The following is a 285,689-nucleotide window of genomic DNA, read 5'->3' on the forward strand; positions in this document are numbered from 1 at the left end:
TGTATGTGCATCTCTCAGCATAGTGGAGTCTCATTGTGGTTAAGGCCAAAGAAACACAAGTCACAATTTAAATGACTTTTCAGTGGAAAAAATACATCCCTTCTGTTTTGCTGCAGTAGGTAAAAGCACAGAAAAGGAGGACAGGAACTATCTATGCAGGCTGGGAGACCTGGAGAACAGAGAGACAAGGTGATACCCAGGAAATAAAGCCAAACAAAGGAATGAAACTGGGCCCAGGATGTGAAGCAACACAGGACTCTGAACTCACTTCTGTGCAGGACTTTAATGTCAAGTGCTGCACTACCTGTTTTTGTTCCCTCTGAGACTCTGAAGTTGGGTAAACCTGTCATACCCACTCCTGTGATCAAAGGCTAGAGACATCAGATAAAGTGTACATGTTTGGATATTCTCACGAGCTTTCTCTCTTTTTTTTTTTTTTTAATAAAAGACTGTAGCAGAAAAATCAGTATTAAAAAAAAAAAAAGTAAAATACGGAGACTAGAGGAAATGGCTCCCTTGGCAGAAACAGGTGTGTGAGGAAGGCAAAGAAAGGTGAGCTGAGTCTCATTTCTGTGAACTACTTTGATATTTTGCATCACTGTAATGCTTTTAACAGAGAAGAATGAGCTTGATCTGACATGGTTTCTACAAAGGAATTTATTCCCCTCACACACATCACCTCCACAACACAGCATGCAGACTGAGGCATTTTGCAGATGAAAATAGTGGAGGGCAAATGCAAGAAATACTGAAACCACAAAAGAAAAATGGAGGAGAAAAGGAAGCTACTTCAGTTGCTTCATCAAAATAAGATTAAATAAAGCAAAGTAGGAAAAGTTAAAAAAGGATAAAGTGTTACAAGTGTGTCACTGAGTGAAAATAAACAGTTAAAATTGCTTTTTATACCTAGTTCTGTTCAGGACACGGAACAAAGCAATCTCTGATAACAGTCTGATTTAGAATGGATCATATTAAGGGAAAGACAGAGTAGGAAAGTATCAAGGTATATTTGGCATCTCTTTTGTATGTTCTGCTTAGCTCAGCTGCCAGAAAGAGCATGAGAATGAATCCAGCACAATGGTTTTCTCAGCAGTGACAGCCTAAGCCCGCATTTTTAGGGAGGCTTGAGGAGTTACAGACCATGGTGATGTGGGAGCACAACCTCTCCACCAGCAGAATGAGAACAATCCTCAAGGCCGGCTGTAAATCCACCTTTCTAAGGTCAGACATGCAAAGAGGATCATTCCTGCACTCCTGGCTTCTGATTTATCCTGTCTCAGATCAGACTGGTGACCAGGAGTCAGCCAATTCCCCTGGGGACAGAGCATCTGCTGCAGAGCAAGGGAGCCTTGGAATCTCTGAAAGCTGCCCAGTTCACACTCAGCATTTCAGTGCCCTGCTTTCTTTGGGGAGGAACTCCTCATTGTTAAAGGAACAGTGACAGCAGCCTTGAGGGATGTCTTCACCACCAACACTTGCTCCAATAGTTTTACTTCAATAATTCAGAGAAAACTTTGACTGGTGCCTAAAATTGGGAAGTCTTGCAAATGAAGGATGGGATGACAGGCACACAATATCAGTGGGGGCAGGCAAGTGCAGGAAAATGAAAGAGACACAGGAAATAGGAAAATGGGTGATTGGGGTCTCTGTGAATGCTGCAGAAGAGCAGATGAAGTGGCCTTGGGATGGGGAGAATGTGGCTCCCAGCTCGTGCTGCCTGATCCCAGCATGGCAGAGCTTTTAATGGCCCAGCCTCTTGTTTGCTATTTACACTTCTGGGTGAGAGGTTGTGGACACAGCTAGGACAGCCCCTGTAGCCACATGTGTGCAGAGCCCCCCACCAGATTTAGATTTGCCCTTCACACAAGTTATTGTGAGTGGATTATTGTTGAAAGTCAATAATAACATAAAAATCAAGTCAATAAGAACATAAAAATATTATTATTGAAAGTCAATAACATTAAAAAAGCACGGAGCAAGTCAGCCAGGATGACTGAAATTTGCACACTCAACTTTCCAGACCAGGAACCTGACCTCATCCCTGCTGACAAATCTCCCCACAATCCTCCCACATCCATCTGTCTGCCCCGTGCTCTTTCTGCACATTTAGTCCCTCCCAAATCAACATCCTACCCTCATCACCCTCTCTTCCCTTGCATCCCAGCAAACAAAACCTCTCCTTTAAGCTCATCAGACCTCTCAGTGCCTCTCAAGTCTTTCAACATTAGCCCATGGCCTCAGCTCTGAGCCAGGACAAATATATCTCTCTTACCTTTCCAGGTTCCTTATAGAAATCCTTCTTTTCCTGGGCCATTTTTGATTGTAAAAGCAGTAACTCAGAATCAAGCTGAATCCTAATAGATAGAACCATTGTAGACGTATTTAGGAGGTTGTTAAAAAAATAAGAAAAAAAATCATGCATTCTAATTTTCAGTCTCTCATGTGAATATAAAATGTGTCTATATGCTTTTGAGCTCTATTCCATTCCATCTTTATTCATTAATTCCCTCTGATATATCTGATGAGGATAAAACTGGCAAAGAGGGCAAGGACACACAGAACTAGTAGGATTTCTGCTACAAGGTCTTAAATTACAAGTCAAGGCAGGTTTGTGGGGAGAGGCAATATTTTCCACAGAAAAAGTACACAGGGAGAAAAGAGATGCTTTCAGGTAGGTAAAGGATAAAAGTCTGAGCACAGATTTATACTTTTCTCTTGGGTGAACATTCTGCATTTTTGTGTTTTACAGGATGCACTCAGAACAAAGGATAATTGTTTCCTTTTTAAATTTCCTATACAAAACAGGAGTTGTGCAAGAATCATGAGCCTACCTAAAGAAGTGTTTGAAGAAAGAAATCTGATACAGGATAAACCAAAGAACCAAAGGGAAAAAAGAGGAATAAGAAATTCCAGCACCCTTATAGCAAACAAATACAGAACCAGAAATCCATCTTGACCAGGGTTGGGGAGCATGTGGCAAAAAATGTGAAGGAAAAAATGCATTGGTGAGATATTTTCTTTAACTCAACTCAACTGAACAGCAGTAAAAATGCAGCATAAAGAAAAAAAAAAAAAAACCAAGAAAAATGAAAAATAAACAAAAAAAGAAACAGAAAGACAATGCTTTTGCTCCACTCAGGCTGTGAAATTCCTGCCCTGCAGCTCTCTGGTCAACATCAGATCATGACTCCCTGGACTCTCAAACAACTTGGTCAACTTCCCCAGCAAAAAAATATTTCTGCTGAAGTTAATGCTCAGCAGAGTAAAGATAAGACATTTATAACTGCCTGCAAGATCAAGGGCCACGGCTGGATGCTGGCTGCAGCTCATTTTTTACAGTAATTAAATTGTTAATTAATGGCAACATTCATTTCGTGGGGACATTAATGGAATAGTTCTGCCACCAAGAAAAATAGTAGAGTTCTGAGCAATAGTTTTACACAAGTTTCCAGGAACTCATAATTTCTTCTCTGTTGGGATTCTTAGCTCAAATTATACAGGGAAGGGGGTCCAAAAGCAGGCTTTGGTTCACCAGGAAGGGTTTCAGCTTTTCCCCATTTACTCTTGTCTTAAAACCCTTCAAAAGGCAGATCAGGAGAGAAGAAACTATAATAATAATAATAATAATAATAATAATAATAATAATAATAATAATAATAATAATAATAATAATTATTATTATTATTATTATTATTATTATTATTATATTAAATAATTACATATAAATATATATAGTTACCTGTAAATATATATAATTATATATTATTTATATATAATATACAATATAATTTTAATAATATATATAATACATAACAATAATAATAAATATAAAATTATTATTATAGTGCTAAATTGAGGATCTGCACATTGAGTTCCCATGGATATAACATGGATAAGTCCACAGAATATTTGGATTATTTCGCTTGTTCACACCTTTTACAATTGCCTTGCAATTCAAGTGACATTCAAAAGAAGAAACCTCTATGCCACAGATTCTCTTTTCTGAGAATGCCAAAATGTCTGTCGCTTTAAATTCAATTTTTTTCCAGTTGGTGGTGTTTTTTTTTTTTTTGTTTTTTTTAGTTTTGCTATGAGAATTAAATATAGCCTATAAAAATAAGAGAGAATGTCAAAACAAATGAAATTTCCAAAACAGCAGATAATGAATCCCTTTACTGCCACTGGTGGGTGTTTTTTAAAGTTTTCATAATATCTGCCTGAGAATCTACTATTTTCTAGCCCCTCTGAGATTTCACAGTTGGAATTTCAACAGCCTGCAAAGAAAGAATACTGAAGGAGCAGTGGCTAAGGCTGTATTTTCTGTGTTTAATTGCATTTAGTCACAGAAAGAGTTAAAAAAATAACCAACACAGCTTGGTAATGAAAAGAACTTCAAAATGTTAACCTGTGCAATCTACTATTTGAGGGACCCTCACTGCAGGATTAACTCAGGTTAAAATTCTGGAGGAGTACCAACTCTTTCATAATGTCTGAACGGTCTTCTTTTCTAAATTTCTTCCTCTTTCACATCATAGTTTGCAGCCACTAAATATCTGTTGATTTTAATTTCTCCTTTTCAGCTGGTCCTCCAGAGGTGTGGGAGGGACTGGGATTCAAATCAGCCTCTCACTGACTCTTTTTAATGTTCCTTAGAAAAATGTCCTGATAAATTGACCAAAAGAGCAGCAACCAGTTCCATGAATCTGGTGAGAACAGTCTATACAGACATTGTGGTTTTGAAAGTGACTTTATAACCAAGTAATTAGCTAATAAGGTCAGACATCAAAAAAGCTCATTTTTCTTTTTAAAAGATAGGGGCTGCATTTCTCTATAAATACCCCTTACTTTGACCATTTATGAAATTGGATTTTGACCTTTGAACTGATGGACCCAAAGAATTTTGTGTATAATGTACCATTGAATTCAGACTTATCAAATGTTTTAATTCCAAAAATTTTATGCTTGGGTTTTCAAATTCAACCTTTTTCTTGGAATATTTTCTTGGAAAATGGACATCAAGGTTTTTATTTTCTTTTCCTTTCTTTCTTCCATATTAAAAATAATGCAATTAACTGAGCAATATACTGTGCGATGTTTAACACTTTAAAATAAAACAAGTGAAGCTTTCCAAAAGTAAACAAGCACAAAACTTAGACTGGAAGAAAATAATTTTCTGCAAAAACTGCAGCAATGTACCAAACAACAAAATTCTGTAAAATAAAGAAACTATGACTAATCAAGATATCATGAAAATTAGGACCTGATCAAATGTAATGTGATTTTGTTCCAGTGTAGGAACCTGATTATACCAGACCCAGCAAAAAAATCTAAATAATTTTAAATCTGGTAATCTGTCTTTATGTTATCATTCAGAAAGTATATCAAATATACACAACGAAAAGTAGGACAGAACATAAAAAAACAGTAAAACCTTATCTCACAGCTTGCTGGGAAATGCAGGTACCTTTATTTCAAGCAGTTTGCCTGGAGAGAGTGAATTCCAAGTATGTGTTTGTTTGTCTCACAGTCTGTAAGAAGCATTAATACAGATGTGACATTCTGAGAGGTTCTGATACAGAAAAAAAAATCACATTCTGTGTCTATGAGTACATTTATATATACCACACACACAGAAGTCCAAACTGCACATGTGCACCCAAGGCAAAAGAAGTCACTTTTCTGCCTGTGCCACTGTGGAAACACATATGAAAAGGCAAAATTCAATATCTGGAATAATTTCTAAGGTAATTTCATTTTTGGCACTCTCTGCTGAGCTGGGAGTAGGTTTCAAAGCCTTTACCTTTTTATCACACTCACATAAGCACAGAATGGTTTGGGTTGGAAGGGACTTGGAAGTTTATTTCACTCCACATTTCTCTGTCCATGGCAGGGGGGTTGGAACAAAATTTTCTTGAAGGTCCCTTCCAACCCAAACATTCTGTGATTCCACCATTCTATGTTTGTTGCAATGAATCCTTGCTTATCCACACGTGAACAAAATGAAGACAGATACAATAAAGCATGGCATGACCAGTAGCTGTGATAAGACCATCCGAGACTTTGTGTTCCAATGAAACAGATTCCAGTTGTTTGTGTCTTAACTTCTAGAAAGTTATGCTTTTTCTGGTGCAGCTGTTTCCCCCCAGTTTCATTAAAAATGGAAGGGCTGCTTGCAAGCACTGGCAGAACAAAGAAAGCAGGAAGAGGCTTCCCCAAAGAAGGGGCACTGTGATTTATTTTTGAACAGCTCTAGCAGCATGGCAGAAGCTGACAATGACATGAAATCTGGCAGGGAGAAATCAAAAATCTCCCAAATCTCTGTTGGAGCAACTCTTGAAGAAGAAGATGGATCTCTAGCACAGTTACTGATTCAGAATTCTTCTTCTGTCCTCTTTTTTTTTTTTTTAGCTGAAAACTGATTTTTTTGATGAAGGACAGCCTCAAGTTGTGCCAGGGAAGGGTTAGACTATCAGGAGAAATGCTGTCACTGAAAAGGTGACCAGGCACAGGCTGCCCAGGGAAATGCTGCAGTCACCATCCCTGGAGGGGTTTAAAAAATGTGTGGATGTGGCATTTAGGGCTATGTTTTAATGATGGGCTTAGCAGCGCTGGACTAATGGTTGGAGCCCATGATCTTAGAGGGCTTTTCCATCCTTAATGGTTCTGTTGTATGATTTTTTTTGTCTGCATTAATTGTTAAAACTCCAGTTTTCCCTCAATGAGCTCACCAGGGCTGAAGAAGACAGGCAGCAGCAGGCAGGCTCTGCTGTTCCAGAAAATAAGCTCTTAAAAACCTCTTGCTGCTGCAGCAGAGAGTTGCTTAGGAACATCAGCAGTGAGCTGCAGGGGTGAGGGCCAAGCACAGCTCACCATGTTTTGAAAATATTTCTATTCTCAGTAATCTCAGCACAATTTTCTATGCATGCCATAGTGCAGCATTCTCTCTTTCCAAAGGGTTTTTTTGCCTCTCATGCAGGAATTCAGTTCCATCAGCACAGCTGATGTGTCTGAGCAGCACTGGATTCATGTGCAGCAGTAACAAGGGCTAAACATTAAGTGCAAAACACGTGGAAGCCTCTTAGGTATAAAAAGCAATTATTTAGATAGATAAGATAATGCACTAAGGGATTGATTTATAATCTTCAGTTCTCTACTCTTGATGCTGTGAGCTGGTAAAGGATAGCTGTGATTCTAACATCCCAGAAATCACATAATATGCACTTATTCCAGTAGTTTAGTCTTACCACATTTTCCCTGAGTCATCTGCATTTATCAGTGAGAAGAAGCCTGCTGTGTGCTCACACAACAACTGATCTTTTTCATGTTATTTATCTAAGAAACTCACTAGACATATAGTGAACTGATAACAATTACTCCTTTCCTCCCCAATAAAATCTTCTACACAATGAGCTCTGGCAGCCCAGGATAAGGAGTGGGATCACCTGGCTTGAAATTCAGTATTTTTCTCCCAGAAGAGCCACTGCTGTGTGAAAGGCAAGAGTGTTGAGGCACTGGGAACTAAGCTCCTCTGTGCAGGGGTGTTGTACTACAGCATCTCTTCAGCTTCAGAGATAAGAGACACATCAGGGTGCATCCATCCCTACAAAATAAAACATTAGGGAGTGCAGGATGGGAGCAAAAAGTACAAACAACCTTCTGGCTGCAAAGCAGACACACACTGCGGGCAAGGAGAGGTGAGGCAGGGAACTGGCTCTAAAAGAAAGTAAACAACAAACAAACACAGCTGTGGGGGGAAAAATAAAAAAAGAGAAATAAAGAAAAGGCCTGGTTGCTATTCTTGATGAATTTAAAGCTGATCTAACTCAGTAGGATTCATAAAAAGCCAGTTCTGGTCTCCCTGGCCACCCTGCCAGGCCATTCCTCCTCCTGTGGCAGCACTAACAGTCCTGCAGCCTCATGGTCAGCTGGATAAAGAACTGCAACTCCCTCTCTTCTCCCAAGAAAAGAAAACCCTTTCATCTCTACCAGCTCCCTGAAGGGTTTGTTTTGTGACCACAGTGCAAAGAGAAGGGTGGTAGCAGAATATGCCTTGGGCATCCTGTAAGTTGAACCATACCTGAGGGGAAAAAAGAGAAATGCAACTCAAAATTTATTTCATGTGGATATCTAAATTGGAGCTGAAGATTTAGCCTCCTGTCACAGCCAAGGAGAGAAAGAAGAACTTCCAGCTCGTGATAAACTGAGATTCTGTGATTCTGTGAAGCTCCAGCTCCAGCCTGGAGAAGAGGAGGCTCAGAAGGAACCTTTTCACTTTCTGCAGCTCCCAGACAGGAGGGTCGAGCAGCCAGGTGGGGCTCTGGCTCTGCTTCCAGGGAACAAGGGACAGGAAAAGAGGAAATGGCCTCCAGTTGTGCCAGGGGAGGTTTGGATTAGGTATTAGAAAAAAATCTATTCACTGAAAGGCCGTCAAGCACTGGCACCGGCTGCCCAGGACAGTGGTGGAGTCACCATCCTTGGAAGGGTCTAAAAACTGTGTGTGACACTTGGGGACATGGGTTAGTGGTGGCCTTGGCAGTGCTGGCAGAATGGTTGGACTTGATCTTGGAGGTCTTTTCCAACCTAAATGATTCTGTGATTCTTCTGACTTGCTTTAAACCTCTCATCCAGGATGTCTGAAGATGTCTCTTTCTCTTCGCTGCCCAAAGGGGACAGGTGACAAACATTTGGAACCCCACCCAGAAGCAATGTCACATCTGATTAAATAGCATTATCCCAGCCTGATACAGAGGGAAGCTGCAGCACAGAGCTGGGATCAGAAGGAAATGCTGCAGTTTTCCAGTCATTCCTCCAGTGCTTGTGCAGGGTCTTCAGTAAAGGTGCCTCTCATTTAGACTCTGATTAACCCTCACAGTATCACCCATCAGCACACACCCATCTTCTTCCATTAATAACTTATTAATTAATATTATTATTAATAATACTTTTTAGCAGTAAGATTTATTTTATAGAATACTTTGATATGTTTAAATGCATATAAAATTCAATTATCTCATTGGTGTTTTTTGGGGGGTGTTTTTTTCAGGGCTGGTTAAGTCAAGACTACCTGTCATCTCTCCTGGAAAATTCTGCATTCTGAAGCAAAGATTGCTGCTATTTATAGTCTCTTCTAGACATTCCAAGTGTATGCCTTCAAATTTCTTTCTGACAATTAAAAAACCCCACAAGTGACAATGAAGTAATACAACTGATTAAAAAGCACCTTTTCCTTACAATTTTTTTTTTAATTATTTGATACTGGATATTTTCCATGTCTAGGTAAATCATTCTGCTTGCTCACCTTGCCCAACAGGGTGCCCAGAGGAGCTGTGGCTGCTCCATCCCTAAAATGTTCAAGGCCAGGCTGGATGGGACTTGGAATAACCTGGGATAGTGGAAGGTGTCCCTGCCATGGCAGGGGAGTTGGAGCAAGATTGTCTTTAAGGCATCCCAACTTAGTCATAAATCCAATTCAATCTTTCTCCTTCAGTTTTTCTGGAAGTCATAATCACCTGCTGAGACTATATGGAAAGAAATTATATTGAACTTTGCAGAGCCAGCTCTGCATGCATGCATATAAATTACTCTCCTTTCCTTGGCAAGGTGAAATATTTAGAGGTGTAAAATAAATGTGTAAAAGTTTTTAATTTTCCTGTGAGTTACATCCTCAATTAGCTGAAGTGGTGAAAAAGAAAACAGTTTTTTGATTTCAGCACCTTGATGGACTGATGCAGAGCTGGCCAGAAACAGATGATTTAGAGACCCTCTGAAGGAGAAAAGGAAGTTTTAGAACTTTTACACCTTCATAGATAAACACATTATGGAGATACTTTTAAAACACCTTCTGTTTGAAGCCGTTCTGCATTTATTGGCTTCAGAGGTCTTACAGCAGTTACCTGTGAGCAGCCATCCCCAGCTCATAATTGCTGCCAGGTCTTTTATTATCAAGCTGTCACCATTCAAGAGAGGTTTGGACAGCACTCTCAGGCCCATGGTGGAATTTTTGGGGATGCCCTGTGCAGGGCCAGGAGCTGGACTTGATGATCCTTGTGGTTCCCTTTCAACTCATGGTATTCATAATTCTATGTAAAGATAAATTATTTTTAAAAAGTAAAAATAAATTATTTTTAAAAAATCACTTTGCACCCAGTCACAGGGCAAACCAGCCTCCTGCTGAGCTCTGCACCTGCAGAACCCTCTGGCAGCAGTGGTGCATCCCCACAGCAGCCCAGAGGGAGGGAGGGGAGCAGTGTTCTCCTCCCTTGCACTGACAGTGCTCATGGCTTTATGATGTGAAAAGCTTTACCAAGCACACCTTTGCCTGCATGTGATTTTCATGCTGCTCCTGCTGGGTCAGGGCAGTTCAGAGCTTGCACATGCACAAAAGCAAACAATGAAATCCCAACAGACTTGAGAGGAGTTCAGCCCTAAGTCACAATTTACTTCATAAGACCCTTACTCTTTTTACTTTGACAGAAGTGTAGGCACATATCAAATTCTCCCAGCCCCTATAATGTAGAAATTAAATCTTCTGCTCCCCCATTAAAACCCCTCCAGGTGAGCCAAGGCCTGGATCAGCTGTGCCATCTTCCCTTGTCAGATTGTTTTTTTCTGTGACAGTCAAATCTCTGCAGGCAGCAATGTGCAGGCAAGCACCCCCCTGTCACCCCAAAATGCCTTTCTCTCTCTCTCTTAATTCACCAAGAGAACACTTCTGATAGTACAACTGTGAAAGATTAATTCCATGATTACCAAGTAATTTATTCCCATAAGTTTGAGACTAAATATTAAATTTCCCATACCAATTTCTTAATAGCAGCATTAGTACCTTCAAGACGCTGCACAATTTCCCCACTGAATGCAGAGCCTTCATTTAACAAGTGTTTTCCTAAATGAAAAACACAATGAAATGAGAATGTATGGTTTCTAAGTGTCAAATATTGCTCTATTGTTCTGCAAGAATTACTCTGAAAGAGAAGGATTTTTTTTAATTGTTATTATTTGCTAAAGCTGTTTTCCCTTGTTGTAAAGTAGGTCAGCATCTTTCACACTCCTCCTCCTCCTGGTGCACAGAAGAGGCAGATGCACAAGCAGTGTTTGAAGACCACAGGACCTGGTAAAATTTTCAGTGACAAAATGCTTTCAACTTCAATTCTGCCAAGTTAATATTTTAAATAGTCATTCAGAGAAGTTTACAGCAGTTATTAAACTGAGTTAAGAGCTGTGGATCAAAATAATTTTCCCTTAAGCAGGGTGTAGCTAATCTTTAGCATTTTTCCAGGCAGTCATGCCTTCATTACTTCTTTTTCTAACCAAAAATACTAATCCGGATTCGTCAAAGCCTGAAGTGAGATTTACATTATTCGAAAAGCTACTCTTTGTGTTGTAAATTTTAATTTAGCTTGAGCTGGAGTAATAACTGCAGGGATTTGAATTCATCCAAACTATTATTGCACCTGTTAGAGTGGCGTGAAATTTTTTTTATATCCTGATTTTGTAACAGAGCCTAAATCCTCATAGGAGGGGGAAAAAGAAAATTTGTAATCCATGAATAAGTGAATTTGTAGTGAAGATGAGGCACTCAGCCATTTGAGAGCTCTGGTTTTAATTTGATCTACTAAGTTGTTGGAAAACCAGCAGCTGCCCCATGACCATGGGGTCTTTATCCACAGCTGGTGCCTCACTTGCCCATCTTCATCCCTGGGGGTCACCAGCTACTGGAATGGCATTTTCTGTGAAATATCAGCAGGAGAAACATTGGAAAACAAGTCCATATATTCAGGAAACAGCAGAGTGGGTGTTCTGGAAGGGCAGAATTTGCCCCAGCTTCACCAATTTGTAGCAATTCCAGGCAATTCTTTGTAACAACAGCAATCTGAAATCACAATTTTTTTTTGCCATCTTCAGATCAATAGAGCTGTGAGTTATTTCCCCCAGAAACATCAGAAAATTTAAGACATATTGTGCATAAATGGAGATACATGACAAAATCTAACTCAAGTGCTGCCTTCTGTCAGTGGAAGCCTCTGCACCTGGTGCTGACCTTCCAGGCCCTTGTGCATAACCCCTCTGCAGGATTCTTGAGGCCTCTTCCAGGCACTGAAAGGCACTAAAATGTCTTTCTCACTTGGTTTCTCAAAGCATCTGTTTCCTAGGTTATACATCTCACTCACAAAAAAAAAAAAAAAAAATTGGAGATAAAGCATTTAGATATTTTCAGTTTTCTTCTACACCTGTTTCTAAACAAAAAAATAAATGCCAGCTATAAACTTACATTAGTAAAGTAAAGCTTTCTCCAATATAGGTGTTTTGTTAAGGAAAAAGATTCCTCTGGAAAGTCTTGCCATCTTCCCCTACATGCTCCTCCAAAATCCAGCCAGCTTTTTATCCCAGCCTCTTCACTGCTGAAGTTTTTCTCATAATCAAACCTTTAAGCCTTTTAAAAGTGGCTTAAAAATTAAGGTGATATGCAAAAAGTCAGCTTCCCCTTTTCCATCCCTCCTGGACTCTCTCACTCATTGCCACAGGCACAAACTTCTGGTTTCAGGACAGCACCAGCTCAGCAGAGCACTGCTTGCACACCATGTTCCCAAAAACCAATGGACTTATCTAGGCTGGAAAAGACCTTTAAGATCATCAAGTCCAGCAGTTCCCCCAGCACTGCCAAGGCCACCATTAAACCATGTCCCTGAGTGCCACATCCACCTGGTTTTTAAATCCCGGCAAGGATTTTGACTCCATCCTGCTGGAGCCCACCCTAGGTCAGGGGTGGCTCCATGTGGTGGAAAAGTCTCTCCTCCAACCCGTGCTTCCAAAGAAAGGCTCAGCAGTCTCTGTTGTTCAGTCTCAGGGCAGTTTATTGCAAGTTATCTAAAAGATTTTCTTCTGGGGCTGCTGTGGTTTGCTCAGAGCTCAGGCAGAGGCACACACACACCCTGACATCCTCTCTGACCCCGACTGCTTCTTCTCTCCCCACCCAGGGCTGGTGCTCTCTTTTATATGGTACATTACATGTTACATGGTTACAGTTTTTCCCCAATGCCTATTACCTATATTAAATGGTGCTTTTCTATCTTTTATATGGTACATTACGTGTTACATGTTTATAGTTTTTCCCCAATGCCTATTACCTATATTAAATGGTGCTTTTCTACTCTAAATCAATCTGTGAGTGCCAACATCACCAAGAACATGGAGGTAAGGAAGAAGAAAGAGGGAGAACATCTTAAAACTTGTGACTCCCATGAACAAAACCAAAACCCCCCTGTACAGCACTCAAAAATTCTCCCCTCTACTTTGTGACTACTTCTACTATAACATCTAAACTTTTGTGACTTCTCGTTCTTCCTGCAAGGTTGGTAAATCATTCCATGGCTCAAACCCAAAATCACAGCTGTTTCCAGCTGCCTGCCAGGGTCTCAAATGCTTCTGACCTGGGTCTGGAACCTCCAAAAATGTCTGAGGGACATTTTGAGTTCCGACACCATCCCTTCCCTGTTCACTGGCATCACTGCCATGGGCACAACTTGAAATCACTCCTCAACCCCCCTGGCTCCTTTGGGCACAGGATGGAGACAGCCTGACAGTGGCCAGGAGGGCAGAGAGTGCTGAGATCATGGACAGTCACTGCTGAAGTGTTTCCAGACCATCCTACATCTCATGCATCAGCTCATGTCACCCCAAACCATCTGTCTGATCTGTGAATGCCCTTTTCTGACCTCCTGGTTAAAAGCTCTTCAAGGGACATAGTAAATGTGCAGCATTTGAAACCAAATTGCCCTGAAACTCATCCCAAAGGCAACGGGGCAGTTCAGCTCAGCCCCCCATCCCATCCAGTCCTTATTCTGACAGCTGAGGCCTGCAGAAGTGAATATTTTGTGCTGTACATATTACAATCACAAGCTGTGCCAAATCCTCACTATTTATAAGAGACCAGTTTTGTTAGACAGGAATAACTTTCCATTACAGTTGAACAGATCTGACAACGATGGAAAGTTTTGAATGTTCTGAAATTGGATAATTTGGAGGGATAACCAGAGGCAATGTGGAATCCATCCCTGGAGGTTGCTGTCTGCCCCTACATCTCAAAGAGGGGCATTTTAGAGACAGATAAAACTTGTTTGAAATGTGTCTCCTGGTACTTAGCTTATTTGGTGCCTTTTACTCTGGATAACTTTATTACTCATAGTGCAATTTCCTTGCCTGCACTTGAAGCAATCCTTCTCCTGCATGATGATTAATCTTGCTTTCTGAAACAAATTTATTCTGTTTTTAGCCATTACTTCATCTCTTTCAGGAAGGCCTTCACACCGAGATGCTGATTGCTGAATTGTTCCAGTTTTGCATCCCTGTAATCCATCCAGGTACCCTGACAGCAGGCTGTATTTCTTACAGCAGTCATCATGATAAATGGCATTCAATAGGTCACATTTATCTTCCAAGAAAGCCCAACAGCTCTATAACCAGGTTCTTGTCTGATATGGCAGAGGGGAAAAAAATTAGCATTCAAGACAGTTCCAAGAGCTTCTAACCTCTCAAGACCTGAAAAGAATGAATTTGTGCTCTGAGCATATTTTAAATTTCCTTCTGCCTTCAGATCTCAGGCCACCTGATCACTTCAGAGGCCGAGGGGACAAGGAGCATCTGTCTCTCACCACCTGCCACTGAGCCACCAGGCAAGGAACAGTCACTTCATGTGCCACCAGACCTGTCAGTGAAGGAGGATTTTCCCAAGGCTGCACCACAACATCAACACTGCTGACAGCCAGGTTTGTGTGGCAGGTAGAGACTGCAGCTCTCTGTTTTTTTTTTTTGAGCAGGTTTCCAGAAATAAGATGTAGTAGAAAGGCTCAAAGAGGAAAAACCCTAGACATCTTCACCTACGTGCTTGCCAAAACGTCTTGGGAGTCCCACAGAGGAACCAGATGGCCCCATATGTGAGAGAAAAACCAAAAAGACAAGGAGGAAATGCATTAATAACCATGGCAGCCATCTCATCTAGAAACACATGGCCTTCACATGGCCCTTCCCCACCAAACACTTGCTGTCACCCTTCTCTTTGGATTTTATGTCATTTACATTACCCCAGAAAACAGGAAAAGACAGTTTCTGGCCACTGCAGCCATGGGGATAACTATGTTTTCTTGGGCAGATCTTTAAACAAACAAAAAAATTAAAAATAGTTAATTAAAATAAGACGCATTTTCCCTATTAATCCTTGGCTCCAAATGTCCCCACATGAGAAAACATGCACAATACAAGGAGAAGGAAATTTCACAAAACACAGTGCATACAATACCTATAGCACTTAAAATAAATAATTTCTTGCCTTGGAGACTATGCTGGCATCCCAAACTTGCAAAACTCAAAAGTTTAAAAAATATTACTAATAAATCTTACATGCTTTATTTTCTCTTCCAGAAAACTGCACATTGCAGTTGAGCTGCATTTTGGGGCTTTCCCATGGATGTGTTTAAATGCAGCCATCTGTGTTTTACAGTTATCACAGGGGGGTCTAAGTAGAAATATCCTCACTTCAAAACTGAAGATGGGGTAGTGATTGTATGAGGGAATATCAGGTGGCACTGCTGAGCATTTCTGTGAGAAACAGGCAGAAAACAAAAGAAAACATAAGAAACAACCAGCAGGATAGCCTGCCCTCTTTCCAATTATCTAAAAAATCTAATAAAAAGTGCTGCAACTTTCCTCTGGAGACAATCAGCTTGAGAGGAGAGGGCCCCTTTCTCTCCATCATATTTACAGCTGCTGCCACCTGCCAGGCTGTTCCTGGAGACCTTCCCCACTCCAAACCAGCATCGATTTATGGCTCAGCAAGGGACCATCAGCAGAGCTGGGGCCATCCTTCACCTCCAGCACCCTGAGAAATTGCCTGGAAATTGAACTGTGCCAAGGACAGCCAGGTGTTAAATGATCTGTGTGCCAGGCACCTGCACAGCCCCTGACCCCATGAGCATCTTCCCATCTCTCTTCCTGATGTTTGCAAGGCATGGGGGAAATCAGTGCACCCCACCTCGTGGCCAGGAGCAATGCTCTTCTGTGCTCTGAATGTGCAAAGTGTCTCCAGTTCACCCCCAAAATAGATGGGTCCATGTCTTCATTGCCCTGTAATCAAAATATCATTATCTGGATGAGCACTGTTATCCCTGAAATAGCAGAAGACCTATTTTACTTGGCTTTATGGGGGGAAAAAAGTAATCTGTTCATTTAATGACAGCCAATTGAATAATTGACAATTAAACTTTGCTAGGAAGAAGAGGAGGTCCTCTTTTTGTGAATATCTTTTCAAGTCTTAAACAGGACTCAGGCCTCAGTGAACTTGGTACTTGCACTTTTGTACCTGATGGAATTCAGGCAGCTCTGGGCCAAGGAAACAAATGGATTTATTCTCACAGAATTGCTGAGGCTGGAAAAGACCTCTAAGATCATCGAGTCCAACCATTAGCCCAGCACTATAATACCAAAGTACTCAATTCTCCTGGTGAGTTTTGCCCCTCAACTAGAAATCATTCTTGAGGGAGAATTATAGGTTGGTTCCTTTTCAAGCAATAAAACATTTCTAGGTAGAATATTAACCTATTCTTCACTTTTTTCTTTTTTTCAAATATATTATGGTCCCACAGTTGTGGTGACACACAGCTTTGTACAAATACATCAGTGGAATTACAGATTCTAATGGAAAAATAATAGTAATGTTCCTTTTTCTTTATGAACTGTATTATATCATTTTTCAGCCTCAAAATCGTAACTTCTGATATGACATAGTAACTTATTTTTTCCACCAGATATTTCAAGCCAGGGCTTCACTTCAAACAGCTCTGCAGAGTTGCACAGGAATTTCAGTCCTTTAACACTTAGAAGATGTCTGGTGATTCCTACACAAAAGGTTCTCCACAGGGCTCTCTCCTCCCCTAGAGAAATTCCTTTTCCATTGCTGCCGTGCTGCCTCTGCATGTCCAATAAAACCTCATCTGCAGGTCTTGCTTTCAAATTTCTGTCAAAGATGAGGGTGTTAAATTAGTTACAGACACACAAAGTGTAAAAGCAAAGGATAAGTCATGAATTGGGATGGTTTTACTGCTGCCTCAGGACATTTAAGCTAAGAAATACTCTGATTTCCAGCCCCAGACGGATTCATTGCTGCCCTGCATCTAAAATAAATTCAGCTACTGCAATGATCATCAAATGGGAAGAGAAAAATCCCTGCCCAGCCTGAAGGTGAGAGTAGCTGGGAAATGCAGCACCAGCCTGCAAGAGCCCAGGGAGCTGGGCTGGAGTTAGCAGAGGCAATTTTGTGTAGGAGGATCTGCTCCTTCCTTCCTCACACTACAACTCTCAGTCTGAACAAATGTACGTTCACTGTGAATGGAAATTTCCATCTCATACATCACCTGCGTCCTGACAAGTTTATTAAAAACTAAGAAGGGAATTGTAGATTTTTTCCCACTTCTATTTACTTATACCAAACGGAAAACCCCTGTGGGTCTGTTTGCACTCATTTCTATTAACCTATCCATCACAACCTGAATCTAATCTGCTTATCCTTTTCCCCACCTGCAAAATGATGGCACAGCAAACCAGATTCACAGAGGAAGACATGGAGCAGCCTGCCTTTAGAGCATCTTTCCAGCTCCCAGGAAGCAAGAGGAGTCATGAAGCACCATCTGCATTTGGAAGAATTGACAAGCCTTTAAAATTTTGTCACAAGCCTAACAATGGGTGCTTGGGTGAGTGCCTGCCTCTCTGAGCACCTCAGCTGAGCCTGGTACCCTTCTTGGGATCCAGACATTGCCAGTTCATAATAAATGATAGGAACAACCTTTTCTTCCCAAGGAGAACGGGCCAAATTTTGAGTTCACGTGATCTGGGCAGAGCTTCTCAGACTTCAGCAGATCTGCTTGTTCATATCAACATCCATGTCATATTCTCTTCCTGAAAAATAAACACAGGCACTCTCTGATGGCTAAATTTTCTGGTGCAGTAATTGCTGGGGAGAAAAAATGTGTGTGGCTCCCTTCAATCCTGTCTTGTAAACTCGCTTTTTTTGTGAATTCTCCTTTCACAAAGAAGAGCCACATGGGGAACTGCCACCTGCACATGTTATCAACAAGACACTCTACATTTTACATAACCTATTTCCCACCTTGAATCACTCAGAGATTCACAGTGCTTGTTTCTAACCCCTATTTGGGAGCCAGTTTTAATTTCCCTGACCAATAATAAATTTGCCCGTACAAACCACAGAATGCAATTTTTTCCCCTATGTCATCATTTAGCACCTTAATTAAGCACCAGCTTAGACAGATTTTAGCTTTTCTGTGTTTATGCCCAATGTACATGTAAAGAGCAATTGTATTGCCCCTTCCCAGCCTCTGGTTTGCTAAAAGTAAAGCTGAACTCTTCCGGACTCCAGTCCTGTAATGGTCCCACATTCCCTTGTACATCCCTAAGAGCACTTCTCTGCCCCACTGAGCATTTTCAAACAGTGTTTAACCAGAATTTTCTCATCACTCTTTGTTTCTAATCAGCAGCCTTCTAGCCAGCAAGGTAATAGTCTGTTATCAATCCAGGAAAGAATTCTGTAATGCAAACTAAAATCTGATTTTTACTGCTCATGGGTATCAAGATTACCCCTCTCCTTCCCTATAGTATCCCCCTGTGACACTTCACCACCTTGTATCTTTAGCAAAGCTCAGTAGCTTTTTTATTTTCATTTTATGTTACCAATTCCCATCTGCTCCTGGAGATCTCCTTAAAAATCTCACATTAATCAAGGTTTTTTCTGCTTTACTCATAATTTCTCTCATGGCACCATACCCATGGCACCTTGACTCCAGGTACTTTACTCTGAGGACTTCCCTGGCTGATTTTTTTCTTTGCAAAAATCTAGTTCTGAACCTCAGTTCATCCTGCATAACAGAGGCAGCCCCATTTCTCCCTAGAAGGCTCAACTTATTCAAGTCTCTTGTGACTGGGGAGCTGTGGGAGTACCTCTGGCTACATGGCAGTAGGGAAAATGTTTTCTTTTAATTTGCATTATTGGTGTAGTATGTGAGTCACAGACGTGTGACTGCTGTGGAGAAAGTGGGAGGAAGAAAACACTCGAGATGAAGAGAGATTCTTGATTATATGATGATGTCAGAATTTAAATTGAAGCTGATTTCCTGAAAATCTGGTGTTCAAAAGAGACAGTAGTACTATCAGAATTTTACACTCCTTCAGGTTTTTTTAAGCTGGCACGTGAAAACTCAAGGAGAATTTTTGAGAGTTTTTCTCTCCACAGTTCACCATACTCCTATATTTCATCTGGAAAAGGTTGTAAATTGTATCATTTTTGAGGGGAGAAAGGTGTGAAGAAGTTTTCCAGGATTTCAAGGTTTCCAGCTAGAAGGAATACAAGAGGTTCTTCCCCAGGTAGGTCCTTCTAAGAAGGTTACAGCCCTCCTCTTCCTAACTAAGCACCTCAGATTTGCTGAATGCTGAGAAGTCAAGCTGGTGTTCTGCTGGTAACTGTTCAGTAATTATGCTTAACCTGTGCCAAAAGTGATCCTTTTTCACTCAGTGTAATGACTGTGAGGATGCTGGTTTCTCCAAGCAAGCATCTGTAGAATTAGGAGAAATTAAATTAGACCTCATGTCTAACTTGGCAAATGAGGAATATTTTGTGTAAAGACATCTGCTATTGAAGTCACTCCACTGCCTGGATGTTACATATACTTTTTTTTTGTTGTTTCTGGCACATCTACAAAATGTTATACGAATTTTTGAAGATTCTGTAAATGACAGATCTGTTGAAGTGAGTCCAGAGGAGGCCACAAAGGTGCTTTGAAGGCTAGAGCAGCTCTGCTGTGAGGAAAGGCTGAGAGCTGGGGCTGTTCATCTTGGAGAAGGCTCCACAGAGACCTGGGAGCCCCTTCCAGAGCCTAAAGGGGCTGCAAGAGAGATGGAGAGGCACTCTGGACAAGGGCAGGGAGTGACAGGACAAGAGGGAATGGCTTTGCACTGCCAGAGGGCTGGGTTAGGTGGGATATTAGAAAAGATTTTTTGGTTCTGAGGGTGGTGAAGCCCTGGCACAGGGAAGCTGTGGCTGCTCCATCCATGAAAGTGTCCAAGACAAGGTTGGATGGGGCTTGGAGCAGCCTAGGATAGTGGAAGGTGTTGAAACTAGATAAGCTTTAAGGTTCCTTCCAACTCAAATTATTCTAGGTTTCTATCTATCATTTATAGCTATCAAAATTCCATCATTTTTAGATCAGTCTGGAGTACTTTGTATCACTGCATCTAAATTAGAGGGCTATCAAAAAGAAGTAAAAATGTAACTAAATCCTCTTTACAGCTCGCTCATAAAGGGAAGTGTGTGCAGAGGGACCTTGGTGTGAATGACAATTAGCTTCGCTGGACTGAATTATTTTTTCAGCTGAAACAAAAAGACTCATGAGGAGGCATAAATTGCAGCCTTGAGGCTGAACCTCTTTAATATTCAATGAACAAGGGAAATGAGTCTGACTTGCTGCTGGAGGGGCAGACAGGAGGGAAAAGGAATGAAAGCATAGGTGTCCTTGGTCTTGAGGTTTCCTCAGACAGACTCCTTCTGCAGCTCTTTCCATCCTCTAATCCTGCCTCTGGTGCCTGCAGCATCCCCCAGTGCTTTGCCTGGGGCAGCAGGAGTGAGAGGGAAGAGGAGAAGGGAGCAATGCAGAGATGAGCATGTCCCAGCTGTGGAGGGATTGCCAGAATGCTGAACAGAACAGTAACTGCACAAGTAACTAACCTGCCCTGCCCACATCTGCTGGTGTCCCCAGGTTATAAATCTGACATAAATGTGGATTTAGAGCTCTTTCTCAGGGAGCTGCAGAAGTGGCAGCCCCTTGGATCAGATGCTGACCAGAGGAGAGCTCCAGCACACAGTGCCCTTTGAGCAGGCAGCAAAGCCAAGGAAATGAGCAGTTCAGATAAATGAGAGAAGCAGGTCAAGCCCATTTAAATGCTTAGGATCTGTCAGAATCTGTGGTATTGATGATTCCGAGGTTGTAAAAGTCTCTGTCTGTCAGCCCCGCTGCCAAAGCAGAAGCCATAATTGGTCTGTGCTGGTTTCCAGGTTGTTTATTCTGTTTATCTCTCACATGTTCTGCTGCCCTGCCCAGCTCTGTCCTGCAGGGCAGCGTGTGGGGCTCTGCCCTCAGTGGGATGTTACAAACATTAAATACCAGAAACTCCCTGGGCTGGATTTACAATAACGTGCCAATATCTGTCACCTACGTTGGACAGTGTGTCCCCAGCCTGAACCAACAGAAAATGCCAACACCACAGTGAAACATGGAGGGCATGAAGAAGGAGATAAAGGACAAGGCACACCCAATTTCCTCCATCTGGTCCCCTTTGGACCCCTCATCTAGAATCCTAAAATTTTACTTTTGCACCCGTGCCACACTTAATTATTACTTATATCAAACAATCAGAGCTTGTAATTCATCCTGTAAGATTGAAAACTCTTTTCCATGGACAGGGATCACAGCCAGTGTCTCTGGGGGCTCTGTCCAGGGGGGTTCCTGACCCCTGCCAGGGTCCCAGACCTGCCAGGGCAGCCAGAGGGAAGCTCTGGATTCCCACAAGGATCCACTCCCATTTCCCTGTGCAGAAGGGTCCCCACTCTCATCATCTTTTCCATTTTATCAGAGAGCAGGGCTCTGCCACTCTCTCCTGAGCACCAAGGAAGCCTGGCAGAAACGAGAAGAGCCCACTCCTCCTTCTGCTTCAGGCACTGCAGCTTTTGCCTCCTGTCACTGGACATATCTCACCCTGACCCAAATGCCACATTTCCTGCAGGGCTGCGTGTCCCAGCCAGGCTCCCTGGTGCCAGCAGCCTCACTCCTCTCATTCCTGGCATCCCAGGAAACCCACACACACACTGATGGGGCAGCTTTTAATCCTCTGCCTAAGAAAATAACATATTAAGAGGAATCAGGAAGAAATACATCACACCTGGTCTTCTCAAAGGTGCACTGGGCAAACACTGGGCTTGCCACATATTTCCCTGCCCATATGGAGAAGGAAGGGCTGGGAAGCTCACAGCTGATTTGTAGCCCACCAGGACAGGGATGGGAGGCAGATGCCACCTGAAAGCAAGCAGGGAGACAGGAAAAGCTATGAGACAGGTTCTCTTTAAATGGATTAGCTGCTCCCAGAATATTATAACATTCTTGTCTTCTCTCAGTGGGCTTTCCTGACACTCATGTGTTTTATGAACCTACTCTCACTAGATAAATATTAAGGAGCAGAAGGAGCATAAAAGAGATGAGTAACAGAGGCAAATATATGTGTAGAGGAATGGAATGCTGATGAAACACCAAGAATCAGGGAATAAAAACCAGTGACCTTAGAGAATATTCATATTTCACATGAAATACCAATGCAGTAATCATTTCAAGGTACAGGAACAGACATTTAAGTGACATAAAGCTCTGACGGAACTTTTAAGTAACCATCGAGCCTCTATTTGACAGGCAGCAGTTTAGGAGCAGTGTTATAAAGTTTCTGCAAGGTACAAGTGAAACCATGGAGAAGATATTTTAAAGTCATAGAGAGTGAGAAAAGACTCATGTAGATGTTCTGACAGTTTTGTCACCTGCCAGCATGGCACTCCTGATTTCATATCCCCAAGTCAGAGTTCAATTACTTTCAGTTCAAATTAGCCCAGTCATTTGGGCTGGCTTTCAAAGCCCAGCTCAGCAGGTGGACTTGTCTTCCTTGAAGAGCAGCACCATGTTGAGCAGATCAAAAGTTTTATTTACATTACCCAGCCAGTTCCCAACAATGGAAAGATCTGGTCTGTACCTGCCCCTGCATCTAAATAAACCTGTAGCATTCACCCTGGAGAGCTCTCAGCTTCCTCTCCAGAAGGGGAACATCAGAACCATGCAGAGATGAGGAGGGAGGCACAGCCCAGGTATTTGGCACACACCTGAACAACCTCCCTTGCTGAGGTGGGTCCTCAAAACACCCATCACTGGCTTAGCTCATTAAAGCAGCCTTTGAAGCAGGTGGAAAAGCTGACCCCTGAATCACTGGTGATTTGTTGTCCAGGTTCCTCACCCAAGGGACAATTTGAAGATAAATGAATGGTTTAACACTGTCCCTTGCATTTCACCCAGGTTTCTTACTTCCCAGGTTTCACCTGCCTAGAAACACCCACAAGTTTGCTGCTTTTACTAGCCAAGCTTTCCCACTGCTGCATTTCACTTTGCAAATGCAGATGAGAAACAAAAGGGCTTCACAGCTTGTGTATCTCAGAGCACAGCCCATGAGTGTGTTATTCTGCTGTCTTCAGCCATCTCCTCTAATCACACTAAAATATTTTAATAAGTACAGCTCGGTGTTGGCTATTTCCCCCCCCACTTGTTTGAAAACCAAAAAAAATGTATGTCCAACCCTTCCACAAGGTGCTGCTCTATGAGTGAGACTTCCCAGGGACACCAAGGGTGCCACCAACCTTTCCTCCCCACATGCACAGGCACTCTGTTATTGCAAGGTGTGTAGCAGGACCAGGATTAGCAGAGGCTGGCTTTCTCCAAGCTTCCATGTCCAGAGGTATCCCAGAAAGTGCTGCTGTGATCCTCGTAAGGGGATGGTGGCCATGAGCAGCATCAGCAACTCAAACCCTGCCTGAAACCCTCTGCTCCCCCCACATCCCAGTGTGGGATTCCCAGTTGGTCCCACCCACCAGGTTAAGCCACCCCAGCTGCTCAGCAGCACTTGCAGGCTGTTACTGCCAAATATTTGGAAAGTCAGAGCAGCTCTGAGGAAGTTGGGAAGTTTGCTTGGCAAGGTGGGATGTGACAAAAGGATGTGGGCTTGAGAGGTGTGTGTGCAGGGGTAGAGTCAGGATGATTGATGATTGGGATTGGAGTTTGAGAGAGGGTGATGCTGGAGGAGACAAGAATGGGAATCTTGGTCTCTATTGATTTAGGCTCTTGAGAATAGCTGTACTCTTCCAGAAGGTTTATTTGCTTTATTTCCAAATATGCATGAGATGAAGCTTTTCATTGTGCTTAGGGTTCAGCAATGCAAAAGGCCAGTCTTGGATATTACTGCAGTGGGGGTGTGAAGGAAAAACAAATTTATGGGACTAGGGGGATGGGACATAAAATGGGCTCATTTTCAAAATCAATATGTTGGGCCCATGCACTCATCTTGTAAGTAATAAGAATTCTGGTGGTCAATCTTTATCCTCAAGGATGCTTTGCATGGTCTGCGCTCCCTTCCTCAGAGACACAGGGAACACTAAGGCAGATAAAACTTGGAGTTCCTGTTGAATTTTAACTCCTGGCTGCAAACTGCACCTGCTAAAGCAAACATACTCCATTTGATCAAAAGCAATATATGTGCTTTTAAGACATTCTGTTTCTCATTGAGAAATAATGTTCCCATCTAGCTGCAAGTGACATGTAAAACCAAGCCTAGTATTTTAACATTTAGATATAAAGCTTAAATGAAAATAAGGGTATTTGAGACTTGTCACAAGAATTAACTAGCTCAGAGCCATCCCAATGTTTCTACCAACTCCTTATCTGCATATGGGTTTTATATTTAGATACAAACAGAACTGCAGCCTGGCCTTAGACAGGTGTCACTATGGCCATGTGGAACTGAGACAAAGGTGAATTAACGAGTGAGTCTAAGGGAAGACTTAAAATTTAACATGTTGGGATGTTAAAAATTTAACATGTTGGGATAGATAAAATCTAGTTCTTTGTATAAAAATATTTTTTCATAAAACCTTTGGGATTGAAAAAGAGAAAAACAACAATTTGGCCAAAGATATTTTGATGTTCACATTTTTATACCCAAAAAAAAAAAATTTCCACAGGTGTGTTCCACAAATGGGCAAATCAAGTATTTAACCAACTGTTTTGAAACACTTTTGATAATGCTCAACAGCTGTTTCTCTCCTCTGATGGTTCTCAAACACCAAATTCCAATTTTTAAAAACCTTTAAACCAGAGTAAATGCTTGTTTCAGCTGCCAGCCTCTGGATTTGCTATTGATTGTATTTAAAGCAGGTTTCAGGAACAGCTTTGGGTAAGAGAGCAGTTGGTGACAAGGAAACTGAAAAGCCCTTTGTGCTGTGCTAACACCTCCATACTGTGCTACTCGTGGTTTGCACAGTGAGCAAGGGGAGGAAGAGACCCTTGTTCATGTACCTGATATTTGCTACACCACCAACAAAAATAAACAAGCTGTGTGCAGAGCTCTTCCTTTTATTCCAAGGAAGATCATCAAGATGTAAAAATGTTAGATATTTACTCTTAGTTAGGTGCTACTCACTGGACTACACCATGATGTAAGGGCAAAGTGATGTCCAGTGGAGAGAAAAGGAGGGAAAATGCTCCTTTTTGCACCGTGTGTGTCCAGTTCCCAAATGTCAAGGTAATCCCAGCAGTGACAAGAAAAAGAACTTTTTACATTTAGTAACATTTATTTCTGCATTCGGTATCAAGTACATAAGTGCAAATATTCAGAGTCCATAATTAAGTCCATTAGGAACTACAGAGAATGTAATACAAATCGTAATAAATTGAACATGCTGGAACTTTCCAGTTACCATACATGTAAATCAGCCTGTCAATCCTTTACGACAAAAGTACTGGGTTTTGTTTTCTTTTTTCTTTTTTTTTTTTTTGAGTTATACAAAACTGATTACCATAAGTACTGCTTACTGTTTATTTTATTTGTGCTGGAAAACACTAAAACATCAGTCTACAATTCTATATAGTTAATAAAGATGAATCCAACCAGCAACCCAGTGACGTAGAAGCAATTTTAACTATTGCATCAAGTGCGCTAAGCAGGAAAGCCCCTAGCCACATGTAACATTAAAAGTTATAGAAGCAATGCCAATAGAAGAAGGAAAACCACTAAAAAAAATTTAAATAAAGAGGTCAATATTATTTAGGCTCTCACCATCATGCACTTTATAAGCAACACAAAAAACCACATCTAGTACACTTTTCTCTTTACTATACTTTAGTGCTTGACACAAGTGATTGCAAATATTCTAAGTGCAGAAGCAGCAGGGGAAAAGCACTGCTTCTGAGTTTTATGTTTCTAAGATTATGGTGTTGAGAAAAAAAAAAGAATGATAAATTTGCAGTAAAGTGTAAGAACAGAGCTGTTTTCACTCCAGATTTCCCCATTATGCACTACTGTAGTCAATGAATTTTTGATGTCTGCTTTACTCTGCCTTTCTCTTAGCACCTGGGATTTTAGCTTGAATCCTAAAAAATAAAGAAGAAAAAGAAAAAAGGATTATATGGTTGAGGGAGTTATTCCATTCCAGTGGTTCCCCACTTGGACTCTTATGCAGGGATGATCTCTAGTCCATGCTCAGTGTGTTGTCTCAACAGGTGAATTAAAGTGCCATGAGAAACAGAAGTGATGCCCATCCAGGTGTGCTTACAGGCCTGACTTCTGGTGGTTCATATAATCTAGGGATATGTTCAGTGATATTCTCCCCCCAACATTACTTCTCTATTTTCTATAGAAAGCCAGGAATATAGTCGAAAAATATAATTTTGAAAATAAAATTTCAAAACTTCACCCAGATCTTCTGGGGATTTGAAACACTGAAGATCATGTTGCTTCCAGGTATTTGCTTTCTGTGACAGGGTGGTGTCCTAATTCCCACTTTGGTCATTAATGCTATCAATTCATGTGAAGAACAAGCTTAGAGTGGTCAGTGAGGAAGAGAATTCTCATTCCTTCCTGTTTGTCCTGTCCAGGTGCCATTGTGGACACCAGTCCATGAGTGGGCTGCTCTGTCCACAATTCCCCAAACAGCAGGGGAAGGGACAGAAGGACGGAGTGCCTTAGCCTGCACTCAGCTGGGAGGGTTCCTCCAGGGATTTGCCCTCCCTCAACCCCTCACATTCCAGGATCTGGGAGGACACCACTGATAGGTCACAGTGTCCCCAGGACCACCCAGGTCCCAGCCACCCCCAAGGGCACCACAACCTCCCACAGTTGGCTGCTGAACTCACTTTGCCACCACCGTGTTTATGTGGGTCCGCACCAGCCCCAAGTATTGATCGATCTGTGCCTGCAGAGAGAAGAGGAGACCAAGTCAAGGAGGCAATAACCAGGCAGAGCCAGCCAGCCACCTCAAATGCACAGTGCAGACAGACCTACCTGGTACTTGTCATATACAACGGGGAGAGTAAACATAGACACCACAGCTGAGGAGAAAAAGAGCACAGTGTTATGTTCCTGCAGATCAGATTCCCCCAGAGCAGAGACCTACTTCGGTGGCAAACACGTTATCGTGCCACTTGTGCAGCTGATCCACCAGGGAGCTTTGTATTAAACATGCACTTTGCTCAAGCCTCCCAAATATGGAATTCCCCATTGCTCTGGGACTGGGAGTTGCATAAAACCATAAACTGCAAAGTAGCTCTAGAAGGAGGGACAGCGTAACAGAACAATTAATATTTAGGGAAGGGAAATAAATGGTGGTGGTTTAACTGAGGGGAAGGCATGCCAGGCATAGGGTGTTTAGTCTAAGTTGAAATCTGGAGGGAGTTCAAGTTAAAAATAGATTTTTAAAAGAAATGTTGGTTTTTACCCATTATCAGAAGAGTCAGGCCATTGAAGAGGGCTCCCACGTAAGTCAGCAGCCACATTAGTACTGCAAACTGAATTAAGAATGGATCATTACATCACCTCCAGTGCCAGCATAAGAAGAAAGCAGTTTGCTTAACTAGCTAATATAACGGCACATTAGCCTTTTTTGATGTGGAAGAGAGTGATTAAGGCACATTAGGAACTACTAGATAGTTTTTCTAGGTGTACAAACCTCATTCCCTGGTTCTGCTTCTCTCCCCTTAGCTCAGCTTTCATGTCTATTCAGGGCTTAAATTGCATCCATGTATAACTCTGCACTGAGAATGGCACAGGCAGATTTCTGCATCCAATTTTTATGATGGCAGGGGTCACCCCAGACAGGTTAAACAGAGCCCTGAAGTGGTAATCCCAGGGACTGATAACACTTGAGGCTGAAAGATGAGTACATTTTCCTAAAATTCTTCACTAATTCTGGAGCCTAACCTATGTCTGCTCTCATCATCTTCCCTTTGCTCTAAAGGACACCTGCTTGAGTATAAGACTAAAAATCAATAGTTATTTCAGCAGAGAGTGACAGAAGATCTTCTTACATAGCAGGAAATGCCACCAGATGAAATCCAGATTAACAGAGGGGACCATTATTTTATAACAAAGTAATAGAAAGCATAATGCTGGGATGCTTCTAGAACTGAGGTGGAGCTAAGCTGGTTCTGCAAATTTTTACATGCTGTATTACCTGTCAATATATTCAAATGCCAAATCTCTAAAGTGCTGGAAACAGTTTTTAAATCAAAAAGCAGAGCAACTTTCGTATTTGGAGCTACACAAAAGTAGGTTTCATGACAACCTTGTCAACACGGGAAGCAGCTCTTTGAAATGTAGATTGATCCTCTAGAGAGGGGTTAAAAATATTTAAAGCAATCCTACTTTTAAAGAATCCACGAGGTCCTGAACGAGAAAGAGTCTCCTCAGCTCTTTGACTGTGCTGTTGACGTATAGCTGGAGACAATCTGTGTATTTCTGGATCTGGTCCTGTGAAAGATTCATCTCCATCTCCAAGTAGGCTCTGCCAGAAACACAGGTCCCGTTACAAACCTGAGAAGCTTCCCCTGCTGTTCACGCTCAAACCCATCCACCTCATCATTCCCTCCTTCTCAGACCTCATTTCTTTGTGCTGGAGCAAAAATTTCCCCTCCCTGCAAGCCCAGGGCCACGAGCACACCCTCTTCACCCTGCATGACCCATCTCTGGGTGATGCTGAGCTGGGGCTGTTCACCTCCAGCCTTGCCCTCTTCCACACAGACCCTGGTCTTGATGGGATTTCTCTCTTTTTCTCACCCAAAGGGGGATACAAATCTGACCTGGGAGATTCCCCCACAAGTTTCTGTGCTGTTCTCTGAGCTGCACCCCCCCATCCTGAGTAGCTGCTCAGAGCTGGCCCAAGTGAAGCAGGAGGAGCAGCACACCAACAAGATTCTTTTTTAGTTGTGTGTTTGTAAACCACACCAGTTCCATGACCTGGTTGGCACAGCAGAGGAAAAAGGATCACCGTTCTTGTGGGGAAATCCACCCAGACCCTGTGGAGAGTGGGGAGTGCATTGGCACTGACACCATCGCTTAGATATTGCATTGCTGGAGAAAAGATATAGATAGTTGCCTTCTATGCCCAATAGATTGTACCCAGAAACAATGCTCTTTTCTCTTGCAGGTATGCTGTATTATCAATAGTTCTAAAGAAACTCCTTTTCTCTTTTTTACTTAAAATTTCCCATATCTTTTTGAGATAGAAATCCCATGTCCTAGAGGATGACGATTTTTGTGGCGCGCTGTTTTTCCTTCTCTTTCTGGTATCTAAGCCGACAGAACCTCACAATTTTTGAGAAACTGTGAAAATATTGTTTTAGGAGCAAGAAGGGAATTCCTTCTGGCACAAAAGCAGCGCTTGGGCATCACCACAAAGCCACTCACTTGAAGGGGTGGCCCTCGTCCGTCTTCTGCACGGCCTGTAGGACCGATTTGTAGATTCTGAAGCTGATGGTGGCCGAGAGGCCGGCCAGGGCCAGGTAGGCCACGACGCTGACGACGCTGAACTGGGTCAGGGAGAAGAGCAGCAACAGGAGGCTGCCGAAGACGATCCCCGTCTGCTTGATGTCACGCCAGTACAACAGGTCAATGGCTGGGGGGACAAGAACAAATCGTTAAAGGCGGGAGCTGCAAAGGCATCGGCCACCAACCACCCTGGGTGACCCTCGACGTCTCTGCTCACAGCAGCACCAACAGGAGCTCCTCAGCAGGAGCAGCAGGGGGACTTGAGTGATGGGCTGAGGAAATTGCAGCCGATGACCTACTTGAAATCCTTGTTTTGCTTGTGCCCGTGCCGGGGTTGGGTAAGATGGATGAGTATCTCCAACCGCAGCACGGTGGGTGGGTCCCTTGCAGCAGCAAGGCAAGTGCAAGCTGGGGTTTGTGTTGTTGCTAGGGATGTATGGAAGATTTCAACCTACCTTGCATTTACTCGGTCTGAAAATTCCAATTTTTTATTTGCTGTTTCTTTTTGGTTTTGTTTTTTTTTTTTTTTTTTTTTTCCACAAGTTCAAACGCCAAATACTTGATCAAAGCGTTTTCCAGTTTTGGTTGTTGATAAATGAATGAGAATGTCTGGGGCTAGCCACAATAAACCACTTTGCCATTCATTTAATTTTGTTATTTCATAAGTTTTGAGGAAGGAAAAGACGCCTGGTTTTACCACTGCTTAAGGGTTCCATGAGTAGAAAATAATTTTTCAGATAAGGCCTTCAAATAAAGAATAATCTCTCTTGCTACTCAATCCAACCTCAGAATCAGAAATAAAAAAGAAAAAAAAAAAAAATAAAGAAAAAAGCTTTTGGCTTGTTATATAAGTTCCCCTGTCCATAGAAGGTGCTGGTTAGAACAAAACAAGTGCATAAGACCATTCACAACTAGTGTATTTTTAAATTTTTAAAGCAGTTAACTTTTACAGTGTTTTGCACCCACTTTGCATATTTTATTTTTTCATATTTTATTTCAACCTCTCCAGCAAAAAATTTTAGCATTGGAGACAGTCATTAAAATAGCAGAATTTTATGAAAGGATTGCGGAATATCCAGTCCACAAAGGTGAATTTAATCTGTTTACACCAACAACCTGTTTCTGAGAGGACTCTTCATTCAGCCAGAGAACGTGCTCATGACAACCTAAACAAAACAGCTTTAATTTCACACACTGCACAGGTCCTCCAAAACAGCTTGAACACACCACCAGCCAAACAGATTTCAGAGATGCCACTTGTCAAATCACTGAACAAAGAGTAAATTCAGGAAAACTGCAATCTGTCAGGAAAAAAAAGTCACCGATACTAAAAGAAACAAAATTAATCCAACCTCTTAGTCCCAATCATCAAATCTCCAAAAACTGTGAGTCATCACGGCGTGTTTGCCTTCAATGAGTTCTATTACTCATTACTATTACACATATTAGCCTTGCTTTACAGTGATGGGCTTGAGTGCAAAAATTGCTGTTGTATTACTGAGCTCTCCTCTCTTCATGCACCATTCACATCCAATTATATTCTCCATCAATATACTCTATATATGAACTTTTTGCTATTTTTAAGCATTTAGCACCAGACCTATTGAACATGAGCACACATGACTGGATCCTGTGGGCTGCATGGAAGCCACAGGACAAGGGAGCCTGGTGCCTGTTTTGGGATCCTGGGTGGTAACCCCACAAAACAGGGACCAGTCTTTTACAGGTAAGTGCCCATGCCTGCTTCCTGCAGAAAACCTGGGGCAGGGAGTATGGAATACTCCAAAATGCAGTTTTGCATTGTCAGAGCACCTGGATGAGGAGGTTTAGCAGCAGACACAGCTGTATTGCAGGACACAGCTGGAGCTCCACAGATTGCTCACAGTGATGGTGTGATGGAGCATGCAACTCCATCCTGGCAAACCATCCTTACAAAATGGCATCCACAGCACAAGAGTGCAGGTTTGGCCATTTTTCATATTCTTTTTCAGTAAAGGTACTTCAAAATCCTGCAGCACAACAACTGGGTGCTCCGGTCACCAGTGAGCATTTGGACAGGAGGTGTTATATTTTCTGTGAGGGTGTGAGGCCCTGGCATAGGGTGCCCACAGAAGCTGTGGCTGCCCCTGGATCCCTGGAAGTGCTCCAGACCAGGCTGGATGGGGCATGGAGCAAGTGGAAGGTGTCCCTGCCCATGGCAGGAGGGGTGGGATGAGATGATTTTTAAGGTTCCTTCCAACACAACCCATTCTAAGATTCTGTGATTATTCACAACCTGATAATTTTTGTGCTCAAAAGTTACTCTGTCAGAGTACTGGAAATCTAAGCAAATCTGACTTGGAGATACTTAAGTTGTTTATCACACAAAACCTTAACATTAAATTAAATAGGCACAGGTGAGCTGGTGTATGTGGTACATTATCTGCTGATGGCAGAAAAAGGACACATGCCAGGGGAAGACATTCCCTGGGACACAGGCAGTAGAGAGGCAAACAAATGAGGACTGAGCCAAAAAATACAAACTGAACTCCAATAGAGTTCCCTGAATCAATCCTAATTAATTATAAGATCCAAAATGACCAACTAAGCCTTTTCCTTCCGATGATCTTCAAACTCATACTCCTGCAGACTGGCAGTGGGCTGCATTCTCATGTAGAGAGATGCCAAACTGCTTTTTCTTTCTCCTCAAAAGGGAAGATGCTGAGTTACTCAAGACAGACTTGACCAGGTATGTTTGTATCCTGAAAGTCATCTGCTCCTGCCGTGGAATGACTGGGATATTTACTCAGCTGTATCAGGTAAGGAAAGGAGCAGAGCGAGATGGACAGAGGCCAAGTGACACAGTTCTGGGAACAAGTGCATGTGTAAGGGAGGAGATGAAAAAAGCATCTGGCCTCTTTCTCCAGCCAAAGGAGAGCTGGGAGAGAGGGATGCTGTGTCTTTTAGACCTGAGGCAAATATTCCCATGTGCATGGAAAAAAAAAGTGCAACTGCTAGTTGGAAAATCTCAGCACAGAAAAGGGAAATACGAGTTCAGTGATTTTTACATGGCTCTCCCAGTCCATCCTTGGGAGCACAATCCCCTCACCCACAGCCTGCCAGGTCTGTCAGGATTCTCAAGGGCAGGAACAACATCTGCCTTCTCCTCATCTCCCTCAAAGGGATGGAGCTGCAGCACTGCTGACCTATCCAGCTGCCTGGGTGGTATTTGATGTTCCTGTAGCCATTCCTCCTCCTCTTCCTTATGGAGAAGGGACTGAGCCAAACCTCTTTGCAAAACGTGACACAGGAGGGAGGTGAACCTCAAAGATCCTTGGGAAGGGAAGGGAAAGAAGGAGAATCCAGAACTATAAAACAGTGGAAACTTGGGAAGACTTTGGACAGGCCTCAGGGATTTGAGCTGTGTCAGTTCCCCTGGAATTTGGATGCTGCTAAAAACACCTGAGCTACACCTGTCAGAGCCATGTTTTCTCCTGCAGTTGCAGCTTCAGTCACTTCAAAGGCATTTTAAATTATTGGAATGGAATGGAATGGAATGGAATGGAATGGAATGGAATAGAATAGAATAGAATAGAATAGAATAGAATAGAATAGAATAGAATAGAATAGAATAGAATAGAATAGAATAGAACTGTTTCAGTTGGGAGGCACCTACAAGCATCACCTACTCTAACAGCCTGACCAATTCAGCACTGACCAAAATCTAAAGCATGTTTTTGAGGGTATTTTCCAAATGCCTCTGAAACACTGACAGGTTTGGGGCACAGACCATCTCTCTAGAAGCCACTTCCAGACTTTGACCACCCTCTTGTAAAGAAATGCTTCCTTGCTGAGACAGTAGTTAAAAACATTTTTCTCCTACATTTCCTTACCTAAACAAATCTCCCTTAAGAGCAGGGACAGGAGCTCTGGGTGCAGAATGCCCCAGCTGGGATCCTTTGTCTGGCTTCCTAAGAGTGCCATTTTCTCCTGTAACCATTTACACCAGAGCCAAAATACCTGTCACATCAGTGTCTGGTGCTGTAAATAAAGACCAAGGGGCAAACAAATCAGAAATTTTCTCATTGACCATCAGGTAAACCCAGACTTCCTCAATACTTTCTTTTTTATTTCTAAACAGGAATTAAAACTAAAGATGAGGTTGTCCAATGTTGGAATCTGAAACAGAGGGAATTCTCAGAACTTTGGGTCTATAAGCCAAAGCTTAGAATTAAACACAGGATTTGATCTGAGACCTTGGGAAAGGCTTCCAAACTTAGGCATTAGAATCGAAAATGTGGATTTATAGCTTAATGCAGAGACACACTAAGACAAGCAGAGGAAAAATCAGAGTTTTAAAGTACAATACTGTAGGTTTGTGTGTCATAACATGATTGGCTAAGAAAGCTTACACTGTGCATGAGTCCATAGGATGAAATATTAAAGATTGGGTCAAAACCATAAATATCCTTGTTGATAGTGTTTTATTGGTTAATAAACCCTTCAAAGATCTTGTAACTAAGGGTCTTGTGACCTTCTGAGCCATGCAGTGAAGATGTGAACCGAGCTCACCCTTCCTGCCTATGTAGAAGAAAAATAAATCACATATCAAAAGCAATTCAGAGTCCTGTCTCTAACTCATTCAAAATTCCTTCACAAACCCCTGCAGTCCACCACACTTATATGTCTGCTTTGAGTTTTATCTCACCCAATATTCATGTAAAACCAATTAAGATACCAAACAATTCCTCCCAAACACTCTTTGACCCCATGAGTTTAGTGTCTTACAAGTCACTAAATATAACCAGCACCTGAGCCTCTGCTGAAAGGCATCTGCCTGTTCCTGCCTGTACCCCTTCCTTGGCATACTGAAGAAACAACCAGCCAGGCTCAGAGCAGCCTCCCCAGCACACGGGGACGCAGTGGAATGAGGATGACAGGGCCAGGCGTGGAGCTGGAATTGCAGCTTTCACACACACACTCCTCTGCAGAGCCACACGTGCCAGCCCCACTCTCGGCCAGGCTGAGACAGCTTCCAGCCCAGCTCTAAGGTGGGTACAGCATCCCCCAGATAAATTAAAGGACAGAAGACACCTTACAGCACCAATTAACCATGTAATAATTGAGTGCTTTGGTCAATCAGAAGGGAAAGAATAAAAAGTCCCAGTGTGGGGCAGGGTCCTGCAAGCACCGCGTGTTTTACTGGCAGTGGGTGTGTGTGTGCACAGTGCCCAGACCCCACCACAATGGCACAATTCTGAGCAATGCACGCTGAATATTCATGAGGCTGGAGGCTGGTGCCACGTGAGGCTGCTGATGTGTGATGTGCATGCAATTGGACAGGGGCTCAGTCTGTTTGGCTAAGCAAGATCCACTTCCGAGAGCCAAAACGCCAACTTCAAACCAGCGAGGATTTGCAAAAGGGGGTTTGGGCATTGAAATCAGCCTTGGCTTCACTTGAGGGCCGGGCTCCTTCTGTTTTGAAGATCGCTGCTGTCAAATCCTGCCCATGCCCATTAACATGCAGAAGCTGTTCTGCTGTAGCTTTCCATGATTGCCCTTTAGCCTCCTGCAAGGAGGGAAGCAACATCACTCACTTTGCACTCTTAACAGTACAACTCACCAGAAGTCTGAGTCATTTGTGAAGGTATAAAAGGACTCTGAGTTTTGCCAGAACTGCCTCAGACTCAAAACTATTTGCATTTATTAAGGAAGACTTATCAGCCATCTTTAAGACAGCAGCGCTGCAGGTCACTGCCACTGCCTTTGAAGAGTTTTTCTGGAGAGGGGTGTCTGATCAGCTGTTTTAACTCACAGCAGAACTTGCAAAATGTTCCTCAGGTGGTCTCCTAGTTGCAAGATTTTTCAAGGGTGCCAAAACACTGCTTTCAAGCCATACTTTCTGGCAGAATCTCATCTGACTAAACTAATGGGATCCTGCACCAAGGGCCAAGTCACAGACCAGCAAAGGTACAAGAAACCACTATTAATATCAACAGCTGGTAAATACCCATGTTTGTGGGGCAAGCTGCAATTAACCTCACAAATAGAAGAAACAGCAGCAGCAGGCAGTGCTTGTGCCTGCAAGGAATGGTTCCCTAGTGCCCAAAACCTCTCACAGCTCTTACATGGCTTGCAGCAGAAAATATTTTTTCTGCTCCTCTTGGTATCAAAAGAGCCAGAAGACAGATGTGGAGGATTGAAAGGGCACTGCAGAGGTAGAATGACTAAAAATGCTCCTGAATCCATTCTTGTTAGGATCTGGAAGCATGAGGTTTTTTTTTTTTTTTTTTTTTTTTTTTTTGGGGGGGGTGGTTTGTGGTCCCCAGAAGCCTCATGGTGTGGGGCAACTGCAGGCCCAGCCTCCTGAGCAGAGATCCCAGAGGGAGAACAGAGGATCCAAACCAACTTGTAGCCAAAATGTCCTCCTGCATGCTTATGTTTTCCAAAAATAGTTTTGTAGGAAAAATGGGAATATTTTCATTCCATGTCTCAAAGAAAGCATTTTAGAATGAAAATTAATGACCAACCAAGCAGAGACTGGACAATTCAAATCTTCCACAGCTTCTCCACTGAAAATCTCTGTTTTCTCCTTCTAACTTCACAAGTTTTTCCTCTACTGCAACAACTCTGTGAAAAATGATCATGCAAAAAGCAGCATTTCCATGGAAGTTTTTAAACAAGTGTGAGCAAACCCCTGGTACCCAGCCTTCAAATGAAGCCCATGGGCCTTAATGATTATATAAAATGTAGGCTCTGTAGTACACTACTAACACCTTTGGAAGTGATCAAGCTGCCCTTTCCACCATGGAGGTACCACCAGACCTGCTTAGGAGGTAAAATCAATGGGTTGTACTGCTTCACGCCCTATCTAGTTATAGTTTTTAAGAGAAGTGAGAAAAACCTCTTTGCACACAGCAGTTACTTGTGCACACTGAGTAATAGTTCAACTCCATAAATATAAATTACTTCATACAGCATTTATCAGACCTTCTGGCTGTGAAAAAACCAAGAAACACAATTAAGAAGAGCAACCTTGTTTATAGTGCTGTCACAAAAGTATTTGACAACAAACGAGACAATGCTGTAGGTTTTGAGTAGAAATAAATAGTGCTTGCACTCAAAGCAAGCCCAGTTTGCAGATTTAACCACAGGCTGAATATCCAGCCTTTCCCTCTCCCCTGCAATGAAGGATCCAATGTGGACATTGCTCCCCTCCCCACAACAGATTTGATTTTAATGTAATACAGATGGATAGACAGTTTAATGAGCAGCCTGCTGCCTTCAGGAGACTGCTGTGATGAACAACAGAGCCAAGAGAGGGTATCTGTGCTCTTTCATGAGGCTTATCTCCTGATCCTTCATCTCCAGCCTAGAGGAATCTCTCCATGCCTCTACCTCTTCTACACACTCTGACCATGGACTTCCTGTCCTCAGTTCAGCTTTAAAACTTTATCATCCACCCGTTTCAAGGTTTAACTTGAAAGTTCAGACCTTCCTAGTTCCCAGAGTCTGATGAGAATAGACCTGGAACAAGAATAAGATCAGGGAAAAGGAAAACCTTAATGCCTTCCATGTTATTTCCTACAACATCTGCAAGATCAAGATGTGAGCAAAAAAAGTATTGATGGATTGCCTTCTGTGAGGTACCAGAGTAGGCTTGGGTAGACAGGAGAGGACTGGGAGCAAAAGAGGATTGTCAGTAAGAAATCAACCCTACAACCACTCCACACACGAGTCTACTGTAGCATTTATTGTCATTAATTATTTATTATGTGAGTGTTGCTGCTATTAGTGCTTCTGCTGTTGTTATTTTCATTTTCATGTGAGAGATGCTTTAAAACCAGGATTAAGCACAGCAGCAAGACAAACACACAACTCCTGCTCATCAAACTGTATCACTGCCTGCCTTGGGCAGTTTCTGTGGAGGATGCTATGGCTCTCACCTTAATTGGGCAGAAACCAAGGAGACCAAGCAGAGCCTCTGAATGCAGGTTCTGAGTGCACAGAATGCTGTGGAAATGTGAAGATTTTCCTGAGATGCTCCTGGACCAAAGGAATAGACCTGTGCTTTCTCTTAGATTCTACCCAAACATTCAAAAATCTGCACATTTTCAAAATAAGTAGCTCAGACCTACGTTATTTATAATCAAATATGATGGGGAGAAAGCACCCCTTCTGATATCATAAAAGCCTCACCAGAACTCACTTCCCAGGGACCTGATGAAAACAAAAGCAGCCCTCCAATGCTTCCTTCAGCTATTGCCCCCTTATTACCCCCTTGATGGGGTTTAAATTAATCCTCAGGGAACACCTCAATACACTCTTACTGTGGGGGAAATGTCACCTTGTTCTGTCAATGAAAGAATATTGTCCATCAGTGTTTAAAAGAGATAGCTCTGAGCAATGTGGTCTGGTGGAAATTGTCCCTGACCATGGAAGGGAGGTTGGAGCTGGGTGGTCTTTAAGGTTCCTTCCATCCCAAACCATTCTGTGATTCTGTGCTGGCACAGCAGGTGTGCAGAACACACTTTCTCACTGATTTCTTTTACCATCAACAGGAACGTGCTGGAAGAATTGATACAATTACTGCATCAGTGATAAAAAAAAAAAAAAAAAAAGCAGCAAATCTGAAAGTGGTAAACAATCTTGACAAATTTCCTTCAAACTTCACAAGAAATCATCTGTGAAATTTGGAAATAAACTCCCACAAGTTGGTGTAGTTTTATGAAAATGTGAGCTAAAATGGTTACAGCAGGTGTTGAGTTGGTACCAGGGTTTTAGCCCTACCAAAACCCAACGTTAAGAACCAAATACTGGGGCAGATCTTTATCAAGTGGATCCCAGAGAGATCAGCCCACAGTATTTTAAGTAAAGCTCTGAAGGTACCAACTGGCTGAAGTTTTATTCTCATTATAAAGCTGTAATTAGGCAGACTTCACAACTGTCAATAAGATTACAGATTAACTGCATGCAATTGTATTATTGTCATCTAAATTCTTTATCAATCTTAAAGTGAGGAACATCACCATGAGCAGTTGCTGCAGCTCCCCATCACCCTTTGGAAACCAAGGGATGTATCAATCAAGTAAGGAAGCTGGCTCTCTGAAACAGCTGCCAAGGAACAATGATCAATAACTGCAGTCCCAGCAGAGTTATGTCAACTAGATGGATTTGATGAAGTCTGCAGTCCTTTCCCACATTAAGTTATAATTATAATGTGGGTGATATTTAGGATCATTTCTATGAACACTTCACAGGCCTGTGTCTCTGGATCTTTTAATAAGTCTTGCAGAAGGTTGAAGCTGCAGGAGCAAGCCTGACACTTATGACCAGCCAAGAGCTGGCATGTAGAAGGAAGAGTGGAAAAGGGAATATTCATGAGGACCAGTGTACTGACACCAAACAGCTCCTCCAAGCTGGGGTGCAAACCTGGGCACTGATCTCCTGATCTCTTCTCTGTGGTGTCCAGCAACAGGACCTGAGGGAATGGCTGGAGCTGTGTCAGGGGAGGTTTAGGTTGGATATCAGGAAAAGGTTCTCACCCCAGAGGGTGTTTGGGCACTGAAAAGCTCCCCAGGGCAGTGGTCACAGCACCAAATCTTACAGAGTTCAAGGAGTGTGTGGGCAATGCTCTCAGGCACGGGGTGGGATTGTTGGGGTGTCCCGTGCAGGACCAGAAGTTGGACTTTGACAAACCTTGTGAGTCCCTCCCAGCTCAGGATGTTCTATGGTTTTATGTCCTTCCTAATCCAGAGAACGTCTCCAGCAGGGTGTGACCTGCAATTCCCCAAAGCCACCTGTGTCCTGCTGAGCTGAGCCCTGGGGAAGGCACAGGGGCCTCCCTTCACCTGCAGCTGGAGGCTCCCGGGGGGAAGCTGAGCACTGTCACACTCTCGTGTCACACACACGGCTGGCACAGGCTGTGGGCTGCTCCTCCAAGGCCCACAGCCACCAGCCCACCCAGGCAGGGCCATTTCTCCTCACACTCATGCATTATGCATGGCTCCATCCCAGCCTGCTTCAAATGCATCACCTTCCAGCGCAGAGATGACTTGGGCGTGGAAGTCGCTGCAATTCCCCAAAGCCACCCATGTTAATATTTTGAATGAAGCAGATGCCCAGCAGGGCTGAATTACTGTCCTGCTCACCCAAGGGCTGGATCATGATCCACCTTTGCTCTAATCCTGCTCTACCTGCAGCATAGGCAGGTAAAAAGCAGTATTTCTAAATGTGTGCAGCAGCAGCAGCTGATTCACTGCAAGGGAAAGAGCAGTACCTCAACTGAGCGGGGCAAAGTCAAAGCCTCACCAAGAATCTTTGCAGCTTCTCACAATCTCCACCCAATTTTACACCCGGATCAATTCAATGATACAGCTAGTTGCAGGCTTGGTTGTTGAGTAATCAAAACTCGTGTTAACCTCATTGTTCTCCATAATTTCCATAAAAATATGCTCTGTATTTACTGAGGTTTCTCTCTGCATCTGTTACACTCACAGACACATTCCAGACTTTTCAGGGAGGAACCATAATTCCATTGACAATCAAGCTGGCAAAATTATACAACTTCAGATTTGCACAAAACTGATATTCCAGGTTGAGACAGAGGCAACATGAATAATAGATATTAAAGGAATCAATGAATAGTCTTTAGTCCTCATTCCCCTGAATTTTAAATTTCCTCTATTTTATCTGAGACTGATCAAAGAATTTTGATGACAGAAATAATATTCTATGGCTATTTCATGTTTTCTGCAGGATCATTTTGGAATCATAAAGCACCACCCAAGGAAAAGAAAAAAAATGCAAATGTGGAAGTGAGGCAAGTGATTTATTTTAACTGCGTTGATTTTTCAGACCTGGGATTTTTTTTTCAAATCAGCATGGGACATATTGGGCCATTCCATTTTCATCAAATCTACCCCACTTTCAAAAAGGAAAGCACTGAAGAAGAGAAACCCCACTATTATTATTAATTATTATCTAAACAAGAGCAGCATGCCCTTTGTTATTCCCCTTTTTTAATTTATGATTTTTTTTTTCTGATAAGAAGAAAAATACTCAATTTGGTTCTAAAAACAGGTGGTTCGGCAATCTGACTCAGCAAGTCAATGTTTTTATAAGAATCAGCAAAACACTGAGCATTTTTGAAGAAAAACCTATACCCAAACCCCACCCTATGAGGAAGTTCATCTGCAAAGCTCAGATGAAAAGACCCTAAAGTTTGGTTGTGACTCTCTCATTTGAGCTTAACGAATCCCACAAACACATGGAGAACCCTTGCCCTTCCTTTCGGTGTGGAAAAGCGGAGCTGCTGGAGCCTGGCATTTAACAGGTGCATGTTTACTTTCCAGCTACTCATCTTCCTTAAAAAACCCACAGTCCCTAAATACAATTAGATGCTGAATTGAGGTTGCAAAAATACCAAGCTCCCTAGAGACAGGCGTCTAAAAGGTCTCTCCACCCTCACCCCTCCCAAAGAAAAAACACTTTAGGAAGGTTTTTCATCTTCTGTTGCATCGAGCTTGATGAAACTATGCCTGCAAGCATCCTGGACCCTTTAATGAGATGATGCCATGGAGTAATCTCTCTCCCAGGCACCCTGCTGGGAGCACCATGCACTGACTGTTCGGCGTAAACATGCACCTTAAAATTACAAAAATACATCCGAACAAAGCCTGCCCGAAGCAGCCCCAGCCCGCCCGGCAGGATCGGCCGCTAGCTTTTCTCCCTCTAATCTGCCCCACCGAGCAGCGTCACAGAGACTATCTTTTATCAAAACAAAGGCTGGACGCCGGCTGGGAAGTGTAAAGCCGACTAAAAATGGCTGAAAAAGCTGGCCAAGGCACTCGGGAAGGTGGCCAGCCCCACCCAGCCCCGACCCGCTCCAAACACGCTGCGAACCAACCCAAAAGGGAGATGCTATTGTTCCCTTCGCCTACGCGGCAGCGACACAACATCACCGCAATGTTTCACCCCCCGAAAAGAGTGCTCGGGAGCGTAATTAAAGGATTAATTTGTTGTTGTTTGTTTTGTTTTTTTTTTTAATAATCCTAGAGCAAAGTAGGAAGCGGGGGGCCACCCCGCGGTGCCCCGGCTCTGCCGCCCCTCTTGCCGGAGCTGCGTTTTCTTTGTGTGGCACAGGGCTGAGCCCGGCTCTGGGTGTGTCCGTGGGCAGGAGGCACCCGGGAGCCCAAACGCCACCAGCCCCAGCGGGCACCGATGCACCGGCACCCGGCTGCCCTAAAGCCCGAAAGGTGGGAAATGATGGCAGCGATATCCCGAGGATGAGGAATGACGCCGCTCACGGCAAGGGCGGATGCTTCGGGAATGAGCTGCAAGGTGGGAAGAAGGGAGGACCTGTATCCTGGATGCTTTCAGGGCGAGACACCTGAGGATGGGAGAAACGCATTCCGAGAACAGAAATAGGGGATTTTAATCTTTCTTTCTTTCTTAAAATCCACCCCCAAAGGAAAAAAAAAAAAAAAAAAAAAAAAAAAAGCTTCGCGGGGAGGGAGAGGAAACAGCATGCAAAGGCCCACAGGTGAACAATGCAAAAATGGATGGATCCTGCCTTTGCCTCCTCTGCCATGCAGTCCTAGCATGCAACACCAGAACAGATAGAATACCCTGACATTTCCAGTTGCTCCAAAGACAGTCCATCTTGGTGGAATCGGCACTGGCTTGCATCTCGGAGAGCTGGGGGCTTGCCGGTGCTCGCGGTCGGAGGCGCTGCGTTAGCAGTCAGGCATTCCCGAGCATGGGTGCTCGGTGGGTACCGCTGCCGTCTCCCCGCCCGGCTCCGGACTGATGCTGTAAGCAGCACAGGCGGAGGGGGAGGGCATATTGTACGCGCTGCGGTCTCCACTGCAGCAAATCAGCAGTGTGATGTGCTTGCCCTAGGGAGCAGGCTCCTTTGAAAAGGGGATGCGGTCCCTTTTCAAATCAAAAGCCTCCTAAGCCATGGAAATGGTTAAAAGGCAACCTGACGGCAAAGAAATAAAAACAAATTGGGTGCGGGTAAAGCGTGGCGGGGGGGCTGAGCAGTGTTTCCTATGTGGCAGTACGGTTGTGACTGTTCATGTTCCAGAAATTTCTTGACAGTGATGGAATCTGGTATTTTCTTTGGTTTTTTCTTCCTTTTTTTTTTTTTTTTTTCTTTTTGTGAAGGCCAAATTTCACACAACCCCTCCAGATTTCCCTGCCTCCATCTCCTCTGCCCAGCTGGGTGGGGTCGGGGAGCAGGCAGGAAAATAAACAAGGTCAGGATCCAAGCCCCGCAGAGCAGCCCCTATTTTGCTATTTTTTTGGAAAACCCTGCGAGCATGGGGTGACCCGTGTGGCTCCCCATGCCAAGCCCTGCCACACCAGGATGCTGAGGACTCCCAGGTGCACCAGGTTTGGCTGTGCTGTCTCCTCTCGTTGCCCAAAATGCTGCATAAATCGGGATTTGAGGTGTAAGAGTGCAGGAATACAGGACAATTTGTGAAAAGCACACTAATAGCTGAATTTTAATATTCAGTTTAACAGTAGTGGGCACCACCACTCCTTCCCTAGCAGGACACAGCCTCTGCCTCAGTTTCCCCAGCAATAAACTTCTATGAATAGCCTTGCAGAGACATCATAACCATGCAATGGTCATCCATGACAAACACTGTGAAAGAAAATCCTTTGCCACCCAACCTGTTTACATTTTCAGATTTTGGATTGCCTAGGAATATTAAGAAACTCCCTTAAAAGTCACCCATTTCACAGAAGAGTGACCAGTATATCAGACTCTGTCCTGTCATTTTGGGCAGAATGACCCCAGTGGAGCACCTCTCAGTCCTAAGGCTGGATTTAGATCATCACAGTTCATGAAATAATTTCACTTTAGCTGCATTTTACTGAATTTTGCTTTTTTATGTGGAAACAGACACCAGCACAGACACAGTGGGTCAGATACTCATCAGTGTGGGGAATAGAGTTTGAACCCCTCTGCTCTTTTGGCTCCAAAAATAAAAGGTTTTTAATACCTGAGTTAATACATATCTCCTCCAACTGACAGTAATAGATCACTTATCCTTCCCTCAAGTAACTCATCTTATAGAAGAAATCCAAAATTTAAGGAAATTCACCACACCTAGGAAACTCTGCTGGAATTACAGAGGCCAACAGCTATTGTTCATGTTTAAAAACCATCCTTGAGATCCCCAAAAACACTTCCTTAGGCTTGAACCCAGCATCTTCGTTCCCCTAACAGGGAAATCCTTAAATAACTGGGGCAGAACTGGCTTCAGCTGTCATTGCATACAGTAAGATTCAACCATCTATAATGTTACAAATCTGTATTTTGTCTTCTTCTTGGCTTTGTTAAAAAAAAAAAAAAAAAAAAGAAGAAAGAGGTTGGCAAGGGATGATTTCTAAGCATGGAACAATTGGTTTAGACCATTAACAATAGTAGAAAATTTTCCTATTGATACATTTTGCCCTGCAAACTCTTTGCAACTCTACAATGAGGTTCCCAGCAGCAAGACATAATATGAAGTATTTACAAGCAGTGTGTATAAAACAGAGACATAATTCACATAAAACTTCTGCATCTTTGTCCCTGGAATAGCCACAGACACCCCAAACATAATGCATAGGTAAAATTTGTGGCTACTGGGGTGTATCACCAGCAACACAGCAGAGAAAAGGAAAAAGATCTGTTTGATCTCACTGTAACCCAAATTTCTCAGTCAAGTATGAAGGACAAATTCCCTTTGGGCAGAAGAGTGGTCCACGTACATTTAACATTCTGCTAATGATTTCTCCTTGCCTTCATTGTTTGTAGAAATTTTTCTCACCTCAGACTTGATGTCTCCATTCCCTCTTCCAGGCTACCAAAATGTACCACACCATCAAGTTTCCTGTTTAAATTCTTACTCCCCTTTGGAAAAGTGTCTCTTCAGACCTGGCCCATGTCATTGGACTCTCCCACACTACTTCCAGGACTATTTTAATCCACAGGCACCAGAGCCCATCGCTTCACCAGCAGTAACAAGAACACTGCATTTGTGTCAGAAACAAAACTGAACTGGAACATGAAGATGAAGACACATAAAAATGCACACAGGCTAAGAAAAGTTTCCAGTGTGCACTCACTTGTCCCAGGACCTGAGGCAGGTGGGGGCCAGAAGCAACTCTGTGTGTGACTACAGAAGTTGCACAAAAATCCCATCAGCACTGGGTGGATCCAGCACTGAAATAGCCATTGATAAAAAAAAATGCATTTCCACAATGAAATTTTGAGTTTTGCATTTAGTAAGTAGTGAGACAGAATTGGGACTAAGCACTTGGCCATCAGTCCTGAGGTTAAGAACTGCTTCTTTGCCACAGAACTAAACCAGGAGCAGGCTGCAAGGCACAAATAAACATTGCACTGCCTGGATCTTAAAAGGGTGAGACTTGCACAGAGATCTTGGCATCAGCTGCAGTAGAGTGTTGGAGGAGAGCTTTCCTGTGATCATGAATAGGAGCAGGATGAAAAGTAGTAAGTGGAATTTGCTTCGCTTCAGAGCACTGTCCATTGGGATGTTACTGAAATTGTTAAAGGTCTTTAGATGTGTTAGTGAGGTCACAAGCCAAGAGGGCTCATCAACACTTGGCTGTTACGTGGCTCTGCTGGAGATAATGATGTGTGTCTGCAGGATGTGTGGTGTAAGCACTCAGTAAAATAAAGTTACCCATAGGATCACTGCAGGAAGCCACTGGCCAGGTGAACATCTGTAGGGTATTGCTGTCTGCCTCATTTCTTTCCATCCCTCCAACTCCAACAGAGGTCACAGAATCACAGAATCATTGAATGATTTGGGCTGGAAGGAACCTTAAAGCTCATCTAGTTCCAAACCCTTTGCCCGTGGGCAGGGATGCCATACACTAGACAAGGTTTCTCAAAGCCCCATCCAACCTGGCCTTTAACAATTCCAGGCGTGGGGCACCCAGGTCTGGGTGGCCAAATGAGGTGCAAAGTGTAGCTCTGCAGAGGACAGGGACACCCTGCCATGGTGTGTGTGGCCACCAGGGTTGTGCTCCTTCCAGGGAGACAGGAAATCCTGCAGCAGGACTGGCCCTACCTTGTTTCCCTCCAAAGGTGCTTCCACGGTGACCCAACCCACCTGTGCACCACTGATGAGCTCTGATGAGGTCAGAGTTAGCAACATTTAAGGCTTTTTTAGGTAAATATACTTGAATGGACCATTAACAGTCCATAAGAGCTCAGAAGCACCCACTGTTCTACCACAGGAGCTAAACTCATGGGCTGTCCCATAACAACCCTGCTGGAGGGCAGGGGTGGAAGTCAGCTGGTTTCAAAGATGATTTAATGATTAAAAATCCACACTCAGAGCTGAAACCACTTTGGAGTGCAGTGACTTTGACGGCACTTTGGACTGACTGTGTTTTCCTGCATCATTCCACGTCAAGACTCCGTGGGACACATTGAGGGCAGTGCCAGATCTGCGACGTGGTGCTGAAAGATCCTGACACTTAGCACTTTAGGAGAACAATAGCATTAAGGGAGATCATTGGGTTATTTTTCTAAGCTAATTTGTTCTCAGCATTAGCAACAAAAATAGAGAGGATGCTATTTTAAAAGTTGCATTAATATGTCTCGAGGCTCTGAAGAGCAACGGGGAATTTTTGACTGAGCACTCTAAGTAAGGGCAGCCAGCAATTACATTTTTGTGAGGAGGCTGTCAATAGCAGAAGGATGGGCCAAATCCTGGCTCTGCTCTCATCCTTTTCACTGTCTTGTGCTCATTCTTGCACGTTGTCTGGTCTGCAGAGCTGCTCAGAGGCAGCTCAAATGGCAAGGCCATGAGCTGGGAGATGCTGATGGATATTTCAGGTCCATCACTTCTCACAGTACAGGAAGCACATAGACAGCTCTGTCCTTGCTGTCCTTTGCCCCAGGTCTTTGCCACTCTCTTAGAAGATGTAATGCAGTGATGAATTACCTTTTTTCTCAGGTCTTCAGACCACAAAAGGAATCAATAAGCTGGTAAAAAAAGACAATATGGTCTTAAACTGGCAGAATTAAAGTCTGAAGCTGAACAATCACAACAAAAGAAGCCCCTTGTCCTGTCATGTCACGTAATGTTCCAGCCTCTCTGCAATTTCTTTTTAAGTCTTAAAGTGTCTGGATTTATAGCATTTTTTTAATCACCAGTCAAAATATTTGGACTGTTCACAAGGACAAGAAGTGTGATTTTGAGGCATGCTAAGATTCTGCTTTGCTGCCTCTGTTTCACTTTCTGCTCATCAAAACTGCTCTTCATACCCATCTTTGCTCAAAGGCTGAGAATATAGATGTGTATTTTTAGATATAGATATATGTAGATATATCTAATCATAGAAGTGTAAATTGGAAGGGACCTTAAAGATGGTCCAGTTCCCAACCCTGCCATGGCAGGGACACCTTCCACTATCCCAGCAGGTTGTTCAGAGCCCCATCCAACCTGGCCTTGAACACTTCAGGGATGGAGCAGCCACAGCTTTCCTGGGCAGCCTGTGCCAGGGAAGAATTTATTCTTAATATCTTATCAAAACCTGCCTTCTGTCAGATAAAGCCATTCTCCTTTCTCCCATCACTCCATGCCCTTGTCCAAAATCTCTCTCTAGCTCTCTTGTCAGCCCTCTTTAGGCACTGGAAGGTGCTCTGAGGTCTCCCCTTCTCCAAGTTCAAGAGTTCCAACTGTATAAGAGGATTATGTAACTACATATAACTATAAAATAACCATATATAACTGTATAATAAATGTATATAACTGCATTACAAGATCCTATTATCGTAAGATTTTCAGCAGCAAGCCAGTGCCATGAGCCAAACGAGTTGGTGAAAAACCCAGGTGAGACCAGTTTCATGCTTGCTTCGTTCCCTGGGAACAAGGTGGCCTTTCTTTTGAGCCCTCTGGGGGGATCTCCTTAGATTTGATGTTGTTGTTAAACAATTTTGGGTTTTGAGCCACTGATGTGCCTCAGTGAACAGGCACAGACCTTCTTCAGCAGCCATCCCGGAGATGGCCAGGTCTCCTGTGGCCATTTGAGCTCCCTGATTACTGCAGGCAGCAGCACAACTAACACATAACAATGAGTTTTGATTTACTCCTGGTTCGTCAGAGGTGGATAATTTCTCTTGGTTCTTTAATGTTGTTTTTGAACTGCGAGGTTCATAGAAATAAAGGCTCTGTTCCTGCCATTGACCTAGAAAAGTCTTTTGATTCTTTCCAGTGGGACTACTTTTTTCAGTTGCTGGGATCCTTAAAATCATGAGTTTCTCTCCTCATGGGGAGGTAGTTGCTACATCTTCATTCTTCCTTTAAGATTTGATCAGTAAAGCTAAAGAGACCCTAAAACTCTCTCTGACCTCCTGCAGTCCCCCATTACAAAGGGAAGTGCTTGCAGCTTATTTCCATTTTCAAGCCTTCTGTTTCTAAGCCTGTGCTGTGAAATTTTTCTCTACTACAGCATTGCTGGTGCTGCAGCTGGCATTATTAATTCCATTTCATCAACTGATCTTCTTAATGTACTGAAAGACAAAAGAGAAGCCAGTCCTGAGACCAGAGCGTGGCTGAGTCTCAGGAGATCTCTGTTCAGTCCCCATGTCTGCCACAGGCTTCCTACGTGACCTTGGGAGTCATCTCTCTGAGGTCTCTGGGTCTGCTTGGTCTATTTAAATTTGGGGCATCCTCTGCTTTTGGAGTTTTGTTTCTGCAGCACCCAGCACAACATCTGTGCTCCAACGAAGGAGCCTCGCTCCTTTCTGCAGCACAGCTTGCAAGGCTGGTGTTACTGCCTGCCATTCTTGGACCAGGGGAGATGAGGCCAGGTTGTAAAGATGAATTTGGATTGCACTGCTCCTGGAAATGGTGAAACCCTGCCTGGTGTTGTGTAAGGGACACAGAGGACTCTTCTCTTCTCCAAGCATGCCCTGAAGGGATGATGATGATGATGATGCACGTTCAGCAAATTCTTGAAGCAAGGTCTGGTGTTCAGTGCCCGAGCTGGGGAAGTGATGCTGTGCCACAGGGCAGTGCCACAAGCCACCAGGGAGAGGTTCTGTCCTGCCCTTTGCTCCTCTGCACATCCAAATCCTGAGCCCAGGCAGCCTGGTGTGCCCCCAGGAAAGCTGTTCCCAAAAAATGCCAAAGCTTTGTTTCCAGCTTGCAGGGCCACCCTTTGCTCTGGCTCTGCTGGGATCACACCCAAGTTGTGAAGCTCCAGGTGCTGATTCAGAGGCTGGGGTGCTCTGCCCAAGCACAATTTTGCAAATGTGACTGCAAATTAAACCAACAGCCTGCAGGCAGAGGCTCAGGAGACTGAGGCTACATTCGCAGCAGTGCCACAAGCCCTTAATTGAGTTTGGGATGCTCATAAGCAGCCAGGGGTGCTCGAGAATGAGCTGTGACTTGCAGCATTTCTGCTGGCTCCTCTGCTCCAGTACCTGGCACTCAGGCCAGGGGAGAAGGTGCAGAATAACTTAATGTAGTCAAGCCCCTTTCCCCAGCTTCAGATGTGCCCAAAAAGTGATATTCCTTGGGGAAGGGTACTCCCCAGAAGGGCCTGAGCTTCTCACTATGCTGGAGAGCTGCTTCAAGCATCTCACCAAGGGCATCTTTCCATCCCCCAGCCCGCCCTGCAGGGAGGGCAGAGCGTTTGTGGTGGAGGTGTGTGGATACTGCAGCCATGCACCGGCTCGGGCAGCACACAATTGTCATGGCAACCCCAGCTTTCCCTGGAAAACAGAAGCAAATCACTGCCACACTGCTGGATTCAACAGCCTGCTCCACAGATGGGACACACCTGGGTACCAGGATGCTCTCTGCAAAGGGACAGCTCCAGTCATACCCAGCCTGGGAAGCTGGCTGTTAACATGGGGAAATCCTGGCTGAGGTTGCAGGGAAATTTGGGACAGGTTGGACAGGGGGAGGGGAAGAAGTAGCTGCTCCTGTCCTGAGCAAACACAGCCTACAGTGCTTGCAAAAGCAATGGAGGAGGCAGCGTGGCTGCTTATCACAGCAGTGCCACGGTGCTGCGTGGCACAAAGTGGGGGAAAAGAAGCCAAAAGGAGCAATGAAGGACATAAAGTAGTGATGTGAAAGGCAGAAGTGCCAGTGCAAGGCTGTGAGAAGGGGAGAACTGAGCAGAGTTCTGCTGAGAGTCTGTGTGGGCACTGGCTGGAGAAATGCTTTGGAGGACGAAGCAGTACTCTGAATTTAAATGTTATTATGGGCCTCTAGGGCAATTAGAAGAATTAGATCAGGAAATGATGTGCCAGAAGTGTTGGCTGAAAAGTGGTCAGAGTTGTGTTTGTTGGGAAACAAACAGGGAAAATGGTTTTGTGTGGCATTTTAGGGCATCTGTTGGAAGTGAAACAACACAGAAAAGTAGAAACGGTTTGAGTAGTGGGGGGCTGGCCCTGCCCCAGCACAGCCCCTCACATGGGGCAGAGGGAACAGATCACATGTACATTTCTTATAGAAAATACTATAAGCAAGGTCAAGCAAGCTTCCAGCATCCAGAATATGCCATGAAAATCCACACCCTGAAGCCAGCTCATTAGGAACTTAAGATCAGTCATCCCTAAAACTAGTTATCTTATGCAAACAGATGCAAAAGGAGGAAAGAGAGAAGAAAAAAAAAAAATGAAGAACCCTGTTGAACCCACTGAATTTGTGGAAATGGGTTTCTCTCCAAAGAACAGATCCTATCTCTGAGCACTTGGCTATCATATAACCTCGCTCCCTCTCTGCACAATGAAAAGATCCTGATTGGATGCTGACACCATGTATGTGAGAAAAGACAATTTAATTTCCCATTCTCAAGGCTAAAGGATTAAAGATAGATCCAGCAAGACTATTTCACATTATGAAACCAAACGAAAAAGCCTGAAGAATTCAGATTTCCCTGACGATATTGTTAAACACCACAAACCACATTTTCCTGATTGCTTCTGCAGGAGGACTGATAGCTCTCTATCCTGGGATGAGTGTGAACAAAACAGGAGGTATAAGGTGGATTTGAATATATACATGAAAAACAGAATTATTTTTCTCTATTTTACAATTAATAAGTAGCTTGAAAGTCCACTGGACAAAACTAAACAAGGGAAGGTGTTTTCCTTATTGGAAGCACATTTAACCACAGCATGTGGATATGGTGGAAGCATCAGGAATTTCAGGGTAGCTGCTGATTTGCAGAGATCCCAATATAGCTGTATCCCAGAGCACTGCACACGAGCAGTGTGAGGTGGAAGGAAGCATACTACATACTCTGCATTAATGGTGAATTCCCTTGCAACAGGTTTGGCTTTTGCAGAAATGGGGGCTTTCCAAAGAGAACACTTAAATAGGTCTGGGCAAGATTCACCAAAGGTCTGCTGGGATTTCAGAACTGCTTTCCTTAAGTGTTTCTCTCCTCACAAACGTTTAAGTATATGGGGCTCTGGTGAAACTCCCTGACTGAGCCAGGTACCACCAAATACCTCATTATATTATATCAGTTAGTTCATTCTTAATAAATCCATCCAAGGATCCAAAGCACAGTATTCCTTGTATCCCATGTGAGGTTCTTGAATTTAAAAGGACAGGTACTTAAAATTAATGTCTTGCAGATGAATCAGAGATAAACCACAATGGCATGACATTAATTTCAAACTATTATAAATTCAGGAAAGCCACAATCTTATTTTGTTTCGCAAACCAAAAAAAAAAAAAAAAAAAAAAACAAAAAAAAAAAAACCAACCCCCAAGCTCAATTGTCATATTTTGTTTTGGATGAACCTCCTCTTTCACAGTAGATGTGATCAGCTCCTGCTGAACTCTGGGCAGGACCCTGAGTCCAGCTGGTTCTCAGCACTTGTGGGGATGGGCTTTGGAAACCTCAGCCTCTGAGTACCCTCAGCCTGATGCTGAGAGGCACCAGACCTCAAGATTAGGATGATAAATACAGGGGTCAGAGGAGAAGGACTTTGTTTTGGAAGCAGCAGCAACTCTTACCTTTTCCAAAACACTTTTCTTTTTAGCTGTGTTCCTCCCCACCTCATTCTTTTCCCAGACTGCTTGACATTTAAACTGATCAAAGTTCCCTGTGAACCACAGCTTCTAAATTTCAGATAAATATAGCCACACTGCTCTGCATTTGTTTGTTTTTCTCAGGTTGCAAACCTGCAGTGGAGACCTACTTATTGTGGAGCAGGGGGAGCTGCTGGTTTGGCACCACGCGTTCAGCAGCCAGGAGGTGAGCAGAGCCCTCCTGCAGGATGTGGCTCTTCCCTGCTCCCAACAGAGGCTCCAGTCCTGCTCTGGTAACTCACAACAAACCCACCAGCAGCCCCCTTGCTGGCTGGAGGAGCCAGAGCAGCCCTGGATTGGGCAGAAGGCACGTGGAGACATGATGCAGGCAGACAGGCTGCATGGACGGGAGGATGGGGATGGCTCTGGTGGTGACATGTCCAGCCCACGCTGACACCCGGGGACAGCCCTGAGCCCTCTGAGACATTGGGGAGCTCTGTGGGTCCTGGGCTGTGGATGGAATCACATGCAAGGGCAGGAAGGTCCTGCCCCTGCCCACACACACAGGGCCACTCAGCCTGCTGCAATTTATTTTGGCCTCCCCATTAGCTGGGAAGTAAACGTGGCAATTACTTTGTACTTCCCAAGTGTCAGAACCCTTTGGCACATTTCCCTGAAGCTAAATAATTAATGAAGAGCTCTGATTAGTGTGAATTTTGTGGAATCATCAGACAGCATGGACTGACATTTACTTTTACTTCTTGATGCCTGAGACAGGGCTTTGTGATGAGGCTTCCATCCTCTCCTGCAGCTGAAAGGGCATAGCCTGGGGTTTGTTCTGTAAAAAAGGTTTCTGCCCTGCTTTGTGCTTAGGCTGCCACAGACACGAGCAGCCTTCAAAATATGAATACTTTGCAGGTGATGGAAGATAAAATACATTTCTTTTCCGTGCAGGAAAGACATCCTGCAAATGCAGCACTCAGCAACTCATTTCCCTCAGTGCCTCATTACAATCACCACATCTAAAAGAGTTTTTTCCCCTCTTACTGACAAATAGGAATCAACTAGAAGACACCAGGTGTGCATTTGCCAAGGGTGAGGCTCAGATCCTGCAAACTCAGCCACCACAGCAGGTTCTGCCCCCCAAAGTAGGGTCTGGCTCCCATGGCAGTGGGATTCCAGCTTGGCACTGGGTGGCAGAGCAAGCTGTGTCCCAGCAGGGTGAGAGCCCAGGATACTGCTGCATGTGAGGACTAGGAAGAGCTGGTGGCTGTCACTTTAGGGCCATTTTCTCCTACCATTTCTTTCTGAATGAACTCCCCACACAGAACACACCAGAGAGCTGTACTGAGCTGTGACACACAGCTCTGTGTGAGCTGCTGCCCTTTTCCCAGCTCTCCCTCATTTTACCAGCAAACTGCAAATAATCTGGTTTTCACTCTGAAGGAGAGAGGTTTGTACCAGGGCGGAGAGGGGCTGCCCAGAGAACACGTGGAACTATTACATTTGCTAATTGGGTATCTTTGGGGTCCTGAAGTGCAGAAGAAGGTACAATCTTCACCTCTCCAGGGAGGAGATGAAAGTAAAGCAAGAGTTTACATAAAAGCAGAACTCTTACTGATCCCAAATGCCACAGCCAGAGTGACACCAGCTCCAAAACACACTGTCCCTGCTCTGTCTCATGCATTTCACCTCTGAGCAGCATCTTCACATGCTCAGGGATTATTCTTTCAAACCTGTGCATCAGCACCAGTCAGACACCTCCAAAAGCTGACTCTCCCTAGAGAGATTTCCCCTTCACACCGAGTTTTGTAACAACAGGAGGTAAAGGACTCCTTGCAAGGAAAAGCAAATAGTTTGGAAATCATGTACTTCAAGTCTGTGCCTGGTTCTGCCTCATCCAACATGTGTTTCCATGGAAGCAGAGGAGGAAACAGGCAGCCTGTGGCTGCAAATCACAGCAATCTCACTGCCTGCTCACGAGCCTGAAAAGACAAATGGATCATTAAAAATAAAAAACACCTGAATTTTTTAACATCCCTTTTGCTAGTAGATAGCTGGTATTTAGTGCTGCAACATTCTCTTCAGAAAATGGGGTTCAAGAGCATCACAGCTGAACGAAGCCAAACTTGGGCTCATTCTCAGAGGAAACACCAAATAAAATGATTTTTGCTCTTTTGTTGGTCACACTGGTGTAGTGATTGTGTGAGTACAGAGAATGGCAGTGCAGCACACAAAGGCAGTTACATAAATGGAATAAAACACATTTTCAGCATGGTTTGGAGGAGTGAGAGAGACCAAACCAAGGATGGTTTAGGAAATACAGATCGTTTAGGAAAAGGAAAGGTTTAACTGTTGATAAAATCTGACTTTGATCTCAGGAGTGAGCCTCCTGAAGTCAACCTGTCAGACAGTCACTTGTCTTATCAACATGTCCTTTGAGCACAAAGCTGTTTCTGACTATAACCATGAAGTTTTCCTGGCTTTAAATGAGCATCTTGAGGCATCACCACATCCACAGAAAACACTCAGCTCCAAGCAGTTTTCCAGCCAGCTGCAAAGAGATCTTGCTGCTGGGCCAGGCACATTTCACTGGGAGTAATTACCCTTTAACCCCAGGTAAGAGCTGCCTCTTGGCCAAAATGTGCCACTGGGAGACTTTACTGTAGCTGCTCTTGTGGGATTAAACTGGATCTACCTGGTGGCCAAGGCACCAGGGCTGATCTGTGTGCAGCCATTACAGGATCAAATGCAAAATGTCCTTCCTGCACTGCCTCCCCCTCAGAAAAACATATATCTTTTTTACAGCAGCCTGCCTTGTCCCAAAAATGCTGCAGAATCTCTCACCAGTAGGTCTGGGTTTCTTTTCTTTCTTGACTATCAGGCAAGAAAAAATAGGCATATTTACAAAAACTGCCAATTAGAAAACAGAGTTGCAGAGTCCAGTGTGTTAAAAATCTTGAGTTTTTTAGTGTTTGGGATATTTCATGCCCCCAGCTCTGTGTGCAATGGATTTGGAATGGTTCTCTGTAGCTGCCTGAATGTTGAATTTCTGAATACTGTGGTCAATACTGTATTAAATAACAATACCTATGATCTAATGACAGCTCTGTGTGCATCTAGGACTTAAGTTTAGTAGATTGTTTTCAGGCAGAGAACAGCAAAATTTGAAAGAATGGGCCAAATCCATTTGAGTTTCTTAGAAACTACATCCAAACAGGGAAATATGAGATAAAAAGAAATCTACTGGGAAAAATGAAGAGATTGAGCTTTGTACCAGGACTGACCCTGTTTCCAGAGCCTGCAAAGGTCCCAGAGAACTCAATACCAGCAAATCCCAGCGAGCAGATGGGAGTACTACAGAAGGTATCCCTCCTTTAGAAGCCTGTGAACACATGGCTTAAAGGGAGGGTGCCCTGGATTGGTTTTCATCTCTGCATAGTGCTTAATATTCTTCATCTCACAGTAGAAATCACCTGGTAGTACTGACTGGTGCCATGCACTGTGATAATCTGGGATTTTTCCTTTTTTTCAAAATATGCATGTCAAATCATAATAATGGTTTGTGCATTATTATGCCTTGATCAAACTATAATAGTGATTTATGGGTTGTTTCTACCTATGCTATTGATAAGTGAGCCACTGAGTATCCACTGGGCCCAAAGGCCTGAAGGTGAAAGGCTCCTGTATCCTATTCCCAGCTCCAAGCCCACCAGGACACACCTGGGAGTGTTCAGGTCCAACTGAATGGGGATTAGAGCAGCCTGGTCTAGTGGAAGGTGTCCCTGGCCATGGCAGGGGGTTGGAATGGGGAGATCTTTAAGGTCCCTTCCAAACTTAATTATTCTGTGATTCTATGAAAAAGCTCTGAAGTTTTGAAAACATGTAAGGGAAGGAAGAATGCTGCAAATAAATTATTGGACCAAGTAGGAAGGAAGTGAAATGTGAGCAGAAAACTGGTGTGGATGAGCCTGCACTGGGAGGTATCAGAAAAGCATTTGCTTGTAGCCAGCCAGAGATATTGATCTGCAGTCACACAGCAGCACAGGCTGGACAGGAAGCATCATCAGAAAGTGGCTGAGGGAAAGGGAGAAACATGTCAATAAAATGCAGCCGTGGGTCAAAGGGAGCAGGAGGAAGGAGGAGGCCAGCAGGGCAGCCTGTGCTGGAGCCATGGGTGTTTACCTCGTGCTGTGTATCAGTGACCTTGAGGTGATGCCATTATCTAATGATGCCAAATTGTAGGAGGCACAGAACAAATTAATTACAAATGGGAGATTAGGCTTACGGTCTGATAAGCAGTGCACGGAGTTCAAGGGAGAGAAGTTTTAATGAGATTAAGTGACAAAGCTATCACTTAGAAGGAAGCATTAAACAGACTACAGGCAAGGAGAAAGAAGTGGGGGCGAAGGCAGAGAACTATTAAAACCATCTGTGTTATTAAAAGAGGAGTAAACAAGGCCTGTGCCTCTCAGGGAGGAATGGGGATGATAGTAAGGCGTGCTGGCACTGCTGGTGGGAGCTGCTCCTGTGAACGTATTGTATGAAGCATCTGAGTCAGACTCAGGGGAGAATTGATGGGAATCCCAGCACAAACTTGGGATTAACACCAGCAGCAAAGCACTGCCTAGCTTGGCATGAGTAACTACAAGGTCCAGGAGGTGTGGATGTGTGGGATGTGGCAAAGGGCTGAATGGAGAAGAGCTCTGCTTTTGGCCCAAGAGCAAGAAGAGCAGGACACTGCATGGCAGCAACCAAGGAAAGAAAATGGCCAGCAGTAAATATATCAGGCTCTTAAATAATAATAGCTGCTGCTAATGATGAATAATTAAAGCAGAGCACTTGGTCCTCAAGCCCTTGGGTAGTTCTCTTCCTCTAATGCCCAGCAGAAGCATCATTTATAGTATGTGGAAGGGGGAATCTTGTGATCCCAGGGCCTGGCTCTGCTTCATCTCCCACCAAACCACTGCATCCTTCTCTGTGAGCTGTATTTAAAGCTGAGTTCAAATAAAATGGGAATGGGAGCAGCTTTGAATCAGACTGGTCAGAGACCTGGGGTGTGGGGATTGGCAATAATGTCCTGTGTTTATGTTACCTGCAGGCAAGGGGCCAGAACAGCTCCTGAAAAGGAGGAGGGACACATGTCTCTGTTCAGCATCAGTGGGCAGATGTCTGTATGGCTGTAGAACAAATGTTAGGCACGTTTCCCATCCTTCCTCTCTGAGATGGGACAGATGCTCTTGGCATACACGGGGCTGACTGGCATTGCCAGGCGTGTAGTGACTCACTGGCACATGAGTTTGCCAATTCTCACCTTTCAGCTGCATCTCAGAGCGAAAAGGTTTGAGAAGAAAACAGAGCAGACCCCTCATTTTTCTCTCCTCTGCCTCACCTTTCCACCCAGCACTTCACCCAAGGGGTAACACCATTGTGAGGGGACTGAAAAAAGGAGCAGGCAGCAGGCAAAGCAGAGCTGACCCTGAGACAACACAAAAAATGTGGCAATTCCTGCATTTAATAATCCTCCTCACAGTGAAATTCACCCTGCAAGCTCTCCAAGGAAAGGACCTTACTGCTTCCTCTTATCTTGGCTAACAAAAGAGCCTGATCTTGACTGGGTCTCCAGGCACTACATCTAAAATAAGATCTAAAAACAATAATCAGCCCAGAGCTTTTCTTTTTCCTGAGAAATCAGGGAGCAATTTGTGCATGTTAAGAAAAATCCAGCACTGCAGCCTTTCAAAGTCATCTGCTATTCCCTTGACTTCCCTTGCAATGCAGATTATCCAAATGCAGATCTCTGGGTGTTCTCTGACACACAGTTCCAGTAAATATTTACATCCCCTCTCTTCCTATTTTGGGTCGAAATATGCTAAAAGGCTGCCTAGGGGATGCCTCAGCATTTTAAAGTTTCTTCACTTTGGTCAGCAAAAAAGAGATCCTGTGGGAGTGACAGCTGAAAGTGTGCTGCAATCTCACCTTTCTAGAAAGATTCAACCTCCTACAGTTAATCCTGATTTTTTAAAGGTTGTAGGTAGGGGGTTATATATACAGATAGATATGGGTCTATGCCTGACTCCAGTCCACAAATAGAGTCTGCAGCTCTGAAATTCAGCCTTGCCCACAGAATAAATCCCGAAAATCTCATCTGCCAGCATCTCCCAACCAGTGCAACAGCAACAGGAGCTGAAGCCAGGTGCTCTGAATATTTCCTTGCAGAATACCCAGGAGAGCACAGCTATATGCAACAGAGATATTTACAGTGTTTGAGGCAACATTTCTACTCTTAGCAGACACAGAGATGCCAGGAAATTATTCTACTCCCCAGGCAGGATTCAAACCACAGCACAGGCAGGTCTGTGAGGCCACAATTATCACACTGATCTTTTTAACCCCCCTCCAGGTAGCACCACTGCTCAGCCAGACACTCCTCTCAGCTGCTGCTGTGGGTTGTAGTGAAAGGCAATGTCCCTGCTCAGACTGTCCCCAAGAAGTGCCAGACCCCAGCCCTGCTAAGGAACAGGCTCCAGCTCCCTCCCTTCCTTCACATGTAGGGGAGTAATGCAGAGAATTTGATGAGCCATTGTGGCTCTCTTTCTGTGGGATTTGAAGTTGTGAAAAATGCATATTTTATGATTGGCTTTTCGCAAATATTACAATGAATATTATCTGTGTGATGTTAGAAAGTTATGCTGTATTAATTCTCTTAAGTAGTGTGCTAAATGTAGTTTTAGGTTACAACACAATATTAAAATAGAGACGATGTATGTCGGGGAAGTTTTGTTTTTAGGAATGAGATACTGGCTTTGATGAACACCTCAATCTTCCAAAGGAGAGGAATTTATGGCTTCTTATCAGAAGAAACTAATTTCTTCAGGCCTTGCTCAGACTCGAAGATGCTTTGGGGATTAAAGGAAACAGATGACATACAACAGAGTTTCTTGTTTAGAATAGAATGTATGCATAACCATGAAGGATGTATGAATATGCAACAAGTGTACTGGTTTAAGGGTGATTCCTTTGTTCCCAAGTCATGCTTTTCGTGACTCAGTGTCCGAGAGCATCTGGACATCCGTAATTCTTTGCTTTTTATTGTCTTGTAATTGTCCTAAATCTAAACTTTGTTACTCTAATTGTATTATTATTTTTATAACCATTTTATTATTATTAAACTTTTAAAATTTTAAAAACCAATTGATTGGTGTTTTTCACAAAGTGAAGAGGGGGAATAGCTGCAGACAGCTGCCCAGATTGCTCAGGGAAAGGGCTTCTCACCTGGAGAAGCAGCACTGAGGGAAGGCACTGATAAAACTGAACAAGGAGTACAGGAACAGAAGGAAGCAAGACTCCTTTAAAAGGGATAAGAGGTGGCAGGTTCCCCAGACAGGTGTGTCTGAAAAAGGTTAATCTGTCAGCCTGCGTGGCTCTACATGCTCCATGAGTTGCCCCATCAACCCCTGTGACCCTAAGCAGTGACCTGCTGGCCATTGCCAGCTCTTTGCAATGCCTCCCCTCAAAGAGAAGGTCACACATCCCAAACTGAGCTGATCTGGGCCCACAAACATCACTAAAATCACTCTGTGTGCACACCCAAAACATCCACTCCCTCCTTTACAAAAAGCTTGCACCTGACAGCCGCTGGCACTCCAGGGTGGGCTCACTCCCTGTGACACTGGGGACCTTTGGCTATCACATCCTTTAGCATTTTTCCTCCAGCACCCTCATTTATTTCCTTTTGCAATGTCGATTTGCCCAGCCAGCTTTATGAATAATTCAGCAACATTAAACACATGTCAGAGCTGTTTCAGCTCTTAGTAGGAACAGCTCTTTGGTCATTTTCTCCATTTAAACTTCATTCCAATATAATATCCCCTTCATTGCTGCTGGGGGAGCAAGATCTAGAAGTAAAAAGCACACTGCCATAGTTATATGGAAATATAACAATATATATGGAAATTCCCTCTTTGATAGGAATGGTGTGCTGTTAATCATTCTGCTGGATGCCTTGCTGCTTCTGCTCAGTGCTTTTGTTAATGATGGAAAAAACAGCTATTTTTTTTTACAGACATCTATTGGATATAAAGTTCAATAACCATGCAATAAGGGCGATCTCACAAACCAGAATTCAGAAAAAAACCCAAGGTCATTTCCCAGTTTTGTTGTGTGTTCCTGGCGTTACTGCAGTGAAAGCAATTCCTCACACCCAACAAATCAATTACTCACACAATAAATTAGCCAATATCAGTCCCTTTTCAGCAGCTTTTCCAGACAAAAGATGTGTGCACGTGTAGTGGAGTCAGCGTGTGACATCCAGCTGCAAGAATTGTGCACATGAAGGGGCAGGTGAGTGCTCATTTCAGAAGGCACATTTGCAACTATGGGTTTTATTAAATCCCACTCATTTTATCACTCCCTGGTTGGAGCAATAAGCCTTTCACTTTCAGCTAAGGGTGAAACATGGCCCTGTTTCTGCAGCAGCAAAGCTCCAGAGCAGGAATCCCAGACAAACAGGGAAGGCAGCGTGTTCTCCCTCTTTGGGAAGTAATTTTCAATTCTTTGGAACAACCCTTACACTTAACCTAAGCAAGCAAGCACAGCTGTTTGTGTTCCAGTGTTTCAATGCTACATTGGCTGACCAAGTAACCTTCATAAATCCTGGCTATTAATGTCTGCTGGCTTTTCTTCAGGCTCCCCTACCTTGTGGGTTGCTCAGATACAGACCTTGCTTTGTTGATGCTATCAGCATTTCATGAGGATGCATGCAAGGACCTCCTCGCACCCTCCTCTGTAAGGAACTGTCTCTGTTCCTAAAAGAGAGCAGAAAAACCTGTCTGTGCAATGCCTGCCTCTGCCAACAGCACAACTGAGTGAGCACAGATCCTGGGCTGCTTTTATGGGACTTGCTCAGAAAACTGTGTCTCTGGGATTGTCAGAGGCTGGATTTTGATCTTACACCACAGTGGATCCCAAGTAGCATCAAGCAAAGCAGACAGCTTGTACCAGCCAGGCCATGGTGGTACCAAACCCTGGAAATCTGAATTTGTTTTATCTCTTGTATTTTGCACTCTTGTTGCACCTTCCATTCAAAAGATAAAAAGCTATTTAAAAAATTACATTTTGCTCATTTGTATGAAATGTGTTGCCCTCATCCCAGATGGATGATGTAACAACATCAAAAGCTGTTTCCCTGGCAAATTATCCTTTAGGATCCAGTTTGAAAGACGGCAGTATTAACTGAGATTCCTACATTACCTGGCAGTCTGGATAGTCTAACGACAAATCCCTAAGGCAAACCAAATTTGCTGCCTTGGAAGCCTTATATCTCCCTTTCTAAGACATGGCTTTTTTGCAAAGGTAATGCTAATTATCTGTGTCCTTTTAGTGCCTCTCAAGTTACACCAGCCCAGAGTTCTCCTGAGGTCACCTCTCACTGTAGCTTGCACTCACATGAACTGAGCTGTGAATTATTTTGATATGAACTGGGAGAAATCTTGTACATCTTTTCCAGTGATGCTGGGGAGTTGCAGAAAAATATTGGAGGACTGATTCTATATAAAATCTCCTGGCACCAGCTGGGAAAGGGTTTCTCTGGGCAAGTGATATCAAGAGGCTTTCAGTGCATAGACTCAGTGAGTAAAGTAGAAGCTGCAAGGAAGATAAACCCCAAAAAGAGAGGTTCTGGTATCAAATCAACCCAACTGGCAGGGTTTTTCCCCCCAAAAAAGTTCACTGCTGAGTAAGGTAGATGCAAATCTGTCATGTTTTGTGTCTTCTGAGCTGTGAACATGCAGGAAACAATCTTGAGTGGAAAAACACCCATTTCGGAAGCACAAGTAGCTTTGTAGGCCAAATTTTCAGAAACAAGACTCTGCTGGACCCTCCCAGACCCAGAGCACTTGTGAAATTGGTCATCACCACCGAAAAGACAAAGCTTCACCTTCATTTCTACAGCTGATTTAAGCAACCCTGTAATCTCCATATATCCCCACCACAGGCAGGCTTGCATCTGGCAGGCCTGTGGTGGGGGCAGGAGATTACTGGAAATAAAACCAACTAATAAAACCTATCTTCTGTGTGAATTAAGGTTTTTTCCCACAGTTGTTTGTATTTCTCACACATAAATGAAGCACAGCAGAACCAGAACACCAGAATGACCTCTCACCGCAACAGTTCTCATGAAACCACTGAGCTGCTCTCAGAGCCAGAGGGGAAAGAGGGTATTTGTGATATCTCTCTGGAAAAAAAAACAGCAGACTAAATTGCCCAGGTTGTGTAAAGGTCAGGAGAGTTAGAAAAAAATACACTGCAAAACAAAGGAATGTGGTACCCAAGGTGAGATGAAGAGCTGAAGTGACAAGGACATGAGACACTTTCTCCAGGGGGGCATTCAAGCCCTTTGGATTGAATTTTGGATCATTGTATATCCCTTAATTTCTATATTGTTCTGAACTGATGTGAACTCAGCAGCTCCCCAAGGAAAACAAAAAAATAAATCCCCTTTCCAGTCAATATAGCTATTATGTCCCAATCAGCAGTGTACCTTGGAAGCTAAGGAAAAACACCAGGAAAATCAATACCCACCTCCAGGTTTTATTCCCAGTGGAAATCTATCACATGTCCACCCTTCACTACAGTCAAATACATTAATTTTAACTTCATGGTATCTACTAGACACAGACAGCAATACCCAAGGAATTCCTTATTGTGCTGAACACCTGAGGAATTAGAGCCTTCAGGAATTTGTATTCCACCTCTCATTGAGACCTGGAAGTATATTTTGTATCACTGAAGCTTAATCTTAAATTTAAATCTGACCCGAAATTATTCCAAACTCTTCAAATTAACTAATCAATGAAACTGGTAAAAAAACCCCATAATTCCCAGCTCACAGAGCATTGCAGAGGTTAAGAAAAAGCATTTCTAGATCAGAAAAAAAAACCATTCCAACAGTTCCCTGCAAAACACTAAATTTATGAGAAAACTGTATTAATAAGAAAAAAATATTCTGTGTTTAAAAAAAGAAATATATTTTGATTTTTCCTTCATCAAATCTATATTCCACTGTATAAACCTAAGCACCTTCTCAGCTAAAACCTTGAATTGGTATGAATGCCTCATCCCTGGAAGTGTTCAAGGCCAGCTGCTCTAGTGGAAGGTGTCCCTGTCATGGCAGGGGGTTGGAACAAGAGGATCTTTAAGATCCTTTCCAACCCAAACCATTCAGTGATTCTAATCAAAATCTTTTAATATAATAATAATTTACATATATAGAATATATAATAATAATATATAATTATAATATAGAATAATATTTATATATAATATATACAATTACATACAAATTTATTCAAATATGTAATAACTAATATAAGCATAGCAATATATTAGTATAGATTAATTATATTATATTATATTATATTATATTATATTATATTATATTATATATTATATTATATTATATTATATTATATTAATGTAGTTAATATATAATAATTTACAGAAAACCTTACAGGTTGTATAACTTTCACCCCTTCATTATTTATGACTTAGGGTTTGGGTTTTTTCCTGTTTCTGTATGCCTGGAGTAAACATTACTTCTGACTATATATTGTGTCAGCCACAGAAAGCTATCATTGCTATCTCATAGGTGCCAGATGTTTCTCTGTCCATGACATCTCTTAGATCTGCTGGAATAACCATCCCTACATCCAGGCATCTGCAAAATCTGGCCACCATCAGATTGTCAGTGTCACAGCCTTGTCTGAAAGCTGAGTCATAGATCCCTGGCACAAAAAGACAACAAAAGGGAATCTATATTAGCATTCAAAATGTGTTTAAATTATGAGTGATGCTGCACTTGAGGTGTGCCTGAATTAACAGAAAAATCACTCATGAGAAGAGCAGTTGTCTCCTTGCAGCCTTTCCCAGCAGCAGAACTGAGACAGTTTTGGGTGCTCAGCTAGTGTGGCATGGACACATATTATAGGAAGCTGTGGACTCACAGAGACAAGTCTCTGCACATAACACAGCTTTTCTCTCCATTCCTCTTGTTAGCAGGTTCTTATTTGCCTACAGATATCTCCCAATATCTCAGATATCTCTGTGCTTGGCCTGGACTTTGCTACTCAAGGCCTTGACACTTAAACATTTGACACAACCATCAGCTCCCTGCATGCAGTTAAACAAGTGGCTTTCTGGGGTTGGTTTGTTTGTTTTTCTACTGGTCACTCTGTAATCTTGACCTGGCAGGATGATTTTATAAAAATTTATCTTGTGTCATGTGGGAATCCAGATCTTCCCTCTGGCTGCCCTGGCAGGTCTGGGACCCTGGCAGGGGTCAGGAACCCCCCTGGACAGAGTCCCCAGAGACACTGTCTATGATCTCTGGCCATGGAAAAGAGTTTTCAATCTTACAGCATGAATTACAAGCTCTGATTGTTTGATATAAGTAATAATTAAGTGTGGCACAGGTGCAAAAGCAAAATTTTAGGATTCTAGATGAGGGGTCCAAAGGGGACAAGATGGAGGAAATTGGGTGTGCCTTGTCCTTTTTCTCCTCCTTCATGCCCTCCATGTCTCACTGTGGTGTTGGCATTTTTCTGTTGGTTCAGGCTGGGGACACACTGTCCAACGTAGGTGACAGATATTGGCACGTTATTGTAAATCCAGCCCAGGGAGTTTCTGGTATTTAATGTTTGTCACATCCCACTGAGGGCAGAGCCCCACACGCTGCCCTGCAGGACAGAGCTGGGCAGGGCAGCAGAACATGTGAGAGATAAACAGAATAAACAACCTTGGAACCAGCACAGACCAATTATGGCTTCTGCTTTGGCAGTGGGGCTGACAGACAGAGACTTTCTACAACCTCAGGATCATCAATACCTCAGATTCCAACAGTATCATATCTGTCAGAAAGGTACTCTTCTGTCTGAGTGCTGCAACTGATGACAGCTCTTCAGAGGCTGTCCCTTGCTCTGGAAGGGAAGATATATAAAAACAGAAGGATAAAGCCTATAATTTTTTATAGCTCAGTACTTAACAGTGGAGTAGACAGCAGTCCCAGGAGAAGACATGTGATCCTCCCACTTTAGAGCTATACCCAATTTTAAAAGCCCCTCTGAGCATCCAGTCACTGTGTTTAAGATGCTTTGACACACATGCATTAAAAGTTTGATCTTAGCCAATAGACAGGGAGTAATTTTTACCAACAGAGACAAAGATCAGGTAAGGAAAGAGATGCTAGAGGTGAAGCAGGCCAAATACTCAGGCTATGGATAACATAGGTTGCGGCACGAAGGGGTGAGATTTACTGAGACATTTCTGAAGGTCATAAAAAGGTCATGCCCTGGTATGTACATGGTGTTCACTGTGAGAGGGATTATTGCAGTAATCACCACTGATCCCAGCCACTGCCCAAGCAAACCGTTATCTAGGGAGAAAATCCCCTGTTCTGTGCTTTGTTCTGATCCTTTCCACAGTGCAGGCATCTCCTCTGAGTGACCCCTCCTCACCTAGCAGACCCTGCTATGCTCCCATCAAACCAGGACTCCAGGAAGAACTCCAAAGTCAGCACCTGATTATTTTTCAGCTCTCCGTGTCCCCTCTGCAGATGGGACAGGTGACACCGCAACCACTCCTGAGGTCAGAAAGGGCCAAACTCACTCCTTGTTTGCTGCAAAAGGAGTGAAGGACAAACTCTAGACAGCACAAACCTGCTGGTGTGCACGCTGCTCATTCCCACCACCATGGCCTGCACATCTCCAGCTTTCTCCAGCTCAGCTCTGGCTGAGTTATCACAGCTTGATGGGTGACAAGCTGTCAGGTGGCAGCTGAACTGCATGAAATGGCCAGAAGTGGGGAGGTGGGGCAGAAATGTGTGTCTGGGAAGTTCTCTCTCCTCCTCCACAGGCAGAGGAAGAGTCAGTGCTGGTATGGGGAAACTCTGCCAGTCGTAGTGGCTGGAGTTGATATCTGGGGCTCAATGGCAGGAAAGAACAGAGGGAACAAGACAGTTTAGGAAGCTCAAAAACATAACCACAGAGGGGAAAAAAAAAAAAAAGAAAGAAGTAACCAGAATTGCTTAGCCTGAAGTAAAGAAGGATGGAAGACTGTTAACAGTTTTTGAGAGACACCTGGAACTAGCAGAGGATCTGCCAACAGAGGCCTTTCCAAATGAGTCACAAGCATCTGTCAGGAGTGTTCTACCAGGAATCGTGGCTGTGGGCCAGGAGATGGCTCTTGGGATCTCGTGGAGCTCCTGCTCTGCCAGCCCTCTCTGTCTGAGCTGCACAGAGTGGCACCTGTCCTTCACCCTGCTCTGCAGGCAGCGGCGCCGAGGTGGCAGCACAGAACTGACCCAGCCTCGCCGGCTCCAACCCGCAGCTCCCCAAAGCTCTGCCTCGGCTCAGAGGATGGCCAGAGGAGGCCCTGAGCCACCTGACTAAACTGCTTTCTGCTTGGAGAGCAGCTGCCTCCACAGGCCCCTTCCCACCTGAATGGTTCCTTGTGGGAGGAACCACAGAGGTTCACCGAGCTACTCCAAGATTTCATGGCAAGACCAGGACTAGGTTCACACGTTTACTCCTCTGGACAGGTTTTTATCCCGCTCCTCCTACAGCATCACAAGGTGTGGACACTCCACCCTCAGGCAGGACATCCCTCTCCCCTACACCTTTTCCAAGCAGGGGTTTTCCAAAGGATGCAAAGCTACCAAGAGCCCCATAAAAACCAAAGTGAAGCACAGAAAACAGATGGGCCAGAGTGTGGAGGCACTTACAGCAGATGGCACTAAAATATTAAACTAACATTACCGTATGCTTCAGCCTTGGCCTGGCTTGCTGCTGATTGCAGAGCCAGCCTGGTGAGAGCATGCAGATGAGAAACAAGCCTCAGATTGCTAAAGCACCCAACCAAACATCCCCTTCCCATGGAAAAATGCCTCACTAGCAGCTCCTCCAACAGCAGGGATGTGCTAACTCAGTGCAGATGATGTTCAGCTGAACAAAAAAGCATTCCCAGCAATTCAGGTATTTCCCAGATCTCTGCTGGAAAACCATTTTCTTGAGAAACTCTGTAAAATCAGTTTGTCTGTGACACCAAGTGGGGGAAAAGCCCACACTGCTTAGTGTTTGTCCACTGGACACCATGGGACAGCACGAGAGGCACCAGGAAGGAGGGAAAACACCTTCTTCAACCCAGGGCATTTGCCACTGTGACTCCAAACCCAGAGGTGATCCTGACTGCAGCTTCTGACACTCCCTAAGAGACACCAGGATACCCCACAGTGATGGGTGGCCCTGGGCCTTGGTGTCCTTCATGGGTGCTTAGAGCCACAGCAGCCACCAAGGGTGTGCAGTAAGGACACACATTTGTAGGGGAATGTCTGGAGCAGTGCTGTGAAAGCCTTTCATAAGGCATCAACATCAAGATGCTTTGTGTCAGGTTGGCACAGGACTGTGCTGCAGAATAAAGCACTTGAAATGATTAATTTTATTTGACTGTGTGTCCAGCAGGATCCTGCCTGAAGCCTGGGTCCTACCCATTGTGTCATCCAACCTGTGAGTGACAGCCCACAGCCCCAGGTCTCGGCTTTCATTTTCTTAAGTGAAATTCTGCTATAAAGCAAGAACAAAATTAAAATAACCATTACTTTGAATGTCCACATGCCTTTCTTTTTTATATTCCGAGATCAGGCATCTGATCTGAGAGGTAACAAGCTGCTGCATATTTCATTAAATGGATCAAGAAGAAGGATCCTTCTAATACTATCACAGAAGGAGGGGCTGGGGAGAGACATGATCCTCCAGCATAAGGGAGATCTCATCCCAGGACCAGGTCCTGAGGCTGTGGGACACCAGCACAAGGTAAGCCAGGCAGAGAGTGGGCAAAAGGCACCACAGGAGAAGACAGGAAAAGATTCAGCCAAAATGCTCCTTCTTAGTTTGTTTGCCTTGACCCACGCTTCTTGCAAAACACCATGGGCCAAAGGATTAATGTTTCCAGGACAGCAGCTCTTTTCTGAAATTCCCTGTATGCCCAACCCATGTGCAAGTCCAGCACATAATAATTAAAAAAAATAATAAAAAGGAAGAAGAAATTGAGCTGGCAGCTTCCCTTCCTGCAGTGCCACAGCCAATATGCTCCAAGCCCTGTTGTGTAAGGCCTGTGCCCACCCCTGGGTGGAGATGCCAGGAGTGATGAGAGGGCTGGGTGGCTGCAGCTCTTCCTGCTCTGTGTGCTGTGCAGGAGGAGCTGGCAGCACTAACACAGGTAACAACTGCACAGCTCCATCCACAGCCAAGCCCGGGGTGCATCGAGCAAAGCCACCATTCTGACCATGTGGAAAAGCAGGAGAGGCTGCTCGGTGATCAGCTCCATCGAATCCTGCCAGCTGCAGTGAAATGGAGCTGGGAAGTCACTGCCCATTTTTGTTATTGCCACTGGATGGCAACAGACGTTCGGCAGAGATCAGTGTGCAAACCACACACGCCCTTGCTGTGCTCCACCTTGTTATTCAGGGCCATGGCCATGCTGTCAGCATGCCCAGCAGGCACACAGAGAGCTCCAGAACCCACGGGCTGGCAGCTGCACAACCAGCAAGGCTGTTCCTAGGGTCAGGTTGAAGGCTGGGCTTTTCCTTTGCACAGCCTATGCCTTTCCTGCACTCAAAATCAATTTTTGTCTCGCCAGCTCAGAGCGAGCTCTTCTGATGAGCAATGCAAAATACATTAATGCCATGGAGAGGGGTGAAAAATCACCTGGTGGGATTACAGTACCACATTGAAATAGTTAAGGCTTACATTGAAACTGATGGGTGACTGGATTTAAATTCCATATACCTGGCTATGAGCTGGCCAAGGGCCACAGATCTACAGTGGGGTTTCAAAAGCACAGCCAGTTTTGTTGAACAGCTTCACTTGATCTTATGCAACAAGTAAGTAATAGGAAATGATCAAGGGCTTTATGATTCTATATTTAATAAGTACATAGTTGCATCTTGTTAGTTTTTTTCTTAATGATAGATAACCATGACTAAGAATTCTCCAATTTGTAAATGATGACTGTTCCTGCTTTGGGTGACATCACTCTGCTGCTCCTCTGCTGTATGTCACCACCCCTTCTCCTGTTCTCATCACTTTGGCTGTGTGTGGCCCATGCCAAATGCCTGCCAGGTGTCTCTGAGTTGGCACATGGTACAAATGTGATGCTGTGATGTCCAGCTCTGCCAAGACCTTAGCTTGATGCCATGAAAGCTGTCCCTGTGTCCCAGTGCTCTGCCACATCATTTCCCTGCCAGCCAATGTGTCTTGGGAGCACCCATGGGGATGCTCTGGTTCTGCCAAGCCAGTTAACACATTCCTCAGTTCACCTCTGATAACTGATAAAGTGCTGGCTTTCATGTGGATTTATTGTGGATTCTCCAAGTGAGGGACCAGCTCTCCTTTCCCAGGAGAGCCCCATACACCACATTTAACAATTTAAATATTGCCCAAATATAGCAACACACCCGTGACTGGAAGGCATTCTAAACTGAATCCTACCATCATCTAAACTTTCTTATCTTGAACCCAACTTCCCATATCTAGAAATCAGCTTTTAAAAAAGGTGCACAAGTTTTACCAACAATACTATCAAGAGACTCTATGTTTTTGTTTTCCTTGCCTTAGGCACCAGGGTGTCTTGAGAGCAAAAAAGCACATACTGAATTAGTTCTCTTTGCATCACCAAGCAGTAATTAGCTGTCTTGTGAGGAAAAGTGCCTGCCTCTACTGTCCTAGGGAGATAAAGATAGGGAACATGGACACAGGGCCAAAGTCTGCTCATGCACACAGGGATTTTCTCTGACCACCCTATGAGAAAACTATGTTAGCATCACTTTAGGCAATGACAGAAATTAAGTCATGAAACTTAGGCCAAAAAAGTCTTATTATGATTGAGGGGTACTAAAAATTGTACAGATCCTGAAATCTCAAAATTGAGGGACAGAACACTAGCTGTGCACATGACAGTCCCCAACTCCTTTCCCAAATCCAAGATCAAATTCTTAGTGTTCTGTCCACACACACTGGGATTGCAGAGGCCCAACACTAGACTGAAAGAATAGTGTTTAAATTTAATCAGCCCTACAACTTGTAGGATTTGGGCAGAAGCTTGTCTAGTCCTGAAAAATAGGAATTTGGTAAGTGGGAAAAAAAATGGTTTGAGCTCAGACTATTTGTGAGGGAGATGAGATGCACAGCATGACATTGAGAGCTCTGAGAGTCTGCCAGGAAAACACATTTACAAGCAACAATCACGTTTCTTATTCAGACTATTAATGTCATTAGTGCATTACCTCTCAGAATCAGTATTAACATCTTTTGTTTGTGCTGCAGATATTGCAGCCCTCTGCACATCCTGCAAGTTCAGGCCGTCTCCTGACCAGCACACAGGAAAAGGGTTTTAAGTGTCACTCACACACGCCTGCCACATCATGTGGCCATCATGTGGGACACGCCTGCACAAATGTGGACAGAGGAAAAAGATGCTCTTTAAGCAGGGTTGGTTTCTTCCCCTCCTCCAATCTCTACCCAGCTGTTTGCAAAGAAGCAGCAGCTCTTTGAGTTCCAAAAACAACACATCTGACAAGAGCAGTCACTGCCCTCCAGCCCAGCCAGAGGGGTGGCAGAGCAGGGTAGACGTGGGACACTCCCAGTGTCCCTCCTTCCCACACCAGCCTACAAAGCCAGGACACACAAAGTGCTACTTAAAGCTGGCATCTTGCAAATAACATTTTTTTTTTCATGTAGTTTGTGACCCAAGCCCCTTACAGGCTATAGGGACCCTGGCAGTGCCAGCATGCAGTGACCATGTGCTGTCCCTTGGTGCTCAGAGTTCAGCCCAGACTAAAACATGGAGTTGTCTCTAAGGGTTTGGTGGGTCCTGTTAGACCACAGTGTCTGGACCTGGCTGGTTCTGTGCTGGCTTTGAAGGGATCCTTTGGGGAAGCAATTTAAGCTCACCTAGAAGTGTCCTGCCCTTCCCCCTTTCAGGAGGGGGACCTCAGAGGAGCACACAGGGTGTTCCCTAAGTCCTGCAGGGCTGGGATGAGCCACCCACTTCCCTGCACTGCAAGCATCCTCATTATTAAGGATGGAGGGTGTCAGCCACCATGAGAAAGATTTGTTTAAACTGCACCAGCTTCGGTATCACAGATGCACCGAATGGTTTGGGTTGGAAGTGACCTTAAATATTGTACAGTTCCAACCCCACATGCACAGACAGGGACACCTTCCAGCAGACCAGGTTGCTCAAAGCCCTATCCAGCCTGGCCTTGAACACTTCCAGTAACACTCAGACTCACCTAACTCCTCTCCTCCTCCAAGTCTCTTTTTTTTTTTTGATAAATGCATCCTCAAAATCTTTATCCTTACACTTCTGAGATGTGCAGGACAACATCCCTGATTGCACCCCTCCCCTGGGACAAAGCAAGTAAGTATTTAAAAGGTAGGATGATAATTTGTTCCTCTTTGTCCTCCTGATACCTGATGTACAAATCAGCCTTATGGTTCTGCGGTTGCACCATCCTGTAGCTGCGATTAAACTTAAAAATTCTTGCCGCTGGTATTTATTTGTTCCTTAAGAGGATGGGCAGGTCAGTGATGCAGTGTGGATTGTCACAGGCGTGCCCAGCTTCCACCTGAGCGTATCCTGCGCCAGCAGCTCCCCCTGCTCCACACTTCAAACCTCTCCCCTGCCAGGAGCAGGCGCTTCCCCCTCCCCTCCTCTCAGCAGCGCTGCGAAACCCAACGTAACATCTGCATTTACCTTTCTGCTTATTTAAAAACGGCAGTAGCAACGAAGCCAACGGACTTTTTTTGCCAAAGTCCTTGGAAGACACTTTACTTTGGTTAACAACAGTTTCTTCAATGGGTTTCTTCAGTTTTACTCTTTCCTTCAGCTCCTCGGTGCTGACGGCAGAGGTCGGGGGCTCAGCGCTTATTTTTGGCGCAACAAAGGAGCTTTTCAGGTAGGACGAGGACTCCGCCAGGTTCTCCCTGTTCATCCTGCTCTCTGCTATTTTACTGGCCTCGTAGTCTGAGGCGTCGGTGCGCGAGTTGTTCTCTTCCTTGATAATGTCCATGACCTTGGGCTTCATCAGGGGCGAGTCCTGCTCCCTCTTGGGGCTCTCCTCGGAGGCCGAGGAGGCATCGCAGGACTCGATGATGAGCTCGCTGTCGAGCTCCGCCTCCCGCTCCTCCCGCAGGATGCTGTACTGGATGGAGGGGGAGGCGGGCGACGGAGGGGGCCCGCCGATGTGGCCGAAGCTCATGTAGCTGGCGTGCAGCGCCTCCTCGGCAGCCAGCGGGTCCTCCGAGACCAGCTCGATCTCCGAGTCGCCGGACTCGGCGCTGCTGCCGTCGTGCTCGGCGGGCCGGGCCCGCGGCTCCGCCGGGGCGGCCGCGGGGCGCGGCGCCTCCGCGGGCTCCGCGGAGAAGCGCTTCGCCTCCGCGATGGCGCCGATCAGCTCCTCCTCCGACAGGCTGCCCTTGCCCTGCGACTCCGAGCCCGACGGGTCTGCCGCACCGGGGGGATAAGAGAAATGGGAAAAAGTTAATTGTCTTGGTTTCCAGCGGCTTAGATTTTTTTATCTAATTGTATAATTGTATACTCATATTATTGTAATATTTCTATTTATATATATATATATATATATATATATATATATATATATATATATATATATATACATACACACATATATATATATATATATACACACTTATATATATATATATATACACACTTATATATATATACATATATATATACATATATATACATATATATACATATATATACATATATATATACATATATATACACATATATATACACATATATATATAAACACACACATATATATATACACTTATATATATATATACTTTTTATATATATATATATATACACACTTGTATACTTATATATATATATACACATATATATACTTATATATAATATATATGAAATCATAATTATTTATATTATAATATATATTATAATATACATATTATATCATACTACACAATAATATAATACTATAATTAATACTGTCATTATACAATACTACCCAAATCATAAAATAAAATAAAATAATAAAAATTGGAAAAATTATCTTATTTTCTAGAGGCTTAGATTTTTTGTCTAATTATATACTTACATTACTTATATATATTACTTATACTTATATAGTATAAATCATTATATATACTTATATATACTTATATATATTATATAATACTATACAATAATATACTATAATTAATACAGTCATTATACAATATTACCCAACTCAAAATAAAATAAAATAAAATAAAATAAAATAAAATAAAATAAAATAAAATAAAATAAAATAAATGGAAAAAATTATCTTATTTTCTAGAGGCTTAGATGTTTTGCCTAATTATATACTTATATTACTTATATATATTACTTATATTTATATAGTATAAATCATTATATATACTTATATATACTTACATATATAATACTATACAATAATATAATACTATAATTAATACTGTCATTATACAGTACTACCCAACTCATAAAATAAAATAAAATAAAATAAAATAAATAAAATAAAATAAAATAAAATAAAATAAAATAATAAAAATGGAAAAAATTAATTATCTTATGTTCTAGAGGCTTAGATTTTTTTGTCTAATTATATACTTATATTACTGTAATATTTATCTTATATAGTATAAATCATTATATATACTTATATATACTTATATATATTATATAATATTATACAATAATATAATACTATAATTAATACTGTAATTATACAACACTACCCAACTCTAAAATAAAGTAAAATAAAATAAAATAAAATAAGAAACTGTAAAAAAATTAATTATCTTATTTTCTAGTGGCTTAGATTTTTTTGTCTAATTACATACTTATATTACTGTAATATTTATATTATATAGTATAAATCATTATATATACTTATATAAATTATACAGTATTATACAATAATATAATACTATTATTAATACTGTAATTATACAACACTACCCAACTCATAATTTTTTTTTTTATTTAATAATCTTGTTTTCTAGCAGCTTAGATTTTTTATCTAATTGTATACTTATATTACTGTAATATTTATATTATATAGTATATATTATTATATCTACTATATATATTATATAATACTATACAATAATATAATTCTATAATTAATACTGTAATTATACAATACTACCCAACTCATAAAAATTTTTTTAAAAAATGCAATAATCTTGTTTTCCAGTGGCTCAGATTTTTTATCTAATTGTACACTTATATTACTGTAATATTTATATTATATAGTATATATTATTATATATACTTATATATATATATTATATAATTATATAATACTAAACAATCATATAGTACTATAATTAATACTGTCATTATACAATATCATTTTTTATCTTAGTATACAATACTACCCAACTCATAATTTTTTTTTAAATTTAATAATCTTATTTTCTAGCAGCTTAGATTCTTTTATCTAATTCTGTACTATAATTATATAATATTATACAATAATAGAATAGTATAATTAATACTGTAATTATACAATATCATTTTTTTTATCCAATTATACAATACTACCCAACTCATAATTTTTTTTTAAAATTTAATAATCTTAATTTCTAGCATCTTAGATTTTTTATGTAATTATATACTATAATTATATAATACTATATAATAATATCATACTAATTAATATTATAATTACACAATATTCAATGTTTATCTAGCTGACCTCTACTCTATTATTTACCTGACCTCTACTCTAAAACCTCCATCTTACTTTACATATGTTACTATATTCTAAAACCTTAATAAGTTTTCTACTATATAGAAATATATATATTCTATATATATTAGAAGATACATATATTATATATATATATATAAATATATGTTATACTTCTACACCTATAATCTTAATTCTATCATTCAATTTTAAAAACTTTCTCCATAACCTCAAATCAAATCTCTTAAAAATCATTACCTATCGACATAAAAAAATAAAGTAAAATTCTCAATGACCAAAATTCCAACAGGAATCCACACAACAGCAGCACGTTTCCCTCTAGCAGGGCTGGGAGCACAGGCACAAAGTCTCCCTGTGTGGGTGACTGACAGTAACAACAGCTTGACCTTAGACAGCATCTCCCATGCAGGTGTTCATTATAAAAAAAGCATCACTTGCTGAAGAAAAAGCTGAGGTACAAGGCAATGCTGACCAGTGGCTCAACAATGTGATTTTTAACTGGAAAATCCTCAGACAAGAGGAGCATGGGCTCAGGAGACGCGTGACAGCATCAGACTGTCACCAACAATCTGTTCTGGGGACAAAACACACATGGGGCTGCTGGGTTCTGCTGATCCTAACAGCCCATGGGTGGTTACCTGTAGTTTTGCCAAACTTTAGCTTTCAGGTGTGGAAAATTTAGGATCAGAAACTTTTCTCTTTTTTTTTTTTTCTTTCCTTTTTTGGTTTGTTGACTAGTTAGTTTTTTTATTAATTTGGGTTTGTTTTTTTCTCAGAGTGTGGGTGGTGAATTCTCTGTTTGCTTTTAGCTCATTTGGGTCCAAGGATGAAACTTATTTTTTTACTGTAATTCTTAATATCACTATGGAGTATAGTAACAAAAATAATGACTATTTCGTCACCCAAAATTTGGAACAAAACAAAAATATTAACAACCTAGTCTGTGCTTTCAGACTGCAATTCCCCAGTCACATTGACACAGCCATCAAGTGCGCATGGAAATTTGTCCTCTGGGATCCTGAGTGTTCATTCCCAGATTTAAAGCCATTATTAATGTGATGGGGTCACTAAGTGGCACTGCAGGTTGTGAGGAGTCAAGAAAGCCACCAGGAAAATAAATCCCCAAGTTTCCTCCAGCAGATGCTGGTGAAGAGGTCCATGACAGCACGGTGCCTGCAGGTATCACAGGGCTGGGTCCCACAGTGGAGTGGAGGAACGTTTCCATCCCCGTGCTTGCAGGTGACACAAAAATGTCCTTCTGCACCCCAGATTGTGGCCGCAGACAGGATTAAGGTGCTGGTGTTGTTACACCACACTCCTGTCTGGATGCTGGGAATTTTCTGGTGCATTGGGAGCTCCTGCATCCTCCTCTGGCTGCAGGAAGCTGCGCTGCTCTCCTGCATCACCGCATGCCAGCCTGAACGCGGCACGGGTCCAAGCTGGCATGTGACTTGCAGCCCTGGTAGCGCAGCAACGCGCTGTGCCCGGGCTTCACCCTGCTCCTCCCTGTGCTGGCAGAGCACAGCTCCCAGCCCTGGCATTCACCTTGTGAATAAAGCAGTCCTTTGTGGCCAGCAGCGGGGTGTCACATTCGCTGCTGGCGCTGGGAGGTGGGTAAATACCCATGGCCTTTCAGCGCCAGCACAGCACAGACAGACCATGCCTTCCTTCCCAAGAAAGATGAGGGCCAGAGATGAAAAGCAAAACTTTTTCAAAAGTCTTGGTCCAAGCAGGGAGTGACTGGCAGCTTTGCCAGAATGCTTGAGGGGTAGCTAGGAGTCACGACTTTGCTGGGTCGCTGCCTGGGAATAGCAAGGGCAGGTTTTAAATTTCTTCATCACTTATGAATGTGGGAGCTGGGCACGGAACATTCCCAGCTGCAGGAAAAGGGGGGAAATCCAGAGGAAACACCCTTTGGGAGCCAGCCTCTAGAAGAAGATGCCTTCTTCTTTCCTTAACACGATGGACAAGCAGTTTTGATGGGATACAGATAGCCAGCATCCCCAAGGCAGTCTCGAACATCACCAGGACTGAATAAGTAACAGTGCCTGAAGGCCTTAATTAACTTGTAGCAAAAAGTGTAAATCGATGAACAGTGGCACGTCTCAGGAGCAGTGTGTGATTTCACTCAGTCAAATAAAAGAAGAAAAATGTGGCTCTAAAGTCTATTCATTAAAGTTTCTGGCTGATGCAGTCAGAATAAATTCACGGCTGTGGTGGACTCTATCTCCTCTCCCTATGTGGAAATGCACAAATGCTCCCTCACTTTTCTGTAAGAACCAAATATTTCTCCAAGGGCAGGTATTAGTGTAGGTGCCAGACTGCCATTTTAAGGAAATTCTAGTTGTTGGGGGTTTTTTTGGTGTTTTGTTTGTTTGTTTGTTTGTTTTTAATGCTTCTAAATAAAATTGAAGCAATGGAAGTTTCAGCTTAGGGATGTTCATTGTCAAATGTTTATTGTTAAAGGATTTTGATCCAGGACACTGAAATTTAATTTTCAGTCTAAAAATCTGGTTTTCTGTCACTGAACTCAGACAGAAGGAAAAAAAGTATAAACATGGGGTTTTGGTAACCCCCCAATTGCAATCTGGAGTCTTTTAAAGAGACTGGCCCTTTGTCCCTCCAGTCCCATTCGTAAATGAGGTGACAGCATTTCCCTCCTCAGCACATTATAACATCAGCACTTTGACATGAAAACAGCACTGATTTTTAACAACTTAATCTTATTTTCTGCAAGGGCAAAGAGATGCAAATCCAGCCATTAAAATTTTCATTATATCAGCCCAGTCAGTTGCATTGCCCTGACCCCACACAGCTCATTTCTCTTGGGGAATCAGGGCAGCCAGGGTGACCAAGAGACCCACAAACCACCAGGATCCAGCCCAAGCTATGGCCTAGATGAAGATGCCCACAGGGACACTGCTTCCCCTCGAGGAGAGAACCCTGAGGATCTCAGCAGCCCTGGATCCCTTTCCATACAGCAAGGGCAGCCCATCCTGAGCAGCACATTGTGATGGGGAGCACAGTTTGCCTCCTGTTGGAATCTGTGGTATTGATGATTCTCAGATTGTAAAAGTCTCTGTCTTTCTGCCCCGCTGCCAAAGCAGAAGCCATAATTGGTCTGTGCTGTTCCAAGGTTGTTTATTCTGTTTATCTCTCACATGTTCTGCTGCCCTGCCCAGCTCTGTCCTGCAGGGCAGCGTGTGGGGCTCTGCCCTCAGTGGGATGTGACAAACATTAAATACCAGAAACTCCCTGGGCTGGATTTACAATAACGTGCCAATATCTGTCACCTACGTTGGACAGTGTGTCCCCAGCCTGAACCAACAGAAAAATGCCAACACCACAGTGAAACATGGAGGGCATGAAGAAGGAGAAAAAGGACAAGGCACACCCAATTTCCTCCATCTTGTCCCCTTTGAACCCCTAATCTAGAATCCTAAAATTTTACTTTTGCACCCGTGCCACACTTAATTATTACTTATATCAAACCCTCAGAGCTGGTAATTCATCCTTTAAGATTGAAAATTCTTTTCCATGGCCAGAGATCACAGGCAGTGTCTCTGGGGGCTCTGTCCAGGGGTTTTCCTGACGCCTGCCAGGGTCCCGGGGCAGCCAGAGGGAAGCTCTGGATTCCCACAGCCTCCCCTTCCCTTTGGCTACACAAACTGGTGCCAGAGGAGAGCACAAACACCTCCAGCCATGGAGACTTGTCAGTGCCCTCCCGCACCCCGTTAAACTCACCCCAAAAATCCATGGTAATTCTCCAATGTGCAGGGTACAATTGCAACCACTTCTTGAACAGCAAAACCCTCAGTGCCCTGCACCAACACCAGCATTACCTGTGCCAGAGGAAGGTGGTGTGACAGATCCTGGGCTGTCATCCTCCGGCTCTGACACCGTCACCGTTGGCACCACCTCATGGCTCGGCTTCAGGCTGGCGTCCGGCTGAGTCGGGCTCGGCTCTCTGCTGGCAGCTTCCTTGGTGTTTTCTGTCTCAGTGAGCGTGATCTTGACAGGGGTTGTAGCCACAGAGGGACTGTGCTGACCCCCAGACTTTCTGTCTTCCAGCAGGTCTTGTTCCTTGGCTGCCTTTGTGCTCTCCGAAGGCGTCCGTGGAGGCTCAGCGGTGTGGCTGGACCCCGCGGGTGTTCCCCGGTACTTGTCACTAAGGCCTGGGCTCTCATCTTCTGAGTCAGAGTAGTGTGTTTCTTGGTACTTTATTTCTTCTGATCTACTCATGTCCATGTATTTGTAAGCTTCTACTTTCATGGGATCTGCTAAGGTTTTGTCGACTTCAGTAGACTCTGCAGGAGTCATCTCTATTCCTGAGTCTGAGCTAAACAAGCCACGGGACTCAAACCCAGTCACGTCTTGAACAGGATGGCCCAGAGCATTAAAGCCCTCCGTGCTGCCCGAGCAGGGAATAGGGGTGTTTTCCTGCTGATAGATGCCTGTGAAATAGGTGGAGTCCCTCGGGGTGGTGTAGTGGACATCGGAGATCAGGGAGGTGTAGAAGGAGTTGTCCCCTCCGTTGGCAGTGGAGCCGTAGTCGAAGAGATGTGACGAGCCTGTGACACCTGAAGCAAACACACAAAACCACAGAGGCACAGTAAGACACAAGAGCCTGCATGATTTCTGTATCAAACTTTCTGCAAAGCCACACTCACCCCCTGCTGACTTTAGATTTGGTTTGTGAACCAGATTTGACTTTGCTTGCAAGCTCTTGGGGACTGTCTCTTTCTGTACCTTTGGGCAATATAATGGCACATCTGGCACACGAGGCTTCCAGCTGCTGTTCCATCTTAAAATAGCTATAAAGATCCTTATAGTAACTAAGCATTCCTGGCCAATGTTTGCCCAGCCTGTAAATAAAAACTTCCTGTGATTGCAACCTCACAATCCAACCCAGGGGTTCAGCACCCAATATCCTTAAAAGAAATCTAATGTCCAATACTAAACCAATATTTCTTTTTAAATACATAGAACTGGAGGAATTCCATCCTAAGGAAACTTTCCATTATGAAAAAAAAATCTGCCGGACAGAAATTGAGACGGAAAATTGACAAGCAGATTTAGATTATATCTTCTCTTATGAGTGGCCACCCTAAATTTATGAAACGCCGAGGCAGAGACTTGACATCTTCATTTAATGATTTCCACATGTTCAGAAAGCTGTAGCCCATGTGCATCATCTAGAAATCATGCTGGCATGAAGGTGGTTAAACCCGTGCATCATTTTCATGCACTGCCTCTAATTCCCTCTGCCAGGCTCTCGGTTCCTGGGGATGCTGCTAATTAAATTAGAAACAGCGGCCACTCTCCCTCTGCAGCATCCACACAAAGCACAGCTCGAGGACAGGAACAGCAAAATCCTCCACGAGGGAGGCAGGAGAGAGGATTTCTATGAGGGCTGAGGGAATGGGGAGAGGAGGAACAAAGCCAGTGGCTGTAGGAGCTGGTGCCTATAGGAGGGAGCAGCCTGTTAACCCCTCGTGTGCTGAAGCATCACAGGGGCTTGGCTGGTTTTCTCCGACCTCTGCTCGTCACCTGCAAGGGATGTGAGGCTCCTGAGCTGCTCCACACGTGCCTGGGATACCACACACAGTGCAGACTTCATCACAATACTAAAGGGACATTGCTGTAGCTGCAAGCCAGAAGCTGGAAAATATCAATGCAAAAGATCCCGAGCTACTTGCATTTGAGTATTTCACACACAGAGACTGATGCCATCTCCAAACACCACCACAACTGCTTTTCCCCACAGCCCTCCATGCATCAGGCATGTGCAGCTCATTTAGCAAGCCCTGAAGCAATATTTTCCACCCTGTAATACTTCAGAGTTGTAGCTGAAGGCTTTATTTTACTGCACAACCTCACTGGATTTGACACACACACCCCCCAAGCCCTGCACAGAGTGATCATTTCCCTCATCTTATTTCTGCATTGTTCAGAGTTGTGATATCCTACAAGCAATTTCTTTTCCCTGGATCGCCTCTAGGCTGGGAACAACATGCTCCTCCCATTACAAGGGGAAACCTGCTAGCATAGGGAAAAAAGCAGCCCAAAAGTGCCACTCCTTGTTTTTCAGCCTACCTGTGCTACCTGCTCCTGTGTCCCCATCCTCCCTGGCTTTGGGTGCTTCTGCACACAGGATGCAGGCAGCAGCTCCATCCCCACAGCCAGGGATTTGTAGCAGCCTTTGTCACAGGAGAGCACAGAACAAGGGGTGCTGCAGCCAGCAGGTGGAAAATCACCCATTCCCAGTCATTCCCAGCCTTCAGCTGGGTGTTCTCACTGCTGTGTAGCACTGCATAGAACTTATCATAGACACATTTTAGCATCAAGGCAAGGTCTTGCCTCAGAATGGTGAGGGTCACTGTGAGGCTTATTTCCCCCTCTCTACCTATGCACCTTTATATTTGCCTACTCCAAATTTCATCTTCTATTTTCCTGCCAGCTCACTCAGGGCTGCAAGATGCTTTTGTAACTTGCTGCAGGCAGATCCCATCCTCACTGCTCCAAATAACTCAGTCCCAACAGCAAAACTACCTGAGAATGTAGCCTAAGTGGAAAACCACTGTAAAACCAAAGCAGAATAAGGGATAACAGGTTCTACCTGAGGTCATCCAGTGCCTTGCAACAACAGCTCATACCCAGAGCACATTCCTAAATGAACAGTAAGCAAAAAGGGAAAGGTTCTATTCCTTGCCAGTGCTCTTCTTGCTGAACATGCCTTTCTGAAAATTATCCATGAACAGGCTTGGATTTTCACAAATGTGCTGGTTAGCTGGAATTATCTGCTGCATTGTTTACGCCAACATATTCCAGACAGTGAATTGCTGACTACAGACTATTCATGCCTGTTGCTGCCAGTATCTGCTGTTTGTAATTTACTATTTGTGCTGGGTGAGTGGCTGTCTAAACCACAGGGTTTCAGGGCTGCTCTTTCACTAGATGCTTCCTCAGTGCCTCCTGGACCTGGTCCAAAGCCCACTGAATCCACTAGAAAAGTCCCACTGACCCCGAGTGGCTGTGGACCAGCTCAAGGTGGCTGTGGAACACTTACATGAGGACACACTGTCACAACACCATCAATCAAAAATGGATTTTTACCCATTCCTACCAACATCCCACTATTGCTAGGAGAGAGGGAGCACAAACAGAGTCGAAGGAGATTGAAACCACTGCCAAAGCAATATTCACAGATGCTGTTCACAGCTTTCATTTGTGCTTTGTCCACAGTGCATGGCAGCCAGAAGCACAAGCATTTGCAGCTCTTAGCAATGCTGATCAATAGAGCAGTGAGAGGGTTTCTAATGCATTCATGTCAGGTCCTTCATAGCAGGAGTTATAGCCAGAGCAGCTCACAGGAGGGATAAAGTGAGCTCACAGTGATAAAGAGAGGTTGAGAAAATACCATCCTATTCTTTAGGTTATTCCTCAACAGAAAGAAAAATAACCCTGAAGTAGTCATCAACACAAACATCACATTTTCAAGTAGTACAAACCCTGTACTGTAGTGGATGTTAACACAGGAGCTGATTTAGAATGGAATCACTGTCAATCATAAACCCTTTTGTTTTTTCCTGCAGCAGCTTTGCAAATAAAAATGAAACCAAAAAATGCATTTCCTACTGGGGTTGAAGAGGAGAGAGAGTTACAGGGTATGTGAGCAAAGGGAGGGTTCACATTAGCAGGACATATGGGGATCCCAACTCTCAAGGCAACAGCAGAGTCAAAAGCACTGAAGACAGCTGAAATTGCCTAATTAATAGGATTTAATGTAACTCCCTATTTCCTCTGGGATTGATTTAAAGTCGTTGCCAAAACTGCCTCTCATTTGGGAAGTGTGAATCTCTCAGCTATTAGACTGGCTATTAAAGACATGGAAACTGATAATAGCTGAGCAGATTTTTGCTGAAGAATAGTGGACTGAATAGAATAGAGCCTGGTGATTAAGCAATGCCCTCTCTGACTTTAAGTTTATTTGGTTCAATATCCGTGGGAAGGAAAAGCCTTGAATAGCACCGGTAACAGATGACAGTGTCAGGTCTGAATTTATCCTTGTTACAAAGGTTGGGTTTTTAGGGTTTCTTTTTAATCTGGATTTCACTCAAAACTGCCCAAAAACTTGCCTGCCAATTCAGGTGAAGGAAAGCTATTCAGCTCCTGAGAGCAGCAGTTGTGCACTCTCGTAACATGAGCCCCCGGGAAATAATTTCACTTCCTGCAACCAGCTAAGAAGTAATGGGTCTGATTCAATCACTCCAGCCCAGCTGAGATGCTCAGCAAGTTACATGTGTTTTCATCAACTGCAAAGGAAAAAAAAAATTGGAAAATGACTGTTTTGTTTGCTCAGAATAAGTGAATGCTCCAGAAATCCTCTCCTGTGGAACTGGATTTAGAGCTATTTAGCAATTGACACAGGAAATAATTTAGAAATCATCAGTTCCATGCAGAATAGCTCTTAATTCAAGAAAGGCAACTGAAGACCAATTTGGATCAAGGCAAGCTGCTCTGCTGCAGCACACTGGAACAAGGAACAAAAAGTTAGCTGAGGATCACAGTCAAAAAAAAAAAAAAAGAGCAAATTTAAATAAAAAGGGTTCCTTTTTTTCCCAACTAGAGTATTCTTGGCCTTATTAAAATTGATCACTTCAGAATATTGTGCTCAACTTTCAAGAAAATAACCTTATTTCATATTAACCTGTCAAGCTTCACATGCAGCTCTGGTGAGATTGTCAGACTGACATTTGAGGGAGCTGGTCTAGTGGAAGGTGTCCCTGACTACAGCAGAAAGGTTGGAACAAGATGAGCTTTAAGGTCCCTTTCAACTCAAACCATTCCATGATTCTGTGGTGTGAAATTTCAGTTCCCCAAAACAGCTGACAACCCCTCAATGCAAAGTTCTGTATTTATTGCATGTCACCAATTTGCTCAAAATTAATGATTTTTCAGAAGAAGAGAGGGGAGAACTAATCTTTAATTAGGTGATGCAGCTTTTACAGCCTGGAGCTGTGCAGAGAAGACAAAATTATTTTGGTTGCAAAGGGAGGAATCAAGGTTTCAGTGATCTTTTCAGACAAAAGCAGAATAGTGGGAACAAGCAGCTTCCAGCAAAGTCCTGTAAGTCTTTTAAACAGTTGGCTCTGACTTTTTGCTTTGGATATTGAGCTTCAGGAGTCACTACTGGCTGCTCCAGTGCTGCAGAGATGAAAGCTTCCAGAAGCAGGGTCTTCCCAGCTCTTTCCCTTGTCCACCCTGTCCCATTTCAACAATCCCTGACCTGTAGTAATTAATCAATTAGAGATATAATTTCATTTTGATCACTCAGCCATGATCATTAGGAAAATGTATCTTCCTGCTTTCTTCCAAATGCACAACAAAAGTAGGTATTAAATAGTCCTGCCTTTCTTTTCTGTACCAGATTTACAAATTTGTCATCAGCTACTACTAAAAAGCCTTTGCTTGACCTTGGCTTATTTTTATTCCTCACACTTGAAAATGAGGGGGAAAAGGGAAATAACTTTTCCTGTTTTTTGACCCTGATACATGATGTCTCATTGTGTCCTTTTAGTTCCCCAACTCAGTTACTTTCCTTTTTAAAACTCATAATGTCTTACTTCAGTCTCACCTGTATCCATACACATTGTTATGCAGATGTTCAGTCTTACATCACTTTTCCTCTCCTCTTTACCTTACCCAGACCAGCAGTCCCAAGTCTGTCCCTAAATTCAAAGTACACAATTTCCTTGGATCCAGACCAAGCTGTTCTTCCCTGTCTGCTTGATTTCAAATTCAACCCAAACCTCAGGAAACTCCAGATTTCCCAATGTCCTTGGCTGGCACCTTCCTGGCAGTGGCAAGGGCAGCTTGCATGAGTAGCAGAGGCATCTCTCAACCCCAACCTGTGGGTCTCAGATTCAGTCAAAGAGAGAAACAGGAGTTTCTAGCCAGGCAGAAGCCTGGGAAAGAGCTGGGAAAGAACGTAAATAATTCTTTATCTCTCTTGTTTTGCACATTGTTTATAGTGAAGTTCTATCACTGTGCATCAAGCACTGTACACGAATGGTGAGAGTTGTTTGCACTTCAGGTCCAATGGAGTTGGTCCTCACAAAGCTCTGTATAAAAGAGCAGGATATTTTGAATAAACCAGAGTTTTACTCTCAGCAGCCTTCTGAGTCAGAATCTCTTCATTCCCATCCTGCCTCAACAGTGACACCAGCCCAAATCATACCCTGCTTCAAAAGAGTCTGGCCACCCTCAGGGATTTCTGAGTGTACCACTTGGGAGTCATCTCTGCGTTCTGCAGGACCTTTCTGCGTGAATTTTCTAACCCCAAACACTTTGATATCCAAACAAAACTCAAAAATACTTTAGTAATCGTGCACCAACGCGAGTAGAGCTTGACACCCAAATGGCTGAAAGCTCTCACACCAAGCAGAGGCACCACTGAGCTGTGGATAGCACTGCTGGATCAGCTCCCAGTGTCCCCTGGATTTGCCTTTCTCAGTGGCTGGAGCTGTCAGCCCCGAGCTGTCCCACCTCCTGCTGCTCTGGGCTAGACAGAGGGAGCAGCGAGCTGCCTGCAGGAGAACTGCAGCATCCCTGGGAGCAGTGCCAGCTATTCCCAGCTGCCAGGAGATGGTGCTCGTTGTTTTAGCTCGGGATTCCCAAACCCACTTGACGGGTTGGCAACATCCTCTCCTCCAGAACTCTCAGCATCCTGTCTGCAGCAAAGATCTCTCCCCACAAATGGCATTGGCAGACATGAACGGCCACACCCCGAGAGTCATCTGGGGATTCTTTTGCACAAGAGATGCTGCAGGAAAAGTGGATGGATGGGGAGAGTGCATGATCCTATTCTGTTACTCCTCCCCGTGGTTCTCTGCAGGGTCCTGAATGTGCTGGGGACACACAGAGCAGCAGGAATGCTGCTCCAGCGGCTGACAGCTCCTGGGGACAGTTAGACTAGAAGCTGAAAATGGAACAATCTCCTCATATGTCTGTCTGTTTATGTCCTGCTATTGGGCTGGGCAGTTGGTCAGCTGCTCCTACACGGTTGTTTGGTAACACCTGTGATATTTCTTTGTGCCAAAAAAAAAAAAAAAAAAGGAAAAAAAGCAATTGGGTCATTTGGTAAAAGCCCAACATATATAATGCTTTATTTCTGTGTTTTCTATAAATAAAAGTGCAATAAAATTGACCTGGGGGTGAAGTTCAACTGAAAGACCTTAGCAAGGATGCTGTGAGTCAGTGCCCCAGCTGTGCGGGTTATTCATCCTTCCCCTGCAGATCCCACAGTGACCAGAGGAAACATTGCCATGGCAGGTGCTGTCTCCTGACCAGGTAGGAGGGCAAGAGGACAGTGTGGAAAACCCGGACTTAATCCTACTGACACTCTGATTACTCAAGTGATTTCATTGGAGTGGCTTCTGATTCATCCCCTCCTGAGATGGAAGCGAGTCCTAAATTCAAACAAGTTAATGATAAGGTTTGGTGCATGTTAAACCTCTCCTCCAGGTCATTCTGCAGAGGATATGAGTTACTACAGCCTCCCAGCTGGAGTTGCATCACTTTCCCACAGCTTCAGCTGCCTGTTCTAAACAGGCATTACAGCTTCCAGATCCAGGGATACCCAGTCTTAGTCCTCCACATGATAAATATATGGGGGAAAGGGGGGCAGCTGGGATCTCAGCCCCCAAAAACCACAGCTGATGATGATCAGGAACCTTTATCAATTCCCCAACTTCTTGTAAGCACAGAAACTGGAGCAGGGGACAAATCCCTTTCAGGATCCAACCCTTAGAAGCCCCTAACACTTTTGGGAGCATCAGCTTGCCTGGTTGAGAAACTCCCCTCAGCAGCTGGGGTGGTGTCACCTGCCGATGTGGCAGGTCACCACCACGTCATGGTTCTCCCCAAGGACCTGCCTGGGGGCTTTTCCTGTTTCCCCAAACAGCTTCTGGTTCCTTCCAACAGCTGGGCAGGCATGCATCAGGTCCTGGCTGTGCTCTGGAGTGCTACACCCTCATCTGTGGGAAGGATGTGTAGGAAGCACTGCTGAGCTTTTAATAAAATTAAGAAGGTCCACTCCATCCCAGCAGGATATTAACAGCATCTTTTTTTTTATGATTTTTTTTTTTTTTTGGCCACAGGTGCTGCAGCACAGCAGCTGTTGTTTATTGTTTCCCTGTCAGTGCCTCTCCAAAATGATAGCAGGGTCCACTTCTTGCTGCTGCTGGGGGTGTCATGGTGCACCCCAGACCAAGCCAAGTCAAAGAGGGGAGCAGAGCTTCCAGGTTGGTGATGTTGAAGATCCTCATCTCCCGTGGGCATCCACGGGACTCCAGGGCTCACAGCACCTGGCAGGGGGTGCTGAGCAGGTGCCCCAAAGCCAACCATCAGTGTGCAAAGTGCACCCATCCTAAATGATTCAGCACTTCCCACCCCCACATGCCCTTGGGGCTTTCTGCTTCCATAAATTGTCTCTGAGAGCTCCAATCTGACCTGGCAGTAAAACCCTGGCATAAGGTCTGTGACAGCCCTCCACAGCGCTCTGGACAGCATGAAAAATACAGAGCATTTAAAAAGAAGGCCTGAGAATGCACAAGAACAGTTTGAAACGTGCACAAATTTGCAAATGCTGTTAGATGTCCAGCATGATTTTTAAAATATCCATATAAATATCATTTAGTGAGTTAAAAATCTGGTTCTTGTAAAGAGGTTTTCACTCCAGTGATAGTAAGATGACTGGTTGATAGGTTTCAATGACACCATGATACTACCTAAAATACCTTCAAATGCAATTTCCTGAAGATAATTAAAGCCCACTTATAAGATTAATCCTTTCTTATTTCACTGTAGTCACGTTTTGCCTGGAATGAGAAAACTTCACTGAGCTCCACGACAAAAACACTCCAAGCACTAAGTGAATTAGCACCTAAATCATGTTTTTCCATTACCTGAAATGAGACCCAAGTCCCTTTAGAGCAATAGATTCCAAAGCATCTCACAAAATCTGGATGTGTTTGGCGAAGTCTCATTCTTCTTTTAAGTTTTAAAATACTGAAATCTCATTTCCAGAATGATTCAGGAAATTCAGCTGCTCACTGCTTTTACCCCTAGAGCGGACCAGGTTGTTCTACAATGTCCCTTGCAGAGCCACCTTCTCTCCTGGCCAGATTCCATCCCTGGAATTCCCTTCTCAGGCACCTTCAGCCCATCCAGCCCCACCGTTGCTGGGTCCCAGTTCCTTTTAAATTCAGCTTTTCATGATTGCTCCAGGTCAATCCCCAGCCCCAGAGCTACATTCCAACTCAGCCTGGAAAAGGGAGAAATTCCAAAGCCAGCTGCTTTTGATGCTGAGATAAACCTGGAGAAATCCCCTCCCTGCAGCTTCAGGCTCTTCTACAGTGAGGGAAAACCCAGTGTTGGAGAAGAGCTTTGCTGAAATGAAAGTTTTTTAGTAAGAATCTGATACAAACCTGGAGGGACTGCTGAGTTCTCTCTATGCCACTCATTGGAAATCTCAGGGAAAGCCATGTATAAAAATGAGAGAAAAAGCAAAAAAGGGTTGTCTTGCACTTGGACTTGGCTCCCCATCCCCCAAGGCTGAATCCACTCCAGCTCCATGAATCTTCCAGGGAGACAGAGCAACAATTGCAAAGAGGTTCGGCTGAAATCACTGAGGGCTCTCAAGAGGAAAATTAATTTTGTGACAATGCCTAACACCTACAGTGATGTGTCAGGCACAGTAATTCAGGGAGAAAACCAGCTGTCAGGCACTGCAGGTAAATCAGGAGTGACTCCACCGAAGGTACAAGAGTTCCACCTGCATAAAAATGTCACCAGGGAAGGAAGTACGAGGCCCTGGGAGCCAACAAATAGAGTCTGAAGGCAAGGCATTACTGGCCATAAATCAGGATCAAATCTAATGCCCAGGGGACAGCAGGGAAATCTAGGTCAGAGAGGACATGGCAGTGCCAGGCTGACACAGGCAGACACAGAAAAATATCAAAAATCATCATCAAGCTCTCTTTGCACCCAAGGTTTTCCCACCTCAACATGACCTGCTCCAGAAAGGCCAGAGTGTGCTGACTCCTGGTGTCTACCTTTGCAGGCAGCAACAGAAACATTAGGACAAAAAACTCTGTAGAGCATTGAGCAGGCTACAGAATATATAATATCAGAAAATATTGAAGAAAAAAAGAGGAATGGGGAGGTTCTGCAGAGGCAGGTGACTGATCCGAGTGCTAAGGAGGTTTCCTTGCACATTGTTTTCTCTCTGTTTCTAGAAGCTGTTGCCACCAAGGATGCATCTGAAAGTCAATCAAAAAGTTTTCCAAATTATATTAAAAGTTAAACCTCTCAAACTAATGCAGAATTTGGGGCAGAGCCACTGCAGTCATAAATCAGCATCAAGCTGCTGGCTCCAGCTCCTGCTTGAGGAGGATTGGACCATGTGTGCTATAACTAATGCTAGAAATGCCCTTGCCTTCAAGGTCTCTCCTTTCTTTACCTGCACTGTGTCTCTTCTCCTGTGACAGATGAGTTTACTCCAAGCAGAGACAGGAAAATCCTCTCCAGACATCTGACTCCCCTGGAGGATGTTTTTTAGACCTATCCCACCCTTTACATTACAGAAGAACAAACACAAGTCCTCCCCTCCCTTTACTGTGAGTAGATGACACCAGAACTGCTCAGCCACCCAGGAGAGCAGCCAGAAGGTTTGAACTCTGCTCAGAGTGAAGGTGCAATGAAGATTTCAAGGAACACAGGTTGGTCTGACTGTCACCCTCCCTGAGAGCCCAGATATTCCTTCCCTCCTTCCTTGCAGGGACCCTGCTGCCCACAGCCAGCTTGGTAGCTAAATCCCAACCTTCTGCAGAGTTAATGACAGCAGAGCTTCACTCCTGAAATGTTTTTTATTTTTTGAGGTTGTGGCAGAGCAAGCTGGATCCAAACCAGCCATTTGTTGGGGTTGCTGTGTGTGATTAAAGCAGGAGAGAGGCAGCAGCTCTGCAGCAGCTCCAGGACCAACCTCCCTGCCAGGAGCTTCTTCTGGAGCTCAGCTGGGCTTTGGCTCCATGAAGGAAAGGCTGGGGATAATTAGATAATTACACAGCTCATGATAACCTCGTGCAGCTCTACCAGAGGCTGGTCAGACCCCAGCTGCCTGTGGGAGCTGCAGGGAAAGGCAGGAGCAGAGCTCTCCTATTGCTCTGCCTGTCATCCATCCCTGTGCCAGCAGTGCTGCTGCCCCATCCACACCTGCTGCAGGGCTCCTAGGAAAAGCTGCAGTGAAAACTTGGATTTTTCAGGCATAGGAAGGTCTGTTTTCCTCCAAAGAACAACCCTTCCCCCAATGGAGCACTCAAGACTTCCCAAGCTGATGCCACCCTGGTTCTAGAGGAGGCAGAAAGCACTGAAATAGTTTCCTCTGCAGCCCAAGAAGGTTTCAGATCCTGAGCAAATGGAAGGTTTTGAGAGTAATTCCAGAAGGAACTCTCAGATGCAATCAGTGGAGGTGCTCCTGCCTGAAGAGACAGGGTAAATACATGACCCCCAGGGCAGTTCTCCTGCTTCAGGCTTTGGCATGAGCTGCTTTTGGAAAACAGCTACAAAAGAGCCAGAATTGCAGCTGTGATGACCTTTCCTTCCCAGCAGATGCACCAGGTGCAGCAGTTCAGCTGAGGAGAGAGCAGCTTCTGGAACAAGTTCTGGGCAGGACATCTGTGCAGATATTGCTGATTCACCCACAGCTTTGCAGCACAATGATAAAAATGTCCAAAGAGAATATGAAAATATGGCAAGCAGTTTTTTCCACGCTGTTTTCAAAGACATAGGAGATCCAGAAAACTTCAGGGCAAGTGAAGGAGTTTTTCCTCTGGGAAAAGCCCATTTTTAGAGTCTACCACTGTCAGTGAGCCAGTGGCCATTTGGAAGAGCATCACTTCTAGATTAGTTTAAGCTTTAGAATCATAGAATGGGTTGGAAGAGACCTTGTAGATCATCCAGTTCCACCCCTCTGCCAAGGGCAGGGACACCTTCCACTATCCCAGGTTGCTCCAAGCCCCATCCAAGCTGGCCTTGGACGTTTCCAGGGATGGGGCAGCCACAGCTTCTCTGAGAAACCTGTGCCAGGGCTCACCACCCTCACAGGGAAGAATTTCTTGCTAATCTCCAGTCTAACTTCACCCTCTGACAGTCAGAAGCCATTTCCCCCATGTCCCTTGTGAACAGCCCCTGGCCAGATCTCTTGTAGCCCTTTTAGGCACTGAAGGGCTTCAATTAGGTCACCCCAGCACCTTTTCTTTCCCAGGCTGAACATCCCCAGCCCTCTCAGCCTGTCTCCAGAGCAGAGCATCCCCAGCTCTTAGAACACCTTGGTGGCCTCCCCTGGCCTCACTCCAACAGTTCAATGTCCCTCCTGTGCTGAGGATTCCACAGCTGGATGCAGCTTTCCAGGTGGAGTCTCACCAGAGCAGAACAGAGGGGAAGAATCCCCTCCCTCAACCCAGTGCCCACAGTGGTTTTGTTGCAGCCCAGGACAGAGTGGACTTTTTGTGTTGCCAGCACAGATTGCTCAGTCATGTCCAGCCTCTGGCTTGTGCTTCAAAATAAAAATGTTAAAAAATTTAATCTAATAGCCTTCTTGGCTATAACATTGACTCTAGGCAGCACAGGAAAAATACTGAGTGTAGGAAACTTCATTTTCTCTTGTAATTTTGACATTCGGTTCCCTCTGGCAATCAGCTCATAATGTACACACAGGATATCAGTCAGATGGATAAAGTGATAACAGGGGAATGAAGACACTAAGATGTCCTGGAGTGAGGTGTTGACATGCAGTATCAGATGCAGGTAATCATTCATTGCATTACAAACCTCAGCCAGGGTGCTGTAAGTGCATCAGTGGGTGGCTGTGTGCCCAGCGATGCAGATTCCCCTCAGGAGTGAGAGTGTGAGTGCAGAGCTGCAGCCTGAGCACAACTCAACACCTAGCAGGACACTAAATGAGGCCAGAGCCAACCCATGAACAGAATTAATATAAATATAAACAATAATTATAAATATAATTATTAAATATAAAGAAATCATCTATAATATATATTATATATTATATCTCGTATATAATATATATAATATTAGAATATTATATATATGTCGCTGTCGAGGCAGGATGGGAATGAATAGACTCTGACTCAAAGGCTGTAATAGTAAAATTCCAATTTATTCAAAATACCCTGCTCTTTTATACAGAGCTCCGCAAGGACCAAATCCATTGGTTCTGAAGTGAAAACAATCCAAACCATTGGTGCAGAGTGCTTAATGCACAGTGATAGAACTTAACTATAAACAATGTGAAAAACAAGAGAGATAAAGAATTATTTACATTCTTTCCCAGGCTTTTACCTGGCTAGAAACTCTCCATTTCTCTCTTTGACTGAATCTGAGACCCACATATATATAATATACATATTATATATTAATATAAAATAAATTATAAATATAAATAATACAGTGCATGTGCTCTTCACTAACCCTACAATGCAAAACAGAAAATCCCTGACAGGGATGGACAGGGCAGGGAGAAGAGACCCCCGTTATTTGTTTGTACCTTGTCCTTAGCACAGAAAACCCAGGAGCTGGGCATTTCTGTGCTTTATTTTCCCTGTTCAGGAGGACAAACACAAAGCTGCAGAGAAGCTACAGAAGGTGTTGATGGCACAAGCACTGGAGGGCAGGACACCAGGGACCAGTTTGGAGGAGGGAATAACAGATAAATTTATATTGCACAGTAGAGGGAAGGGAGGGCAAGAGCAGGATCACAGGCTGTAAATATTCTCAAGGTATAAGTGAAGGGAGGGAATTAGTCACAGTCTTAGAGGATGGGATAAAAAGTGGCTTGAAGTTAATATATAAAATTAGGCTACATGTCAAGGTATATTTCTTGATGGAGAAGGGCAGTGGGGTGGAACAGGGAGCACAGAGGTGCCCATGCACCATCTCCCCATTACAGCACATCTGGATCAGGGAATGGATTCCAGTTCTGCCCTCTGACAGGGTTCCAGATGTCTTTTCCTGGCACCACCACAAACAGCCCAATTTTGCCTCTTGTAACTTAGCACTGCAGATGAAAACTGGGCAAATAAGAGAATCTTCATTTTGGCAAGAGAGGAAATTAAAGGGAAGTAATTCTGCTTGGAACTGAGCTGTAACAGATTGCTGTTTTTTTTTTGTTGTTGTTTTTTTTTTTTTTTAATGATTTTTTTTTTACCGTGAAACAAAAACAAACCAATAAAAATCATTCTAGGTCAAATCAATTTCATTTGACCTGAAGCTAAATGTCAGATCTGGTTTACAGCAAACTTTTAATACCAAAAGGGAACTGCTGTGCCTCAGGGTCCCTCATGTCTGCACATGCAAATTGCTGCAAAAGGAAGATTCTGGAGCATCCTTGATTTTCATGCTCCCACCCCAGCTGCACCTAACAGGGTCCAGCTCCCTTCAGAGCCACAGCAGCATCTTTTATCTTCTACCTTAACTTTTTCCCAAGTCCAATCCTTCCAGCAGAGCACCCACACGACCAAAGTCCTAAATCATGCTCAGACCCATCTCAGCTCCCAGCATTTTGGATTTAAGCCCATGAAATTATTCACCACATCATATAGTTGCTATGGCAACATCCTATTGAGTATTAATATAAATTGCTGTTCCAAGATCCCATCTATTGGAAGGAGCTGTGCAGCAGGGGTAAGAGACATCTTTGCCTGAATGGCTTTTTACTTCCCATTGCTCCCAACAGCAGATGATCCAGGATTAACCATATCCTGTCTTCCTCAGTGCCATCAGTTGTGGCAAAGAGCTGTGGAAGGCAAAAAGCAAAAGGAACCCCATGTTGAAGGGCCCAGCTTGTCCAAAGTTGCCTCTTCACAGCAAAGTTTCCAGAAGTGAACAAAATATGCTCTAATTTAAATACAGGCAATGAGGATTTTTGGTAGCTCAAGAAAACATGTTAAAACTCAGAGCTTTTCCCCTCCTTTTCTGACAAAAAACTAGAGTATGATGCTGCAGAGGTCTCATTTTTCAGTAGAACTTTCTGAACACTTCCTTTTCACTAAGAAGGACAATAAACACTTTTTTTCCCCCCGATGTTGAATGGTAGAACAGTGCACATTCCTCAGCACACCTGAAATAAAGTTAGTACAGAGCTGGGGATGGACAGAGAGCACTGGATGGAGGATGAACAGGGCTGCCCAAGGTCTAACAGAAGTAACTACATCCTTCCATTCAATTCCTCTTCCAAGAGGAAAAGTGGCTTTGTGTGGTTAAACACAACTAATTTGCTAGGCAATGGCTTTCCACAATAAGTTAGGGATTCCAAGAAGTTTTAAATAGCATTTGATGCTTTTTATCCAAATGCTGCATGGCCCAGTCTCTTTCCTTACAGCCCATGAGCTCCACAGATGCTCACATCAGCCATGGGATTTTAACACAAAATTGGGATTTTATCCCAAAAATGGGATTTTAACACAAAAAGAGCTGCTGAGGCCCACACAGCTCCCAGACTGACCTGAAATATCCCAAAACCCAACATTTTTCTCCTTTAAAATCTGGAAATGGGAGAGATGAGGGAAGTTGAGGAGAGCAGACAGCATGAAGAGCTATTTATACCCTCTCTGGCTTGAATCCACTTACCCTGAAGCCATTTAACACTGTGTAATAGTGTGAAAGGGTCTTCATGTGGATAAACATTCAGGTCTGTCACTGTAAGACACTCACAACATATGGGCAGACTCTTCATTTCTAACGTTTTCATCCATTTAACTACATCAGATGCAGGCTTGAGGCTCTTGTGTCTGATTTCTGACCAAGATGACAAGTGTAAACAGCCATTTCAGTGAGGGATCTCTGTGTGCACATCCAGGATGCAACAAAACACCTCCCTTTGGCTGCCAGCTCCTGAGCCAAAGGCTGTGCTGGCAAACCAGGGCAGGGCTGTCCTTGGCGATCAAGAGTCCCCAGTTTTCAACTTTTTCAACTCTTTGAAAAGAGTTTTCAATCTTACAGGATGAATTACAAGCTCTGAGTGTTTGATATCAGTAATAATTAAGTGTGGCATGGGTGCAAAAGTAAAATTTTAGGATTCTAGGTTAGGGGTTCAAAGGGGACAAGATGGAGGAAATTGGGTGTGCCTTGTCCTTTTTCTCCTTCTTCATGCCCTCCATGTTTCACTGTGGTGTTGGCATTTTTCTGTTGGTTCAGGCTGGGACACACTGTCCAACGTAGGTGACAGATATTGGCACATCATTGTAAATGTCCCCTGAGTTGAAAAGGAAAGAGGAGACAAGAGGCAGAACAGGGAGCACTGGCTAAGAGCAGGGAGAAGTATTGGGAAAGAAGAAAAAGATGAGGTGTGGTAGAGCAGGATGGAAAGCAGAGGCAGGGAAGGATGAGAAATAGGTGGAGCAGGGTAAGAGTTAAATGAAAAAAAAAAAAAAAATTACGCAAGAAAATTAAAACAAAGCCATGGGAACAAAGGATAAAGAAAGGCAGAGAAGAAAGCAGAGACAGGAGTATGAAATGGGAGAGAAATGAAATTTTAGAAGCTCTAGGATAGACACACAGACCTGTCCATTTGTGAACTCTGAAGATTACTACATTTGTTCTTCCCTCATTCATATTTATCCACCATACAGTTCTGGGAGGCTATTTTTAACCATGCACAGAAAACACACAAGGAGCTTTTCTCACTTCCATTTTGGAGGAAGGGCCAGGCACTTCCACAAGGCAGATCTCTTTTTAGAATAAATTCAGAAAGACTATCAGAGCAAACCCAACGCCTGTGAATAAATAACACTGTTCCTGCAGAGGAGGCTGGGGCAAGGAGCTATTCTCAGAACAGCACCAAAGAGGAGGATGTTTGGGAGAGAATGATGAGGTGGTGGCCTCCCTGTATGGAATTTTACCTGCCTCCTCAGGCATTTTACCTGGCTCCCTGCAGGGAATGAGCTTTTCCAGTCTGGAGCAGCAAAGAGCACGAGGAACAGCACAAGCACAAAGGCAGAGGAGCACGGTGAGCTCCTGAGCTGCTGGGCAGGTCCTGCTGCCTGCACCAAGGCTGCAGCTTCTTGCACCATGGCCATGAAGGATAGCCTGAAACAGATCCAGGAGCAGCAGCCTTGTGGGAATCCAGAGCTTCCCTCTGGCTGTCCTGGGACCCTGGCAGGGGTCAGGAACCCCCCTGGACAGAGCCCCAGAGACACTGGCTGTGATCTCTGGCCATGGAAAAGAGTTTTCAATCTTACAGCATGAATTACAAGCTCTAAGGGTTTGATATAAGCAATAATTAAGTGTGGCACGGGTACAAAAGTAAAATTTTAGGATTCTAGATTAGGGGTTCAAAGGGGACAAGATGGAGGAAATTGGGTGTGCCTTGTCCTTTTTCTCCTTCTTCATGCCCTCCATGTCTCACTGTGGTGTTGGCATTTTTCTGTTGGTTCAGGCTGGGGACACACTGTCCAACGTAGGTGACAGATATTGGCACGTTATTGTAAATCCAGCCCAGGGAGTTTCTGGTATTTAATGTTTGTCACATCCCACTGAGGGCAGAGCCCCACACGCTGCCCTGCAGGACAGAGCTGGGCAGGGCAGCAGAACATGTGAGAGATAAACAGAATAAACAACCTGGAAACCAGCACAGACCAATTATGGCTTCTGCTTTGGCAGCAGGGCAGAAAGACAGAGACTTTCTACAATCTGAGAATCATCAATACCCCATATTCTGACACAGCCTGGTGCAATTTTGGTTCCATATCAGGTGTGGGGACCTTGTGAGGAGCAGCCGTGCTGCTGGAGGGATGCTCTGTGCATCCTCATCAGCGGGGTTGGATATTGCTGCAGTGGGAAATGCTGGGCAGGGAGGGGATTAGCTTAAGGCAGAAATGTGCTGATTTAAGGCTGAACCTTCCCCCAGGGTCATCTATGTGCTTGAATCAGTCAAATAAGCTGCTGTGTGCTGCTCCCTGCACATTACAGCTGCTCTGCCCCTCACTGTAAGCATCAGCTGGGCATGATTAAACCAGTTACAGCAGGAAGAACCAGAATCTGTAAAAATTACACATCCCTTCTCGGGTAGGAGACCAAGGAAGGCAGGGATTGAGTCTGAGGAAGGATCAGCTCCTGTTTCTTCCCCTTAGGGCTGCTGGAGGCTGCCTTAGCCCTGCCCCAAAACTGCTCTAACTGCAGCTGGAGCCACTCATGTCACTCCACATGAAGTGGGAGCACATGGAGGTGCTCAAAGCCATTTTCACCCACCTCTCCCCCAGCCTCATGACATTTGACCATAAAGTGCACTTAGTCTGCTTTGAAAAGCATAAAAGCATATGTCCCTCTCCCTGGGAGGTGGCTGGGACACCCATGAGCAGAGATGAAGGAGCCAAACACTGTTTGACAGGACTCAGGCAACAATATTCCACCTATCTTTTTTTTTTTTATATGTTCCTTCTCTTTGGCTGCTAGATTTTACTGACTACCTAAATTGTGCAGCCTTATTCTTCTGGAAGTTTATGAAGTAGAACATTAGTGAATTTTATAAGATGGCACTTGAGGCATCACTTTTGTGAGAGGTAAAAACAAAAGTGGTATCATCACTTTTATGAGAGGTAAAAACAGAAGACTTTGGCCCATCTGCAATTTGACTTTACTCAGCTGCCTCTTAGAGCCACTGGGCTGACAGAGATGCATCCTCCTGAGAGTCCAGGTACTAAAAATATCAGTAAAATGCACCAGAGTCTGAGTGCCTGCACAATTTATCCTCATTAAATTGATATGCAATTTGAAGATACAATATCCCTTGCTTAAAAATTCCTATGTTTCCCAGTTCTGGTCCATTCCCAAAGTCTCTGGGATTGGAGCTCCAGCAGGCCTGGCTGCAGCAGAGATGGCTTTAATGAATTTTGCTGGTTGGGCTGTGTCCTGTGGCCAGAGGAATAAGCCAGAGATGCAGGGAGCAGGCAGGAAAGTAAAGCTGGGTGGAAATAGAGCAGCAGTGCTGAACTCCTGGCAGGGCTGGGGCTCAGTAGCAGAGGCTGTGAAGGTGCAGAAGTGCTGCTTGATAGTTGGAAGCACGTTTTCCTGGAGAATTCAATTGCTAATGCACATGCAGAAGGTGGAGAATGCACAAATGTCCAGATGGGAATCAGTCTCTCCTTGTTGCTCCTCTGTCATCCCATGCAAAGCCCTGCTGGAACAAAACCCTCAGAGGCTTTGAGATATGGGAGAGGTTGCAGAGATTCAAGCACAACCTGCCTTGATGCCACACTTAAAGAGGGAGATCTCAGATCTGAGGTTTGCTGCCAGCCTTGGAAATGGCTGAAAGTCCTTTCTGCTTACCAGCACTGCAGCCCTCAAAAATAAATCTATTTCCTATCAGTCCTTGGCAGGAGATGCTGCTGGGAGGGAATGGCAGCTGGTTCAAGAGGCAATGGAAGCAGGGAAATGCCTTCCAGGTGTGCAAGGCAAGGGCTGGCACACAACAAGGTGATACACTTGGAGTTCCTGCCCTTTCCATCCCCACAATGTCTGGCATCTCCATGAGCTTCTTCTCAACTCCACTTTTTGGGGTCCTCAGAGGAGACAAGGCCATCCTATAAACCTCCAGCTACCACACCTTGAAACCAAGGAGTCAGATTTCTGTGACCAAGCTGCTCCCTCACACAGGCCCCTGCTGCTTTCCAACACATCTTACAGACACTCCATGGGCAAAGGAACCATTTTCCACAAAATTCAAAGAAAAAAAAGAACATTTTTCAAAAATTCAAAGAAAACAAAGTGGGGAACATTTGGATCACTAGGCAAAGCCATCCCCTTGCCAAATGACAAGCACTGTCACGGGACACTTTTCAGGACATCAACCTCTGTCTTAAAGCAATTTGGTTTTTGATTCCTTATACTCACTAGAAAGTTGTTACACAACCTGTCTGACATTTAGGAGTCTCCTAAATTTCCAGCCTGGATTTATTCGTCACCAACCTATGTCCATTAGTTATTCTGTCAGCATCAGAAAATATTCATAGGAAGCAATCACTCCCTTGGAGCTCTCATTTTGCTAGACTGAGCAAATTACTGCCACCAGTCTCCTAAAGAAAGCTCTCCACCCTTGGACACTAAATTTCCTGGAGACTCTAGGAGACTCCTGGAGACTCTGCTACACTCTAGAAAGTTTATTTTATTTTTTCTCCTAGATTCTACTTTAATGCTGTGTACTTTATGCCACTCTTTAATGATGTTTCTACACACAAAAATGGGTTTTAGTGCAGTGCAGGCAGCTCACACCATTATTTCAGTTGGCTGGAGCAGCACAAAAATCCACTGACAGCAGCAGGTTGGTTTCTGAAGCATTATTCTTTCTGCTTCAATCATAATAATTTCTGCTCTGGTATCATGAAAGGAAGAGAAACACTGGTAAGGAGCAGAAATGGTGCTGAAATTGGAAGCATACAGTATTATCAGAGTCAAGAAAGCAGTTTCAGAGTTTCCCAGGCCACACAGTAAATGCCACATCCAAGAATCAGTCCAAAACACATCCATGTGTGCTCACACCCACATGCACATCCATTCTCTCCCAAGCACAGGGATTAACTCTCAGCCTCTGAAATTGCTGGGGTCACATTTCAGGATGACCACTACACTCAGTGCCTTTTTCAGTCCCTGAAAAGGGAAGCTCTGTGCAAGTCAGCAGGCTCACCCTGAATGTCAGCCAGAGTATCCTGGCCCATCTGTTGGAGATTAGGACCACAATGGAGCAGAGCATTAATAAATGATCTGCAATTCCTGTCCTCCTCCACCTTAAGACATAGGAGGGGAAAAAAAATATTCCCAACACCCAAAAGCACTTTTAAGCAACAAATAATAATTTGGCTGAGCATTAAGCACAAAAGAAAAAAGTTTAATGCAGAACCTGAGCACCATCCTGTCTCACAGGGCTTTTGTTTCAGCATGAAGAATTATGTATAGCTGAATGTTTTTATTAGATTAATTCAATTCTTCAGCTGCTTAGACTGCTCCTGTATATCCTTTCTAAATTAAGTTTGGTTTTCTCTACCTGCAGCTATGGTTATCCTGCATATTTTCCTGTGTATTCCACTGTGAGAATTGTGATTAGGTTCATTTGTCATAAAACAAACACGATGCCATGAATGATAAATAATCAGAGCGTGCTGCAGAGACTGGCAGTGCAGCCTGGCTTCCTCAGCACCTGGGGAGCAGGGAGGGTTTCTGTGCCACTCATGTCTGAGATTAGAAAGCTCCCTAATGAAGAAATCTGCCCAGCAAATGATGTCATTTCTGGCAAAGCCACAAGCTCATTTGCAGGGAAGGGCCCAGCGACCCCAGCATCGCCTCCCCAGGTGAAAGAAAGGTTTTATTTCCTGGCTCTCAAGAAAGCAGGACATGGAAGGAAGGCAGCAGGGGGGGGCTGCCTGTCTTGCCCTGCCCCTCACGCCTCCTCAGGAGTTGGGGGGACACTCACCCCAAGGGGACACAGCCTCCTGTCACCATCACTGCACCCCTGGAGATGCCAGGAGCCCATCCCATGCTGCACACCCCTGCTCCCTTTCATCCCACTTCCAGAGGACACAGGGGACCAGTGCAACATTCCCAGCCATATTTTGTTAAATACATCTCAGGATAAACCATCATGTCAGGCAGTATTTCACCAGAACCCCCAAGTCATTCACCCCAGCTCTGAGCCAGCAGCAGGGAGCTGGGGAGCACAGAACCATGACCAGGGACCATCCCAAACTTCAGGAAGTTCCCAAGCAGCCTGGCCCACATCCAGGAGGGACATTTTAGCACCCTGATGAGGTCCAGGGCACAGGAGATCAGGAATCAGGCCCTCAGCTCTGCCAAGCACCACAAGCTCCCTGACCCACTACCTTCACCCTTTGGGCACTGTTTATTTTATCACCAGCATTTCATGGAACAGAAGCCCACTTTCCCTATCATTATTATTTGACTCAAGACAGGTTAAATGTTAAGCTCAGATGCCAGAAAGTTTTCAGTGTTTTGTGGCATCTCTGGCTGGAAGAGGAGGTGGATGTGGGCTGCAGTTCTCAGCCTGTGCTGCCCTGCTCCTGCTTCCAATCCTTCTGCTGGAGCTTCTCCCTCTGTTGACTTGATTTGCACCAACTTGCTTCTTTCTGCTGAGCCCACAGGTTCTTACTCAGACCTCTTAATTACATCTTTAACATAAAACACAGGAAGAGACAGAATACAAGCCCATGCTTTGCTAAGTTATAGCAAATACAAAAAGCTGCAACTCACGAGTTATAAAGACATCTTCACTGTCTATAATTCAGTCCTCCTCAACTCTTCCTTCTCCAGCTCCCAGCCCACCCAGAGAATTTTCTTGCTCTTAAGTTCTCTCTTCCTCTGATATTTCTTCACCTAGCAAGCCTCAGTAAAAGCTTCTTTCTTTGCCATTTTCACTGCCCTCTTGCTCCAGAGGTCCCCAGGCTCATTGACATGTTTCCCACTAACCTCATGCTCTAATGTCCACAGGTCTTTGTGTTGGAAACCACCTCTGGAGCTGGAGTCCTGAAAACAAAGCCCTAAACAAGTCCTAAACAAAAAGCTTGCAGAGGCAGCCAGCCAAATTCTGACCTGCCCAATGCAGCAGCTGCAAACCAGCCAAATACAGCAAACACAGTCCCGGGGATGTGGACCCAGGAGAGTTGCCTCCAGAAGAGAGGCAGCTTTTCTTTCTTGACAGGATAATGGGCAAGATGGAGATAGGGATCACCTGCAAAAATTCAGGGCAAATTTGTAACCTCTCCCCATGGATTTTCAGAGCATTCACTCCATTCAGCTGTAGGCTAATCCTTTTCCATTTGCCTTATTTACAATTACTGCAACTGTGTTTTCTGAATTCCCCTGTCCTTTCTGTCTTCTGCTTTCCAAAGTGGATTCAATTTTAGCTTTTTCCATTCCCAAAAATGTCTTTAGCCAATTCTCCTCATAACTTTGTTTAAAAAGCTTCAGACAGCAGCAGTTCAATACCTTCCCATTAATGCAGTATTTTCTCTTCCATGCATAATGAAGGCAAGATGCAAACACCTCCTGCTCCCCTCTCCAAGAGCCTCATCTCCTCCATCAGACCTGTACTTCCTCACCTTTCTGACACGGTTTTCAACAAAGTTGTCCCCTCTTCTCTTAATTGCTCTCATTACATGCTGTCTGCTCTGCAGGGAGCAGCTGTAAATAAAAAGCTACTCACAGCATCACCTGGATCCATACTGTGCTCCAAAGCTGCCCACAAGTCCCCGTGGCTCTGCTCTCAGTGCACACAGGCTGGGGATGGTTTTTGTGCAGACCCACCTGACCAGCAGGTCTCCAACATGGAAAGGCAAATGCCACAGGCTTGGGTGTGTGTGCAGGGGCTTAGCACAATTTTTAGCTGATAACAGACAACTCTCCATGTACTCAAACTGCTCTCCACATCCAGCTGCATGATCACAGCAAATTGAGACCAGGTCTGCTACAAAGCATATTTTTACCTGTAGAGTCTTTTAGGAATGTATATCCCAGTTTTGCAGCTGTTCACATATTTGAGACCTAGATGAAAACTCAATAAAGGCAGTCTGAATTTTTTTCTACTTACATAAAGCTTTCAGTCAGGTCACCTCCATCCCCTATAGGAACAAACCAGGAGAGGAATTAATAAGTTTCTACAGAACTTATCCCAGAACTGGTAAAAAGACATATTCTAGCTACAAGACCCTTTGGGATGATCTGAAGAGCACACAGGCAGACAGGAGGACTGTGCCAAGTGCTGGGAATTTTCCTATAGACATTATTAAACAAGGAAAGGAACTTCTCCTTGAGAGCAGAGGCTCACTTTTAAATTCATTCTCAGGAGGACCTGCAGTGAATCTCTAAGTGCAGAGTAGGAGCTCCCCAAGCAGCCAGTAATGGGGTTTGTCAGAACAATTACATTGGAAAATGCATTTTTAGGTGTCACCAAGTGACTGGCATTGCTAGCAAGAAAAACAATTTAAAAACATAAACCAAACAACCTGCTACAGACAGCAAAGCTCTCCACCAGGCTGCTCACAGAACAGAGAGTGGAATTTCACAGCCCTGAAAGGCAGTGCTGCAGGTTTGTATCCCATTTTCCCAACGTGGAATGCTGCAGTCACTGGCAGAGCATCCCTGCTGGATAGAGCCACCCTGCGAGGCCAGTCCCCGAGAGCAGCCACCCTCCCCATCCCACAGGTGAGAACCTGGGAGATTGAACATTGAATAATGTGCCCAAAGCCACAATGGGGGGGTCAAGGGAGTGAATGGCCACCTCAGGTCACTGCTCACCCCACAAAGTGGGTGTCTGCCACATGTCCCCTTGGTGGGGGATCCCTTACAGCCACAGCAAACAACTGGGGACTCACACTGCAGCCCTGCTGCAGCACCGTGGTTAGAACAGACCCAAAGTCTTCAAAAAAAAGCACATTTTCATATTTAAAAACCTCTCTTAGGGCTTTACTCCTGCATCCAGACAAAGCAGCAGCATTTACTGAGCTTGGTCAAAACCCATCATAATAGATTTTGGTCCCGGAAGGAAAGCTCCATCGTCAGAGCATAAAAGTGGAGGTAAATGGGTTCATGCAGACATCCAAGGCAGCAAGCTCCTCACTGGAGCACAGACTTTGTAACCCACTAACATGACATGTGATGGCAGAATAATATCAAGCTCTTTGAGAGTTCTTTTCATCAACAGATCTCAGCAAACTTTCTAAACGCTGGCTGTGGCGGCGTTTGCGAGCAGGGAGAGCACAGAGAGGTTTCTGAAGAGCTTTGCAGCTCCAGGTTTGATCAGTGCCACTCCACAATGGGGAAAGGGACTCAAAGGCTGCCAAGATTCGGTGGAGCCATTATTGAGATTTCAAAGGGCTTTGAAGGAGAACACCAGGGATTACCACAACTTTTACTACAATTGCTTTCACAACAATAAAACCACACAATGACAATACCTTCTGCCTCGTACAACCTCAGATATCCAAGAGCTTAAAATGACCTGACTTTTTCTGTTTCTAAAGGCACATACAAAATGCTTCTATGGGTCGTGTCCAGCTGTAAGTGATGCTAAGGAGGCTAAAGAGATTCTGGAATGCCAATTTACAAAATGCTTTTTTCTAAGGTTCAGGACTTTTCAGTGTTTTGCACAGCATATTCAAGCTTTAAAACAATGCCATCTGTCATGATTTTTTTCTTGAACTAACACCAAGAGGGATGGGGTAGTTGAAAGCACCCTCAGTCCAAATCTGATGTCACACCTCAGTATCTGTGCAACAGACCTCAGCAAAAAACTTCAGTGAATCATGATGCTCACAAAGTGCTTTGAGATGTTCCTGTTTGTTTGTTTCATTTCTCGAGGTGGCCTTGCTACAAAATCATGCATTTGTGTAAAAGAGATTACTGCCAGAGAAGAACAAGTGCACTCATCAGGTGCAGCAGGGTCTCTTTCCACATTTTTCCTTTAATTGCATTAGCAGAACAACGAAAAATAACTTCATCTTCAGGATGCCATAAAAGCAAACAGATTGTGAGCAGCAAAATAATTTTAGAGCAGAGGAATAAATATTAGGACAAAAATTCTGACTGTGAGGGTGATGGGGAGCAGGCTGCCCACAGAAGCTGTGGATGCCCCACCCCTGGCAGTGCTCCAGGCCAGGCTGGACAGGGCTCTGAAAAACCTGGTCTAGATGGAACAAGATGGTTTTAATGTCCCTTCTAACCCAAACCCTTCTATCAATGTACATTTAATGCTGAAACTACTGCTCTTTTCCAAACAAGAGCTCAACCAAAAGTATTTTTAAATTAATGAGTTCCACTTGGCCACAAATCTGACAGAGAAGATGGAGCCATGTCCAGTCAGCAGGAATACAACTAGCAGTAATTCTGGTGGGAGGTGGCACATGAAACACCCTGCACAGAAGGGCTGCTGCTTTACCATGATGGGCCCATACCCTGCAAAAGTTCTATTTTTATGCCAGTTGAGAAACAGCAGTGTCCAGTATGGGAGAACCTAACACCAAAAAGAGGACACAGCAAAGCAAGCAGGAGTCTGCAACCAGTTAATCAGACCATGCACTTGGAAGCAGAGAGGCTCCACTGCCTGCTCCAAAAATCACTTTATACATCTTTAACAGCTTATAAATAAACCAGCACAAGAACAGCGACTGAAATTGCCTCCTTTGCCTTGGAGTGCCTGTAGCACTGGTACTTTCCATCTCCAGTTGGCTCCTGCACTTACCCTGCCAGGGTGCAGCTTGTGCCCAGCCCTCCTGACAACAAGGGTAAGGCACTAATGTCCCAGGGAAGGGCAGATTCCCTCCCCATCCCTTTTCCTCACCCCAAATCAGCTGCTTTATCAACTATTTGGGCTTCCCAATCTCTGAACTAATGGCCTGGGTGCCAAAAATCAGACCTGCAGATGGTGATTTCAGCACCTCCAGACTCACCTGTTGTGCAGCCCCAGCTGGAGATGCAAGTGACCCCCCCAAAAAAGAGGTGTGTGAGGAAAGCAGGGCTGGGACCAACACCTCTTTTCTGACATGGCTTTGCTCCCCATCACATTTATTACTACCTCACTTGTCCAACTTTAAGGACAGGGCAATGATTTAAATGCTTTTACTAGCCTAGTGCCAAGATTAAATTAATGCTGTATATTAATAATATACAGCATTTTTAATGAAGGTGAGGCCATTTTTTGATGCATAAAACAGTAAGCTAAAAATGACTAATTTTAAAATCAATACAAAATTCACTCCCCAGTGCTACTGCATAAACTGTAACTTTTATGCTGTGTCTTAAATATTAGATGGAAGTGGCTGAAAAACTCTGACTGAGAAAGTTCTGCTCCTTTTCAGTCTCAGAGGTGACCTGCAGGTTTACAATTGGTTTTGGACCACACTGGAAAAGGAAAATTGAAGAACCACTGAATGCAATGAGAAACTCTTCAGAAAACAGATTATTAACTGGTAATTAATGAACAGCACATAGACCCACCAACTACCCAGCTCTGTAAAGCAAAAAGCTGTTTAACCAAAACAGAAGCACTTCAGAGAATTCCACCCTGAACCACGGAACAGTTTATGCCAGGTTTACCAAGTACCTCCTCACCTCTGAGTTAAAAGATCACATTTATGTACCTTTGTCCCTCTTTTCACCCAGCCCAAAACATTAAAAAAAATTAAAGTAATTCAGAGAGACCACAAAACACTTGACCTGGGATTCCTTTTGGCAATCTCTGGACACAGAGGTTTTTTTGGGGGTTATTGGAAGGTTTTTCTGTTTTGGTTGGTTGGTTTGGTTTTTTTGGTTTTGTTGTTTTTTTTTTTTTTTTGTTTTTTTGGTTTTTTTTTTGGGTTTTGTTTGTTTGTTTGTTGCTTGTTTGGGTTTTTTTGTGGGGTTTTTTTTTTGTTTTGTTTGGTTTTTTTTTGCAAATCTGTGAACATAAGCACCATGGCATGCAGCACAGTGTATTGGTGCAGCATCACCCAAGACTGCACACCCAGAGCTGTGGCAGGGGAGCACCCAGGGGTTTCTGAAGGCACAAAACCTTCCAGGATGGGGCCAAGGCACACAGAGGATGGAGCCAGAGCCCTGGACTCCCATAAGGGAGCTGGTTCTGAGCCACATTACTGCCTAAAGTGGGATTTAGCTAAAGCCATGCAATTCAACTCATTGACTAAAACACACGTGGGACACAACAAAGCAGTGAGGATGAAAATGATCCAGTTTTTGAGCTGGAGAGCTGTGGACTAGGAGACATACACAGGCATAATCAGATGTGAAACATTAAGAAAGGCACCTGCTTCCAAATCTTTGAATTTCAGCTGTGTGGAAACATTCTCAAGTTTTTCTAACAAATAGAGGTTCTGTCTGTCTCTTTTAATTTTGGGAGAAATTGTTGTAGCCCACAGATACTTTAATCTGGACAAACCATGAAAATTAAAAGGTTCCCATAACAAAATCTCTCCTGGCTTCCCTAAACCCAAGCACATCAGAGCAGGAAGAATACAAAGGAAAATAATATTCTTCTTAATTAAATACAAATATTAGAAACAAAATTGTTTGCTTTCTGGGCATGTCTTATTCTCCATCATCTGTAAAAAGATCTTATTCCATCAAGATAAGCCAGGAAGCCAGCTTTTAAAATTCTAAAGCCAGGTGAAATGAGTGCTGTCCCTAAGAGCATAATAAACTGGGCTAAAAACATATTTCATAGTTATAGGCTCCTAGAAATATCCACTATTTCCTCTTATAACATGAAACCACTACTCCTTCCAGCCATATCCCCAGCTGGTAGCAGGCAATAGAGCAGAGTCTTAAAATAGACACAGATGTAGGACACACTCTATTTCCCAAGGCAAACTACAGGCAAAATACCACAACCATTATAAAAAAAAAAAAAATAGTAGAAGGAAAAAACCCACACACTAAACTCACAGGCAAGAAACAGGTCAGCAGTGGGGGGACAATTTAGTGCAGGTACATCCAGCAGGGTGACACCAGTGTAGGGGCACACACACCTTCCCAGGGCATAGAGCTGAGGACACACCATGCAGACCCCAGGGAAAATCCCTCCCCAACATAAATCCTCAGCTCTGGGCTCTTCACAAGCACAGAAGGGAGGTGCTCCCATTTGGGTGCTAATTAGATAAAGTGGAGCTAATTAGCAAAAACTGGTGTTGAAGTCAAAGTGGAGACCAGAGGGCTGTAAGGGATGGAATTCTGCATGTGTGTGGCTGGATGAGCTCTGCTGGCTCTGTCCTCTCTGGGTGTGCTTTCAGCACTCGCATGAACCCACTGCTGCTGATGGCAGCCCAGGGGTGGAAGAGGGCAGGACATGGGATGGAGGAATCCCCTGTGGCTCCAGCAGCAGCTCCAGCTCGCTCAGCTGCACAGACCAACACCAATCCTGCAGCCAGCAGAGCCCTGGCTCTCCCCACGCAGCTCCAGAGGTGTGGGCAGCTCTGCAAAGCCAGCCCAGAAGCCAAGCTGGGGTGTCCTGATGCTGCACAGGGGGGGAACAAGGAGCTGTGCCCAAGAAAAGGCACCTCTGCTTGCAGAACACATCCCCCAGCTTTGGATCTTGCTTTTTATAAAACATCACTGGAAAACCTTCATGCTGTGAAAAATGCCAATCACTTGGGTTTTTTTAATTTTTTTTAAAGTTTAATAATAATAAAATGGTTATAAAAATAGTAATACAATTAAAGTAATAAAGTTTAGAGTTAGGACAATTACAAGACAATAAAACGCAAAGAATTACGGATGTCCAGATGCTCTAGGACACTAGGTCACGAAAAGCATGACTTGTGATCAAAGGAATCACCCTTAAACCAATACACTTGTTGCATATTCATACATCCTTTATGGTTATGCATAAGTTTTATTCTAAACAAGAAACTCTGTCTGTTGTATGTCAAGTGTTTCCTTTAATTCCCTGGCGTCTTCGAGTCTGAGCAAGGCCTGAAGAAATTAGGTTCTTCTGATAAGAAGCCATAAATTCCTCTCCTTTGATAGATTGAGGTGTTCCTCAAAGCGAGTATCTCATCCCTAAAAACAAAACTTCCCCCACATACATCGTCTCTATTTTAACATTATGTTGTAACCTAAAACGACACTTAATGCAATACGTAAGAGAATTAATACAGCATAACTTTCTAACATTACACATATAATATTCATTGTAACATTTGTGAAAAGCCAATCATAAAATATGCATTTTTCACAATGCTAAAGCCTCCCTGCACTAAAACAAGGCACCTGAAGCTTTTTGTGTTCAGACCAGCTTTGGCTGAGCCTCCTTCATGAAGTTATTCTGTACAAGAGGTACAGACTGTGCGTTTTCCAGGGTGGTCTCACTGTCACACACACTGAGCTGTGTACAGAGCCCTGCCACACCACACAGTACAGTCTTCTGTTGTTTGGTCTCAAGGTTGTTTATTGCAAGTTATCTAAAAGATTTTCTTCTCTGGCTGCTGTGGTTTGCTCAGAGCTCAGGCAGAGGCACACACACACCCTGACATCCTCTCTGACTCCAACTGCTTCTTCTCTCCTGCCCAGGGCTGCTGCTCTCTTTTATATGGTACATTACGTGTGACATGGTTACAGTTTTTCCCCAATGCCTATTACCTATATTAAATGGTGTTTTTCTATCTTTTATATGGTACATTACGTGTTACATGGTTACAGTTTTTCCCCAATACCTATTACCTATATTAAAAGGTGATTTTCTACTCTAAACCAATCTGTGAGTGCCAACATCACCAAGAACATGGAGGTAAGGAAGGAGAAAGAGGGAGGACAGGGCAGGCCCAAATCCCTCCATCTTAAAACCTCTGACCCCATGTACAAAACCAAAACCCCTCTGTACAGCACTCAAAAAATCTTCCCTTTACTTTGTGACTACTTCTACTATAATATTTAAACTTTTGTGACTTCCTGCAATGTTGGTAAATCATTCCATGGCTCAAACCCAAAATCACAGCTGTTTCCAGCTGCCTGCCAGGGTCTCAAATGCTTCTGACCTGGGCCTGGAACCTCCAAAAATGTCTGAGGGACATTTTGAGCTCTCACATGCGTGATGCACCATGTCCTGTGAGGTAGGAAAAAGCCACCGAGAAATTGTCTGTGTGAATTACTGTAATCCAAGGGTGTTTTCTGCCCCCAGCAGAAATGCCCTGCAAACCCCACAGGTGGGACAGACATTTCCCAAGCCCTTCTGCACATCTTACCCCAAGATGGTTTTATTCAAGCATCACGCTGCCAGTCTGCATTAATGCCAGAATGTTAATATCTAGGGAAGCCAATCTGACTAAATACCATGCTGCTCTAATGAGCAATTTCTCTGCATTCAGCAGCAGCAAGGCTCTGTTGTGGAGTGTGGCTCTCCATAATTAGCACCCACTCGTCGCACTGCTGTGAGCTGGTGTCTGAAGGCAGAAATGAGAAGGGAAGCCCGTAAAGTTGGAAAACACTCCTTCAGTGGGATTTTTATTAGGGACAAAGATACGCCACAGCCCTTTTTAGCGCAGAGAAAAGAGAGGAATTGGTGGGAAAAGCAGTTTGTATCTTCCAAAGGATAAGGAGCATCTCAACAAAGCACAGACAGGGCTGAAAAAAATCAGGCTATGCTTTGAAAGCTCTGTCTGTAGATACCTGTGCCAGGGCACATCCTCTATTTTCAGCTCACAGGAAAGTTTCCCCTCTGAGCCAAGGAAGCTCAGTGACTTTTCCTCTCCTTATCCTAAGGGTTTTGGTGGGAGACAGCAGTAAATAAACGAGCCCCTGCATTGCACATATAATATTAATTATATAAAATTCACCCACAGACCTCGTCAAAGGTTTTACAAAGCTTGTTAGGAACCAGCAGCTTTGAAAGGCTCTGGCTGACTCGGCAGGTTGTGACAGGGCTCAGAGGATCGTGTTAACAACCTGGATGCCTTTGATCTTGGGCACTGAATGAAGCAGATCTCACACTCCTCAGCCCTGAGTAATTTTAGAGCCACGCTGGGGGCTACAGAAGTGTTTTGTCTGAGAGACACAGTGAGGAAACAGCATTTTCAGAAAGAGAAGTACCTGAATTGCCTTTGGCTGGGTGGAAGAGGCTCTGCACAACCTGTTAGCACCAGCAGTGATGTTCTCCCTGCTGTGTGCTAGCTTTCCATATCCTCCCTACCCGTGGTCACTCCATAAAGATACATAAAATGAAAGCAAAAATATTTTGTCATAAATTGCTCCAATTTTTTAAAAAAAGTTTCTTTTTTAGGCTTTTAGAACAGCAGCTACAACAAAATAGGGCACATTTCTGGACCAGTAAGCAAATATTAAACCATTTTAGACATCTTTTCCCTCAAACCCTTGACTAATTAATTGCTAAAAAGATCAGGCTGGGGGGAGGTATTATATAACTACATGTGGTAATCCTCAATACCACTTAAGAAAGGGGAGAGCAGGGGGTAAATGGTCTAAGATGCTTTTTTATTTTCCAGATTTCAGCTTTGAAACACCTGAGTTTTGTAACTGTTGGAGGAAAGAATGACATTTGTAGTCAGCCATTCCAGGCATTAAAGAAGCTGCTTCTCCTGGTAAGTGCAGAGAGCAGAATGTCTTTGGGGGGCTTGGACCAGCCCAGTCCTAGCTGCTGGGCATGGAATCCACCCTCCAACTGCAGCACAAGTGGGAATCCTAAGGCAAATCTCCAATTTACTGGCTGAAACTTCCATGTTTTAAGACATAAAGATGTTAGTCTATACTAAAAATATCACTAAGGTGCATTGTGCAGTACCGGGGGGATGTAGGGCAGAGCCACTCAAGGCAGGTGAACTCCCTCTGCTTTGGCTCAGCCAGCAATGAAATGGATCATTTTATCTGCTGAAGTATTTGCCCGTCAGCAGCTCCATTCACACGTAATACACTGAAAACCTCATCTCCCTTTTTTTTTTTAATAGTTTCAGCATTTGCCCTGTAATAAATCTTCACCCAAACCCACGCTGCCTCAACAGCATCCCCCATCTTCAAACCAGCAAGCCAGTGACAGATGAGATGTGAATTCCCTGCTCAGTTGCAGGCACATGTTTTGATAAGTTGTGAGCTTATGAGAGCCATGTGCACCAGCTGAAACAGCAGGTCATGTTAAATCAAATCCCTTTTGAGCCCCTGATCTTCCACATGCATGAGACCAGCTGAGTCACTGCCCGTGCAGGGAGGAAAACAGTGGCCTCTGGTAGTGACACTGAGTATTTTCCAAATAAAATCTCCCTGCAGTACAGGTCAGACTATCTCCCCTTGCTACAGTCCTGGTACTGGACATCATAGTCATTCATCCTGGTTTCCTCCTGCAGGAACTCCTCCCCTGCAGATTGAGGTTATAAAGTAGGCAAAAAGGTGAAAGAGCATCAAATATTAAATTTCTTCCATTTTCCCGTGGAAAAAAGATAGCAAAATGCCAAGCTCCAGCAGGTGCTTTACCTCCTACAAGAAGCTACAGAGAGAGGAGACAGAGGGTCCAGGTGACACAGGGGACATGCTGGTGGCATGATCAGCCCCATGGCCAGTGCTGAGCTGCGTGGGGACCAAGACCAGCAGCACAGGAGGGGTCAGAGGTGCCCCCTGGCACTGCTGGAATCTGGGAGCCCACAGGGCAGAGCAGGGTGGGCCACGGAGTGTTCCCATGTTAAAAAAGCCTTCTCCCATCCCATGACTGGATCACCCGGGAGGCTCCACAGAGATTTCCCTGGAGGTTGCCTGCAGCCAAAAAATCTTGTAATAGGGACATTTTTTTTCTCTCTCTCTCTCTTTTTCTCCAGATGTCTCCTGTATGAAAACTATGTCCTTGAGTGCAGCCATCTCTTGGCTTGATCTTCTCCTTACTCGTGCCTCTCATTCAGCAGACATTAATGCTGGTACATTCCTAAACATGTATTTATAACCTTCTTCAAGTATACATCAGACTACACACAATGCCACCACTCAGCTGCCTTCTTTTTATAATGCTGTTGTTTTTACTGTTTTGCTAGACCTTCCACTCTTCTAGGGTAATTTCAGTCCCCCAGGATGACACACCAGTGGGGTTAGGGAAAATACAGATCTGCACATCTCGCCTAGAAGGATTAATAAAAGATCTCAAGATTGTTAAAACCCCTCTCCTTTCCTTTACTGTAGCAAAATGGGGGGGAAAGAGGCAGCTTGTGGCTGCTCCCAATAGCCATCTGAACCTGATTAGTGTCCTGATTTGGGAAATCATGTGGAAAAAAGAAAGAAAAGGTTCCTACCAAGGGATGCAAACAGAATTATAGAATTGCTCACTTGAAACAATCACCCTCTGCCTGTGCTGAGCTGGAGGAGGTGGTCCTTTATCCTGGTCAGCAGGAACTTTGTGCCCTGGAGATGTCCACAATGCTGGAGACAGCCCCTGGCAAACAGGAGGAGACAAGGGAGCACTTCTCTCCCACAGCCTGGGAGCTGTCTGTTTTCCCTGCCAATATTAGCTGGTCCATTAGAAGTTGTTATCTCTCCTTACCACTTGTGCCTCATGTGTCCCCAGGCCATCACAGCTGCAGCGCTGCTCTGACTCTGAAAAACAGCTCTGAAGGCCAAGTCTGAGGTGTTATAACACCACAAAGATTGGGCTGAAGGGGAAGGGAGAGGAAACTCAGGAACCCTTCTCCAGATCTCACTGAACTTGCAGCAGCACTTCACAGGATGATACCCTGATCTTTGCACTCACTGGGAACTCCACCAGGCTTCAGGGTGATCAGGATTTACTCCTCATCTCTTCACCAACAAGAAGGGTTTGACCCCTTTATTAATTCAGATTTCTCCTTCCTTTGGTAAAAAAATAGACCTGAATGTCTTCTCTCCCTTTTCCCTCCTGCAATTTCAACTACTAAAGAAATAAAATCCTTCTTACTCATTTCCCAAAAGCCAGCAAATACCTGCACATACTGCATGCAATCAAAGAGCACACAGCTGATGGAGACAGAGCTGGCTGTGTGGAAAAAAGTGCTCCTAGCACAGACCTATCCATAGACACCTGATGGTATCAGGAGAATGAAATTGGAACTTGGTTTCTGGCAGATAAATACCTTTCCCTCCCTGTCAGGGTCGGCTGGTAAGACCCCAGCAGTGTGAAAATCCTTGTTCCCCTAGCCTGGCAGCTGAAGAAGAGATCTGGAATGTGTGAAGTTGAGTTTTCAAGGTTGTTTATTTCTCCTTATCTATAAAATTCTCTCTCTGACTTGCTGAGGTCCACCTAGTACAGAAGCCATAGCAGTTTCTCCTGAGCCTTGGGTGGCTCCCACATTATACACTCAAAATTACATGTATGTTTACAGATTTGTGCCAATGCCCCCCACCTATGTTAGACAGAGAATCTTTACCTTAAACCAATAGAAAAGTGTCACCATCACACCAAGACATGGAGTACAAGACGAAGGAGAAGAAGGCTAGGACACGCCCAAATTCCTCCAGCTTGTACCCCTGAATTACATTCTAAAAAACCCTAAAATTCTACTTTTTCACCCGGTGTCAATTCACCTATGACACTACTCAAACCCTTTTGGCTTGTAATTCCTCATATAGAGTTGGCAGCCTCTCCCATGGGCTAAAATCAAAGCCACGGGTGTTTTTGACTTCTTGCCAAGGTCCCTGAGCCCCCTGCCAGGGTCTGGAGACATCCAGGGCAGCCAGAGGGATGTCCTGGGCTCTGACATCTCCCAGTCAATGTTCTCACCACAAATCACAACTTCTGCAATGAGGATCGGGGTTTCTGCACAGAAGCAAAGAACATCCAGTGCAATGCAGCAAGGGGCTGAGAAACCTAAAGAGAAGTGCAGAGTCCTGAGAGGAGGACATCTGGATCCTCCGAGGAGAGAGCTGTGAGCAGTGTTTACTGCAAAGCAATAGTGGCGCTTGCAAATGCAAATGTGTGTGTGAATCCCAAAAAGCAACAGACTGCAGGAGCAACACGAGCGCGTGGGATGCGACACGGCATCAGCTATATCTGCCTGGCTTCTTCTTTTTTTCCAAGGGTAGGGAAAGAAAGAGACAGTTTGTAATGCCAAGGGAATTTAGCACACTAAACCTTGTCACTATAAGGATTGGTTTCTGGCTTGGGTGTTTAAAAGAAAGAAGGAAAGAAATCTATCACCCAACTAGCTCATTTATCCTTCTGCTTGAAGTCAGCGGCTGTCATTGCCATCAAGTGTGGCAAAAGTCCTTTGATCGCTGCGTCGAGGGGTCAATGAAATCTCTGAAAATCTAGATTTAACAGACAATAACAATGAAATACCCTTTTTAAAAGCCAGACTGGAAAGCCCTGCCTGTCTCTTAAGGAGCAACATGGGAGTTTCAAGAACTCTTCAAAGGCTCTGTTGTGCTTGCTAAAAGCAGAGGTGGAGCAGTAGCAGCTGCTGGTGCTGCTCTGTATGAGGAGATACAACTGCTCCCCACTCATCCTCAGTCACTCTGCATTGCAGGTGGGTTTATTGTCTCCTACAGAGTCTCAACAAAACACTGTTCTTAGAATACATAAGTGCAGGGTGCCCAAAATAGGTTCAAAACAGTTTCAAGCCTGACTTTCAAGCCATACTTTCCAAAAAGAAATGCTCTTAAAAATGTCACCTGCCTCTCTGGTGCACATCTGAGGCACTGGTACCTTAGGGCTGTAAAAACCTGTGCTCTTGCACACAAGAACACAATCCATGACTGTTGTGCATGGACTATTATTATCAATTATTTCAATTTCAATAAATTGTAATAGGAGCCACAGTGGTGGTTTATACTCATGTATGCTGAAAGCTGAGAAAAGAAGGTAGTGTTGCCCCAAATGGCTACAGCCTGAAAAGCCAGAGGCAGAAAGTGAAGGAGAAATGGGGAACACAAAGAAGTCATGTCAGTGGAACTGGGACCTCTTACTATTTTGGTTCTGTGCACCTCTGAGGAAGGATCTCTCTTATTACATATCCGTAGAGTACCAATCTCAATAGTGCCTTGACCTTGATTGATATCATGAGATGGATGTGATAACAAGACAGATATTTTCTGACTGTGCTCACCTGAGATCCATGGTTTCTTGAGGGCTGGAAGTAAGAATCAAGCACTGCCTTGCTGAAAACAGGTTGGCAAGAAATTTTTTTAGGAGGGACGTGTATCACCAGTGCCAGACAAAAAGGCTGGATTGCCTTTAACCAAACACTGAGCAGCCACATCTTTCACAGATGTCCTCCCACTGCTTTCAATAAGATCTGCAAAAGGCTTGAACTTTCAAAATGATAAGAACTACATCTGAGTTCCCAAATTGCATATCTAGGATTTTAATCTGGATATCCTTTACTATCACATTGTTCGTTTCGAATAAATGATGCATAAACCTGGGCCTTTTTGTTATCCCTCAGTTCTGCTTTCTACAAATACATTTATTATTTGCATGTTGTCACTGAACATTTAATACTCCCTCCCATGGAGCTATGGAAAATTGCTATATTGGAATTTATACACTGCTCATTAGACGCTGCAGAACTAAACAATTAACTCACATTATGTTGTCTCCTTCAGCTGATGATGAACCAGCAGCAGATTATGAATAACAAATATCCACATTATCAAGGAACAAATATCCACATTATCAAGGAGCAGCTCTGTAGAAATGAAAAGGAGCTTTGCTGGATGAGCCACCTAGCACCTGATCAGAACTCCAGCAAACACTTGTGAGTGCTGCTTTATCCCACTGTCATAACCCCTTTATTTTTAAACAAAAAAGCTGTCAAAGAAGATTAGAAGAAGTGCTGTGAAATAATTTCCAGCTTTGAGCCACAGAGCAAAAGAGGACTTGATAAAAAAGATCTCCATGTGTTTTCACACTCATGGATGGTGCAGAAGAGAGAGATGGGGTCAGGCATCCTGCACACAGCACAGGGCTGCAAACTCTCAGTCTGGGGAGAGGTGTGTGCCTTTGGGCACTCCACTTAATTTCCCCATCTGTTTACTCAGTTGACCTTGATATTTCCACACCCACTATGAGAAGAGGCAGCACGTGTGCATTAGAATCCATTAAAAGTGTTGAAGAAACACACAATGTAAGGGAATTCATTTATTTCAAATATACCAAAAGCTAGGAAGAAATAAAAAGGCTTTTTCTATTTCCCATCCCTTCCAAATGTGGACATGCACAGAAACACACTCTGACTTTCAAGGTAATTACTGACAGAGTGAGTTTGACCTTGCCATAGCACTATAAGATAAAATCTTTAAGCATGAGTTCTGCAGGATGTCAGATTAAGTGATGCAATTTTAAATTCTGATTTAAATCCAAGGATGACCATTTCCTTCCACCAGTAACCCTCCATCCATGAAATGCAACTGATCTTTAGCTTTGCTTTCTTTTTTTTTTTCTCTTTTCACATTAAACTGCTTCAGTGAATGGAGAAGGTTATGTGCTCCTCCTCCTCCTGCACTTCCATCTCAACTCTGCTGAATCCCAGGTGCCACACTCATGCACCACAATTCCCTGTGCATCTTTAGCCCTTGTGGATACTTGAACTCTCCAGGATGGTAACTACAATTTCAAATTGTGCAACCTTCCAAGGTTGCCAAGGAGCCAAAGAGCAATGCACTAATGCGTTATGCAGCCCTTGTACAGCATATTGCTTATTGCCTATTCAATAATAGATGGATTCAAATCTATTCATGGTTTTTAAGAAGTAACACTCTTTACTTTGATATATTACTTTATCATAACATCAGCAGTCATTAAGACTGCAAACTTCAGCGTGTCATGGTCCATCTGTAACACAGCACAGGGCCTGATCTTCGGCTGATTTTTCCCACTCACAGTGTCTGCCCCAGCCCAAGAGGTCCAAATAAACTGTGGTGTGTCCCTGTGGGCATCCCCTTTTAATCTTGCTGCTCTGTGGGCCCTGGCTGACAGCAGATGTGGCAGAAGTGTCCCAAGGAGGACACCAAAAAGTGCTCTGGGAAGCAGCAGGGTGCTGATGGCTTCTGTGACTCACACACAGAACCACAAGCTGAAGATGCACCAGAAGTCCTGAGCATCAAATGGCTATTTTTGATTCTCACCTTGAATTTTTAGAGATGTCAGAGATGTTTATGGTTTACAGACTCTGTCTCTGTTCCTTTGACCCTGCAGGGGGGACAAGTCACTGCTGCACTTCCTGCAGAATCCTGATGCCACATTGCAGGGGGATGGACTGAAGGCACAGGACTAATTCCAATACACATGTGCACAGTGCATCAACCAAAGAAGATAGCAGCTCTGGGAAGGGCACTCAGGCATGTTTTGATGATAAAAGAAAGGAAAATTCTATGGAAGCTCTCTTTGCAAGTTTAATCTGGTTGCATATCCCACTTCAGATTTACAGACAGTCCCAGAGCTGTCTCCTCCTTCTGAAACTCTCAAAAAAAAGAAAAAGAAAAAGAAAAAGAAAAAGAAAAAGAAAAAGAAAAAGAAAAAGAAAAAGAAAAAGAAAAAGAAAAAGAAAAAGAAAAAGAGGAAAAGAAGTTTGTCTAACTTAATGGGGAAGTAAATCCTGGCCCAGCTCTTGAAAATTGTTCTGGGGTACATCCATGTGAAAGACAATGTATGGAACAGCCCTTAAATAATTAAGCAGAGGCAGTGCAGTGGTGTTTTGCACCTGAGAAGAAGAGTCTTGGGCTATTTCCATAGCAGGACAGTACATTTTGGTCTTTTTGGGAGCTCTCCTATTGCTTGAATGAAATGTTATTCATCTGATGTGTGCAGTCAGCACCAGCCACACTCTATTGTCCCTCAGGCTGCTAACACTGCACACCATGAGCAATGTCCCAAGAGAAATGATGTCTTTTTGCTTTTCCTGCTTACTTTGGTGCTCCAGCCCATGCCAGTGGAGGCTCTGGATGCCCAGTGCATTGACAGGAGGTGTTGATCTGAATAGGCACTGCAGACACATCTGGTATTTCTGGATACCCAGGGACAGAGCTGCTGCTGTAATCTGCTGGGATGCCAGACCTGTGCAAGTGTGTCAAATCCCCCAATTCTCTTTGGACAACATTTCCAGGTGGTAAAGGAGGCTCAGCTCAATATATAGAAGAGCTCTGCCCTCTGTGCAAGCCCTGCTCCAGCAGCCTCCATCCCCTGGGATCTTGCCCTAATTCTGCCCTAATTACTGAAAGCTGAGTGGTGCCTGGGGTCAGGCAGAGAAAAAAGGCTGGGGGGAAGCAGCTGGGTTGCTCTGCCCTACATGGCAAAGGGCTCCTGGGAATGAGGAACTCTGGTTTCTATTCCTGGCTCTAGAAAGCAGTGTGGCCTCTGGGTGATGAACAGCCTGGTGGGGATGGGCAGATGTCCCCTGCTCACTTCACAGGCCAGCTCCCATGACATTTTACTCAGTGGTTTTTAAATTAGGTGCTTCGTTGGAAGAACATCTTAAGCCAGAATTTTATCCTTCTTCCTCAGGCATAAATCTTACACTTAAATTAATGAGTTAATCTTTAAAAGAGCTACAGTAGGAGGCTTTAAAATGACTCAATGCTGTATTTTGAAAAGAACTCGTGGATCGCCTGTGTCTCAGAGCTATTTATACACTACCTGCCAGGGAAATTCACAGATGAACGAACTAGCAAGAAACATGCTATTCAAGAGAGACATTCTTAGGATCTGGAGTCAAAAAAACACATATAATTGCATAAGGGCTCTGGTTCAGAGGGCTCTACATAATTTCTCCATGTGCTGCTAAAAAGGGGCTCTCCCCTCTGCCAGAGTAGTCACTACCAAGCAGGTTTGGAGTCCAACACATTCCAACAAATTGTTATTGCAGCAACATCATCTGTGCTGTAGCTGCCATGTGAAACCAGGCTGCAAAAAATGGGAGAATGCCTATGTACAAATCTGGTTCATGGCCTGTAGTTCCATGGGTGAATAGTAATAAATGCAAGTGAAAATCCAGCACGCTTCCTTGCTTTCCCCTTAGGTGCACTGTTAAATGTGATCTTTGGAGGGCCATGGTCTGCATGTGTCACTTTGCTCACCACCAAATAACCCCAGGAATTTCTCCAGGGGTGAAAGCTGGATTTGAAGGTGCTTGGTGCAGCCTGCAAGGTGCTAGAGAGGGAAATCTGTGAAGAGGGGGAGAGGCAGCACTGAGACACCCAGCTCCAGGATTAGGATGCAGACAGAAATCTTGTGTTAGGCTCAGGTACTTACTGCTTTTAACATCACCAGAATGACTGCAGGGCATGTCCCCAAGCCCCTCACTGGGGTGGTGCTGACAGCCTCAGCCTGGGCTCCTCATGAGCAGTTCAGTCCCTGCCCAGCAAGTGCAGGCAGGGGCTCTCCCACACCCACATTTGGCAGGGGCAAAGATGAATTTCTTGCTGCTGATGCAGGGAGCAGCCTGGGACTGAGCACTGGTGTGCAACCAGGGTGTCAGCGTGGCACAGGAAAGGGGAAGTGCCAGAGGTACCTTGGCAATCTGGGGACATCCCCTTGGAGAGGGGCCTCCCCACACCTCCCACTACATTGCAAGGAAGTCCTTGGAGATTTTTTCCTCCTCCTTCTTCTCCTCTTCATCATCCTCCCTGCAGGGCTGCAGCAGTCTGGGCTTTCAGGGGACATCCCAGTCCTGCAGCAGATCATGGCTTGGAGCAAGGCTTTGTCCTGCTTGCTGTATTTTTCCAGGCTTTGGAGAAGGGTTGCCACTTTCCACCACAAATCTCTCCCTCCTTGGTGCTTAAGCAGTCTCACTGCACAGTTTCAGCAAACACTTGTGTCTTTGCCCCCACAGGTTTTATGGGGCCTCAATGCTGCTAACCTGTGTGTCCCAAAACTGCATTTATTCATGTGTGAGCTCTCTGCAACCCAATTCATCTGCACAAGGCTGTGGAAATGATGTTTCACAACCTCTCTTTAGGCAGCCACAGAGATCTTTGAGGGCTGGGACAGCTGAGGGGTCACTCACCCACCTAACAAAGAGTACAACCTATGCCATTTCCCAGATCAGCTGCATAAATATGGCATGAGCTGCAGATGCACAGGCCACCCCTGGGTCTCACTGCTGGGCTGGTGTCTCCTGATGAGAGCTAAAGGAGGCTTCACCTCCCTGCACCACGGCCCATGGAGGATGCTCTCCCAACAGCAGAAAGGATCCTATTCCTATGTGGCACAGCCCAAAAAACCTTTGTGTTCATCCCTGCCACAGCCCACTCCCCAGCTCTGAACACTCCAGCAATTTCCCTGTCCCCTCAGACCTGGGCTAGGGTGGTGGTGGGTCAGATTTGACCCCTGAGCCTTCTCTGCAGGAGAGAATTGAGGGTGTTTGCCAGTAGGAAGGTGGTTAAGGTGCCTGGCATGCTCAGCTGCCGAGAAGAAGCTGCTGTTAGGAATGGCAGACATCTCTGGGAACCCCCAGCCCACACAGACACAGAGAGGGGAGGATGCAGGAGGGAAGCAGCACTGGGAGCACAAAGCCCAGCCCTGCTGGGCAGTCCCTGAGCTGCAGTGGAGCTCCCACCTCAACAAGAGTGGCTGTCCAAAGGCACCATGAGGGTAAAACCACAACAAAAGTACAGGATGTACTTCCACTGTTCTCTTTTTTGTTACATCTGTTCAGCTCCTTGCAGGTTGCAGGGGATCTGGCAGAACTGCTGCTGGAAAAGGCACCTTTCCTACAGAAAAGAGTGGGAAAAATCTCCTGCTTATATTTCATGATCTTCTGTTCTGATTTTGTGATTGATGGAGTCTTTTTTTCGCATAACTCCCCCCATTCCTGGCAAACCCCACCACGGGCATGTTTTAAAGTCAGCAGGATTATTACCCACAGAGACAAATCTCCTCCTATTTACACCTCTTTCCACTGAGGTGGAAACCAGCCCAAAACACAAATGAAATACAGTTGATCTAAAATTCACTCCTCTTACAAAGGTATTTAAAATTTGGCTTTAAAGGTTCCCACTAACCTTAACAGGAGCAGTGCACAGGGAATAATATAATTGCAAACACTGCAGATTCATCTCCATAGGCAGATACCCATGCCCATCCTGTCTGTGCTCAGAGAGATCCAATTTCTCAGAGAGGTGCAGCCTTGGACTGTGTTAGTCCTTCTTGCAAGATTTGTATTATCAACACCACTAAAAGCTCCTGAGTGTAACCAGGGATCAGCCTGATCTCACACTCATCAGCATTTTTGTCCTTTTTAAAAGGAAACTGCAAAGCAAATCCAGAAGCCTGGGGAAATAGCAGCATCCCAGCAGGATTTTCCTGCCTGCCTTAAGATGCCTGGCTACTTATAAAGAGGCACAAGCAGAAGGCTGAGGGGTTTCCACAGGCTGCTAAAACTACAGTAAAATGCAGTGATCCCAGTTCAGGAAAGAAGTGATGATGTCTGGCTCCAGATCAGAAGGCTGAAGGATCTGCTTTATTAAAACTATACTATATTACATTAATATACTATTTAAAGAGATGTTATACTATTCTACATACTTTCTTCTTACTTACCTAACTAATTCACAAACCTGTGACTCTGTGCTGAGAGCCCGAGCCACAGCTGGATCCCACTGGTCACTGACCCCAAACCTTCACCAGAATCCAACCCAGCCATCACTGCAGGTAAACAATCCCCACACCACATTCCACATGGGGAAAACAGAGGAGCAGAGACAAAGATTGTTTTCTCTTCTTCTCTCTGTGCTTCTCCTGAGAGACAGAATTATGTCTTTCTGTCCAGAGAATGTGAATGTCACAAGAACCATTTGATTCCAGAGCAGGATGGGGCAATAAGGGCTGACTCCCAGCAGACCTGTGAGGTCTGGTTGTTGCATTTTGCTCCTTGTGCATCCCAGTGATGGAGAAGCAGTTGGACATGGAATGGGCAGGCAGACATGCAGTGGCTGATCTCAGGTGCTCACAGTCTAACAGGAACTGAATCACAGAATTGTTAAGGCTGGGAAAGACCTCTAAGATCATTGATTCACTTAACCCAACATCACCACGACCACCACTAAAGCAGGTCTCAAAAAGCCACATCAACATCTTTTTTAAATACTTATAAGAATTGCATTTACAACAGTTCCCTGGGCACCCTATTCCAGTGCCTGACCACCCCTAGGCACTGGGTGGTCATTTTTTCCTATTATCCAATCCAAACTCTCCCTGGTATAACTTGAGGCCATTTCTTCTCATCCTGTTGTTTGTTCCTTGGGAGCAAAGCCTGAGTCCCACTTGGCTCTGACCTCCTATCAGGGAGTTGTAGAGACTGAGAAAATCCCTCTGAGCCTCCTTTTGCCCAGTCTCAGCCCCTCCAGCTCCCTCAGCTGCTCCTTATCAGACCTGTGCTCCAGACTCTTCCCCTGCTCCACTGCCCTTCTCTGGACACATGAATGAAGACAAGAACCTCTTAATACAGAAAATAAAATAACCTATTCCAGGCTGGACTTCGAGCTTATCTTGGGTCAAAGCCTTTTGGTTTTCATTCCAAGCATGAAATTGTTGCTATCTGATGACATGGAAATTGTTCCAGGAAGACTGACCCCCTCCCTGACCCTCCTCCTTCTCCTGTCCTGCACTGTGTCTCTGTTGCTTTGAACAGCCCTAGATTAAAGAATTTCAATTTTTTAGTAGCAACAGCTACCTGGAAATTTTGGCTTCTGGTTGCAAACAACATAAGAAATGTTCTGGAAAATGTCAAAACAAAGTTATAGCAAATATACCACATTCTTCAAACACCTCCAGGAGTTTTCCCTATTATGGACAGGGAGAATATTCCCTTGCTGTATTTACTGGGATGTTTTTTGATGCACTCAAAGATTGCCAGGTCAGTGACCCCATGCACATTACAAGGTACTGCCATGTACCATCCTGGGACTCCCCCTGGTTTCACTTAAGAGCAGGGACAGGGGAGAAGGTCAGGAAAAATGATCCTTCTCCAGAACTTTGGGTCCACCTGTGGGAAGTTTGCCCTGTTGGGGTTTCACCATCAATTTCAGCATCTCAGTGTGAGCCCACATTTCACAGCTCAGTATCTTCTGAAGGATGCCCCTTTTCACAGTTTATTTCCAAACACAGAAACACTTTGGAACAGATCAAAGGAAGAAGCAGAAATATTTCTGAAACTTGTTCATAGCCCTTGAGACCCATTTATTTTTCCTAGTTTATCCTGAAGATGCATTTAACTGTCTGTTGAGCTCCAGGTGTCTGCCTGGATGGGCCAGAAAGGCCACAACAAACCACATTCACAGCTGCAGAGCAAATCCTCACATCCCACCCAGCAACACATGCTTTCAGCTGGAGCCACTCCCATGAGGAAAACACCATCGTACTGGATGATCTGGCAGGACTTTTATCATTCAGTAGAGACAGCAGTAAATATTATGCTTACGACAATGTCCCTGAGCCCCTGCATGGAGTTTTACCAGATGATAACAGCCAAAAGTCAAGCCTGTGCACGGTGGTTACCTTTCCATGCCTGGCACACGTGTTCTCCCCACCACCTGCCCAAAGCACTGGTCCAGATTTATTTAGCACATCTCCCTGTCCACTCTCAATTGGCCCCATCTGCTTTCCAGGAGGAGCTCTCCTCTGCATAACCCTGCCTGTCAGAGCAGATAAGGCTGCTCCTTGTGCTGTTCCCCACGAGACAGATGGGGAGGAGTGAAGCAGGAGGCATCTCAGACGCTCTGTCACAGTGTCAGCAGGGGCTGGCTGTGATGGGCTGGTGGAGAGGGGGCCTGTCTGACAGCAGGGCTGTGCAGCCAGCAGGGACCACAGGGACCAGCAGGGACCAGCAGGGACCAGGAGGAACCACAGGGACCAGCAGGGACCACAGGAACCAACAGGAACCATAGGGACCAGCAGGGGCCAGGAGGAACCACAGGGACCATCAGGGACAACAGGGACCAGCAGGGACCAACAGGAACCACAGGGACCAGCAGGGACCAACAGGGACCAACACGGACCACAGGAACCAGCAGGGACCAGGAGGAACCACAGGGACCAGCAGGGATCAGCATGGACCAAGAGGGACTCTGTGACTCAGTTCCCATGTGGGGAGCCTCAGGAGCAAATAAAGGGATATCCAGCTGGTGCTCAGGAGAGAAAAGGAGGCAAAACCAAGCAAAGTGAGGTTACAATCCACAGCAGGAGCAGAACTGCTTGGTTGCTTGCAAGTAGGGCAGGCTTGGATACTTGGGATGACCTGCAAACATCCCATCTCCTTGGAAATGGCCTGGATACCAGACCGCATATTAACTCCTACTGTAACAGCAAAGTGCCAAGGGCTTCATTTTCCTACTCAGAACATAAACAAAGGACATCCTGGCTTAAGTGTAGCATTTAAAAGAGGTGGTGTACACTCCCCAGCAACGCACCCACACAGCTGTTTTTATAGTAGGGGGATATATATTCCTGCTCCCAGCTAGAGAGAAGCTCAGCTAGAGCAGTTGATGGCCTTCAGATTTTATCCATCCCAGTTTCATAACTAAGGGATATAGCTGACTAATTTCTCAATTTGCAGATTAGAGGAAGTTCAACCCCAGTTTAATCTGCTGCTGTGAGGGGTCAAGAGACAGAGTAACTCGTAAACAGTGTGAAATTAATGAAATTATTTAGCATATTGTGCATGCAGTTTTCCATGCCTGCAATCCAAAGAAAACAGAAAGGGGAGTCCAGAAGCCCTCCAAGCAATTGCCAAATATGTTCTTGGAAAAACCAAGCAGCAGGGGAAATTCAGCAAAGTGCAGATTATGAAGGATTAGATTCACCCTTCCCAAGGATAGTCCTGGGACAGAGAAGGGTTTTGGAATGAGCCTTTGCCAATCCAATGGTCCATCTGAATTCAAAGAATGAGAGAAGAGACCTCAGTGGAGCTCTGCTGGATTGCAGTGGCCAAGGGTCCAGATCTGCCACTCCACATGTCACCCTTGGCACTCACAGCAGGGCACAGCCCATGGGGTGGCAGAGATGTTGTGCATGTCATTGGTCTTATGGAGAACTCCAACAGAGATTTTTCAAAGCAACAACAGAGGCCAAATTCTGCAAAAAAATAAGAGGTTGTAAATATCTGTGGTAAATATTTCTTCTTTGTTTAGACCTCCTTTCAAAACACATTTAGGGCTTAACAATAGGCTTCATATTTTTTCAGGATTCAAATAAATGTTTTCATCCACTCCACCCAGTTAAGGGTTGCTGGAGTTTCTGCTGTGAGAAAATACTCTATTTTGTGAGGATAAATGGCCCAGCAGATTGTGTTTGGGGCAGGCTGTATTAGTGTACTTAGGAATAAAGGCTCAGCAGCACAGTTTGACTTCTGGAAAACTACACTTAGGAAATAAATGTTATTCAGCAGGACTGCACACCTCACAGCTTCTATAAACCACCAGCAAAGCACAGCAGAGTTTTCTGTCAATACCTTCACCCCTCTATCCTACAAATCTCTGTGTGCCATTCCCATCCTCCACTTGCTACAATCTCCAGGTAATCCTCTATAACTGGACCTCCTGGTAAGTGTCCACTGGTTTCCCAAGCCTTCTGTAGACCAGTCACCATCACAAGCTGGAGACTGACTGTTTCAAACCCATTCACCTTTTACAGCCTGGATGGTGGCAAATGTCCACCTTGTCCTTGGGCACAGCTGCTCAGTCCTGCTGAGAGCCCCATTTTGTGCATACAGGCAGAGCACAGCAGCTCACAAGGCCAGGATGGCACCTTCACAGAGCATGGCCCTGCCCAGGATGGCCGGAGAGGTGGCTCATCCATAGTGAACTGCTGGCTACAGCCTGGTTTCAACTGCCCACAGCATCTCTCCTAGCAATTTCCCATTCTCTCTCTATCTGAACATCCTGCTTTGCCTCCTCACCATCTGGAGCTCTCTCATCCCCACTGTGGCTTTGCTCAGGTGGGGTTGGACTCCTTCTCCAGGCAGCACTGACAGAACCAGATGACACAGTCTGAAGATGCACCAAGGGAAATACAGCTTGGATATCAGGAAAAAGTTTTTTACAGAAAGAGAGATAAAGTTCTGGAATGTTCTACCCAGGGAGGTGGTAGAATCACCATCCATGGGTGTGTTTAACAAAACCTGGATGTGGCACTGGGTGCCAGGGTTTAGTTGAGGTGTAAGGGCTGGGTTGGACTTGATCTTGGAGGTCTCTAACAACCTGGTGATTCTGTGATTCTGGTGGGAATACCCACCCCACATCACACTCTGTCCTCATACCACAGCATTCAACAGAGGGAATTTCTCCTCAGAAAGTCAAGGCCTGAGGAATGCAAAGTGAGCACCACTTTGAGCACCACCAGCATGTCCTCAATGCCAGCAGCTACTGACTGAAATAGATAATGGTGCTTTGTTTTTCCTTTCCTGCCTTGCTCAAGAGTTGTAACAACCTCAGAGTGAGCAGAACAGCAGGAGAAGTGCACAATGCCCATGGAAATTAGGCCAGACAATAAACAAGCCAGCCCACAGCAGGAGAGATGTGGCCAGATATTCTTGCTCTCCTCCCTCTGCCTTGGTCCAAACCAGCTGATGTGAGCTGGGTCCCACCACTGTGCAACTGGGAGCAGCAGATTCATGGCCAAACCCTTTTTCCCCTAGAGAAATCAAGATTTCAAGTGTAAATCAGGTTTTCCACCCATGAGCTGATAGCCCAGCATAGGAGCAAACATCAGCACTTTTGTCACCACCTTGCCCTTATTCTGTTATCACCACCCCTCCGCACAAAACGCTGCTGGCAAAGAGTGCCAGCTCCAAGAGAAAACCATTCCTCATCTCTGAGGATGGGGAAAAGAGGGACAAAGACAGGAGAAGAGATGTGCACAGAAGAGGTGGCTGTCCCCATTCCAGTTGCCCAGTCAAATCACCTCAGAGAAAACTCATCCCTGCACTTCATGTTTCTCCTTAGTTTCAGCCCAGCTTTTCACTCCTATAAGACAAGAAAAAACACTCCATCGCCAGATTATTTCTCCTTGAAACCAGCAGCAGCTTCACCAGTGCAAAACTCTGCTTTACACTGTTAAAAATTGGCCTTTGTAGCACAAATAAGGGATGCAGGAATTCCCTGCTGCACTGCCAGAATTGAAGGAGGCTGAGATTTGGGGTCTTGATGGGTGATTGAGTGAAAGCTCACATGTGATCGATCACAACATCTGGAAGTTTCTGCCAAATTCAGACAATTATTTTAGCTTAGAAGAAAGATTTTGTTGCTCAGTGGTTGTGGCAGACTGTACTGCAATTTATGTGCAGTGTCTTTTCCCAAGCTGACTTTTCATAACAGTAATAAAGTAGTTTCCAAAGTGAAGTGAAAGGAAATGGCAGGGAGAAAATTGAACACCTGGGATTTAATAAAAACAAGTTTTTATTTGGTTTTTTTGTTTGTTTTCCTGAGGAAAGTGAAAATTCTTAGTCTCAGGAAGAAATACGTGTATTTTATTTCATTAATTCAGTGTGTGAACCAGAAAGAGTGAAGGGACTTACACAGCAGAGCAACAGGGAAGGCAGTTGGGTTTGAGAAGTAACCCAAGCCTTTTGTTGGTGCAGAAATGTCTCGAGGGACAGCAGCCAACTTTTAAAATAGCCCTAATTACCTTTATAGCTATACTGGGAAAATAGGTGGAACAGGTCAGGAACAGTAGATAGAAAAAGAGTAGAGAGAATGGTGATAAAGCTGAGTCTTAAAAGTCAGAATTACAAGAAAAATGTGGCTGGAGGGGAGCTCTGGAGGGCTCCAGCCCAACCCCTGCTCAAAGCAGAGGCATTTCAAAGGTAGCTCAGCTAGCTCAATTTCCCTTCTCTCCACCCCTGGCTGAATAGAAGGAATAACCTCTTCTCTCAGCTCCCTGGCTGAGCCCACACTGCTCATTCCAGCCCATCTTACTGACCACCAGAACCTCTGCACCTCACTCAGGCAAAACGATTGCACCATACCCAAGTATGTTTGAATGAATAAATGCATTATTCAGATTATGCTAGAAAAGTTCTGATGAATTTTAGATCACTGAAATCCAATTAAAACCAAAGAAAGACCCTAAAAAATTCTAATTTATTGTAAATGCAGGTGAACCCAATGGGAAGAAATGAGGATGTCTGACTCAATTCAGAAGGCTGAATTATTTTTTTATTATAACTATGCTAAAATGCATTAATATACTATATGAAAGGAAAATACTAAAACTACATACTACTTTCTCTGACTCTAACACAACTTGTGACCCTCTCTCAAGAGTCCAGCCCCAGGTGGGTTGGATTGGCCATCAGGCTCAAACAATCCTCACCAGAATCCAACCAAGCACTCACTCCAGGTAAAAAATTCTCCAAACACATTCCACATAGGAAAAACAAGGAGCAGAAATAGAAATTGTTTTCTCTTTCATTTCTCTCTGTGCACCTCTATGCAAAATCCTGAGAGGGAGAGAAATGTGCTTGCCACACTAATTTTATTCACTGCCTGAGTAGGAAGTGATTTGCTTTCCCTATAATGTAGAGGTTTGACTTTCTTTCAGTGCCCTACGTGACACCAGGGACACGGAGCAGGTGGGTGACAGGAGGGTGACTCAGGGCTGGAACAGGACAGCAGAGCCTGGAGCCCTCCCAGGTGTGTTCACAACGCCCACAGCTGTGCCATGTCCTCTCCTCAGATCCCCAAAATATGAAGCTCTCAGCAGGTGGTGTTGCACCTGGAGGTATGTGGAAGCATCTTGCATTGCAAAGGTGACGTCCAGCTGGATGGGAGCGTCCTCAAGACAGCCTCAAGAAGCCCCCAGGTGGAAAATGGCAAAAGGACTTCTCTAGATTCCTCAGAAATCATGTTTTTGCTCCATGGCAATAATGATGTTAACTATAGCCCCACTCAAGTCCCAGCATTTGAATGTCAGGCTGTAAGGAAGTTTGTATCAGCATTGCACACAATTAAATGTAAAAATACCCACAGTTCAGCATCACTTTAATATCAGGTTTTATAAGTTTAAGACCATTGGGCTGTGAAAGAAGACACAAATATTTTGTAGAAAACAAAACAATTTGCCGTTATAGCTACTCAAGGTTACATAAAATGCATATTTTCCCTTCTAAGTGGAGAAAACAATGATACCTCAAAGCCATAAAACAGAAGTCTAGGGATCTGTTTTAAAAAATTGATTTTTGTCCTTGGCTTTTCATGGTGGTTGATGTGGGAAAGTGTATTCCTGCAGTTGAAAATGTCTTTGAGGTTACCAAATCTCTCAAGCAAGAGCTGCACCACCAGCCACAAGCAGAAATAAAGGAAAATTATTCTAGTCAATGCCACCCTGCTACCAGCTCAACAAGATTTTACTGTGATGAGAACATAAGCTAAAATCTTCTAATCATGAAGGGGCCAGAGTTTGCCTCTCTAAATAAAATCCTTTCTGTAATAGGGATTTAGCATTCCCAGACCAGCAACTGGGAAAAGATTTGGGCATTCCCAGAACTTCAAAATCTTAGGCCATTTAGGCTGAGTCAGCAAAGCAGAGAATGTCAAGATTATTTTAAGCATGCACAGAGTTCTATTTGAGACCTTATTTTCCTTCATACATACAGACTAAGATCTGTAAATATTGAAAAACATGAAAATTGGGTCTTCATATTTTATGAGAAAAATACTTGTCCAAACAAAAAGGAAACAACCATCTGGCACCACACATTCCAGATGTTTTCCTAACCATTCTCCATTTTTTCTTCCCAAACATGAGATTTCTGTGTACTCGAAGAACTGCCATGATCCCCTCTTGTTTATCCATGCCCAGCTTCAGATTTCCAAGGCTGTTATTTCTTTTTTCTTCCTTAATCTGTCATTCCTTTGGTCAGTGAATCTATTGTATTTCGGAAAGTATTTGATTTTGATTATGTTTGCTGTTCAAGGGGTTGTGGCTGGCTTGGCAGTGTGTTTGAAGGGACAGTTTGTTAATAATTTAAACCAACACACAGACCAAGGAATTTTGGAAATAACCATGCCACCACAATGAATTTACAATATTCACTTGAGCTGGGAAACAATCATTAGTGTTTGGAATGGTGAAATAATAGGTGGAACAGAAAATGGCTGTGTTGTATCTGTGGAGTCACTTTCCAAAGAGATAATCTCATTTTTGTACTCTAGTAAAAAAATCTGTGACTTCAGCAATCAAGTAGGTCAGGTATCCTGGACTGGTACAACTGTACTGAGCTTTACAGTGAAAAAAAAATTAAGATTATTTTTCAATCCAGGCAGGTCATTGACTCTGTCTTACATCAGCATCAGCCTTTGCTGCTAGGCAGAGGGAAGATCACATATGTCATATTTTATATTCATGAAACACAGCTTTAAATCCAATGAAATGGTACTTCAGAGGAGGCTTTCCTGAAGTCTGATGTGGCTGTGTGCTTTAATAGAGTCTTCAGGAAACACAAAGGATTTTTTTTCCCAAACTTAAGAAACAAACTTCCCTGAGAAAATTGTCATTCAAGCAGTGTACCACAAATGGTGAAAGCTACCCATCTCCTCTAGCTGGAGCCAGATGACCTTTTAAGTGCCTTCCAACCCAAACCTTTCCATGATTTTTGGAGATCTTTTGGTCTCCATTAATGCTGGGTGCAGGATGAGACCCAGAGACGGGCAGAGGATGTGGCACTGGAGCAGCTATATTGGAGCTGCAACACCCACTCTTGTTCTGAGGTGAGAATTACAGCCACCCTCATGCCCGGGAGAAACCTAAACATGCCAGAAACACAAAAATCCCCAAGATCCCAACTTACAGCAGAGCTAAGAAAGCAAATGGATCAGCCTTTCCTGAAGAGGATTCTGACTTCACCTAATAAAATTCCCACATGCTGCTGCCACCCAAGTGTATCTCACAAGTGAATCTTAATGTTTTTTTTTCTTAAATTTGTTACAGGGAAGATGATACAGAAATGGTGAAGGGGAGGATTTAAAAGAAATGTGGATGTGGCACTTGGGGACATGGGTTAATGGTGGCCTTGGCAGTGCTGGGGGAATGGTTGGGCTCAATAATCTTAAAAGTCTTTTCCAGCCTCAATGATTCTGTGATTCTATGACTCTATTGTTCTGTTACACACTTTATAATAGCTAAACCCATGTATCATTTTTTTTGTTGATACTTGAGAAATGACTTTTTTCTGGCAAAAAAAGTTTGCCAAGGCCAATGACAAATGTGTTATGTATCAGCACTGAGAGAAAATGAGCCCTGAAATTGGCACAATCAAGTGTGTACCAAGAGATGTGTTTGCTCATGCCTCCAATCAAGGATCCTCATTAAATAATCATGTGACTCATACAAGAAGCTACAATTAAGCAGCACAGCTCACACTTCTAAAATTCATCAGCAGTCCATAGAGCCCAAGCATAAAGGGAGTCATTTCCAAATTTGACTCACAAGTTAGTCTGATGAAATGCTGTTTTCTCACCAATATTAGCACAGTTGGGAAGGGGTGCTATATTTCTCCAAACAATGCTCATTGATTATTTCCTTGTCCTTTCAGAATCATGGAAATTTTTTACTTGAAAGAATTGACTGGAAAAATTCATTTCTATAAAAACTGAACTTTTTTTTTTTTTAAATTGAATTAAAACTGCTTCAAAGCAAATAAAAAACATTGGAACTAAGTGTTAGGTATTCCATATTTCAACTCTTTTTCTCTGATGTCCCTCTTATTGCTTTCACTGCTTCATCCCAGGTACCTAAGGGACACCTTTCACAGTCTCAGGTTGCTCCAGGCCCAATCCATCCTGTCCTTGGGCACTTTCAGGGATGGGGCAGCCACAGCTTCTCTGGACAGCCTGTGCCAGGGTCTCATCACTTTCACAGTGAAGAATTTCTGCTTAGTATCTGGTCTGAATTTCCCCTCTTTTAGTTTAAACCCATTCTCCCTTTTCTTACCATTATCTGTAAAAAGTCACTGTCCCTCTTTTATATAAGCTTTTTAAACTTCACTGAAAACCTGTCAGAAAACAATCAATCTCTTACTGAAGTAAACTATCAAGACTGTTTTCACAGTCCACATTTATAAATGCACTTCTCCCATCTTCCTTTGATGTTTGCAACCTTACTAATTAAATCAGTTTAATAAGACTGTAGTTGCTGTATCTTTTTCCATTTCCTCCTTCCTTTCATGCAGGCACTATGCTCTTAGTATCCAACTATCATCTGCACACTTTATCTTCTATAATTTCTCTGTGTCAAGCCTGCAGTTATTAAAAATCCTTGTTTTTATTTTGTGGTGAAGTTTGCTGTTTGTCCAATTTACTGAATGCTAAGTTGAGATTTGTCTGCAGGAGTCAATTCACCCACTCCCCCACAGGAAAGCTGGGCTTTCCCTGCAAAACACATATAAAGTTATTTTTCTCTAAAGAAAATAAATAATTACTATAAAAAGACACTTAAACACAAAAATATCAGCCATTCTTACTTTTCTGCGACTTGTGGTTGATGCGCATTTTCAAAGAGGAAGAGAAGCTGCTGGTTTGTACCAGGTGGGAACCAAAGTACAATAGGAAAATAAAACATTAGTGTATTTCCTCCTGCCATCCCTCGCCTCGGCTTATGGATTCACCAAAAACAGGGCCAGAAAGACCTGAAAGACCTGTCTCCATCTCTGGTCCCAGGCAGCAGCACCATTTCCTTTCCACTCCAGCACCTGGGCTAGAGCCACCACCCATCTGGCAACCTGTATTTCTCTGTCCCACAGGTCCACATTCTCCCAAGATTTTTTCCAAATGTTTAATCTGAATGTTGCAGCTGAAGCCACACTCATTTCTGGAGATTAGGTTGAGTCAGGCTCTTTGCTTGGGCTTTCATGAACTCAAAGTATTTAGAGACTGCTCTTGTTCAGTGCCCCAGTGATTCTCACTTTTAGCTTAAACAGAATTCACAAAATTCACAGAATCACTGGGTTGGAAGAGACCTTAAAGACCATCAAGTCCAACCCAGCCCCAACACCTCAACCAAACCATGACACCCAGAGCTACATCCAGTCTTTTTTTAAACACACGCAGGGTTGGTGACTCCACCACCTCCTTGGGCAGACAATCCCAGTACTTCCAGAACCAGAACAAGCCTGGTTCTTTTAATCTCCCCTCCTAGGTTGTATTTCCCTGACATCTGATCCCTCTGGTCCCTCTCCTCTGGGTTTTGCTCCTGATGTGCTCCAGACTGGACTCCACGCTCATCCCCAGGCCATTTATTGCATCTTGCACATAAAAAAACACATTGCTACATCTCAGCCTGGCATCATCTGTTTAGCAACAGCAAAACAGCACAAGATTTGCAGCCTGTGGTGGTTTGGGTTTGGTTTGTGACCCCCAACAGCCCAGTCCTTCCCTGATGGATTCATCTGGGGTTTTCCATCCCATGTTTTGGAAGCTGGATCTCCCTGCTGAGCTTCCCTGTCCCAGCATGACCTCCTCCTATTTATTCAGAATGTTTGTACAGGTGGCCAAAGATCATTCTGCTTTTTCATTGTCTTCCTTGTGTTTTCCCAGTGCTAGCTGTAGGAGCTGGGAGAGCTCAGCCAGCCTCCAAGGGTCTGGAGAGTGAATCCAGCACAAGGGGCAGGTCCTGCCTGAGCCCAGCACTCCTCCAGGTACTACTCACATGGTGAAAGGCTCAACACATCTGCCTCTGCTTTGAAGAATGGGGGTTTCAAGTCCTTTCAATTGACTGAAAGAAATTACTGAGAAACAAAAATGCATTCGAAAGCTTTTTTTTAAATGCAATTATGTTAATTGCTCCAGTTGAACAAAGGGTGGAGGGAGATGGATTTGCGGGCAAACTTCGCCTCCAGATCTTGTGAGCACAGGAGACTTGGACCAAAAGGCATCTGCTGAATTTATAAACTTAACCCCCACCACTACATCCCTTCATAAACTGGTGAGAAATCCATTGCTTGAGAAATCCAAACTCTTGAGAGTAGCTGGGATTTCTTTTCTTGGTATCCATTTTCCCCTCCATGCTGACTACCTCTCTTCCCTGGACTGACACTCCTGTGTAATTTACACGGTTTTACCCTTCCACCTACCCTGATTTTTATTGTAGCTCATTTCTTCTGTTAGTTTCACCAAGCACCAGGAGCAAACCCCCCTTTCCCTCGCAACTTTATGTTGGACAAGGTTAGAAACCAGCTTCTTTATTTAATCTTCTCAGAAAGTGGGTTGTGCCTGGCACAACAGAGCAGTGGCAACCAAAAATCAGAGTGAGCAATTCTGCAGATTCTTTGCTCAACGTGGTGCTTTGCTCGCATCTGGCTCTTTGTTTCTAAAAGTTTGGGACACCTGCTGTTGGAAGCAGGCAGGAGCTGAAGATTCCTGGTAAGATTTGGATTTTACCTGCCCTAACAATTGCTGTCATCCAGCTGAATGGGACTGAAATTGGTTGAAAATTTCTGGAACAGACTATTTTTTTTTTTTTTTTTTTCTGAAAAGCTGACTAAAACAAGCAGCACAGCAAATCTAAGGGAGCAGTTGTTGTTGCAGCTTCAAGTTCAGGGTCAGGAAAGGGAACCTGATGGCTCCTAAAGGCTTCACTTCTCAATCCTGCACTGCTTTCCTGCTCACACAGCCTGAGAAGGGGAGGGTTTTTCCAAAAGGAAACTCCTGTATAGAGACTAAGAAAGAGTTTCATTTGCTGTCTTCCCTCACTTTAATTCCCTCTCTTGGCATCAACAGGCAAGTCACATTTTAAGAGAGTAAAGAAGAAGCACTATATAATGATGTTGACCTGTTGGAATGAGTCCAGCAGAGAGCTCCCACAGGTCTGGAATACATCTACAAACACAGGCTGAGGCAGCTGGGGCTGCTCAGACTGGAGAAAAGAAGGCTCAAGGGAGATCTTAGAGCCCTTTCCAGTGTCTAAAGGGACTCCAGAAGAGCTGGAGAGGGACTTTGGACAAGGATATGCAGCGACAGGTCAAGGGAGAATGGCCTTCAGATGAAGGAGGGTAGGTTTAGGTCAGATATTATGAAGAAATTATTTTCTGTAAGGGTGTGAGGCCCTGGCACAGGGTGCCCAGAAAAGCTGTGGCTGTCCCTGAATCCCTGGAAGTGTCCCAGACCAGGCTGAACAGGGCTTGGAGCAACCTGGGATAGTGGAAGGTCTCCTTGCCCATGGCAGGGGGTGGAACTGGGTGGTCTTTAAGACCCATTCCAACCCAACCTATTCTATGATTTGTGAATCTATGATAATTATTTAAATCCAAGGACCCTGGGCAGCTGCTGCCCTCCTCACCACAGTGCTGGCAAAGTCATCTGCCAAAAGGAGAAAATAACCTGCTTGGTGTTACAGCAATGAGATGGGCTGGACCAGGAGGCAATTTCATTTCCAGTGACAGAAAACCAAGGTCACAACCCTGTTGAGTGCATTAAATAGATGCTCACAAACCCTGCTTGCTGTTGCAGCAGCTCTCAGTTTTAATGGGTATTTCCAAGCTCAGAGTAAAGTGTGTTTGTCATTATTCTTCAGACAAAAATGTCAAGGAGTAAGTCATAAATGCAGAGTTGAAATTAAGTACACTGATCACAGTGGTTTGTGTTATTCCTGACATTACCTAGAAGCTGAGCTGTTGCAAAAGAAATTCTGTCCTGTGGGGAAAAATCATATTATTTTCAATTTTCTTTTCATCTCAAATCAAGGGGAAACTGAAAACCATTCTATGGAAGAGAAAGCTCCACAGGAAAAATGTCTGGAAATGTTGAAACACGTTACTTCAGCAAATCTACCAAAGTCAGTAGAGCTGGCAAACAACACATGGTGTTCCCTCTATTTTGTTGAGCTGGAAGGGTGAATGCCTTTGTAAAACATAACTAAGGATCCTCAATATTAACATAAAAGTGATAACATGCAGGAAAAAAAAAAATAACTGTCTTCAGGAGCCAAGTAAAAATAACTGCCCTACATTTTTTTCAGGGGAGAGGAATGACTTTTAGGAGTCTCAGCCTGAGAGGCCCTGTAAACTGAGTCACTGGTCATGAAGCCAAAACCTTTCTGGAGAAGCCTGGGCACTGCCTGGGCATCATCAGACCCAGATCAAGTTCAAATGCAGCTCCTGGGGGTTGTTTGTAAAGACCTTCCACCATCCCGTGGATCAGGAAAATAGTAATAAAGGGATCTTACACCTCCCCAGAAGGCAACCTGAGGAACAACAGCTTTGTCTTGCCTTTTGTACTTTTCACCATCTCTTGGAAAGCAAAGGGAGATGTTGGCAGAGAGCTGGCCAAGGGAAAGCAAATAGAAACACAGACATCATACAGCAGAACTCCAAGCACAAGTCATGCCAAACTCCTAGTTCCAGTCAATGCCGAGTGGCTTATGGGCAGGGAAGGGGAAAGCTTACTCAGAAAGTGCTGGAAGATGTGGCATTTCCATTTCCAAGATGTTGCTGATATGATGAAAACTCCCCTTTCTGCTCATTTAGCACAGCTGGAACATTGCAAAAAAATCAAACCCTCCCTGCGATTTTTTTTTTTTCCTTTTGCAAATCAGCACATTCTGCAGCACAGTTTTCTTCCCTTGGCAGGGAGGGGGGTGTCAGGAGTTACCATCCAGCTGTGGTGACACCTTGTAGGAACAGTCAGAATAAATTGCTGAAACCTTTATTGCTGAAGCTCAAGCTTTGGCCAGTGTCTCAGAGGGACTGTGCCCACTCTCTAACAGCTGCAGGCAGCTGTCTGCAGGCCGAGGTGGGAAACCATGCACCAGGTTGTATGCAGATGTCAGACAAAGGGAACAAGTAGTAGAAAATGAAGCAACTAAAGCTGCACTTCTGGGATCAATTCACAGAACCACGTAGAAAATTGGTCACCAGCACAGATCACATCAGAAATTATCCTGATGACAAAGAAAAAAAAAAAATAAGCTATTCTGTACATCTTCCTACTCTTTAGGGTGCAATCAGGGCACGTCTTCAGCACTGCTATTAGCATTCCTCCACCAAAGAAATCCCAGCAAAGCGCTGAGCTCTCATTTTCAAAGATGATGCTGGAAAGCTTCCCAGATTATATATTTTCCTCTTTAATTTATACCTCTGAGGATAATGCTAATCAAGGATGCAGTGGAAGTGGTGAGACATCCCCGGACCCAAGATGATTTATTAACAGTGGTTGCATTATTCTCACTTGGAGAACAACGTTAGCATCCCAAGATTCCATAAAAAAAGATCCTGCTTGCTGGTAGGTTATCAAATACAAGCTGACAGTGTACTTGCACAGCAGATATGCATAAATGCATTGCACAGTATGATTCATCTGCAAAACATCCAGCATGCTAGAAGCTCAATTTAAAGTAGGTTAGAAGAACAATTTGTTAAAAAGCAACAGCAGAGAGAAGGGGGAAAAAAAAAGAAGCCCAAACTCTAAAATCCCCTCCTGGGAATGGTTTACTCCTCAGTCTTTGTTCAGCCCCGTCTCCTCATTTTTGAATAGAGTTTGGATGGCACAGGGAGGGACAAGATGTAAAAATACTTGTAGCTAGACAAATATTACAAATGCCATCTTGAAGGCCTTGGCAGATCCACCAAATATTCCAGGGATTATACATGGTCTGCTTAGCACGTTCAAAGTGGAGGGAGATTGAATTTATTTCACACAGCATTAATCCCCAGGCCTGTCCCCTCAGCTCTGACCTGAACTTCTACTACACAGCACCAAATTATAAAGGCTAATGTCAAAAGGACTTTGAGGGGAAAAAAAATATTCCCAAAATGGCAACTGTTTTTTACTACAATAACTGCTCAGATAATCCTCCATAATCTCCACTGGTATTTTTTAGGGTAGTGGGAAAAAAAAAACACAACAGAAAAAATGTACATGATATGGCAATTCTAAAATAGAATAAAGAACTTTGCGGGCTGGAATTAGTGCTTTCAAATTAAATTTATGTATATTTGGAATAAATGTCTTCCTATAAAAGCAAGGGTGCTTTTCAAAACAATGCTGATAGCCAAGTAAGGTGAAACATTAATTGATATGAGAACAATTCAAAAATATATGCACTTATTTCTAATATTTCACTATTTTTATTAATACTATTTTAATCTGTGTATCTCTTGTGGAAAGTTGTTTTTTTTTTTTGCCTGATGAGAAATTTCTAAAAAATTTAAATTTCAGGAAATTCAGTCCTTTCTCCTGACAGCAGAGATAGGTATTTTCATAGGCAGAGGTCCTATTTCATCCATGTAAAAGTAATCCAGGTTTTATTTAATGACTCCACATCTGTCCATGCAATCACTTAATTGCTTGTGTGACTTTTCAGTCCTGTGTGTGACATATCCTCATTAAACACCCACAGAACTTTTTACGTGGAAAAGTAGATACCACCTAAAACACTAAGAATCTACAAAAATTTTCTCTTGCAAGCAACAAAGGTGCTACTTACCAGCCAATTTGCTATGAGGATTTCTTAGTAAAAGTGATAAATAGACTACTGCCCAGGGGTTCTAAACCCATTTTATTATTCTATTCTATTCTATTCTATTCTATTTTATTCTATTCTATTCTATTCTATTCTATTCTTTTTTTAATTTTTTTTTTTTTTAAGATTTTATTTTATATTTTATTTTTTCCCATCAACAATGTGTTCAGAGCAGGTGACTCCTCTGGGATTTTAACTCTCACACATCATCTTTGAGTGTCACCTTTGGGCCCAACACCTTTTCTACAAGCCAATTAAGCTCTGAGAATCACAAATGATAAACAGAAACTTTCAAGATAACCAGGAAATTCTGAGGAATCAATTCTACAATTCCATTCCAGTGATAATTTGCTAGAGCAGTACAAAAATCAGCAAGTACATAAATGCTGCATTATGTCTTTTTTTAAAGAACTGCAAAAGCTGCAAAAGAGAGGAATCAGCCTCAGCTTTAGGTTAGCCCTACATCAAAGGCAACCGTCTCAATTCAAATTTAGTGCACAGCAATATTGCAGTTTAGAGCATTTGCTCAATGATGTTTACCAAAGCTATAAACCTTTGTAATAAAAGGAAAAAAATACCAAAAAACTCCCAACCCAGCAAACTGACAAATATGCTACATCCCTAGAGATGAGTGCTAAACAGAGGATGGAAAACTGCAATATACACATTTTTGTAACTTCCATGAGGAGCAGGAGAAGACGCTTCCCATTTTACTAAAATCTCTTTGCAAATAACAAATGGCTGCTGCTGCTGCTCTCACGCAGCTCCACCTGCCCGGAGCAGCTCAGCTCCCAGCCCAGCTGAGGTGCAATTTTCATCCCCAGCGTGCTGCACCGTGCTCAGGTCACGGAAACATCACGAGATGCAAAACGTCTCCTCTGCACGGGAGCAGCCGCGCATCGCTTTTTGCCCTGCGTTAAGGACATCAAGGGAAGGAGCCAATTAAAGTGATTGGGATTCAGACCCCTGCGTGCTCCAGCAGCCAGGGGAGAGCTGAGGACTGTGAAAGCTCATTCCTCCTCCCACGGAGCACACGGAATGCTGCTCCACAGATCAGGGCAGGGATGAGATACTGATCCCCTGACGGAAGCCCGGCCTGGTTCAGGGGTGGCTCCGTGTGGTGGAAAAGTCTCTCCTCCAACCAGAGCTTCCAAAGAAAAGCTCAGCAGCCTCTTGTTGCCTGGTCTCAAGGCAGTTTATTTCAAGTTATCTAAAAGATTTTCTTCTGGGGCTGCTGTGGTTTGCTCATAGCTCAGGCAGAGGCACACACACACCCTGACATCCTCTCTGACCCCCAACTGCTTCTTCTCTCCCTGCCCAGAGCTGCTGCTCTCTTTTATATGGAACATTACGTGTTACATGTTTACAGTTTTTCCCCAATGCCTATTACCTATATTAAATGGTGCTTTTCTATCTTTTATATGGTACATTACGTGTTACATGGTTACAGTTTTTCCCCAATGCCTATTACCTATATTAAATGGTGCTTTTCTATCTTTTATATGGTACATTACGTGTTACATGGTTACAGTTTTTCCCCAATACCTATTACCTATATTAAATGGTGCTTTTCTACTCTAAACCAACCTGTGAGTGCCAACATCACCAAGAACATGCAGGTAAGGAAGGAGAAAGAGGGAGAACAGGACAGGCCCAAATCCCTCCATCTTAAAACATCTGACCCCCAGTACAAAGTAAAAACCCCCCTGTACAGGTGTTAAACCCCACCTGTACAACACTCAAAAATTCTTCCCTTTACTTTGTAACTACTTCTACTTTAATATCTAAACTTTTGTGACTTCTTGCTCTTCCTGCAAAGTTGGTAAATCATTCCATGGCTCAAACCCAAAGTCACAGCTGTTTCCAGCTGCCTGCCAGGGTCTCAAATGCTTCTGACCTGGGTCTGGAACCTCCAAAAATGTCTGAGGGACATTTTGAGTTCCAACAATCCCCAGCTCTGCTGGCTGCAGGTTTCATCTCCCAGCCCTGCCCTGGCCTCGGTGCCTCACACAGGGAGAGGGATGCAGCTGACCTGGATGAAGGTGAACACTTGAACACCTTAAATCTGCTGCTGGCAGATTTAAAGTAACCTTTAAGCTCTGCTCAGGATCCGGCTCTTTGCCTGCCCAGGAGTTTGGCAATAAAATGGTTTCCAAGCAGAACTGCTCTGCTGGTTACATGTGCACCAAAACCTGTGTAGGGTGAGGGAGTCCCCACCTTCCTGAGATGCAAAATTATGTTTGTGGGGGAATAAGACCCTACTTAGGGGAGGGATTAGGCCTGTGAATGGCAGAACTCTTGCTGATCATGATGCCTCAGGTTTTAGCTTTTATATTTTTCAGATTCTCTACTGCTTTAGTGTGTACTTCTGAGCTATATGAAGCTAGGGGACAGTAAGCTCTTTCCACAGAGTAGGGAGACAAAAGAGTTCCTTCTCTAGCTGGGGACCAAGGACAATTGATCCAAATCTCAGGCCCAAGAGCACAAACAATGGTGGATTGAAGAGAGAAAAACAAGAAGGATGGGATAAGCTTCAAAAGCTAAGGCAGTAACTGGACAATTAACTCCAATATGCAAATGGAGCAAAACTGACAAAAGTGTGAGTCCCTGTGACCAGCCATCCATTTTCTGACCATTTTGGTTCATCTTGGGTGTAGCCCTGGCTGGGCTCTTGTGTTGCCCAAGGTGGATCCACTGAGGCCTTTTAATAAATCCCTGATTTATTCTTTAACTCAGTCTAGCCTCTGTTCTAGGTCAGCTTTCACAAGGCATCAGTCAGAACCCTCAAATGCAGTCTGTCCCTCCAACAGTTCTTCCACAGGTGCCCCTGGGTGTTTTGGGAGCTGTGTGGAGGAGCCCAGGCTCAGCAGGAGAACATCAGCAGAAACTCAGATGGCTCAGGCTGCCTGCAGCCCTTCTGTGCACAGCTGTGCTGCAGAGCCTGCCCAGGGTGAGGATTTTTGTTTGGTCATGCAGCCAGTGACTAATGCAGTGCAGGGAAAGCTGGGGATGTAATTTGGATTTGTAACTTCTGAATTTCTGTCTTTGAAATGTCCATGAAGGCTCTGATGGGGTGATGGAGCACCCAGGGCTGTGTTTGGGCTACAAAACCCTGGCCAGACTCGGTGTTTCCTCCTTCTCAGCCACAGGGCTCACCCAGGGGCACCCACATGTGCACCCAAGACATGGATTGACAATCTGGACAGGAAAAAAATCCCTCAGAGATGAGAAGACAAGATCCTGAGGGACTGGAAGCAGGAAAGTTTCCAGCCTGACAGAGCTGCCCCGTGCATTTGCTTTTTACTGGCCACAGTTAATAAGTCCCTTCAATGTCTTTAAAGCTGCTGGCAATAAATCAGCTGCAGTTAATAAATTCAGCACTGCTGAAAAATAAGACATAACTCATGTCCTGAATGTCACAAAAGAGCCTGGAGCTGCCATAACTGCAGGTCTGCAGAGTCACCCCAGGGCAGGAAGCATCTTCCCTGCCCCATCATCTCCTGCAGCCCTGCACCCAGCATGGGAGCCACTGCTGCATGAAATGAGGGAGATGCTGGGAATGCTGCAGCTCTTAATGGCAACTGTGTCCAAACCTTCTCTGAAGAAGCAGCTACCTCTCCTCACACCAGAGCTCACAATAGCAGGAGGCTGCAGCAGGGGCAGGCGACTCATCACAGCAGTGAAAGAAATATGCAAGTAACTCCTTTATCAGCTGTTATTTAAATCAAGGTGGGAAAGCCCACTCTTAAGGAATATTAAAGCACAAAGCCAATGTTTATGAGGTAACACCTCAATATTTGAAAGTGACAGGCTTATGAAGGATGTAATAATTTCTAACCATTTTTATTCTCAACTAGAAGCATATGATAGATCAAAGTCAACAACAGCAACATGATTATGATTTTCATTCTAAGTTTTTGATCTCTTTAAAAGTTAATTTTCACAGTGCTGTAATGAGATGGGTAAGTGCTGGTGCTTCCGTTTTACATGCAAGCGTCTTGAAGCAGTCTGGTCTAATGGGTAATAAAGCCAATTTATACATTATATATCTTCTACCTCATTTATCCCTAAATTAAACAAAACATGCTCACCTTTATGCATATGCTAAAGACAATCCTAATTTTAATAACAGTTAAGAATGTGCTTACGTTCCATAAAATTAGAATCCTAAATACTTCACTGAAACAAGGAGGACTGAAATAGGTGATTAAGGTCCTCTCTATTTCAAGCCTTGCCTTGCAGGTGAGTGCCAAGAATTTATTCTCACTGTTGAAGGTACGAGGTTTCTTGGAGGAATAGATTGACCATAAATCAGAAATGTCTTAAAAAACAAGAACACTAAATGGGAGGTGTGCTCCTGAGTGCTGAATCATGCCAACTCTACAGCTTCTCCTAAATTAGAAAACTAATTACAAATCATGCTTCATTATTTCAAACCTGGTTTGCTGTGTGGAGGCCACCTTCTCTTTTGAAAAAAAAAGAACCCCAAACAAACAACCTAAGAAAACCAAGAACCCCCAGAATTTTGTAAGCACTCCTGATTTAGAAGTAAGACAATAGCACATGAAGGACAGACGTAAATGCTACATTAAAAATGAAAAATCTTAGTGCGTACTTGGCCCATTTTATAAGTACCAACTACTAAGGAGGGAGAGTGAGGGAAATTCCAAAAAAGTCACCCATTTTTAAAAATCCATTCCCTGTTGATGATGTGGACCTGCAGCACAACTCCTTGGTTGTTTCAGGAACTTTGAGCTCAAACTCTTGTGCATTAAATAATTAGGACTGAAAGCAGAGCCTGACTCTAGTCCTGAGCATCCTGGGCCAATCCAGGCCACGCAGCTGGGCCAGGATCCCTCGTGGCAAGGTGTGTGAATGATGAACAGACCTGTGGGATTTGCCCAGACTTTTCTGGGAGGGTTGAAATAGGGACAACAACATGCAGGCTTTTCTGGGGTTGCTGTCCCCAGATAGACTGATACCAGCACAATAAGGTTTTATGGTAAAAATAAGGCATAAGACGTGGCATTTCCAGAGCTGAAGGAAAAAGGAGACAGAAGTGCCTCCTGGGACCCTTGTAGCAGTGAGAGATAATGAAGCACCCAGCCCAGGGGAGATTCACAGCCCAGAAAATACTGCAACTCACAAAATCCAATGCCTGCAGTAACTGGGACATCCAAAGCCTCTCCCCTCCACACCATTCTCCTCCTCCCCAAACTCTCCCCCTCAGTTCCTCATCTATAAATAAAACATTTCATTACTGAGTGATGAAGATTAAAATAAGGCAGGTGAGTCACCCTCCCTGGTACTACTTTGCTCTTTCATCTGCCTCATCCTCTTCCTCAACCCAGTTGCAGCCCTGAAGGCTGAAGAAAATTCATGAGTGTGGCAGTAAAAGCAGACAGAACTATCTGCAGCCCTGTGAGGAGCAGGGAAAGACCAGCTGCATTTTGATCTGTGTGGAGTTGGGAACTACACTGCTGCACAGATTTTATACCAGGAGTTTTAGGCAGCTCTGAGAGCACCTCAAATGCAGAGCATTTATGGAGAAGCCCAAAAGGAGCCATTGCTCTGACTTAACCCACGTGAGAATGAAGGATGGTACTTCAACAGGATTTTTTTTTTTTTTTTTTTTTTCTGGCTAACTGTGGGTTTAGGCTACTTTTTCATGCTTCATGAGGATTACAAGAACAGAAAGATCCAATAAGAAATCCTCTTTGTTTCTGTCCCTCTGCAAAATCTGTTTGCACTAACAAAACACCAGGGAATGGGGAGAACCTCCACCAAATGATCTCTGTCCCCTTCACTCACAGCAGTAGATCAGAAGTTGTGAGTGGCTAATCCAGACAGCAGAGAAAAACTAAATTCAATTCTCTAAATCTGAAAAGACTAAAGTGTTGATAATAGTATTGACATCAATATATATTCTTCCAAAGCAAGACTAAATCTGGCCCCAGGTGGTTCAATCTGAGCAGGATTGCCTGGCAGTTCAGGACACATTTCCAAACACCTGCTGATGCTCCCTTGTGTCATGTTTAGGTCAGTGAATCCACCAAGACCTTTCTACAGCAACTTAAAAAATTAAGGTTTGTGCCTTAGCCTTTCCAGTGTGGTGGCTTAGAGCAGCACATTGCTATGGATTTTTGGGGAGAGGGAATATTCCTAGAGCAACACCTGGGAAGGGGTGGGAAGGCCACAAAGAGCCAGTTGTCTTGGGGAATCTGCTGCCTTTGTCCATGATCTGACACCCCAAGTGTCAGTGCCCAACCCAAGCAGTGCAGACATTCATGTCCATGCCTACTTCTCTCCAGCCAGGTGAACCACGGGGTTCTCAACCTGCCTGAAAACCATCAGAAATCTCTTTCATGCCGAGGTGCAAAGCTGCCAGCAACTGGAGAGAAACCATGAACTGAGATTCACTGGTGCAGCATTATCAGTGGAATTGAGGCTTATGGCAGGAGCACCTCACTGCAGGGGATTGGGTTGGTGGGTAAGCTCATGCTGAGAACATGTGGGTACACAGCACACAGCTTCAAACCCAGCCTCTACAAATCATGTGAATTAGAAAGGGGTTTTGAAAAGGTCTTTACTTAAAGCACTGGCATTACAGATTGTCCTCATCATGGAGCAATGGGAGCTAAAACCCCTCACAGTCTTCTGTCTTATATCTGCCCCTATTAGAGCATTAAACACTCCTGGAGTTTGGTCTCCCACTGCTCCCCAGCAGGCAGAGGCTGTTCCCCAACTCATCTGCTGCACCCGAGCAGCTTTGAGTCCCTCCCTGGCACACACCAAATGGGTGCTGTTACTCCCAGGGCTTCCACGCCACTGAGGCGCCCCAGGAGATCCCAGCCACCCCCTGGATGCTGTTCCAGAAGGGTTCCCACAGGCCATATTCCCCATCCCATCATGCCCCCATAGCCATGTCCCAGTTATTCATGCCATCCCCTGTGGCACTGGCCTCCTCTCCTGTGGGCAGCTGGACCTGACTTTGGAGGCAGCTGGAAATGGGCCAGGATTTCCAGGGATGTCCTGACTGCTGTGGCCTGTCTGACTGCCTGGAGTGAACGTGAGCTGGCAGCTCTCTAACCTCAGGGGCATAACACCACTAATGTATCACCCTGCAGATAGCCACCCATGCACCAGGCTGCATGAAATTTCCCAGATCCTTACACAGGAATCACCATTTGTGTGAGTTCCTGGCTTTTCCCTGCTATTTTTCCCTGCAGAACACGTCCAGCATGGAGGTACAGTCCATTGTACCATTTTGCCATTTCTCTGGAGGAAACCATATGTATTTATCCTGGGGAACGCCTGTCAGCCTGTGTAATATTTTTGGAAATAATTCCTCTCAAGGGATTTTAATCACTGTTGGTGCATAAAAATAAAATAACAGAATCTGTGACCAGATGGTGTGTTGGGTGACATGGGGCTCTCTTCACCAACATGTAATTCCTCACCAGCCCTTAAGGACCACTTCCCTCACCAGTCCTTGCAAGACGTGCCTGCAAGGTCCTCTCACCCTGAACCAAATTCGTTTTTGGGAAGGAGGAAAACTTTGAGGTATTTGAGGAAGAGAGATATTTTCAGCAAAATTCAAGGGCCAAGAAATGAAACAAGAGAAACAGCCTTATCCCTGATCAGAAGCTACTGGAGTTGATCTTCATTGGAGGCCTGCAAGAGGAGAGGCTGATGTGGGATCTGCAGCTTCCTGTTGCCCTGACTTTGCTTGAGAAATCTCTGAGCTTTCCACTCCTCGTGGGAATTTTTTTCTGCAGTCTCAATCACTGCTGATTTTGGTTGATCCAAAGAATGGGGAGTGAAATCCATTGCTTTTCATCATTCAGAAACCACTCACCAGGTTTTGACACAAAGCCAGCTTGGCTCAAAGCTGGGCCCAAGGCCAGCTTGAAAATATTCCTGAACCTTTCAACAATCCCTGGCTGGTTTTCAAACTTAAAACAAAAGCCAAGATCGGGGAAAGTTTGCAAATTTTTAGGTTGTATAAGAAAATATCTGCACAACCTGTGATAAACTACCCCCATTTGCTTTCAGTTATTTTTATGCTGAGAGAATCTCCCAGACTCCAGACCCTGCTCTTGCCTCAGAAAGCATAACCATGGTTTTCACCAAAAAAAAAAAAAAAAAAAAAAGACCGGTCTGACAGGTGTGGAGGAAGATACAGGATGTGCTGGGGAAACTACCTGAAAATTATTCTGTCCAATTCACTCTTGTTTGGTTGGATGGATTGCTCCTTGTCCCCAGATAGCCCATTGTGTCAGGAGGGTTTGAGTTTATGGCAGATTATGGCAGTGTTGTAAAAAAGCTGGAGCTGTGCATCTCCTGCTGGGTCCATTCCTATGGCTTAGGAATAGGCAGGAATCTCTCTCTGAGCAGGAGAAATAAAGAGTTCTCAGAAAAAGCTTGACAGTTTCAGATATTCAACAATATGACAGTCTTCTTATTCAGAAACTTATGAATACTTAGTCACACAGAGAGAACAAGGAAATTATTTAGTTCCCCCGGTGAAGGGGGCGGGAGTCGTGGCTCTCTAGGTAGTGTGGAACAGAAATACAGCTGCTGCAGCCACAAACAGAGGGAGACTGCAGGGCTGCACTGCCTGGGATGCTGCTCTGTCTGCCATGGTCGGCCAGACACGCACACAGCCACACAACTGCTCTTTATTGAACAGGGAAAACAAAATGGGAAACGTTTAAAGCACGCTACTACTCTTACAGTACTGCTGATTTGACAGTCTGGGAGTCCACAGCCAGCAAACACCAAAGAAATATCTGTATCACTCACTTTGCCTCCACCCTGTCACAGTTTGACACAAGCAAACACATCTAAAACCCCTTTGCAGAGGACTCCAAAAGCTAAAAAATTCTTTTCATCTTTTTCTTTTTTTGTCTTTCTTTCCTTTTTTTCTCTTTTCTTTCTCCTTTTTCTTTTCTTTCTGTCTCTCTATTCTGCATTCTCCAAGTGTAAATCTACAGCCATGTCAAGCCTGAAGAAGCCTCCATTAATTGCAAGCAGTTTCACAGTGTTTCCATTTAATAGTGATTTACACAGTTTAAGAGACCACCCCTCTTTGTTCTGTATGCTAAGATTCAGCATGGCCGTATTTTTATCCATCAGTGAACAAAAAAAATAAAAAGCTCACAAGATTCCTTTCCCCTCTTCTTCGTGTCATTATATGGTTGAGGCAGCCCTACCTGGTGACCACAATCCTGCCCCTCTTCACACACACTCCCAGAGCCTGACATCCCCAGCCCTCTGCCCCTGCCTCCAGTAAAAGTCACGTTTCACACCCCGACACTCAGCTCAGCGAATGAGCAGCACATCAGCAGATCAGCTGCCTGCCCAGAGCTACAAAACAGCAAAACATTTCCCACATCAGCTGAGGGGTGTTAGATCCTTCTACCCCTGAGCTCGGTCACATCCAGCAGACAGGGGAACATCCATGTCGGGAGCACCACGGGCACCGACGCACACCCAGACCCCACGAAACCACCCGTGTGGGTATGAGCAGAGCCAGCTAAATTTTGTGCTGATTGACTGGAGGGGATTAGAAGGGACTCAGCCCAAAAACGCAGTTCCTAATGCTCCTGCAGCTATTGCATAACAGAGATCGATTCCTGTCCCGAGCCCTGACCCTCAGCTTACTCAAGACAAGTTTAATGCTTCAGGATCTGTAATGGAAACATCTACTTCCCAGTGAGATGGGATGTATCAGCTCCCCCAGGGCTGGGGCTTCTGGCTGTTTGGGTTCTCTGACAGTGGGAAAGAAAGTAGGGATTTGTCCCCAAGAATGAAATAGAATAATTTTCCCCAAAACATTTCTACCAGAAGCTATGGAGAGCTGAAGCCTCCTGGGGTTCATTAACAGCTGTACACCTGCTATTAATACATCTACTAAAGAATGCAACCCCAAACCAAGGGAAATTGAACACATCCCCAAAATAAACTGAAAATCAATGAACCTGCAGACCCTAAACTGAATGCACCTGAAGTCGAACACACCTCAGTGCTCCAAAGGTGGAAAACACAGCAAGCAAGAAGTCCACAAATAAATGAACAAGTCCCAAAAGCATGCACAAAATGTACAAACACTTCAGAATAGGCACTCCATTAAAAGCTGCGTGTTGAAATAATAAGTGACCATGCAGGAATTCCAGGTTCACGGGGGATAGCTGAAGTAAGTCCATCGAGATCTGTCACTCCAGATGTGAACAGGTGTATGACAAATGATGACAGATCCACATCAGCTCAGGTGAAATCAAATGCCTTTCAACATTTGCCTGAAATCTGCTTGTCTTGTGCCTAACAAACTGCAAAGAGCTTTAGGGAACTTGGCTGTCTCCTGCGTCCCCCCTCCCCCACATCAGCAAAAAATAACTACTTGCAAAGGCCGCAATTCCTCGTTATTTTCTGTTTCCCTACACGCGCTCACTAACTCGCTAGCAATGTTTCCAAGCAGCCAGGCTGGGAGGAAAACAGAGGCAGCGTCAGGAAGGAGACAACCGGGAGACGCCGCTGCCAGGGCCCCCTTTGTTGAGCATCCCTGGGTACCCCTCGCCTTTTACCTGGGGATGCAGTCGCCATGGAAACGGGCGGGTGTTCCCTGGCGGAGCCGAAGCCCAGCTGCTCCCGCTGCTCAGCCCCGTCTCCATCCCGCAGCGGAGCCCCGGCCGCGTACTGGTCCGGCCGGTCCGCAGCCCAGTGCAGCCCAGTGCCGGCCAGCAGCAGGTCCTGGGGGTCCGGCGGGGCTGACATGCTGACCTCCGGCTCTCGGGCGCAGCGGGGGCCAGCGGAAGGGCTGCGGTGGCCGCCGGGCTGGGCTGGAGCTGCGGCCGCGCTGGGGTCTGGCCGGCTGCGGGGACCGGGAGCCGCCGCCGCCGCTGGATCTCCACCGGCGCTTGTTACGCAGGTGAAAATGGCTCGTTAGCCGGAGCCTTCCAGCCCTTGCGTCACCCTGTGGCTGGCATATCACAGGGCAGGGATCTGCCAGCCGGGCTGCTGCTCTCCCCCGTTTAACTGCTTCAGCAGGGTGGGCATCGGCTTGTGCGGGTAAGGGAAGAAATGCCCCCCGGCAGGCAGGCAGGCACACGCCTCCCTCTCCCCTCCCGCAGCCCCCCTCCTCCGCATCCCTGCGCTCCTGAGCATCCCGCAGGCGCCGCAGCCGGGCACGGCTCCTCCCGCAGCGCCGGGCTCGGCCGGCAGGGCACGGAGCTCTCAGCAAGCCCTAAAACCCCAAAATCAGCCCGTTCCCCCCATCTCCGCCAGCCCCTAACCCAGCAAGAGAAGCCGCGCTGCGTTTGTTTATCCGGTTCGTTCCTCTCTGTTTGCAGCTTATTGGCACTTGTCAAAATAAACTCGCAGCAGGTGTCTGTGTGCCTTTTTTTTTTTTTTTTCTTCTCCCCCTTTTTTTTGTGCCGTTATATTTGCTTGCTTACTGCCTCACAAAATCATGTGTGTGTACCGGGGCGATGAGAAATGTCAAGAGATTTTTGCTGTCAGGGAGAGCAGCAGCGTGAGATACAGCAAAGGGGAAAGCACACAGCAGAGTCGGTGCTTTCACAGAATCTGTGCTACTTCTCAGGTGAACAAGGAACAAGTTTCCTTGCTGTCCTTTTACAGAGGAGCAAATGGATTCAGGTAACGGGTATGGGATCATTCCTGCATTGCACAGAGTTCTGGCACAGACAGATCAAGGAAATAAATTCCCTGCCTTGCAGAAGGGCCTCTCTCTTGTCATGCGACAGGTCAAGCTGCAAAGTGGAGCATAATTGCCCCAGCCAGAAGATTTCATTCCCACAGGCTCTCTGCCTGTTGCAGGAGTGGATCTCAGCTGTGATCTGTATGTCCCAGCAGCCCTAGGCAGCCTACAGCAACCTTTATGCTTGGGTTTGAAAATTGGACATGTTTCCTCTTTTTTCCAGACAAGGGGGGAGGAAATCCAGGGTAAGGCCACAATACAAGATGAAAAGCTTTGAAAGTAGCCTTGATGATTCTCATTTGTGCTATCTTCTCAGGGAATTGTCACCCTTATCCTCACTCCATTCTGCTGCTGCCTGAGAATCCTAGAATGGTTTGGGATAGAAGGAACCTAAGAGACCAAAGACCATCCAGTTCCACCCCCTGCCATGGGTAGGGACACCTTTCCATTATCCCAGGTTGCTCCAAGCCCAATCCAAGCTGGCCTGGAACACTGCCACAGATGCTGTGGGCAGGGGGGCCAGGGCCAGGGCATCACCAGCCTCACAGCCAAGAACATGCCCAGGTTCATATGATTTTCTATATTTCTTTATTTCAAGACAGGACATGTTTGCTGCAGATCAGCAGCAATGATTTTAGTCATCATGGCTGTAATGGCAAATCCCGTCCCATACCATCAGGGTTTACCTGATTAATAGATTAATAGAATGGGTGCACACGGCCACTGGGAGTGATTCATTCCCACACACCAAAGGGGTTATCGAGATGTCAGGCTGCTGCCATGAGCACAGACAGTGTTACTACAGTAAAAGGCTGAGAAGAAAGAGTGTGGACTGTGTGCTCTGCTTACTGAGTAGAAATGGGGACAAGCAGGAGTCAGCAGAGTGCCCAGGTGGTCAAGAAGGTCAATGGCATCCTGGCCTGTATAAAAAAATGTGGCAGCAGGACCAGGGAAGTGATTGTCCCTCTGTGCTGGGCACTGGGGAGGCTGCATCTCAAATCCTGTGATGAGTTTTGAGCCTCTCATGGCAAGAAAGACTTTGAGGGGCTGCAGAGGAGGGAAGGGAGCTGGGGAAGAGCCTGGAGCACAAGTCTGATGAGGAGCAGCTGAGGGAACAGGAGGGGCTCAGCTTGGAGAAAAGGAGGCTCAGGAGGGACCTTCTGGCTCTGCACAACTCCTGACAGAAGGATGGAGCAGCCAGGTGGGGGTCGGGCTCTGCTCCAGGGAACAGGGACAGGACAAGAAGAAATGGCCACAAGTTGTACCAGGAGAGGTTCAGGTTGGACATCAGGAACAACTTCTCCAAGGAAAGGGTTGCCAAGGATTGGAAGGGGCTGGAGAGGAGTCACCATGCCTGGAGATGTTCAAGCAATGTCTGAAGGTGGCACTCCATGGTTTAGTAACAGGGAGTTGGTTGGTCAAATGTTAGGCTTGAAGGTCTTGGAGGTCTTTTCCAACTGTAATGAGTCTACAATTGTATATAAATAAATATAGTTTAATTTTTTTTTTCTTTTTTTGCTTCAGGAATCCCAATTGTAAGGCAACCCAGGATTTTATTTCACCATACAATCAACTCTGCTCATCACCATGTAATATTGCAAGAGAAAACCAGAAGTCTTATTTCAAACCTTGGATTCAAACCCTGAGCTCCTACTGACCACACAGATGTGATACATACATTTCTGATAGCAAAGCTTTGGTTTGCCAGGAGGAGTGAGAAAAAAAAAAAAAAAAAAAAAAAAAAAAACAACAGGAGCAACAAGACAATACTCAAAAATCTTGATTAGTCCATTTTTCATGCTGTAGAGAAAACTTTGAACTTGGAACAACCTGGGCTGTCCTGCATGAAGTTAATTTACAGGGGTTTTTTAAGTTCCCCACAGGAAAATCAGGCTGGATGAAGATTTAATCTAATACCTATTTAAGAGAGGTGTGAGTTTGTTAGTGGCACAAGGAACAAAAACGAATTCTTTCTATTTTCAATGCATTTACAAAAGCTCCTGGTAGTTTGTATCGTATTGTGTAGCAAACTGACCTGCACAGGGCTCATCTATCTCTGCTTATTGGTATTTAATTACCTTGATCTACCCTTTGGACATTATAAACCTCTGAATGTATGAAGTCTGAGAACACAGACACACAAATTGCTTCTCTTTCCATTATAGCCCTTTGTGTTCTGGGGATGCTGCATGATGCTGGGACAAAGTGACTTTGAACCTTCAGGGAATTTGTGGTCTCAGATGTAAAATTAACAGCAAAGAGCCCAGGACCTGGCAGGGTATATCAAGAGATTCAGCAATGGAAAAAAAAATCATCTCTTCTTCCTTAAGGATTTATTCTCAAGATTTCAGAATAAATTAATTGCAACAGGAAAAAGGAAAAAAAAAAAAAAAAAAAAAAAAAAAGGCAGCTTTTCACATAAATAGGAAAATGAAGATAAGTAAAACAACCTCCCCTACCTCACAGAAAATATTTCAACACTGAAGCAGATACCAGACTCTTTTTCAGTTCTCCACATCTGCACTGCAGCCCACCTTGCTTCCCATGTGTCTCACATCCTCACCCTCACACAGACAAACCTCTGGCAGTGTGTGACAGCACTGGGCTGGCCTGCAGGCAGGAATCCCCTTCCCCAGCCTGCAATCAGATCCCATTTGGACACAGACAGGTGGGGAGCCCAGCAGCCCCAGTGCTGTGGGGTTACACTGGCACACACCCACCTTACAAGGCATAGAGAGGTGTTGGAACACCCAAAGAGAGTCTGGAAAGCTGGTGAGAATACAGCTCCTCCTGGGCAAACCAAACCACTCAAAACTGTCACTGCAGAGAGGCAAAAGGCCTGAGAGAAAAGGTGACCTGTGGGTGCTGGTGGCTCTCCCCACAGCAGAGCCCTTCATCATCTTTCAGTCCACACAGATCCTTCCCAGGGAGCCCTTTGGGTCTTTGGTCTTCCACCTTCTCCCTCTCCTTCTCCACAAGCTCTGGCAATGAAGCAGGGCCAGGCAGCTTCTCCAAGGTCCTTTTCATCTTTTCCTCCCCACAATAGTGGCAGTGTTTCAGGTTTTTCTGAACTTAGGCACCCCAAACTCCTGAGCTCCAAGGCATCATCCACCTCCCCACCTTCCCCACAGCCCCACCACGGGCTCCTGTTCCAGACTGCTTTGGGATTTGGAGTGTCTGCACCAGCCTGTGGGTCTTAGACCAGCTCTGTTCTGCAGGAACAAGCATCCCAGTGCCAGGAAAATGGGCCAAGGCCAGGAAAGGCAGAAGGTGCAGGTGTGATGGCAGCTTTCCAGCTTTCCCAGACAAACAGCTGTGTAGGGAGTGCTTCCCTTTGCAGAGAACAACTTCAGAGATGAGACAGGTACTGAGTCCAAAACTGCAGCTCTCTAAAATGATCTGGATAGTCCCACTCTTACCATATGCACTAAAATGGGGAGACTGGTTCACCTTGGACCTTTAGAAAGTGCAATTTCAAAAATACCAGAGTCTAAATAGCAGCATTTTTACTGCATGCTGTGTAATTTAACCTCCTTTCACTGCTCTGAGGTTTGCTGGGTGCATCACAGCAGAGCACAGAGACCCTGCCTGGCCCTTTAATTCCCACATCATACAAGAGCTTTCAGCTTCTCCAGCCCTCCAGTTGTAATGCAATGTGATTAAAGGTGGTGCTTTCCCCGGGTAAGCCTGACTGACTGCTCCATCCTTCATCCCCTGCGCATCCACAGCTGCTCTAGGAGTGCTGGGGATTGCCTCTGTTTCTCTGCAAAGATGGCTCTGCAAGGAAATCAGGAGCTCAAAGAGCAAAATTATCAAACCTGTGACCTGGCACAGCTGTGGGGTGGGTGCTGGCAGGGGTCAGAGAGGAGGAAACCTCCCAGGCTTCTGCTAAACATGGCCAGTTCTCCCTCCTCCCCAGCTTCAAGCTCTTTGCAGAGACAGAGCTGAGCAGAGCAGACAGGTGAGTAGGTGGGATATACAAAATACATGCAGCACTGGCCTTGTTTCAGCAGGGCTTGGCAGCTGGATTTCTCCCCCAATGTCTGAAAGGCTCTGCACTCCCCTCTAGAGCACACAACATCTGCTGAAGTGGCTCCTTGTCCTGGAGGGGGCTGGCCCAGCAGTCTGAATCTGAATCCATGCAATATCTGAGGATATTTGCATCCTCCATGTGGCAGCAGGATCTCTGCATGCCACTGCAAGTGCTGCTTAGGAGCATCTTCAGAACAATAATCTTTTCCTCCTTTTACAGAGCTCCTCCTGGGAGCCCAGCCCAAGGATACTACAAGAAGAAACATTAGAATTTGTCCTGTAGACATTCCCAGCTGCATGGAGCAGGACTTCCTTCTCTGAGTCCTGGCAGAGCAGTTTCAGAGGCCAGTCACCACTGAGGAAAATGTTCAGACTGACACCACTGGGTCTGGTGCTATTTAATTGCACTGTTAATGATCCAGCTGAAAGGAAAGCATGAGACAAGACAGTCCATGTGAGCCCGGAGCAGATCATCCCAGAAGTCTATGTGGGCAATGGTTTGATACTGGTTAAACAGTGAAAGCAAACAAAAAGATAATTACAATAAAAATATCCACAAATTTGCTTAGGGAGAAGCTGAAAAAAGGGAGACACAGGTCTGGCCAGAATTGTGTCAATCATAGGACAGTTATGCTGGTACATGAGAGGTACAGCCAGAGATGCAGAATCAGATTTTTTAATGCATTCTCATTCCCTTGCATTACATCAGAAGGTATTTGTGCACAGAGTGCTCTGTACATTACACAGCTCCTCAGCAAGTCCATTAGGGGTTGGCTTCTGAGTCCTGATTTATGCTGATCCATGCCTTTATCAGGCTTTGAGCGTTGATTATGCACCATTTGCACATCTCCAGAAACCCATGGATACTGAAGATTACGGCTTGTGAGCTGGAGGAGACTCAAATGGTTTTCATTTATAATTTGCCATGGCACAGAGGGTACCAGAGACTCGACCTCTGGAGATAAAACCCACAATCCCTTCCAAAACCCACAAGAGATTGTTCCTTTTAATGTAACTGAGAGGCACAACCTCCATTCCTGGGATCCAGAACTGCTGCAATATGAAAATATTGAGAAAAGTGCTACAAAAGGGAACACATGCTTGGTAAAAACAATGTTTTGTGCCCAGAGATACCTTAAGCAATTGTCACCTGAAGGTAATCAGCAGTGCTTCCAAGAGCTGCTGTGAGGATATTGGCTCATCTAAAGATACCATGCTATAAATTTAATCTAAGTGGTCTGAGGAGAGGGGAAAAACTCAACACTGCAATTGCTGCCTCGGTGTAACCTTGATAGCTGGGAATCACATTCCCCCAATGAGCTACATATTTGTCTTTTCTTCCATTTTTATAGCACAGGCCTAATTTTCTTGCTTTGTATACAAATGAGAACCAAGAACAGCTTTACAGCATCCATCGGGGCTAATCCATAAATTAAAATCCAGCTCAGAACTCCCCACCTCTCACTTTTAATTTAAATATTGCTCATGGGAAGGAGCTCTCTGAGGAAGAGAATGATGCCTGTCATGCAGTCAAGCCTGAGCACAGCACCTCTATCTCAAAACAGGAAATTCTAGATGTGTCCAGCTGCCCTTTGGAGCTGAAGGATGGGTGTGATACCAGAGGATTTGGGAATACTGAGCACAAACCTTTGCCAGTTGGTGCCCACACACCTCTGAGATGGGAATTGTGGAGCTCTGCAGTGCAATGTCAGACCCTGTCCTGCAGGATTTGGATACCAGACACCCACAGATGGCTGAGCCAGGCAGGAATTGCACTTTGTCAGTGTGAAACCAAGCTGGAGTTGTTCTGAGATCTATTTTTTATTAAATTCATTGAATTAAACTGCAGTTAACTGAAATGCTATACAACCAGGCTTTATTTTACACTTGTAATTAGTCCCATTGAGTTTTGTACAATATTTGCAGGGTTGGGATTTGTTTTCCATTTAATTGATATATCATTTGGCACTTGATATCAGCCCTTCAAAGGGAACATTAATGTTTTACATTTCAAAATCACTTTGTAGTGCATTCTGTATATCACATTATTCAAACTGAGGAGAACAACCTGCAAATTCTCACCAGCTCTACTCATCTGTGACTCTATTTTGTGAATTAAATGCCTGCAATGGACACAAGCCTACATTCCCCAAATTCTAGCTGATGTCAGTGCTGAAAAAGCAAAACCAGGCAGGATTAATCCCTGATATAAATAACCCCAAAAATCATCATTTTTTATTCTCTGTGTTTTGCAGTAGAGTTGGTAGTTAAGTAAATAAGTCTTATTTGTTTTTATAACTTGTGCCATGTTCTTTTCTTAATGTAACTTAACTTCTACCGAAAAAATCAAAATCTGAACTGAATGCAAGGCTCAGCTGGTTTCCTGTGAACAGCTCCATTCTATAAGTAAAATAATTTTCTGCCAAAAACGAAAAAGAAGTGTAATCAGATCCAGGGCCCTCTGCTGGATTGTGGGGAAATCCTTATCTTCCTCAAAATGATGAAATAATTAGCTGCCCTGGAAAGTTCAGAGTTTGCATCAACATAAAACCTTTGGCCTTTAACATTGTGTTTATGGAACCAGAGCTGCTCACAAGCAGCACTGCAGGAAGGGTTTCCCAGAGTAAGGCATACAGAATCTGTCCTTTTTGTGTCGAGGAAGAAAAAATAACAACAACCCATTCATTGTCGTTTCCTTATCTGAATTCTTATCAACTCATTGCAGATGAACATGGTAGAGAAATAGATAAGAAAACAGAGACAGATCAGAACCAGTGAAGATGCTGTAGGAGGAAATGAGCTTTTGACCTTCACACAGTGTGGGAATCCAGGGCTCCCCTGTGGCTGCCCTGGCAGGTCTGGGACCCTGGCAGGGGTCAGGAACCCCCCTGGACAGAGCCCCCAGAGACACTGGCTGTGATCTCTGGCCATGGAAAAGAGTTTTCAATCTTACAGCATGAATTACCAGCTCTGAGTGTTTGATATAAGTAATAATTAAGTGTGGCATGGGTGCAAAAGTAAAATTTTAGGATTCTAGATTAGGGGTTCAAAGGGGACAAGATGGAGGAAATTGGGTGTGCCTTGTCCTTTTTCTCCTTCTTCATGCCCTCCATGTCTCACTGTGGTGTTGGCATTTTTCTGTTGGTTCAGGCTGGGGACACACTGTCCAACGTAGGTGACAGATATTGGCACGTTATTGTAAATGCAGCCCAGGGAGTTTCTGGTATTTAATGTTTGTCACATCCCACTGAGGGCAGAGCCCCACACGCTGCCCTGCAGGACAGAGCTGGGCAGGGCAGCAGAACATGTGAGAGATCAACAGAATAAACAACCTGGAAACCAGCACAGACCAATTATGGCTTCTGCTTTGGCAATGGGGCTGACAGACAGAGACATTCTACAATCTTGGGATCACCAATACCTCAGATTCCAACAACACAGCTTGGAAAATTGTTGAGAAAAATTCAAGCAAGTGGAAGGAGTTTAATATTTCCTGCACTTTATACTTGGAAGTCTTATTAACCCTCCCCCAAGATTTCCCCTGTCTTCAAGGGATGGAAAGGCCACATTTCCTCACAATCCTGACATCTACCCTAGGCAGCAGGAGCTTTATGGAGTCCAGGACCTCAGTCAACACGGAAGAATAGAGATGGGCTAGATGGGCTCTGGGGGATAAAAACAGTGAGATAACTGAGCTTGCAGGACAGAAAGGCTAAATCCAGATGGAAGGAGGGTTGTGATGCTAAAAGGAAACATTTCAGGTCAGAAGTGTCTCTGTTCAGCTGTTGGCAGAACAGGTTTCACGAGCTCTTTCTGGACAAAATTAGCCTGGATGCCACAACTGAGTCCTTCCTTCATGTCACGCCACAGAATTCCTGTGACATTCCCAAAAAGGCTTCTGAAAAAAGGCAGAATCTTGGCAAGTCTGGCTCTCCAGCTAGGGATGATGAATCAAAGTGAGATGAACACATCATAAGTGACAACATGATTCAATATAGAGTTGAAAACTTAAAAGCTGCATGATGCTGTTTGAGGCTTGACTTGTGAAAACAGGGAGGAATTATTTGCCATTCCATTTTTTATCTGGCTTTTCAGAGCTTTCTTAGCCCTACTTGCAGCTGTATCAAACTATCAGATTGGTTACCTTTGTGCTCATTAATGGTGGCTACATGTTCACAGCTTTATATATAGTAGGTTTGGAAATAATTTTGGTTGATATGATCACTTCTGTGAAAGCTGAATGACACCATCTCAAAGCAGTGGCTTGGATTCTGGATTTGCATTTCCATCTCCCAGCTGAAGCAGTTTAGCAGAATCAGTAGGAAATAATTAATGATTCTGAACCTATATTTTTGGTGGTGAAAATATTGCTGTCAGAGTTTTGTCCAGCTCTGGTATTCTCAGTATTGAAAGTTACATCAAGTGTGATCATGAAAAAGAAATGTGAGAACTTGAAGTCTTTTTTTACTTAAATTATTCATCTGTCAGTGTTGGACAGAGCCCAGAATTTCAATGCTTTTATCAATTTGATTGTATATTAAGAATAAAGTGTAACTGCCTGGCATCTGATGCGTGAGTGGGCATGGTCAGACAATAAATGCTCCCAGAGCATATTTATTTAATCAAGAAATGCAAGTCTCAGGGGGGTAAATTAAAAGATATCTCTGAGAACAATGAAATGACCTTGTACTGATATGCATGGAAATGAGTCTTACAATGCAAAGAATCAAAACTGCAGTTTTAATTAAAATCAGAAAACTCACTGGGGGAGCTTAATTTCCCAACCATGACTACTTTAACTTTGGCTTATTTTCTAGTAAAACAGCCAATAAATGAAGTTAAAATCTGTATCTTCATCTTGTTAGAGATCTGTTCTGGTTTGCTAAAAACACCACTGTGAAGTCATTACCTTATGACTATTTACCTAAAGTATGCCTTGTCCTACTGCCACAGTGATAAACTACAAAGGATCCAGATTATCTCAAAAATGCACTAAATCTAAGCACCAGTGACTCTTCTTGTAAGAGAAAAACATTCTGACCTGCTCTTCCAAGTTTCCACATATTCCAGTCTCCACACCATCATTTTCACCACTGGTCTGGAAAGCCCAGTTCCAGCAGCTCTGAACAAAAACCTTCTGCTGTGTTTGTCATTCAGATGACAGAACACCCTCCTGTGTGCCTGAGAAAGAGGAGAGGGATCACTGAACATTTCCAACATCTTATTTTCCCAAAGTAAAACACAAAGTTAAATGGCAGCTTAATATTAAACAAACAAACAAACAAAACAAACAAAAAAACCACCCAAAACACAAGGGATCTGCAGAGAGTAGCAAGCTGTTTAGATATAAAACTAAAATTAGTTTTAAAACTAAAAATTAGTAAAACTAAAATTAGTAGCTCATTTTGCAGTCTTCACTGGCCAATCCTTATACTTGAGGTCTGATCTTTTAGATACTGACTTTTATTGCCTCAGTTTTGTGAACTTTTCCGAAGCCACATGGCCTCAGAATTTGAGGTTCTTCTATGACATTTTGAACTATGTAGCTGGAATTGGTGGTCCTGAACCTCCTTTTGAAATCATAGATTCAGAGAATAGTTAGGACTGGAAAGGACCTTGCAGATCATCTAGTTCCAATCCTCTCCTGCCTGTTCCATGCCTCTCCTTCCTCTAGCCCAGGTTCTCAGGGTCCATGATCATCCTCCCCATGAAATGTTTCCTCCTGCATGATCTTCTCAAGGAAGCAGATCTTGTTCATGCCAACAAAAAGGAAACCTAACACCACTTGGGGTGAGCAATTAAGAATCCCCAGCTCAACATTCATAAATTTTGGCCACCACCTCTTCCTTTTCAGCAGCTTTCAGAGCATCCTCCTCCCTGTGTTTTGTACTTTTGCCATTGAGCTCCAGGGTTTGAATCACCAAGGCCCCATGACATGACTCCTGATGAAGAGTGACAATTAAGACTGACTTTTTCATTGTGCTGGCACATCTTGAAATTACCTGGATTGTTGCTTTATTCAGCCTTATTTTAGACAACCCAAATGATGAGTCATCCATGAGTCCCTTTGAGAAAATATTGCATAACCACTCTCAGAAGTTTCTCAAGAAAGTAATTCTCTCCCTGTCCTTCAAATGTTTATGATCTCAAATCTACTTTCATCTTATAATACAGAATTGCCTAAAATATAAAGATATAAGGGACTTCCTGGCTTGCCAGACACAGTCCTTTTCTATTTCAGGCAGCAATATCATATAAGCTGTTCACTGTCATTTGAAAATAGAGTGATCTGTCTCTCTTGTTTCTACTGAAAAGCAGTTCCAAAAACTCACTCCTCTTAGGGCTAGACAAATTCTTCTAATCTCCAGCCTAAATTTATTCATGGCCAGTTTAGAGCTATTTGTTCTTGTGCCAGCAGTGTACTTCAGCTTAAAGAACTTTTCCCCCTCCTCGTGTTTTCTTTGCTGATGTATTCAGGGCTTTGTTAAAGTCATTGCCCATTTTCATTTTGCTGTGGGTTTTAAACGTGGTGCAATTTGTTCCGGTTTTGTTATTAACAGTTTTCTGAATCTAGCTGGAGTGCCACAGGTGTGCTTTTACCATGGTTAAATCAAGAGGCTTCAGGACATAATGCCCTGTGTATGCAGATCAAATCGACCACCCCCATTTCCATTTCAATATATCACTGTCATTCACTTCCCTGCTGCTGTGCACTTAACCTCTGCTTTTCTGTGTACCTACTTATATTCCTGCCTCCCCTTGAGAGCAGGAATATGGGGAAGAGGAAAGGCTGAGTGATTCCCAGATGCATCAACTTCCAAAAGAGGTCATTTTTTAAAACTAATTTCCAGATTCCATTTCCTAGTTGCTCTATATTTTTCCCCCTGGCTGGCGTTTGCATCCTGTTCCAGAGCTGGATCATTTACACATTTTTGCAGTTGTACTTTTAAGTGCTCTTCTAGATAATGGAAATTCATTAGATTTTTTTCTAAGCCCAGCTCAGCTCACAATCATTCCCAGCATTTAGAACAGTCCATGATATGCCTCAGACTTCTTCCCAGTCTCACCTAGCAGAGTCTTCAAAAACACCTCCAGAGTGCTTCAAGGGAAATTAATTCTATGGCTCATGTACCCAGGAGTTAATTGAAAATCCTCCCTGCTTTTTCCAGGTGCTAAGCTTTAAGACAAGGCACAGGTAAAATTGTCCAACAAGCCCAGAAGTCAAAAGGGGTTGTGGAGTCTGGTCAGACAGCAGCTGTGCCACTGAGAGACTTCTTTCATCCAATGGCTTGGTCATAAAAACTGAAGGCAGATAAAGGGAAAGGAGAAAAGAAATAAAGTAAGAATTATAAAGAGTCATAATGAGTCAAGCTAAAGGATTGTTCAGGATCCTGTGTCTGAGACAATCCAGTTTCAGCTGTCTAGAGAATGTGCACAGGGGAAAATCAGGAGCTAAATGATCCTTTTCACAAGGACAGAAAATCCTCTGTCCTCCTTCATCAACTTACCCTTGCAGATTTCCTGAAATCTTTGCTGCAAGATTTCCCGAGTTAGATATTGAAACCACATCCTTCTGTTTAACAGCCTTTGATGGAGGCAAATCCATAAATTTGTCTAATCTCATTTTTAATTCATTTATGCTTTCAGCTTCCATGGCATCCTGTAGCAATGAGTTCCACAATTTAATTATAGACTGCTTGAAGAAATACTTCCTTCTGTTTGTTCAGGACCAGCTGACAATTTCATGATGTGCTTGTACAGTAAGAAATAATGGCTGTAGTTTCCCACTTACATCTTCCATGCCAGTATGGAGCATAATTTATATATTTTATATACCTCTGTGATTTAGTCCTCTGCTTTCCACGGGGAACACTTCTATTTAGCCTCTCCTCATATGGAAAATATTCCATGCTGCTGATCATTTTCAGTACTCTTCCCTGAGATTTTTCTAGCTATATTTAAAAACAAATTGTCAATGAGGAAGTGGGAAGAGGTCAAACTGCTCACACAATGTAAGGTGTGGGTACATTGGGGATTTACTGCTGCAGTGTGCTGGATTTTTATCTCACCATTCAATGGTTATAAAATTTGTGTCTGTTTCTTTGGGGGTTTGATATTTGTTCCCAAATATTTTCCCATTATTTTCATTGAATTATACACCATGACTCAGATAATTTTTCTTGAGATGTGGTAGCTAATTTAGAGCTCATTGGTGCATAACTCATGCCTGTTCCTCCTCCAGCTATCAGTGTGGAGTTTAGTATGTATAGTTTCATGATCCAGTCACTCATATTTTATGAGGTCCTTTTTGCAACTCTTTGCAGACAGCTTTAGTTGTTACTAACTTAATGCCACATAATTTGCAGTCCTTGTTACATTACTCTTTTTTGATTCTTTAACTTCCTTTCTGCCTCATCAAGGTCAGGATTGAAGTGCTTGAGATAGTGTTTCATATTCAGACTCAGATATTTATTATTTCTTATCTATATCACAGTCTTACAAGTCATGAGTTCTACAGCGTTCTACTAACAACCTACAAAACAGCTAACCATCTTTCTCTACAAGGTATTTTAAGGCTAAACTATCCAATTAAGAAATGACATCTAAATTATTTTTACTTTTAACCCAATAACCAACCATCCACGCCCCACAGTGTGAACTTTTCTGTCCAATCACGCAAAACCACCCAAACCCATGGAGAAGAAGGTGAAAAAGAAGGACCAGCCTCTGCCCTAAAACCTCCATCTTGCTTTATATATATTACTATATCCTAAAATCTTAAACTTTAAGTTTTCCACCCTGTGAAATTACACATTTCTATCCAAACTCCACACCCATAATCCCAGTGCTATTATTCAATTTTGGAAGTCTTTCCCATGGCCTCAGGTCAAATGTAGTGTCCTCTTGAGGGTCTGTGCCTTTGAGCACAGAAAGCCCAAAACTCTCAGTATCCAGGGTTCCAAGAAGGGTTTTCCACATCATTTATGAGTATGATGAGCAGGACAAAGCCTGCACTTGTCCCCCCTGGTTGTTACTGGGCGGATCCATCCTTTGAACGCTCTTTTGCCCTCTCTGCCTTCTCCCTCCAGCCATCATTTCCCACTCTTTTGCCCTTAGCTCACTGAGCCTCCCCCCACTTCCCTCCCTCATGCCCATCTTGCTGATTCTTCTCACAACTCTGAACCTCCAGTTCCAGCTCTCCTGGGACAGAGACCCTTCCAGCCACTCGTGTGCTCTGGTTTTGGAGACCCTGCTCTTCAGGGAGCCTGGAGGCTGCCTGGATTTGTTACAACTGTCTTAACAGGACCTTCATCCATCTCCTCCCATCCTGGTGAAACACCAGACCAAAAAAACCCAACAAAACAAAACAAAACAAAAACAAAAACAAACAAACAAAAAAAAACCCCAATAAAAACCCCTCAAAAAACCCCAGAAGCAATAGGATCTAACCCACATAACCATCTTTCCATCTTTTGAATCCAGCTGCAACCCCAAAACTCTAGAGATTAAAATGGTGTGTAAACTAATGCTAAAAAACGTTGTTTCTTTCTGCCTGGCTTCTACCCAATTTGGTTCTCTGGTATCTCCTGTGGTGATTGAGACTTTAGGGGCATTAAAATCCCACAGAAAGACCAAATTTTTTTTCCAAGAGAATTGTCAATACCAAACCTCACTGCAGTCAGTGAGAAGGGAATGTTTTGACCATTGAACCTGAATTTAGAAGAATGTTGCACAATTTGGTGCATCCCAGCCACACATCTCCAATTTCTGATTTGTCTCTCACACCATAATCTCATAAATTGTCCTCAGGGACACATGTGGTGCAGGCAGATTCATTTGGCCATAACTTTGAGTGGAAGAGATCAGGGCAGTGTGGGCTGTGTTTGATGGATCTGGGTGGGGAAATCAGAGTGGCCATTCCTTCCCCTGCAGCAGGAGCAGCATTCTGTGCCCTCTGTCACTGGTTTGATTGAGGCAGCACCACACTGTGTTTTCACTAACTTCTGTAAAGACATCTGAGATATCATTGTTTTATTGGAAATAAAACCAAAAACCTGATCACAGGTATTATTTTGGGGTCTCACACAGGTATTACCAGTCCCCCCTCTAAATCCCCTTGAATTGAGTTTTGAGATGCTTCAAATGCATATTCCATCAAATACAAGGGAAATTTTGGATTCCCTCTTTCCATTACATTACAGAATTCTATTAAAAAAGCAATCAAATTTCCCTGGCAAGAGAGAATCAGTCTAACTTGATCCTAGTTCAATATGCAGAGTTTCATTATCATCGCCCAATTTAACATCTTTCTCATTCTTTCTCCTCTATTTTTTTTTTTCAGCATGTCCCTAGAAATGTGAGCTAGTTTTGGAAGGGAAAAGCAGACTCCTGAGTCTGTCTTTATTAGCTCTGTGGCAGCACAGTCCTAGATCTGTCACACTGCTAGAAGCTGCTGGGGCGTTGGGTGGCTTTTTCGAAGCATCCTTTGTGGTTGAACTGTACCAACACCAAGCAGCAAATTAATCCACCTCAGTCCTCTACTTGGGTAATCTTGAGGCTCAGAGCTTGTCTTCCAAACATGCAAAGACAGTTAAAAAGGCTTTATTCACTATGTGCCACCACCATTGCAGTACAGTACGTGCACTTCCTCCGTGGATTTATTCATGGATGTCATAAATCAGAGAATATTTTAGCATCCTGTTATTTTTAAATACCTGAGTGTTTCTGAAATCAGACTTAATGCCAAACTTAGTTCAAGTTTGACCCTAGCCTAGCATGTCAGCCTCTTTCATGGTTTCTCTAATTGTTTTCAAACATTGATTAAAAATTGTAGCCTGGAAGTTCAGAAGAAATTACTCACCAGTATGGTTTTGAATTTTTAAAATTGCATGTTTCATGGTAGTAAGTCTGGTGTACTGGGCTGCAAACAGCAGAGTGTTATGACTCTATTTCTTCCAGCACAACTATTTATCATACTTATCTTTTCCCCTCAAACCTACAGAGCTTTTGTCAGGATATTATCTTATCCTCACAGACAATTGAACCTAAACAGCCAAGTAGTTTTTTTGTATTTTTCTCTAGATTTCACATTTGCTTCTATTCTTGTTAGTATTTTCTGGTTTTTTCCTTCAACATACAAACTGTAAGAAAAGCAAAGAGACTTTGGGAATTCCTTTTGGCTTTTCTCCTCTTACTGTGGTTCCCCTCAGATTCCTCCCGTTTAGTTCTCCCTCAGTTTGTTGTCTCACAGCCACAACTGCTCTCCATCACTGGAAAAATGCTGTTATCCACAATTTTCGATCCTCTGTGCTCCCTCTGCCTTCTCTGTTTTGGAAGAATCTATTGTGCTGCTTAATTCCCCAGAGCTGTAATGAGAGGGCCTTCATCATCTACTTAAGTTTTTATAAAATTCATAAATATATAAGTAAGGACTATACAAGTGTATATCCATCATTTTGAAGCATTTCTCTTCAAACACTGGAAAAACCGGAACATAATCCTTACATTGGGAAAACAAGCTTCAGCCTAATCCTTATCCAGAAAGCTAATTAGATTCTGAAGTAGAGAACTGGTTCATAAAAAAAAAAAAAAAAGCTGCTAATTAGCATGTTTTCCCATCTTTTACTCATCTGTTGGAATTAATTTGGTCTGTGGGAAGCACAACCAAGAAAAAAGTCTCATCAGCTGAATTCATTAAGTCTGCTGTCCCTCCTAAGCCCAGAAGGAAATTTCTCTGCTCACATGTGAGTGCTGCTGTCGATAGCGAACCAGCCTTTGTTGCTGTTGCTCCGCTGGGTTTTATAAAGAGTTTCATTTAGTGAAACAAATGATTTGAAGCACAGCTGGCCCGAGATGTGCTCAGGAATATGATGCTATACTACAACCAGCATTCTGGGGAGCCACGTTTCCCTTCCTCTGCAGGGAGCCAAGCACCTGATGCTGTCAGTGTTTGTGTTTCTGCCAAGAGAGAAATTCTCCTCTTCCTCGTACTGGCTGGAAATTCCTCCTGAGACACAGACCCACGACTTCCCCCACTCTGGGAATGAACAGTGACTGCCCTTTGGCCATGTGGACCTCATGTGTGCATTTTGCTTTTTCGGCAAGCTTTTGAAACGTAAATTTTAAGGAATTTAGAGATTTTAGAGGAGCTAAGATTTTAGTTAGAAATAAGCCTTACTAGAGTTAATTAAAATAATAATAATAAATTAGTAGGCCTAGATGAAGTAAGGAGTTAGTAGTTAACTAGTAATTGATTATTTGTCAGCACAATGTTTGGTTAGCTGGGTTTATAATGAAGAATATACAAATTGACAAATAGCTTTTAGGAGCATAAGACAATTGTGGGGCTCCTCTGTTCTGAAACCAATTGAAGACAAGGAATGGGAGTTCTACCAAGAGTTCATTTGTCATATCTGCATTGAAAAGGTAGAAAGGTCAGAAGGAGGAAGACTTCCTTTACTTCCTCATTTTGGGACCCCTCCCCATGAAAGGGACACCGACCCATTTCAAGGAACAAACTAGGCATGCTTAATAGCTTTTGGAGTGATTAGCATACCAAGCGGGGAATGGGATGTACCAAAATGATGAATATGTATTTGTATTTTGTGTATTCAATACTTTTATAGATAAAAAGACTCTGTAATCACCTGGAAGGTGTGGTGTGTATTTGGGAGCTATCCCACACGCTGCCCGGCGTCGAATAAACACACACTTTCTAACTTTAAACTGTTGGAGAGTTTTTGTCCGTTGCAGTTGAATATCGATACGAGATCAATATCCATATTTTTTTAATAATTTTTTTTTCTTTTTTTTGCTTTTTCTTTTGTGGGGGGTGATGGCGATGATGTTAGATTTCTGCTTTTTTCCCAGTTGCATCTAAAAGAGCACAAGAGATTCAGGTCCAGGTCTTATTCTTGATAGTACAAGGGGAAACGGTCTAGAGCTGCACCAAGAGAGGTTCAGGTTGGATATTAGGAAAAATTTCTTCACTTGAAGAATAATTAAGCATTGGAACAGGCTGACTTGGAAATGGTGGAATTGCTGAAATTGCTGAAAGTGTTCACAAAGTGAGTGTATGTGGTCACAGTATGGTTTAATTGAAGCTTGATGATCTTGAAGGTCCTTTCCAATGATCTTTAAATTATTTTATTACTCTATCATGTTCTATCTTTTTTATTATTTTATTTTATCATTCTTTTCTATTCTATTTTCTTATAAATAATGAGAGAAGTGGTAAGATGAAGGTTTGGAAAAAGTGTGTACATGAACTTTACAACATCAGATGTCACACAAACAACAGAAGCATCAGAGAAAAGCATTTTCTTCACTCCAAAAATGAAACACTGGAGTGTCCTGAGCCCTAGGAAGAAAGACTGGTGTATTATATTGCTAAAATAATTTCCCAGAAACGTGAGTGCAGCCTTTCAGCCACACTTTTGAAATCATAATCCCTCTCCCAGAGCAATTGAAGAGAGTTGTCAGGACTCTTGATACTCAGGGCTGCAGTGGCTGTCACCTCTCCTGATGGAACCACTCCACATTTCAGATGGACTCAGTCACGTGGGCTTCTCAAAATTCTCCTTTGCCTTGGCAAAATCAGCACATCAAACTGGCAGAGCACAGTCACTTCATAACAGAAATTCATACGTAATCCTTTTGTCCTGGAACATTTTTACCTATGGCTATACAAGAGGGATCAAAGACACCTTTTTTGCTGCTCCTTTTCAAAAGAAATATATCAATTGTGGTCCTTAGAACTGGGCTGGAATTCTTCACTTTTTTTTTTTTTTCTTTTTTTTCAAATTAACTATAACACAAAGAGAGAGCCTTAATTTCTTCTTTAAAAAATAGAGTTGTTTTACAGTAATACAAGATGATCATCTCTCAGTCTTCCTTTGCCTAAAGTATAACATTGTTTAGCAGCTTTCAGGATGTTTCATTACCTTATTAATTCACAATATTAACTTTGATTATTAATTCTTTATTTCTAGTGATTTTGAGTTCTTTAGACTGTGTTCTAACTATTTTACAGTGGGGACCTGGTAACAGATAAGTATGATTTCCCGTTAGATTATTTCAAAAATGGCCTTATGTTTTGGATGTTTTCCATATTTATATTTTGAGGTGTTTTGATATTTTAAGCTGTTCAAAACTCTAAATTGGGGGGGTTCTCCTCTCTCACAATTATAAGTCAAAAAGCAAATTAATTCAATTTCCTGCTATCAATCTTCAGCTCATGACTTTGAACAAGAAATGTATTCCTTGGGCAACACAAAGGAAAACAAATTTTCACAATTAATTCAGAGAGCTGACACAATCAGATGAGACTTTGAAACTTCCAGGTTCTTGCTCTCCTACAGAAAATCTAGAAGATAATATAATATCAAGGGGTCATTAAGAATACCATTTTCTCTTGCATTCACTATCTTTCTCTGCTCATTTGGATTAAAATTTGTCATTCATCTTTGATTTTGGAATTTTCACTACCAGATGCTTTTAAAAGCAGATTACAGAAACAGGACAGGGCTATGGTTTGGAAAAAGTCCATTCTGCCTTGAAGTGAAGGGGTGCCTTCCAAAGTGGCTTGCTAGCCTTGTTTCTCTGATGCAGACCAAAAATATTGATAAAAAAAAAAAGAAATACAAGAGAAATAAAAATATTCTTTCAAAGACTTCCTTAAGCTCATTGTGTAGGAGTCCATTACATGCCCAAAACAATGGATAAAAATATTCTTGTTCTGCAAATCACATCAGCAGTTCTCTTCATTAAAAGATACAAATAGCTCAAGGAAGATTTGCTGATATCAGATTTCGGGTGCTCTTGTCATTCTGTCAGAATGAGATTATAGGGCTTGGGCAGTTGTTTGTTGTTTTTTTTTTTCCCATAGAGACAGAACTATTAAGGTATTATTTCATCCTGGAAAACTGAGGCCACTTGTTCCAGACCTGCAGGTTTTCAATTTCCATTGTGTCTCAGAGAGGCAGGGGTCTGCTGCTCACCATGGAAGAGCGTAGGAAATTAATTCCTCAGGGGAGAATTCCGCATCTTTGTTGTTGAGAATTCCTGCATTTCTTTGCTGCTCTCAAGTGCCATTCTTTTGCCATAAATGGTAGACAAAATATTCAGTGCTACTTTTTTTTGAGGTTCCCATTTCCTGGCTGTTGCAGTGTGGCTGCAGCATTGGCTCAAGAACTCTTCTGACCCCTTTTGTTTGCTCCTCTCTGCCACCCTGGAGCAGGACGTCTTGATCCTGAAGTATCCAGGCTCTGGGAAAGGATTATTCATAAGGATAAGACTGAAATGATTCTTCCACACCTGCTCTGACAGTTGGGTTTCATGTCCTGTGTGTAGACAAAGCCCAAACCACAGAAGAATACAACCAGAATCCATCCTTCAGTGGGGAAAAAACTGCCATCATTCCATGGCATTCAGTGGAGCTGCAGGAGGGCACAGAGACTGCAAATGGGGGCCAAAATGAAAGCTTTTTGTGAATTCCCTGTCCCTGGAAGCGTCCAAGGCTGTGTGGGATGGGACTTGGAGCAATTTGGTCTAGTGGAAGGTGTCCCTGCCATGGCAGGGGTTGGAATGGAATGGTCTTCAAGGACCCACCCAACCCAAATTATTCCATGATTTTATGATTCACAAGCCTGTAATGACACTATGTGCCATAGAAGATTTACTTTTGTTTCATTGAAGTTTGTTCAGGCCTTGGATGAAAAGAAAGATAAAAAGGATGGGGACAAAGACAATGATGTCTTTCAAAGTACTGGTGCAAGCACAGTTTCTTCCTTTATAAAAATTAGAAATATTCTTCATCACTAAGATGAGAAGCACACTCAAATTCTGTATATGCAGATCCTCTTTAGAAAGCTTGGAGAATTTTGTTTCCTCCCTATAGTAAAAAATGCAGTGACCCTGGTTCAGGGAAGAAATGATGATGTCTGGCTCCAGATCAGAAGGCTGAAGGATTGCTTTATTAATACTATACTATATTACATTTATATATAATTTAAAGAGATATTATACTATTTTACATACTTATTTCTTACTTACCTGTCTAACAACAAACTCGTGGCTCTGTGCTGAGAGCCCGAGCCACAGCTGGATCCCATTGGTCACTGACCCCAAACCTTCACCAGAATCCAACACAGAAATCACTGCAGGTAAACAATCCCCACACCACATTCCACATGGGGAAAGCAGAGGAGCAGAGATAAAGATTGTTTTCTCTGCTTCTCTCTGTGCTTCTCCTGAGAGACAGAATTCTGTCTCTCTGTCCAGAGACTGTGAATGTCACATCTCCCCCTTGGAGAAATTATTTACTTCATCATTCATAGGGTTTCAAAAATAAAAATTGTAATCTTTAAAGGGTTTAGTGCATTGGATATCATTGATAATTTACAAGGAAGGAAATTAAAGCTGAAATTAGTGAAAAACATTACTTTGCACTTCTTTTTCCAGACTGTCCATGAAAATACCAGGATGAAGTTTCACAGGTGCTGATTTCTAACCTGATCCTGCGGAGACTGATGATGCAGGAATATTCAACACAGACACAGCAGGTCCCCATTGATGCTGACAATACTTCACATATATTTTACAGTACATTGGCCAACTTAAAGTTGCAGTGGCTGGACATTGCTGCACCTTCCCTTGTCATACTCAAAAGCCCTCTGCTACCAGCTGCAGTTTTCTGTAGCTTTTTATCAGCTCCTATTCAATTCATTTCAGCATCCATCAGTGAGGGTGTGTCAGCAGTGAGCAATCAGGTTTGGTTTCCAGTTCACAGCTGAGACTGTGGCCTCCTTTCCTGGGTCTCAGACAAAATAAATGAACACACCATTACAGGGGATGTCTTATGAGTGCTGTACACCAAAGAAAAATCCTTTCTTTGGGCTTTTTCTCTGTCTACATCTACTTGTTAACCTGTGGATTATGCTGGTTAATTTAAGCAGAGCACTACAGCAGGAGCTCAGGCTGAAGCAGTTTGCTGTGGATGGCCCTTTATCCCTTTTCTGAGCCAAAGCATTCCAAGCTGGGAATACCCATTGTGCAGCTGTAGCCCTCACACACCTGGAGTGTCAGAGCTTTTAGCTCTATTGAAGTGCATATTGCTGGAACATCAGCTTTTAATTAGGTAATTCAAATAATTTTGTGGGCATAACTTCATTACTTACTACTCAACAAGTCTGTGCCATTTGTAAATTTAATTGGGAGGGACCTGTGCTCCCATTTGGATGGTCAATAAGATGATTAGATAGCTTTATTGAATTGATCAATAATCATTAACATTCTTTTTCCCCATTTTGATATATGCTTTTAAGTCAACTTCTTATACAATTAACTTGTGCCCTGCAAATTCTATTTTATTCTATACTGCTTATTTTCATACATTTGGGTTCATAATTTGTGTGTTATTTTCCCCTTGCAGCCTGTTTATAACAACATTCCTCTGTAGCTACCTAGCTGATGGTTTCTGAACAATTCCCTGCTTCCATCAACATTTTCCATTTTCAAGCTAATCTCCCTGTCAAAATTTATGTCAAAAATTGCTGTGAGCTCTGGGACAGTGACCCTAACAAAAAATTGGCATGCATCCATTACTGCATAGTGATAATTTTTGTTTGCATAAAGTGAGCGTGCCAAGACCATGAGTCACTAGGCAACTGCTAATTTATAGATCAATGCTGATCTCATTTCTGCCTGTGAGCACGACACCCAGACCAGAGCTGGCTGAAGAAGTTACTGCAATAATAAAACATTCTATAAGTGATGTCCTACCTATTGTTTCTAGAAGCACTAGTAAAGCTTTATTGGTTGGGGTATAATCTCCTTACAGACTCCCAACAGCTGTGCCCAAAATACTCTGAGATAACTCAGCCTTCCTATGTGCTTCTGCAGATACATGAGAAACAGCCCCACTCCATGCAGGCAAGTGACAGACCTGACAAAGTTTTACCCCATGGAATCCTGAAGATGAGGCTGTAACTAGGCTGGGATGCTGCCACAGTGCTCCCTAAATAATACCTATTTTTGGCAGTGCCAAAACCAAGCAAGTGCTCTCTGCTCTCCTCCCCTGAGCACATCCGTGCCTGTGGCTCATGGGACTCTTGTGAACACCCTCTGTGCATCACCACTCCTGCATCAAACCCTCAAAGTCTTGTTTTGATGCCTTAGGATTTAGCTTTTCTATTTTTCAGGTCCTGTACTGCTTTTGTGTATAACTCTAAAACTCCATAGCCTGTCAGCTGCTCTTCTCCCCTTTTGTTCAGACAAAAAATTCCTCTCTTGGCCTGAAACTCAAGGACACCTCATTGTGTCAGGCCTGAGAGATGCAAATAACAGTGAATTGAGGAGGCCAACTTGGAGTAAATCACTTCATTATCTGAAACTGTAATTGCAGGATTAACCCCTGATATGTAAATGAACCAAACTTGTAACTGTATGAAAATCTTGTGACTTATTTCCATCTTGGGTGTAGCCCCTCAGAGGTTTTGACTGCCCAAGGTGTCCCTAGTGAAGGCCTTCAATAAATACCCATTTTTATTCTCTTAATTTTGTCTAGCCTCTGTTTTAGCCACTGCACAGCATCAGTTTCAGTAATAATTTTCTCAACCTCAGTGGGAGTAAGCACTCTGCCTTGTCAGATGGAGGCATCAGTGTCAGCAATCAGTTTTCCAGCTGTTGCCTGTGCTTATCCTGCTTCCAGTCACAGCTGAGGGGGTGACATTACCCAGGTAGTGTCTGTAAATCTGTTATTTGAATTGCTTGTAAGACATAGCTGCATTTCATATCAAAATATTTCTACTGCTAAAATCATTAGGAAAAAAAACACCCAATCCAAAAACTGTCTCATGTATCTTACCTGGTACTAAAAGAAAATGATAATGGTTTTATTAAGGCTAAGGCACAGAGAGCCAAGTTTCTGAAATGGAATCTCTCTTAAACATTTACATGAGCTCCATCATGACTGCTTCTTGCCATTTAATCTGACATTTCACCTAAACAGGCACTGATTTGCAGAGATGATTCCAGAAGCACTTGGATTACTAAATGCCACAGTCAGAAACACCCAGTGGTACAAAGCAGAAGCAGACAAAAAGCCACACACAGATCACAAACAGTATTTTTTTAAGGATGGGGGACCCTTCTACAAAAAAATGCAAGGATGACTTTTTAGCAATGTCAGTGAAACCATCAAATACCAACAACAGTAGAGGCAGAGGCAGAGACAGAAACACGTCTGTGGCACACTGTGGTCCATGAGAATCTGAGAGCATCAGTTTCAAAAGTTTCCATGGCAGTCAACAAAAGTACAAGGACAATTCCAAAAGTAAATATACAGCAGCAAAGCACCATCAGCACTTTAAACAGTTGCTTTCACTGCTGTGAAATGATTTCAAATTATAGTAAAAGGCATTAGGAGAATTAGAGCAGAATGTGCCACAGCAGAAGGTGAAAGATAACACTCAAAGTGATTAATTCAGTCTGAGATAGGTTTAAAAATCTTTTACATTGAAAGTGAAACCTAGCAACTGCTGCCAGACATTTTAAAAAATACTGTACCTGCAAATACACTTTTTAATGTCTTTATAAACCACCACAAGATTACCTAGCAGTAACATTAGCAAGTTTTAATGAGCTGAGTTAATGATTAATGTAATGCCCTGTATGTTTGCTGCAGCTAAAGTGATTAAGAATATTAGGCAGTGAGATTTGAGGCTGCCAGAGCTGCTCACTCTGAGATGATTCAGTTACCTAGAAAGGGCCAAGGTGTTGATTTGTACAATAATTCCCTCCTGGTAAGATAGGAGCTCTTTCCAGTCAAGCAGAAATTCCTATACCCAAATTAGATCATTTGGCTTTCCTCACTGCCAACACTGAGTCATCCCCTCAGACACTCAGAAACAAAAGCAGTTCCAGTTTGCTCCTGATAGTACCAATGAATCTCTGAATTTGGATGCCATGTCCAGTTTTAATGCTTGTTCATTCAATTACTGTTTAAAAATATCAAGCAGATCACAAAATGGTATCAGTCAGCCTTGTTGCAAAAATTAATTTACAGAGCAGATTGTCCCTAATGTTCTTTGTCAATGAGAAAGGAAAGAAAAAAGGAGTAAATTGCTGTCAAGGAGAAAGGAAAGAAAATAATTTGCTGGACAAGAGCCTCTTTCTTGCAGGAGGTGGTGTAAAGGGAACACAACACTTATGCAAAATTACATAAAAATATTTCTAAAGAAAGCTCAGAGCAGACAATTGTTTTGGACCTATTCCCTTGAAATAGAAAATGTGCACAATATTCAGATGAGTAACATCTCTTTATTATAATTTCAAATTGTTCCATTATGTACTTACCACGATGTTTTAATTCAGGAGAACATATTTGGACTCATAATCTTGTTACAGGCTTCTGCTAGAAGAAGCTATAAATATAAATATAAATATAAATATAAATATAAATATAAATATAAATATAAATATAAATATATGTGTATATTATGTCTATGTCTATGTCTATGTATATGTATATCTATGTATTTATTAAGCACCTATAGATACTAAGTCCAAGATCAAGCCAAAACATCTTTTGCAAGGTAGAAATGTGGAAGGTTCTGCTTCCTGTGGACTTGGAGGGACATCTTGTGACAGGAAAAAGCAGAGCAAGCAACGAGCTGCAGACAGATCTGCCCTGGCAGAACAGCAGAAGATGCTTGAGCAGTTTTCTCCCTCTCTACTAAAACTGTTTTAAAAATTTAATGCAAAGACTTCAACGAAAATCTTTCCAATTTGCAATAAATTTAGCCTCCATACTCATAAACCAGACATTTGTTTCAGTAAGGATCCAATTTTCTGCCAAGCAATCCTACCCCTGGTAAATGTGCAGCTGCTCTCACTGCAAAATAATGAGGGGGAAAAAATCCCCCCCAAAAAATAGTGATTTAATTATAATTGATCTTACATTGATAAAATTATTCCAGTGTAAATGTCTCAGTGAGCACTTCATTTTTGGTTTGACAATGGCCTATTTCATCTGAGGCTCACTTTTGTCACTGATTTCAGCTTCAGTAAACTCCTGCAGCTTGGCACAGTTAATCTCCATTTCCCCTGCCCCACGGACAGGACAGAGAAAAACTCCCTAACCCTCTTTTTTTGACATTCCACAACCCAGTTTATCAGCCCCACTCCACCACTCTGCACAGGAACAGAGCAAGAGGAGATGACACTGCAGCTCAAATTTGCAGCCCAGCAAAGGGATGGGGAAGGTCTCCAAGGGGTTCTCAGCCAAGCAGGGCTGAGGAGCTCCAAAAAACCCATTTTCCACTGTCCCATTAGGGCAGGAGCACTGCTCCCATGGAGAGAGGCTGGGAGAACTGGGGTACTTCAGCCTGGAGAAGAGAAGGCTCCAGGCAGAGCAGCATGCATTGGCCAATCTGCAAATGCCAGGTAAAACATGGAGTAATAAATCTATGAGGAGGAAGAGTCTGGAAACTGAAAATTCAGTTCATGATAATGAAGATCCAGAGAGGATGTGTCCAGAAGTGTGAGACAGGCTTTGAGTATAGTTATGTCTGAGTTATTTACTCTGTTATTTACTGAGTCCAATGGAAGGAGAAGTGGGTGCAATTCCTCATCCTTACTTTTGAAGGTGGCCAGAAGAGCTTATATTATAAAATTATCTGGATGTTTAGAATCTCCCAACCACCAACCACCAGGGAGATCTCAAATAACATTTCAGTGTCTCAAGGACCTACAAGAGAGCTGGAGAGGGACTTTTGACAAAGCCTTGGAGTGATGGGACAAGAGGGAAAGGTTTTAAAATCTCTGAGGGCAGGGTTATATTGAATATTAGGAAGAAATTCTTTACTGTGAGGGTGGTGAGGCCCTGGCACAGATTGCCCAGAGAAGCTGTGGCTGCTCCATCTCTGGAAGTGTCCAAAGCCAGGTTGGATAGGGTTTGGAGCAGCCTGATCCAGTGGAAGGTGTATTCAGGGTGTAGTTTTTTGTGTAGTGGGGTTAATACACCGTGTAAGTGGATGTCTTGGTTTGAAAAGACAGGAGTCTGTGAAGGAAGGCAAGAGCCTCCCATGAAATGGAAAAGGTAAACCCCCTCCCTCCAAATTACCACTTTCAATATTAAAACGCTCTCAGGCAAAGATATGGGAATGGGAATAACAGTTCTTTACTAAGAAAAAAAACTATTTTTTTTTTTTTAATGTAATTAGTGCAAGCAAAACTACTGATAGGGTCAGAAACCCTGAGGAGTCAGGGTGTTGGGAATAGTCCAGTTAAATGGGGGCTGCTCCTCCTGGAGGGGCAGATGAAATGCTGCTGGAGCAGGGATCTGGAGAAGGGTGGAGTTTTCTCTGAAGGTCTGGTGATGGAGCAGATGGGCCTGGTCTTCCTCTGGGAATCCAGCAGAGAAGAAGCTGCTCCTCTGGGAATCCAGCAAAGGGCTGCCCTGATGTCCCAAAAGTGCTGATTTTATGCAGGTAGGGCTGCTTGGCTCCTCCCTCTGGGTGGAGCATTTCACCATGGGATGATGGAACTTTCCCAGACATGCAGGGAGTCACTCCATGGCCATTAACAGAAGATTCTCCCCGGAGGGAGACATTGTTCTTGGAAGAGATAAGAAAACTGCCCAACTTAGCAGAAGAGACCTGCCACACCTCCAGCCCATGGCAAATAGAATACATGCTTATCTTACAAGCCAGGACAGTGGAGCAAAATGAAAATATGTGTTAATTCTGAAGATTAATCATAGCAGCGGTGTGATTACTTCATAACATTCTGGCAGAGGATTTTACACTCTCAATTATATTCTGGTAGATTTTTTTTCACACATGCAGAGGGGTTTTTGTTGAGGTTGAGGTTTTTGGGGGATTATGATCTCTTTCTGGTTTGTTGTTACTTCATCTTTATGCTTTGTGTAAATAAATCTTACTGAGTCTAAGGATAAGTGAGTGCAATTCCTCACCTTTCCTTATGAAGGCAGTCAAAAGGGCTTTTACTACATTGTTTTCTGAACCTTTGGACTCTAAGAAAGAAAAAAAAAAAGTTTATTAAAAAGGCAGTGGAATATTCCAACCAATTTCAAATTTCTTTTATTGTGATCCCCATTGTACTTCCATTAGAAATACAGATTTTGCAATGCAATAATTGAATTTTTTTTTAATATTTCAAAATAATTGTAACATATTTTATTTTATATGGAAGGTACATTTTGGGGCATGGTATAAGGTACTCCTGAAAGACTGTGCAAATGTGCTTTGGGAACAGAAAAAAAGCTACTTAATTGCTATATACTAAGCAGGACCAAAATTGCAAACACCTCAGATTTAGTGCAGATGAAGTCTTAAAAGACACATTTGATATTAATCAGCTCCCTTTGATTGGCTGTAATGGCACAAAGACGTTCTACTCCATAATACATTATGTACAGCATGGACATAAATATAATAATATTTGCATTCCCAGTACAGATGAAATTGATCATCCTATGAGGATGTTGATCAAGAGGGACTAAAAAGAGAATTGGTTTTCTCAGATTATCCCAAATTTGTACACACAAAATACTCCTCAAATACTTTTTTTTAAATATAACATTTTCCTTGGATAAAGTATTCAAAAAGTTTCAGACCTGCCTGTTGCTCAAGGAGCTGTGGATTCCGCTGCTGTTTAATTCCTCCTTTGGAGGAATAAGTTTCCTTTCCAGACAAGTATATACAATTTCCAGCACCTTACAACAATAATTTTATTCTTTCATAAGCACTCCTTTCCTCTGCTCAAGGAAGAGGGCACAGTTCAAAGCAATCAGGATCTGGCACTTTTTCACTTAAATATTGAAAAATCCCATTTTATGTATGGATCAAATGTTACTTATTAGAAGGTTCTGTAATCTAGAACCTCTTTTTGGATTCTTTTCTCTCTCGTTTGAAACAATATTTTAAAAAAAATAATTAAATTGAAACCTTCTGCAGGAAATTGGTTAGATAAATGACACTTTAAAATAATACTTTACTTTAGAATATCTAGTTATTTTTCTTGAATTGTGGTAGCTGCTACTACTTTGTTGCCATGATTGAAAAGCTTTCTCAGAATGCTGCACAGAGGGTGGGATCCCAAATTATTTGGAACTAACAACTTTCTGTGCAAGCTATTAATAATTTGATTTAAAAAGTGACATTTGGTTTTCAGTGCTGAAAAGTAATAATTCTTCTGAGAAAATAGACAGTAGACGGTCTTCAAAAATGTGTAATTTTGCAAAAGATTTTTTGTTATTGCAATGGAATTTCCCAGATTGAAAATATGGAAGCTCTAAAGAAGTTCAAACTAATTTGGTTGAAAAATAACCTGATGAAGAATATGGAGGTGAGTCTTGTGTTCTTTTTAGGATTTGTTTTCTTCTAATGTATGCTATTTAAATAATATGGTAGATAAATGGTCTAATAAGTGGGGAACTTATAGAACTGTTGAACAACAAGGAAAAATTATAACTTTAATTTATAAGAATTAAGGCTGAAACATTATTTAGATTTGCTTAGCTGTCAAAGTTTTCTGCATATTCGTAAGTCATTAATTTTCAAATATTTTCTGAGATTCTTCATAATAAAAAGGGGTTTTAACTTTTCTTATATGCACAGATTTTTGCCTCAACTTCAGTATTATGTGAAAGGATTGCCATGTGGTTTTTTGTTGTTGCTGCTGTTGCTTTCTTTTGTTGTTTTGTTTTGTTTATTTGTTTGCTCTGTTTTGGGTTTGGTTTTTTTTGTTGGGTTTTGGGGTTTTTGGTGTGTTTGCAATTCTTTTTATTCTGCTATAACTTGGAGACATAAGCTCCTTTTCAGGAGGAACTTTTATCCTGTCTTTTTCTTAGACTCTTATATATCAAATAATCTGTTAAAAATTATTTTTCCCCCATGCTAACCTTTGAATTGGAAGCTGGAGCAGAACCAGCAAGACCTCTGTGATCAAAAATTTGGCAGATAATGGGAGAAGAAATGTGTGAATGCCTTTTTCTAGCAGAAGACCACATGGTATTCTGGATTCCCTGGCTCTTCACACCCCAACAGGGAGAGGAATTGCTGCAGCTTTTCCCTTGGGAGAGAATGTGGGACAAAAGGCAGAGGGAGATACAGATACCAAAACAAAAGCAGTCAGAGCAGGAGATGAAGGAGACCAAATCACTGTCAACCTTCAAACCTGTTTAAAAAAAAAATTTAAAAAAAAAAAAAAAAAAAAAAAAAGATAAATTGGATCATATAAGTAAGGAAAGGGAAGGCTGAGAAAGTAGAGCTGACAAAGCACAAGTGTAAAGGGAGAAGAACAGAAATGACTCTTTACTACCAAGTCTCATTATTACTGCTATTAATATTAATGTATTAATGTATTAATGAAGGATTAGGATTACTTTTGGACTAAGAGCAATTTATTACTTAGATAAACATCAGTCTTAGAGGTTGAGAGATTTATTAGAGTAAGGAGCTGGTTATAGCTTAGAAGTAGTTACAAGTTTTTTGTTATATGACAATACATAACTTTCCAGTCTAATGGATAGATGCTACAAAGTTTATTTTGCTTTTCTAACTTATTACTTTCACTTTGTTTTTCTTTGTTTTCATAGTAATTTTTCCTAATGGGCTTCTGTACACATGTAGACATATGCTTCCATTATAAATTATAAACTCTTAGCTTACTTTATATGACCACATTATAAATTATATATAACCTTACATTATAAACCCTTCACCATCTTATCAATACAGTTGCTCACTTACATAAGGTATATCCTTACTTACATCTACAGAAACATAAGTTTATTATTTTTCTGCTTAGTGTCCATGTATTGTATTTTTACATCAATCTAAACTTCTTCGGAGGCTGCAGATGAAACTCTTCAGTGTCTCAGGAAGTTTCTATTTTTCTGATTCCCACAAGCAAGGACACTACAAACAGAAGTGGCACCTCACTGCAAGGAACTGCAGTGTCACGGTGGAGAGAAATGACTGACAGCAGTGATTTAGTTCTCATGGTTTCCCCCAGGCCAAGGCATGGGCTGCAGCCAAAAGCTAATGAGCACCCCTGACACGAGGCATGATCTCTGAGGTTCCTCATGCCCAGGTGTGAAACTGTTTATTTTCATCTCAGTATCATTTACAGAGGCTTTCCAAGCTTATTCCCTCTTGGCAAAATGCATTCTCTCTTTCCATGTCAAAAGAAAGCTATAGTTCACAACACAGGCCAACATTGTTTAGACTCCAGTCAAATTTGTTTTTACATTTGAATGATCTGCCTGTTAGCCTGCAGGCTCTTCAGCATTTGCAGTGCTATATTAGATTAAAACTGTACTGTTTAAAACATTCACAGGGCTTATATATTATATACTCTGCAGAATTTGCAAGAGGTCAACCTCACTGGAAAAAGGAAAAATAGGAAGGTGGTACCAGTCTTGCATTTTTATCATGATCATTCTCATTATTATCAAGGATTTGTGTAAATTGTTTCATTTTCTCTCATTCTAATAAAAATTTCCTACCAACTTGCACAATTTGAAGTCATATCCAAAGTACACAACCCTGAGCACCCCAAAGTTTGTGTCACAACTCCCCAGGGCTCATCTTTGTGTACTCCAGACTCCTTCCCACAGAGGAAGTCATGTCAAAAAGGACAGAAAATTCATATCAGTGGGATTTGTTCATATACTTATTTTTAATTTTCAGTGCCTTTAGTATAAAGAGCACTTAATTCAAATATAAATCAAGACTGTTTCATTGTAAATGGAAATGTAAATAGTGATGGCATTTCTAAGCAGGTTTTAGAGAATCTAGTATTTTTTTTATTGGTGTATCTTCATCTGTAAAAAAAAATCTTCCAAATGCTATCCATATATTTTGAGTGGAAATATAAAATAAATAATAATTATTACATTTGTGATGTCACTGATTACTATTCTTCAGCAAAATCAACAGCCAAGTTTCTAGAACACTTCATGAGTTGCAGGGGATCCATTTCCAGTTTCAGTTCTGCTGGGTCCATAACTATTGGAATCAAATGCCTCAAACCTCTGGTAGAAGCTTTGACCAAAGAGTTCTTAAAAGGAACTGCAACAAAACAGGAGTCTTTACATATCTATCCATAAAATAAAACCAGAAAATCTTGATTACACAAAGAGGACCCCTAAAAGTGCTTTGATCAAAAGAAAACAGATTTTTTTTCTTGAGTGAGGGTGCAGAGACCAAGGTCTCTGTTGGTGCAGGCTCCTGCCATATGTGGACCTAGGAGAAATGTGTTTCAGTCACCTCATCTCTTTGTCAGATAGAAACTGCATATTTCAACATTTCAAATTATATTCACTTTGAGAAGTATATGCAAAATGGACTAAGTTGTCTAAAGAAGAATTTTATGGAATTTTTATACTTTTTAGTGCACATATACAGAGCTTATCTTTTGGAGCTACATAAACAAGGTCATTTTCCTGCTGTATTTTAAGGTAAACTTTTGCTCTTGGATCCTAATGGGGCTTTTTATCAGCTGGAATGTGAATTGAGCAAGATGCAAATGTTGGACGAAACATGAAACAGTAAATCTCTAAGGAGTAATAATCTAGAAACTGAAAATTCAGTTCATGGTAAGGAAAACACTGAAAATGCATTATTGAAAGGGCAGTCTTACAAGAAAATAAATCCACAAGAGGAAAAAATAACTTTCTGCGAGAGAAAACTGAAATAGTATGTTTAGTGAATAATCATATTGGAGAAATGCTTGGACGATTGGGAGACTTTTCTGGGCCTTTAAACAATAGACATCCAGCAAAGTGCTGGGAGTTTGTGGTTTTTGGTTTTTTTAATGTTTTTTTGAAGGAGAAGGTTTGCCTGTAATTCCAATGTGAACTTTATGACTTCTTTTTCTTGTCAATCTCAATTCTGGTTTAGGACTTCCAAGTCAAATTCATCTAAAACCAACAGCCACCATGAAGTCTACACACAGAGAATCCCTCACTGATGGGCCATGTGGAGGGTGTCAGTGATGCCACAGATCCAGGGCTGGACACCAGCAAGGCTTGGAAGTTCATGCATCAAGATGAAGCTCAGGGTTGTGGATAACTATGGGACCAGTATATCCACATTTTAGGATCACTATAATCACTTACAGAGGAACCATCTACCACTTTCAGATTCACAAAACATGAAAAACAGCAATACAAAAATCCAGACAACAAACAAACCTTCCTGTAATCATTATTTTCTCCGAATTTGTAGTCTACAAAAAATCAAAATTATGTCAGTTGTCCATTGTTGTTGTTGTTGCTGTTGTCGTTGTTTGTTCCAGGTAGGATTTTAAAGTATTTCATAGTGGAAATGAAGAAAAGTTTTATTTGGGTAGTTCAATTCTTGTTGATATAATTGAAAACAGTGGGGAAAATTCACTTTGAAGAAGACTTATTGAATAATCAATGGTAAACTTTTACAGATACTTCAAACTAGAAGCTGTCTCTTACGATTCCAAGTTAATAACTTTTAACAAGACAGATTTATTACAAGGATCTGGAGTATTTTGAAGTGTCAGAGCTCCACAGGCTCCATTTAGAACCAGATGGCAAGAAAGGAAACACTCCCTCTCCTCTCCTTCTCTTGGTGGCAGCTGAAGCTTTGAGCCTACGACTGATTTTTTGGTTGTCTTTTCCTTTTCTTTCTATATATGAAGGTCTTGATTATAAAAAGGAAATATGAAAGAACAAGCAAACTATCCAACTGCCTCCTAACAACAGCAATTTGATTATTCTAGGTTGCTACACATCCTTTCTTGTAGGGAAGCATTGGAAGTCACTTACATAACCTTTGGAGGAACAACCTTGACGCTCGGTTGAGGGGAGATTCAAATTTAGACTGGCAGCATTTCAAGGACTGTTTTCTGCTTGAATACTCCAAGCCTGTCCACCTCAGGTGTGCCTTCTTTCCCTGTTCAGGGATGTTTGTTAGAGCTGCAGGTACTCCTGTACTTGCAGCTTGCATTTGAGTTTGTTTATAAATAGAATTTTGCTTGCTTTTAATGCTACTCTCTCTTGAGAAAAGGATATTTTTATTCTGGCAAGGAGAAATTAATAAATCAGCCTTGTAGGGAGGAAAGCCAAACCAAAGGGGTTTGGATGAGTAATCTTAGCACATAGACATTTTTGAGAAAGAACATTTTTAACAGCTGCAGTAATTACTTTGGCTTTCACAGCTCATTCTTTTTAAGAAAACTTTCCATTAATTGAAAAGCTGAGGAACCTGCTTCTTTTCTAGGGTGGTTCTCTTTTTAAGGTGACTGATTGCCATAAATTCTTTAAGGAATCTTAAAGAATCAGGTGGAAGTATGGGAGTTTTTTTTCTCAAGTTTGACTGTAGAAATTATTGTAAGTATTTGCAAACCAAGATTGGTTTAGAAGGATTTAAACAGATTGAAAATATGACACTGCAAAACGAGAAAAGGAACACTATGTGATTAGATATTGGTATTTGGTGCTTAGCTTGGAATGCAGCTCCTGAATAAAATAAATTTATTTGGCTCCACTCAAGAGAGCAAAATTATAATGAAATGAAACAGGCTAGAGGTAATGCTTGTGATTCTTTTTTCTGAGTGGGAAAAAGAAGAAAATCATGCAGAAAGAACTGAAAAAAACAATTTTGTGCAAAAGGAGAAAAAATACTGTTAGCTTCTCCTTTGTATGCATTTCTGCACATGGGTTGAGTTCATGTTGAATAATTCAATCATTATTCTCTACCAGAGACTTCAGAAGTCATTATCATGGGAATGAAAATGAAGTCAGTATCATGGGAATGAAAATGAAGTCAGTATCATGGGAATGAAAATAAAATGCATATTTAGAGTGCCCAATCGAGTTCTTAGGCTGAAATCTAAGAAGTTTCAAGTATTTTTGTAAAAAGAAATTTTCAGTGTAGCAGAGTAAGTGCCTAAGTTCTATGAGGCATTTAATGTAGCATTGGGCTGCTTAACTTTATGGTTAAAAGAACAAAAACATTTTGCAAAGCAGCACGTAACTGAAGATTATTAAGAAGTTTTACCCAGACAGAGGTGGCTTGAAGCCCCCTAAAGTCCCTATGGCTGGTGTTTCTATGGCTCTTGGGCCTCAGAAATAAATCAAATCCCATCCAGATATTGCATTTCATTGTCTCACAGGACAGCATGTGCATGTCAGGACAGTCACAAGGTGCATTTATCCATTCATGTAAGTCACAACATTTTCTGGCCAAATCTCAACTTGGAAATTTTCACGACTACACTCAAATGAGTGCATTACAAGAAGCATTTTGAGATTGTGATGGAGGCAAGACCTTTGCTATAAACCCTGCCCTGAGCAGCTCATTGTGCCACCAGTGGTCCAGGACACCCAGCTGCCCATTTGTAGCTCTGAGACAGAACTGGTGAATCCATTTCTTCCTTTGCATATTGATATTTGTGACTGTATTGTTACAATTTTAGTAAAGACGGTGCTTTTCATCTTTTCTAGGTGCATTTACCATAAGCATGTAAAAGTTTGTTTTATTTGTAAGCTGAGAGCTAGAGAAGAGCAAAAAGAAAATTGCATCTCCCTGAGGGACAAGAGGTTCTGAGCTCAGAACATTTCAGCTGCCAAGATCAAAACAAATTCCCTGGGCTTCAGAGCATTCCCATTTGGAGATGCAGTATTTCAGATAATGGCATAATTATGTTTTGTGACTTTTTCAGAGGATTTTCTTTTATTTGCTCGGGGATTTGGGGTGGTGATGCCCTGGCACAGGGTATCCAGAGAAGCTGTGGCTGCCCCATCCCTGGAAGTGTTCCAGGCCAGGTTGGATGGGGCTTGGAGCAACCTGGGATAGTGGAAAGTTATTTTCCTGAGGAAAATAAAATAACTTGGGTATTGTTTTGGGGACCTTTTTTGGTAATGCTGAACATGGACACTCCCCTTACTGACTATAAAGAGGCAAGAGAAAAAAAAAAGTCTTACAAGTGATCTCATGGTGACAGTGAAAAAGAATATTATGGATTTAGTGTTAACCACTCTGTTGTACCTAGTAAAGACTGTGTTATGTATAAACTTTAAATGGTCAGGATGTCTTTTCTTGTCTTTTTCTCCTCATTATTATATTTTTCCTACCTTGCCCTTTCTTTTATTTTTTTTTTTTGCAAATTATCTCTTCACAATCACTTCTCACCAGTGCCCCCACTAGTGTCTGGGGGGAGGTTTGAAAGACCCCCACAGTCTCTGCAGCACCTGTATTCATTGCCTGTGGTATAGATTAGCTCAGTGGTTTCATGAGCTGTTTTTTAAGCTATTTTCATTTGTATTCATTTGAACACAGCATCATTTTGCTACTACTGTGTCCTTCCTACCAGCACTACACAGGTGTTAAATGCTAAATGAGCATACAGCAAAAGGATCCTGTTCCTCAGTTAATGGTCTGATTTTCTTTCACCTGTCTCTCCTTCTGTTGCAATAATGACATCACAAACTGTTTCCTTATTCACTGTTCTTTACTTTCCCTGCTTGCCACCCCTTACCATACATTTTATGGTATATTTTATGTTATTTTATAGTTCTATTTTCATGCTGCTTAAATGTCCTAAAATGTTTAAGATATGGTCTCAGACAAATAAAGATACCTGGCTCTTGCCTCAATCTTTGCAGGAGTCCGACAGAAGGAAAAAAAAAAAAAAAAAAAAAAAGCTTTTCTTCTCTGTAGAATTTAAACTTATGTGAATGTCCCAAAACAGGACCTCTGAAACAACATGCTAAGGCAGAAGGCAAAACCAGCAGGGATCCTGAGAAGCCCTTCAAGCATGGGGAGTCAAAGTTTGGAGAGATCTTGTAAAATATGTGCTGTATGGAATAATTCCTGCTGCAGGAAGGACAATTTGTAGATACTGTAGATGGCCATGGGGTGGCACATGAAGCCTTGAAATAAACTCTGATTACTGCTGAATTCTTTCCCAGTGGCATTTTGGCATGTCAGAAAGCTCCACAAAGGGCTTTGGCTACTGGGAGTAATTTGATTCAGCATTACCAAAGGGGTTTGGCTACTGGGAGTAATTCCAGACAGGAGTTTGAAGAATGAGAAATAACTAGATGTGTCTGATCTTTCCATGGCACCAATTAGTTGTGTCACTCTGTCTCTGTAGTGGCTTAGGCTTGGTCAGATTTCAACTAAATTTGAAAAAAAAACTAAGACAGTCTTAAAGGTAATGATGTATTTATGACACAAATCCAAAGGGTACCTGGCATCAGAGGTTCCAGTCTTTATGAAATTGTTTGTATTTTGGGTTTCAAAGGTTTTTAATATTAGCCAGCTAAAAATGTCAGATTTCACAGTACAATCACTTTTTTTCCCCTGCCAAAGTATATATATTTTAATTAATAAAACAACAAACTCAGAACCATGATATAGATAAAATACTGATTTTTATTAATATGTACTACATCTATATTAGAATATTCATTTGTCAGACCAAGATGCAGCCTGCCTGTTATTGCATTGACATCACTGTTGTGTTCTCCTACCTGCACTCCCAAGCTAGAATTAGAACCATTAACTGTCCTTTCTCCCTCACTTAGGGAAAGTGATAATTGCAAAAGTTTTCCTTGGACACAATTCTCCAGCTTGTGCAATGCATCAGATTTATCAAGCCAACTATGCAAAAGCTGATTCAGTATTCAGGCCATGGAAATGCCAAGAAAGTGATGCATCTACTTCTGGCAACGGTGTGTATTTGCAGGCACTTATTAGCATGAAGTTATGGTTAAATTAACATTTGTGTTCTAAACTCATATCTTTGACTCTGGGCTGTGTCAGAATTTTCATTCCTCGGAACACAATCTCTGGTCAGATGAAGTGCATTCTTTCCAAGACAATAACCTTTTCTGAAAGGTTTGTGGTTGTTTAGCTGACAGGCTGGATGTGAGAGGAGCCAGGCTGATATTTAGCCATGGGTCCACCCTAAAAGCAGGTTCACACCCACCCTGCACCCACTGGGACTGGGTGAGTGCTGCAAAGGGCAAAATGCAAATATCACAGAGGAAAACTTCACCCTTAAAACCCACAGTCTTTGAGCAAATAAGAATGAGGAATAGAATTATAAGCACCCAGATTAAGTCGCTGTCATATTTATCCTCTGATATATTCTGCTTTACCCTATTTTTTGCAAGAAAACAGAGTTCACTTCGGTAATAATTTTAACCTGTTCTGATACACCCTCCAAGCTTTACATTGCTAACAGAGAGCAACATCTCTGCCTCTCTAAAGGAACTGGGATTGTTTCTAGGATCTCAGAAGGGAGGAAATTAAAGCTAATTTGGAAGGTGATCACACCAGACTATGTGTTGGAATCCAAAATGCAAGGAACTCTCAGAACTTTGGGCCTGTTAAGCCAAAGCTTAGAATTAAACGCAGGATTTGATCTGAGACCTTGGAAAAGGCTTCCAAAATTATGTGCTAGAATAGAGAATGTGGATTTATAGTTTAAAGCAGAGACACGTTAAGTGGAGGAAAGATTAGAATTTTAGAGTTTAAGATATAGAAAAAAATAAAAGCAGTTACAAAGGTAAAGAAGGAGTTTAGAATGCAGCATTGTAGGTTTTGTGTGTCACAACATGATTGGCTAAGAAAGCTCATACTATAACATGAGTCTATAAGACAAAATATTTAAGGATTAAGTCAAAAACATAAATATCATTGTTGGCAATGTTTCATTGGTCAATAAATCCTTAAAAGGTCTTACAAGTAGAAGTCTTGTGACCTCTGAACCATGTAGTGGATATCTGAGCCAAATCCACCCTTCCTGTGTAAAAGATAAGAAAAATAAATCACATCATCTAAAAATTCAGCAGTCCCGTCTCTAACTCATTGAAAATTCCTTCTCAAATCCTCACAAGTTTGGAGTAGTTTTGGACAGTGCAGGAAGAGAAGCACTGCAGGAGAGCTGTCCATGCTCTCAGGATCTAAGCCAGACAGGCTGAGATCTTGATGCTGGAATCTGGCAGTTGTTTATTCTGCACAGGGTATCAGACAGCCCAGTTAAAGTCCTTTATCAGCCTGTGTGAGTCTGTATGGCAGAGAACTCCAATGGTGGAAATGAATTAAACTGATGGATCTTCACAGAAAAAGATACCTTTGACTCAACATCCTGAAATTATCAGACTCAGTTTAAAAACTTCAATATATATACCCTGAATTTCCCACTTTGGAAATGTGGGCTTCCTTGGGATAGGGGAACTGGGACTGCAGCCACATCCATTGTGAGAGGTTTGTGTTTGACCCAGAGCTGGTCCTGCCAGAATACACTGCTGGATTTTACCATTCTTACACTGGTATTTGGTACACTTTGATTATGAGAAATTAAACCCAGTTTCTGGAAGATAAGTGTTATAGAAAGATGATTTCCTGGCTTGATTTCTATTAATTTCTTAACCAAACTCCTCTCTTCTTACACTCTGCATTACATTTATAATTTAATTAAAAAGCAGAAAATTTGCAGGTTTCAGATGCCTTTTCTTTTATACAGCTCACAAAACAGCATCTGTTTTCTATGTTCAATATAACTGTGGAAGAAGAAAAGAAAAACACAGAAAGATTCATTCTGTCTCATGATTTGTAACGTGATGATCTTGTTTTGAACATGGAATTGACAGTAAAGGTCAGGCCTCAGACTGCTGAAATGAAAAAAGCCCACAGTATTTACAGTGTTTAAGGCCAATATTTAGTGAGGTACAAGTGAGATATTTTTGTCAAATTTTCAGTACAGTGAATGCATTATATAACTGTTACTTTGTTATTCAGCTTGGCCCATGACCTAAATCAAACACAAAAGTTAAAAATTAACATTTGGGCTTGATTCTGATGCTACTTAAGTTTATTTAATATAACTAGAACTGGTATTTCTCTGCCTATCAGTTATTATGCAATGTGAATTATAATTATTGGGCTGAATCTCAACTGCATTTCTTATTGTGTAAAGGGCACAAAATTTTCAAAGAAAAAAATATTTTAAAAGGAATGTATCTGAAAATAAGACACAACCTAAACCATCAGCCTGTCCTTTGAATTTTATGAAATATGTGTCTTCATGTCATTATGTCAGTTATTCAGGAAAATATTTTCTTTTTTGTTAAATGTGAAGTCAACAGAATGCAACCTGAGGGAAACAAACCCCAGAAATTGTAGAGGCAATATTCAGGAAGAGGAGAAAGTGAATAACAATTCTCTTCTTTTTTTACCAAGGTGCCACCTTTCCAGTGATTCTGTGTTTGCAGTGAGATAACAGCAATTCTCCTCTCTCTTTTCCTTTTCCTAAGGATGTGTTGCCTGTCTCTGCTTGGCCCCACTCTTCCCTTGCTGCTCTCTCATAATGGAAGAGCTGCCAGTTCCTTCCTGTCAGCAGCTTCTGTTCCCTTCCCTCTGACTCCCCATCTCACCCAGGTCACTTTCATTTCAAGGAAAAATTGGAGAATAAATGGTCTTCAAATAACTGAAGAAGAGTCACCACAGCCCTTTTTTTTCACTTTTCACCATTTCATTCAGTCTTTTTATGGTTTAGCAGTGGGACAGTGTTTTATTAGCACTCCATCAGTTGAACTTTTCTCATCTTAAAGGCAACCATAGAGCATTAAAGAATTTGGCTGCATGTCTGGCAAAATTGTAATTTTTGATCTACTTTCGGCCTGAGTTCTGAATTTGAGTAATAGCAGCCTGAGCACACAATTCCTAGACTTAAAAACCTGCTAGACTAAAAACATCACATCTCTAGACTTAAAACACCTCTAAAACTTATCTTCAGCTATCAGGAATTTACTTCCTTAAATAATATGTGTGATCTGGTGATAAATTAAGATCTAATTCCTTCATAAAGAACATTTAGTAGCAGAAATATGCTTGCTTTGTGAGGTGAGCCCACAGGACAGGACTGGGCCAGGATGCACATGGGAAACAGAACTTGGATCATGAATACTGGGATATTAGTAGTAGCCAAAAGCTTTGGTGCCTGTTTATATCACCTCCAATTTGAATTACAGCATCAATGTGATATAACTTTATCATCCATTTGACCTTGATGATGATCATTTCATTTCAACAAATAAAGAAATGCTCCTGGAACATCCTGGGTCTCCTTCAACAGGCCAAATACTGAGCAAGGGGAGTCCTGGATCCAGAAAATTGTACCTTAAGATTAAAAGTGTCCTGTGACTTTAACCAAATATTTTGATGTGAATCATAACCATGTGATCACTTTTGAGGTCAACAGAGGTTTGAACAAAGTGCACTTCTTCAGCCTCAGCTGGAACCAGCTAAAAAGGCCCAGGGAAGAGATAAACATTTTAAAAAACACATTACTAACATAGCCAATCTTGACATCACACACAACCCGTGGCACAAGGTTGTGGCAGGCACATTCTTCTCTCTCTCAGGATTTTTTTCATAGAGGAGCACAGAGGAAAGAAAGAGAAAACAATTTCTATTTCTGATTCTTGTTTTTCCTATGTGGAATGTGTTTGTAGAATTGTTTACCTGGGGTGATTGCTTGGTTGGATTCTGGTGAGGATTGTTTGAGCCTGATGGCCAATCCAACCCACCTGGGGCTGGATTCTGGAGAAGAGGGTCACGAGTTGGGAGAGAGTTAGAGATGGTAGTTAGAAAAAGTAGGTTTGTAGAATTAGTATATCCTTTAAATTGTATATTAATGTATTATAGTATAGTTATAATAAAGAAATCATTCAGCCTTCTGATCCAGAGTCAGACATCAGCATTTCTTCCCACTGGGTTCACCTGTGTTTACAATACAAGGTGGGCAGCACTTGGAATTCCTGGGGAAGCATTCCAGCAGTTGTAGAGGTTCAAAGTCTGGTCCTCCACCTCGTTATTTCTGAGGCTCTTGCAATGCAAGAGGCCTCGTGGTCGTGTCGTGGCATTTTGTTCTCACAGAGCCTTCACTTCTTTTTGCAGTCCCAGCCTAACCAAGTGAATAAAATGCAGCATTTTTGCACAGAGACATCTCTGAGACATAATTCCTTTCTTTTTTTTCTTTTCCTTCCCATAGGATTTAAACATATCTGGCCTGTGCCAGATCTCAAAACCAAACCCTTGTGCTAATTCTGCTGTCTCAGCTGCCCTGAAGAAGGGGTGGGAGCAGAAGAATTCCCAGCCCTGGGAAGAGGCATTCCCAGCCTGGGGAGGTGTGTGCACACTGGGAGTCCCTGTTCCTGCCTGGATGTGCCTGCAGCAGCACAGCTGTGCTGGCTGCAGCTCTGGGGACAGAGCCAATGCTCAGCCCTTTTCCTGACTCCCTTTCATGCCTGTTGTTCAAGCAGCTTCTGGAACAAATCTTTCTCTCTGTGCTTTATCCCCCTTGATGAGTATATTTTAGCATAATTTAAAGGGCTCATCAGAATTGGCAGATATAAACATGAAAAATTTGAGGCATTGAGGCACTCTTTAAAAAGTTGGGTTTTTTTTAAATGATCACTTAAATGTAGTATTTTGTACTAGTCAGCATCAGGCCAACCGTTTGAGCAGAATAACTCTGAAATAATTTGAACAACAAGCCAGCAGAAGAGACAGAACTCCATTGGGGCACCGAGGAAACATCCAAAAAGATGCTGCCTTGTCTATTTGTCCTGTCAATTAAACTCCAATTAATCTCTTCAACACATGCTAATATATAAACAAAATAATAAGAGCTACCAGTTCCAGTCTCTGGTTTTTTGTTGTTATTCCTTAGGTATTTATCATAAAAAACTTCTAATTTTGCTGTGTTCTCTGTCACCAGCTGTGTGTCAACAGCTCCTGAGTATTACAGAACACTAAGCCTCATAAGTGACCAGGAGACTGGAACTTGATGATCTTTAAGGTCCCTTACAACCCAAAACACATTATGATTCTATAAGCTTTTGGCTTATTTGGTTGTTAATATTTCACTGACAAAGACATTTTTGCTCATGATGTGAGAAGTGTGTATTTCATGTATGATATGTTAAATATAACATGGGCAGTCCAACATATCCTGTATATATAAGACAGGTTTGTGGTGATGCTTTGAGGTTTCAGTGCCACATGTAAATCTTTTTAAGTATTTCTCATGTGTCCTATGATGCTTTCTTTGGGGATTTTTTGGATATTATTTCTAGGTCATAAATGAAATACCTAGACTATAAAAACAAATATTAATACACCTTATATATTCGTGAGCTGTGCAAGATGAGTGAGCTTCTGAACTAGCCCCTGGGATTCCAGAGCAGTTTATCACCATCAGTGTCACAGAAAATGGGGACAATCAAAACTGGCTCAAAGGTACCTTGTCCCATGTGTTTTGAGCAAACAACAGAAGCATGGATGGCACAGTGGCCCTGTTGGAATCATAGCAAAGCTCTGGCTCCTGCCACCAACGAGGTGACAGCACCCCAGCCAGAAAGGAAATGCAAGTCTGATTCTTGTATATAAGTTATATTAGAAATTTTAAAATATTTTATCTCCAAACCAGTCTCATTTCAGCTGAGTGCCACTGGGCAGTTAAAGTCTCTCAGTGACCTGAATCAAGTCCTGATTTCTGATTAAGTCACAGAAGCATCAAAAATATTGCAGAAGTAAAGATGAATGAGGCTTAATGTTCTGTTTTGTTGCAATTCTTGAAAAGGAAATCAGCAGGAAAAGTTCTGCACCTGTTTTTACAATGCAAATTTCATTTTCTGGGTTTCGTGAATGTAGAAGCTTTGTCCTTGCCTCTGGCAGTAGGTCAGAAATTAATTATTAAACACTGATCCTACAAAGATCTTGGCTGGTATCAAATTTTTTACTCTAGCATGATCTTGGAAACAATCATGTTCAAATTCTGCTGAATCCAGAATACAAGATTTAACTATGTTTGACAAGTAGAAACAATGGAGTGGAAAATCAGAGAATTATTGAATATTTTGGGTTGGAAGGAACCCTAAAGATCATCTTGTTCCAACCCTTCCCATGGGCAGGGACACCTTCCACTATCCCAGGTTGTTCCAAGCCACATCCAACCTGGCCTGGAACATTTCCAGAGATGGGGCAACCAGAGCTTCTCTGGATACCCTGTGCCAGGACCTCACCAACCAGACAGTCAAGAGGTTTTTTCCGAATTTCTAATCTAAACCTACTATCTTTCTGTTTAAAGTAATTTATTCTCAATATTATTATGACTTAATTTGCTGATAACCTTCTACAAGCTCCCAAGCTTACTACCATTTGTACAAAATGAACTGAAAATTCTGCAACTGATTCATTAACAGCCCTGATTGAAAAATGCCTGCTGTAAAAACATGAGCATTTTTAGATTCTTTTAGTAGCAAATGAAATAAAAATTATTTTCTCTAACCCATGAAAATTATAAGATTATAATTATATTCATCCTTATCAGATGAAGAACCATCATGGTTCTTCCAAAAAGTGTAGAAAAACATTTATTGGAGCTATCTTTCCCTTCTGTATTCTGACTATTTTAAAATCTTTAGACAGGATCAATCCTACAACATTGCTTGAATTTCCTTAGGTCCTGACTGTGATCTGTATGAGCCCTCAAATTTTCATTGACATTTTTAGCTTCCATTTTCAGCAATCTGTGTTTCTAACAACTGTCAAATTCTCACCACTATCACTTTTCCTATTTTTTATTCACTTCTGCTATAGTGGAATAAAAGGGCTCATAAATATTTGCTTTAATCTGTAAACTTGAGAGGGTGAAGATGTTTTAAATGTAAATGAGTGTGTATTGATGAAGTATTTAGTGTTTCTGCATCTTTAAATATCTCCTAAACAGCCTTCACATTTTTTAGATCAAGTTTCTGTGTCACTCTCGTGGCATTTTGCTCGTGCCTGCTTGCAGCACATGAAAAATTTGCTTTTTAGAACATCAAGGCTGTACAACGGGTGTGCTTCTGAGACACACTTGCTTGTTCTCTTAAAGCCAAGATCAAGTGCTTAATTTACTTGCTTCATTTAAGGATTCCAGGAATTCTAAATGCTCTGGAAGTATTTCATATGAGAGTGTCAGCGAAGCCTCAAGAAGACTGAGCAATATTTGAAACAGAAAGGATGCTGGTGGCAAAGGTAATGACAGAGCCAGAGTGACTCAGGAAGTTACTGAATGCTCCTTTGCATTTCCCCCCTGATCTGTAGAAATTGGCCCTGAGAATTATTCATTAGAACATTCAGCAGCTGTGCTCAGTTTCTTCATTCTGCCAATTTTGAGCCCAACCTTTTTCTGATGTCACAGAAGTATAATGTTGAAACATTAATTCTCCTAGCAAATTCTATAAACATAAATTCTCTACTACATATACAGCAACAGCGTTTTCTAATGCTGACCCTTCAAATATACCCCACCCTAAAATTTAGAGATTTAGGAATATTTCATGTCTAAAGCCAAATGAGCTTTGCCATGTGCATGTTGAACCCTCCACACTAATCCATTTCTTGTGATCAGGCAGAATTAAAATTTCAGAGTTCTACTGAATGCCATTATGAAAAGCAGATTGCAAGGAGAAAGCCAGTACATCTAATTTCAAACCAGCAAACACTGAGAATAACCCTCTGAGCATCATCTCTTACTTTGGAAGACCACTTGAAATTATAAACTAATTAAGTAGCTGGTGATGAGCAGCAGGACTGTGGAAAACTGGTTTAAAACTCATTTTAAGAGACCCAAAAACATTTGCCTTTGGGTTACCCAGTGCTTAATCAGGTGTGAATTCTCAGGGTTCCTCAGGAGCCCAGGATCTCTCCTGGATCCTCCATTGCCAGGCATTGTGTTTGAGCCAATATTGCAGCTGTCACTTCAAAGGGACCATCAGTTTATAACACTCATTCAGCTGCTCATTTTCACAGAATTTGTAGGAAGGCAAGAAATGCTGGTCTGACAAATTGGTACAAAAGTCATCAATAGGTTTAAAAATTAGCAGTAAAACCAGCAGATGGATATACAGATAGCATAATCCCATTAGCTTGTTTCTTCAGGAAAGTGACCTAGCAAAAAGCCACAAGACTCAGTGAAGGAAGATCCAAGGTCATCCTAACCTGTTCTGATCCATCAGCTGAAATCATGTTAATCTGCCCAGTATGAAAGGTTAAAAGCTGCTCTGTCAGTTCAATTTGTTATTAGAATATAGAATTGCTAGAGGAAAACACATTTCTGCTGATAACTGAAGCATTTCCTTCTGTGTGCATTAGGGAATTCATGTTTAGAAAAATTGCCAGGAAAATTAATGCTTTAGCCTATGTCATGTATGTTTTGTGACATCAGAGAGAAGGGACTCATAATAAATACTTAGGAAAGGAAAATAATACAGCCAAAAATGTTCTTTAGTAGTTAAAAATCTACCTAATGGTAATGATTATTAAAGTGATTATCTTACAGACTATCTAGATACTATACTAGATGATTTGGCCCTTACAATATAATCTGAATTTTTTTTATTAGGACTCCGTGATCTTTTCTGTGTTGAACAATGATTGTTAACACACCATGGCAGATGGGAAGTGGGGAGTCCCAGTCATACAAACATTATAGTCAGGATCCCTGACTGCCTTCCCTTTCCAGGAAGCTTGCTGCCAGGTGTCCAAAGTCAAAACCTGTCTAAGAAACTCATTTCACCACCAGGACAGCAAAGAACATGTTACAAAATACATGATACAAAAATGTTTGGTATCAACATTTGTCTTTTTTCTGCTCACAATTGTCTTTTTTTTTTTTTGCTCAATTCAGAACTGTGGAGGTGGTGTTTGCAGACCAGTTTGGAAATGTCTGCTGTGTGAATTTACAGAACAATGATCTCGTGTCCTTCATGTTTAATCTTCCTCCTGAATGCCAAGGGGGATTCATAACACAGTTTTATATATTTTTTGTAATAAATAATAATAGTTTTTTGTAATAAATAATAATGATTAACTAATTTCTTTTGATTGAAAACAGTCTTTAATCTCCTTTAATACCCTGTTGTTTGTGAGTCTTGTAACAACAGCAATCACTCATCACCAAGCTGATTGCAACGACTCTCCATTTTACAGTACTGTTGCAATAATCTGATCCAAAATCAGTGAATTGCACCAGTCTTAAACTGACCAATCATCTCTCTAAAGATCAAATTCCCAAATCAGGAGAGTGCAACTGGCAGTTTTGCTAATGTGTTAGCAGAGGAACACTCTGTTTGATTAACTGTGTTTCGTTTTTACATGGATTGTGGCTGAGCTACAGTCAGATTGAATAACTTCTGCCTGGACAAAAGCTCCCAAATCAGGTAACAAATAGGGAGCAGCTATGCTCAGAGGTGGCCTTCCAACTATGGACAGCAAGGATGTGACAAAAGAAGCAAGAGCCATCAGCTTTTAAAATATACTTTTATCTCTCCTGTACTCCATGGAGGAGGAAGGAGGTGCCTTTAGTGTCAGTAGCTTTGGATCTCCTTTTTTTTAGCCTCTTCTGAGCTTGAAGACACCCAATAGATTGATAGTTTTGTTTCTTTCTTTTTCACACATATGGCATGTGGGCACGACCTTGTTGTCTTTTCTTAGCTAAGTTCTGTGTGAAAAGCTTGTTAAGCCACTTCTTCATCCAACCAGCTGTACCAGGCTGCTATCACCTGTATTTTGGATCCTTCTTTGCATAGGGGGCCAGGCATACATTCCATTTTTTTCACCTTGCTGCAAAGGATTTCATTCTGAGCCAAGGAACCACCTGTGTCTTTGCTGATTTGATCTGGGAGATTTTGTCCATGTGTATCCAATCAGATTGATCATTGATATTTTGTTTTCCTTTCTAATTCTGTAACACATCACACAACAAAATTTTAGAAATACATATTCGGATGGTGAGAAATATATTGAGACAGTATTTCAGTCCCTTGAGCCTGACCTGTGAAAACTCAGCTGTCTTACACTGTAGGATGCTCTGATGGCAGTCACAACTCCTTGTTAGAATCAATGAGTTCAGTCAGTTCAGATTACTGCACCTTTTATGAGCATAGAGAAGGCTCTTTTTATATTCATCCAAAGCTCTTCAGCAGCACTGTGTGCAGTCTGAGCAGTCCTTCATCCTGCCATTAACCCTCCTTCCCTCTGCTCACTCCATAAGTGAAATTCTTTTCATCATCCTCTGAAGGAGGGGGCCGTACTCCCTTCATCTTCTTTTTCCCATCAATGTTGGATCTGCCCGTGTCCTAAAAAGCATTTTCAAATCACCTTTCAGTTTGCATTTCTCATCTGGGCACTTTTTCAAGGCTGAAACTTCCGGGACCTGTCAGGATTCATTTACTCATTTCTGTATATAAGGCAACGTCCATCATCAAATTCAGCTTCATCAACTCAGACAAGTCTCGCAAAGTCAGCACACAGAATTCCCTCTATGCATTGGTCAGTTTTATAGAAGTAAGAGAGGCAGGGCATCAGAGAACCCCACAGAACCCAAGTGTTGTGTGCATCCTTCTCAAGACTTCACCCAGCTCTTCTTGCCTTCATTCTTTTGGTTTGTTCAGCATCTGAACGGTGGGAAAAACAAGAATTTGTTTTCAGATTTTCTGGGGAAAAGGGACATTGACAGAAGCACACGTGGATATGGGTTGTCCAGCCATTCATCTCAAAGCCACAAATTTCTGTACTCATTTTGTGGGTCTGTTTCCTCATGGGAGAGGAATAATCCTTACACAGACTGATCTTGAAATCTGTAGGATTGCCCCTCTTGTTGACAGAAAATATTTTTTCACTCTAATACCTTCCAGCTTCCTCTCCTTTCCTTTCTTAAATAATGAGAAAATGCACCTTTTTAAAATACTCCTGGAACCTGTCTGATGCTCCCAAATTTAGTGTAAACCAACATAAATTTTCCATGATGTTTCTCAGGAAGCTTCTTAGAATGTAACTTACTCAGAATCACTGATTAAAACAGCTTTTAGCTCAGTAGCTGCTATTTAACAGAATTTAAGTCAATACTGAAATGGAAATAATTTCATAATTATTGTATGACATATATAACATTGACTTTTTTTCCCCCACAAAGGGAGCGTAAAAGTATTTATTAAATACCAACACCTCAATTCAGATTTATTGATGCTTCTTACCATCTCCAGTGAGTGATGCTACAGTAATATTGTCCAGATTACTTCTGGTGTAGATATACACTCAAATTATTTCCCCCTCTCCCCTTTTCTGTATTTGGTCTTTCCATCACTTTTTGTAAAAGTTTTTACTTCTCACTATCTATTTCTTTATTTTTTTCATTTATTCAATCTGCTTTCAATTTTCCAGTATGTGGATACTATCCTCTTAATGACTGTTGCATACTTTCTCAAGTATGAGGTATTCTAGGAGCAAAAAAAGGTGTTAAACACTCCCCAGATCCTCTTGACACTTTCTCCAGAAATTGAATTAGCCCTTCATTTTTGCAGTCTTGTTGCGATAAGCCTGTGTAATAAAGTATGCATAGAACATATTTATACACCTCATCACAAATTAATATTGCCTATTAACATACATTTTGGATATTGTTTTGTGTGTGATGTATGAATATCACCATCTCGTGTCCTCTACCTGCTCAGAAATCACCAATATTTAGCAGTTTTGTGGAAATTGGGGTTACCAAGCCCATTATTGCATTAGCTGGGTCATAAGGAAGAAGGAAAGGTAAAATATACTTTTTCCCCTTATTTTTCTTATTAATCTGTTAGCTCATGTTGCCTAATTAAGGTCAGGCAGAATATAAAGGAAGCTTTCACAAGCAGAGGAGTGGAACAGTGCATGTTGATTTATTTAGTCCTACTGTCATTCAACTGTTGTAAGAATACACACAGAAATCACCAAATAGGTCCTTTCCAACCCAAACTATTCTATGATTCTATAAATATTTTACTAAATTAAGCAGCTGTTTTCTTTCATGTTCCCAGACTTCAATGAACAGAGGAGTGTGTTCATTTAATTGTTTGATTTTCATGGTCTGGATGCAGAACCCACAGTGGGAGTGCATATATGTAATGTTTACACCTCCAATAATAGGTTTAATTTTTCAATACATCTCTTCTATAATATACAGATATAATTCCTACAAAATCTGTGCCAGTGATTAATCAAATTGCAGTCGTCCATATGTACTCCTCATAATTGCACATATAACCAATGCCAATCATAATGATTGACCTAAGCCTTATTTCTCGGGATGCTCAGATTTTATTTAGGAAGATATTTTGTTTTAAGTAGAGATGGCAGATAAATGAAATCAAACACATTGTCATCCACTGTCATTGAAGTGGTTCAAAACAACACATGAGCAATTCAGAAAGCTTACGAGTGGCTTTTGCTGAGGTAGAACCACCGATCATTGCTTGTGTTTTGACAGCCAGCAAATGCACAAAAAAGGATGGGAGCTGCCTACCAGCCCCTTGAACAAGTAAAATAAGTGTTATTCAGATACCAAGGACAATATTAATGCATTCTTTAATGGGTCCCTAATGCAGTTATCATGGCATTAGAATAGATTTTTTTTTCCCCTTCTGGATATAATTTCTATAGCAACCTCAAGGTTTGTAAAGTCAGAAAAAAATAGATGTAGGTGCATTTTTGAGGTTTCATTTTTTTCTCTCTTTTTGTTCTCATTCTTGTCATTAGAATTATTATAATTATATTGTTATAAATTTTTTTTCAGTTATTAAAGTGTTCTTATCTCAACCCACAAGTTTTACCTTTTTTATTTCTCCCGGGAATGAGGTGAGACGATGAGTGGTCGCAGCTTAGTTTCTGGCTGGGGTTAAACCACAACACAATGCCATGCAACTATATCCACATGGAAAAAGAACTGAAGGAGCAGAAATACCCACACTTTGACAGGGTATCTATATCTAATATTTTTTTCATAAAAGTTTCAGACATAACTTACTCTCTTGCCTCATAATGTTACTACATAATGCAGTTCAACAGCAATTTTGCCTGAATGTTTGAAACTGTACTGTCCATCTTTTCTCAGTAACTGGGACTCCAAATAATCTTCTTGATGAGCATCACCTACACAGTTCTTTTCAACTTTAATTTGACAATGCAAGAACATATTTCCTTGTCTCGAAAGATGCTATTTTGTCCCATCTTCTTCCACTGGAAATACTTCAACACAGAAAATAGACTTCATTTATTGCTTTGCCACAAGCCTGTTTGTTTGAGTCAGCTCTCACTGTTCCTCGTCATCAAACTATTTGTCTCCATTATTGTGATTCAGTCATGCTTTTGCCCATCCTTGTTGAGAGTGAGGTTGTGTCCTACCTCATGCCTTGAGCATGACTACTGCTACTGGTCATCAACACCTCTTTTTGCCATATTTCAACCTTTTCTGCCCCTTTTGGTGACAAGGGGCTGCCTGGACCTTGTTGTTCTCCTCCAGACCTTGCCCAGAAATTCTCAGAGACTGTGAGACTCAAAAGAAACACTCCCAACAGTTGGGCATCTGCTGTGATTGCTGTCACACTGACCGATTTCATTGCTCATTATCTTCTTGTGCTCGCCCATCTGTCAGTCTGTCTGCATTCATTGGGTGTGCCTCATCTCATTTTACAGTATAAATTCACTGGAACAGAGATTTTTAGAAGAATTCACTGCTAGGTTTCCTAAATACAAGAAAAGCAGCAACAGAGAGGAGGCCTGCCCAGCACGTGTCTCCTGAGAACAGAAGGGTCATTGTCTCTGTGGTCCAGTTTATCACTAAGACCCCACTCACTGAAACAGCTCATTGTCCCACAGGAGACCTGTATTTTTTGTATCACAGCATGAAACTTCACTGGAGATTTGTTTGATGAGTGGAATTCCTTCCTTCCAGCCCAAAAGCCCACAGTAGTCCTTTTAACATTGGTTTATCCAGAAGGATCCATTGGGTAACAAGGAGATGTGGAGTCTGTTCCCATTTTGTGTTCTGCAAGCCAGTTCTCTCCTTTTGTCTCAGTTTCGTATTTATGAAACACAGAAACAGTTCTTTTACAGATCTGAAGCACAGGCGTTAAGGATGATGAGAAGCATCAGTAAATCAGTTTTATTTTCACATCCTCACCAACCTGTTCAAATTTTCCTAACACCTCTTTGCTTTATTGATGAAGCTGGTATATCTATACCTGTATTCATAGATGTAAAGTTGAAAGAGGGCAGGTTTAGATTGAGTATGAGGAAGGAATTCTTGGCTGTGAGGGTGAGAAGACCCTGGCACAGGGTATCCATAGAAGCTGTGGCTGCCCCACCCCTGGAAGTGTTCCAAGCCAGGCTGGATGGGGCTTGGAGCAACCTGGGATAGTGGAAGATGTGGTGTTCCACCCCCATGGCAGAGGGTGGAACAAGATGATTTTTAAGGTCCCTTTGAACCCAAACCATTCTTGGATTCCATGGTTCTATGGTAAGAAGATTTACCAGTATACACCTACAGCATAAAGATATTCTATTTCCAATTGTCTCCTTAAATTTTTTACTGCCAGGGTGCTGTCCCCATGCTCAACCTCATCTCAACTGTTGCTGAGCTGCAAATGCTACTTGATGCACTAAATCTCACTCCTTTTCTTCCCACACCTACATCTTCATTGTACCCTTGTATAAATTTCTTGCCATGAATATTTTACTGTATAAATAAAACTCTTTAGCAGGATGTTACCTTCTAGGTCCTATCAGAACAAATGCTGTGATTTGATACTATTTCACTGCTTTGCCAAACCTCAGTCTTCACATTGATAGTAGGTTACTGCTGAAACCAGGTGGGTCAAAATCCATGTACACTCAAGGTCTGTCTCAGAACTTTATCTGTCAAAAATGTGCTAGCACAGATCTCTGTCTGTCTGCATTAATATCTCTGTTTGCAGACTCAGGGCCTCAAGAAGTTAGCAAACCACATTTTCCCACTTGAAGCCACAATGCTTGTATACAGAGTTCAAAGCACTTTTGGTTTGAGTCATTTCACGTGGAAATGTTCTATTTCAAAACTGACCCGTGCTTTTATTCATTGGACATCACTTAAATAAAAACATGGCAGAATGAGTGAGTAAAGCAATAGAAGCATGTTCAGACTATATCTTCAGAGAAGTATCTGGTTTATATTCAGGTTCAGTGAAGATGTTATACCTCATTAGCTACAACACAACTGAGCCATTTTCTCATTAGATCATCCAAGTGGAACAACACAAAAGATTTATTTTTTTAATGTTTGTCAGTTGCATTTTAGTTGTGCTTTTTAAAGTGCTTGTTCGAAAGAAAGAATTGAAACCGTATGGTGTTGCTTAAGCTTAAAAAGTGCTTTTGATCTTAAGCTTCAAAAGAGATTTTTCCCAGCAGAGTAGGCTGGCAATTTATTTAGTACTGAGTTAGGTAGACACCAGAAGACTCTGTACATAATAATATTTTCTTCTTTCATGCTATTGATTAAATCTCTTTTAATGTTGTCACTGCCAAATTTGAGATGATTTACAGTTCTTTACTCACAAGAAGTTGATCTTTACTGTTTATATTACTGCAAAGCCAAAAAGACTTTCCTATCATAAAGACTATGATACAGAATCTTTATTGTTTGGGGGAGTATTTTTCTTTTCTTATGAATAATTTTCCAGTTGCAAACTCACCAGGGGACTCTGGATTTCCTGGAATGCCAGCAAACTTTACAAGACATAATCCTCTCAGAACAACAAATGGGAACCTGAATGACAACATTTACCATTTATTTGGCTCTGATCTTATACTTGGTCATGAAAATCAAGAGAGTCTCCTCAATAATTCAAATGAAAGCAAACAGAAATAAACAGGATTACAGATTCCTGAATATTTAACACAGTTGCACTCCTTCAGGTTATACTTCTTCATTAACCCTTCCCATCCCTGGAAGTTTTCCAGGCCGTGCTGGACAGGGCTTGGAACACCCTGGGGTAGTGGAAGGTGTCCCAACCATAGCAGAGGGTTGGAATGAAATAATCTTTAAGATCCTTTCCAACCCAAACTATTCAGAGATTCTGTGATATTCTGGATACTTAACACAATTAAACTCCTTCATACTACATATTTATTATTATTACATATTATTTATTATTTATTATTTACATGGTCATATAGAACATTTTTAACAAGTACAGTTTTCTCTTTCCTGGGTATTTTGCAAAACTGTAACTTTTACACAACCTTCCCTGAGCTGGAAAATGTGTTTTCTGGAAAAATATGTATCTTTCTCAGTTCTTTACCCTTGGATGGACCTTCAGATAGAAGAATTAGCCTTTCAATGCTTTAAAAAGCTCTGGAGTTTTTGTTGGGTTTTTTTGCTTTTAATTCATTAACCAATTTCAGACTGTAAATTAAAGGTTTAACTATCCTAGGAACTGAAAAGAAATTATGAAAACATTGTTCTGGTGAGGAAAATTGAGAAAAAAAAAAGAATGAGTGCTGAACTTGGCAACTGGCAGCTGGGGAGGCCATGCAGGGATAATATCCATGTGCATTTGTGTCATAGATAAGCCTAAGAACCTGGGAATTACAACAAATAATCTTTGAAGCATCCATGTGGAAAGAGTTCTTGGGCAAGCCAAAGGAGCAGCAACTAATCTTCTAAACCATTTGGTGCATCACAGTGCTGCAGCTCGAACCAGCCAACTGCACCAGGGCCACACAGAGAATCCAGGCAGGTGAGGCTCTTACCAGCCCCAAATGTTCTGGTTTCTTTCCATTTTGGGTTTTTTTTGAATGGGGGTGCAGCCAAAGAACTTCTCTTCCAACATTACCTTCCTTTCTCTATTTTCTTTATCTCATTTTCCAGAGCACCAAAACCGTATTTACTCTCTTTCTCTTGATAAAACTTGCAGTGCATCTAAGAAAGCATTTAGACAACAATTTGAAATTTTTGCAATTATAACAATGACTGTAATATAAAATGGAGCCAGCTGTCTAACTGAAATAAGCTGGTATCTCCCAAATCCATGCTTAATCCTTTTCTATCCATAACTCAAGACTTTGCTTTTTTGTTTATTTGTTTTCTGTTGCACGAAATCTAGTTTTGCTTAGCAATTAAAGATACCAAGTATGGAAGTAGAAATGCATGGCTAGAGCTGTTACTGTGGTTAAATATTTATAGTTAAGCTTTTAATATTATAAATACTGTGTTAAAGAATATGATGAACAATAATTATTATACAAACAGCAGTATCTTGCCATTACTGACTGCCAGAGGCTGGAACCAGCACGTGATTGAATTTTACACCAACATTTCTCATCATGTCAAATGTTTCTCCAGAAGAAGGATGTGAACAAACCTGAAACTTGGACTTTAGATTTCCATTTTGATTATTAATATTTATTACTAGGAGAGATTTCCTCAAAATCAGGTATGCAAGCCAGTGAGGCGATTCCTTCTGCAATCATTCTGCAAAGTTGCTTTTCATGTAAGATTAGTCCCAAACAAACATTTTTTTTACATATATTTCTCATGTTACTATACTTATACACAACATATAAGCTGTGATTTTTCTTTGCTAGAAATTTAAAAATTGTATGCCATGTTTGCCAATGAAAAAGTGATAGTTAAGGGCTTGTTCCCAAAGATATTTCTCCACAACTTCAGCTGGTGTTTACACAAACCCAGTGGTGATGGGAGCAGTTTTCACAGGAACATGACTGATACCACCAAACCTCTAGAGGGGAAACACTTTAAATAAACCTCATTTAAACAAAGGAGGGCTGTGCTGACTCAGATGGGGCAGATGAGGAGGCAGTGGTCAGAGGAAGTGACATTACTCAGCATGACTGATTTATACAGAGCTACAGAGCTCCAGCCTTGACCTCAGCTGGCCCCTCCACAGGGCTGGGTTCCACCTCCACTGCACAGGAGCCTGTGACAGGTATTCTCTCAGCTATTTAAAACATGGGCTTTTCTGGCCTAAGGCAGCATCTATGAATTTTTCCCTATGTTGTAATTGATCCCGACACGTTTTAAAAAAAATCCAACACGTGGAGACCACGTATTTTGAAGCCACGTAGATGAGCTGCTGCAGCAAGCATCCTCCATCAGTAGTTTTGTTTGCATTTCCTCACGTGCCACATCTGCTCTTTGATCTTTTCCCATATCTCTTCTTTTCCCATATCTCTCAGCCTGTTGTAACTTTACAACTCCATGCTTAATGTCTGGGGATTTCCAATTTAGCAGTGGTCTTTATTAAATCCAACATGCTAAAATTAGAACAATACCACAAAGACACCTAGACAGCAAAAAAAAACCAAAAAAGGCAACAAAATGTTGGTCTTTGATTAAGCAACACAACATCCCAGACCAGACAAAGTGGTGTTTGAGGGCAATTGAGACAATTTTTTTTTTAATCTTTCCCCTCATGGCATCTCTTTAGGCAGAGATAAAGCTATTCTGGTGTCTTGACATCCTAAATCTTACTTACTGTGATTAGATTGCTTGGAAGTATTATCTCCCCTAAATGTATTAATATACATGATATTTGTAGCATCTTTTACAGTTATTACTGATATTTACTTGTTAATTTCTATTTACAAATGACTTTATTAAAAAGGAGAAATCCTGCACACAACTCAGATAAAAATAAAACAAAAAATGCTGTTTGTCATCACAGTTCATTGTTTCTGCTTGCTGGATCTGTCTTTAATCAGCATTTATTTTTTTAAACTTCAAGGAAGATTCACTGATGCATCAGAGCAGGAAGACTAAAGTAATCATTTGAGCTAAATTTTTAGTTGCATTCCAATCCCAAAAAGCATCTAAACCCATGCATTTCTCCCTTAGTCATTGGTGCAGTTAACTGAATTTTTGTCCTTAATTTTTGTGTTGTCTAACTAATCATAACACTTGTGCATGGCTTTTAATTAGCAACTTAAATTTACTACAGGATAATTATTGCAAAGTGAATTCTATGTATAATATATGGCTTTCCCTTGAAAGTTTAAAGTGTTTTCCTTTGCTGTGATCAAAAGAAACAACCCACACAGGAAGCCAAAGCTCTTTAAAAGACAGAATTTCACCTCACTGTTCTTCAAAAAGTAACAAATGCTTGAATTTTCCCAATCTATTAGAGAGATGGTAATGAGCTCTTTAATATACAAAGGCATGCACTGTTTCATGCACAAAAGGAGTCTGGATCCTTGCTTATTTAGTAAAACAACTTTCTTTTATAACTGGAGTCTCCACTACAGTCCCCAGCTTAAAAGGGAGCATCACATTTGTCTGCTTTCCTGAATATTAGGAATTTCCAGGCTTCATTTTGTTCCATTTTAAATATTTTAGTTGTAAATTATATTTCAGTAGAGTGGAAATTCTAGCAAAAAAAAAAAAAAAAAAAAAAAAAGAGGATTTTTTAAAAGGATAATTTGGACTCAAATGGAAACACCTGTGTTTTAAGACTGTTGGGATTTTATCCCTTGATGGCATCAGGCAGCAGGTTTGGACTGAGTCACTCCATCCACCAGAGGCCTGTAGATGAGAGGCATAATGGGATAATTTGTTATTATTTTAGGGGTTCCTTCAGGTGCTCTTCTGGGACACATGTGCCCTAGTGCAGTGCTGGTTTCATGGTATCACAGCTGGAAAAGGTGAAAGCTTCCTGACCAACCAGAGAAATCAACAGGTTGGAGCTAAAAGATGCAAGAGGATGCTCAGGAACCACTGATAGCACATCCTTCTGCTCTTTATTCCTGAATCATTTGTTTTGGGGAAGCAAATTCAATATTTCATCTTGTTTGCAATAATCTCTTCTTTCTAAAACAAATAAAGTTCTAAAGATGCTTGGAGAGGGATGTGCTGAAGTAGATGGTGAAACCCTGACTTGTCTGCATTAGCAGTAGAACTCCAAGTTAATTAACAAATTCCTGCTTTCATACATGAACAGAACATAATAAAGTTATTGTCATGGGGGTACATGACAGAACTGAATGTGATGTTACTAATATATTAAATAAGTATTATTATAAATATTACTTCTCTAAATTAATAGATATTTTTAAAAACTAAGTCTCTGTGGTGTATGTGGAGTTGTTTCTAACCTCCCCACCTAAATCAAACGTAAGGGTCAAAAGAACTGCAAAAATGAGAGAAATTCTGGGGAAAAAAAAAAAAAAATTCAGAACATTGCTCCACAGATTTAAGTGGCGTTACCAAAGGGAGAGTTTGGGCATTTGTACTTTCATTTTAATACAGTGATTGTGAATGCACAATGAATATGAACTATCAATTATGTAAAGAAATAATTTAATTCAGTGAAGCAACCATTTACACATATGCAGAATACCTGTGGGATTCAGAGATACCTTTGGTTTGTTCTGTTTTCAGTCCCCCTGGTAGAAATCAGCAATAAAATCTAAGAATTTAATTTACAGTAAGTCTGATTTAATATGATTTCTTCAGATTTGCACCTGGAATTAAAATGAAGGGGAGAATCTGATCTCCAATTTTACTAGATAGTGGGTTGGTCTATTTTCCAAGAACTTCATGATCTGACTTAATTACTTTTCTTTTTTACTGACCTGGTTATGATACAACAAATTTTCATGCAAAGATGAGGAAGGAAGTAAAACACAGTGTACATCAGCTCGAGGTTTTATGCTGGCATATTCACCGTGCGAGACTTTGTTTTGCTGTTCAGGAACAGTTTAATCAAAATAATTTGCCATTCTGTTAAAATAAATGGGCTTATTGTATCTGTAGAGCCTTTCTCACATACATATGTGTGTGAGGTGACATCAAGGATAACAATGAAACTACATCTGAATGTAATTATGGACTCCATTATTCCAGCTATTCTTTATAAATACATTTCGCTTTTCATGTTTTATTTTTTAAAATATAGTGTTTTGGGGTAGAGAGTGTAGTATTATACAGGGGTTTAAAATACTGGTATACAAAACTGTAAGCATGTATCTGCTGATTTCTAATAAAATTGTAAGTAGTTTAAAGCAAATGTGGATGACTTACCATGTTACTATGAAATTAAAGTTCTTAGAAGTCTTTAGAGAACTATAAGATCTTACTACTAGACTTGATAAATCTTGATATTTTAAAATACTTACTGGTATACAAAACTGCAAGCATGTACCTGCTGATTTCTAATAAAATTGTAAGTAGTTTAAAAGAAAAGGTGGATAACTTACCATGTTAATACGAAATTAAAGTTCTTAGAAGTATTTAGAGAATTATAAGATCTTACTACTAGACTTGATAAATGTATCACAGCATTCACTTTGCATATCAGATCAAATTAAATTATTGAATAGAATTTTAAGGCTTTTTTAAATCTAATAATTTGAGTTCCTAAGCTTAATTCAGAAGCAAATCACATTTCTAATGAGTGAATTATTTATTCTTCACAATTAACCCAATGTACTCAATTTATTAGTATTATTTCTGGTTTTTTCCGAGGTGATTTGAAGGAGGGGTTAGTATTAATTACACTTTTAAGTACTGTCAGGGAGTAAGGGTGAAGAATGCCACCAGAGCAGACGCTCCTGGCAGATTTTGTGTGTGTGTGGTTTGCAGGGCAGCCACGAGGTGTCTTTGTTGTACCGCTGAATTTCCACATCAAGGACACCAACACATTCCCGGAGTGTGCTGGGGAGCGAGGGCCGCCCCACTTCAGCCGGGTTCTGGCAGATTTGTAATAGGATAAATCAAAGATTTAAATCCCATTCTTTACATTTGGGGCTGGTTTGGGTACAGAGAACTGCAATCACGCTGGTCACTGCCTGGCTGTCACCTGGCAGCGGTTTTCAGGTGTTCCTCTGAGGCAGAAGGATGGTGTTATAAATGAGAATTTACTCAGCCAGATTAAAAATAAAAAAAATAATAATAATTTATTAGCGGTCAAATTCTATCTAGCCAGCCACGGAAACAGACAGGGCTGAGCCCGGGGTCGGCCCTGGGTGTGCAACAAGGAGTCAGCCTCAGCACCCCTATGCCCACACATCTCCAGCCTGGCCCAAGTGGTTTTTATAAGGAAAATTCCACCTGAGGCCAAGATTTCAGCAATCAGTCTTTCCTTCTATTCAGAGTCCATAGGTTAATAAGATTTTTTTTTTTTTTTGGTGATGAGGAGGAATAATTCAATGTCCGGGTAGGTGAATTCCTGATGAGATTTTACAGGAAGGCTGCATTCACATGGATCTATCTGAGGATTTCCATGAGATCCATCTTGGGCCATTTATGCAATGATCAGAACCCGATGATCAACACCTGGAGTCCAGACATGGCCCATCTCCTGGCCAAGTTACTTGTAAATCAGTTTCCAATATACACCCAGTCTCGCCTGCAAGGGGGGGAGAACTAATACAAACAGGCATAATCTAACAGGTATCCAATATTACATATTTCATGGAATGGCGTGAATTATATTTACTACACATAACAATGGGAACACAGTTTGTACCTCCAAAGGGAGCCTGAAGGAACGGGGTGCACAAATGCAGCTGAAGTAAGCAGAGGAAAAGCACAAAACAGGAGACAGTCACTTATGAGTGAACTGGTTGTGAAATGTGGAGCGAAGAGTAGAACTGCCCATGCAGAATTTTGTGCTTTGTGTTACTGATCCGTGTACAAGGGCAGTTCCAGCCCCACCCAGCTAAAACTGGATTTTAAGGCAAGACCTACCAATTGGCCTTTAGTGAGATAAGGGGAGAGGAAAGGGCTGAGTGAGCTCAGCTCTGCAGAGGTTGCTCAGAGCAGCCTTTTCCTCTTGTTCTGTGTAATTTTGAACTGTACAGAAAGACCCTTGTATCATCCTGAGTAGAATTATCCTAAGGCAGGCAAAGTTTCCTAAGGTCTTGGAGTTTCACTGACCTGCTGCCTCCTCCTGAGAGGGAGAGCACTGCCTGTTGCAGGGGAAGAGCTTCCATCTCCTTGGGCTGCAAAAGCACAATGTAGTAAACAAAATCAGAAATATTCCTGTACCCCATGTAGCTTGGCTTCCTTTTGATTCTCTGAATTTATCTATGCTTTAAATCTCTTGAACTTATCTATTGTGCATAACACTCTTTCAATTTTCCATCTCTGCCTATAGCCAGGGCTCCTTTAAGTGCAGACTTTTATAATCGAAACCTATTTTGCTTTTGGAGGCTAACTGCACTCTATTAGAACACAGTTTTTATCTCTCTTGGTGTAGAAAAAAATTTCCTTTTTGAAAAACAGCGTCATTAAAGATAGTTAAATGCTGAAGTACCATAAATACACAGGGCACCTTGCATTACAAAGCTTTTAAAAGAGATGTCTTTATGTCTAGAAGACACAGTTACAACACTGGATCTTGTATGTTCCAGGAAATACAGAAGATGTGAGAAGTTTCTCAGCACTTAGCTGTTGTCTCCCAAATGAAGTTGAAAGAGTGAAAGAAGGGACATGGTGGCCTTGACAGAGCTGGGTTAATGGCTGGACTCGATGGTCTTTTCAGCTTAAATGCTTCTATGATTCTGAGTTTTCATAACTTTTGTTTGCTTTTAATTCACACTCCATGCACACAAAGAGTAGCAGTGCAGCAAAGGGGCTGCAAGGGGACACAGAAGCCTTGAGGCTGTGGTACTGTTTCTGTGTTTCTGTCTTATCAAACACTGGCTTGCTGGTATAAAATTCAACACTATTATAAGAAAGACTCTGTAATTGATGTTGGAGCACACAGGATGGTGGATGTGTTCTCACCACCACTGATCTGTTTGTGTCAGGACAGGCAGCTCCACCACAACATTTGCAGTGTGGAGACATTGTTGGAGTGCCACCACTTCCAAACTTGACTGTGCAGACCCAGACATAAGTGGCCAAACAGCCCACAGACTGTTCAGCAGGAAAACCACCGTGAGCTGACTGACAAGACAAAGGATAAACCTACAAGTAAAATCCCAGACAAGGATTTAAAGGCTTGCAACAGGGACACAATCAGTCCTTTGGCAGGATGCACCCAGGATTGTCTGCATTTAGTCACCAATCTCTTTGTGGGAAGAATCTCAGAAGGAAGCAGGACTGAGTTTGGCCCTGCGACATGTAATGGGGCTAACACAAAGTTTTGATCCAATATTTGCATTGAAACTAATGTTTTGCCTGATAAAAGAATGCAGAAATGGCCCTGCTTTTTTTGTGTCTCCTGACTCTAAGGAGCAATGAAGCCTCTCTTTAGTTCAGACACATTGCACCCAGGCTTTCTGCACAGATCCCCTGTAAGACACAAACAGAGAGCTCAGAGCACAGACAGATCTGCTACAGAGGCCTCACTTCTTGTCCCCTGGGCAGAGCCAGGGATGCTGCAGTCTGTGTCTATTCCTGCCCTATTTAATTTTGTATAGAGCTGATTGTCAAAAAAAAGCAAACAAAACTTTGACTCCCCCATCTGTGCATGCATTAAAGAGTCCTGCTACTGCACCACTCCAATAGCTTTTGCCCACAAAGTGTCACGCTTTTCATCTACCATTTAATTCTCCTAAATGGATGTTACTCTTCTCCCCATTATGAATCTCTATCGCTTCCATGAAACATTATTTGCATAAAAGGAACTGAATAATTGATAGAGGATGTGAGCAAGAGCCAGCAGACAGCTTGGGAGGGGTTTGCTGGTAATCCCAGTGAGTCCAACACATAGCTCCTGGCTCGTTTAATGGGATGGAAGCTGACAGGGTTTCCTTGTAGCTCTGCAGCAGAACTCAGCGCTGCTGCATGACCTCCTTGTACTCAGCTACTTTGCTTGTTGATCTCACTGCTCTTTTCCTCCATTAAGGGGAGAATTCATAAAGCACAGGGTAAAGTCTGCAGTTTGTGCTCACATGCACCTTCAAACATGTCCACAGCCGAGGCCTGGCAGGCTGATTCTACTGCCCTTAAAAAATAAAAAGGAACAAAAATCTTAAATTCATCATATTATTAAAGGCAAAGTCTGACAACAGCTGTCATTTACAACTTTGTTGATGAATTCAAGCCTGAATTTGATTTCGAGGCTCAAATTGTGTGGGGTTTTTTCCATATTAAGATTTTTGTTTATAGTCCATTAGAACTATAAAACTCACCCTATGCAGATTTTTTTGCTCCTATTCTGCAATGTAAGACGTATACTGAAACTCTTCTGCATTTTAGATGTCTCCACTTAGTGAGATGACTGTCAAAATGAATATCTATATTTCTGAAAAAGAGAAAAAGCCATAGAAGCCATACCTCTTGTAAATAAAGTATGTTTGGCAGCTGTCTGAAAAAAAAATATCTAAAAATAAACCAAAATCTAATGATTTTTCTTTCAGAGCTTCCCACATTTCTGTAAAGTGCATATTTTTTAATGATAAGCAGCAGTATTAGGAGAGCCTGGAAACAGCTGGAACAATTGGTATTTTCTTTGGTGAGGAGCCACCTCAGCTGCTCTGACAAGCAAGCTGCCATTTTCAATGTAATCACTCTTGATTCTAAAGCACTTGCTTTGCTTTTAACTTCGTGCAAATCCCTCTTGGTATTTCTCTTTTTAAAGCAGATGCATTTCCATGTGTCCATAAAAGTTTCCTTGACAATTCAGCACGATGCTCAGAATGACTTCCCAGATTCCTGGTGGGGGATTTGTGAAATGAGGCTGCTTTGTTCATTAAGGATATGTGTATATAATGTAAAACATACTTAATATCCTCAACTTTTGTTCTGAAAGGCACTCAAAGTTTCACTGCTTTAATTAAACTTTTTTCCTAATTTGTAAATAAATTTATTAATAACTCTTCCAATTCCTGATAAATTTGTTATTCCATGCTTCAAATGTTAAGGAGTTTTCAGTACTCTCTGAAGAGAAATACTTGAGAGTAAAAAATATTTTTTATAATGGAAAATCATGAAAATAACAATCCAGATACTTCTGTTCATTCTGACATTTTCTGTTCTCAGAATTGTGCCTGATTTTTTGGGGGGAAAATGCTTTCTGAAACAACAAGATAACACCTGGAAAATTTTGTTAAAGTCTTAGTATTTTATTCCTCAAAATATTCTACACACGCTTTTTTAATACTTATAAAAATAACAGCAACCAAATACATATCATTAGCATTTTTAAATTTCAGTTCTTCAGTTCTTCAATTTGTCTGAAAACAGGTATTTGCAAACACTGGTAGCCTAATTTCTTGTGGCCTTTCATTTTTTATGAAGTGTTTTCAAAAGACTTCAATCAACCTTAATGGTGCATTTTTAGTTAAGGAAACAGAATGGAGAGAAGTCAATTTAAGCTCCCCAATGAACAAGTGTGTACAGAAAAAAAAAAGCCATAAATGGGTTTAGAAAACAGAGCCAGTACAAGCAAAATGCAGTGAGCAAAGCGCTCAGGGAAGCCAAGATATAATGGAAAGAGTAAAATACTGCAGAGCTTTTTAAACTATATACAATTGGAACAATGGGCTGGACCCAGACATCCACGTTAAACTGTTAGGAGATAGGTGAAAAGCAAGCTGCAATTCTGTAACCAGGGCTAGAGAATATGAGAATGGAAGGGCTTAAAGCTGAAGCAAATGAATGTGGGGTAGTTTAGCAGCATAGAAATCGGGTCAGAATTGGCATATTTCACTGTTTAATGTACCACGTGAAGAATCATATCCTGACTTTCTTAATTAAAGGACTATTAGTACCAAGCTCCTTAATGAAGCTGCTTTTATGCCACCTGTGAAATAATACCTTTATTTGCACACCTACTTTTTACCAAAATACTGTAAAAGCACAGGGCAATTAAGTAATGCAGCCTCTGCTAGAACACAGTATAGACCTACAAAATATATAAAACAGGAATACACCTGGGAAACTATCACCCAGCGATCGTTTAATTGTCTCTCATTATTTAAACATGGCGTTAATAATGCATGGAACACATTTTTCCAAAGCATCACAACCTCCCTGGTAAAAGGGTAACTGCATCAATATTAACAACCCAAAGACTTAAAATAATTCAGCCCTGCTAAAGCAGAGCGAGGAGCTCTCTCAGCTGCCTGGGCCCCGGCACTGCTTTCAAACAAACTCCCGAGCAGGGTCCCGGCGATTATCGCCGCTTGTATCAGTTTATACGCGGCTTTCCTGCGCGCTCACCGCTGAGTGCAGTTGTTTTTTCAGTGTCTGCCTCACGGTATGATTCCATCCATTTGGGTGGCTTAATGCAAAGATTTCATAGTGTACACAGGGATGAGCAGCGCTAAGGCAACGAACATCGTGCTCATTATTCTTTTAAGGGGAATGTCAACAAGAAGAGGAATTAGAGAGGAAATCGTTGTAACTCCAAAAGAACATCTGACTAACCACTACAGATGACATGTTTTTTCCCTTTTTATCCTCTTCACGATCCATAAAGCAGGATTTTCCCAAAACAATTAATTTGGTTGCCAAACCCTTCTTAATTCTAAGGAGATTTAAAACTCATCTACTTGGAGTCTGTCTCATGGAGTTAGACCCACAACCGGATTATGAGCTATTCCATCATATGGCTGGTGTTAGCCCAGTTGCTGCTACGTGTACATAATTGGACTGTTGGATTGTTTAAAAAAAAGGGAAAGAAATATAAACCTCCAAGTCTTCTTTACACTAAGCCCACTGGCACCTCTGTCTTTTATTATTTGTGTTACTTTCTCCTCAAAATAAAAGCTCAGAAGCCTGAGAGAAAGAATTGCTAAAAACTTCTCCTAAGTAACCTTGATATCCTTGAAATACAGACTCCACAACAAACATTAATGCTCTTTAAACGAGCCAATCAACAGCACTGGGCATTCCAATTCTACAGCAAAACAGAGATTTAAGTGGTAAAATGGTTCTTCTTTGTGTCTAGTGTTGGAGAGCATATGGCAAATTTCCACTTAACAGTTTCTAGGTTTGCAACACAAACTAATTCCCATGTTAATTCTTTTAATTATTAAGTGTGTGCATGTTTGTGGGCACACAAGTCTGCGTGTTGTTTTGTTTCTTTAAAGAGAATCAGTGACCTTAAAAAAACCGAGGTGGACTTAAATCCTGATTTGCTCCTTTGTAACATTCTCTTAGAGCTGGGGTCGTGGTGGTAGCTTTGTCCTCTCTGCTGGTGGTGCACTATGGTCTGTGCTTGCTCTTTGCAGCCAAGATAAGGCCAACAATTAGATAATGTCACTGCTGATAGCTGTGGTCTTGGTCATCCAAACATCCTGAATACAACACGACCACCACCTAGCCTTTGTGCATGTTACCTTTATGGGGAACTGCAGCAGCTAGGGAATATGGAAGAATGAATTGAGATGGCACTAGAAGTGCTGTCCCAAAGAGAGGAACCCAGTAGCAAATCAGTGATCTTACTTTATAATAGGTTTCTAATTTTTCAAACCTAAACCAATTCCAAAATCTAGAAGCTTTTGCCCTTCATCTGTCTCTTCACTCATTCTGTTCCCTTCTAACTCTATGATTGGACATGATATTGACTGCACTGGATGCATCACCTTTTTCTTTTTTGTTTTTTTATGTCTGTTATTCTCAGGATTAAGCATAAACTGAGTTCACAAGAGTAACACAAACAAGAGCAACCTGGATTGACCTGATTGCCCAATATGCATCATGCTGGCAAAGAGACATGAAGCCAGGAATTTCAAGTAAATAAGGACTCAATTATGGAAAATGGAGAACAATTGTTCTGTTGTCAAACAGAACAACTACTTGACATACAGTTTGGATTGATTATTCAAAAACATAATATAGTATAGTCCAGATAAAGTATCTGCCTGGAAAAACTCTTCACCTTTTGCAAACAGAAGGAGTGAAATACTTGAAGCCAAAGAGATGCTGATGTGTGTGAGGACCATCTATTCACATTCCAATAGAGCAGCCTAATTTTTAGTTACACTTGAATTGTTTAATTAGACTGTTTAAAGTTTGTTGTCCAAGGATATAAGCTGCTTAAAACTAGATATACAGATGAACTCCTCTAAACTATTTTATTTTAAAAAAGAAATGCACTGGTATCAGATTTTTTACCTTTGGGTTTCAGTTTGTAATTAAAATTCCAGTTATTCTATGTCTACCCTTGTCTCAAGAAAGGAGTTGTCCCACTGGGCTTCTACCCTAACACTGACCCTCTTGGAAGAGGAAGGCTGAAGTGTGAATTTATGATGAATTCCACTCTCTGAATCAAGGGTGAGATTTCTCCTCCCCATTTCCCATGTTCTTTTCCCATGTCCCATTCCTATGCAGCTTTGACACTCCCTCCACTGCTCTGCCTGGAAGTGTGTTTTGCCCTGTCACAGAAAAACAGGGAAATTCTATTCTCATTTCTCATCCTCACTCTCTCCAGGGCTCAGAGGGAATGCCCTTTTTCACTTCCTTCTCTTTGTGCAGCTCGGGCCATATTTACCAGCATTAAATAGCAACACCCCTCCCTATCTCCGGCTTATTCAGTGTGTAACATCATCCAGAACCAAACAAACCACGGCATTTCCTAAAACATGAATTGTTTTTAAAAAATTCAGGCTGGCCAGCTGTTTGGAATCTCCCAGCTAGGAAATGCTGCCTTCAGAGCCCCCACTTGATGCTCCAGCACGGTCTCTGCTGCTCACCACTGTGTCCATCTGCCTGCGTGGCGCGTCGCCAACCCTTAAGCTGGCCCCATCTTTACCCAGGATACCAAAGCAACACGGATTTGGACTGACAGCCTCAGTAACTGCAAGTGTCACTTCTTCTGCTCCAAGTCCCTCTGCAGTGACAGCACTGCCTTCCTTGCTAGACTGCTACCTCAGGTTGGTATCTCGCTCCCGTTGGCCTTTCGGTTCTGTTTCAGAAAATGACAGAGGGATATTGATGCAGAGCCATAGATATATTAGTGAACATAAAGCAATAAATACTGAATGTTTATGTACATCATTTTTATGTACATAAATGTGTTTCTTCCACTTAGGAGTTACCTACTTGAGACACATGAATGTGTAACAAAAGGTAATTGTTGTATAGTTTGAAAACTCAATCACAAAAATCCCCTTGGTCTTCTTGTGACAAGAACTTGCCCTAAATGTAATTTTGCTAAAGCTGGTTTAAAACAAGCAGGTTAGGACCCAGATTTGCAAACATCATTTGAACAGTACTGTGCTCCCACCAAGGAAGTCCCACCAAGATAAATTAATTTCTGCTAGAGACATTATCCATTGCAGTTCTGGAGACTGGGATAAAGTTCTGAGTGCAGAGAATGTGGGTTCGCAGTATTTTTCTTTCTTTTACATAGTTCCATATGTGAATGATTCTGCTGGAGGTGCTTTCTGACCCCACCCTGTGAAAATCTTCCTCTTGGGGCCATCATAATTAATAATTACTTCTAAAATCTCTGGTTTAGAAGCAGGCTATTTCCTTCATAAATTCTTCTTAATTTCAGTGGGCATATTTGTTCTACAACCATCACTAGGCAACAAAGCATTGCTTGGTTTTTTTGTTGTTTTTTTTCTGAGATATGAGTAGTTTATGTTCTGGATTGAGGACGGCAAGAGCCAGATTGTCACTGTAACTGTAATTTATCTCTCAGAAAATTTTTATAGAGTGAAACATAAAAGTTTGAACCTTTAATTTGGAAATACTAATTTTCAATGATGACCTCATTTGTGCAGAGTGATTGTATCTGAGTGGAGGCATCTTAGACTAACTTTCTATTAATAGCATTATAAATGAACATTTCCATTTAGAGCCGTCCTAGTTTTTCTCACAGGTAATGAGCAGGGGGCACAGCCTGGAACTCCAAATTAAACGGAATTGTTTCTGCAAACAGCAAAAGCAAAGACTTGAGTCTGCTGGCTCAGCCCTGGCTGAAAGAGCAAAGAGCTCTGCTGAATATAACAGTTAAGTCAAACACTTTGTTAACTTTGATGCAATGCTGTTTCTATCTGGTTCACCCCATCACATGGGGGTGTATTTTTATGCACAGATCTGATGGCTTTGGCAGTTTAGCATTCCTGCAACAGGACTGATGGATTACTGTGATGTGTGTGATGCCATGTGTCTGAACCACACAGGGCTGAAAAAATCTCCCTGTTGAAGGAATTCCCAGGCTGTAGAAATATCTGCCATTTTGTCTTTGTCTCAGTGGCCACGTGGAATTGAGTCAAGGTAATGGAGCACCCTTTGTGTGTAAATCACTCTTTTGTACACTGTTTTTTGAAATGTTGTTGCCATTTTTATTAATTTCTCATCCCATGGCTGTTGTCAGTAAATTATCTCAGCCCAGAGTTTCTGCCTTTGTCCCTTTGTCACCAGAGGGAAACAGGAGAAGGGGAGCAGATTATTTGAAGTTTAAGTTAAAATCTTTAAAATAAGAAAGTGTCCTCTGAAAAGGAAACAGTAAGGTGAGATTGACACAGATACTTCCATGGGAAAATTGCTCTAAGGCAAAGCTTGCATCACTTCTATAGATGCACCACAGCTCCTCCCTTTCACAGCTTCCATGACAGCGAGCAGAGGTGTCAGGGCTGGTTAAGGGAAGGTTTGTTGGGCACCACAGGGGCAGTCAGAGGGATGCAAGGTCCTCCTGCTTCTCTCCACACCCCAACCTGTGCTGGAGCAGCAGCAGGGGCTGGGCCAGCGCTGGCTCCCCCTGAGGAGCCGGGGATGAGGGCAGGGCTCATTCCCAGGCACCAGCACTTATTGTGGCAAACCTAAACAGCTGCAACAGCTCTGCAAGATCATTGTACTCCCATCTCTGGGGAGAAGGCTGCCAAAGTGGGACCACTTCAACACTTGAGGAAATTTCTGAATCATGTGTTGGAGCACTTCCCATGCTTAAAAGAAAGTTCTTTAAAAAGTACTGCTGGTGGGTTGTGCTTTCTGTACAGGGGCAGGGTTATAATTAGACATGGATAACTATTTTCCAATTTCTCTATTTTAATTCATTCCATTTTTATAAGGGTTTTTTTGAGTTTACTTGTATGTTCTGTTGTATTGTTAACATAAGGTCTCGCTGAGATTCTTCATCAGACTAAGCTTTAAGAGAAAACACATGCACAGCATAAAGCATTTTCTCTGCTGTTCCTGCACAGAAACAGCAGAAAATCTGCAGCAGCCCAGAGCCATCCTCAACTACCCTCGTACTCATGCTGGCATTCAGCCTCTGTCAGCCTTCTTCAGGGCAGTAATAACATTATAATGGGACCAGGAGACAAAACTGTCAAATTCTTTCCAAGACAATCTTCCAGGCTCATCAGCATAGACAATCATTCCTTTTACATCTGGAGTAATAGAAAGATTTTAAGCAATATCTTTTGATTTGAGTTGGACTTGAAAAATGACATAGCTGGAAGCCTTATTTGAAAATGCAATGAGACTGAAATGTAAAGTGCAATTTCCCATGCAGTCTGCGGGGAGAATGAGGCACTTGTCCCAGTTCTCTTAATTGTCTCTGATTGCTGTTTGTGTAGCACAGTCACTTCCTCGTCTTCAAAATCACCTTCAAGGGCTCCAACACTTTTCACTTCACTGTTTTAAATCAAGAAGGGCTAAACACCCAGCCATTCAACCATTATGGCTCTTTTATGTTATTTATGTGGTTTATGCTATTAAGCTTTAAAATTTTGTTTATTTAATGGGCCTTAACAAGTACTTAAGTAACAGGTTTGAGGACACATCAGTGGGCCTTGGCACATGTTGATTAAGGTGTGCTTAACCTGACAGTTAATACTTTGTACCATTTTCCCAGCAGCCGTGACTGTTATGGAAGAAGTGCTAATTTTCCAAAAATGGTTAGAGCTTGATTATTATGTTGGTTCTTTATTCACATGGCTGCATTATTTTGTTGGCACTGCTCTGTGAGAGATGAAGTAGTGCTATTATTTCTACTCCCAGCTCCTTTCAGTCTTTTGCAATCACTTAGGCACACATGTGACATTACTCAGATAAGCAATTCTGTTTGCCTTCATTGAGAGTGGGCAGCAAAAAGCAGTCCATAAAATGAGCTGCTCAGCTTCAGGAGGGACCACAGGATTTTCTGGTATATATTTGGGGAGGCAAACAATAAACTGTAAAAATCATGGTCATATGTCCCACTAAATCTTATTTTTCTGCATAAAGAGCTTTCATTCACAAGGGATGTTCTGTCAGCTGAAAGCCTCCAAAGCCTCTCTCATATTTTGGGAAGCCCAAAGGAGCCTGGTTATAGTTGGGAAGGAGGGAAAGGTTAGGTATTTGAAATAAAGGGAAACCAGAGAAGCCACTTTGTCCTCCAAAACTAGAAAATCTCTTTCTGTCTGTGGCTAGAATATTAGAAGCTGGTACTCCGAACTTATCCGACACAGCAGAAGTCCAACTTAGCTTTTTACATCAAATTATTCATGAAAGTCAGCAGGAGGTGGAGATAAACTATTCATTCTGTGCATATCTATGTGAAAGGAGCTCTCAGGAGAGATCCTCAAGATCCTGCCAAGAAAACAAGTGAAAACATTTTAAGAATGGGAGGGAACATTCATAATTGAAATCACCAACAGCGTAATTTGATTAGTTAATTCTACCAGAACAAAGATGCCACCTTTCCTTAGATGAGGGGGTGGCACAGAGGAGAGCAGGGAGTATGAGGGCAGGAGGGAATGTGATTGTCATCCCAATATATTCTGCCAGCCTGATTTTAAACACCACAGGACCTGTGTGACCCTGATGCTCCAGACATCCTGTCCTGACCAGAGCACCCAGGCTCACCTGACACTTCTCTCCTTCACTTCTTCTCTGTTCTCAAGTTAATTCAATAATGTCATCTGGAGATGCCCCCAAACCAACACCTCCTACCACCTCACACTCACTCACTGGAGTTTCCAAAACCATGTACTGAGTGACCTCTGATTCCCTAACAGCACAGGGAGAGACAGGACTGCAGACAGAAACCAGCTCCCTCTTGCCTGTCTTTGCTGAAGAAATAAAAAGGGGAAATAATAATTTAATGTTGTCTTATTTTTCTGTGGCTTTTCGTTGTTGATGTTTCAATTGCCACAGCAATTCTGTCCAGTCCTGGGTCTGAATGTGTTGCTCATGGTTCCTGCTGATGACAACAGGGGGAGAAACTACAGATGGACAGAGCCCAACAAGCCAAAGAGAAGGAAATAATAAAACAAGCCAAGTTAGCATGTGTTTGAGGGGATTCAGAACACCTGAACTTTCACCTCAGAGAAAATAAAACTCCATTAATATTATATACAGAGCCAGTTTTAGACTATTTAAGCTAAGGATTTCTTTCCCCACAAAAAGAAAGTAAATGCCACATAAAATGTGAATTTTATTCAAATTTTTAGTTCAAAGCCCTTAGTCTAGAAAAAGGGGAAAGAAATAAATGATGTTTTAAAAATGAAAGCTTTTGATTTAACTCCAGTATTTAAAATTAAGAGTATTAATTGGTTTTCATTCTTTATCTTTAATAAGATGTTAAGAGGTTTCTTAATGGCATTCGTGGCAATGGGAATAAGTCAAATTGGCAGAAACCCCAAACCACATTTAGTTGTTCCCTATTGTAACAGTGAACAAAGGTTTTATTAACAACTTACCCCTTGTTGGGCCCAAAAGTCCCTTTTCAACACAATCACAGCCTTGATTCTTCAATTTGCTGCTCTGTGGAGAGAATTTATGCCTTCAGATCAAGCGTGTTGTTCAGCATCTGTTTACATTTATCCCCATCAAAAGTTATCTATGAGTAGCAGAGATGTTTAGAAAAAGAGTATTTTTAATAAATCAGCACCGTAGTGTGCTCATCTCTCAAACTGGATGTCCTTGCCCCAGACACTCAGCATCAACTCTATCCCAGTCCAAACCAAACCTGATTAATTCACTGCCTTTTCAAGACCCAATATATTGCCAGTCCTTGCTCCTTGATGAATTTAAGATGAAGCATTCTTGGAAGGACAACCTGCTGTCACCTGGTGAGAGATATTTCAAGACCATGCATCTAACAGTCACATTTAAAGAGAAACCAACAGTTTGCAGTCCTTCACAGTGAGGTGGTGATGACATCCAAGGCATTTGGCTTCCTCCAGCCTGGAGAGACCAGCATCTCACTCACACACCTCCCTCACAAGCACAGTTCCCTCTGTTTGACTTTATCCTAGGGTCAGCCTTCCTCCTGTGTCAAGTTTTCTAATCCACTTTAATATCCAAACACATCAGCATTTCCTGATGGATTTTGTGCTTTGCCTCAAGAGCACAAGAGCACGTTGTGGGAAATGCATTCCCTTCCTTCATGGAAATAGCCTTTAATCTTGTATCATCTGCTGGTTCGTGCTCCAGGGAAATGCACCTCTGTGGCCTCAGGGCACTGCAAAGAATCATCCCCTGTGTCCTTTCAAGTGCTGGATCTCATGGAAAACATGGAAACAAAGAGACTAGTGTGCTTTTATAAATGGGAATAACAAACTCCACTGATTTTGCATGGATTTCTAGCACCTTTAATCTGTTTTTCCACAGCAAAACTGCAATTTCTCAGCTTCTTCACCAGCATCTGTGTTTCCAGTTCATGATGCAGCTGCAGCTGTAAAAAAGGGAATAAAAGGGGCTGCTCTCCTACCTCGAGAGGGCACCACAAGACAGTTGAAAAAAGGAATGGAAGCAAACAAGCTTTACCTCAGGCAGCAAATATTCCTGTCATGAGGATGTTCAATTAGAGTAATTAGCAATAATCACATAAGCAACAGGAGCTTCCTTTACCTCCCTTCACCCCTTGGAAGAATGGAGTCTGCTTCATTAAAACCTCTGCTTCCTGCCTAATCCCAGGGACCCATTCAGGGGTGTTTCCTTCAGAGACAGGGGGACCTGGATTCACCACTGCAGTTCCCAGAGCTGCTGCCAAGGTGCTGGGACAATGTGTGAACTGCAGAAGGAAAAAAACATATTGGAGTGACTCATCTGACTCTGAAATGAAAGTTTTAAAAGGGGGGGAAAGTGGGAAACATTAACAGGGACTTTGTGTGACTGTGGCTATGATTTCTGAAAGTGCTCTGACCTACTTATAAGAGATGAGCTCTGTCCATAAAGCAGGATTTGGGGTTTTATTACTAATAATTATGCTTTCCCTCCTGCTACCTGGTATCCAACCAACTTAGTTGGACAGTACCTGATTTGCAGGGGGAAAGCTGAAGTTAGCAGATCTTCTACAGAAGGTCACAATAAATCACATCTGTTCAAAGAAAACATTCTTTTACTATTCTAGCCTGGATGCATCTCAGTCAAACTCAAGGTTATTCTTCCACCCTTCAAACTGAAGCATTCTGAAGGGAATGCATGGGGAGCTGCACTTGCAGGGAATGCAGAGAGCAAGGCAGCCCCAGGTAAGGCACTGGGCTATGTCCTGCCACGCAAGGAATGGAGCTGAGGGGTTAAAATGTGCTGCCTTGATTTTCATGAACCCAAAGAGATTCATACGACCACGCCATGAAGACCCTCTGCCCTGACCTTCTCCAACAGGCAAGTTAGCAGATTAATTGTAAATATCATAAATTAATTTCAGCAAGACTTCTACTTCCTTTTTTTGTGCTGCACAACCTTTAAAATGTTGTTCTAGTCCCACACCTTTTTGACAAATCTAATTTTAGGTACTATTGATAAATTTTCAAGATAAAACCTGAAAGAAAATGAAGACATTTCAAACTAGAGAGGTAAAATTTTAAAAGTAAACTATGTTAATGTTAAAAACTACTCAGTGAGTTTGGGTAAAGAAAGGTAGGCAGAAGATTCTGAATATACTTAAATTTCTCAGTGTTGATGAAGGAATAGGCCTGGATGTTCCTGATCTCCAAATGCTTGGAAATACAGGCAGCACAAAAGCATATTCCTTGCCTAAACCAGGATTGTTCTCTCAATGTCTTCAGTGCATTGTCTGAGCCATCCAATATAGACAGGAAAGTCTGGATTCAAGGTAAAGCACAAAGTAACAGATTTCACAGATAGGTGTAAATCCATGTCATGAATCAATGACTGTTCCATGTGAATGGCAAAAGCAAAGCTAAAAATCAGGAATTCTCAGACAGTTCCATTAGGCTTTAGGTCCTTCTATCCCAAAATAACATGCAAGATTAAAAAGGCAAAGAAGAATTTGCATGTATTCAGGACATTTGGCAATCTGATGGCAATTCCAGTCAGTGACATTTCACAACCAGCATTTTGCTGTATCCTCTGTACTCAGGAAACCAGATGGACACTCTACATTCTCACCATTGGTAAGCTGAGGGCAGAGTCAGTGAGGTCTTGCTGTTGGAAAGACCAACCATGCAGAAAAAACAGCATACAAAGGAAACTACGAATTTCAGTCACATAAATATACAGAAAATAAGTGGTTCATTTGTAGCTAAGAGGATTCCATTTACACGTATTTATTTTGGGGCAGCATTGCCATCATTTAAGCATAAATGCTACAAATACAACATTTTAGGACTCAAATTGCAACACAGAGAATTAAATAACTGCAGTTTCTTGTTTCAGTATAGATTTACACAGATAATCTTTGTATGGATTGGTTTTGTCCTCTTTTCAGAGTTCTGACAGCCTCCAGAACTCAGGATGATGAGGTCTTACAAGTGTGAGAACTATGAGGTAAAAGATGATGTGTGGGTTTAATGGGAACCTCAGATACTTCCATCTCCATCCCTCCAGCTCTGTCCCAAGCATTTATTTATAAATACTTCCAAATGGCAAACAGCAATATCATCAAAGTCAACTCAAAGAATTGCAGAGTCACAGAACCACAGACTAGTTTTGGTTGGAAGGGGCCTCTGGAAATCAAGTCCAACCCCTCTGCAGAGGCAGAGCCGCCTGGAGCAGGTGACACAGGAATGCATCCAAGGGGGTTTGGAATGTCTTCAGAGAGGGAGAATCCATTATCTTCCTGGGCAGCTTGTTCTAGTGCTCTGCCACCCTCAATGTAAAGAAGTTCTTCCTCACATTGAGATGAACTTTTTTGTGTTTTAGTTTATGGCCACTGCTCCTCATCCTGTCACTGGGCATCACCAAAAAGAATCTGGTACCATCCCGTGGCATCCACCTTGGAGACATTTGTACACATTTATAAGATTCCCTCTCAGTCTTCTCCTCCCTGGACTAAGCAGGCCCAGCTCTCTCATCTCTCCTCATAAGAGGGATGCTCCAGACTCCTGGTCATCTTTGTGGCCTCCACTGGATTCTCTCCAGTAGCTCCTTGTCCTGCACTCAAGAATTAATACCCCCAAGTACCAGCACAGGATGAAGCCAACAGCTTGGAAAAGATCTTTGCAAGAAAGGCTCTGGGGGTCCTGGTGGGCAACAAGCTGACCATGAGCCAGCAAGGTGACCACTCAGCAGAAAGGGCCAGCAGCCTCTGGGGCTGCACTTGGGAAAGTACCTCCAGCTGCTCAAGGGAGGAGATCCTTCTCTCTTCAGCACTAGTGACGGTCACATCTGCAGTGCTGGTCCAGTCCTGGGTTTTCCAGCACAAAAGTGATGTGGACATACTGGAATGAGTCCAGCAAAGGGCCATGATGATGATGATGAAGGGACTGGGGAATCTGTTATATCAGGAGAGACTGAAGGAGCTGTTCAGTGTGGAGAAGGTCAGAGAATTATATCAATGTACATAAATCCATGATGTGAAGGAATAAGAAGACAAGACCAACTCTCCTCTGTGGTACCCAGTGAGCAGACAAGAGGCAATGCAATGGACATGCAGTGCAATAAAGAAAACTCCATCTAAATATGAGAAGGAAATCAAACACTGGGAAAGGTTGTCCAGAGTAGTTTTGGAGTCTCCATTCTCGGAGATACAAAAAATCTGAGAGGACACAGCCCAGAGAAACCTGCTGTAAGTTGACTCTGCTCTGAGCAGGACTTGACCAGACAACCTCCAAAGATCCCTTCCAACCCCAACACTTCTGTGATTCTGTGACTGCTGAGCCAGGTTTTTTCCCAAGTCACTGATGTGTTTGGAAACAGGAAGAGCCACAAGCTGTATCAACAAACTTTTGTGACTGGAAAAGCTGAATTAATTGCTAGAATCACACCAGTCAGCTGGAGAGGACGCAAGTTTCTGTTCTGTTGGGCTGCCAACATAAACATTATTGTTGCAGAATCTGAGCTCTAGCCGAGGGCTGGGTGCCAGACTTCTCGATGTGCCTCGAGAACACTGACTTGGTTAACCACAGCAGTAGCAGCCTGATAAGAGCTGCATGTGATAGCAGTTGGAGGGGCTCACTGAAACAGGGATTGAGCCTGTGCCACTGGATCTGCTGCACCAAAAGGGGTACAGATGCCTTAGGCCAGCCAGAAGATCACCCCGTGGCAAACAAGTGCCAGATATAGGAAAGAACTCTGGAGATGGCTCTAGAGCAGCAACAGAGAGGCTTTGGCAGACCTGGCCTTCTTGTACTCTGGAGGAAACTATCAGCAGCCCTGAGATACCCCTGTTCATTTCTAGTCACACATTTCTAGCCTCCCCGGAGGAGAAGCATTTCAAGAACATTCATTTCAGCATAAATATTGTGCTATTCCATGGCTGTAGGTGGAGTGGGAGTAATGGGCAGCCACCAGAGCACGAAAAGGTAAGGGATAAGCAAAACTGAACACTGTTGAAGGGGTGGGCTGGCAACTGAGCCTCTTGGTGAAACCATCCAAGCCTCTTCATGGATGGAAAACAGGAATGGAGAAAGAATGGTCCCTCCCTTCCAATTTCAGGTTAAATGATGAGCTGTTCGATTGTGATAAAGGAGATTTTGTTTCCAACCTTGCCTGTTTGGCAGAGGGCTCTTTTAAGCTCCAGTTCCTGGAATACATTTAAGCTTTCTTTTTTTTTTTTTTTTTTTTCCCTAGGCCAAACAATTTCAGAAAAAGTAATGTAAACATAATTCCTAAAGACATAAACTAAGACGCAACACTCATCACATCTCAAAATCCTTCAGCCTAGTTTTTAAGTCCATCATGTAAGTTAGGAAAGAAGATCTACCTAATTATTTCATCTGCAAAAACAGATGAAAATACTATTTTAAAGTGTATCATCACATCAAGTGCATTCCACAGCCCATTTTTAGATCTAATAGTGTGGCCTGTTACATCAATCATCATATGGTTGTAGGTTTCATAGATTCAATTGCAATGCTTGCCTGCCCCCTTCTATATAGATGACATGAAATGAAACAAACTGGAGTTAGATGCTATGGAATTATTTATTTTGAAAAATGATAGCACATTTTTAATCATGTTTGTCATGGTTAATTAAGTAGACCTGTTCAGGAACAAAATTAATCTTTAGGCTGGCTTTATTTTTAATTTTGTGAAAAACTATGTCTCTATAGATTGAACTATAATTTATTCCCAAGAGCACTGGTGTTTTTGTAGCACACTCAATAAACATCCAACAAAGGACGTCCTCTGCATTTCGTTACTGCTCAAGCAATTTTGACTTCAAACCATGTTATTCTTTACTCTTTGCTTTCTTGTCCATTTCTGCACATCAGATGTATATAATTGCCATGCTCTAAATTGCATACACAGCCTGTTTATTTCTCACATCCAAAACAGGAGCACAAGAATAAAGACTGACTAAGACAAGTATAATTGCTGCTCACTAGAACAATCCTCTGAGATCCAAAACTAGAAAATTTGTAAGCATGTAGTTAATTTAAAACATGCTTGTATTTCCATTGCCTTTGAAAGAATCTGTTTTATGTTAAGGCTTCTACAGAAATTCTCACACTTCAACTATGCACAAGCTAAAGACCACTGGACCAAGATCTGAGCACCTCACAAACTGAGTAGATCTATTGCACTAAATGCAACCTTCTTTGTCTTTCAGAAACAAAATTCCTTTATTGTCTTTACACTGCAATAGATTCACACTTCAATTTAAGATCTAAAATGGAGACTAGAAATATGACATATATATTAAGTGAAATTTCAGATATGAGAGTTTCTAATCTGCAAAAAAGCTTCACTGGAAGTTGTTCGTTCTTAGCAAATTACCTGTGACAAGTCAGAATTTCCTTGATCAGCCTCTCAAATACTCAGTGTCTGTTCAGAGGAGTATCAAAAAACTCATCATGCCCAGTCCTTGACGAGGAACAAGAATTCAATTCAAACTGAAAAGAGGCAGTGCTAGGAGAGGTTCTGACATTCAGGAAGGGTAGCAGGATAAAAGAGAGAGAAAAATGACAGACTCAGTCTGTACCATTACTAAAATTAGATCACTTCTTTTGTTCTCCTGAACCTTCTGCTCTATTTGCCAGGAATCATATTAGCAACAGAAACTGTGAGAATCTGTCCAACCTTATTAGAGAAGCTGGACGCAAAGAAATTATGAAAATCTCTTCTAAATGTACTTGCACATAAAAAGAAAAAAGAGAGAGTTACAGAATTCTGCAAGATTAGATCAAAACCCATGGCAGAAAAACTGGACATCAAACTAACAAAGATTAATTAACAGTATTGCAGTGTGCTGCACATCAGCACAGCACAGGATTTTTTACCATTTCTGTCTTTTTATATAGTTTTACCTAGACAGGCTCAGAGGTGTGCTCATGGCTCTTCACAATAGTAACCAGTTTACCCAAAATGTTTCTCTACTGTCTAAGATAGAGTTCAATATTGCCACCCAAAAGAGCTGTGAAGGTCCAGCTTTGCTTCTGGAGAGGAGTTGGATGGTTGGCTGGGAATCCTTCTCCATATGGAACCTAATAGTCTATAATGCTGTAGAGGCAAGAGATGATTCTGGTGTATACCAAGGAATCATGGCTGAACTTCTCAATATTGTTGGAATGTCACAGGAGAGTCTTCACACTGAGACCTTGCCTCCCTGGGCTGCTGTTCTGAAGATACAATTAGAAACAACAGGTAAGAAGCAATTAATACCTTAAGTCAGGCCACAAGGGAAATGTGTTTGAGTGATGAGATCAGGCTCCTTCTCTAGTCTGATTTCACTAGAATAGCTGGTAGTGGCTCTTCCATAGTCTTGTCCATAGCTTCATGATTAGGACATTGTCGCTGTAGGACACGTGCAAGCACGACGCGAGCCACTTGCTATTTGCAACGTAAAGAAGAAGGGTTTATTATCTGACTCCATCTTTTATACTTTCCCAAAGGTGACATTGGATTGGAGAGTGAATGAGCCACCTCTCCAAAGACATTGGGCAAACTACTAGTATATTAAGTGTTCCCCACCCCTATAAAAGAATGTAAACAATATGTTGTTTACAGAAATTGTGTGGGAAAGTTCTCCAAAGGAATGTAAACTCAGAAGGCTTTAGAAAGTCTTAAGAATCAGGGTGATAGGACATCTTTTAGAAGTGGCCCAGTGAGATAAGAAGGCCCTTGGCCTCCTTCCTCTTGGGGTGGGCCACTTGGCAGTTGGTGTCAGGCAGTTCCTGACACCAGATCACTGCTTTTTATTCCTCCTTAAGAAGCTACCAGCCCCACCAGGGACATGGCAGTTCCGAGTGCATCAAGGCACTTTTTGCACCATCACAAACCAGCAGCTCAGACCTGCTTCTGGGGAGATTTTTCCTAATGACCAATGCAGCAGCTCTACCATTAATGAGCATCCAACTCCCTCCAGAGACCTACCTTCTTCATTCCCAACATCCCACAAAGCCCAAATGTTGCACTGAGATCTCTGAATTTTCTTGGTCAAGAATATTTTTTTAAGGCTTTGAGAAGTTGGATGCTAGACAGTGGTGACCTGAGCCAAGTTTTAACAAGCAGCAAGTGTATATATAACAATTTTAAATTGGGTGAAGTGGTCAAGGACACAAGACCCACTACCTTGTTGGTGATTCAAACATTCCTACTCCACTGGAAGCTACGAAGCATCCTGGAGCTCCAGCTGTAAGAGCTTGTGTGTCACTGGAGCGGAGTGTCCCACATGATCTGTCTCTGTTTATATCCACAACGTCCGTGTGGCCACGCACTGGGGTATAAATGACAACTGTGAAAGCTGCATGGCCACAGGACTGTTGCACCCTGTCAAAATAAAGATACAGAATATCCCATAGTCAATCCTGGGTTGTCACTTACGATTCCAGTAGTACAAAAATCTGCGATTTGTAATTCTCTCTCTGTCCCTTTCTCCTCAGATCAGTGACAGATTCTCAAAATACAGCAATTGAAAGAGACTTCCAAGAGAAGTGAGTCTTTCCCAAAACATACAATATTTAACCAGATTGCTTCCATAATCAAGAGGTTTTCAGCATGAAATGCAAAGAGGAGAAAAAAAAAGGAAAACCCTACCGTGATAAACAACAAAAAGAATTCAGCTCAAAGCTCCTGATTTTAAGAATATCCTACACAAATTAAACAGAAATCTGCAAACTCAGTATATTATCCTTCATCTGAAGAATACAGTTCTTATAAACCCAAACCACTTTATACACAAAGTTAAATTGATGAGAAATACTCTCATGTTTTAATGTTGTAAAAAACAGCTAGGTAGGAATTCTGAAATAACTTGAAGTATATGTTTAGCTGCCATGCAGGAAGGGCACCTGAAAGGGAGCTGATACTTCAGTTATTAAAACTTATTACATGGATGTTACCCTGGAACTCTTAATGGTTGCTCAGGAATGTCAACAAAAGCTTTTCCCTTTGGGAAAACGTGGGTGTCTTCCACATGTAGGAATGGAGTGCCTTTTCCTAAAGTTTATTTTAAAGGGATAAAGTCACCCAGAAAGGAGTGAGCTCCTCCACCAGCCTACGGCCAGGTTGTCAAAAGGCATTACTGCCAAAGGAGCCACAGGAAAGTAGTCATGGATAACACACATCCAGCACTCACAGATCTCCAGAAACTACACACAGACAGAGCATGGGTTCCCTCTAACATGCAGGACAGATTGAGTAAAACAAGGAGTCAGATTTCACTCTGACATTCTCACTTTGGGAATGCCAGCCTGCAGATTACCATAAAACAAAAATTAACTTTGGGCATCAGGAAAAAGAAAATTCCACAATCTAATTTGAAAGTAAACTTTTTTTCTTTTTTTTTTTTTTTTTTTCTCTAGCAGTAAATGTCTTTTAAAAATCCTACAGGCTTTTTCTTAATAATAAATAACTGCAAGAAAGCATCTGTTTCCCCTACCCTTAAGCAGTACACAAAGATGCATTTCCAAACAGAAAACACTTTTTTGGTTTATCTTTGAAGAGAAGAAAGTTGAGTAAGAAAAGTATTTGCACCTATATTACTCCAAACAAAGTCAACATTAAAAATATGGAAATGTTCATATTAGTATTCAGGGACTAAGGACTAATAGACTTTTCACAAACTGAAAATAAGCAAACCAAAAAACCAAGTCCCAAATCTGGAAATAGTTTATGTGTATCATAATTTTAAGAGGATCAGGAGTCCTGTTAGAATCAGTGAGATAGTTTATGTTTCCAGCTATATATTGTGTGATAATCAGAAAAAGACAGCTGGAAGTCAGCAAAATTTACCTTGAACAGTTTGTTTTGTTAGCAGGTTTTATCTTATATTAAAAAGAAAAATCTTAGAGCTCTTAAGAGAAATAAATTACTATGCTCCCTTCACCAATAGCTTGGAGTTTGCACTGACAGAAATTCTGATTTATTCTTTCGAGCAAGAGTGAAAATATAGGAAATGATCCCTCAGAGTTTTGAAGGAGCTTTATGTGAGTTTTGAAACAAAAGTAGCAGAGCTTGCAAAAAAATAAATCCAGTGTCTCCTTCCCTCACTCCACTGTTTTTATTTAGGATTTAAATATTCCAGAAGAGAACTGTCATTTTTACAAAGTTGTAACTGAATTGGGAAACTGGGACAGGATGAAACTTGACAACCAAAAAGGAAATACCTGCTACCAATTAGGGAATTGCAAAGAGATGCTATTTACCTTGGAATATCTATGAGATAGAAATACTTTTAATAGAATTGCAACAGATGCATTTGAAAGAGAGGGTGAAAAAAAATATTAGATCAAGGATAGTGAAAAAAACATATATTTTTTAATTTATTATACAAGAGGATGGAACAATCTGTGGCACTGAACTACATTTAAAAGAAATTCAATAAAGACAAATGGTCATTGTCCTCTGGTGGTGTTTCCAGGGTTTTACACTGGATTCCCCAGTCCAACTGCCTTTTTATCTCTGACAAATAAACATTAATAGACCTACAAAAAGTTTATGATACTTCCAATAAGAACTGCTTCCAGTCTAACCTTTGTCTAAAACTACAAGCACATGTTTGTGTGTTAAATTACGTATTCAGATTAAAATGGATATAACTGTTTCTAACTATGTACATGGTTTTAACAGCGATTAAGGCTTACATGTGTGCCCTGGTGTTAATACATTGAATTATACATTTTAGTATTATTAGATATTAATTATATTATGCATGCTGACTCTAATATTCTTAGTGTTTAACAGGTGTAATTGAAGTGGTACTGCAGTATTTAGATTTATAATTCAGTTTCCCACTGAATGTTCAATTTGACTTTACCTAGGAGAGAATGGATTTGGTTCTATCTGAGGCTAAAACCAGCGTTTGTGTCTTCAATTAGTTAACACATAAAGACCATTTATATTCAAGATTTAGGGAACTTTTGGGAGTATTCTGGTACGATGTGAGAACGCTGGTGACTTTCTCGCTCTCTTTTAACTAGGGAGTTAAAGGTGAAGGTGAAGCCAGGTGGGATCGGGATCTGCTTCCAAGGAAAAAGGACAGGATGAGAGGACAGAGCCTGAAGATGTACCAGGGGAGGAAAAAGGGACATTGGAGGGATTCCTTCCAGGAATAAAGATGAGACATCGGCATGGGCTGGCCAGGGAAGCGGCGGAGCGGCGGCGCCCGGAGGCGTTAAAGAGTGGCCGGGCACGGAGTGCCGCGGTCAGGCTGGCACTGGGCTGGACCGGATGATGCCGGAGGCTTTTCCAGCCGGGTCCATTCTGGGCTGCTGCGGGGCCGTGCCCGCCGTGAGGGAGCGGGAGCACCGCGGGCCCTCAGCGCTCCGGCACCGGCACCGCCGGGATCAGCGCCGGGATCAGCGCCGGGATCAGCGCCGGAGCCATTTCGGCCCCACCGCCTGCCTCAGGCGGGCAAAATGGCGGCGGCGGCGGAGGGCGGGAAAAAGGGGCGGGCAGAGAACGGGAGCGCTCCGCCATCCTCCTCCTCCTCCTCCTCCTGCTGCTGCTGCTGCTTCTCCTTCTCCCAGCGCCGGCTCGGCCCCGCTCCGAGCCCGGGCCGCAGGTAGGTGCCATCCCCGCCGAGGGTTTGCCCACCGGCCCTTCCCCTCCGCAGACCGCAGAGGTGTTTTTTGTAGCCGCTTGGCGTTGGGTGTGTTTATTTAGCGCCTGCAGAAGAGCTGAGGGGAGCTGGGTGGGAGCTCCTCTGGTCAGGGGCACAGGTGCCTGCGGAGGAGGCGGCCAGCGAGCCTTCCCAAAGGTGATCCCGGGATGCTCATCCCATAACTGCATGGGGGGGTGTTATCCTAAAATACTCTGTCCCTGGGGAATGGAATCAACGCTGTTCCGCCTGGCTCCTGCCTGGAAGCTGGCCTGCAGCACTGTGGGGTCTTTAGCCATGGATGCTCATCCAGGGAATCTTTAATCCCGTGTGTGGGCACGGGATGCATCTGGATTTGGTGGGATGCCACAGCCTCCCCCTCACCTCCCACCTGTTCCTCCAGCTTGGTTAGCAGGTGGTTTGTAACCCCTACCTTTAAACACCTGTAAAACCACTGAGATAAGGATTTTAAACCCTATGTGTTCCAGCTGCTTAGGTGGCAGACAGCTGTACCCATACTCTGTAATCTGCTAAAAATAAAAGCAAACTAAACTCAGCTGATCCATCATCAGCATGGTGTTAATTTAGACAAAAATTCGTGCCTTCCTGTGAATTTCTGCCTGAATAAAATTCATGCCTTCCTGTGAATTCCTGCCTGAATTTGTTGCAAGGTTTGTTTTTTCCCCGCTGTAATAAAGGCATAACAAGATTGTTGCAGGGAAAACTTGTGAAGTGACATTATGGTGTTAAAGCACTTTTTCCATCCTTGCTGTGATAGTATCCAAGTGGCACAGATTCCCACCTCCATCCGTGATGAGAGACTGTTGTGTTAGGGGTTGTTTGGGTATCCAGGCAAGTTGTCAAAGTGGGGCCAGGCCTGTATGTCAGGAATGTGTATTGAAGCCAGATCCTGTAAACACTCACAAATGTGTGGAGCCTTGTTGCTAGGGCTATGCACAGGAATAAGACATAGATGAGTCCCTCTTTAAAGTCCTGATGTGCTACCTGAGTAGTTGGAAGCCAGGAGAACAGCAGAGGGAAGAGTTTCCACAGTTAGCGAGCTTCAGCAAATAAATTCACCTATTTTTATGGCTTGTTTTGGAGCAGAGCCAAGTGGAACTATATTGTTTATGTGTGTGGATTCTCGTGTCTCACACAAAGATGCCTATTGTTTACACAGAAACTGTAAGAGGAATGTTTTGTTAACATTTGGTTAGCAATATAAACTGACAAACACAAATGCAGGCTGGAACTTGAAACAAAAATAGTCCTTCTCAGAGCAGAAAACACAGCTGCCCAAAAACTGTTTTTCAAGGAAAATTCTCCACCTATTGGTTCTATATTTTCTTTTTAAACTCAGCTTCTGTCATTTCCATGCCTTTCCATAATTTCCATGCATTTCCATAAATCTTCTACTGCATGTAACTATCCCAGCAACTTAAGCTCCACAACCATGCACCCTCTAAACAGTGCTTATTTTGCTAAAGAAGATTGATTCAATTGTGATATTTTATAATTACATTTGAAATTTGTTTTTAGTTGGGTGTGTCACTGTTACGTTTTCTAATTCCTGAGCTGACTGGGATGAATTCCCCTCTCCGTTGTCAATATGTGTCTTTTCCATTAGTTCCAGTAGAGCTGACTGCTGCCTTCTCCTTATATTTAAGAAACTTTCAGTTGCTTAAAATAGTAGGACCAAAAAACCTGTGTTTTCAATATTTTGTTGAAAAAAACCCAAAAAAATTCACAGCCTATATAAAGAGTAGTTACAGAGCCTGTGGGATCCTGCTTTCCATGATGGAGTGTATTGATTTAGTGGATGTAGAGTGCAAATTTTCAGTCATTATAATGCATAAAATCTCATTTGCACTGTTTCCAATTTCATTCCCCAATGGTCAGCATCTACCAACAGTTGAGTGACTGATACCTGTTTAAATAAATGGGCTGAATTTTTCTCAGAAGGGCTCAGGAATGTTTGGTATTTTAGAAAAAAGGGATCACAGTAGTTTGAGGACTCTATGGCAGCCAGATGTTTAATTTTTAATGTCTCACCATTGATGGCAATGGGTATTCATCACATTGTACAGCTCCAGTGGAAGAAAGTCAGTCAGAATTTCTGTCCTTGCACATCTCCTAATGCACACCATCTCTTTTTTAGAGTTATTATTAAATGACATTGACACTGCTGGTTTTGTGTTGGTTTTCTTGTCCTATTTCTTAGCTTGAGTACTTCTGCCTGTCATTCATAATTCTTGCTTTCAGGATTAGTAGCATAGAATTACATTTTAATATCATTGTTATCACCTTACATTCATTGTTTCTATGTGCCCTGATCCTCTCTAAATGAGTATTCTAACCTATTTCTGTTTGATGGGTCATTTTAAATGTCTGTAGGTATCTTTTTTCCTTTGTTTCAGCTTTTTCCATTGTCACCAAGAGAAATATTGCTAATTCTGCAATAACTCACAAGTATGTGTTCGGTTTCTTGTTTGTTTATTTGTTTTATATGTTTTAGGAAGCAGAAAGTAAACTGTTTATTTTACATTACAGTGAGATCCTGTCCTGCAACTGGACTGTGTAGGGAGGATGGTAACAATGCTGATGTGGAAAACAGTTTGTAATACTTCTACTTAAATTCTTTTAACATATGTATGTTGAAAAAGCTTTATTGCATAAAGCTTTGATTTTTTTTTTTTTTTATGGGGACCTTTGTGTGCCTGAGTCCCTGCACTTGTGTGACTGTTCACTGGAATCACAGATTCTGTATACAGAGATCCTTAACAGGATTTGGAATTGGAGGTCTGTGGCAAGGTGTTATTAGAATCAGATTAAATGGGAAGAATGTCAGTTTTAAGAAGGTACTTTGCTGGGGAGATGTGTTGGTTTTGTCATCTCCCAAGAACAGGTTATATATTTTTATTTGCAACCCTCAGATGAAAGAATGTGTTCACATTTTAAAATCGATATTTGCTTATTAGTTGTATTCTGGGAAATTCTAACAGCACCATGTCAGAATACCACTGTAGCTTGGTAAATAAAAAAGAAGACACAAGAATTCCCTGGGTTCTGAGTTCCAGAATCAGTAATGTGTCCATGTATTCCTTCCTGTTCTCCTCTAGGAAAGATGATCCCCAGGCAGCATTCCTGAGCCACGAGGATGGGGCCAGATGTACCCCTGCTCAATGACTACAAGCAGGAGTTCTTCCTGAAGCGCTTCCCTCAGACTGTGCTGGGAGGTCCCCGGTTCAAATTAGGCTACTGTGCCCCTCCTTACATCTATGTGAACCAGATCATCCTTTTCCTGACACCATGGCTCTGGGGAGGAGTGGGAACACTCCTCTACCAGCTGGGAGTGATGAAGGACTTCTGCACCGCAGGGCTATCAGGAGGACTCATGTTTGTTACTGCACTTGCTCTTCAGATGACAAACCTCTATGCAAAGCAGAAAACAGTGACCGTAGAAAGAATGCAAATTCAGAATACCCTGACAGATGAAGATGAGTTTGAATTTTCCAGCTGTGTAGGTTCAGAGACAGTAAAATTTATTATTCCTGGCAAGAAGTACATAATCAACACTCTATTCCATTCCCTCCTGGCAGGGGTATTGTGTGGGCTGGGAACTTGGTATTTGCTGCCAAACAGAATAACCTTGTTATATAGCAACATTGGAGGAACTGTTGTGATCTTTGTGTTTGGATGGGTGACCATATGTATAGGAGAGTATTCATTAATCATAAACACAGCCACAGAAACAGCCACTTTCCAAGCACTGGATACTTATGAAATCACTGCTCTGATGAGACCTTTCTACATTTTTGTCTTTATTGCAGTGGATCTTGCACACAGGTAAATGTAATAATGCACTTAGACACTTAAAGTGATGGTTATTCTGTGTATTTTTGATGGGAAAGTTTAAATTATTCTTCTGAGGAAAATTTATTTTGAGATTCTAATTAACTGTAGTAATTTCAAAGGAAGATTGATGCATATATGATAAAAATTGAGGTTCTATGCTGTGGATAGATTTTCGTAAATCTATATAAATTTTTATATAGATTTATAAAAAATTTTTATAGAATTCTAAGTAAACTAGGAAGAGCAGTTTGTAAGAGATAGGTAAAACTATCTTCTACCATGTAATTTTTCATATTTTTTGTATTAGAAGCATTTGCATTTATATCCTTTTAGAGGATGGGTTTAAAAACACATGTTCCTGACCTGGAATCATAAATGTAAACACTGCAAGCTTCATGATTACTGGATTTATGTCCAGATTTCATCCTGGAATACTTCCTAATTTAAGCTGTGTAAAGTGATAACAGAGGCTTTTATACAACAGGCAAAAACAAAACGAAAGAAAAAACCAAAAACATCTGAATTTAGTTTTAATGAATGGATAAGCAAATGGGAATATTGCTGTGGCTTTGTGATACAGATTTTGAACTTGGATTTTTAAGTGCTTTTGCAATATGAAAAAGCTGTATCAGTCTACAAATTAGGAGAGTCACATTTCTGTTTTTCAGATGAGTGTCTTAGCTGAAGTATTCGTAGTATCAAGCTTGTAAAACAAGATGCTTTTAGATTCACTCTCTGCATTCTTTTTCCCTATCAGGTGATATCTATAGCACTTTGTCACATGTACATATTTTATGGGTGGGTTACTTCAGGTACATTTAAAAACAGTAGGTTTGAATTTGCTACTTTTGCACTGGGAGATGTCTTTGTTAATGATTTACCCTAATTGCCACTTCAGGTGAGGTATGAGAATTTTACATGTGGTCTTGGACTCCAAATTCTTCTATTCAATTTCCTGAGGAGAAGATTAAGACATTGTCAAAATTCCTGATAAAATTCCTCTGAGGCTTGCTTACTTATTAAAAAGGAGTGAGAAACCAAATATCATGGCAGTCTACCTCCTTTAACTGGTAAACTACATATGGGTTACAATTTATTCAAATTTCTAATACTGATCTTTGTGTTTTTGCAGGAAGATTTTGACACTTTTATGAACAAAAAACTCTCTTTAGGAATATACAATGTTATCTGTACGTGTACAGGCAACATGCCAGTTCTTCCAATTTTAGAGCTTAGATCTTGGGCCTTGAAATTGCATAAAATTTTGCCTTTGTGTTTCTGAAAAAAATACTTTTCAATTTTTTGCTAAACAGTCAAGGCCTTGCTTGGAGCCTGTGGACCTCTCTTTTTTGCACAAGTATTTTTTTCAGTGTACTATCACAAGAGTAACAAAAATAATTGGGATAATTGCATCACTGTATTCATCTGAAGGCTTCAAATCTTTTAAATGAAAATTTAGTCTGTGTTCTAATTAATGTGTTACTTTCCCAAGCATAAATATATATCCTTGTTTTTCCTTTTAAAAGATACTCATTAGGTTTTATAGGTTGAGTGTGTAAGGTTTTAACTTTGGGATTTGCTGTAGTAATTAAGCAGGAAGTCTTCCTAAACAGAAGTTATTTTTCCCTTCACAGTCAAATACATTTCTTCTTTTATCCAGGTTTGCTGTCAACGCACCCATTCTAGAGCAGACAAACCAGATTTTGCACATCCTGTTTCTTTTTCTGCCATTCTTGTGGGCAATGGGAATTCTGCCCCCGCTTGATGCACTTTTTCTCTGGGGAATGGAACAACTCTTGGAGTTTGGACTAGGAGGTTCACCTATGTCAAGTAACACAAAGTAAATGTTTATACAGTTGTAAAATATCTTAGTATTGTTTATAACCTTTTTCTTTTCAAGCAAATCTTGTTTATTTTCTCCTTCACAGGTTGTTAGTAATGTTTCTCATTTCTGCTGGAACAGCAATAGCATCGTATTTCATTCCCAGCCCCCTCGGTGTGATCCTCTTCATGACTGGACTTGGGTTCATACTGAGTCTTAACCTAAGTGAGATTGGGTTTGCCTTCAAACACACCACAATCAGCCATTTAGCCTCCAGCAAATCTAAAAACGCTCACAGAGGTCTTAGAATACAATTTGGGTGGAGGGAATTCATTTTCTATGTGACTGTGTTGACATTTGCTCTCACAGAAGCGAGCCTGCTGCATCAATTTGCAGGCTCCTCATCATTTTCCCAAGCCAGTCCCCAGGCCATAGCAAGTTACATTCTGATCCTGTTACTTGTAATTATGTGGATTCTTAGAGAGATTCAGAGAGTGTACTTGTTTGGAGTCTTCCGAAACCCCTTTTACCCAAAGGATGTCAGGACTGTGGCTGTGTTCATGGAGAAGCAAAGAAGGCTAATGAAAGTTGGTGTTGTCAGGAGGATTTTACTAACACTAGGTAGGAATACACCACTGTCTGTTGTTTGTTAGATGATGCTTGTAGGGAGATTGAAACTCTAGAATTGCTGTATGTGCAAGATTCTCTGAATGAACCAAGGGAAGCCAAATGGCTGGAAATACTTGTTGATGTCTTGTTAAATTGTGCATTGAGGTCAAAGTTACTGGTTCAGCATATTTGAAAGTGATTTAATTTATTTCTTTTATAGGGTTGAACCTAAAAAATTGAGCCTTTTAAAAGCCCAGCTGAGAAAGCCGGGCCTTTTAAAAGATTTTAGTTACTACTGCAGTATCAAATTTGAAAATATGTACTTGGAAACAAAATTAATTGAAAGTCTTGAAGCTGACTAAATATTAGGTTCTTAGAGCTTGCTTGTAAAGAGAAGTGCCTCCTCTCTGGTAGGTTAGAGACAAATGCATCTACTTTGAGGAAATGAAAAATTGATTTAAATTACTTAATTTCATAAAGAAGCATTACTTTGGGAAAGTAGATTGATGATTGCTATTCCATGTTTATTTTTACTTACTTGAGTATTCTCTTCGAGAAACAAATAAAGGATAAAATAACTAATAGCAAGTAAGAGCTAAGCATCGATGTAAGTGATTGTTGTCCTGGGCCATTAGTGCAAATAAATTGTTTGATATAGTGGGAGTGTAATACAAAGAGGAGTTTGTGATAGTGAAGGGAAGGTTTCTCTTTTTTGTGCTGGGATTTCCATCCTGCAATAACACTGCTTACCTCTGTTGACTTTTGTTATGTTTTTGGAAGAAGGTCAGTGATTCTTTTATTTCAATTGCAGTGTCTCCGTTTGCTATGATAGCATTCCTGTCACTTGACCATTCGCTGCAAAACCTGCATTCTGTGTCTGTTTCCATTGGATTCACAAGGATGTTTAGGATGGTAATTTAAATTTTAAATATGTTAGCCTTAGAAATGTTTTTCTACATGACTTGAGAACCAAGGTGACCTGGAAGAAATATTCCAGGTCATGAAAGCAGAGATAAATTGGTATGTTTTTTAATGTATGCCTAACATATTTCTATTTTAGGTCTGGCAGAATACAGAAAATGCCTTACTAGACATGGTGGTTGTGTCAGCAGCACAAATGTTGGTGATTAATCCAGACCTCTGGTGGAACAGGAGCCTTGATACAGGAATCAAACTCTTGCTGGTAACGGTCATAATGTAAAATTAAGCAGATAATTGTTATCTGAAGTCTCTGTTTTTGTCGGAGAATTACAACAGGACCCAACAGTAGAAGCTAAAAACTGTACTTAGATATATTCTCACATCAAGCAATGATAGCCATGCTTTATTTCCTTAAAATTACTGTAGCTATGCCGAGTGTGCTGCTGGCAACAAACCGTGTGTTTCCTGCCCGGTGCCACAGGTGGGTCTCCTGCGGGATCGGCTGTTCCAGTTCCTGTCCAAGCTGCACTTCGCCATCGCCATCCTCCTGACCTCGTGGACGGAGAAGCAGCAGCGCCGCAGATCCAGCGCCGCCCTGATCGCGCTCAACGTCGCCTTCTTCCCCGTCCTGCTGGCCCTGGTGGCCGTCTCGGCGCTGCTTTCCTCGCCCCTGCTGCCGCTCTTCACGCTGCCCGTGTTCCTGGTGGGCTTCCCCCGGCCGCTGCGCAGCTGGCCGGGCCCCGCGGGCGGCACCGCCTGCGTCTGCTCCGACACCGTGTACTACCGGCAGCTCGTGCCCGGCCTGGCCGCAGCGCTGCAGTCCGCGCTGGCGGCCGGCGGCCTGGGTACGTACGGGCAGTGCTCTGAAATATTGCAGCTGAACAGTTCAGGAAGTGTGGTTTTCCACACAAACCCTTGGGATCGGATCCCTCCCAATGCCCCAAACCCCTTGGGATCAGATCCTTCCCAACGCCCCAAACCCCTTGGGATACGATCCTTGCCAACGCCCCAAACCCCTTGGGATCAGATCCCTCTGAAGGGAGGAGAATCCATGGTTGTAAACCACATTTCACAGCATGGGTCAAATCTGATATTCAGAGATTGCTCAGGAAAAAGTGGTTACTTTTATCCTTCTTGTACAACCAACAGCAGGAGGAAGGGGAACCACTGCAATTTGCAGCAGGGGAGGTTGAGGTTGGATACTGGGAAAATTTTCTTCACTGGACAAATGATTAAGCATTGGAACAGGTTCCCTAGGGAAGTGGTGGAGTCACCATCCCTGAGAGCATTCAAGAAACAAGTCGATGTAGCAGTTTGTGAAATGGTTTCATGGACATGGTGGTATTCAGTCAAAGGCTGGGCTTGATGATCTCGGAGATCTTTTCCAGCTAATGATTCTACAATGTCTATTTGTTACAATCCTGTTAAAAAAAACTCTTTTGTTACCTTTAAGGAGAGACTAAATGGTGATGAAACAGTATCAATCCTAATCTTTCTATGCTGAATAAAAAGGATGGAATGCATTGATCCCACCTAAATGTAGGCAGTAAATTGGGTTCTTTAGCCAGATATCATAGAGAATTATGTATATCAGACTGCTCTCTGTAGGTCTGTCTGTCTCTGCATCAATCCCATTGCTCAGCATCCAGAAGGCGACCTTGTTAATTTGGCTGTATTAATTGGTTACAGTGAATATTGACTGGAGGTTTGGGAAATACATGCTGTAGCCTAAGTAGCAGTAAACAGCTGAGAACAAACCCATTGATAAGATTCAATGTCATATCTTGTGCAGACAGCTGGGGTAGGATTGTAGCAGCACTTATGGATTTACAGCCTGTGAAAGGTATTGTGATGGGGTTTTCACAGAATTACAGAGACAGAGGTGAAGAAATGCCCAGTCTTTTTCCCAGCTGGAGCCAGAGTAACTATTTTAAAATTGCAAGGCTGTTTTCTTGAGAAATAGACTTTGTGTAACCTAAATAATCAAAAGATTGTAGCCCTTAGACAAGAAGCAAATATTTACATAAGCCTCTTAGAAAATGCCTTATGGCTGGAAAAAGTGGCCTAGTGTTTGAAGGCAGTGGAAGTTAACCTTAATCATGCTTTTCTGAAGAATATATCCAAGTGCTTTACTAGGAAATATGTACTGCACTTTCCTCTCTGGTTAGAAAGAGGTACTCACTAAAACCAGGAAGTGTTTTTTCTCTAAAGAAGGATACTTCAGTTTGTCTACTGCATTAGTCCATTGTTTTATATTTACAATAGATATATTTATTATATTATTATAATATATAGCTATATATCTCTTATATCTATCTATATTATAGATATACATATTATAATAGGGTTTTTTTCCTAATTTCCATCATGACTCTGGTGGCATGTATGCCGTAGAATAAATAATTTAAAACACTAGTCTTGAGGGGTAAAAAGTCTCTTCTTTAATGGGAAAATCTGTGAATGAATGTCTTGAAGCAAGAAAAACTGTGGTGTTCTCAGATGAGTTCAAAGGGAAACAATACCACTTTGTGTGTCACTAATTTAAACCCATAGGTTTTTTTTGTATAAAGGAGTTTTAGTAGCTTTAACAGCTAGCAAGAAAGGAATTAAAGTCTTTGCAAAATGTTAGCAAGAAAATGCACTTCATTAGCTCAGTGGGATAGAAAAGGTTACTTAAATTTTAACTACAGCTTAATGGTTGGTTTCACTGATTTCACCTTACAACATTTTAAAACTAAAATGCTGTGCAAGTGAGTGGTCACCAGACATGAGTGACAGCAGAAGCAGGTCATAAACTGGCAGCAAACATCACCCTTAAGAACGCTTCTGTTCTTAAGCATTGTGTTTTGAGGATTGACATCCAGCTATAGTTCAAATACAGTATAACTACCAGTTCTTAGGAAATTTGGCATTGCTCTTTTTGTGACATAAGTAAAAAAAAAAAAAAAGTTTGGGTTGGTTGTTTTTTTTTTTTGAGTACTAAAATTTGCTGTTGTTCAGGACCTGATTTTCAAATTCCAGTTCAGTTATATTTTTATTTCTCTGATAACAAGTAAACTTCCTACTCCACAGCAAATTGGGCCATTAAGAAACTCCTTTGCTATATCATAATTCTTTAACGTATTCTGAGTAAGAAGGACTTTAGGTCTCCAGAGAGCACTCCAGTGGGAATTATGTGGTTGGAAATGCAGCCAAAAATGATCTTTAATCATGAAAGTCATCTCTGCAAAGGGAATTGAGGGTGGAGTTGTTTAACCCTGGTCTGGTGTGAATAATGTAGTCCTGCAGTTGTGTGAGGTTTTCAGCTTTCCACAGCTTTTTTAAAGCTGCAATTTCAGCCATTTTTTCCAAGATTCTAAGGTGCTAGTTAGCCAGTGTTAACTGATTGTGATGTTCGATGCAGAAATATTTTGTGTTTGCTGGTGAATCCTTTCATTGGCATGTAGGAAAGGTAATATGTAGTTTTTGTTGTTTTTTTTTCTTGCCTAGGTCTCTCTCTGCCTGGGTCGCATTACTTGTGCCGCTTTCAGGACAGGTTGATGTGGATATTGGTGCTGGAAAAAGGCTTCACGTACTGTGGTGTTAACATTAAGGTAATTGCATACTGAGCACTGAGATGTTGATGTTTGAAAATAGTGCAAACATTTTGCTGTGTGACATTTCAGCAGTGTAACTGATTTACATTTAATTTTCTAAGATGAGGGTTGTACTAATTAGTCGTGCAATTTACATGAGTAGCAGATGTGAATTTTTTTATCATTTAGCTTCTGACAGAATATCTTTAATAAGCTGGGTAATAAGATCTGCATGAGGCAAAGATTTATTTAAGACATTGATCTGTGCCTGATATTGCAGTGAGTGTTTTGTTATTGCTGTTCTCTCTAGACAGATTTGTAGATTCAGTTGTGGAAATATTGACAATCATGTTGTTCAGAATAATTCTGTTGCAAGCAAACAGCTTGCTAGCATTTAAAGTTATGTCCTGGTGAAGACTAACGGGAAGCTGTTTTCATGTGTGCTTTAGGGGCTGGAACTGCAGGAAACATCCTGCCATGCTGCTGAAGCTCACAGAGTGGATGAAATCTTTGAAATGGCCTTTGAACATCAGGAGCACACAAGGATTCTGTCTCCCAATCCCCATTTTGGACACATCCTGACTCCCTGTACTGTTGTTCCTGTGCGGCTGTATTCTGATGCCAGGAATGTGTTATCTGGAATAATTGATTCCCATGAGAATTTAAAGCACCTGAAAGATGATTTTGTTAAAGTGCTTGTATGGATGCTTGTCCAGTACTGTTATAAAAAATCCAAGACGTGGGAAGGCCCAGGCAGTGCCAACAAGAACAAACAAGGATCGTTTCCAGAAAATTGCCACAGTGGTGCAGTGAAAGGATCCAGAGCTCTGAGGGAAGAAGACAGCTTTAGTGTTGATTCAGTGGAGGACTGGACTGATGATAGTGACATTTTTGATTTTGAACCCAGTAGCAGAACGAGAGACAGAAAAGAGCCCAGGCAGCTGGGACTGACACCAAAAGTGCACCTGTCTATTCCAGGGTCTATAGAAACACAGAGCCAAGATTTCCTACAAGAAATGTCTCCAGAAGACAAATTAAACAGGGCTGTGGTGCTTGGACTGCCTGCTGTGGACAAAGGGAAACAGCCAGAAGTTTTACCTCCTGTAGAATTCAGTTGCTCCTACTCGGAGCTGCTGAGCATCCCTGAAGAATGGAGAACAGCGCCAGTGCCTTCTTCCAAAGTCAGTGAAATGAGGCAGAGGTTTCCAGAGGAATGGTACCACTTTGTTTTGAGCCAACTGGACTTTTTTCATCTGAAAGAGAGGCCTTCCAGTTTACTCACAGACCTTATGAAAGATAAAGCTCTGAAAGACCTGTACATCCACGGGGTGCTGTCATGTTTCTTTGGTCTGTTTGGCCTGGATAACGCCGTGCCTGCCCCTCGCCACGTCTTCAGGGCGTACACTGGTGGCATTCCTTGGTCTGCTGGCTTGGACTGGCTAACAGGCAAACCAGAGCTCTTCCAGCTGGCATTAAAAGCATTCAGGTAAAAGAATACTGTTTCCTGAGATTAAAAATTTACATAGAGAAGTGTCACTTCAGTAATGTTTTGTTAAACCCATATACTTTATATTTATTTGTGGGGTTTTCGTACATAAATACTGCCTGTGACTCCAGGCAGTGAAGCCTGTGGTGTGGAGGTTCTTCTTTCTTCTCCACAGCAGCTGCCTCCAATCTGCTGTGTTAACTGGGGGAAAACAACCTATTTTCATTATCCCCAGGTCTCAACAGTTGTGCTGGATTTAGATATTTGGCACTGTCCATTATCAGGCAGTGGGGAAGTGTTGGAGGTGATGAGAGGTGTTTAAGCTGATGTGTTTTACATATGGGTGAGCTAAAAGCACACTCAGACTGACTGGCAGGGACTCAGCTGGCAAGCAGTGACTGACAGAGTTGGTGGAGCCTCTCCACCTTGTGTGGCCTGAAGAGCCTTTCTCCCTCCTATCTTTGCCACACAACTGACTGTGTGATGTTCTGCACCTTTCAGATACACCTTTAAACTTATGCTAGACAAAGCCAGCCTGGGCCCAGTGGAGAACTTCAAAGAGCTGGTGAATTACCTGGAGGAATACGAAAGTGATTGGTACATTGGGCTGGTGTCAGACCTGGAGTGGCAGCAAGCAGTTCTGCAGGAAAAGCCATACCTGTTCTCACTGGGGCATGACCCAAGCATGGTAAGGAGAAAAATTACCAGGTCTAAGTTTGGGTTTCTTTTTCACTGTTCTTTTTTCCCCCCTTGCAATTGTGTTCTAAAAGATGAAGGCTCTGCATGGTTGGTGTGTACTAAAGAGGATCTGGCACCACTGTTGTTGAAAACCCCCTGCACCATTCTTCAGATGCAGTAGTATTTCCTGATTATATTCCAGTGGAGGAGTTGAACTGAGGGGACTGGTTTATACTTCGCTGTGTTTAAAGTGTTCATGGAGTGCAGCTCTTGTCTCTTCTCAGACAATGTACTGGACACTTGATGTGTTTGTTCTTGTAGGGAATTTACACGGGGCGAGTCCTCACTCTGCAGGAGTTGTTAGTCCAGGTGGGAAAGCTCAATGCTGAGGCTGTGCGAGGGCAGTGGGCCAACCTGTCCTGGGAGCTGCTCTATGCCACCAACGATGACGAGGAGCGCTACAGCATCCAGGCACACCCGGCCCTGCTGCGCAACCTGACCGTGCAGGCGGCCGACCCGCCCCTGGGCTACCCCGTCTACTCCTCGCAGCTCCTGCAGCTGCCTCTCTTCTAGGCTGTGCTTTTCTCAGTAATGGCTGTTACTGGTTTGTCTTTTTCCTCTGCCTGTTGGAATCAAATCCCTGCTCCCTTGTGTGCTGCAGATCAGGTGTTACTCTCAGGGTGGCGGTGGCAGGACAGCATAGAGGTGTCCTTGGCACAGAGGTGGTGCTGGGCAGAGCCTGCAGCAGGCAGAAAGCTGGGGACTGGTTTCGTGCTGCTGGAACACACAACACCATTGCCTGTGTGACTGACGAGCCACATGCTGAAATTCTCCAGCTTAAAGAAAAGCAACATAATTCTTATCATGACTATAATTCTGATCATTAACTATTTTTGGTGCATTGTGATTTACTTTTACTTCTTTTTTTTTCCCTTGGACAGGTGACTTGCACTGCCAGTCAAGTTACAACTTCTTGTAGTGTTGTCAACCCTAGAGTTGGCAATCAAAGTGTACATAGGACTATTTATATGAATTTTTTTATTCTGGCCATTTTATATTGGACTGTGTTCAGTTCTAGCAGTTATTACATGACTTTCACTGTTCTTCCTTATGTGTAGTAAGTTATCAGCCATGCTTTAACTAAGTGCTAAAGGACAATTTTTACCAAACTACTTGTTTTGGTAAAAAGAATTTATATAAACCAGTGTGTGCTCTGACAATGTAAATAATTAGGGGACAGATGAAATTGTAAGGACAAATGGTATGATTTCATCTCCTTCTTCCAGTATCTATATATATGATATATATTATATACATCTGTATATAAATGTTATTACTTGCAACCTCTCTCCACCTCCCTAACCAGTCTTCCACAAATGCAGTGAGAGCTTGATGATGGGGGGGTGGGTGGAAATCCAGCTGTCTGTGCCAGAAGTAATTTAGGTTTTTAACCTCACTACAGTCTGGAACAGACTTGGACAGCTGGTTTGTAGCATTACAGGTCACCTTGAAAACAGGTCCAGTTTCCAGTGGCTCATTTATTCTGTTCACTACCACCAGTCTTAGCATGTAACTGTTTTCTCAGCAAGTCCATGCTTACACTGTAGGCAAATGCTGAGCAGGGAGTAGGTAATTGTATTTCCTAGTCCTACAGAATCAATATAAATCAGACCTGCTCCATAACTGAAGCAGTACTGGTTTGGAACACCCAGCCTTGTCTGAACCTGAGCACATTTATTAGGTTTACTCCTCACCTTTAAGACATTTTGTCTCCTATGAAATTTGCACATAACCTTGTCCTTGGCTGCTGGGTGTTCCTTTTGATAGTGGCCAGAAATGGTTTCTAAAAACTATGCAAGTGGTGTAGTGGGTTTCCAAAGCAGGTTGGTGCCACACTGGTGCCACATGCCTGAGCTGCATCTGGAAATACAGAGCCATGGAAGTGATGTGGAAGGGGCTTGTAGAGAGCACCTATTTCAACTCCCTCTCACAAGGAGGCAAATGTTTACTCTGATTTAAAACTTCCAAGGCAAGGAGTGTCATGAATTCCTCAAGCAGTTCACTCCAGTTCTTTGCTGCTCTTGCAGCAGCTGGAAATTTGGAGCAATTTCCTAAATCTAATTAACCCTCCCTTGCCCCATTGTAAATCTCTTACTACTTGTCTTCCGTATGGTCACAGGAAAATTTAATTATCCATTTTTGCAGCAATCCTTACTTGAAGATGGCTGTAATTTCTGCCCTCATCCTTTGTCTTTTGTAAACTGAATAAACCAGTTGAGAAAAAGCTGCAGAGAGATGTGATCCTTTTCCCTTCCTTTCTCTGGGTTCTCTCCATCTGCTCCCCAGCCTTGAGGAGAGCTGCTGATAACTGGGCCCAGTGTTCCAGCAGAGATCCTGATTGGCACCAGATGGAGCAGCACAATTAGCAATGGGCAGAGTTCCTGCTGGAGCACAGGAATGTGGAGCTGTGCCGTGCTGCCCTGCCACATCCTGTCCCCTGCTGTCACAGGCAGCATGTCCCACACCCCATTCACTGCTCACGGAGCCCCTTGGCACAGCCCAGGCTGTTCACAGCCCGGAGTCACAGTGCCCTCACCTTAAACTTGTCTGCATTCTGCTTTTGGCAGGAACAGGAGTTAAAGCTGCTTGTTCTGTCTCACAAATCTGTGCAGCTGAGTGCCCCTGTTCAGCTGGTTTGTTTGTGTGCTCTTGAACCACGGCCTGTTTGGTTTGGAGCATTTCTTTGATTTATCTGGAATTCAGGAATTGGAGCACCTTCAACCCTGGCCTTGTCTGTGTTCACAGGCTGCTGTTGTGATTACTGATGGCATCCTGCTCTCAGCAATGGGACTGAGCTTGGGACCCATTGTTATCCCATGAGACCCCTGAAGTGCTCTCTTTTCTAACCAGGTGTGTTCAGAGCTTTAATTCTTCCCAACACCTCCTTGCTTTAGATTGTGATGTTGATCACACACAGGGCAGTGTAAAGGCAGCAGAGCTGAGAAAGGGACTGGAGAGTAAGTCCTGATGTTGTGTCAGAAATTGAGGGATTTAGCCCTGAACACACATTTTGCTCAAGGAACACATCCCAAGCACAGACCAGACACCCTTACACCTATACCATACCCATCTTCTTGTGGGGTTTTGTTAATCATCATGATTTAAGAATGAAAGTGAGGGAAACAGCATCCTGGGGTCTATAATTTTAGGCTGCTCACCAGCTATTTGCCCATGTCAGAGCAACAGCCCAGCCTCTCATGTGTTTCAGTCCTTGTAAGCTTAAAAATTCAGCCTGTGGGAGTTTGGCATGAAACAGGTGTGTTTAGAAAGGAATTTTTATTTAGTCGAGTATGTCATCAGCTCTGTAGATCTGTCAATTTACAGAATGACAAAGACATAACAAAACCAAAAAAAGCTGTTGTTTGCAGTCACCCAATATGAAAAGTTTCTCAGCCTTAGCACAAGTACAGCAGGATTTCTTACACACTTTTCCTTATTTCTTCTTTCTTGAATAAGAGGCATCAGCATCCTGGAGAGAGAGGACATTAAATCAGTATTTCCCCACCCTGTGTTAAAAACACTGTGAGTGAAAGACTTACTTCGAAGCAGCATGTACCATGGGCAGTTAGAGTGAGAAAGCACAAAATTTTAAGTTGCATGTGCCACCCTTACTTTTGTATTTCCTGTCCCTGCAATACTTGAAGATGGGAGGGTTTTTTGCACCAAAAGAATCAGTAGCATCTACCAGGGATGACTACAGGAATGAAACACTGCCCTGCACATCAGTGTGACTGAGGAGCAATGCAATCCCAACATTCCCACAGCAGAAAAGAACAGCAGCAGAGTGCAACAAACAAGCAAGGGGAGAGGGGGACACGCTGCACACTCACAATTCCACTCTTGAAGTTCTGTATCCTCCTCTTGCCCATCCTGTTCATGAGCCACCAGGCCCAGGTGGGCGCGTACTGCCACAGGTAGCACACGGCCAGGTAGGGGTGGTCGCTGATCCAGGCCTCCTTCACGTCGTTGGCCACGCTCACCAGGGTGAGGCGGGCACAGCGATCCGTGGGCATCTTGTGGGACTGGTCCCCGCTGTTCTCGATGGACTGAGGTGGGGACAGAACAGGGAGGGGTGAGAACTCCATCCCTGCGAGTGACAGAGGAAAAGGGCCACGCTCTCTGTGACAGACACACTCCTCCCAGTTTCCCCACAAGAACTTACCCAGAGACGGGCAAGGGAGCCATCCTTCACTGTGCTCTGATTTTCAGTGTGGGAACCTTTCCACCTTCCTTTGGCTCAAATTTTAACCCTTTTAATTAATGCCTCTATTGATGGATCAAAGGTTTAAAAAAATGGATCTCCAAGCTCTGTCCTGCTTCAGCAAGGCTTAGCACTTGATGGGGATTGTTGAACAAGATCCCCCATCTGCAGCTCTGAGGAATGGGAACTCCCCAGTTCCCAGCTGTGCCTGCCACATTCTACATTACAAGTTACTCAAGTAGCCAAGTGAGTAGGTGAGGTCACATTCCCCATAAACTTAAATATTCCTGCCACTTCTCTCCATCTCAACCAAGAGAGAACAGCCAGCTGCTTTGGAGCAGGGACATCAGCCTGAGGTCGTTTAGTGAACATAAACCACAGCCCCGTGAACTCGTGCACAATTCACTCCAGCAATAACAGGCCACTCTAGCAATCTGTCCTTCTGTATCACAGGGCAGAAGCAGTTCTGGCCTAGATTTGCTCCTCCTCCCTGGTCTTCTGCCACATTGAAATCTGAGGAATGTGTTTTGCAACTTTCACCATTGTTCAAAAAGTATGTCTTCTTTCACGCAACATTTTGCAACACAAAAATCGTTCCAGAACTCGATTCAACAATGAGAAATCCCCTCCCCCCTCGCTGGTGGGTCATCCTGAGCTTCAAATCGATTGAATTTAGGGCAGATTACAGTTTGATGTATCACAGTAGCGATTTTGCCAGCTGCTTTGTCAGACAGCCTTTACTAAAAGCCATTGTGCAGTTGGAAGGTTTTGCTTTTCCTCCTGGAACAATCCCTAACAGGAAAGGAATGCACAGCTCGTGTCAGCTGAGCTGGGGCTGTGCCAGCAGCAGCGTCACCCACCAGGGCACAGCGTGACCAGGGCAAACAAAACCCTACCTGTGCAGCAAGGACAGCACTCCCCATACAGAGCTTTGTCCAGAAAATCCTGGCTTTCTACCCCAAAACTGCAGCACAGTGGCTGTACAGTACATTTTACTAGGTTGGGTTGTTTGTGTTGGAAGGAAGAGGAATTGCAATTACCAAACTCAATTTTCATTTGATACCACCACAGATGACAAGAGTATACACAGTTCTGCAGCACTCAAAACATTTCTTGGTAAGAAGACGAGGTTAGTGTTTGCAGAGAGAACAAAACAAGACAAAAGTACTCCACAAAAGGATTACTGGCCACACAGCAGAAGTTTGGTTTGTCACAGCAGAACTGAGTCCTTACCTTTGCAAGATTCTCAGTAAAGACATTTTGGATGATCTGGGACTGTACAGGCCCTGGGCAGATTTGGATAATGCTTATCTCAGGGTAGTCAGTCAGCTCAGTCCGCAGAGAATTAAAGAAACCCTAGAAGACAAATATATAGTGAAATCTTCCTTTCCTGTGTTTTTTGCAAGGTTTAGCTGATGACATCTTTTCATACAAATTTATACTGTAAAGATTCCACTACAAGCAATCCCTCCTATTTTCTTTGACTTCTCACAATCAATGGCTAATTTAGCATTTTATCTGCAGTCACAGACATTGATATATAAACCAGTGAGGAATCCATCCTCATCTGACCAAATACACAGTAATTTCTCTAAACTACAGCCAGATTCTGTACTGAGGACAAGTCTTACTGTTTGGCAGTGGAAATGCCACTAATCCTAAGTATTGCAATATCATGGAAATTACCTTTTGCAGGTCAATTGCTGTTTGTGTTTACCATAGAAAGTTTACACAGTTTCTATGAAGTCAGTGGCACTGGCTTACACAAGGAAAGGAGGACAATTTTCAGCAGAGTAAAAAATGCACCCTGACACTTCAGGAGGTTAATTTGCAGCTCTGACTTTGCTACAGAGTTTGACATTGTCAGCTACATTGATACAAATCTTATTTCAGCTTGGGAATATGCTACCAATGCATCCAAATTAAACCAAAATTACAAAAATTGCGAGTACTTATTTTCTTTAAGCTACGAGGATACAAGGTTTTCTTTCTAAATTCACATTTAGACAGCAACTATTCACGGGAAATGTGGACAATTCAGAAGAGTGCATTCCACCAAAGCTGCTAGTCAAGCACTCTGGAGGATGATTTAGCCAACACCCCATCATGCCTTATCTTTGACCTGGCTACCAACAGCCCTCTGTATCTATTTCAACACGTAATTTTGTGTCACAATAGAGACACAGAGTGAGCACAGGCTGATAAACTTCTCCCACTGTAGTAAAATTTTATCACTTTACTCCCATCCAGCTTGGGAGGAGGGATGGCTGGCCCAGAGCTCTTCCCTGAGCAGCAACACAGGCTAAAACCAGTCTGGTTTAGATAAGGGCCTGTGGTGACACAGAACCAGCAGCTGGGACAAGCCACTGAAGCTCAGAAAGGAGCAGCACACTCTGACCAAGAACAGGAGTTCCAATTTCCCTGTTGCTCGTGGCTAATTCTAATTTCTGGATTCCATACAGGCTTTGCAGTTCAGTTCCCTAAAAACACTGAGCAGGAATTTAAAGTTGTGAGTACCTGCAGGCCCCACATCTGGGGCTGGATCTTCACAGCATGTGAGCAAAGCCTGGAGAGGACTAAGTTCTGACACTGGACACTCTTCTCCTGGACAGATGGGAATCTGCTCCTGACACCCAGCAGTTTTGGTTTAAAAAGCCAGGCTCTCCCCTGGCTCCTCCAGCCTTGTGTGCACAAGCTGTGTTTTATCCAGCACTCCAGGCTAATGCTACATCCCAACCTGCACCTTCCTCATCCCCTTCCTCCCCTGAGGGGTCCTGAGCCCACTCCTTTCAGAAAAGCCCCAAACCCCCAGGTTGTGCAGTGCTGTCACAAAGGTGGTGACTCAGTCCAGCTGAGGATAAAATCACACCTAAAAAGGCAAATAAAATCACACTTTAAAAGGCACATAAACCCCCACTTGGCCACCACTCCCTGTCCATTGGAGGTGAGGAACAGAACTGGCTCCCGTTTTGCCTGAAGGGAACACACTTCCAGGAGTCAGGGAGGTGGGAGGGCGTGTGTCTGGGAATGCTGTGATGGAAGGGAAGCCAGAGCACGGCTCAGTCACTTTTAACAAAGCTCCTACACCTACTCAGACGCTGGGAGGCTCCTGGGATCCAAGCTGTACCTAAAACTGGGCACCTGAGCAGCCACACAAAGGCACACAGCAGCAGCAGGCAGCTCCAGGGCACTGTCAAAGCCAGGCTGATTCCTTTAAAGGCTGCACAGCCTGTAAACACAAAATGCAAGTAGCCAGAGCTCCTGTTCCTGCTCTGCAGCCATCCTGCTGTCCCACATCCTCCCCTCATGTTGCAGCTCCAAGGTTTTACACCAGAGAAGTGGCACAGCCTTCACCAGCAACACAGGAGGGCCAGGACACTCACTCACCCTAAATCCTGGCTGATGCACACTGCCAAGAGCCTCTTGAAAACCAGAATCTTACACAGACCAGTCCCCTCTGGAGGCTCTGGGAAAAGTATGCACATGTTTTCTAATTCCAGCACTTTTCCTTGATATTCAAAGATAGCAGGCATGAAATTCCTCTGCTTCCTCCCAGAAGAGAAGCTTTAAATTCCTCAGCAAGAAAAACAAGTGCTATCTCTTATTGAACTTCAGGCAGGGACAGACCCAGATTTGGGAACAGTAAAGGAACTCCAATGCAAAAGGAATAACCTGACAATTTCCACCAAGCCCAGACTGAATAAATTAGACTAAAAACCAAACAGTGAACAAAGAGAGGAGCTGTTGCTGCTCCATCCATGTGCTTCTTAAACAAGTTCCTGATGAAGGAACATTTTGAAGGCCACCATTCCTGATCCATGCCACCAAATAGATGAATTACAGCCTGGTGAATGCACATGATCTCCATGACCATCATCCCTCCAGGAGGGAAACTGCACCAGGCAGATGCAGACTCTTGTGGGCTTGACTCATGCTCTTACAGCACTCCCAGCACTGAAATAAAGGGCAATTTCATCAGTAGAACATTGTTGTGAAGAATTCCAGTTGGCATGAATCAAAGCATGATTGTTCCAAGAACAGATTCTAATTCCAGGCAGAATTCCTTCCTTCCTCCTACAACTGCCATTTAAAGGAATCTTTAAAAACCCAAAAATACACCCAAAGAAACAAACAAAAAACAAAACAAAAACTAAAACTAAAAAAAACCTAAAAAAAAAAAAAACAAGCAAAAGGAAGGACTTTTTTAAAAAGGGGTATAATTAAGTTTGCAGTATTAAGTGTGTCAGTTGTGATAGACTCCAAGCCATGAATTAAAAAAAAAAAAAAATACCAAAGCAAGCCAAAAACCACAACAGACGAATCCATGTCAGATGGGCTCACATATTTCATAACTGGTGGCCAAAACACAACATTCAAGAAAATCTTAGAATACAGGACAGGTGGATACATGCTGGGAAACTTGAACAGGAAAAGCACCACTTTTTGCTTTGCCTTATCTTTCCCCTCCCCTCTTCCAGTCTCTAGTTCTTTTTGGTCACCATCAGAAATGGGCTACAGGGCTAAGGAGGGCTGCCATTCCTATGGTATTCCTTTATCTGAACTGCACTGGTAAAGTTTGTTATTTCAAAAAAGTTTTTTCTAGTTTTTGGGGGCTTCATGCCCTCATCTAGCTGTAACTCCAGACTGATCAATGACTCTCAGGGAGAGTATTTCCAAAATCAATATTGCAAGTCCTGTTTCAACACCTGCAATTAGTGTTTCTAGACTTACTGTGAAAGAAACAAAGAAGGAGGTTTGGAGTCTGGCCTGGTTATTGAGCAGAGGTAGAAGCTAATAAAGATAGAAGCAGCTCAGTCCGCTTATTTTACTTAATTTTAGTAAACTTTTTTTTTCAAGCTTTGTCTGTGCTCTCAATCTTAACATGAGATTGACAATTCCGAGTATTTTTAAAGCAACATGTGAATTCATTGTGCTCTGCAATTAATTAGCCATGCTTAGCCCAGCTGCACCACACCCAAAGATAATTCAACCGAAAGAACATTTAATAAATGAAGGAGCATGAAGGGAAGTCAGGCTTCTGCTCATTGCATTCCTCTAATTTTAATCTACCAGGCTTAACCCAAAAGCTGGCCTGTAATGGACAATCCAGCATTGCCACTCCAGTGAAAAGCAGCAGATCTCTCCCCATCACAAACTGAATTTTTTTTTTTAGCAGAGATCTGTCACCATATTCTACATTTTCATCTTTGCAAGAGGCTTTGCAGTGTCAGCCACTTGTCAAATTTTTGTTGTTGCTGGTCAAATTATCCAAAAGGTTCTTAATCCCATGTCTTAAGAAGTTGTTTATTCTGTTCACGGGCTGAAATGCAGCAGGGAGTAAGAAGATGCCAGTTTTTAAACCATCACTGAGCGCAGCTGAAGTTTGTTTTACTGAGATCAAAATGTACATTAGCACAAGGCCAAACAGTGGTGAAAAGCAAATATGCCCAAACAAATTTACTGGTTAAACAAGAGATTCCCCAATGCTACAGGAAGAAACTTTTCTGAACTCCTCTTTTATGTTTTTCTACTCAAGTGACACTGCTTTCAAAAACTTTTTCCAGGCAAAGTAGAGTGTTAAATGTTAGGCAGAAGATAACTTCCTATGGCACTGTGAGCTGCCAGTTCTTCACACCACAGAAAGATCCAGAACTCTTGGGAAGAGACATTCAGCTGTTCCCAGGAATTCTCATTTTTCTGAGCAGTCTGCCTTACCACTCAATGTTCTCACTTTACTGTCCTAAAGATCTCCTGAAGTTGTAAAACTCTCAGCAAAGACTCTTTCTCCCTAAATGAATTGAGAACATTAGGGCTCTATATGCAACAGAATAATGCTCTCATAGAGGCATTCCCTCATCTGAAGGCCAGAGGCCAAGGTTTTGTGTTTAACACTGGAATTTAACCATGTAGTGGCTAGAACCAAATAAGCTGGCACTTGCATTCCAGTCAGGAAAAAAAAAAGTCTACAGTGGGAGCTATTTCACATTTCAGAGCAAATTAATTCTAAAGAACTTTCAATACCTGAGGATGTTGCATATGCCATGTGAAATTTCAGGTGACTCGTGTTTTCTGCAGAGAATGAAGCCCTCTGCTACAGCACTGGTACTGGTCCTCTTAATTAACTTAATTAATTAACTTCCAGCCTGTAACTCACCTGCAGAGCGTGCTTGCTGGCACAGTAGCCAGTGGCAAGAGGAGCTCCCATGATGCCCATCACACTGCTCACAGTGACAATCTTTCCTTTCTTCCTCTGGACCATGTGGTTCAGGACATACTTTGTCAGTGAGATGGTGCCCAGGTAGTTGAGCTCAATGATGGCATTGTAGACATCCAGGTTGGTGTCCACGAACAAGGAGCGTTGTGAGCGCCCACCATTGTTGACCAGAATATCAATCTCCAGAAAGATAAGAAGATAAATTAATATAAACACAATTTCCTTTAATATTTGTGTTTCCTCAGGCAATTCAGTGAGAGTTTAGTCCTTGGGAAAGACCAGTGGTTATTTGTTTGCTGCTGAAAACCAGTAGAAAGCAACAGAAGGGATAAAAATGCAGGTACTTTTTGGCAAGTTTAATACTAAAGCTGAAGAAAGGTGTCGACAATGCTGGATTTATCATACAGTAAAATAAAAGTGAAATATGAGCATAAATGCACGTCTAGGAGACAAAGAAATAAAATTTTAACCCCAGAAGTACATCTTACCTTGCCAAAGTGCTTGAGCACACTGTTGGTTGCAGTTTCATGAGAGGATCTGTCAGTCAAGTCCAGACGCAGAACAAGGATGTCATTGTCACTCAGGCTGCTAATCTCTAAAAAACAACCATAAACGGAATGGGAGCTGATAAGATTCCCAATGTCAGAACTGTGGGAAACATAACATTCTTTTAAACACCACATTTTCACAAAGAAGACATCAAGAAAACATAACATCAAGTTGGAAATAAAATGCTTGCTTTGTTTTCATTTTGACCCCCACACAGAATTTATTTTTAATCTGTTCCTACCAAGTGTTTTTCTTGCTGTTTTTGTATGTGAAAAGCCTGGCTATATTAAACAGGCTTTGTAGCACAATACAGAAGTTTCACTTCTCTAAATAAATTGCAATAGTTAAGAGTAAAATCCAGCTGAAACTTTTCACTGAGGGATTCAGAAGCACATTGGGAGCCCTGAGACTTTGCTTGGATGTCAACATGTCAAGCATGTTTATTCCTGACAACAGGACTTGTACAATTCACACCCAAAACACAACATACATAACCTGAGCAGCTGTGAGGCAAAGTCTATAGAAGCTGAATTATTGGGGTTTTTTTGGGAGGAGGTAAAAGACTTTTGTTTAACTGATAACTTTTAACATATCCATGGCCTGAAATAAAACTCAGCTGCCATCAAGTTCCAGCCTTTTTGTCACGTTTTTCCCCCACTGTCTCTTCAGAACAACTGACCTTTTCCATAGAAGGCATTTATTGAGCAGTGATTTGTTACCCTGGGGTTTTGGGGCAGATGACTCACAATAACAAAATCTTCATCATTTCAAGCTCTTTTTAAACTACATCTAACAAGAATTTTTACATGATTACTATTAGTTAGTGCTGTGTTCTCCCTGAATCAATTCCTAGCCACATCTAGGTTTGGTTGCTCCCCCTTAAGCAGCTGTCCTCTTCAGAGAGCCCTAAACTTTTTAATTACTACTTCTTGCAAATATAGAGCAATTTGAACTTTGTCTTAACAGTGATACAGAAATAAAGAGGTTACTTAAACCCACAAGTTGCCTCTGTTCAAAGGTCATTGCTATTTAAGCCACTGGTTAAATAAACAAATAATAAACCAAACAGTCTGGTTTAATGTTAATATTATTTCTCCCTCCAACCCCTCTAAACGCATTTTCTCCTCCATTTCTTCCAGAAATACAGCAGTAAAATGTAGTTTAAGCTGCCCTCTCAGGGACACACACCTCTGCCTCGTGGACCTGTTGGGGTGTGGATGTCTCTGCCATGGGTTAACAAGACCACAGGGTCAGCCCAGCCCTGAAACTACACGGGGGAGAAAGGAAAGAGCAGAGCAAGAGACACAGGCTGCTGGTAAGGAAGGAAGTGCTCTTTTATAAGATGTAAGAGATGTCTGACATGAGGAAATTTTAAAGCAGAAACCTCATCCAGGATTTCCACATTCAAAGTGTGCATCTCCAGCAGCTTCCTTTGTTCTTTTCTAGGGTGAGGGGTCCTTACTTCAGGCACTCCTCAGACAGCTTTTACAAAATCCAAGCAGTCATGTTCCCCTTTTCTAAACTCCTTCTCCCATTCACTATCCCATTGTTTTTCTGGCTGATGACCAGCACTGTGCCTGGTACAGAAGGCACATATAGGTCCCAATTTATGCACTGCCAGAATGGTGCTCCTCATTGCTTTTACCAATAAACCCTAATAATCCACTGCCCCTTTTGCCTGCTACCTAAGTGAGGTTTTTAAGGGAACAATTATAATATACAGAAAAAACACTAGGTCCCAAGTAGGAGACCTTAGTTTAAAGTTCATTGCTTGGGTTTCAGATCAACAAATCTTTTCAATACATGTTAATCCCAGGCAGCAGTTTCTCATGACATGATAAACACCATAGCTCAAGAGTAGTATTTTCCAGCTCTTCTGCATTTCCTCTTCTTTTATTTCTCCCTTGTATAAATGCCCTTCAACAGAGGTTGAGCTTTCAGCAGAGACTGATCAACATGACCTCCTGGGGTCTATTTCAACCTCAATTACTGTATATTTTTTGAAGTTAGAGATTGCCTATCACTCATTTGGCCTATCCATAATTAAATCATATTTGACCTTTGCCAACCCCCCCCTACTTTACATTTTTCTTATTAGGGTTTTTGAGAGAAAACAGCCTCCAACGTTTCTGAGAAAAGAAAGAGTGGTTGGGGGAAATAGAGAAGCCTCTTGCAGAAGCTGAGTTATACAAGTTGTTTTCTCTCCCTCCTGCCCAAGTGGAGTGAAGTGTTGAGTTGGCATGTGCATGACTCAACAGAGATTACCTCTCACTCTCTCTCTCTCCCTCAGCTTTTAAGCAGTGTAGATGCACAAACCTGTACCACAGGGTGGTGTCACTAAATTTTGAACAAGATATATGTGCTTGTTTCTGACACAGCTCAGTTGCTGCTGTGTGCAACCTCTACAGCAGGCATGTTGCAGCACATGAGCTCCAATCATGCCCCATAAATCAGCCAAATTCACACTGCTGCTTAGACTTCATCCACCCCGTGCTACCCCAAATCCTACAGGACAGTCCTGAACTCAGCTGCCAAGAGAAAACGTGCAGGTGGAAGCAGGCACAGGCCCCCCAGGGAGCACATGGACAAGCATGCAGGGATGGAATCAGGAAGATCAATGTCCAGGTGGAGTGGAAACTGAAATTTCCACTGGAATTGAGGAATGTGAAAGGCAGCAAAAGCTTCACAAGTCCAGCAGCAACAAAAGGGAGGCCAAAGACAGAGTGAGCTCACTGCTGGACAGGGATGGTGAGGAAGAAATGATGAAATGCACAGAAAAACCTGAGGTACTTAATGCCTTCTTTGCCCCAGTCTTCTCTGGCAAGATCTCCTCTCAGGTCTCCCACACTCCTGAGGCTACACTCTGGGGAAGGAAACACTACCAGTCAGATAAATTAAGGACGAAATGCACCTACAAGCAGGGCAAAATCTGCATCCGTGATTTACAAGAGCTGACCAATGTCACTACTGTTTGGAATTTTCTTCTGAGTAGCTCCCCAGAGACAGCAAGAAAACAAATGTCACAAAGCCTAACCTCAGTCTTTGGGAAAATTATGTGGCAATTCCTCCTGAAAGCAATTTCCAAGTGGAGGACAAGAAGGTGTGTGGAGAAAGCCACCATGGATTTAGCATGGCCATATACTGCCTGACCAACTCAATTGCTTTTTGTGATCAGCTGTGGCATCCCTCCATGATCAATATGTTTGAATATCTTTGCTAATGACCCAGATGATGGGGGAAAAAAACACAGATTTTCATAAAATTTTGAGTTAACATCAAGTTCAGAGGAGCAGTCCTGCTGCAGGGCTGGACTGCCATGCAGAGGCATCTTAACGAGTTCAAAGAATAGTCTGACAAACCACATTAATTCAATAAATTGAAATGCAGATTTTTCACACCTGGGACAGGATATTGCTCTGCAGGCCAACATCCAGAGGGTCAGATCTCCAAACAGGACCTGGGTCCTGATGGAAGGACAGCAGCAAGCTGAATGCAAGCCAGCAGCTGGCTCTGGCAATGACAAATGCTAACGGGCTGCACTAATGAAAGCACACTGAGGGAAAGTGATTTTTAAGAGCTTCTACACAGCATTCTAAGACTGCACCTAGAGCACTACATCTAATTTTGGACCCCCTAGCTCAAAATAAATACTGATAAACTGGAGATAGTGAAGCCTAGGGCTGCTAAGCTGGCTGGGGAGGCTGGCACACATAACAGTCAAGAAAAGGGGTGGAAGCTGGATTTACACAGCCTTGAGAAGCAAAGGAAAAGAGTGGAAGTGGGTCCAATTACTACCTTCCCCTACTTAGAAACTGACTGTAGAAAACCTGAACTACCATAGAATAGTTTAGATTGGAAGGGCTGTAATTGTCACCTCATTCTAAACCCCTGCCATGGAGAGGGACACCTTCCACTAGACCATCTTGCTCAAAGCCTCATCCATCCTAGCCTTGGATGCTTCCAGGGATGGGACAGCCACAGCTACTCTGGGGAATCTGTCCCAGAGCCTCACCAGCCTCAAAAGCAATAAATTCTTCCAAATATCTAATCCAAACCTGGTTTCTGTCAGTTTAAAGCCATTCCCCCTTGTCCTGTCACTGCCTGCCCTGGTTATGTTTCTGTGTCACTGAAAAGTTTCCAATATTCCTACTAATCAGACCTTCAGTTAAAGCAAAGTTCAGCAGCAAATATTTGCAAAGCACAGGGCTACATAAGACTTCCAAGGGTGTGTATGGCATCCTTGGAAGCTCAGACCTTCACAGGGCCACTGAAAGTTGGCAGAGACAGAAATCATCTCAGATAAATCAATGCTTTTGGTGCACATTACTTGAAATAATATTTCTGAATATTCCTTAGCACATCTTACACATATTTCCTGAAAATGCCTCTCCAGGACTGCAGCTGCTGCCAGCCTGTCTTGTGTTATCAATTTTGCAATCACAACAAACAGCCATGGACGCAAATGGTGTTGCAGACTTCTGCAGACCATTGCATCACACAGCACTGGGATTTTGTCACAATTGCCACTTCACCAACCTGTCACCACATGTCCTCTGCCTCTTTTTAAATATCAGACTCTTTAGGTGACTGCTTTTTGGAGTCCTCAGAAAATAAAACCAGGATAAAAGGAGTTGTGCATTTTTGAAAGTTCCTTGAAAGCTTTTCTGAGTAGGCTGCTGGAACTTCCAGCTTTCTAGACATGTCTAGGTGCTAATCCAAGAAAAACTTCTGATTATTCTCTAACACACATTCCAAGTAGACTGTGGACATTCTGTCAACATTACTAAGGCTGAACTCTCGGTGTGATAACACATTCCACATAAAATACTCCATCCTGAGCTACAGAGGATAAATAGTCTGAAAAAATGCATACTGTTAACCATGTTCAAACTCTCTATCTATCAGTGTGAATTAACTGCCTCTTCTCTTGCTGCCAAGCCAGAAAACAGGAGGGAAAAAGAGAAACAGGAGGAATGAAGCCAGACCACTGAGTCATCAGGCATATGAGAGCTAACTGGAATAGTTTAAAATTCTGCTTCACATTTTTTCCTCTTGATTACAGGAGATTCCCCTTCTTCCACATTCCTAGTACAACTTTTTCATTTTCCAAAGAGCAAAGTCAGTTTTCTCGAAGCCTGTAATGTGCACAAACCTGAAGAAAAAATATTTCTTAGCAGCAAGCATCTACGTGGTTTGGTTCTTTACAGAATAATACCCCCGGGATTGTTTCCTCCATTCCCCACAGTATTTATTCCATTTCTTAATCTAGTATCTTACAAGAGCACTTGCAACTGATGACATGGAGATTTTTAGGTACCAGTGGCTTAAGGAGGAAGTTGAAATGCATGTCTGTACAAAGGCTTCTCACTCACAAAAAGAATACACAGCTGTGTATAAAGTTGACTTTCATAGTAAAATTTATTCTGATGATAGGTGGGTTAGTGTTCCTGTGGCAATTCCAGCCCAGCCAGGGTGGAACTGCTTGCATGAAATGCTAAATTGTACTTACGAAGGCATTTCTTTTTCACTCTCTGCAGCTCATCCTCCCTTCTGGCAGAGATGGCAAGCAAGGCTCCCAGCTTTGCCAGCTGGTAAGCCAATTCTTCTCCGATGCCACTTGAGGCTCCTGTCACCCAGACAACCTTGCCACGCAGCTCATGTTCTATCAAAAGAATCAAGACAGCAGTTCACACGTTGCCAATGCTAGGATAAGCATCTAACTCACTGCAGGGGTGTCATCTGGTGCTGTTTTTAAGAAATATGCTCATTTTGGGGGTATTACAAAATCCTGACTTCTTTATTTTTTAGTCACATGCATTTGTGAAATTGTTCGTGGTTGTTCTGTTGCCGTTTGAACTTTGTTCCAAGGCTAATCTGAATAAACACGGGTTATTTACCTGATGGAAGAAATCTGATTACATTTCTGCAGGCCATCCACACATAACAATTCCACTAACTTCATCAAAAACAGTTTCAGAGGAAAAAGGGGAAGAGAATTCTTGGAATTGACAGGAAACAGGTACTGTATTGCAAACACAACCAAAAGCCTAAGCAAGTCTTTCCAAATAAAGTTTCATCCCAAAAAATGTTCTAGAGAAATTGCTGACTGAGTAAAATTCTCTGAAAAGAAAGACAGCTAATCACAAAAACCCAAATGGCTTTTCATCCACTTTGTTTATCATCTGATGCAGGTTAGCTCCTGCACTGGCCAGGGCACAGTACACAGAGTTCCCAAGGTGTAAATTCACATGTGGATTCCCCAGTTCCTGCCCTGACACGGTTTTTTAACCTGTAGTAAAATTAAGAGCACCTTGCTCTGTTTACTCTTCTGCTGATAATGCCTGTTCCCACTTGTCTACAATCATTCCCACCCTGTGGTACAGCTGGGCACTGGGAAAAGCCTTAGCTTTCCACACATGTGTCCAAAATCATCAATACCACAGATAGCTGAAAAAATCACTCAGTTAATTCCAAAACATGATTTAGGGGTGAAAGATCACAAATATCAGAGCACTTTCCAGAAGGAATCGTTGCTGTGTTCCTCAAGATCAGGTATAGTGAATATCAGTCTTGGGGAAAATCTAACTCAGAGCACTGCTGACAGGAGCTCTTCCCTCTCTTTGCAAGTTTGTGCATTCCAACATCTAGCCAGCCACGAAAGATTTCATGGCATAATTCAAACATCAGAGCCAAATGCAGTTCCTGAGACTTAAAGCCACTTCCATTCTGAAAAGGCTCATAGCAGCATTTTAGGTCACTGAAAATTAACCACTAATTTAATTTAGCATAAAATACTCCTTTTAATTTAGAAAAAATTACTCCTTTACCACTGTGGTCAAGACTGCTTTTACTTCCTACTCTCTCCAGTAATCAGTTCCTGCTTCTCTCTACACTACACCGTGTTTCAAATTTCTATTTTGGAGTCTAAATTACACAAATCCCACAAAAAGACCGGCACCAAAACCCTTCACCCTTCAGACAAAAGCAGTGAGCACTCAAGACTGACTGTCAGAGCTCAGCTGGACTTTGTGGGACTGGCAGTATTACTTGTCTTTTCTTAAACTGACTGCATTTCAGACCAAAAAAATCCTTCCTAAGCCCAGGCTTTTCTGGCTTGGGATTGTTTGGAGTTTCTTGTTTCTAAAAACACTAACAACAGCAACAGGAGTCACTTCCCAAAGGAGAGATTATGAACTAGGGAAGTGGAATGAGATGCTGTTGAAGTTGTAGAAATATCCAGTGCTCATCATTAGAACAAATGGCTGCTGTCTGTAAAGTTTATTTACACCCTTTCCCTACAGTTTTATTCCAACATATTCCAAATTTATTGAACTAAACACAATAAACATGGGAGTTTGCCTCTCCTACTACATTTTTTCCTGCAGAAAACTTGAGCAGACAAACACTACACAAACAAAACAACACATGGAAGTAATTTCAACCCTGCTTACCACACTCATTCCTCTTGCTACTGAAAACAAATCCACTTCCTCCTACCACTTAGTTTCCCTGTTTCCAACCTGTCTTGGGCAGCTCCTCAGCAGTTATTCAGGATCTTGTTCTGTGAACAGAATAATTCACTGAGATAAGGAGAGTTTTCCCACCGATTCCCCAGAGCTGATTACCAAGCACTGAGCTACTGAGAGTTAACAAAATGGGAAATTTCAAATGCTGGTGCGGAATAAGAACCAAACCATCAACTTTGCTCCAGAATAAATGTCCTGTTGTTGCTGGAAATAAGTTTAAAAATTAACTATGCCAAATTAAAAAATAAAAGTAGATAATGCCATTACTAACCATTAACTACTGTGCAACAAGGCATAACAAATGACAGGCTGAACTGACTAGCTCTGCAAGTAACCTAAAAAGTTTTGTAGTTCTGCTTAGAGTTTTTTCCACATTGTATAGCTCTTATAGCACAAGGTTGCCATGTCCTTTCTTTCAGGAAAATTGTTAGAAGTGGGGAAGTTTAAAACAGAACATCTACTCCAGAGCCCTAAAGAATCATACTATTATTCCTAAATTTAAGAGCAGGGCTTTCATACATGGAAGGTTCCTCCTTAGCTTGACAATATTAAGCTGCCTGTGAAAAGCACAGGGTTTAGGGTGACTTCTATGCACTCAGAAAAACACAAAGCAGAAGGAAAGGCATCCAGCACCCAAAAACCCTTCTGTCCTGACCACACACAAATTCAGAGGATGGAAAGTAATCCAGCACCTGCCAATTAATAAATCCAAAAGTCAAATTTCCCTATAGAATTGAAGCACTGAATTGGACCAAGTCTTATCTACATTATGGTCTTTCTTTGTAATTATAGTTCATAGCACAAAAAGCACAGGAGATCAGTCCACTTTCTGCTAAATACCTTCATCTCCAAAAACTTCAACACCCATAATAATGTTGTAGAAATGATAACACAATACCATGACTGCCAGAGTGATAGCTCTAACAACACCTTTAATTAAAAATTAAGGGATCCACACATTATTTACCTAGGCACCCTACATTACATGCACAATATGGGGAGAAGAAAAAGGGAGAAGTTATTTAATGAAACATCTTTTCTAGTGTATGTCTCTTCTGTTTTCCTACCTGGTTTGCTAAATGGTCCCGTTTCAGTTATATATCTTACTTAATTACAAGCACAGAGGTTGGGGGGAAAGGGGAGGGGGCCAAAATTACAGCTGACCGCTTATGTTGATGAATTTTTGCCTGATTCTTCTGGTACTACATGTTAAAACAACCCCATCATAAAATTACACTGCACTGGTCTTCACACGTGAATTTTTAGACTACTTATAGGGTTTCCAGGCCTTCAATAATTCTGAAGGCTATATTCAAATAATACTTTGTCTACCCAAGAGAGCTCCTACATGTTGATGCATATTGCACATCAATCCCTCAGGACAAAACTTCAGTTCTATTTGTATTAGTCAAGATTTATCTCTCTTCTCTGCCCTGATTCTTTCCATGCTCTTTGCAAAGTCCACACACTAGGATTTTTTGCAGTTTTGTTACAGCAAGGGAACGTTCTGATGGAGCTCATACAAAGCTTCTGGCTGAGTACTCAAAACAGCTATAAGAGATTGTTCACACTGATTTAAATGCAGTATTTTTTAGAGCTTTATTACTTGGGCTAGTCCATTGAATGGAGAACAGAAAATATTCACATTTGCAAGGAGCTTCTGCTGAGGGCAGGAGACAAGGAGGTCTCAAGTTTGTCCTACTCTTCTCTCCAGCTGTTCCTCACACCAGACTTCACCTGCACCACCATCCCCTAAGGAATCATGGTCCCAAGCTCAAACCTTCACCATTCCTGGTCCACCTTCATTCCATGAAATCCCTTCTCCCTGTCTCAACCCAACAGCCCATTTCAATTCCCACATGGGATATCCTATCGTGTCTCTCATCCCACCTTCTGTCCCCAATCTCCACTTCCACCTAAAGCACCCACAGCCAGGAGCTCACAGCAGCCACAAATCACCCCAGCAGGCTCAACTAAGGGGGGATATTCACACATTTGTGCCTTTTCCGACCAAAAGCCTCTATTAAGCAAACAAAACCCATAATTTCTGAAGATCTTTGTCCAGAAATAGGCAGAATCACAGTCAGAATAGAAAGTTCAACACGAGCAAGAACTGAAAGTGCCTGACAGTGTTTCATGGAACTTTTGTCCCCCAGGTGACCAAGGCAGCACCTTCTAGAGATGCAGTGACAGTCCCTAAGAGCATCGTGTGCCGGGGCTGCTCCCTGGAGACATCCAGAGCACAATCCACGGAACAGGAAACCCTGATAGCCCCAGCATTAATAATACTCACGTTTCCTTCACCGTAAACACTTCGGACAGCCCTGTGAACGCAGGATCTGCCCGGAGACCGCAGAATACTGCAGCAGCAGCTAAACAAGGCTACAAAGCCACTCGTCCCGGCCACACGGGCCAGGCACCCTCGTCCTTCCCGAGCCTTCCTCCCACACTGAGCCCTGTGCTCAGCAGCTCCGCGGGGCAGGACCGGGAACTTGCCCAGAAACTGCAAAACAAAGTCCCGGGCAGAGGAGCCAGCGCTGGGCGCGGACCCGCCGCCCAGTGCCTTTTTGGGAGCTGCTTTGCCAGCGCCAGGGGCACCACGCGCCTCATCCAGGGAAATTACACCTTTGGGGGATGTTTATGGACAACCCCACGGCACAGCTGATGCCACCAGCGCCCCTGCGCTCCCCGCCACCCCCTTTCACCGAGCGCCCCGCGGTGCCCCGCGGCCGGGGCGGCATTACCTGGCTTCTTCCCCCACCTCTCGGCCCAGAGCAGCGTGAGGTCCCCGTCGGCCCTGAGCCAGCGCAGCAGCTGCACCAGCAGCGCCAGGAGAGCGCCGCCCGCCAGCGCCAGGCACAGCGCGCAGCCCCACGCCATCGCCGCCGCTCCGCGCCCACCGCGCCGCGCCCCTTTATCCGAGCCGGCCTCCTCCCCGCCTCCCTCCCGCCTGCCTCCCCTTCCACCCAGTGCCCTCCCTCCGCCTTCCCTTCCAGCCCCGTGCCCTCCCTCCGCTCGCCTTCCCTTCCCTTCCTTTCCCTTCCACCCCGTGCCCTCCTACCCTCCGCCTTCCCTTCCACCCTCCGCTTTCCCTTCCACCCCCGTGCCCTCCCTCCCGCTCGCCTTCCCTTCCCTTCCAGCCCCGTGCCCTCCCTCCGCCTTCCCTTCCCTTCCCTTCCCTTCCCTTCCCTTCCCTTCCCTTCCCTTCCCTTCCCTTCCCTTCCCTTCCCTTCCCTTCCCTTCCCTTCCACTCCCGTGCCCTCCCTCCCTCTCGCCTTCCCTTCCCTTCCCTTCCCTTCCCTTCCCTTCCCTTCCCTTCCCTTCCCTTCCCTTCCCTTCCCTTCCCTTCCCTTCCCTTCCCTTCCCTTCCCTTCCCTTCCCTTCCCTTCCCTTCCCTTCCCTTCCCTTCCCCCCCCCGTGCCCTCCCTCCCTCTCGCCTTCCCTTCCCTTCCCTTCCCTTCCCTTCCCTTCCCTTCCCTTCCCTTCCCTTCCCTTCCCTTCCCTTCCCTTCCCTTCCCTTCCCTTCCCCTCCCCTCCCCTCCCCTCCCCGCGGCGCCCAAGGCTGCGGCGACAAGCGCGGGGTGCGCGGGGCAGAGCCCGGCGTGCCGCCGGGGGTGAAGGTCTCTTTCTGGGAGCGGAGCGCGTTGTTTCCCCTCCTCGCCGTGCCCCCAGGGCAGCCGGGGCTGCCCGGCCTTTCCCCGCTGCAAAGAGCGCTGCCCGCCGCACGTCCCGGGCATGGCTTCGGTGTGCGGGGACCAAACGCTGCTCAGAGAACAAAAACCGGTGCCCGATTTCCTGGAGAGCCTCGTGGCTGTCCCTGCGAGACACCGGCGACTCCTTTCCCCTCTGCAGCTCTCCGAGGGCTGCCAGCCCAGCTGCAGCCACCCCCGGCCCCTGGGACAGGTCGCATCCTTTCCCGGCCAGGTTCCTGTAGGAATGCTGCCCTTGGACATGCCTCCTGCTTCCCCACCTGTGACTGTGAACCCAGCTCTCACACTTACCCACTCTGACCAACGTTTCAGACCTCGGGCTCCAAACTTTGGGTGGTGGATATCCCCAAGTACTAAAAACACCAGGGACTACAGCATTTCTGGTCATCACTTCACTCATCTACAGTTCTTAATGACAGATTTGTTAGTGCTTATGTGCAGAGGTGAAAAGCTCTGTTCTTACTGCTTTGATGTACCAAAGTATCTCACAAGAGGAGGTATAGATGCAAAAAAGAGGCTGGATAGGGACTTTTCACAAAGACATACAGTGACAGAACAAGCAGGAATGGCCTTAAGCTAAAGGAGGATAGGTTTGGATTTGGTATTAGACAGGAATTCTTCCCTGTGAGGGTGGTGAGGCCCTGGCACAGGGTGTCCAGAGCAGCTGTGGCTGCCCCATCCCTGGCAGTGTTCCAGGCCAGGTTGGATGGGGCTTGGAGCAGCCTGGGATAGTGGAAGCTGTCCCTGCCCACGGCAGCAGGGCTGGAACAAGATGATCTTTGAGGTCTCTTTCAACCCAAACTGTTCTATGATTCCATGAAAAGGGTAACCCACAGTGATTCCTGGCTCTTCACCAGATATGACACAAATGCATGCAGAGCTTGTGTAGGACAGGACATACATCCTGTTCCCAAAATCTCACAGGCTCAGGCCCCTGATCTGTCAGCAGATGCAGCACAGGATGGATCTTTACCACACGCAGCTGCTCAGTCTGTTCCAGCTCCACCAGTGAGCAAAGAATTCATGAATCACCCCCTGAATTACCATAAAATTTGCATTACAGCTTTTTGAAGCAAAACACAGCCATGGTCTACCTTTGAGCCCTTGGTCTCTTACTGATTTTTCAGCAAATCAGTCCAAACCTAATCCATATGACAAGGGGAAGGTGACAGAAAATAAAAACACACCATCAACATACTTTTGTTTCTGTAAATAGCCCCAGTCATCAGCCATGTCCAAACTAATAATTGTAAATTAAATGGTTGTGGTAATTCAGAATAGAAAAAGGCCTCTGAAGGTTATAAAGGAAGTCACAGAACTATGAATGCTCACAGTTGTACAGGTAACAGATATTCTTTATATTCCTCTGTTTTCTCCTGTTTTGCTAAGAACTATTTATATTGTGCTAATGCAATGCACAATGTAATGGGACCTTATTGTCATAGAAAATACAAATAATATAAATAAATAGCAAGTAACTGTTTTCTGGGTCTCATTTTCTACTCGTGCTAAATGCAGGGGGTGTATACACAATTGTGGAGCTTTGTGCCACAACACACCCTAACAGGCAGTATAAAGCTGGAGAAGGATGTGAACTGCAGCTGCACAGTGTATTCCCGGGGGGGGGTTTTCCCAACTATCCCCAAAGACACAGGAATGCAGCAGCTGGGGCTGAGCACAGAAAAGATGAGTAGCAGAAATTCACAAGCATCTTGTGATGAAGTTCCAGCATCTTGTGGTTGGTTAGTGGTGACAATTTATTGTGTTAACTCTGTGCTTCAGCACTTCTTTTACAACAAACCTGAGTAAAATATATTTCTCTTGTTAAAAAAAAAAAATAGAGTTAAGTCAGGGAGGTTTTGTGCATTTGTACACCTGCACAATCTCCATCAGTCAAGATTTTATGTCCTGCTCTGAGACAGGCATGAAGTTCATGCTTGGTGTCAACCTGAGCTTCAGAAGGAGAGCACTTGGAAAATTTAAAATGTCCTTTACAAGGTAATGTCCATTCTTGCTGTTTTACAATTTACAAAAAGTAAATACACTCATCTCATTAGTATTATCTTAATGATAGGTAAGTGCATCTTATGGTTACCCAGAGAAGCTGTGGCTGTCCATCCCTGGAAATCTCCCAAGCTAGTTTGGTAGAATTTTTAAGGAATTGTTGGGAAAATTCTTAAGGAATTTTCTATTCAAATCTATTCTATGATTTCTGAAAGGATCACATCATAACAGAGCCCTTGGATTTGTACAACATCTTTGTTTCCAAGGAAGACCAAAAAAAATTCTCCACATAATGTCTGAATTGAGTTGTCACATGAGAAGCTAATTTTCACTTTCTGAAGGGGTCATCACTGCTAACAGCTTTTAAAAGTCAACCAAAGTCAACCTGAACATCAGCAGCATGAGTGGCAGCTCTGCTGCACTTTGCCCCGTGGCTGATGCAGATGGCACTTTGGAGCTCAGCAAACACATTCTGATATCTGCCCAGCATGCTTAACTCCAGCTGGGAAGTGCAAGAGCCAATGTAAAGCTGGAGTGCAGGGCTCTGAAAACAAAATCACAAGCAATTCCTAATGTGAGAGGTCACAGCCTTGCCCTACACCCTCCGTGGGCCTTGCTGAGGTTCCCCTGCTGTGTCAGAGGCAGCAGATAATGGGTCAATTAAACTCAGCACATAATATGATAATGAGCCTTATTCTCAAGAGTAACACAAATTATATTGACAAACGTAGTGTAAATAAAAGCAAGATAAGCTGCCTTCTGTCTCTAAAGCAATATGGCAGAAATATGTGTTTGATTGGATTGCTCTTTCTATGTATTTTTTCTCCAGCTGTGCAGTATTGAGGGGTCTTCGTGCAGAAGTAGAACTGAGGGATGGAAGGACTGAGAGCTGTCCTGCAGAGAAAGACTTGGGGATACTGATGGGTGAAAAACTGGACATGAGCCAGCAACATAACCTTGCAGCCCCTATTTTCCACCTCTGCTCTGCACAGATGAGACTGAAGATCTGTGTCCTGCTATGGATTTCTGGGATAAAAAAGTTGTGGACTTGTTGGAGGAGGGCCATGAAAATGGTCAGTGGGCTGGGGCAAAAGGCTGAGGGAGTTGCAGTTGTTCAGCTGGGAAGAGAGAAGGATCCATGGAGACCTTATTGTGGCATTTTAATATATAAAGGGACTTCTAAGAAACACAGAGGTTACAAAAGATGTAGTGACAGGACAAAGGGTAACAGTTTTAAACTGAAAGAAGGCATGGTTAGATTAGATATTAAGAAGAAATTCTTCCTTGTGAGGATGATGAGGTTGCCCAGAGAAGCTGTAGCTGCCCCTGCTTTGGAAGTATTCCAGGCCAGGTTGAACCAACCTGGCCTGGTGGAAGGTGTCCCTGCCCATGGCAGGGGGTTGAAATGAGATGGTCATTCAGGTTCATTCCAATCCCAACCATTCAGTGATTCTATAAAATGAGTCAATTTGCACAGATTTATAGGTGAAGTTCTTCCTCTTGGAATGTTCACAAGGTGGGCCTCACATGACTTGCTGCCAGCCCTGCTAATAATACTGTGACAGCATGGGTGTGAGTATTTTCCACAGTGCTGTGATGCAATTTCTTTGATCTACATTAGAATGAATAAAACTCCAGAGCAATTATCTTATATTATTTCAGGGTCTGTGTCAAACACAGATTTGAAAAACGCTCTTACTTTACTCAATTATTTATGAGAGTACAATAACACTAAAATGAACATCAGTAAGTAGAGCATCCTCTTCTTCTATATTCTGTTTCACCATGAGCAAAACAGAATACTTTATAAGGAGAAAAGCTCTTTGCTTTGTTTAGGAAAACAAAACTTTAGGGAGAATCTGCCATAAAATGAATGTAAGTGAAGTAAGGCCATGTCTCCATCCTATCTGCTTCAGAATGTGGTCTGTGCTGTATGGCTTAGTGATGCCTGAACAGGAGACAAACAAACACACATCCAGGCAAAGACAGTCCCATGTAAATGTAACAGAGTGCCAAAAATACTTCTTACATACATCTATCTGATCAGAAAATGGATATGTACATTCCCTCAACCAATTTTATTTTATACCTTGTTTAACCACAAATTCCTGTTTCAGAAAGTGTCATCTCTTTTGCAACAGCATTTACTGAAAACCTAAAACTGTATCCTAGGTAAGAATCATCCATTTGAACCTTTAAATGTGGCAATCATTGTGATCCAATGTTGATTCAAGGAACAATTCCACTGGCACTATGTCAGTGAAATTTTTCCTCTTGCTTACAAACAGCACAAGCTCCTCTGCTTTCTGCATCCAAGTTACCTTCTTGAGTTCAAGTCTCTGAGGTTTTCAGCACTTAAGCCTCTGCATTCCTATCTCCCCTAATTGCCTCTCATTTCAGCTTTTAGCAGCATGTTGTTCCACCTTCATGTTTTTTCACACATAGCCCCTTCTGCCTGCTGCCTTGCCCAGGCAATTTAGAGACTTGAATAACTCCCACCTTGTCTTCCTTCAGATCATTCCTAATTTTGCTTATGACTTGCATCCATTTCATTTCAGTTTGTTTAGTTAAGCTTTTGTGTGCGAGTTCCCATCAATTTAAAACTTGAAGTCTAATTATAATTATCATAGACTCATAGAATGGTTTGGGTCAGAAAGGACCTTAAAGATCACCCACTTCCAACCTCTCAGCCATGGGCAGGGACACCTTCCATTAGGCCAGGTTGCTCCAAGCCCCATCCAACCTATCTTGGGAGACTTCCAGGGATGGAGCAGCCACAGTTTCTCTAGGTAATCTATGCCAGGGCCTCACCACCCTCACAGGGAAGAATTTCTTCCTAAATTCTAATCTAACCTCAATCAGTTTAAAGCTTTTATCCTGTCACTCCAGACCCTTCTCCAAAGTTCCTCTCCAGCTCTCTTGGAGCCTCTTTAGGCACTGGAAGGTTCCCTAAGGACTCCCTGAAGCCTTCCCTTCTCCAGGCTGAACAATTGGGACAAGATGAAATACTGTGTCTTCTATCCATTTGTAAAACAGTAAATACAGCTGTGAGCCACTGGTTTATAGTTCAATACAGCCTGTTCCCAAGCCATAGATGGTAAACTAGAGACGTTGCACTTTTTTTGCCAAAATAAGCTGCATCTGTACCAGTCAGTCAAACAGGGCCAGGTGTGGAGTTGGACACTGGCATCTGGTCATCCATACTTTCAATGTGTTTCTGGGGTTCCTGGTATGGCTTTGCACACAAGCACTGTCCCCAGGAATGAGGGACGTGTCTGAGGGACATCAGCTACACACACAAGCCAGGGCAGTCCAGCTGATCTCAGTAGTAAAAAGCTCAAAGATTGCTTTGCTTGCTAGCAAAGATGGAGCAAAGGTGATTGCACAAGCCTTTGCAGTGGTTTAGTTAAGCAAAGTGTAACTATGAGTAAATCATTCTCCTCCTCCCCACCCTTACCTCACTATTTGCCCCCTCAGAAAAACAAATAGAAAAATACAGAGGAAAATGTCTTATAACAACAGAGCATCACAGAAAAATACAGAATAGCTATATAAAATACACAAGGGTAAAACAATGCTTGTTCAGACAGCCAGGACAAAAATAGGAGCATGTTCAGGCACAGAGGATGATTCCTGGTTGTTGGTCAGTGACTTTTTGTGGCATACCCTAGGCAGGATTTCCTCAGTATAAGAAGAAAGAAGCATTTTCCACCTTTTAGCTGGTATGACACTTGGGTTTGAAGCAGTAAAACTCTGCAGTGATCCCAGCCACCTGCAGCTCCACTTGGCCCTGCCCTTCTTCCCAATTTCATATCCATGACTTTTCTATTTGATTATAAACTGCTTGGCTTTGGGTTTTGTTTTTAAAGTGCTCTGTGAGCATTCACTGACACCTGCATTAACTGTATTTGTTTAAAAGAGGCACATTACTTTTAAAGGACAATATTTGCTCCAGACAAAGAATTCCAGCACATTAAGTCTCCCCGTTGACTCAAAAGGATATTTTATTGTGACTAAAATAATGCAGATGTGTCCTTCACATAAGGGTGAACTCAAGTCACGTCTGTCTGGGACCTGCACATTCCTCCAGACCACTCTATTTTGACTTCTCTTCCTGTTTATTGACATTAAAAGCACTTTTACTCAGAGAAATAATAAAAAGAGAAATCCAGAAAAACGTCAACCTTGTTTGCAGGAGATGGGCCGTCTATATGAAGATAAGATTTGTTTATAATGAAGGGACAGTGATGGAACCCAGAGTTCTTGAGTCATATCATCCATTTCCTTTTCAAAACATACTATTTTTAGTTTACATTAGGGGTGTGACTAATTCACCTGTGTTTATTTAAATAACAGAAATAGAGAACATGTTCAGGTAAATTGAAGAAAATCCCATTTGATATAACCATTTTGTTTGTGTGACATTACTTCTACATAATTCTTTATGATTATTTAAAAGAAACATTAGAAGAAGACAAGATAGAAGTTGTTGATTCTATTTTGCTTTAAAGGAACAGTTTTCTTGCTGTCTTGCTACAGAACAAACCATCTTCCCATGGTGAAGAGGCAGACAATACCATTGTTATTTACATTCTGATTCTTAGATCCCTGTTTTGTGTCTATTAACGTGGGGTGGTTTTTCAAGGTCACCAAATTCAATGGAGAGATTTGCACTCCCTTTCCACATCTGGAATTTTATATATGTATATATCTTGACATATGTGTATATATACAACATTTATTCCATTTAAATCTGCTGTGATGAACTTAGATGATTTTTTTTCCATGTGGGCTCTCTCAGTGCACTAGAAAGGATTACTTAAAGGGAACAGGGAAAACTTTCTCTCTTGCAACATTGAATATTGTGAGTGAGGGGCAGGAGAAGGAAAAGAAGTATTTCCAAAAGGCTGATTCTGCAGATTTTTGCCTCACTGGGCACCTGCAATAGTCAGCAGGAAAAAAAACTCCACTTTGGGGGTGGCCAGGGAACATAAACTGGGATTGATCTAAGTCCTGCACTTAAAGAATTTTTCCTCCTCCATGTCCTGACACAGAGGTAACTTAAGGAGTAGCTTGTGGAGGGAATGTCTTCCAAAAAAAGACACTTCAAGGAATCAGTCCTTTAGTAGCTGTTAGCCAATGACAGAATCATATAATTAAAATTTATTTCCTAATTGCCACTTTTTTTTCCCCGTAATAATTAGTACTTGTGGAAAAATGCATATTTTATGATTGGCTTTTCGCAAATGTTACAATAAATATTATATGTGCAATGTTAGTTATGCTGTATTAATTCTCTTAAGTAGTGTGTTAAATATAGTTTTAAGTTCCAACATAATGTTAAAATAGACACTATGTATGTAAAAAGTTTTTTTTTTAAGAATTAAATACTCACTTCGAAGAACACCTAAATCTTCCAAAAAAGAAAAATTTATAGCTTCTTGTCAGAAAAAACTAATTTCTTCAAGCCTTTCTCAAACTCAAAGACACCAAAAAATTAAAAACATGGTTAACATGCAACAAACAGAATTTCTTATTTAGAATAAAATATATACATAACCATAAAAATATATAAATATACAACAAATATATTAGTTTAAAAATAATTCCTTTGTTCACAAATCATACTTTTCATAACTTAGTGTCCGAAAGCATCCTAACACCCATAATTCTTTACTTTTTATTATCTTATAATTGTCCTAACTCTAAACTTTATTACTCTAAGTATATTATTATTTTAATAACCATTTTATTATTATTAAACTTTTAAAATTTAAAAAACCAAATAATTAGCATTTTTCACAGTACTTCTTTTGGGACAGCCTCTTAATAGTGCAGTTTTACTAAGACAGCTGCTTTGCCTTCCTTTTCATAGGTGTATTCTGCTTTGGTTGTAATAGAGAACTAAAATAAAGTGGGGCTGCCTTGGGTTTTTTACACTGATATTGTTCACAACTCCAGTACAAATCTGGGATGGGGTTTGCTCTCTGGCTTAAGCCCCCTCTGCTGGTCTTCCCAAAGCAAAACACAAAATACCAGGGATTTTTCATTACCAACGAACCTTTTCAAGAGAAAATTCCAGATTTCTCTTTCTTAACCTTTTACTATCAGAGATTAAATCACACGGAAGAGCAGCTTTGGGGCTGTGAACTCAGCATAGGGGTCGTTTTTAAAATGAATTCAAAAAAATAATTGCATAATCAAGCATGTGAACCTGTGGAATTTCTCAGGCAAGAAGTCCAAAAGTGAACATGGCCTAAAAAGCTGATCCCAGCCTGATCTGGCTCTTAGCAGCACCTTGTGATTGGCATTTTAATGGAAATATTATGTAAGGATGTCGAGAAGCATAGGCTGCTGGGGATGGGGTTTTTCTGTGTATCTCAGCTAAAAAACCATGCTCAGGCAGCACATAATTGAAGGAAACAAACAGGTAAGGAGGTACAGTAGCTAAATATTAGCACCCATCCCATCAACACCATAAAACAGAGATCTGATTATCTGGGGAAATCCCTGGATGTCAGAGAAGTGAATTAAAGCACAGTGTTTTCTTAACCAGCTGAAGTACAGGACATGCCGGCATTGGGAGAAAGGAAGTTTGGTGCACTTGGTATCCCAGGAGTTATTTTCTGCTATCCGAAACAAAGAAAAAGAAGCTCCAAGACTGCTCTAAATAATGCTAACCCCTAAAAATATTTCCTGCATTGCCCAGGATCAGGCAGAAAAGGGTAGTAACACAGGTGTCAACCCAAAGATGTTCAGGAGAGTCACAAAAGACAATAATGGTTTATTTTGCATAAGTTTGAAGGATTTTTAATTATGTTAAAAAGCATTTCACATGTCACAGCAACAGGCAAGGTCCTGGCCATGGGTATTTACATCAAAGCTTTTTAAGCAGCCTCCTGTTACCTTCCCTGGGTAAGTAAATTCATGAATGTACTGGAGAAAGTGAAATGGAGGCAGCCGAGGTGGAGAGAGATTTAGAGAGCTGTCTTTGCCCAGCTGTAAGGGGAGAAGGATAAGGGAAGGTTTCACTGCTGCCTTCAATCACAGGCTCTTTTCAGAGATACACAGTGATAAGAGACAACACAAATTATGACACAGGAAATTCTGATGGGAAACAAAACCAAGTGCCTAGTCAGGTGAGAATTCCATTCTCAAAGATACTTGGGTTGGATTTCAGGAAAAAGTTCTTCACCCAGAGGGTGGTTGGTGCTGGAGCAGGCTCCCCAGGGCAGTGGTGACAGCAGAGCCTGACAGAGCTCAGGGAGGGTTTGGACAATGCTCTCAGGCACGGGGTGGGATTCCTGGGGTTGTTCTGTGCAGGGTCAGGATCTGGATTCCATGATCTTTCCAGCTCAGGGCACGCCAAAGTTCTATGGCTCAGCTGGACAAAAACCTAAGCAACTCCTCATTGGACCTGCTTTGAGCCAGGAATTGAACAAGGTGACCTCCAGAAGTGCCTTCCAACCAAAATTATTCCATGATTTTATGGTAAGTGACTACTGGGTCATAAATCCAGCTTAACCTGATGGAAGCTACTTTGACAGTTCTAATGAGTGAATAAGAAATTTAACTCAATCCAGGCTCACTGAAGTCAGTGGGAATCTTGAGCTCAACTTGAAAGGCACTGGATCAACTTCAATCCTTTCAGGATTCGTGACCAGAAAAGATACAAAACTTTAGCTTTGTAGGTGACACTAGAAATTGCTCTTTTTTGTTTTTTTAACTATGAGTTTCTCAATAGGTTGACTCTGCAGTTAGATGAGAAATGCTCTATTTTGAGAAGTCACAAATCCTGCCCAGAGGGTCACCAGCAGAGCAGGAGTTTGCTCAGTGTTCTGGGGGGGTGTAACTCCATTTTTCAGTTTGCACTTGTAGGAAAATTCCCATTTGCCAAGTGTTATTGGTAATGAGCCTCTTGTCTAACGTGGGTTCAGCTCAGGTCAACTGCTGCTTTCGTGTTGAGACACTGTCTATAATAATTGAAATTTATGTCATAGAATGGCCATCCTGTGACCTCTGTAGAGCGAGCTAATGGTTCCAATTCTGTTTTCAGCAGACTGCTGTGAATTACCACAGCCACTGCTTTCCCTTTTTCACCTCATCATTTTTCATTGTAAAACAAGTTTTTCCCTCTTCCTTCCATATCTTGTCCCTTACAAGGGATCCTATTATTTATCTTCAACGTGAAACAGAGTAAAAAAACACAAGGGAGTAATTACAACACAATAAATGTCAAGTACTAGCCAATTATTTTGATTATTTTTATAAAGGTTAAAAAATGGAAAAAAAACCCCACGACTTTGTAAAAACATAGTTGAATGCCTTTACAGATACAAAGAGAGTGGAAACATAGATTTATATTAATAAATATGGGAGTCATATACTACAAAGAAAGAAAACAAGCAAGGAAACAAACTTGTTTCAAATGCTTAAAAGAGCTCACATTCACAATCCCTCAAGAAGTAGCTGTCCTAATCCCTTGGATTAACTGAAATTTCCTGAGAAGGAAGGATACTTTTCTGGTTAGGGTGGAGACTTGGATTGCCTCCAAGGAGCATCCATGTTCTGAGTAATCCTCTGATATGAAGCTGCACCTTAAATGTTCTCCAAAAGAATGTATGCTAATGTGACCTGCAATTCAGATCTTCCTTTCCTAATACCTCTGGGCTTAAAATGCACTTTCTTTCCATAATGGGCCCTGTTGTTTTGATAATATTTTGTTCTGCACCATCCCCAGCAAAACAGAACACCATCACTGCAGGGTGAGGGTTGTCATAAAATGCTAAAAATCCAAATTGCTGCTTGTTTTGCTTTCCTAAGAAAGCTGACACATGGAAATTGAGATCACATATCCATTTTTACCATGTCCCTTATGCCAGCAAATATGAAACAATGTCTTTACTTCTTAGTCATACCCCTTCAGCACGTATGTAATGAAACTAAATTTAAACTTTGGTTATCCTGTCAGATAAAAAAAAAAAAAAGCCCTAGGTGGCAAAAATCCAGCTCCAGACAAGGATTATCCTGTTATCCTGTAAATCCAGGACTCTCCAGAATCCTTGGTACTGTGGAAAAGTTATTTTTCAAAACACTGAGTAATATTTAGATTTTAAATATCTCACTGCCTTGGTTATTTGACTTGGACATGTTGCTTTTAGCTTAATTTAACTGTTTAATTGACACCAAAAAAAATTATCTGTTCAGCTGTGTCCCAGCTAACAGCTTGTTAAAAGAGACAACTGATTAAGCACATTTATGTGAATGAACATAGCAAAGCATAAGTTGTGTGTGGTTGTACAAAGAAGATGACTACATACTGAAAGAAGAAGAGGACTGGTAAGATAAAAGGGAAAAAAAGGGAGTTTACAAAATATAAATCTTATCCTTTTATCCAAACTAATCTCCCTCACATCTGGAAATGCCAGTCTTTATCAAATTTCAGAGTCTCTTTGCTGGGATGTTAATAATCATAAACCCCTTAAGAGCATCATAAGACTCCTGATGACTCAGGGTGAAGTATTCTTACGCATCGTTGGTCTCTCAAGTAATTTCAGCTGTGGCTGCTAAGCTAATTCTCAGGTTAAACAACCAGCAGTTGTGGCCAGGCCCATTACAGTCGTTGGCCAAGAGCGGTTTGTACAACGCGCTGCGACGCCGAGGTCAGCGCAGCTTTGTCACCGGCTCCAGGGAGGACACGACGAGGCCTCCCTGCACGGACCGAGAGCAAACAAAACCAGCAACTTGTCTCACGTTTTGAAAAGAGAGTCTAATGTATAGAATAGGTGAAAGCCAGGATGATAAAATATTCTGTGCGTTCTCTGTTATGAACAAAACAGCCTGGCTGGGACACTTGTGAACTGACATTGAAATGTTAATTAGCTAATCGCTCCTGGGAATCACCTACCGCCCCACCCTCACTACCATTCTAGGACTGGGATGCAAAATAGGGAGACCAGTGGAATCATGGGAGGGGGTTTTGGGGATGAAAACACCCCTAAATGGAAGGCTGGGCACAGTGGAGGGGGCTGGATGGGTGCACTGGTTGGGGAAAAGGGAACCACATCCCTGGTCTGTGTCTGACCTGTCACCATAGCCTGCAGGGGACCAGACTGGACTGGGCTGTGGGAAGCAGGCACAAGGAAGACAGACACTTTATCTGGTGTCACCAGGAGGGAAGGAGAGAGGACAGTCTGCTGGGACTTCAGATACAGACTGGACACCTCTTCACCTCCAGCTACCAGTGTGCCATGGAGACTCCAGGGACAGACTCTGCCGCTTTCTCCCCCTTCAGCTATCGGGAAAAAGCCACAACAGTGGGGGCGAGCTCCGTGTCAAGCCCCCTGCCCAGCTGACTTTTTAATAAAGAGATGAACACTAATAAAGGCATAGACCCTGTTCATTTCATTCTCCACTTCACAGCTTGTGTTGTAGCAAAAGAGGATTTTGTCAAGAGAATCAGACTTTGAGAATTTGAATACTGTAGGCATTTCTTGGTGTCCAGTGATGAAGATTAAAGGAAGTGTGCCCCTCCATGCTGGAGAGAACTGTGGAAGGATTCCCTGTGGGAGTCCTGGTGTGTACTAATCTGCCCCAGCCTTTTAAATACTTCAACTCAACTTATGCTGTCTCCTAATGTGGCTTTAAGCTGATTGATGGTTTCTGTGCTGCAGAGGAGCACAGATGGTCCCAAGGAGACCATATGCATTGTACTGCTGAGAAACTGGTGGAGAGCTCAGGGACAGGGGCCAGAATGGACTGGCATAGCCAGCCAAGCCATGCCAGCACTTCTTCAGACATCAAGCATGGATATTTTGTCTTTTTTCCATAACATGTTCAGGACACACAAGGCTTTCTAGCAAGGCTTTTCCATTTCAGCTACCAAGGCAGCAGATATTCTAAAGGGAGGGGGGGGAAAAAAATCGCTGTTTAAATGTTTTTCTTCTTTCCCCATTTTTAATTTTCTTTAAAATTCCTGTAGACTATTTTGACAGTCTTTTTTAAATTTCCCCATGTCACAGGAAAAGCAAATTTTCCCAGCCAATGGGTCTTTGGTGACATTTTGCTACAGATAGAAGGAATCATGTGAAATGCAGGTGCTTTGCAGATGAGCTCTGAAAACCTCGATAAACTGCATTTTTTTTCCTGAGCTGCTTTGATTTTTGTCATCTTTGGGCTTTTGAAGAAACTGGGAGATTCCATGCTTTTCCCAAATTTCATATACAAAAAAGAGAAAAATGGAAGGATGACCCTTACCCAATATTTTAGAATATTAATAATATTTTTATGTACTAATTTACATTAATGGTAAATATATTATCTTTATTCTCCTTTTTATCTTTTCTTAATTTATAATATATATTTTATATGCTTGAGTTTTATATGCTTTATTTTGTATTATGTTTATATTTATTATGCTTTATATTTTTATTGTGCTTATTTTTACAAGCTTTGTATTTTTATTATGTTTCTGTATTGAATATTTTTTCTAATAATTTTCAGCATAAAAGGATTTTGCTTCTGTTGATATATTGGTTTTTACTGTACTTTGCTTTTTCTGATTTTCTTGAATTATAGGTTACTTCCATCAGCAAATTCTCCCTGGAAAAATAAAACTCATGACTGAGCATCACTTGCTTTCTCTCACAGCTAAAATAAGAAAACCACGTTGTGATGCCCTAATGATTTTGTACCTAATTTTATAATTTGAAAATTACCAGCATTTGGTTTTTAAATGAGGTCATAACTGTTGTTTTTAAATGAGATCTGCAGAGCACGGATCTGGTCTCAGTGGCAACAAAGTATGGCAGGTTGGGAAGCACTTTTCAAAAGTCCAGCAGAAAGGGAATTAAATCAAAAGTGCTGCATTTCAGGAATGCAGGATGTTCATATGCAATGACCAAAATCTGTGTGACATCCTTCAGAGAAGTTCAGGTTGGATGCAGGATACACCCTAGGTGTGTGCTTTTGATGATTTAAGCATCAGGTGATGATTAATCATTGCTGCAGTTGCCAGCATTTTATGGAGTTCCCAATGGCACAGCTGCCTGAGCAGATCCCCACAAGTGCCATCACAGCAGGATGCTGCAGGAATAGCACCAGGAAGATGGAAAGCCTGCAGGGAAATCATCCACCTGGCTTTGGGATTCCAAAAATAGGTGCAGCCCCCCCGGAGAAGGGATGGGGCAGGGCATCAGTACTTCCCAAGCCAACATCCCACTATTTCAGGTCACACATATCATTAATGTGAAGATTTTTGTAGATAACCTCTGAGCATCTCTAAGGGTTTAAGGTAATGAATTAATTTAAGCTATCTAAAAATTAAGGATCTAGTCTAAGTAGCCATCTCAGCTTCTTCTGAACTCACAGAAACTACAGGAGAGAAAAAAGTCACCTTCAAAGGACACACCCAACCTGCTCCAGGCACTGGCAAAAACATGACAGTAATGATCACCTGTCTCCTTCCACCAAACCAAGGCAGCCTGGACAGCTTGATTATACATCTCATATTTAGATGAGTATTACCAGGTGATACAAATCCTTTTCCAAACAAAACCACACAGTTTACCAACTTTTTAGGCCTCAGAGTAACTTGAAATTTATTATTTCCCACCTACATCAGATATTCATGGCAGACCATAAAAGGGAGGAGGAACAGGGACAGTAAGTAAGGGTAGCTGAAACTAAGGTTTCAGAAGAGAGAAGTTCAGTTTTTTCTCTGAGAAGTCAAGAAATCTAAATGGTGCAATACAACAGCTCACAGTTACAACAGTGATCCTCCATCTCTACTCCGCAACATGTGGAGCCCTGTGTTCAGTTCTGGTCTCCTCATTTCAAGAAAAACAAAGAGCTACTGGAGAGGGTGCAGCAGAGGCCACAAAGATAATCAAGAGTCTGGAGCATCCCTCTTGTGAGGAGAGATGAGGGAGCTGGGCCCCTTTAGTCCAGAGGAGACTGGGAGGGGATCTCATCAATGCCGACAAATATCTCAAAGGTGGATGCCACGAGGATGGTACCAGATGCTTTTTGGTGGTGCCCAGAGACAGGATGAGGAGAAAAGACCATGAACTAAACCACAACAAGTTCACCACCACATGAGGAAGAACTTCTCATGTTGACAGTGGCAGAGCACTGGGACAAGCTGCCCAGGAGGGTTGTGGAGCTTCCCTCTCTGGAGACATTCCAACCCTCCTGGATGCATTCCTGTGTCACTGCTCCAGGTGATGACCCTGCCTTGGCAGGGGGTTGGACTGGATGATCTCCAGAGGTTCTTTCCAACCTGGCTGTTCTGTGATTCTGCGATCCTGTGATTCTGTGATATTGGTATTAAAAGTCCCTTGTTTGAGAAAAACAAGGTGTGATACTTCAATATACCTACCAATAAAAGAAGTTGAATCACTGGTATTAAACGAGGAAGAGTTAAAAGAGATGCTGGGCAGTACAGCATGCTGAGATTACGGCAGGCTCGTACAGAATATGGCCCCTGCGATGGAAGCTGATTCCAAAGTGCAGTTAAATTGCCACGTGATCCCAGCAGCAACTGCGGTCCCATTTTCTCTTTTTATGGGAAATGATGTCATTGGGAACAGCCTCATCGGGCTAAGTGTGGAATTTTCTAAATTGAGTTTTAATGAATAGACAGAACAAACTCATCCTCCTGCCTGCAATAACTGAGAGTGCATTGGTGACAAAAAGCTGTTTATTTAGATACACAGGGGTTTATTTTTTTTTTTTTTAGAAATACTCTTGGAAATTGCCATCCATCTAAAGAATTCTCAAAAGCTGTAACAGGAAACAGAATTAAAATTGTCCAAAATAATATTTTCTAAAAATAGGCTGGGGAGCAGCATATCATTTTAAATATGACTATAATGCTAAAAGAATTTTCTTGTTCCAACAGTGAAATGTAATCCTTCTCAATAACTCATAAATTATTTATAATACAGAGTTGAGTTTCACAATGGTTCTTGTTACTGTGGTGCTAATGAGTGCGGTGACTACAGGTCTCAACCATCTGTATCACAACTTGATGTACAGCTAAAGAGAAAATAAATAGTTGTACACTGGGAGATGCAATCTTATCAACTACAAATACGTTTAGTAGAGGGATATGATATACACAGCTGTTTTATACTAATTAAAAGTGATACTTGAATTTCTTGTAAATATTTATTAACCTTGTCAGTGCAACAGGCCAAGCAAATGTAGGGAACTAAATAAAAGTTATGTTTTAAGAAAATATTGTAGTAATTTGACTTAGTCCAATTTCCCCTGAAAAATGTATAAATAGCAAATGAGAGCAGCAAACTCTCTGCTGTCATTATGTTTTTGCAGTTTAAAATGAGGGCATTGCCAAAAAGGTACAGGGCCATGTTTTCATTCAGTATTATTTTTAAAAAAAGCTATCAAAACATGTGTGTAGGTAACATGGAAGCAAAATTAAATCCATGATTGTATATAATTTGAAGTGCTAGAAGAGCTTTATTAAAGTGGAAAAGAGGGGTGAAAAAAATTTTTTTTTAATGGAGAGGCTAAAGAAACATGGCACATGCCTGCAGGAACAGCTCTGTAATGTTGGGAAGTGTTAGGGCTTGCATTTAAATGTCTCTAAAGGTCTGTTTCCACCAACAAATTTTACTGTATTTGACTATAAAGGCCTGAAATTTCTAAACTAAAGGCCCTTAATAGTTACTAGGACACTGAGCAGAACTGAACAGCTCTCAGTATCAAACTAAGGATCACAATTAGGCTGAATACAGGGAGATTGGGTCCAAACATTCCATCCAGCCACAGGCAGCAACTGGAAATTAAGATTCTGCAATCATACCAAAACATGGTTAGTTCATCTAGCACAGGAAAGCCATGGAGAGATGAGGTTTTGTTGTATTTTCACAGCTCTTTAAGCTCTCTCCAGCAGGGTCTTGTAAACTGCCCTGAGTCACTGATGAACTGCACTAATGGTTGTTGACAGTGGGAACATAACCTGCAGTTGGAGGCCTCTCCAAACATTCAGTTTAGGGAATGCTTTGGTTTGGAAAGGACCTTAAAGACCATCCAGTTCCAACCTCCTGCCATGGGCAGG

General features: G+C 42.5%; 3 protein-coding genes across 5 annotated transcripts; 1 reads left to right on the forward strand and 2 right to left on the reverse strand.

Moving 5' to 3' along the window:
• Positions 1-25,465: 25,465 nt before the first annotated feature.
• On the reverse strand, positions 25,466-149,281 carry RTN1 (reticulon 1). 2 transcript variants are annotated; one of them, XM_021554533.2, is made up of 9 exons: positions 149,077-149,281; positions 78,360-79,097; positions 71,499-72,248; positions 29,599-29,806; positions 28,558-28,696; positions 27,632-27,701; positions 27,199-27,245; positions 27,051-27,109; positions 25,466-26,288 (listed from the first exon to the last, which is right to left on the reverse strand). In XM_021554533.2, the coding sequence occupies exons 1-9, from the start codon at positions 149,264-149,266 to the stop codon at positions 26,246-26,248; spliced, it is 2,244 nt and encodes a 747-aa protein (XP_021410208.2). In that variant the 5' UTR covers positions 149,267-149,281; the 3' UTR covers positions 25,466-26,245. The 2 variants fall into 2 exon arrangements, with proteins under 2 accessions (XP_021410208.2, XP_021410209.1); XM_021554534.3 differs by lacking the exons at positions 71,499-72,248; positions 78,360-79,097; positions 149,077-149,281 and adding an exon at positions 42,288-42,640.
• An 83,946-nt stretch (positions 149,282-233,227) lies between these two features.
• On the forward strand, positions 233,228-248,633 carry PCNX4 (pecanex 4). Of its 2 annotated transcripts, XM_021554521.2 has the most exons (11): positions 233,228-233,361; positions 236,517-237,243; positions 238,913-239,092; positions 239,181-239,695; positions 240,495-240,595; positions 240,744-240,866; positions 241,086-241,449; positions 244,094-244,197; positions 244,629-245,665; positions 246,167-246,353; positions 246,665-248,633. In XM_021554521.2, exons 2-11 carry the CDS (start codon positions 236,555-236,557, stop codon positions 246,914-246,916), a joined length of 3,552 nt encoding a protein of 1,183 aa, XP_021410196.2. In that variant the 5' UTR covers positions 233,228-233,361; positions 236,517-236,554; the 3' UTR covers positions 246,917-248,633. The 2 variants fall into 2 exon arrangements, with proteins under 2 accessions (XP_021410196.2, XP_077640039.1); XM_077783913.1 differs by lacking the exon at positions 238,913-239,092.
• A 1,027-nt stretch (positions 248,634-249,660) lies between these two features.
• DHRS7 (dehydrogenase/reductase 7) lies at positions 249,661-267,810 on the reverse strand. Its single transcript, XM_021554524.2, has 7 exons — positions 267,638-267,810; positions 262,877-263,029; positions 257,307-257,413; positions 256,759-256,998; positions 251,838-251,960; positions 250,234-250,449; positions 249,661-249,872 (listed from the first exon to the last, which is right to left on the reverse strand). Exons 1-7 carry the CDS (start codon positions 267,771-267,773, stop codon positions 249,837-249,839), a joined length of 1,011 nt encoding a protein of 336 aa, XP_021410199.1. The 5' UTR covers positions 267,774-267,810; the 3' UTR covers positions 249,661-249,836.
• Positions 267,811-285,689: the final 17,879 nt, after the last annotated feature.

This window comes from Lonchura striata, chromosome 6 (assembly GCF_046129695.1).
Source record: "Lonchura striata isolate bLonStr1 chromosome 6, bLonStr1.mat, whole genome shotgun sequence".
NCBI classification, from domain to species: Eukaryota; Metazoa; Chordata; class Aves; order Passeriformes; family Estrildidae; genus Lonchura; species Lonchura striata.

Bases quoted from the DNA above. Each gene is read 5' to 3' on its own strand.
- RTN1 (XM_021554533.2), bottom strand. From the start codon at position 149,266: ATGTCAGCCCCGCCGGACCCCCAGGACCTGCTGCTGGCCGGCACTGGG. The intron at 28,697-29,598 runs GTGAGTGGCTTT...TGTTTCTGGCAG, and splicing joins GACGAGGGCCACCCCTTCAA to AGCCTACTTGGAGATGGAGA. The intron at 27,110-27,198 runs GTAGGTCTGTCT...TTCTCTCTGCAG, and splicing joins TTGTATATGACAAGTACCAG to GCACAGATCGATCAATACTT.
- PCNX4 (XM_021554521.2), top strand. From the start codon at position 236,555: ATGGGGCCAGATGTACCCCTGCTCAATGACTACAAGCAGGAGTTCTTC. The intron at 240,596-240,743 runs GTAATTTAAATT...TTTCTATTTTAG, and splicing joins TCACAAGGATGTTTAGGATG to GTCTGGCAGAATACAGAAAA. The intron at 240,867-241,085 runs GTAACGGTCATA...CCGGTGCCACAG, and splicing joins CAGGAATCAAACTCTTGCTG to GTGGGTCTCCTGCGGGATCG.
- DHRS7 (XM_021554524.2), bottom strand. From the start codon at position 267,773: ATGGCGTGGGGCTGCGCGCTGTGCCTGGCGCTGGCGGGCGGCGCTCTC. The intron at 257,414-262,876 runs GTAAGTACAATT...GTTGTTTTTTAG, and splicing joins AGTGAAAAAGAAATGCCTTC to AGATTAGCAGCCTGAGTGAC. The intron at 256,999-257,306 runs GTAAGATGTACT...ATCTTTCTGGAG, and splicing joins TGCTCAAGCACTTTGGCAAG to ATTGATATTCTGGTCAACAA.